This window comes from Oncorhynchus tshawytscha, linkage group LG10 (assembly GCF_018296145.1).
Source record: "Oncorhynchus tshawytscha isolate Ot180627B linkage group LG10, Otsh_v2.0, whole genome shotgun sequence".
Lineage (NCBI taxonomy): Eukaryota > Metazoa > Chordata > Actinopteri > Salmoniformes > Salmonidae > Oncorhynchus > Oncorhynchus tshawytscha.
The window spans coordinates 62,590,801-62,879,158 of record NC_056438.1 but is presented as its reverse complement, the minus strand read 5'-3'; the positions used below and the strand labels follow the sequence as shown (position 1 = coordinate 62,879,158).

The following is a 288,358-nucleotide window of genomic DNA, read 5'->3' as shown; positions in this document are numbered from 1 at the left end:
TAATCTTTGTGGCCCTTTCACTAGTAGTGACACTCAGTATGCTCAGCGCTTTTGGTGCAAAGCCTCATAATGTATTCAGATCCTTTTTTCACGATGGAGCAATGGTCAGTGAAGGTTACTCAGAGGAGGAAGGGGAGGACCATCCTCAGTGAATTTGATGAATATAAAAATAGTGAAACAGTTGAAAGGTTATCATTTTTAGATACAAATATACTAAATATATTCATGTCATCAAATAATTGATTAAAACACACTGTTTTGCAATAAATGTCTACAGTAGCCTCAACAGTACAGGGTAGCACCATGATGTAGTCGGAGGTCAGCTAGTTTCCCTCCTCCTCTGGGTACATTGACTTCAATACAAAACCTAGGAGGCGCATGGTTCTCACCCCCTTCCATAGACTTACACAGTAATTATGACAACTTCCGGAGGACGTCCACCAACCCATCAGAGCTCTTGCAGCATGAACATGTTGTCCACCCAAAGGATCAGAGAATGAATCTAGTACTGAAACCATAAGCTACAGCTAGCTAGCACTGCAGTGCATAAAATGTGCTGAGTAGATGACTCAAAGAAAGACAAAGAAAGTCCACAAGTGAAGGTGAAAGGAGGAGAGTGTAGATGCGAGAAGGAATTATACTGTACATCAAGAAAAGTGATAACACTGTTTGTATGTGGCCACTATGAACATGAACTGTGTTTGAGTGTGATCCGGGGTGTATTCATTCAGCCATTTCTTTAACGGAAGCAAACGGAACAGGGATAAACATACCTGAAAATGTCCAATAGATACTCTTGTTTGCAACTGTTAGACTAATGATTACACCCTAGATCAGATAGAGATGCAGGCAAGAGCGTGCAAGGCGGTATTAAATGTGTCATCTTGATTTCTTACATTTTTCTCTCGACCTGTGCACCTACATTGTAAACTAGGTTGTAGCAACCTCATGATGGATATAGGGAAAATGTGAGTATCATGTATTAACCTAACCCTATGTTACAATGAGCTGGGTGAATGGAATATGAATGACAGTCATCCAATATGCTGTAATAGATATAAGGCCATGCTCATAAAAATCCTCCCTCATCTTAAACGGCACCGACCACCACTGATTAACATGGAGCGGAGGGACTTTCTCCTGGATTCAATCAGATCAAGAGTTAACCAGCATTAGCAGACACCGACATAGCGGGTATTTTGGCTGTGTCAGAGGTGGAACTGTTGGACCCTTCAAATCGGTGAGCAGCTGCTCTTGAGATCATTGCCACAAAGCCACACTGTCCCACTCCTGTTAGAAGTTCAGAAGGAGAAAGTGTAGGCTGTATAGAAATAAATGTAAAAATCATTACACTAATTAGAGTTTCTATCATCCTAATGGAAGTGTAGATTACATCTCACATTCCAGTGTTCAAACTTGCAAACAATGCTGCATGGGATTTATGTTAATGTGCCTCTGTGCAGCCAATGGCAATGTCCGCTTTGTGAGCCATTTGTGGATTTCACAGCTCCAATGCAGTTCCACCTTCGACTCCGCCAAAACAACCGCTATACAGATGACATGGAGCAGATGGACTTTATTGTTGTCCTTCAGGACTAGTTCTTTCATGTATATACCTGTACTATGTGTGCATCTAGGATTTTTTTATTTTTTTTATACACTATAGAATAGTCAAATTATTAGTTACACACAACATTCAACTTTCTTTCCCAAAATAACAGACATACAATAAAAAGGCCAGTATTTTGATTATATTTTAATTATTCCAACCCTGAAGTACTCAAGAGATATGGTACTGTGAACATACTCATTGATTTCCAGCACTGACACAACAATTGTAATAACCAATCAGGGTGTCGTGACTGAGAGGCCGCTGATGTTGTTATGCTGTGGGCCCACTGAGAAATAATTGTAGGAAACCTACTTATGCCCTGATACCAGCAGGTTCTATTCATACCACGAAATTGTACATTTTCATCCAAATGGACGCCCAACCATACTGAATCGTAGGTGGCAGAAAGTTAAATGACTTAAATCATGATGGAAGATGATTAGATACTTGCCACGTTTTTGCTGACACAACAAGCCAAGTTATTTGTAGCCTATACTTTGTCATTGTTTATTTGTTTGTTCTATTGCTGAGGGAAATGTGATGCTTAGTATGAATACCCTGGAATGGTGACTACTAGTCTTTGTGCCTGGAGGATTATTGAAATGTTATTTCTTGTACATTCCGTGGAAGGTGACGGGTATAGGGCAGTCCACCTCTGCCCTGGCGATCTCCGACATGTCCTTGGCATTGAGGATCAGCATGTACCCTGACTTCTGGGCCCCGGGGGATACTACAACGGTCAACAGAACTCCTGTGGGTCATTGGAAAAACACACGGTTTGTTAGAAAAACACAGTGCCCAACACATTGTAACTGTAACCCATCTTTTTATGAATTATGCTGAGTACATTTTTCTACTAAATTTAAGTACCTTGTCCCTGGATAAATAGCTAAAGGGCTCTAATCAATCCGCATTGCGGAAGTTCAGTTTTACAGCGTGATTGAAATTTAAAGGCAATGTTCCTGCTTTAGAGGAGACTGCATTCACAATAAACACTGCATATGTCAGCTCAATTGCAAATGACCTCAATTTATATTGCGGATTGAATAGAGCCCAATGTCTCTTAAACTCTCTTCTAAACACTAACACAAACACAATACTATGTATCAGTATTTGCCCTGCACCATGCCTGTAACAGTGACAGTATAGTACACTAAGAGTACAGTACAATACTGTACATACCATCATCCTCATCCACGCCATCGGGGGTCTGCACAAAGAGAGGCTCTGAGGGGTAGGAGTCCGGCTCCTGCCACACCCAGGTCTCCTTGGTCTTCACGTTCAGCTTGATGATCTACAGCCGCATAGAGATTCCTCAAGGTCTAACATACACATCTTGGTCTTCACATTCAACTTGATGATATACAACCACATATAGACAGAAACTCATGGCCACTCAGGTAACATGCTATGACCTCTGCCATTCACTTCTCAGAGTTTGAAGATAGATTTGTGGCAAACAACAAGACTACTCACCCTGTCAGGAATGAAGTGGTTGAGGCCCAGGGCATAGGCATATGAGTAGTTCTTCCCACCATGCTTCTCATAGTTGATCTGAGGAAACTCAAAGGCTTGGCGGGGACCAGAGAACAGCACCTCAGGCTCCAGCCAGATGGTCCCGTCAGTACGCATCACTGCTGTGGCAGTGGTGTACGGCAGGCATATCAGGTTCTTTCCCTGCTCCTCCTGAAACACACAATCAGTATGAAAGAAAGTTTTAATAAGTTAGGGCAGATATACAGTGCATTCGAAAAGTATTCAGACCTGTTGACTTTTTCCACATTTCGTTACGTTACAGCCTTATTCTAAAATGAATTAAATGTATTTTTTTCCAATCTTCACATCAATCTTCACACAATACCCCATAATGACAAAGTGAAAACAGGTATTTAGAAATGTTTGCAAATTAAGATTTTATTTTGAAGAGAAATACCATATTTACATAAGAATTCAGACCCTTTGCTATAGAGACTCGAAATTGAGCTCAGGTACCAAAAAGGGAACCTAAAAATGTTTGCAGCATTGAAGGTCTCCAAGAACACAGTGTCCACCATCATTCTTAAATGGAAGAAGTTTGGAACCACCAAGACTCTTCCTAGAGCTGGCCGCCCGGCCAAACTGAGCAATCGGAGGAGAAGGGCCATGGGCAGGGAGGTGACCAAGAACCCGATGGTCACTCTGACAGAGCTCCAGAGTTCCTCTGTGGAGATGGGATAAACTTCCAGAAGGGCAACCATCACTGCAGCACTCCACCAATCAGGCCTTTATGGTAGTGCGGACGGAAGCCACATGACAGCCCGTTTGGAGTTTGCCAAAAGGCACCTAAAGACGCGTCGACAAGATTCTCTGGTCTGATGAAACGAAGATGGAACTCTTTGGCCTGAATGCCAAGCGTCACGTCTGAAGGAAACCTGGGACTATCCCTATGAAGAAGCATGGTGGTGGCAGCATCATGCTGTGGGGATGTTTTTCAACGGCAGGGATTGGGAGACTAGTCAGTTTCGAGGGAAAGATGAACAGAGCAATGTACAGAGAGATCATTCATGAAAAGCACTCTGGAGCAGGTTAGGAACTCAGACTGGGGCGAAGGTTCACCTTCCACCAGGACAATGACCCTGAGCACACAGCCAAGACAACGCAGGAGTGGCTTCGGGACAAGTCTCTGAATGTCCTTGAGTGGCCCAGCCAGAGCCCGGACTTGAACCTGATCAAACATTGCTGGAGAGACCTGAAAATAGCTGTGCAGAGACACTCCCCATCCAACCTGACAGATCTTGAGAGGATCTGCAGAGAAGAATGGAAGAAACTCCCCAAATACAGGTGTGCCAAGCTTGTAGCGTCATACCCAAGAAGACTCGAGGCTCTAATCGCTGCCAAAGGTGCTTTATCAAAGTACTGAGTAAAGGGTCTGAATAGTTATTTAATGTGATATTTCAGTTTTGTATTTTTAATACATTTCTAAAAACCAGTTTTAGCTTTGTCATTATGGGTTATTGTGTGTAGATTGATGAGGGGGGGAAAAATTATTTTATCAATTTTAGAATAAGTCTGTAACGTAACAAAATGTGGAAAAAGTCAAGGGGTCTGAATACTTTCTGAGTGCACTGAACACGTTGCGATGCAAAATAAAATAAATACAAGGTAACACATATGCACTTTATTGTCTAAAAATTAAGAAATAATATGTAGATGAAATGTAAACTAAAAAAAAAGTTTTTTTAAGAGAAGGAAATGACTTACCCTGTGGATGTCCAGTGGGATGACGTATCTCCTGACCTCTGGCTGAGGTGCCATCATGGCTGCCTTCTTCACCTCCTCCCAGTTGGAGCGCAGGTTGGCCAGCCAAAGGTAGTTATACACAAACTCAAACCTACCAGGAAATGAATGAGAATGAGTTTCCTAATCCTTTAAACAGACCGTGTTTAAAGACCAAGGGCTAGGATTCATTAATCAATTATTCTGAAAAAGGACATTGCTAAGGCAATTCACTTCAAATGAATGCCACCCCTGAGATCCCTCAGTCCACAATTGATCCAGTCACTTACATCTGCCACTGTATTGACATTGCTATCTTATGAGAGAGACTATTTTTAGCTGTTCCATTACCCTTTCCATGTACACACATCAGCCACGATGAAACCATTGTCCTCATAAGTGTTGATGTGATGGAACAGGTTGATGGGAGCGGCCCTGAACTTATGGTCAATGTATTCTCCTTGTCCTCCTCCAATGTCCTTTCTGGCGATGTGGAACAATGTCTGTGAAATGTATGTTAAAAAGTTTATTAGGTTTGACAATAATGTCTGTTATGCTTATGTCTGTTGTGACTGCACACGTGTGATTTGGTTCTGGGTGTCGAGACTAGGTATGATGTTACTGTACATAATTGTCCTCTATAGAAATGTGTCACTTTAAACTAAAATCTACTGAGTGTTTGCCTCCTTACCCCGAGAACCTCGTTGGACTCGAAGCAGTCCATGTAGTTGGAGCCTCGGATGCTCCAGGCACTGAGGAACTTCAGCAGGTTGATTTTCACAGGGGTCTCCACAAAGACAAAGTAGTTCTCCGACATGCCAAAGCTAAAGGTGATATGTAGACCATTTAAGTTGGCATGCATTGTAAGTTGTTATATGGCTTAGTCAAATAACACAGAAGGAGGCATGTCCATGATCGACTCCTTGCTGTTTTGGGGACCTCAAGTTCAACTATGAACATGATGGATTTGTTATTATGACCCACCTGTGCACATAGGAGGGCTTGAACCTCTCGGCACTGGGGAACTGCACCACAACCTTGGACTTTTCAATGGGGTCTGACTTGTCTGAGGAGAGAACACAAGATGCAATCAGGGCAGAAGCCTTCAGATTGCCTTACTACTACATGTTATCCTATCCAGAACAAGTTAAGTACATGTTACCTACATTTTATAGTTTAATAGTTGGAACACGTGCATTAATTCTGAATGAATAACTTTCATTTTATTTTCTTGAATCAATTGGGACACAAGCCCAACCTTTCTGAGTGGGTGGGATTCTGACAACGTTGTAGGCCAGCGATGCTCCTTTCCCCATGCAGTTTCCGATGTTGAACACTGTTCCGTCTCTCTCAATGTGTGGGTGGGCTGTCACTCCATTGATGTTGACATAGTTGCACAAGTCCACCTGAGGAGAAGTGAAGTCATAGTGTTATTCATGTGTTATTCATTATTATGTTATACATTATGCATGTGTTCTAACTATTAATGAGAAGTGAGACTTCCATTTTGTTCTGTTTTTTTTTTGAGTCTGTTGAATCAGGCCAAAGGATATAGGCATACACTGTGGTTTCTGGTACAGTATATTGTGAATATTGTAATGAAGGGGGGTGGATGTTCAGCCTGGGGGAAAAGAGGAGAGTAATACCTTCTTCAGTGTATCCAGCGTGTCAGTGTTGACTTTAGTGATGTAATTGGTTTCTGTGACGGCGTAGTAATCTTCACCAATGGGGTAAACGTTCACCAGACAATTGTCTGTCACCTCAACACCCTTGAAGTAAGTGAAAAACCTGCACAGAGAAACACACACCCACACACCAGTTTTGAAATTGATCCAACAGTCATCATTAAAACCACGATCAAGGCAACGGCAGTCAAAATATACACAATGATTGATATGAAGGATCAGATATACAGTGCCTTCAGAAAGTATTCAACCCCTTGACTTATCCACATTTTGTTGTGTTACAGCCTGAATTCAAGATGTTGTGTCACTGACACACAATACCCCATAATGTCAAGGTGGAATTATGTTTTTAGAAATTCATAAACAATGAAAAGCTGAAATGTCTTGAGTCAATAAGTATTTAACCCATTTGTATGTCAAGCCTAAATGAGTTCAGGAGTAAAAATGTACTGAACAAGTCATATAATGTATTGCGTGGACTCACTCTGTGTGTAATAATACTGTTTAACATTCTTTTTTAATGACTACATCATATCTGTAGACCTCAAATACAATTAACTGTAAGGTCCTTCAGTCAAGCATTGAATTTCATACACAGATTCAACCACAAACACCAGGGAGGTTTTCCAATGCCTCGCAAAGAAGGGCACCTAATGGTACAATAAAAATATCAATAAAAAGCAGACATTGCTTATACGTTGGATGGTGTATCAATAAATCAGTTACAGAGTTTAATGACCTGAAATATTTTTGGCAAGACTTGTCTGTCTAGCAATTATAAACAACAAACTTGACAGAGCTTGAAGAATTCAAAAATAATCATGTGCAAATATTGTACAATCCAGATGTGCAAAGCTCTTAGAAACTTACCCAGAAAGACTCACAGTTGTAATTGCTGCTACAGGTGATTCTAACATGTAAATTAGATATTTCTGTATTTAATTTTCAATAAACTTGGCAAAGTTTCTCAAAACATGTTTTCACTTTGTCATTATGGGGGTATTGTGTGTATATGGGTGGAAAAATATATACATGTCATATTAATACATTTTGAATTCAGGCTGTAACAACAAAATGTGGAATAAGTGAAGGGGTATGAATACTTCTGAAGGCATTATATGGCAAGCAAATATAACCATTTACAGGATATGGGGCGGCAGGTAGCCTTGTGGTTAGAGCGTTGAGCCAGTAACCGAAAGGTTGCTAGATTGAATCCCCAAGTTGACAAGGTAAAAATCTGTATTTCTGTCCCTGAACAAGGCAGTTAACCCACTATTCTTAGGCCGTCGTTGTGAATAAGAATTTGTTCTTAACTGACTTGTCAAGTTAAATAAACAAAAAAAATATGTTGCAGGTTGATGTTTATTGGGATGAATATTGTCCTGGAGGAAGGGCTGAGAAATTTCCACTAGATAGGACAGCTGCATTGTCAAATTGCCTATATATTGTTAAAAAAACGTTGGTCTTAATTTAAGGTTAGGGTTAGGCATAAGATTAGCAGTGTGGTTAGGCTTAGGTTTAAAATCACATTGTATGACTTTGTGGATGTGCCAGCGATTGACTACCCTACAGGTCTGCCTCCAACCTGCGGCTATGTTATTCATCTGATGAGGTTAGCTACCAACCTGGAGAAGATGTTTTTGCAGGGATCTGGGTAGGCGAAGGTGCCAAATTCAGTGATCACCACACGCTTTTCTGTAATGGCACGCACATAGGCATCTGTTTTAACATACCTAAAGGATAAAGATAGAGATGGGTATCAAATCCATTAGGTTAATTAGACTCAAATGCAATGTAACCACTGATCTCTAACAGATAATATTAATCCATTCATACTTGTTGAAGTAGGTGACTTGGCCATTTTTGAAGTCGAATTTGTGCATGAGGGCCTGGCCATCGAAGAGGTGGTAGAAAGGCTCATCTCCAACCTCAAACAGGCCAGGGCCCAGACGAAGAAGACTTCCCTTCAGAAATGAAGGAATCCTACCTGTAGATGTGAGAGAAAAGAGCTTTGTCAAACAATTGATCAATGAACTGTTCAATGTGATTTTATCTAGAGCAGGTAACAGGTATATTAGGGGATGTTTCTCATAGATACAGTACTGTTTTCACATGAATTTTCCAAGATGGCAGTGATTTATTTGTGTTCTCATTTTAGGATGGTGGATTTTTAGGATTGAAGGTACCAGAAATCTACACTATATATACACAAGTATGTGGACATCCCTTGAAGTAAGTGGATTTGGCTATTTTAGCTGCACCTGTTGCTGACAGGTGTATAAAATCAGGTACACAGCCATGCAATCTCCATAGACAAACATTGGCAGTAGAATGGCCTTACTGAAGAACTCAATGACTTTCAACGTGGCACCGTCATAGGATGCCACTTTTCCAACAAGTCAGTTAGCAACATTTTTGCCCTGCTAGAGCTGCCCTGGTCAACTGTAAGTGCTGTTATTGTGAAGTGGAAACGTCTAGGAGCAACAACAGCTCAGCTGCGAAGTGGTAGAACGCACAAGCTCAGCGAACGGGACCGCGGAGTGAAGCGCGTCTGTCCTCGGTTACAACATTCACTACCGAGTTCCAAACTGACTCTGAAAGCAACATCAGCAGAATAACTGTTCGTCCGGAGATTCTGGAAATGGGTTTCCAGGGCCAATCAGCCACACACAAGCCTAAGAACAACATGCACAATGCCAAACGTCGGCTGGAGTGGTGTAAACCTCCCGCCATTGGACACTGGAGCAGTGGAAATGCATTATTTGGAGTGATGAATCACACTTAACCATCTGGCAGTCCGGCGGACTAATCTGGGTTTGGCAGATGCCAGAAGAACACTACCTGCCCAAATGCATAGTGGCAACTGTAAAGTTTGGTGGAGGATTAATGGTCTGGGGCTGTTTTTCATGGATTGGGCTAGGCCCTTTAGTTCCAGTGATGGGAAATCTTAATGCTACAGCCAGTGGTGGAAAAAGTATCAAGTTGTCATACTTGAGTAAAAGTAAAGATACCTTAATAGAAAATTGAATAGAAAATGACTCAAGTAAAAGTGAAATTCACCCAGTAAAATACTACTTGAGTAAAAGTCTAAAGGTATTTGGCTTTAAATATTCTTAAGTATTCAAAAGTAAATGTAATTGCTAAAATGTCCTTAAGTATCAAATAAATTACTGGGAGTTTATACTTAAGTACTTTACACCACTGGCTACAGCATACAATGACATTCTAGACAATTCTGTGCTTCCAACTTTGTGGCAACAGTTTGCGGAAGGCCCTTTCCTGTTTCAGCATGACAATGCCCCTGTGCACAAAGCGAGATCCATACAGAAATGGTTTGTTGAGATTGGTGTGGAAGAACTTGACTGGCCTGCACAGAGCCCTGACCTCAACCCAATAGAACACCTTTGGGATGAATTAGAACGCCGACTGCGAGCCAAGCCTAATCGCCCCCAAAATCAGTGTCCAACCACACTAATGCTCTTGTGGCTGAATGGAAGCAAGACCCCAGAGCAATGTTCCAACATCTAGTGGAAAGCCTTCCCAGAAGATTGGAGGCTGTTATAGCAGCAAAGGGCTGACCAACTCCATATGAATGCCCATGATTTTGGAATGAGATGTTCGATGAGCAGGTGTCCACATACTTTGGTCATGTAGTGTAGGAAAATTAATTAACATAACGTGCTTCATATGACCAAATAAATATGTAGTTAACAAACCTGTAACTGTTGCAGGGACAGGCTCTGATAACTCCTCAACTGTCTCAAAGATCTTCTTGTAGCCACCAGCAGGGTGCTCAAATCTGGTTTTGTGAAGGAAAAAAATGTAAGTAACTGAAGCCCAGGTGCTCTCCAACCCTGTTCCTGAAGAGCTACCCTTCTGTAGGTTTTCAATCCAACCCCAGTTGTAACTAACCTGTTCAGGTAATCAACCAGCTAGTTATTAGAATCAGGTACACTAGATTAGGGTTCAAGTGAAAACCTACAGGAGTGTAGCTCTTTGGGAATAGGTAAGGAGGAATTTCTCAAACATAATTCAAAATGCATACATTCATACATATTTTCTCTTTATTGAGTAAAGCAACACACATTATTCCAAATAAAATTGGTCTACTTGCATGAAATATGTTAGATTTTTCAAAGTTGACATTTTCCACTTTATCCCTATGGTTGACCCTTGACAGCGTGAGAGTTCAGACATGAATTCAGACTTAAATAAATGAACCATCACTCACCGGCTGACCATGGTTCCTCCTTGTTGTGGGAGCACAGAGACACACACTCACTCACATACAGGTGGCTTCAGATCACTTCTGAACTGGAAGTCTTGGCGCTCCCAGTGGGTTTAGCGTCTTTATACATCGAGCCCCTCTCTCTTTCTCGACCCTGAGTGGCTGTAACCTTTCTCTTGACCAATCAGGTTGCATCGTGAGAAAGAATGCCATTGTGCCAATATCCTTAGCTTGGTTGCACAATGGTGGCCCTCTAAAACCGGATTTATTTTGCCTGAATATTTCACAAAATCAATAGGCCTGTGTTTGCCTGGCAAATGTGTTGCAATAACATAAGATGTGATTGTTCAATCATTTATATATTTACCAAACCACAGTAGCAGGGAGAGCCTATAGATAGATACATTTCATGGCATTTCACTAAATTAATGTAATTATTTTCTACTTTCCTGTAGACTACATTTTGTAACTGGGATAGATTTACCTTACCCTCCTGCTCAATTGACTATTTGGCAGAACATTAACAATAGTCAAAAGGCACCAATTTCAAATGGGCCTTATGCTCTTGACTTGTATATATGCATGAATGATTCAGAGTTACTGTGTAAATGCTTATCTCGGCTGAGTATTGCTTATTTAAATGTACATTTCTACGGAGTAATACAGTACTTTGTGTACATTGGGGTCTATAAATGTTAAGTCCCCTATGTATGGGACTTTGAGCGGGTCTGGACTCGTTCTGACCGACATTTTTGTGTACAGAGCACTTGTGGAATGACACAACATCAATTGCTGTGCACTCCGTGAAAGCTCTGGTTGTCCCGCTTCACATGTCACTCTCCGCTCTTGTCTAAAATGCAGTATGTGAAATCTGACACCTTATTTGCATAGGGAGCTACACATCACATTTTCTGGGTGTCAATTATGAACCCCCCCTTCCCCCTACACACACACACTTCTGTTGAATAGGAGAAAGAAATATTTAATATTTGTATCATATTTGTACTGTGTACTTGAGCTTGTGTCTTCAAAAGTGACTACCAGAAAGGTGATATTTTAATATTTTTGACAGGATAAGTATAAATCAAATCAGATGTATTTATATAGCCCTTCGTACATCAGCTGATATCTCAAAGTGCTGTACAGAAACCCAGCCTAAAACCCCAAACAGCAAGCAATGCAGGTGTAGAAGCACGGTGGCTAGAAAAAACTCCCTAGAAAGGCCAAAACCTAGGAAGAAACCTAGAGAGGAACCAGGCTATGTGGGGTGGCCAGTCCTCTTCTGGCTGTGCCGGGTGGAGATTCTAACAGAACATGGCCAAGATGTTCAAATGTTCATAAATGACCAGCATGGTCAAATAATAATAATCACAGGCAGAACAGTTGAAACTGGAGCAGCAGCATGGCCAGGTGGACTGGGGACAGCAAGGAGTCATCATGTCAGGTAGTCCTGAGGCATGGTCCTAGGGCTCAGGTCCTCTGAGAGAGAGAAAAAAAGAGAGAAAGAGAGAGCATACTTAAATTCACACAGGACACCGGATAGGACAGGAGAAGTACTCCAGATATAACAAACTGACCCTAGCCCCCTGACACATAACTACTGCAGCATAAATACTGGAGGCTGAGACAGGAGGGGTCAAGAGACACTGTGGCCCCATCCGTTGACACCCCCGGACAGGGCCAAACAGGAAGGATATAACCCCACCCACTTTGCCAAAGCACAGCCCCCACACCACTAGAGGGATATCTTCAACCACCAACTTACCATCCTGAGACAAGTCTGAGTATAGCCCACAAAGATCTCCGCCACGGCACAACCCAAGGGGGGGTGCCAACCCAGACAGGAAGATCACATCAGTGACTCAACCCACTCAAGTGACGCACCCCTCCTAGGGACGGTATGAAAGAGCCCTAGTAAGCCAGTGACTCAGCCCCCGTAATAGGGTTAGAGGCAGAGAATCCCAGTGGAAAGAGGGGAACCGGCCAGGCAGAGACAGCAAGGGCGGTTCGTTGCTCCAGAGCCTTTCCTTTCACCTTCACACTCCTGGGCCAGACTACACTCAATCATATGACCCACTGAAGAGATGAGTCTTCAGTAAAGACTTAAAGGTTGAGACCGAGTTTGCGTCTCTCACATGGGTAGGCAGACCATTCCATAAAAATGGAGCTCTATAGGAGAAAGCCCTGCCTCCAGCTGTTTGCTTAGAAATTATAGAGACAATTAGGAGGCCTGCATCTTGTGACCGTAGCGTACGTGTAGGTATGTACGGCAGGACCAAATCAGAGAGATAGGTAGGAGCAAGCCCATGTAATGCTTTGTAGGTTAGCAGTAAAATCTTGAAATCAGCCCTTGCCTTGACAGGAAGCCAGTGTAGGGAGGCTAGCACTGGAGTAATATGATCAAATTTTGGGGTTCCAGTCAGAATTCTTGCAGCCGTATTTAGCACTAACTGAAGTTTATTTTGTGCTTTATCCGGGTAGCCGGAAAGTAGAGCATTGCAGTAGTCTAACCTAGAAGTGACAAAAGCATGGATACATTTTTCTGCATCCTTTTTGGACAGAAAGTTTCTGATTTTTGCAATGTTACGTAGATGGAAAAAAGCTGTCCTTGAAACAGTCTTGATATGTTCTTCAAAAGAGAGATCAGGGTCCAGAGTAACGCCGAGGTCCTTCACAGTTTTATTTGAGACGACTCTACAACCATTAAGATTAATTGTCATATTCAACAGGACCTAGAACAAGCATCTCTGTTTTGTCCGAGTTTAAAAGTAGAACGTTTGCAGGCATCCACTTCCTTATGTCTGAAACACATGCTTCTAGCGAGGGAAATTTTGGGGCTTCACCATGTTTCATTGAAATGTACAGCTGTGTGTCATCCGCATAGCAGTGAAAGTTAACATTATGTTTTCGAATGACATCCCCAAGAGGTCAAATATATAGTGAAAACAATAGTGTTCCTAAAACGGAACCTTGAGAAACACCGAAATTTACAGTTGATTTGTCAGAGGAGAAACCATTCACAGAGACAAACTGATATCTTTCCGACATAAGCATTACTTGGTATAAGCATTACTTGGTACTGTTTATGGCCCTCTCATGATAAATACATACTTTTGGGTATGTCTACAAGTAACATTAGTCATGATTTTAAAGTAGGGAAATGTGTCTAAAAAAATACAACACAAGGTCGTGTATTGTTTTGCACCACATCAGTAACTAAACACTGTAGAGGTCAAATTATTTTTACCAACATTAATCATGTTCATATTAAAATACTGGGTACTATTTTGTGTAGTGTGAAAAATTTAATTGATAGCATCATGGCAAACAAACTTGTTTTGACAGTTATTTTGTAAAGAACAGAGGTAGCCATCAGAACTTTGCCAGGGGCACACAATTTGCTGTCCTCATATGAGCGGGTTGCTTTTTCCCAGGAGACTAAAGAACAATGTGGTGATTGTCCTCTGCACATGTCCAGAGTACTAAGCCCCTAGCTACCTGGATTATAGCTGGTTGCTTTTTTAGACAGACACAGGCAACTTCAAACTCGGACCAAAGCACAATGAGCAAGTAGCCTCAATGATAAATAAACAATCATTAGTATCCAATTACATCACTAACAAATTATAAATCACGAATAGTATAATTCACAGATCAAAGGGGCAGGTTTCAAGGGATAAATATACCTAACATATTTTCACGTGGACTAGAAGTAAGCATGCATCTATGTATCTATGTATAAAGATCCAGGACAACAACCTCTCCCTCAATGTGATCAAGACAAAGGAGATGATTGTGGACTACAGGAAAAGGAGGACCGAGCATGCCCCCATTCTCATCGACGGGGCTGTAGTGGAGCAGGTTGAGAGCTTCAAGTTCCTTGGTGTCCACATCAACAACAAACTATCATGGCCAAGCACACTGAGACAGTCGTGTAGAGGGCACAAAAAAGCCTTTTCCACCTCAGGAGACTGAAAAGACCGACCACTAAAACAGGTCCTCAGATCATCAAAAAGTTTTACAGCTGCCCCATCGAGAGCATCCTGACTGGTTGCATCACTGCCTGGTATGGCAACTGCTTGGCCTCTGACCGCAAGGCACTACAAAGGGTAGTGTGTATGGCCCAGTACATCACTTTGGCCAAGCCTCCTGCCATCCAGGACCTCTATACCAGGCTGTGTCAGAGGAAGGCCCTAAAAATGGCCCTAAAATGTCAAAGACTCCAGCCACCCTAGTCATAGACTGGTCTCTCTGCTACCGCATGGCAAGCAGTACCGGAGTCTAGGTCCAAAAGACTTCTAAACAGCTTCTACCCCCAAGCCATAAGACTCCTGAACAGCTAATCAAATGGCTACCCAGACTATAAGCATTGAACCCCCTCTCTCTTTTACGCTGCTGCTGCTCTCTGTTTACTATCTATGCATAGTCACTTTAACTCTAACTACATGTACATATTACCTCAATTACCTTCACTAACCGGTGCCCCCGCACATTGACTCTGTACCGGTAGCCCCTGTATATTGCTTTGCTATTGTTATTTTACTGATGTTCTTTAATGATTTTTTACTTTTAATTTTATTTATCTATTTTTTACTTAACACTTATTTTGCATAAAACTGCATGGTTGGTTAAGCGCTTGTAAGTAAGCATTTCACTGTAACACCTGTTGTATTCGGCACAAAAGTATACATTTTTCATCAAACTAAATGGCTGCCACAGCTGATCATGAAAAACTCTGTGAACAGAGGGACACTCACTCTCTGAAAACGTTTAGATGAATACCAAATCCATTGTTACGTTGCTGTGGCAGATTTGTACCAAACACAAACACTGAGCGTCAGAGTGAAGCTTTGGGTGGGAATATAAGGCCTATTGTTGTTGAGGCGGATAAAAGGAGAGCTTTGATTTTCTACACTGCATTCCTGCAAAGATTTGCATAAACCATCTAAGTCTCAGTTGACACGTTACTGTACCCATTCTGGTTGAAACATAGTCAATATCCACATAACACTTGTCAGCCTAATAACTTTCAAATCAATGACCTCAACAAAGCCATTGGTTACCAACAAATCTAACATGAACAGTGATTAGCCCTACTGAGATATTGTAATAAAATCATGAATACATCCATGTCCTATTATTTCCTACTGATGTAAAGTGATATAAACAGACCACTAAAACAGTTGAAAATTTTTGTATACAATTATTGCTCTGGCTTGTTTATTTCACTTTTGTGATATAACATATTCAAATATTCAATGTCTGTTATCAATCATGATTTCCATCTGAACAGGGGGATCAAGATATCTCTTGGCCTTGCACTATCTATTTCAATTTGCCTAGAAATATAGTTCACTGTTTATTACATGACACAGAAATGTGATAAATTTCACAATTTGATTCCTGGGGGAGACAGACTTTTACTAACACACATTAACACTACTAGTGATGTAAGTTGTTGAATGCTGATCATCTGTATAACAAATATTTGAGCCTGATATTTGTAATTTGTACTTGTAATAAAAAATGTATAAATAAACAAAACACTACACGCTAGCTCAGGGTGGGGGCCCCAAAAAATTCATCATGAGGGGCTACAGTCAGTTGCTCTGCATACCACCACCCCCCACCATATTTCGAGCAAAACATTTTAGCAGCCTCTGTCTTAACACCTGAGAGAATTTTTAAAATTTTGTACACATTCTGCCATGGGGTGGAGAGAAGACTTTGCATTTTATAGCTAATTTCATTCAATTCTACTCATTTTGCCATAGGGCAGAGATGCAAAAGTGCTGTTTTACATCTAATTTCCTGCAATTCTACACATTTTTCCATAGGGTGGAGAAAAATGTTGGCAGGTTTAAATGATACCCGAGTGAGACTGACTATCAAAATCAGCTGGCTGCTAAACTAATTTAAAAATCTAAAAATGTTAGCTGACATGGACTAATTGAGTGGCTATCAGTGGCTGACATAAGAGAACAACTGCTGATTCACAACCAAATTACGATAGTGTACCTTGTGTATTATATTATTCTACATAACTTGCAACAACAGTAAATTGAGACCCTGACTGAATTGGTCCGAGGGCGTTCAAAAGGGGGGCGGCCCTCCCGCCGCCAGTTGTCCATCCCACGCCCGTGTAAACTATCTACATCACTGCAGGATTTTCACAGTGCGCATGCCGTTCTTTTCTATGTGTATTCACGCTTACAACATGGCGACGAAACACATTGGGATGAACGTTTGAGTTTATAAAACATCTTCGGCTAGGATAGCAACGAAGTACATTTCTAAAAAAGCAAGCTCTAATCGAGGTGTAATTGTTTATATATTTGTTTTTAAAATTGTATTGTGAAAAAATGAATTGTACCACGAACGTAGTGCAAGTGACGAACGTGTCGCCAAGCACAACATCTGAGCAGATGCGAATGCTGTTCGGGTTTCTTGGAACCATTGAAGAACTCAAATTGTTTCCACCAGAGTAAGTAACTCATTTGTTTAACTTTTGTCGCAAACTAGACATCGTTATTGTTTATTTGACTATTAATTCCCTACCAATTTGTGATTTGGTTGATTTCCATATAGGTAACGTTTATTATTAACTTTAGTTTAGCTAACGCTAAGCTAACGTTAGCATCGGAGGCCCAAGCTGGCCGTACCCAAAATATTAGACGAAACATGAGCTAGCTAAGATAATATGTTGGTTAGCTACTTCAGGGGTGTTTTGTTAGACACAATCTACTACTATGTTGTTGCTATCTAACTAACTTAAAAACGAACGTATTGCAGTGAATCGCCTCTGCCAGTGACGTCGCGTGTGTGTTTTGTGAAGTTCCAAGAGTCGGAGTCCGTGGGAGTTTCTCAGCATCTGACCAACACAGTCTTCGTGGACAGAGCGCTGATCGTCGTCCCTTTTGCCGAAGGTTGGTGCTTTGTTCTCCCCTCTTCAGTATGAATGATCCTTGACTGTATGACGTAGTTATGGGAGAGTGACGCGCCCATTAATTTCATGATGGAGTTCTATGATCCTGTGGTTTGAGATACTATTTAAGCATGTGTCCTAGCTATTTCAGATCCTAGTATCCATTCTCGATCTGACAAGCTTATCTGATTCTGTGATAAATGATTCCATGTCACTTTCCCAGTGTCTTGTACAATCCTCTTGCTAATTACAATGAGAGATTTCTATATCAGATCTCTCAACCCATATCCATGGTATACTGTGGAACTAAATACCAAACATATAACCACCATACACTTAATTTATTATATAAAGCTACTGCCACACTGTAAGGTCATAATGCCACCCATGATGTATTGGACTTGATAGACACTAAACAACACAGATTACTTTAAGTCTTTAGTGCTCTCCAGAGCCTATTCTTTGCCCCCGCACCACCCCTTTACCAGTAACCACAGTATACCAAGATCTGCTTTAGGGACAGGCACTTGCTTCGACAGAGAGAGCTGAACAAGCCCAGACTGTGCACGGGCAGACAAAAAGAAAGCAGAGAGGAACTTACATGTATATGAAAACTTAACCATGCTTTTTATTTTCTCCCCCATATTGGACTATCCTCTATTAAACTTCTCTGTTATTTGTGTGTGTGATTTGTTGTAGTGGAGAAGGCAAAAGCAGAGCCCCCTCCTTGATGGCTGAAAGTGGTCCTCTGCCTGCCAACAGGGGATTGTAGACAATTACAAAAGGCCAGCAAGCATTCAAGCAGCCCCCCAACCCCTTCTCTTTCTCTTTTTTCTGTGTCCTTTCTTCTTTCTCTCATTTTCTATTCTCTATGTATTTTAGTTTAAGTGGAATGCAGTAGTTATATATTACCATAAGGCAGATCACATGTATAACACAACATGTTATTTGACTACTCACAAGTCTATTTATCAAAATAGGTATTTTAATAATCTGACCTGTATAACGTCCAATCTAATTCTCATTGGATCCAAATGGTCACTGAACAGTGAACAATACACATACATCTCAATGACACGGCTATTGCTACACCTGCATTTCATACTTTTTTCACCTTTAGCGTTAAGGCACTTCCTGTTTTGGGGAGTTGGGTGAACCCTAGTTGCAATCTAGTATCCAATTTTAATTTAGCTAAAAATTAGATGCACTCACTCAACACTCGCTGTCCCTCAAATTGGCAGATTCAAATAACTAGGCTGTGTTTTCTATGTTGACCAGTGATACTGTACTTTAAGGTTGCTGACTATCTAGTTGTCGTTAATTGTCTTAGATATCCACCCACATGACAATGGCAACTGGTTCAGTGCTCTCTCTTTAACAGTGGTCTTTCTTTTTTGTTGTTGTGTTTTACAGTTCTTTTTCCTGGCTCAGCCAGTCCTGTAAACCAGGCCCTGCTGAAAATACCACCCAACCGTTTTGTCTCCTGCAGCTAAATTCTCTCTCCCATGTGCCATTTTTTAAATGTTTTTTTTTTGTGGGTGTGTGCGTATGTGTGTCTGTCTTGGTGTGTGTATGTTTGTGCGTCTTCTGTTAAAAAAATTTATTTTTCCCGTTGCATCTTGATTAATTAAGATATTGTATGTTTCCTTTTTTAGGTAGCATTGGTAACATTGAGATGTGAAAGCATAGTTTTTTTTGCCCTATATTAGTCAGACATAAAAAACAAGCTAATCTAATGTTGCCAAGTTGATTATTAAACTTTAAAGCATTAATTTTAAGCATATTTGATGCAGTGACAAGTAAGGTTCTTGGGAGAGTAGATATCGCCTACCTAGAATTTGATTGCTAGCTAGATTATTTTTCTACGTATTGCTGGTAAGTAGTAGAAACTGACTGTACAGTATTTACTGTTGACCTCCAACTCTGAAATTCTTTTTGTTTTGTGTATCTCGATTTTTTTTCCTTTTTTTTTCTCTGTGCTCCTTAGTAGTGAAGCCACCAACGTGAGTCGCTTGTTCAATCTATATGAAAATTGAGAGCACACCCCACTGGAGAAGCCGCTGTGCTAGCTAACGTTTGGTTCATGACTTAAAATACACTTTCAGGTGATACAATCTTGGCAGAGTTCAGTGGAGTAGTGTGTATTGTGATATACTTTTTTCCCAACCTTAGAAGAATAACTATCTACAATGATTAAAAGAATAAAGGAAACAAACCTTCTCAAATGTAGCAGCTATCTAAGGTAACAGTATTGAAACCTGTACACATGTTTGTTTGAAGAATACCTGAGCAAGTAATCTTTTTGTTTTTCAAAATGTCTCTCCTCTTTAGTAGATTCTAGACGTAGACGTTCTCTTCTTCCCATAATGCCTGATTTGTTTTTCTGTAGGTGTTATCCCAGAGGAGGCTAAGGCTTTGTCACTGCTGGCGCCAGCAAATGCTGTTGCAGGGATTATGTCCGGAGGAGGTCTCCTTCCAACACCTAACCCCATGTCCAATCCACAGGTAGGACTTCTCCCAACACCAAACCCCATGTCCTATCCACAGGTAGGTCCTCAGCATAGACATACAATATTTTGTTGTTCAATTTAATTATGTGGTCCTTCATTGTCTTATGTCAGATAGCGCAACGATTCTGCCTGCGCTAATCTGTCTCGTATCTTGCAAAAGGTATGGGATAGATCAAAGTAGTTTAGCTACAATGTGCTGTCTAACATTTGAAAATACTAACGTAAACTCACTCACTTTTGTACATCGCCTTGGTCTGTACAATTGACTTTATTTTTGCACCCAAAAAACGTAATACTTCCATATCAACTGTAATATCAATACCAATGTAAAGCACAATTTCTCTCCTTTCCAACAAAATTAATGACGAGACCTTCATGATGCCCATCTCTGCATAATTCAAGAAGGCAGTGAGCTTCGTCGGGTCTTTTTAAAAATGTTGGGTGGGGAGCGAAGGCTACGAAGTGATCTTGAAAGGGGGAAGGAAGTTTTTTTTCACCCGATTTGTCCAACTAATCAACTTTAAAATGTAAATAAAACAAGAGTTTATGTAATGTCTCATCACATACCTGTTTGAAGGTTTGTGTCGAATTTGAAGAGGGATTTAGGGCTGCGCTAACATTAGCCTCACAAGTGAACTGCAGCTGTTCTGACTTCAGTGTCATGATGGCTCGCAGTAATGACGTGCAAAAAAATGCAATTGGCACCCTAGTCATGAAATATTAGTTTAATATTAGCAATAATTATATTAAAAACCTCTTTGGGATATGTGGGACGATAGCGTCCCACCTCGCCAACAGCCAGTGAAAGTCCAGGGCGCCAAAAATCTTATAATTAAAATTCCTCAAGCATACAAGTATTTTACACAATTTTAAAGATACAATTTGCGTTAATCCAGCCACAGTGTCTGATTTCAAACAGGCTTTACAGCGAAAGTACCACAAACGATTGTTAGGTCACCACCAACTCACAGAAAAACAGCAATTTTTCCAGCCAAAGAGAGGAGTCACAAAAAGCATAAATAGAGACAAAATTAAGCACTAACCTTTGATGATCTTCATCAGATGACACTCATAGGACTTTGTTACACAATACATGTATGTTTTGTTCGATAAAGTGCATATTTATATAAAAAAATCTCATTTACATTGGCGCGTTACGTTCAGTAGTTCTAAAACATGCGGTGATTGTGCAGAGAGCCACATCAATTTACAGAAATACTCATCATAAATGTTGATGAAAATACAAGTGTTATACATGGAATTAGAGATATGCTTCTCCTTAATACAACCGCTGTGTCAGATAACATTTTTTTTTTTTAACTTTACGGAAAAAGCAAACCATGCAATAATCTGAGTACAGCTTTCAGACAACAAAGCAGCCAAAAATATATCCGCCATATTGTGTCATCAACATTAGTCAGAAATAGCATTATAAATATTCACTTACCTTTGATCCTTCGATGTCGGCTCTTCCTATCATTGTGAAGCAGAATTCACCAAGCGTTGGATTGTTCACCCACTGCAATCTGTGGCACTCTGCCATTTTCATCAGAATGCACTCCCAGGAATACCAGTTCCACGATAAATGTTTGATAATATCCATAATTTATGTCCAAATAGCTTCTTTTGTTAGCACGTTTGGTAAACAAATCCAAACGCGCGTTCAGGCCGAACGTCGGACGAAAAGTACAAAAAGTTATATTACAGCCTGTAGAAACGTGTCAAACTAAGTATAGAATTAATCTTTAGGATGTTTTTATCATAAATGTTCAATAATATTCCAACCGGAGAATTCCTATGTCTGTAGAAAAGCAATGAAACGAGAGCTAACTCCCTCGTGACCGCGCCTCAGAGCCTGTGGCACTCTGCCAGATACCAGACTCAATCAGCTCTCATTCGCCCCCACTTCACAGTAGAAGCCTCAAACAAAGTTCTAAAGACTGTTGACATCTCGTGGAAGCCTTGGGAAGTGCAATATGACCCCATTTACACTGTATATTGGAATGGCAAAGAGTTGAAAAACTACAAACCTCAGATTTCCCACTTCCTGGTTGAATTTTTCTCAGGTTTTCGCCTGCCATATGAGTTCTGTTATACTCACAGACATCATTCAAACGGTTTTAGAAACTTCAGTGTTTTCTATCCAATACTACTAATACTATGCATATATTAGCATCTGGGACAGAGTAGCAGGCAGTTTACTCTGGGCACCTTATTCATCCAAGCTACTCAATACTGCCCCCCTGTCACCAAGAAGTTAATTTAGACAAAAATCATGAATAATTAAGTTTTCTTACAAGTGTATATGGTTAAGCATGATTTTAATCTACGAAAGAACGGCTACCCCTGGTGAAAGAGGCTGTATGGCACAAAATGAGTTGCAAATGGGCGCTGTACGTTACGTAGTGACACGTCATGATGTAACGTACAGCGTCAGAGGAATCAGTTTTTCATCTTTTCTCCAATACTGTTAGTCCGTTACCATGTCAATCAACGCTGAATCGAAACGTAGTTCACAACCCACATTCTGATGCCAACACAGTCACTACAGTCTCATTCGTTTTCATTGCAGCCTCGTTTGAACGTCGCGGTTACGCACATTTTGTACGGAATAGGTTGAGTTTACGCTACCTAGGTAACATTGTCTGCTGAACCGAATTTCTGCCTCTAAAGTGTCTGTATTAATCTCAGCTAAAACAATAAATTGGTCAATAATGAAGTTTCTTTGGTGAGGACGTTCTAGTCATTTTACATTTAGCATGGATTTTTGTGCTTCAATGAGCGGTATTTCTGAAGTTTGACTGGGCACAAAAGCTATCATAAATTTGACCAATATTAGCTTGCTAGAGGAGAAACGTTGCTGCTAACCAACAAGCTTACCTACTTGCGTACACAATTTGTTAAACGATTCAAACAAAAGCTAGCTCGCAAACTACTTCAGTAATGCTAATTTTAACATTCTAATAAAAAAAAATGTTGTGACCAAATTTGTTTATTTTTTATTTATTTAGTTGTGGGGGGGTTTACAGATACTAACTTTTATGAGTTTTCAAGCAGCTGTTCTGTCGTGAGTCATTGCAGTAGCCTCCCGAGTTAGCTGCTGTAGTCAGCTGAGCCAATTTTACAAAGTTACTTACAAGTTAAATGTTGGCGATCGCAGAGAAACATGCTGACTTACGGACTGATTTCTGACAACGGTCACTCATTTTGAGGCTGCATGTCTACAACTTCAGGGTAATTTAACCAGGCTAAGCAAGCTTTTCATGTCAGTAAAGGTAGAGCTAGCCAGCTATTGTCAGTAAGCTAGCTACAACAGTTAGCAAAGCTGCTGATCAAGTCACTGCACTGGCGACCGAGGTCCTTGCACATTATTTGTGCAGGAGATAGCCACAGTTTTGTTTATTTTCTCATTTTTTATTATTTTTATATCTATTTCATTTTCATTTAGGTAATTATTCTGCCTATTTCATGGATACAAAAGCGTAGTGATAAAAAAAATAGTTCCTATGTTTTCATTGTTGAATGGTGAATGCTCGGGAATATTCATATTTACATACGAGTTCCACTTCCTACAAGACAGATTGTTAAAGCGAGCGTTGCGTAGGAGTGACGCCATCTGACATAAGACAATGTCGGTTCTTAAGTTAATGAAATGGAACATGCCCTGATAAGTCCACTCTCACGTGAACACAGGCATATACATGACCATGGGTATATATATAGGTATATAATTTAAATGTGTACATCAGGGTTCCCCAACGGCAGCCTGTCGGCCGAATTTAGCTTGCAGGTGGTTTTATTTGGCTCCCCAAGCTTTCTTAGCAAAGAACAAAAAAAAACAAACATTTTTTGTTGTTGATCATAAGACTGTAAAAAACCCAAGAAATCAGCTCCAATTGATTTAAATTTAGGAAATCTGTTCCAAAGTATTCTCATGCATAATAAAGAGATGATCGTATACAAATGTAAGCAAGGTTTGAAACTATTACGTTTTAGTCAAATATGATATCTGTTTGGGATTCTTGCGGTCGATTTGCAGTCTACAAAGGATTTGTAATTATTTTCCGACCATCCACTCAAGAGAAAAATTGGACCTCGGCTGAATCTAGTTGATGATCCCTGGTGTACATGATACTGCAACAAATTTCCCCCATGGGGACAATGGTCTGTAAAATAGAGTAATAGACAATGAAAGGGTTAATGATGTGTTGCATTTTAGATGGGAGGCAATCCTTTCGGTGGTCCCTCCATGGATGCGATGGCAGCGTTTGGGTTTTCAAACCCCAATATGAATATGAATATGAATCCCCAGGTGAGTGTTTGCTTGCAACCTGGAGATGCACTACATGACCAAAAGTATGTGGACACTTGCTCACCGAACATCTCATTCCAAAATCATGTGCAATAATATGGAGTTGGTCCCCCTTTGCTGCTATAACAGCCTCCACTCTTCTGGAAAGGCTTTTCACTAGATGTTGAAACATTGCTGTGGGGACTTGCTTCTATTCATCCATGTGCATTAGTGAGGTCGGGCACTGATGTTTGGCAATTAGGTCTGGCTTGCAGGCGGCGTTCCAATTCATCCCAAAGGTGTTTGATGGGGTTGTCGTCAGGGCTCTGCAGGGGAGTCAAGTTCGTCCGCACCAGTCTCGACAAACCATTGCCATGCTGAAACAGGAAAGGGCCTTCCCCAAACTGTTGCCACAAAGTTGGAAGCACAGACTTGTCTAAATTTGTCACTGTATGCTGTAGCATTAAGCTTTCCTTTCACTGGAAATAAGGGGCCTAGCCCGACTCATAAAAAAAACAACCCCAGACCATTAATACTCCACCAAACTTTAAAGTTGGCATTATGCATTCGGGCAGGTAGCGTTATCCTGGCATCCGCCAAACCATACTCCAGCGAACGCATTTCCACTGCTCCATAGTCCAATGATGGTGAGATTTACACCACTCCAGCCGACATTTGACATTGCACATGGTGATCTTAGGCTTGTGTGTGGCTGCTTGGCCATGGAAACCCATTTCATGAAACTCCCGACAAACAGTTATTATGCTGATGTTGCTTCCAGAGGCAATTTGGAATTCTGTAGTGAATGTTATAATCGAGGACAGACGATTTTTACGCTCTTCAGCACTCTGCGGCCCCATTCTGTGAACTTGTGTGGCCTACCACTTTGCGGCTGAGCCGCTGTTGTTCCTAGTGTTTTCCACTTCACAATAACAGCACTTACAGTTGACTGGGGCAGCACTAGCAGGGCAGAAATTTGGTGAACTGTTGGAAAGGTGGCATCCTATGATGGTGCTACATTGGAAGGTCACTGAGCTCTACAGTAAGGCCATTCTACTGCTAATGTTTGACTATGGAGATTGCATGGCTTTGTGCTCGATGTTATGCACATTTCAGCAATGTTTGTGGCTGAAATAGCCAAATCCATTTATTTGAAGGGGTGTCCACATACGTTTGTATATAGTGTTCTGTATGCACACGCAAATGCTGGTGTTAAAGGGGAAATGTTGAAATTATATTTTTTACTTGTATATTATATATTTTACACTCTTCTTCCCCAGTCTTTTCCCACTGAGCAGCTTCTGAAGTTTATGACACAGGTGGATCCAAAGTAAGTCATCGTGTCTTTAGAAAATTCCTATTATCAGACTAGCTTACCTCCAGTAACACCTATGAACCATTAATTTGTTGGATTGCACTCCAATGTGTTCTAATTAAGCAATAAGGCACGGAGGGGGGGGGGGTGGTATATGGCCAATATACCACGGCTAAGGGCTGTTCTTAGGCACAACGCATTGGCCATATACCATGAACCCCAGAGGGGCTTTATTGCTATTATAAACTGCTTACTAAAGTAATTAGTGCAGTAAAAATATTTTTTTGTCATACCAGTGGTATACGGTCTGACATACCACGGCTTTCAGCCAATCAGCACTCAGGGCTGGAACCACCCAGTTTATAATTAAGCGGTAAGGCCTGAGGGGGTGTGGTATGTTTAAGCAATACGGCGTGAGGAGGTGTGGTATATGGCCAATATACCAAGGCTAAGGGCTGTTAGGCACGACCTGGATACAGCCCTTAGCCGTTGTATATTGGCCATATACCAGAAACCCCTGAGGTGTCTATTATAAACTAGTTAACAACATAAATAGACCAATAAAAAGTACTTTTTTTTTGTCATACCCATGGTATACGGTATGATATACCACGGCTTTCAGCTAGTCGGCATTCAGGGCTCGAACCACCCGGTTTATAATGGCCAGAACAGCCCTTAACCATGGTATATTAGCCATATGCCACAACCCCTGGGTCCTTATTACTTAAATATACCACGCTTAAGGGCTGTTCTTAGGCACAACGCAAAGACGACCCTTAGCTGTGGTATATTGGCCATATACCACAAACCCCTGAGGTACCTTATTTCTATTATAAACCGGTTATTAATATAAATGTAACAGTAAACAAGTAGTTTTGCATCATACCCAAGGTATATTGTCTGATATACACATGACTGAAATGCTGTGGCTGTTTCAGCCAAACACCATCCAGGACCCAAACTACCCGGTTTATAATCACCACAAAATAATGTCCTCTTCTTCAGAATGAACCACATGGGTGTAGGGATGAACATGAACATGAATCCAGGCCTGAAGGCAGACTCCTCCAACAAAGAGATAGAAGTGGCCATGAAGAGGGTCAGAGAGGCCCAGTCCCTAATCTCTGCTGCCATCGAGCCTGGCAGTGAGTAGCTAAAGCATTGCATCTCCAAAACATACTTTACATCTCAGATAAATTACCGTTAGCCCTAGCTAAAAGCTATTATTTGCTGTACCAAAGTAATTTTAACGTTTTGTTTATGCAGACAAGGAGAGCAAGAGGAAGCACTCGCGTTCCAGGTCCAGGTCCAGACGCAGAAGGTCCCGTTCTCGCTCTAGACACAGGTGAACATGAAATCTGTTTTCCTGACAGAAATTATTTGGATTGAGTTAAAAAATAAAGTTTTTTCAAATTTATATTGAGGGTAGAGATTGATGTCGTGTCTGTGTGATCTTCGTGGTCTGCAGGCGTTCAAAGAGCAGGTCTAAGCGACGTTCACACTCCAGGAGCAGGAGACGCTCCAAGAGCCCTCGAAGGAGAAGTGGGAGGTCCCACTCCAAAGACAGGAGCAAACCATCACCAAGTAAATCCAGGTGAGCCACAGCGCACAGACTTGACCCATTCTTCATCCTCAAATTGCACACTCATATCGTCATATCTAACCACAACTCTAATTCCATATATACAGTTGAAGTCGGTAGTTTAGATACACAGGTTGGAGTCATTAAAACTCATTTTTCAACCACTCCACAAATTTCTTGTTTAACCCTCTCTAGGACTGGCGGAACCCCTCGCCAACAGCCAGTGAAAGTGCAGGGCGCCAAATTCAAAACCACAACAAATCTCATAATTAAAATTCCTCAAGCATACAAGTATTTTACACCATTTTAAAGATAAAATTCTCGTTAATCCAGCCACAGTGTCTGATTTCAAAAAGGCTTTACAGCGAAAGCACCACAAATGATTGTTAGGTCACCACCAAGCCACAGAAAAACATTTTGTCAGCCAAAGAGAGGAGTCACAAAAAGCAGAAAGAGATCAAATTAATCACTAACCTTTGATCTTCATCAGATGACACTCATAGGACTTCATGTTACACAATACGTGTATGTTTTGTTTGATAAAGTTCATATTTATATAAAAAAATCTTGAGTTTACATTAGTGTGATACGTTCAGTAGTTCTAAAACATGCGGTGATTGTGCAGAGAGCCACATCAAATTACACAGATACTCATAATAAACATTGATAAAGATACGACTATTATACATGGAACTTTAGATAAACTTCTCCTTAATGCAACCGCTGTGTCAGATTTTTAAAAAAACTTTACGGAGAAAGCAAACCATGCAATAATCTGAGTACAGCGTTCAGACAACAAAGCAGCCAAAAAGATATCTGCCAAATTGGGTAGTCAACATTACTCAGAAATAGCATTGTAAATATTCACTTACCTTTGATGATCTTCATCAGAATGCACTCCCAGGAATCCCAGTTCCACCATAAATGTTTGATTTGTTCGATAATGTCCATAATTTATGTCCAAATATCTTCTTTTGTTGGGGCGTTTGGTAAACAAATCCAAAAGCGCTTTCAGGTCGCGCCGAATTTAGGACTAAAAGTTCAAAAAGTTCACTTACAGCACGTAGAAACATGCCAAACTAAGTATGGAATCAATCTTTAGGATGTTTTTAACATAAAACATCAATGTTCTAACCGGAGAATTCCTTTGTCTGTTGAAATGCAATGGAACGAGAGCTAACTCTCTCGTGACCGCGCTTCATGAGACCAAGGCTCTCTGCCAGACCACTTACCGTAATTTCCGGACTATAGGCCGCTACTTTTTTCCCACGCTTTGAACCTTGCGGTTTATACAATGACGCGGCTAATTTATGGATTTTTCCCGCTTTCACAAGATTCATGCCGCCAAAAAACTGAGCACCGTCACATAATGTGACGTAAATCAAGCGCGCTCAAACTTCCTATCATTCTGATTACGGTAGTCATTTTGTCACCCTCATCATGGCAAAGACACGGAGAAATGCATATGATGCAGCTTTCAAGTTGAAGGCGATCGATCTGGCTGTTGGAAAAGGAAATAGAGCTGCTGACAGCGTGGAGCATTGTCAAAAAATCCACTATCAATGGGTTTCGAAAGGCTGGACTGCTGCTTGTTGAAGAGGGCAGCGATCCAACATCGGATGAAGCAATTCTGAGGCTATTCAACTCCGACACCGAAGTAGATGACTTCAGTGGTTTCAGTGCACAAGAGGAGGAAGATAGTGACCAATGACTTTCTTGGTAGGCTACTGTTTACTGCTATTTTTTACATTTTTGTTACAAGCCGTGTTTCGTTTTAAAGGCTGTGTAAAGTTAATTTGTTTTAAAACCTGTTGAGGATCTTGAGTCCCAATTGGGAACCAGCCCTCCCACCGTCAGCTGGAATGTGGCGCATGGAACGCAAAAAATATTCTTAAAAATATTTAACCTCCACACATTAACAAGTCCAATAGCTCAAATGAAAGATAAACAACTTGTTTATTTAGCCAGCAAGTCAGATTTCTAAAATGTTTTATGGCGAAAACATAGCACATATTTATGTCAAACCACCACCGAAGACACACCGAAGACCAAGCTAATTTCCATAGCCAAATTCAACAAAATATGCAATCACCAAACGCAGGATTAAAATTAAAATAATTTCACTAACCTTTTGAAATCTTCATCAGATGACAGTAATATAACATGTTACACAGTACATTTATGTTTTTTTCAATAATATGCTATATATATCCATAAATCTGTTTACAATGACGCCATGTTAAAAAAAATGCTACTCAAATGTCCGGAGAAATGACGATAGCTCCGCCATATGCCGTCAGCTAACATGGAATACACAACATAAACTTAGACTAAATATGCATGTTCTACATATATATAGAAAGATACACTTCTTCTAAATGCAATTGCTGTGTTACATTTATTTTTAACGTTACAGATTTCGTTCACTAGGCTATAATATGAGTCGGCGCTCAGGAATTAGCATTTTGGCTCCTCTACTTCGGAGTCCACAGAAATCCATAATAAACACACAAATATTCCCTTACCTTTGCTGTTCTTCCATCAGAAGACCTGGAAGGGTTTATACTTACCAAAAACAGCTTTAGTTTGGAAGTCTGTGTCTTTCGGTGATCAAACACGACATATTTCGGTTGAAATGCAGCCAAAAAGTCAAGTGGGTGTGCACCAAAACGTCGAAATTACATATTATATGTCGACTAAACTTGTCAAACTATGTTCAGAACACAGCGTTAGCATGTTAGCATTCTCAGGAATCAGAATCACACGAGTCGTTTAATCAATCTTGGAACAAAGACATCACCCGAGCAGAACGCGCATGAGAGTAACCTGTTTTCTCGCGTGACCGAAAGGTTTCGGCCCGCCAAAACTCTCGTGAGTGCGCGATTCTCACAATGAGAAGCCCCATTGAAAGCAGACATCGCACTGAAGAGAAAGAAACTGTTCCCAGGACTGTAGGTGCTTGGGAAGGGTGGGGGCGATGACGTCAAAGTTGGGCCAACTTTTATGATGACAAGAGAGAGTTTGGGAGAATGAGTGCCCTGAGAGTTCTGCTTTACATAGAGACATAATTTAAACGGTTTTAGAAGATTTAGTGTTTTCTATTCAATAATAATTTTTATATGCATATATTAGCAATTTGACAGATTTTTTTTCTGTTTACTATGGGCACGCAATCACCCCAAAGGGGGCAGTAAATCAGCCCTATCTTTAACAGGTTTTAATGTACCGGTAGGCACCTGGGGCTTATAGACATGTGCGGCTTATTTATGTACAAAATACATATTTTTAAAAAATTCTGTGGGTGTGGTTTATATTCAGGTGCGCTTAATAGTCCAGAAATTACGGTACTCAAACTGTTTTCTGAGCCCCTCCTTTATAGTAGAATCCTCATTCAAGTGTCTAAAGACGGTTGACATCTAGTGGAAGCCTTAGGAAGTGCAACATAACCAATATCTTACTGTATCTGTAATAGAGGCTCAGTTAAAAAAAACCTACATGCCTCAGATTTCCCACTTCCTGGTTGGATTTTTCTCAGGTTTTTGCCTGCCATATGAGTTCTGTTATACTCAGACATCATTCAAACAGTTTTAGAAACTTCAGTGTTTTCTATCCAATACTACTAATAATATGCATATATTAGCATCTGGGACAGAGTAGCAGGCAGTTTACTCTGGGCACCTTATTCATCCAAGCTACTCAATACTGCCCCCCTGTCACCAAGAAGTTAATTGACATAGTTTGAGTCAATTGGAGGTGTACCTGTGGATCTATTTCAAGGCCTACCTTAAAAATTCACTGCCTCTTTGCTTGACATAATGGGAAAATCAAAAGGAATCAGCCAAAACCTCAATTTTTTGTAGACCTGCAGAAGTCTGGTTCATCCTTGGGAGCAATTTCCAAACGCCTGAAGGTACCACGTTCATCTGTACAAACAATAGTACGCCAGTATAAACACCATGGGACCACGCAGCCGTCATATCGCTCAGGAAGGAGACGCATTCTGCCTCCTAGAGATGAACGTACTTTGGTGCGAAAAGTGCAAATCAATCCCAGGACAACAGCAAAGGACCTTGTGAAGATGCTGGAGGAAACGGGTACAAAAGTATCTATATCCACAGTAAAATGAGTCTTATATCGACATAACCTGAAAGGCTGCTCAGCAACGAAGAAGCCACTGCTCTAAAACCGCCATAAAAAAACTGCACATGAGGACAAAGTGTGTAATTTTTGGAGAAATGTCCTCTGGTCTGATGAAACAAAAATAGAACCATAATGACCATCGTTATGTTTGGAGGAAAAAGGGAGAGGCTTCCAAGCCGAAGGACACCATCCCAACCGTGAAGCACAGGGGTGGCAGCATCATGTTGTGGGGGTGCTTTGCTGCAGGAGGGACTGGTGCACTTCACAAAATAGATGGCATCATGAGGAGGAAAAGTATGTGGATATATTGAAGCAACATCTCAAGACCTCTTCCTTTCCTGTGGCTGTCCTCATTAGAGCCAGTTTCATTATAGCGCCTGATGGTTTTTGTGACTGCACATGAAGACATTTTCAAAGATCTTAATGTTCCGTTTTCACTGACCTTCATGCCTTTTAAAGTAATGATGGACTGTCATTTCTCTTTGCTTATTTGAGCTGTTCTTGCCATAATATAAACTTGGTATTTTACCAAATAGGGCTATCTTCTGTATATCACCCATACCTGGTCACAACACAACTGATTGGCTCAAACGCATTAAGAAGGAAAGAGATTCGACAAATTCACTTTTAACAAGGCACACCTGTTAATTGTAATGCATTCCAGGTGACTACCTCATGAAACTGGTTGAGAGAATGCCAAGAGTGTGCAAAGGGTGGCTACTGAAGTATATGAAATATATTTTGATTTAACACTTTTTTTGGTTACTACATGATTCCGTATGTGTTATTTCATAGTTTGATGTCTTCACTATTATTCTGCATTGCAGAAAATAGTACAAATAAAGAAAAACCCTTGAATGAGAAGGTGTTTCCAAACATTTGATTTATTTAACCTTTATTTAACTAGGCAAGTCAGTTAAGAACAAATTCTTACTTACAATGACGGCCAAATCTATACTCAATACCCCATAATGACAAAGCAAAACTTTTTTTCCCCTTTTTTTCCCGAAATGTTAGTTTTTTTTATTTTATATATTAGCAATCACATTTTACATAAGTGTTCAGACCCTTTACTCAGTACTTTGTTGAAGCACGTTTGGCAACTACTATAGCCTCTGGTCATCTTGGGTAAGACGCTACAAGCTTTGCACACCTGTATTTAGGGAGTTTCTCTGCAGATCCTTTCAAGCTCTGTCAGGTTGGATGGGGAATGTTGCTGCACAGTTATTTTTAGATCTCCAGAGATGTTCAATCGGGTTCAAGTGCGGGCTCTGGTTGGGCCACTCAAGAACATTCAGAGACTAGTCCCGAAACCACTCTTGCTTTTTCTTGGCTGTGTGCTTAGGGTCGTTGTCCTGTTGGAAGGTGAAACCTTCACACAGTCTGAGGTCCTGAGCTCTCTGGAGCAGGTTTTTCATCAAGGATCTCTCTGTACTTTGCTCTGTTCATCTTTTCCATCGATCCTGACTAGACTCCCAGTCCCTGCAGATGAAAAACATCCCCACAGCATGATGCTGCAACACCCATCCTTCACCGTAGGGATGGTGCCAGGTTTCCTCCAGACGTGACGCTTGGCATTCAGGCCAAAGAGTTCAATCTTGGTTTCATCAGACCAGAGAATCTTGTCGACGCGTCTTTAGGTGCCTAACTCCAGCTGTCATGTACCTTTTACTGAGGAGTGCCTTCTGTCTGGCCACTCTTCTATAAAGGCCTAATTGATGCAATGCTGCAGAGATGGTTGTCCTTCTGGAAGGTTCTCCCATCGCCAGAGAGGAACTCTGGAGCTCTGTCAGAGTGACCATCGGGTTCTTGGTCACCTGCCTGATCAAGGCCCTTCTCCCCCTATTGCTCAGTTTGGCCAGGCGGACAGCTCTAGGAAGAGTCTTGGTGATTCCAAACTTCTTCCATTTAAGAATGTTGGAGGCCACTGTGTTCTTGGGGACCTTCAATGTTGCAGAAATGTTTTTGTACCCTTCCCCAGATCTGTGCCTCGACACAATCCTGTCTCTGAGCTCTACGGACAATTCCTTCGGCCCCATGGCTTTGTTTTTGCCCTGACATGCATTGTCAACTGTGGGACCTTATATAGACAGGTGTGGGCCTTTCCAAATAATGTCCAATCAATTGAATTTACCACAGGTGGACTCCAATCAAGTTGTAGAAACATCTCAAGGATGATCAATGGATACAGGATGCACCTGAGCTCATTTTTGAGTCTCAGCATTTGGTCTGAATACTTAAGAATAAGGTATTTCTGTTATTTTTAATAAATTAGCAAAAATGTCAAACCTGTTTTCGCTTGTCATTATGGGGTATTGTGTGCAGATTGTTGAGCAAATTGCTTTCTTTAATCCATTTTAGAATAAGGCTGTAACGTAACAAAATGTGGAAAAAGTCAAGGTCTGAATACTTTCCGAAGGCACTGTATATACAATACCAAATATTGATCAGATGTAACTTGTCTCTGAACCACAGGGATAGGAAGAAAGAGGAGCGGGATAAAAAGTGCACCAAAACACCACCGAAAAGCTACAGCACTACCAGAAGGTCTCGCAGTATAGATCGGTGAGTGCAGCTTTGTTTGGTCAGAGCCACACGTCTGACTTGTCTGTTTCTCCATGCTGCCAACCATGTTGATTAGTCAGATATTTACTACTTGTGACATTTAATTTTTTCATTTTGTTGCTGTTGAGTACAGAAGGCGGAGGAAGAGTCGCAGCGCCAGCCGATCTCCTAAGAAATCCCCCAAGAGGAAAGTTTCCAGGACTCCCTCTCCTAGAAGGTGGATACTTTGGCCTATATATGGTCTCGTTATTGCCGTTTTTATTATTGATTGCTTCTCATAGAAAATCATTTCCGAAGGGGACACGTTTTCGAAATCATGCCAGTGGTTTTGGTGGCTACTTTGAGAGTGTGAATATGAGACGATCTTCTGGACATTTTCTTTACAGTGTGAATGCTCTCGAATCATGCACTCAAATCATTTATTTTGATTTAAAATATCAAGGTTTCTTTTAAGGGACCTGAATATAAACAATGTTGGACTGTCTACACACATTTTTAGATTGAGACTTTTAAAAAATATTTTTCATAATCTTAACCTCTCCTCTCTACAGACATAAGAAGGAGAAGAAGAGGGACAAGGAAAGACAGAATGACCGGGATCGAGAGCGCAGGTGCGATAAAGACCGCAGTCGGGAGGAACGGAAGGAAAAGAAAGAAAGGAGTAAAGATAAGGAACGGGACAAGAAAACTGATGGAGAGAAAGGTGACATGAAGGTAAGCAGTAATGACTGGAACTGATTTGTCTTATGTAAGATGTGTAGGCTGTCCATGCTTATTCTTCCTTCTGGCTTTTGACCTCAGAGATCTAGCGTGACTCGCTGTATTTAAATGAAAAACAAGTAATATGAAACTTAATCATTTCAAATGTCCTAGATGTCTTTGCAGGTCACCAGAGACTATGATGAGGAAGAGCAGGGCTACGACAGTGAGAAGGAGAGGGAGAGGCTGGACAAGAAGGATTCCGACCAGGACTCCGGAGCCCAGTCTCCTCACTCAGTGGAAGGCAATGGCACTGGGACTCCCAAAGTCAATGGTGACGACCACCGCGAAGAGGACATCGACCACCACGAAGAGGACGACATGGATGTCAGTGATTGAGTCACCTAATCATAGAGACGGGTGCATAGATCTGTGTACCCAACCCTCCATTGTTCCCAACCCTCCATGCTGCACCGACCTTACTGTATACAGGCTTCAATCAACTCCATCCCTCTTTATCTCACTTGAATTGTTAGCTTTCTTTTGGAGTGACTAGACAAAATAGATCAATTAGAAGATGAACCTTAAGACTTATCACAGTTTTGTCAATTTTCTGTTTGTATGGTGTGTGTACATGATTCTTTATTTTGTCCTATTTCGGCGGTGAAACGGTGTGGTTGGTTTATTGCTGTAATTTTAAGTGTATACTCTAGCAAGTGTGCAACCTTTTTTATTTTTTCCTTAAAGGATAATGGCATTTGTGTATTTGACTTAGTTTTTTGTTTTAGTTTCTACTCATTGCTGGGAGCAGAAGCAGCCAGTTGCACTGCATAACAAATTCACTGTATGTCCATTTCATCAGACATGGCTGCTAGATGGAGCAGTTTGCTGTGGACTTAGCTTTTCATTCTTGTATTGTTGCCTCAATAATTCACCATTTACTATTTTTTTTGTCACTCCTGTATGTGGTATAGTGTTCATATCCCATCCGTTATTATAGGGAAGACATAGTGAGTCTTGTGGTGCTATAATAACCACTCCTTATAGCTCACCTATTCACAATACTCAGATCTTATTCTTGTCATTCTTATAAGTTTGTATTGTGCTTTATCAGTGATTCTTTTATATACAATAAAAACCCATATGTGTAAAGATAATGGAGCAATATATTTTTTAAATTGGAATCTTTGAGAACTAACAGTCACAATTTAAAAAATGGCATGGGGCCCACGTTTTTATGTTTGAGTTACTCAGATAGCATAAGAACACAACATTTAGCCTTGGCTTATGTGTAGAATTGTAGGAAACTAGCTTTAAAACTGTCAAATGTTCTCTGCCCCATGGCAAACAATGGAACACTGCAGTGCAGAGACATGATGCTGGTGATTTATTTAAAGGAATGGGAAATGCTGCAATACATTTCTAAATACCAGTAGGCTCAAGCCAGATACACATTCTTATGACCCAAACTGTTACCTACTGCTGGTCATCTCATTTCAAAAACCATATGGATTTTACAGGTTGATAGTCCAACTGTATAAGCTCTCATTGAAATGTAATGTAGAGTGTACTACGGACAGGAAATAATCTTGTGGTAAAAGCACCTAAAAGCACCAGGTCAGCATTTGACCAAAGGGTTTTAGTGTGGTTACAATATATGGTAGAAGTTGGTCTTCCTGAATAATTTAAAAAGATAGCGAGATGGCAGCAGGTATAACAAGTGTGTAGGAAATATACACTCAAGAGGACATAAGTAATCCAATTGGGTCAACATGGCATGCAATAAAATGTACTTAATGTCAGTGCAGTATCAAACTGGAACAGCTTTCCTGAAACCCCATCTGGGTTCCCTTACACACACACCTTTAAAGTACAGTACAACAGTCCTCTCTCACACACAAAACACATTAAGGGCTGGATTCAATCCACATCACGGAAGATCTGCATTAAAATGTAAAGGTAATTTCCAATTGAGCCGACACAGCATTTACCGTGAATGCAGTCTCTGCGACCACAGGAAAATTGGCTATAATTGTCAATCGCACTATAAAGCGGATCTTCAGTGCTACGGATTGAACAGAGCCCCAAATTCACACGATCACTTGAAACAGACGGTGATAGCCAGGAGGTAAGATAGATGAGCTAACCTGAAAATACAGGTTTTTGCATCCTGAGAGCAAGCGAGCAAAAGGCTTGGGTATTGATCTGTGTAAGCAGGTTTAAAAATAACATTCTTATGTATTGAAAATGTATTGCTACACAGTGTTGCCCCTTTTTACTAGGCCTATATAATCTACATCATTTAAATATGAAAAACTTATGCTCAGTTTATAAGAAAAGGGTAATCTCCAAAGGGCAGACGCTAGATGCAGCGAGTGCTAAGCCTGGAGAAGTGCACGTTGAAGATGTCACAGTCAACTCCATAACTTTTCAGAGCAGTGATCATGTAGTAGGTTAATGAAGTTGTTAAGCAGATGATATCAAATATTTGTGGGGGACCATGTGCTGTTATTGCTACACATATGAACATGGTTGTGGTGCAATGCGAGTCCTGTTTGCATTGGTTTGCTATGAGGAAATATCTACAAATTGAACACTCAGGGCCAAGAGATAATTCCCTTTTTTTCCATCAGAACACACAGACATCAAACAATAAGATGGCACATTCTAATTTTGTCTCAACTTAAGTTGGTTATTTTCCTTTTAATAATGTAGGTAGGTAGAGGCTGTTTGTCAGTTTCCGAGCGGGTGGGACGGGGGCACCTCTGCCTGCTATGACAACCAGGTCAGAGGTCAGGGAAGCGACTGGGGTCCTCCTTGTAGTCCGCTGGGATGGAGAAGATGGACTCCTCAAAGTCATCGTAGCGAAACTCTTGGAAGGTGACTGTCGCTGTGATAGTGGGGAACACAGGGATGTCTGGAACACAAAAATAGGAGGGTTTGTTTCCGGCGTTTAATGTCAGTTTCTTCATAATTTTACAATATTTCATTTTATTTGAACTTATAAATAAAATCAGCCATGTGGCCACATAACGTACAGGGCATTCGGAAAGTATTCAGACCCATTTACTTTTTCCACATTTTGTTACGTTACAGCCTTTTCTACAATGGATTAAAATAAAATAAAATCCTCATCAATCGACACACAATACCCTATAACGATAAAGCAAAAACAGATTCACAGAAATGTTTGCAAATTTGTTCAAAATTAAAAACTGAAATATCACATGTACATAAGCGTTCAGATCTTTTACTCTTTTACTTTGTTGAAGCACCTTTGGCTGCAACTTCAGCCGTGAGTATTCTTGGGTATGATGCTACACGCTTGGCACACCTGTATTTGGGGAGTTCCTCCAATTCTTCTCTGCAGATCTTCTCAGGCTCTGAACAGGTTGGATGGGGAGCGTCCCTGACCAAGGCCCTTATCTCCCGATTGCTCAGATTGGCCGGGCGGCCAGGAAGTGTCTTGTAAGAATCAAGTTGTAGAAACATCTCAAGGATGATCAATGGATACAGGATGCACCTGAGCTCAATTTCGAGTCTCATAACAAAGGGTCTGAATACTAATGTAAATAAAGGTTAAAAAAATATACATTATAAGGCTGTAATGTAACAAAATGTGGAAAAAGTCAAGGGGTCTGAATACTTTCCAAGTGCAATGTATACTGAACAAAAATATAAACGCAACATGAAACAATTTCTAAGATTTTTCTGAGTTACAGATCATATAAGGAAATCAGTCAATTGAAATAATGTCATTAGGCACTAATCTATGGATTTCACATGACTGGGAAGACAGATATGCATCTGATGGTCACAGACTTAAAAAAAAAAAAGGTAGGGGGCTTGGATCAGAAAACCAGTCAGTATCTAGTGTGACCACCATTGGCTTCATGCAACTCGACACATCTCCTTCGCATAGAGTTGATCAGGCTGTTGATTGTGGCCTGTGGAATGTTGTCCCACTCCTCTTCAATGGCCGTGTGAAGTTGCTGGATATTGGCGGGATCTGGAACATGCTATAGTACACGTCGATCCAGAACATCCGAAACATGCTCAATGGTTGACATGTCTGGTGAGTATGCAGGCCATGGGAGAACTGGGACATGTTCAGCTTCCAGGAACTATGTACAGATCCTTGCGACACGGGCCTGTGCATTATCATGCTAACATGAGGTGATGGCGGTGGATGAATGGCACAACAATGGGCCTCAGGATCTCGTCGCGGCATCCCTGTGCATTCAAATTGCCATCCATAAAATGCAATTGTGTTCATTGTCCGTAGCTTTTGCCTGTCCATACCATAATCCCACCGCCACCATGGGGCACTCTGTTCACAACGTTGACATCAGCAATCGCTCTCCCACACAACACCATGGTCTGCGGTTGTGAGGACGGTTGGACGTACTGCCAAATTCTCCAAAATGATGTTGGGAAAGGGGAATACCTAGTCAGTTGTATAACGGAATGCCTTCAACTGAAATGTGTTTTCCGCATTTAACCCAACTCCTCTGAATCAGAGAGGTGCGGCAGGCTGCCTTAATCAACATCCACGTCTTCAGCACCCGGGGAACAGTGGGCTCAGGGGCAGAACGGCAGATTTTTACCTTGTCAGCTTGGGGATTCGATCCAGCAACCTTTCGGTTACTGGCCCAACGCTCTAACCACTAGGCTACCTGTCGCCCTGGAGAAGGGCTTATGGTAGAGAAATTAACATTAAATTATCTGGCAGCAGCTCTGTTGGAAATTCTTGCAGTCAACATGCCAGTTGCATGCTCCCTCAACTTGAGACATCTGTTGCTTTGTGTTGTGTGATAAAACTGCACATTTTAGACTGGCCTTTTACTGTTACCAGTACAAGGTGTACCTGTGTAATGATCATGTTGTTTAATCAGCTTCTTGATATGCCGCACCTGTCAGGTGGATGGGATTATCTTGGCGAATGAGAAATGCTCACTAACAGGGATGTAAATAAATTTGTGCCCAAAATCTGAGAGAAATAAACTTTTTGTGCTTATGAAAAATTTCAGGGATACTTTATTTCAGCTCATGAAACATGGGACCAACACTTTATATGTTGCATTTATATTTTAGTTCAGTGTACAATATATTCATACCAAGCTTGACTGGAAACCCAGGAGGAAGCTTCATTTGAACAAATTCTCTTAGTTTGTTGAAATGTTTGAATGGGGCTATGACCTCCAACACATTCAGTAACCTGGAAGAGGACAGAAAAAAGGGTCAGTGCCAAACACTTATTTTGAATTGATGTATGCATTATTCTAACAGTACATTACTAGCCTAGATCCTTTTCAATCGAACTTAAAATGTACCTAAAATCAAGAGGCCTTCCAAAAGCATTTGCTAGACAAGAACTTTTCTGAATAGGCGATCTGCATCCGCCTAATATACATTTAATCAGAATCTGTGTGCACAATAACGATAAATACATGGAGGTTTCCAAATGCACTAAAGTCAGTGGTGAGACTGATGAAGGACCACTAGCCAATAAGAGGAGGGATTCTACTCACGACTCAATGCCCAGAGGGAAGTCCTGGCTCATGGCTACGGTCGCTTTGAAGTTCTTCTTGCTCTCCTTACACACAAGCTCTCTCCCAAGATGAGGTGCCCTGGGGATGAACACACACACAAACACGCTAAGTCAGCACCATTGGCGTATACGTTTGGAGATTTAATAGTAAGCCACTGCTAGTAACGATCTTCAATGAAATAACTCAATAATAAACAGTGGCTTGATATTAATCCGGACAGTAGTGTCATCTGTGATCTTTCTTAAAAGGAATAAAGCAGGGCTTACTTTCCGTGCTCTGCAGAAATGTACTCCTCCCAGGAGATAGTGTTGGGGTCTGGAGCCGTGAGGGACAGCCTTCTCTGAGGCTGAGGGAAAGACAGAGAGGAAGATCACCACATGTATGCATCATAACCACATATCCATATTATGTGCACCAAAACCACACCCACTACTGAAGAAGAGACTAAAGACCCAACACCTCCCTCCCTCCCTCCCTCCCCCTCCCTCCCTCCCTCCCTCCCTCCCTCCCTCCCTCCCTCCCTCCCTCCCTCCCTCCCTCCCTCCCTCCCTCCCTCCCTCCCTCCCTCCCTCCCTCCCCCTCCCTCCATCCAAGTCCCTCCCTCACCTCATAGTTCTGCTCCACCAGGTTCCCTCCTTTGCTCAGACTCTCCATGATGGCCTTGTTCCTCAGGACGTCCTCCTCACTCAGATGCTCCCGCCGTTTCCTGGACTCCAGCACCAGTCCGTTCACAGAGTAGAAGTCAGCCAGGAAGTTACCAACTCTCTCCTGCAGGGACAGACACAAGCCAGATGCATAATAAACACTGGTGGCTGCATTATTAATGACACCCTATTCCCTATACAGTACATACAGTGATCACTGTTTTACAGCCTGTGTTCATAATGGCTGCTCAGTGAAACGACCTCTCTTGATTTGTCATAGACGCTTGCTAAAAAACTTTAATGAGCAAGCCTTTCTTCACGAACTGGCCTCTGTTAAATGGTATGGAATCAGCTTGATCCCCTCTGTCGAAGACACTTGGACTTTTAAACAAATGTTTTCAGTGATATTGAAAATGAGAATTAAAAACAGGTTCAGCCCCTGGTTCAACCGTGATTTTGCAGAGTTACTCCACCTCAAGAATTGCATTTGGCGAAAGCTCGGCACACGCATAGTCAGGCTGACTGGCTATCATTCCGGTAAATGAGAAATAAGTGCACTCAGTCTATCCGGAAGGACAAAGTGAGTTACTGTAAGGAGCAGTTCTCTCTCTGTGGGTCTAACCCCAAGAAGTTCTGGAAAACGGTTAAAGACCCGGAGAAAAAACCCTCCTCCTCACAGCTGCCCATGTCCCTTAATGTTGATGTGGTTGTTACTGACAAGAAACACATAGTTGAGCTCTTCAATCACCACTTCATTAAGTCAGGATTCCTATTTGACTCAGCCATGCCTCCTCTCCCACCCCTTCTAATGCGACTAGCCCCGATGCTCCTCCCTCCTTTTCCCCTGCCCCGCTACACAGTTTCTCCCTGCAAGCGGTCACGGAGTCATAGGTGCTAAAGGAGCTGCTTAAACTTGACCCCAAATAACCATCTGGGTCAGATTGTTTAGACCCTTTCTTCTTTAAGGTTGCTGCCCCTATCATCGTAAAGCCTATCTCTGACCTTTTTTAACCTGTCTCTCCTCTCTGGGGGGGTTCCCATTGCTTAGAAGGCAGCCACGGTTCATCCTGTATTTAAAGGGGTAGACCAAGCTGATCCTAACTGTTATGGGCCTATTTCTATTTTGCCCTCAAAAGTGTTGGAAAAATCAACTGACTGGCTTTCTTGATGTCTATAGTATTCACCCTGATATGCAATATGGTTTCCACTCAGGTTATGGATGTGTCACTGCAACCTTAAAGGTCCTCAATGACGTCACCATTGCCCTTGATTCTAAGCAATATTGTGCTGCTATTTTTATTGACTTGGCCAAAGCTTTTGATACGGTAGACCATTCCATTCTTGTGGGACGGCTAAGGAGTATTGGTGTCTCTGAGGGGTCTTTGGCCTGGTTTGTGAACTACCTCTCTCAAAGAGTGCAGTGCATAAAGTCAGAACACCTGCTGTCTCAACCACTGCCTGTCACCAAGGGAGTAACCCAAGGCTCAATCCTAGGCCCCACGCTCTTCTCAACTGACATCAACAACATAGCTCAGGCAATAGAAAGCGCTCTCATCCATTTCAATGCGGATGATACAGTCTTATACTCAGCCTGCCCCTCCCCGGATTTGTTTTAAATGCTCTACAACAAAGCTTTCTTAGTGTCCAACAAGCTTTCTCTGCCCTTAACCTTGTTATGAACACCACCAAAACAAAGGTAATGTGGTTTGGTAAGAAGAATGCCCCTCTCCCCACAGGTGTGATTACTACCTCTGAGGGTTTAGAGCTTGAGGTAGTTACCTCATACAAGTACTTGGGAGTATGGCTAGACAGTACACTGTCCTTCTCTCAGCACATATCAAAGCTGCAGGCTAAAGTTAAATCTATACTTGGTTTCCTCTATTGTAATCACTCCTCTTCCACCCCAGCTGCCAAACTAACCATGATTCAGATGATCATCCTACCCATGCTAGATTACGGGGACATCATTTACAGATCGGCAGGTAAGGGTGCTCTTGAGCGGCTAAATGTTCTTTACCATTAGGCCATCAGATTTGCCACCAATGCTCCTTATAGGACACATCACTGCACTCTATAATCCTCTGTAAACTGGTGATCTCTGTACACCTGTTGCAAGACCCACTGGTTGATGCTTATTTATAAAACCCTCTTAGGCCTCACTCCCCCCTATCTGAGATATCTACTGCAGCCCTCATCCTCCACATACAACACCCGTTCTGCCAGTCACATTCTGTTAAAGGTCCCCAAAGCACACACATCCCTGGGTCGCTCGTCTTTTCAGTTTGCTGCACTTAGCGACTGGAACGAGCTGCAACAAACACTCAAACTGGACAGTTTTATCTCAATCTCTTCATTCAAAGACTCAATCATGGACACTCTTACTGACAGTTGTGGCTGATTTGCGTGATGTATTGTTGTCTCTACCTTCTTGCCCTTTGTGCTGTTGTCTGTGCCCAATAATGTTTGTACCATGTTATGTGCTACTACCATGTGCTGCTGCCATGTGGTGTTGCTACCATGTTGTTGTCATGTGCTGCTACCATGCTGTGTTGTCATGTGTTGCTGCCTTGCTATATTGTTGTCTTAGGTCTGTCTTTATGTAGTGTTGTGTTGTCTCTCTTGTCGTGATGTGTGTTTTGTCCTATATTTATATTTTATTTTACATTTTTAATCCCAGCTCCCGTCCCCGCAGGAGGCCTTTTGCCTTTTGGTAGGCCGTCATTGTAAATAAGAATTTGTTCTGAACTGACTTGCCTAGTTAAATAAACACAGCTTAAGATCAAAGACCAATTGTATTATTCCCTCTATATTCAAGTGACCCCTGCACCCCTCCCCACATTCTGCTGTGTTTCAACAAAATAAATTGCCTACTGAACAGGACCGGGAGGGGTGCTTACCGTCTTGTCCTCCCTGAAGAGCCAGCCGATCTGACTGCGGGAGAAGGTGATAGACTTGGTGGACAGGGTGGCAGAATAGACATCACTGCTCATCAGGATGTCCACCTCCTCCTCAGTCTCCATCTCAGACTCCTGCAGGGACACATCAGGCAGTCGTCATAATCATCATCATAATGACATCACAGAATTCAATAGGTCCCATTATCTTTATGGGTGACATGGTGAAAAGAGAACTTCCACACACATTAGATTCCAGAAGAAAAAGAATATGATCCATTGTAACAATAGCTGAGCTTTCAATCAATCAACCTTTGCCAGGGCAATACAAACATTCGTGTAAGGTTGGGTGACTTGGAGAACATGGTACCAGACCATATAGATCACATTCATGTGAGGTTGGGTGGTTTGGAGGACATGGTACCAAACCATATAGATCACCTCGTGGTGTATCCGCTGGTACACCTTCTGCTCATTGTCCAGGACATAGAAGGACTTGGAGGGCGGAGCATCTCCGTTAAAGATGAAGCTGAGGTCTCCTCTCTGACACTTCATATCTGAGAAGTCTATCAGAGTTGTGTCCAGTCTGTCAAAGGAGAAAGAGAAGGAGAAAGAGTGTAATGGGTTAACTCTGGGAGATGAGTGGTTGCACACGCCAGCTATAATCCTCACAACTTGTAGCTGGCTTCTGTGTCAAATGTGTATGTGATGCCTTACCTGATGTTGATCCCCTGCTTGTAGATCTTGCAGTTATCAGATGGCAAAATACGGGAGAGCAAGGGCACTAAGAGACACAAGAAATAAAATGTAATAATCAACCGTAGTTAACGGATAGGATTCATTAAGATAAACTGCAGAGATAATATTTGGTATCATTATGTGGTATATAAATGAAAGGGATAGTTATCTACTTCCCCAGAGTCAGATGAACTCGTGGATACAATTGTTGTGTCTCTGTATCCAGTATGATGAAGTTAGAAGTAGTTTCGCCAGCCAATGCTAACTAGCTTAGGGCAAAGGTGAAGTCTTCAGGTACAGCTAGACTTCCAGTCGTTGCACTAGGCCAGTGGTTCCCAAACTGTGGGGCCCTCCCTGAAGGGTCAGCAGTGGGGGTCAGCCCCCCCTCAATTTTTACTTTTATTTTTGAAAGGAACTCAGTCTGGCTTTAAACTTAATCCTGAAAGTTGTAATAGTAGAAAGTACGTGGTGCAATATCAAAACTGGTTAGTGCATCGTCAGTTCCTCTTGTCACGTTAGTCATTGCATACCTTGTCAGAAATGTCCAGATCAACTAGCCCATGTCAGCTACTAATTTTATATTTTGTTTTTTTTAGGCCATATACAGTTGCAGTCGGAAGTTTACATACCCTTAGCCAAATACATTTAAACTCAATTCCTGACATTTAATCCTAGTAAAAATTCCCTGTCTTAGGTCAGTTAGGATCACCACTTTATTTTAAGAATGTGAAATGTCAGAATAATAGTAGCGAGAATGATTTATTTCAGCTTTTATTTATTCCATCATATTCCCAGTGGGTCAGAAGTTTACATACACTCAATTAGTATTTGAATATATTTAAATTGTTTAACTTGGGTCAAACGTTTTTGGTAGCCTTCTACAAGCTTCCCACAATAAGTTGGGTGAATTTTGTCCCATTCCTCTTGACACAGCTGGTGTAACTGACTCAGGTTTGTAGGCCTCCCTGCTCGCACACGCTTTTTCAGTTCTGCCCACAAATGTTCTATATACGATTGAGGTCAGGGCTTTGTGATGGCCACTCCAATACCTTGACTTTGTTGTCCTTAAGCCATTTTGCCACAACTTTGGAAGTATGCTTGGGGTCATTATCTATTTGGAAGACATTTTGCGACCAAGCTTTTAACTTCCTGACTGATGTCTTGAGATGTTGCTTCAATATATCCACATAATTTTCCTACCTCATGATGCCATCTATTTTGTGAAGTGCACCAGCCTCTCCTGCAGCAAAGCACCCCCACAACATGATGCTGCCACCCCCGTGCTTCACGGTTGGGATGGTGTTCTTCGGCTTGGAAGCCTCTCCCTTTTTCCTCCAAACATATTGATGGTCATTATGGCCAAACAGTTCTATTTTTGTTTCATCAGACATCTCTCCAAAAAGTACGATCTTTGTCCCCATGTGCAGTTGCAAACCGTAGTCTGGCCGGTTTTGGAGCAGTGGCTTTTTCCATGCTGTGTGGTCTTTCAGGTCGATATAGGACTCGTTTTACTGTGGATATAGATACTTTTGTACCTGTTTCCTCCAGCATCTTCACAAGATCCTTTGCTGTTATTCTGGGATTGTTTTGCACATTTCACACCAAAGTATGTTAATCTCTAGGAGACAGAATGCGTCTCCTTCCTGAGCGGTATGGCGGCTGCGTGGTCCCATGGTGTTTATACTTGCATACTATTGTTTGTACAGATGAACGTGGTACCTTCAGTCGTTTGGAAATTGCTCCCAAGGATGAACCAGACTTGTTGAGGTCTACACATTTTTTTCTGAGGTCTTGGCTGATTTCTTTTGATTTTCCCATGATATCAAGCAAAGAGGCACTGAGTTTGACAGTAGGCCTTGAAATACATCCACATGTACACCTCCAATTGACTCAAATTATGTCAATTAGTCTATCAGAAGCTTCTAAAGCCATGACCTCATTTTCTGGAATTTTCCAAGCTGTTTAAAGCCACAGTCAACTTATGTATGTTAACTTCTGACCCACTGGAATTGTGATACAATTAATTATAAGTGAAATAATATGTCTGTAAACAATTGTTGGACTAATGACTTGTGTCATGCACAAAGTAGATGTCCAAACCGACTTGCCAAAACTATAGTTTGTTAAGAAGAAATTTGTGGAGTGGTTGAAAAACAAATTAATGACTCCAACCTAAGTGTATGTAAACTTCTAGCGCTAACGCCAGTTGCTCGCAAAACTCTCTCTAACTTCTTTTTGTAGCAACACACAGAAGCATCTAGGGTCAATACCATTCGAGACCCCTCCCACAGTCCCCCCCCAGAAGAAGAAAAATAAAAAATACAATTAATTCCATTCCCCACTCCCAAGAACCCCCCCAATGCATCAACAATCAAGAGAATGAACTAAAGAGAAAAAAGAAAAAGACAGAAGAAAACAGCAAACCCTGCAAAAAAAAAAAAAAAAAAAAAAAAAAGGACATCAAGGACAACTAAAATCATAACAGCAATGCCAACTGTATATATTTGTATCCATGTCTGGCACTATTACATGTATGTGTCAACTATCCTGTGATGGTTAACATACAATTTCAATCTATCTTATTGAATAGAATCTACAGATTGCGATTTGAAGATAAATACTTTTACTAAGAGTACTAGTATATTAGTAATTGACCTACCCGGTCTCTCCAGATCACATAACAGTACTATTTAGAGGGTCAATTTTAGATCAATGCTATGCATTTTCAGCCATTCCTGAACCTAAGACCAGAAGCAGGCTACCTGAGGGCAATACCAAAATAAATGGTCTATTGATTCTGTATCTTCACAACCAAATCTGCAGAACTTCGATGATTTTATGCCCCACATATTCAACATTTTGTTGGTGGCAAGAATTCTATATAGGCCTCCCGAGTGGTTAAGGGCTCTGTACTGCAGCGCCAGCTGTGCCATCAGAGACTCTGGGTTCGCGCCCAGGCTCTGTCGTAACCGGCCGCGACCGGGTGGTCCGTGGGGCGACGCACAATTGGCCTAGCGTTGTCCCGGTTATGGAGGGCTTGGCCGGTACGAATGTCCTTGTCTCATCGCGCACCAGCGACTCCTGTGGCGGGCCGGGCGCAGTGCGCGCTAACCAAGGTTGCCAGGTGCACAGTGTTTCCTCCGACACATTGGTGCGGCTGGCCTCCGGGTTGGATGCGCGCTGTGTTTAAGAAGCAGTGCGGCTTGGTTGGGTTGTGTATCAGAGGACGCCTTGACTTTAACCTTCGTCTCTCCCGAGCCCGTACGGGAGTTATAGCGATGAGACAAGATAGTAGCTACTAAAACAATTGGATACCACGAAATTGGGGAGAAAAAGGGGTACAAATTCACAACAAGAAAAAAAAATTCTATATAATAATTTTAGCTGAAAAGCTCGGTCTTGAATCTTGCGTTGTTTTATATATCAACTCATACACCCTGTACCATGGAATTGGTACATCAAAAATCTCTTCCCAACTATTTTGCAATCTGTAATGCACAGTTGTCAACATTATGGTCCTCAAATGAAACTGGTATACTTTTCTATTTATGCTATTTTTATTTCTCTGTCAGTTTTGATCCTTTACAGACCAGTTCCCTACCTCATCCCGCTGCCACCTGCCTCCTCCCTTTTTGGGGTAATGCTGTAAATCAATTGGTTGTACTCTTTGAACGAGCAGACCTTCCCGTACAATTCTGATAACTCCACGAAGGACATTAAGCTAGCATTCCAATTTACAATATCGTTTAAGAACAAAACACCCTTTCAAACATCTTTCCTATAAATACAGGTATTTTATCAACCAGCACATTCGAGTTCAGCCATAATATTTGTTGTAATATTTGTTTTATCTTTTCAGAGGGATGAATTTGAAATTGTAGCCAGCTCTTCAATGCTTGTTTGAAAGAGAGATAATATTTTCAAAGTATCATTTTCAATTAATCGAAAATGAGACATGGCAAACTGCAAAGGCAAAAAGGCAATTTTTAAACAACCGATGAGCTTTTCTTAGTAATCTACTTGAGAACCATTTAGGGTTCAAGTAAAACTTTTGAATAAGTGAAGCTTTTAGAAAGAGGTTTAATGCTTTTATATTTAATAATTTCAACCCACCCAAGGTACATTTAAAGGTATCCCAAACAATAAGGGGATTTGCTGAACCTATATTATACTGGAAAAATTCAGTTATAAATTATTTTGTCTTAGTTAAAAATAAGTTGTCCTCCAGTAAACTTTGATTAAATTTCCAATGTCCACGTGGAAAATCTATAAGTTATGTGAATGCCAATTAGATGATGATCCCATCGCATTCTATCTCTTATTAAAACTTTTTTGACCTTTGATGCAAGAGAGAAATAGACAAGAAAGTAGTCAAGACGATTAAGTTGATTAAGTTTCCTCCATGTTTATCTCACTAGGTCGGGGTTTTTTAGTCTCCAAATATCCCCTATTTCTAATGTTTTTACAGTTCCCATACTTTCTTTTTTTGTAACCTGAAGTCCCTGTAGAATTTAGTACAGCCATGGTGTTATGGAGCTGTCTCGGAATAGCTGTTCATCTATAAAGACTTTGTCCACAATGAGAAAGGCCCTTCTCCCTTTGTTGCCTTTGTACCGAATACAGTCTCTTACGATGTTCGTTTATCTCTCTTAGAAATTGGTCATTGAGACTGAATTTGGTCCTTTTAAGCTCCCTTCCCCTGCTCTTGATTAGCTCCTTTTGATGGTAGTGTTCAAATATTGTGATGATCGGATGATCGGTCGGGGACCCTTGGTCTCGCGCCCTCTGGATTATTGGATGCGTCCTCAGGAATCCCAGAAAAAAAAATGATTTTCACGCATGCTATGACTTTGTATGTCTAGTACTGACTTCGTCATCACCCTGTTTTCCCCGAGTAGACAATCCATGTAGGAATCGTGGATTTTTACCTTGGCTGTAAGTGCCTTGTTTTCTCCTTGGAGCGTGAGAATTTCTCTCTGGCTGAACTCCAAACTCCCCCTCAGCCCTGCTACCTACTCACACAATTTTCCAGCGCTGCATGGATTCCAGACAGAGCACTAGCCTCTACTTCAACGGCAAGTAAATTGTCCGTGTCTGTAGATAAATCTGTTTTTCTTTGTTTTGTCAGGTTAAAGTTATTTTGTGAGGGAGTATGTTGTTCCTCCATAGCGTAAAGCTGTTGGTACTCGTCGATTTCCCTCAGGATCTCCTTAGTATCCACGTTGGCTCTTTACTGCAACCAGTTGTTTTACAAAAAGATAACAATGAGTCTTTCCCACGACGACGACAGGTGTCTGTAGTACAGCCAGCTAGCACTCGCGGAATCCATGCAAAAAAATTTAACACAAACTTGCAGTCCCAGTCGTAAAGGCTAACCGCGTCATGGAATCCTTAGCAACAAACTGTAGCTCTGATTAGAGTCTATTTAAGGAAACAATTTTAATATAAACAACAAACCGAGTGTAGACAGTACAGTGTTCTGTTGTGCCTTTTGTCACTGAAATATTACATGAATACACATTAGGCATGGCAAAATGTATAGAATTGCATGAAAATTAGCTTTAAAACTGCAAAATTGTTCCTTGCACCCCATGACAAATGTGTAGAATGGCAGGAAATAAACTTTAAACCTGCAAAATTCTCTCCACTAACAAGAGGGGTGTGAACAGTTTGTGTCATGAACAGTGCTTGTGCCCATAGAAATATACGTGGAACGTGCGGGGGAGGTGCCGGATATTCCCCAATGCTGGAAGGGGGGCCCCCAAATATAAACCCCTGTGCTAAGCTAGTGCCAGTTAGCATTGGCTCGCAAAACTACCTCTAACTTGTTTTTTTAAACTTATTTTTTTATTGACTATCCAAAACATACAATATACTTGTAGTGAAGCCGCTCAACAACTGCATCATACCAGTCATCCAACAGACTCCCATTCATAGTGACACACAGAAGCATCCAGGGTCAATGTTGACAGATCTCCCACCAGGCCAAAAAACGCGAACCCGAACACAAACCCTCCAAGATCCCCCCACAGTTCTCCAATACCTGTCCCTCAACATTCGAGACCCCTCCCACAGTCCACCCCCCCCCTCCCCCCCCACAAAGCATTGGCTCGCAAAACCACCACTAACTTCTTTCATATTGCACGCAGACATAAAAAAACTAAATCCCGAACAATCTCTTTAACAAATCCCTGAGCCGAAAGAGCACCACAAACCCTCTAAGCAATTAACACACCACACTCACAGCCAAGATAGAACGGTAACAGACCATTTATTTGTATTTTTAAATACAGGCTAATTAGATTGGAGAATGAAACTACCTGGCGAAGGTGTCCTGCACTAAGAATAACAATGAATAGAGTGTGTGAAAGGAAATGTTGGCTCGATGCAGCTTATTTTAATGTATTGCATATCATGTAGTGGCAACTCACCCCAACTTTGAAAGTCCCAGTGAAGCTCAAAGTAGAAGTCACCAAGCTATGAAGATTTTAAAAAACGTTGTACATTATTATATTGTCATGCAAGCCACACACTGTCAAACAAAATGCACAAATAAGTTCCTTTATAGCTGTAAATTGTTAAAAACATTTTAAAAAGGGGCAAATGTATTTTGGTGCTGTTATTATGGACAGATGCTGAGGTTGGAGAGAAAGATTAAAGAAAGGTATGGACAGATAGTGAACTGATACTACTACTAGCTATGGAACAAACTAACTGAAATTACTGACACCCTAAATAAAGATGACCAATTATTAATTTATGAAATAAATCATACAGATAGAGATATTTTGTATGCAAAAAATTTATATATATATTATTTTATCATAATAAAATTGCTGAGAGAAAGAGATTTTGTTTAACAAGTAATCTTTTTTTTTTACCTCAAAAAGGTAGGGGTCAAAATGATTGACACCCCTAAAGATTATTATAAATAAAGTATTTGGTCCCATATTCCAAGCACAAAATGACTTCATGGATTCATTTGCAGTTTGTTTTGGTTGTGTATAAGATTATTTGGTGCCCAACAGAAATGAATGGTAAATAATGCAGTGTCATTTTGGAGCCACCTTAATTGTAAATAAGAATATATAAAATAATACAATTTCTCAATTGTTTGGAGCATACAATATAGTTAGGTATATGTATTATTTATTTTATACAGTCGTTATTGCTCATCTTTATCAAGGGGGTCAATAATATCGGACCCAATTGTATGTCAAATAGTTTTGGAAATATTCAATTTATTCCACTCTACTGGCAAAAATAAATTAAGCGCAGCTCAAGTACTTTGACAAAGGATCTGTGCACGCCATACATTATGTATGCTGTAGTAGGCTAGCCTAGTTGGCTGTCAAAGCCTCACCTCCTTCAGCGCTCTCAGCAGCTTGGGCCTCTTGTCCGCCACACTCTCTCTGGACTGCTGCTTCAGCTTTCGCAGTATGGCTGTGACTGACGATGGGAGAAGAAGGAGATCACAACAAAGCCATAGCAAGGCACTGCTATACAACACCATACAAGACAAAGCCAATATTTTCCATAGCCTAGATATTCTATATGTGTAAGTTTCTACCCTGAGACCACACACACAGCAGAAGGGATTACAAGGGCAGATGATCTTGCAAAAAGCAACTTTCAAAAGCGTTACACAACACTAAACCAAAAAGTGAAAGAAGATGAGCTTTGTAAACCCACGCTTCAATGACAGTGAGAGAAGAAAAAGGAGATACCCAGCCAGTCAATGACAGAGTGATAAATCATTCAACCAAGTGATATACTGTAACAGTAATCCAATGGGTTTTTGCCTGATACTACTCTGACTTTAAAACCAAAGTTATCCTATTTACACTTTGTAGTCAATTTTGACATCTCTCATCTTTTTAAGTGGGAGAACTTGCAAAATTGGTGTCTGACTAAATACTTTTTTGCCCCACTGTATATGTTTGACTCATATCGATGTCACATAGGCTGTTTTCTAAATGAAAAGTTATTTTTTAGGGGCAGTTGCTCAAACACTGATGCAGCCAGCAAATCCAGACTGTGGCTCTGTGGTGCAGCAGAGTACAAAGGGGAGGCTGCCTATGACATGAGTCACCTTACACACTGCACAGTTAAATACATGCTGAACTTCAGTGATACAACACCCCTAATGAGTTTCTGGATGGATTTCAAGAAGTGTGCTATCTTGCAAAGAATTATAATTGGAGTGATATCTCTATCTTCTATCCAGTAACCTTGATCAGTGTGTTGGAAAACTGAGCAGGTCGAGCATAACACGTCAACTCTGTTGCCCATAGATAGACTAGCTAGAAATGTAAAAGAAAAAAGGTTTTTAAATGTGACGCTTGCATTCAATTGCCCCTCCCTGTTGCACACAACAAGCTTCCATTCCTCCTGTCACAAGGGGACAGATTGCTGATTTTAAGTTGAAATGGTCGACCCTGTTACTTTATTTGGCACTTAGACCCTTACTATAGTCAAGTTTTATGTAACCTCTTGAGATGTGAAAACATGTTTTTTTAAAGTTGAACACGTGCTCTTTCTGACAGAATGTTAGAATTGTGTGAGAACATCTTTTTCCACCAAGTTAAACCAAAAGGCACTCCTTTCGTGTAATGACTCTCTTTCTGCAGCTGTCTCTTACACTGAACAAATCACCACAATTTCAATGATTTTACTGAGTTACAGTCCATACAAGGAAATCAATTAATTGAAAAACATTAATTAGGCCCTAATCTATGGATTTCACATGACTGGGCAGCAGCACAGCCATAGGTGGTCTTAGGCCCAGCCAATAAAAAAATTCCCACAAAAGGGTTTTATTACAGACAGAAATACTCCTCGGTCTCATCAGCTGTCCAGATGGCTGGTCGCAGACGACCCCGTAAGTAAAGAAGCTTGATGTGGAGGTCCTGGGCTGGTGTGGTTACATGTGGTCTGCGGTTGGAAATACTGCTATAGTCTCTAAAAACGACATTGGAGGCGTCTTATAGTAGAGAAATGTACAGTGCCTTGCGAAAGTATTCGGCCCCCTTGAACTTTGCGACCTTTTGCCACATTTCAGGCTTCAAACATAAAGATATAAAACTGTATTTTTTTGTGAAGAATCAACAACAAGTGGGACACAATCATGAAGTGGAATGACATTTATTGGATATTTCAAACTTTTTTAACAAATCAAAAACTGAAAAAGTTTTTAGAAATGTTTGTAAATGTGTTAAAAATAAAACAGAAATAGCTTCTTTACATAAGTTTTCAGACCCTTTGCTATGAGACTCGAAATTGGGCCCAGGTGCATCCTGTGTCCATTGATCATCCTTGAGATGTTTCTACAACTTGGAGTCCGCCTGTGGTAAATTCAACGGATTGGACATGATTTGGAAAGGCACAAACCTGTCTATATGAAGGTCCCACAGTTGACAGTGCATGTCAGAGCAAAAACCAAGCAATGAGGTTGAAGGAATTATCTGTAGAGCTCTGAGACAGGATTGTGACGAGGCACAGATCTGGGGAAGGGTACCAAAAGAAATATTCAGCATTGTAGGTCCCCAAGAACACAGTGGCCTCCATCATTCTTAAATGGAAGAAGTTTGGAACCACCAAGACTCTTGCTAGAGCTGGCCACCCGGCAAAACTGAACAATCGGGGGATAAGGGCCTTGGTCAACCAAGGCCTTTATGGTAGAGTGGCCAGACGGAAGCCACTCCTCAGTAAAAGGCACATGACAGCCCGCTTGGAGTTGGCCAAAAGTCACTTAAAGACTCTCAGACCATGAGAAACAAGATTCTCTGGTCTGATGAAACCAATATTGAACTCTTTGGCCTGAAAGCCAAGGGTCACAACCGAAGGAAACCTGGCACCATTCCTACAGTGAAGCATGGTGGTGGCAGCATCATGCTGTGGGGATGTTTTTCAGCGGCAGGGACTGGGAGACTAGTCAGGATCGAGGCAAAGATGAATGGCGCAAAGTACAGAGAGACCATTCATGAAAACCTGCTCCAGAGCACTCAAGACCTCAGACTGGGGATATGGTTCACTTTCCAACAGTACAATGACCCTTAGCACACAGCCAAGACAACGCAGGAGTGGCTTCGGGACAAGTCTCCGAATGTCCTTGAGTGGTCCAGCCAGAGCCTGGACTTGAAACTGATCTAACATCTCTGGAGAAACTTGAAACTATCTTTGCAGCAACACTCCCCATCCAACCTGACAGAGCTTGAGAGGATCTGCAGAGAAGAATGGGAGAAACTCCCCAAATAAAGGTGTGCCAAGAATGTAGCGTCATACCCAAGAAGACTCAAGGTTGTAATCGCTGCCAAATGTGCTTCAACAAACTACCGAGTAAAGGGTCTGAATACTTATGTGAATGTGATATTTCCATTTTATAATTTTAAAAAATTAATTAGCTAAAATGTCTAAAAACCAGTTTTTGCTTTGTCATTATGGGGTATTGTGTGTAGATTGATGCGGGAAAAAAACTATTTAATCAGTTTTAGAATAAGGCTGTAACCTAACAAAATGTGGAAAAATTCAAGGAGTCTGAATACTTCCCGAAGGCACAGTACGACGAATAAATCTTTAAACTTTTCATTTTACCACTAGTAGTACTGCCACAGTCACTGGCTAGAGTTTGGCTGCCTTTGCGTGTCCTTGGTGTACTGTGTGGATGGAGCCAAGCTGCTGTCTCCTCCCTGCCCACTGCGATCTGACCTTCCCATGCCTGACCTCTGTCCCGAGTCTGCCAAAGCATCCCTACTGCAGGACTGAAGACGCATACTAATACATGTTGGGATAACAGGGTCATAGCTCTAACCTGGTCAACATATAACAGGGAATTTAATAAGGGAGGGAGTTGAAAGTCCGTGTTTCCCAGCAACAGCCCCAAAACATCACTGCTCTAGAGGAGATCTGCATGGAGGAATGGGCCAAAATACCAGCAACAGTGTGTGAAAACCTTGTGAAGACTTACAGAAAATGTTTGACCTCTGTTATATACCCTTTGTTGGCAATGACAAAGTATTGAGATAAACTTTTGTTATTGACCAAATACTTATTTTCCACCATAATTTGCAAATAAATTCATTAAAAATCCTACAATGTGATTTTCTGGATTTTTTTTCTCATTTTGTCTGTCATAGTTGAAGTGTACCTATGATGAAAATTACAGGCCTCTCATCTTTTTAAGTGGGAGAACTTGCACAATTGTTGGCTGACTAAATACTTTTTTGCCCCACTAATATAAAAAAAATGTATATATGTTTAGCCTAACCTTCACAATTACTTGTATTGAATGTTTTATAAACTAGCCTATTGATAATAGTATTTTATATTATGCAGTTAGATTTTGTTTTGCTAACAAGGCATTAAACAGAAAAAAACTGAGCGAGCTAGTGAAGCCCATTCATCCCTCTACGATACTCTCACCATTAAAAAAAACAGACTCTTCACTTAACTAGCATTCCTAACAAATCCACATAATCAACACAAATAAAATGTAACCTATATTAAGACTTCTAGTTTACAGTGCTGTGTTAAATGCATTAGAAGCATGGGCATTAAAGTGAACAGAAAGCCAGGGAGCCAGCCAGCTGTAGAGCTGCTCAGTGCCCCTTCAGTCACACTAAGCCCTGGGCCAGGCTGGGTTCCAGGACGTCTGGATGCAGACCGAGCGTGCAGAGAAAATCCCCAGCATGGCTTTGGCTGGCTAGCTGGGCCAGCCTACAACCCAACCCCAAAACAGCACCAGAGAGCAATCGGTCAGTCTACAGCCTAACAGGACCCGGTTTCCCGATAGTGATGGAATTTAGGCTTATATGTGTTTGAATGACGCATCATAAAGATAACCAAAGACGTCAAAACCATGTCCCTAAACACCATGCAGTATACCCGTTACAAAGTGAAACGTAACTGTGTCATTACCAGTGGTGGAAAAAGTACCCAATTGAGTAAAAGTGTAACGATGCCTTAATTGAAAATAACTAACTTAAAAGTGAGAGTCTACCGCGAAAATACTACTTGAGTAAGTCTAAAAATATTTGGTTTTAAATATACTTAAAACTTCTTTGGGATCGGTGTCCCTTCCATGGGACGGTTGAGTTAACGTAGGCTAATGCGAGCATGAGGTTGTAAGTAACATGAAAATTTCCCAGGACATAGACATATCTGATATTGTCAGAAAGCTTAAAGTCTTGTTAATCTAACTGCACTTTCCAATTTACAGTAGCTATTACAGTGAAAGAATACCATGCTATTGTTTGAGGAGAGTGCACAATTTTGAACATGAAAAGGTATTAATAAACAAATTAGGCACATTTGGGCAGTCTTGATACAAACTTTTGAACAGAAATACAATAGTTAATTGGATCAGTAAAACTGTGCACATACACTGGTGCCATCTAGGGGCCAAAATCTAAATTGCACCTGGGCTGGAGTAATACATTATGGCCTTTCTCCTGCACTTCAAAGACAGTACAAAAAATACAAAAGAACGGTTGTTTTTTTCTTTGTATAATCTTTTATCAGATCTATTGTGTTATATTCTCCTACATTCCTTTCACATTTCCATAAACTTCAAATTGTTTCCTTTCAAGTGGTATTAAGAATATGTAGAACCTTGCTTCAGGGCCTGAGCTACAGGCCGTTAGTTTTGGGTATGATATTATAGGCGAAATTTGAAAAAATGGGGCTAATCCTTAAGAGGATTATGTATCAAAAGTATAAATCATTTCAAATCGCTTATTTTAAGCAAATAAAATGACACAGTTTCATTATTTATTTATTCATTCACTGATCGCCAGGGGCACATTCCAACACTCAGACATCAATTACAAATGAAGCATGTGTTTAGTGAGTCCACCAGATCAGAGGCAGTAGGGATGACCATAAGTGCATGAATTGGAACATTTTCCTGTGATGCTAAACATAAAAACTGTAACAATACGTTTGGGTGTCAGGGAAAATATATTCAGTAAAGTACTTTATTTTCTTCAGCAATGTAGGGAAGTAAAAGTAGTCAAAAATATAAATAGTAAAGGACAGATAACTAGTTTTGGGGGGTAAGTACTTTACACCACTGGTCGTTACAGGATATGTCCCATGCTGAAAATTATTCCAGAATATATAGGATAAAAAGCATAATGTAGCTCTATAATATATTCAAAGTTGAAAAATAAATATATTAAAAATAAATAAATATAATATATATATACGCAAACAGCACCAGTCAAAAGTTTGGACACACCTACTCATTCAAGGGGGTTATTTTTACTCTTTTCTACATTGTAGAATAATATTGAAGACATCGAACTACGAAAAAACACAAGGAATCATGCAGTAACCAAAAAAGTGTGAAACATATCTTAATATATTGTTTATTTGAGATTCTTCAGTAGCAACCCTTTGCACACTCTTGGCATTCTCTCAACCAGCTTCTTCAGGTAATCACCTCATTTCAATTAACAGGTGTGACTTGTTAAAAGTTCAATTGTGGAATTTCTTTCCTTCTTAATGCGTTTGAACAAGTTAGTTGTGTTGTGACAAGGTAGGGGTGGTATACAGAAGACAGCCCTATTTGGTAAAAGACCAAGTCCATAATATGGCAAGAACAGCTCAAATAAGCAAAGAAACGACAGTTGATCATTACTTTAAGACATGAAGGTCAGTCAATAAGGAACATTTAAAAGAACTTTGAAAGATTATTCAAGTGCAGTTGCAAAAACCATCAAGCGCTATGATGAAACTGACTCTCATGAGGACCGCCACAGGAAAGGAAGAGCCGGAATTGGGGCGGCAGGGTAGCCTAGTGGTTAGAGCATTGGAATCAGAAGGTTGCAAGTTCAAACCCCCGAGCTGAAAAGGTAGGGGGTAGAATCAGGGGTAGAATCTGTCGTTGTACCCCTGAACAGGCACTGTTCCTAGGCCGTCATTGAAAACAAGAATTTGTTCTTAACTGACTTACCTGGTTAAATACAGGATAAATTACCTCTGCTGCAGAGGATAAGTTCATTAGAGTTACCAACCTTAGAAATTGCAGCCCAAATAAATGCTTCAGGACTCAAGTAACAGACATCTCAACATCAACTGTTCAGAGGAGACTGAGAAATCAGGCCTTTGTGGTCAAATTGCTGCAAAGAAATCACTACTACAGGACACCAATAAGAAGAGACCTGCTTGGGCTAATAAATATGAAATTAGACCATTGGAAATCTGTCCTTTGGTCTGATGAGTCCAAATTTGGTTATTTTCTGGTGACACTTAACCAGCATGGCTATCACAGCATTCTGCAGTGATCCAATCTGGTTTGTGCTTAGTGGGACTATCATTTGTTTTTCACCAAGACAATGACCCAAAACACACCTCCAGGCTGTGTATGAACTATTTGACCAAGAAGGAGTGTGGTGGAGTGCTGCATCAGATGACCCGATCTCAACCCAACTGAGACGGTTCGGGATGAGTTGGACAGCAGAGTGAAGAAAAAGCAGCCAACATGTACTCAGCATATGTGGGAACTCCGTCAATACTTTTGGGAAAGCATTCCAGGTGAAGCTGGTTGACAGAATGCCAAGAGTGTGCAAAGCTGTCATCAAGGCAAAGGGTGGCTACTTTGAAGAATCTCAAATAATAATTATATTTGTTTAACACCTTTTTGGTTACTACATGATTTCATATGTGTTATTTTATAGTTGAGGTCTTCACTATTATTCTACAATATAAAAAAATAAAGAAAGCCCCTTGAATGAGTAGGTGTGTCTAAAATTTTGACTGGCACTGTATATTTTTTACACTATGTTTTCCCATCAAAAGAAAAAAGGTTCTGTAGCCTATTATGTATTTAAGTGTTTGTATAATTAGGTTTGCTATGTGTTATGTATTTTAAGTGTATTGTGTATGCAATGTTGGATTATGTACATTCTGCATTTCTTCAGTTTGTGTCAACTGTGAAAAATAATTGAAGTCACTCATTGCCACCTTCGCTATATCAACGTGACCTAAAAATAGGATATAATGACAATGGTTTTCGGAATTGCTCAACAAATCATGAATTGTAGCCTATGGCAGGTAGAAATTGAGAATAAAGAATGCCAACAGATATTCTACAATTAAATAAACATTAAGTAGCCTAGGCTACAAGTTAAGCCACATTTCCATTGACCTAATATGATGACCTTTATGTTATTGGTTAGACTAAAGTTTAATGCGTGAGCACTCAGGTAGTAGTAGCATATAGGCCTAATAGATACAAATATTGAAGTGGCTCAGATGTAGTCTAATGGCTTAATACTAGGTAGGTCTATCGATTGCACATATATGAAAGTGATGTCAATATATAGCCAAATTTCTGTCAAATTTGTAAAAATTATCCTTACTTCGCTTTTTATAACATGGCAAACGTTTTAGGCTATTTACATGAGGGAACCTGAATCCATTCAAATACAGGATAAACACAAATCTATATAAAGAACTCAGATATAATTGAACAGTGGTGTACCATCCCTATATGCAACAAAAACATAAAACGCAACATATAAAGTGTTGGTCCCATGTTTCATGAGCACAAGCTTATTTCTCTCAAATTTTGTGCACAAATTTGTTAACACCCCTGTTACTGAGCATTTCTCCTACACCAAAATAATACAACCACCTGGCAGGTGTGGCATATCAAGAACTGATTAAACAGCATGATCATTACACAGGTGCACCTTGTGCTGGGGACAATAAAAGGCCACTCTAAAATGTGCAGTTTTGTCACACAACGCAATGCCACAGAGGTCTCACGTTGGAGTGTGCAATTGTCCACTAGAGCTGTTGCCAGTGAATTGAATGTTAATTTCTCGCCTCCAACATCGTTGTAGAGAATTTGGCAGTACGTCCAACCGACCTCATAACCGCAGACCACGTGTAACCACGGCAGCCCAGGACTTCACATCTGACTTCACATCAGCCACCCAGACAGCTGATGAAACTGTGGGTTTGCGCAACAGAAAAAAATTCCGCAAAAGCTGTCAGAAACCGTCTCAGGGAAGCTCACCTGCGTGCTCATCGTTCTCACCAGGGTCTTGACGTCGTAACCGACTTCAGAGGGAAAATGCTCACCTTTGATGGCCACTGGCACACTGGAGAAGTGTGCTCTTCACAGATGATTTCCGGTTTTAACTGTACCAGGCAGATGGCAGACAGTGTGTATGGCGTCGTGTGGGCGAGCGGTTTGCTGATGTCAACATTGTGAACAGACTGCCCCATGGTGGTGGTGTGGTTATGGTATGGGCAGGCATAAGCTACAGAAAACGAACACAATTGTATTTTATTGATGGAAATTTGAACGCACAGAGATACCGTAACGACATCCTGAGGCTCATTCATCCGCCAAACATCACTCCATGTTTCAGCATGATAATGCACAGCCCAATGTCGCAAGGATCTGTACACTAATTCCTGGAAGACGGAAATGTCCCAGTTTTTCCATGGCCTGCAAACTCACCAGACATGTCACACATTGAAAATGTTTGGTATACTCTGGATCGACGTGTACGACACCATGTTCCAGTTCCCACCAATATCCAGGATTTCGCAAAGACATTGAGAAGTAGGACAATATTCCACAATCAACAGCCTGATCAACGGCCCTACTTATTTTTTAAAGGCATCTGTGACCAACAGATTCATATCTGTATTCCCATTCATGTGAAATCCATAGATTAGGGCCTAATGAATTTATTTCAAATGACTGATTTCCTAATATGAAATTGTAACTCAGTAAAATATAAAAATTGTTGCATGTTTTGTTTGGAGGAGATATTGGCAATATATCCTCCAAACACCAGCTTTGAGGCATTACCCCTTTTATACAATGGGTTAGCAACATATTCAAATAATGATTGACATATTTTCATTAAAAACATTATTTTAATTAAATGTATTCATAGTATTTCATCCTTCAACAAGATATAGTCCTGACACAAATCTAGGGTTGCTAGAGTCGTTGAGTCTTTTTGTTCTGTATCTATGGACGTTCGTTCTAGTCGTTCGTTCTAAATGTTCAATTGCCATACTGTCCGGCAATGTTCTTATCCCTTACTTGCTAGCTAACCAACTACTGCGAACTTAGTCACGTCAAAAAGTGCAGCCAGAATAACAGCAAAGTAGCTGCATTTGCATAAACTGTTTTCTAGTGATATTTATTTGGATACATCCATAACAATAAGCTGATGAGGCATGATTTCGCCTGGCATAGAAAATGTGCTCAATCGTAAGGACAATGTTGTTCAGAGGAGCTAGCCAACAACACAACTACAGTTAGACAATCACTTCAAACTGAAGCTGGAAAGATTATCAGCGTTTTGTTTGAACTTTTTTCAATTGACATTTTTTTTTGTATATATATATATATATATATATATATATATATATATATGTATAGAGATAGACTGGCTGAGAAACTGTTAAGGGAATTTTTTATCAATAATGACTAATTATGTATACATTTCAATCAGGACTGACTCATCAGAATACTATTATGTTACTGTATATGTACTAATCAGAATACTATTATGTTACTGTATATGTATGAATTGTCTTTCTTAATCCTAGTACTGAATATAATGTGTGTAAATATAATCAAGAATTAGAACAATGACTGTCTGTTCCTTGGTAGAAATGAATGAACTAAATCTTCAGACTGGCTAGAATGCTTATCTACACAAGAAGACCTTGGCTCAACCATAAATTATATTAAATTGGTAGGGAGACGATGTGGGAAGGCTTGAGATACTGCCTTCGTACCAGGGTGGGAGAAGAGACGGGTTGGTACTGGAACTAATGACGTCATTTTCAGTTTATAACCTGTGGTAAACTGTATCGTGTTCAGTACTCTTGTGAATAAAAGCTGCTATTTGACTTTAAGACTGGGCTCTGTCCATTTTTATAAAATAAGGGTCATACAAATCCTTATGAATTGACAGAGTGTTTAATTTTAATTGGGTGTTAAAACATAGAGGAATTAAATTCCTGGAACAGAAACGCTGCCTGCCTGTCTCATCCTGACTCACGACACATTCATTACTATGAGACAGCAGGAGATTGAATTTGAATATTGAAACAATGTTGCAAATGTCGGAGAGACAGAGAGCAAGGTTTATTCAAATCTCCACTGTTGAAAACTAAATGTTAGTCTAAAAGAAACATTAAATAATGTCTAGATGCTTTTTATAGTGGAGATCAAGTTTATAAGTTGCTTGGTTGGGCTGATGAGACAACGGATTACGAAGTCAGATGGAACAGAGTAAATAGCCATTTTAACGTCATAGAGTTAGCCGGTGGCAACATGTGGAATAAAACCGTCTGGAATGCGGTTTTAACCATTCAGGATTAGACCCTTCCGTTGTATAATACCGTATAAAACCATAGCTTGTCTCTCCCTGACAAGAGGAATCATAGTTTGCCGGTCCCGATATAAAAAAGGTTGAGGAACACTGCTTTGGATAGAAAATACCCCAGATCCTTACTCATCTGTCGGTCTCCATAGCTGATGGCCTCTGCCAGGGGGCTCCAGCCCTGGGCATTCTTCACCTTCACAGGGGCATTATGGGCCAGGAGTAGGAGGGCACACTCTGCAGCACAAACAAACACACAAACATCACAATTGATCAAACATCATCAAGCTACTTTTAGATGAATTGTTTTTGTTTTCAAATCTAAGTCAATCACCCATGGTCTTTATACGTGGACATTGAATACTCATTTCTGTAGTTAATGACGATAACAGTATATTGGGTCAAGTAACAAGATGTCTACTGACCCGAAGGGCATTCGATATGGGACCAGCCACTACTATGAGACTACTAGACTATGTAACACACTGCAGTCTGCAGAGATCAGACAGGATGATCTCAGTACAGTAGGACAGGAATTTATCCCAGAAGAAATCCACATGGAGGATTTACTAGAGGAGAGCTGGAGAACATGTTGATTATGTTATGTGAATGGCAAAAAACATGGCTGGTAGGATGACTTGGAGACATGCCAGAGGTGGGGCATAATGCCCTGCAACATGGCACATCTTCTGTGTCATTTCCTGGTCTTAGGCTTATGTTGCTTTCGAGCTAACTGGGAACTCAGAAAAAAAATAGGTCAAATCATGACGTCTGTGATCTTCAGGTCAGACCTCTAAAAAGATGCCAGAGTATCCGACTTGAAATTCCGAGTTGGATGGCCATTCAAATACATTTTTCCCCAGTCGGAGCTTGTTTTTTCCCTAGCTCCTAGTTGTCTTGAACACATTTAAGTCGTAGATTTCAGAGTTCCCAGTTGTTTTGAATGTGGCATTAGGCCAGAGATGAGAGTATGGGCCAAAAAATCCTGTCAAACTCTGGTGCCATGTAGTAGTTTAGAGGAAAGTAGTACAAGTGAGTCTGCTCCAAATGGGAAACAGTTGTTTGCATGTCTCGGTCCTGTTCAAATAGGTCTATGTATCTGTTATTCTCCATATATCAGATATTCTTGATTACCAGAAGTCAAAGCCCTTACCTTTGTGACCCATCATCACAGCTACGTGAAGAGGTGTGTTTCCTAGAAAGAGAGAGAATGACCAGTTATGAGATTATTGATGTCACAGCTAGTGCAGGTGCACATGGACAATGTTTATGTTTAACTCAACACACGCTAGTAAGCAAGTACTGACTATGTTAGTCAAAAAAGTGTCAGCTAAAATGTAATGGATACAAAACTAGAAGTGATAACCTATGCGGTTTCCTATTCCATGTACTAAATTCGGGTTACCATGCACACTCACCATGCACATCTTTCTGGGAGATGTTCTGGGTCCGAATGAGTGAGGACAAGCGACGCACATCTCCTCTGAACACACATTCGTGAACAGGGAATTCCAAATTCAAGTCCTCATTACCATTGGTTAGAATGATGGGATTCTTGTTATAGTCATCGATGATAGTACCAACTGATTGATTGGCATTGGTATTGTTTGCATTGATATTCGATAGCTGCTGCTGCAGTGCCATAGGTTTCACCGTCTTGTTATGGTTCTTGTTTGATTTGTACGTGATGGCGGTACCGTTGGGGGCTGGAGAGGTTATTGTTCCATTTGTAGAGTCATCAAATGTTTCCATTAACGTTATAGACCCATCCTTACTAGGCTTGTTGTTATGGTCTTTCCGCAATGTGCGAATCTTTTCCCCGGTCATGATTTAACGTTACTAGCCAGCAAGGAGACTAGCTACTTCAGATGAATATTGTATTATGTTGACTATGGTTGTCAATGACAGCTGCAATAGCTACATTAATAGCTAGCTATTTGCCTAACCTAGCTAGCTAGATTGCAGTTTTTCAACCATATAATGGATGTGGGTGTTACAACAGAAACAACACACACGTAAAAACAAAACAACTGGAAAAGATACTCTCAAGATCGTTAACACACGATTAAGAATGAAAATACCAAATTATTCGGCGATATCCTTGATAAAACTCGTTTCAAAATGTCCCAATTGCATCTTGCAGTGCGGTAGTTTGCTTGCTAACGTTTGCTCGCAAGATTAGAAACCTTCCGATTGAAAAGCGTTCTTAATACCTCAGTGGTGAAAAGACCATCTGCCATCTTCCGCTTAGTATCTCGCGAGAATAAAAAGCATCAAAACCACATTCATTAGGTATCGCGATAATTAGTTGAACAGCATCTTTTATTTTTTAGAAACACCAAATAAATATTTAACGCACACAAAATACATTGTAGTAAACTCATGATGATATATATACACAATTTAAAAGCACCAGCATAAGGTATAATTTACAGAATTTGTTCTCAAACATGATTCTGGCAATTTTTTCGACGCCTACTAGGGGTCTTGAATTAACATACGTCATCTACACGCGCCATATTTTTGTTGTTTGCCAAGCTTTCAGAAATTTTGTTTTGGAACGCAAATAAATAATGCCTCCAAAGAATAAGCAGAAGAAAGTGATTCATCAAGATGAACTGCGTCGGTTGATGAGAGAGAAACAAAAGCAAACGATAGATAAGAAGCGTGTCGAATCCCCTTATGCCAAGTACAACAGTCTCGATCATCTTAGCTGCGTACTCTGCAACGAGCGGGTAAAGAATGAAATATTGTGGCAGACTCACGTTCTTGGAAAACAGCATAAGGAGAAAGTTGCCGAGCTCAAGGGGTCTAAACAAAGTTCAACAGGTCACGGACCCCAGCCCCCGCTGAAAAGGAAAGCATTGGATTCTGAAGACACGAATGGGAAAAAGTCTAAACATGTGGCAGGTAACGAGCAGGCATCTACGTCGTCAGGGCTGCCTGATGTTTTCTTTGCGAAACCTGCCCCGCCTGGGCCGAAGAAACTAACTGGAATTTTGAAAAAAACATCTGCTGGACTGAGTCTTCTGGCCGGAGTCTATAATGAAGACGAAGAGGAGGCTGGTGACTCTTCTGACCTAGGGGCAGCCTCCAGCTCGGGTGTGCAGAAGGGGACACCTGCCCCAGGACTCCCAGCTGATTTCTTTGACAACGGCACCATTCCAGCTGTCCCAGCTGCCTCTCATTCCGGGTCTATCCTCAAACCAGATGAAACTGAGAAGAGTGTGGAGAAGAAGGAAAATACACCTGAAGCACTACCAGAAGGCTTCTTTGACGACCCAGTGAGAGATGCCAAAGTCCGCAATGTTGACGCTCCAAAAGATCAAATGGATAAGGAGTGGGAAGAGTTCCAAAAGGAAATGCGGCAGGTGAACACTAAATCAGAGGCCATTGTAGCCGAGGATGACGAGGAGGGACGTTTTGAGCGTCAGATTGATGAAATCGATGAGCAAATCGAATGTTACCGGAGGGTTGAGGTATTGAGAGATAAGCAAGATGTGGTGAAGAAAGTTGTGAAGGAGAAGACCGAAGACCAGGAAGACTCCAGGGGAAGCGATGAGGAGGATGAAGAAGAGCTGCTCCACTTGCTGTCAAGAGACTGGAGGGCTAAAGGGGCCCTTGCTTAAAATTCCTGGGTCCTTTTGACCCAAATAGGGTCAATGTTTCTCCAGATTGTAAATAAAATAGCAAAGTTGCAAAGGAGCCAGCTTCTTTCCTCTGTCAATGACAAACCTTTGTTGAGGATTTTGAATGTCTAAGTGTTGTCTTGTACAGTTATGTCTACAGTACCAGTCAAATGTTTGGACACAGCTATTCATTCAAGGGTTTTTCTTTATTTTTTTTACTATTTTCTACATTGTAGAATAATAGTGAAGACATCCAAACTATGAAATAACACATGGAATCATGTAGTAACCAAGTCAAAATAGATTTTATATTTGAGATTCTTCAAAGTAGCCACCCATTCCTTGTTGACAGCTTTGTACACTTGGCATTCTCTCAACCAGCTTCACGAGGAATGCTTTTCCAACAGTCTTGAAGGAGTTCCCACATATTCTGAGGACTTGTTGGCTGCTTTTCCTTCACTCTGCGGTCCAACTCATTGGGTTGAGGTCGGGTGATTGTGGAGGCCAGGTCATCTGATGCAGCACTCCATCACTATCCTTGTATATTTGAGATTCAAAGTAGCCATCCTTTGCCTTGATGACTGTCAGCGTTGCACACTCTTGGCACTCTCTCAACCAGCTTCATGAGGTAATCAGCTGGAATGCATTTCAATTAACAGCTGTGACTTGTTAAAAGTTCATTTGTATATCTTTCTTTAATGTGTTTGAGATAATCAGTTGTGTTGTGATAAGGCAGGGGTGGTATACAGAAGATGGCACTATTTGGTAAAATACCAATTCCATAGTATGGCAAGAACAGCTCAAATAAGTAAAGAGAAACAACAGTCCATCATTACTTTACGACCGAAGGTAAGTCAATCTTTGGAATTTAAGGAACTGTCCTTTGGTCTGATGAATCCAAATTAAATTTCTGGTTCCAACCACCGTGTCTTTGTGAGACGCAGAGTAGGTGAACGGATGATCTCTGCGTGTGTAGTTCCCACCGTGAAGCATGGAGGTGTGATGGTGCTTTTCTGGTAACACTGTCCTTGATTTATTTAGAATAAGTCACACTTAACCAGCATGCCTACCACAGCATTCTGCAGCAATACGCCATCCCATCTGGTTTGTGCTTAGTGGGACTATCATTTGTTTTTCAACAGGACATTCATGCAAAGCACACCTCCAGGCTGTGTAAGGGCTATTTGACCAAGAAGGAGAGTGATGGAGTGCTACATCAGATGACCTGGCCTCAACCCAATTGAGATGGTTTGGGATGAGTTGAACCACAGAGTGAAGGAAAAGCAGCCAAGTGCTCAGCATATGTTGGAAAAGCATTCCTCATGAAGCTGTTTGAGAGAATGCCACGAGTGTTTAAAGCTGTCATCAAGGTGAAGGGTGGCCTGTTTGAAGAATCTCAAATATGAAATATACCTTCATTTGTTTAAACTTTTGATTATTACATGATTCTGTGTGTTACTTCATAGTTTGCACTATTATTCTACATTGTAGAAAATAGTAAAAAAGAAAAAGTAGGTGTCCAACCTTTACTGGTACTGTATATAAAACTTGCTCTTGTGGTAAATGCTGTTTTTCTAATGTTACACACATGCAGAAAGCACCATGCGTATGAAATACTGTACTATCAGCACTTATTAAAAAAAATGTTGGGAGCCAAATCCTCAATTCTCATTTCTGGAGCCCTCAACACAAATTAACCCCATGGTTAAATGCACACCAACTTTGTATATTCATTGTGCAACCACAGAAGAAACTATCACAGCTGAGACCAAATGCACAAACAAATGCACAAACAGTTTATGCCTGTACGGTCGTCATTATCGGAACCTTGGAGCATACTGGTGGGCCTACATGATACACATTATTCCAAAACAAAAACAGTCCTTTATAAATAACCTTGACTAGAATACTAACATTTGAAAGTATGGAAACTAAATAGATTGTCAAATCCTTGTAATCCACGTTTTCACTTTAATTAGTGCTCACACAACACGTTCATAAAATTCCCACAGTATCCCCAAAGCACATAGCTTTATAGGAACAATATTCCTGTCGGAAACCAAAATAGCAATTCTAAATCTGTTTGCCCTAATTTTTTGTTCCAGAACTCCACCCGATTATCCTGCAGAGCCAAATTACCCTCAAACAGTCCTCTATGTTAAAATCGATACATTAGACAGTTATATTATTAGCAACATGCAAAGCACAACTTAATACAATCATTTCCATTAAAGTACAATGCTGAGGATTTTCTACAGACCTCTATGCAGCCCCCCCCAAACAGGTCAATCTTACAGGATGCCATATTAAAAAGTCTACCATATTTACATAATACAACAGTGTTGAGTGAGTTGACATGTCCTGATTTGTACATTTGCATTTTAGAATGTAACGGCCCACACAAAAGAACAAGGTTAAGTTGAGAGAGATCAGTGCTTCTATAACTACCTGTTACATTATCACAACCAGGGGTGCCTACTTCTGTCTCATCTGTACTACACACAACACTAATATACAGCAAATTGAAGCTAACACTCCAATAGTATGAATCCATTAACATTGTATTATTTGTACATATGCTTCAGGAGTTAATATTTCAAGGTGACTAACTAGTTAAAAGAGCATGTTTATAGCCCTTAGAATCTTGCAGACATAATAAAAATAATGGGTTAAGGATACGTTTAGTCTCGGTGTTACATTAAAATGCAGAAAATAACTCAAGACATTAAACAAAACAAGCAATAAGCAAAGACTAACTGAACTTACCTAAATGGGAAAGTTTGTGGTAGGTACTAGATTCTGATAAGTTATATTTTGGTTAAGTCATGACGTCCCTATTCAACCATTCATTTCACATCAACTTCACTTGTCATCAATCAAAAAATGTGATTTCGGAAATGTAAATTTTGTAAACTGTTTTGCCAAATAATAAGAAACAAACCTTGTATCTGGGTAGCTGACTGTAGCTTAAGCGTGTAGGGGAGCATGCCAGTGCCACTGTTCCACATTCAGCTTGTTATTAAATACTCAGTTCAATAAAAGTGCAGCCATTACTGTGGGGCACTCCACATACACAAACAGAGACGACCTCTCCCTGTTCAATACTGCGCTCTGCAGCCTCAGCCACTTCTTCTCACAGACCTGCAGCAGCTTTCAGTTCAGCCAGTGAGAACCTCTGGTCCCCGTCTTTGTCGTAGCGTTCCAGGCTACGGTGGTCTGGTGTTGCGGTGTCAAAGAGTTTCCTCAGGACTTGGTAAGACATTCCCTGAGAGGTGGGGTCGGTCCCTGTGTGCTCAAAGAGCTCATTGAGATCTAGTAGAAGTAGAAGTTTCAGGTAATTGTTCATTGGCCACAAAATAAAATGCACGCATTCCTTGCTCAAGCACACTGTCAATCGGAGATTCATATCTGCATTTCTCCTTAATTGTAGATGCAGAATACTCTGTATATGACTAAGATGTTGATGTATGATCACAGATATGAAATTTCATAACTAAAAGTTTATCCAATACCTTTCAAAGAGTTAACTCCAGGAAATGACACAATTTTAAGGTTTTCTATTCCAGACTCTCTCTTGGAGCGATTTGACGTCAAAAACCGTGGACGTCTTGTTGGCTTTGAACCTTTGGAGGAGAAAGAACAGGACAGTCATCCACAGGTAACATTGTACTTCACTATACTTATTTCTTATGAAAATGTCATGGACAAATAAGCGCTCCTGTCTGATCTTATTATACCATGTGTAGCTTCTGAAGTTGCTGCGTTAATTCCATCTGCATTGGTGTCTCTCTCTGTAACTGGGTCCTTTACTGGTACGGTTGCACCTCCACTGATGGGCACTGGTTCAACGACCTCCACAAGGTCCTTAAATAGGTTGAAAGATAACTTTAGTTTTATATTATTTTACTTTTTTAGCATGAAGTGATTATAACAATTGTTGGTGTGTAACTAGGAATCATGAATGTTACCATGTAAAATGCATTTCGACATTAGAACAATAACAACAGAACTTATCTAGGCACATAGCCACCGAGGGTCAAGCAGCTCTTGCTACATACCACTCTACGAGTCTGTATCTTATCTTCTGTGTGCCTTGACAGAACCATGAACCACTTCCAACCCATTACTCACACTGAATGGTGTTGTTTGGGCAGAGCCCTGCTCTATAAAAGACACCCTCTGAGTGAGGTTGGACACAGAGGTGTGGAGACTGTGGATCTGGTCACCGGTCCATGCGTGGTACAGTGTCTGGGTCGTGTTAACCTCTCTCACAACCTCTCTCAGGTGAGTTACGTCCTGTAACAATACAACACAAAAACATGCATAAACTCAGCAAAAAAAACATCCTTATTTCAGGACCCTCTTTCAAAGATATTTCGTAAAAATCCAAATAACTTCACAGATCTTCATTGTAAAGGGTTTAAACACTGTTTCCCATGTTTGTTCAATGAACCATAAACAATTAATGAACATGCACCTGTGGAAAGGTCATTAAGACACTAACAGCTTACAGACAGTAGGTACAGTTATGAAAACTTAGGACACTAAAGAGGCCTTTCTACTGACTCTGAAAAACACAAAAAAAAAGATACCTAGGGTCCCTGCTCATCTGCGTGAACGTGCCTTAGGCATACTGCAAGGAGGTATGAGGACTGCTGATATGGCCAGGGCAATAAATTGCCATTTCCATACTGTGAGACACCTAAGACAGCACTACAGGGAGACAGGATGGACAGCTGATCATCCTTGCAGTGGCAGACCACGTGTAACAACACCTGCACAGGATCAGTACATCCGAACATCACACCTGTGGGACAGGTACAGGATGGCAACAACAACTGCCCGAGTTACACCAGGAACGCACAATCCCTCCATCAGTGCTCAGACTGTCCGCAATAGGCTACCAATGACCTGCCACTGAACAAAGCATCTGTGTCCATGTATGCTGATGATTCAACCACATAAGCATCAGCAACCACAACTAATAAAGTCGCTGAAACCCTTAACAAAGAGTTGCAGTCTGTTTTGGAATGGGTGGCCAGTAATAAACTGGTCCTGAGCATCTCTAAAACTAAGAGCATTGAATTTTGTACAAATCATTGCTTAAGTTCTAGACCTCAGCTGAATCTGGTAATGAATGGTGTGGCTGTTGACCAAGTTGAAGAGACTTAAGTACTTGGTGTTACCTTAGATTGTAAACGGTCATGGTCAAAACATATAGAATCAATGGTTGTAAAGATGGGGAGAGGTCTGTCCGTAATAAATAGATGCTCTGGTTTTTTGACACCACACTCCAAAAAGCAAGTTCTGCCGGCTCTAGTTTAGTCTATTCTTAATTATTGTCCAGTCTTATGGTCCAGTGCTGCAAAGAAATAGCTAGTTAAGCTGCATCTGGCCCAGAACAGAGTGGCACATCTTGCTCTTCATTGCAATCAGAGGGCTGATATAAATATTATGCATGTCAGCCTCTCTTGGCTAACGGAACCCAAACTGGCTGCGCACGTGCGCCATCATGCATACATTTATTTTGTCCCCCCACACCAAACGCAATCACGACACGCAGGTTAAAATATCAAACTCTGAACCAATTCCATTCATTTGAGGACAGGTCAAAAAGCCTTAAACATTTATGGCAATTTAGCTAGCTAGCTTGCACTTGCTAGCTACTTTGTTTTATTTAGCTAGCTTGCGGTTGCTAGCTAATTTGTCCTGGGATATAAACATTGAGTTGTTATTTTAACTGAAATGCACAAGGTCCTCTACTCTGACAATTAATCCACACATAAAACGGTCATCTCTCCTCCTTCTAGGGTTTTTCTTCTCAACTTTATATTGCGATTGGCAACTTTCATAAATTAGGTGCATTACCGCCACTGACCTCATTCGTCTTTCAGTCATCCACGTGTGTATAACCAATGAGGAGATGGCACGTGGGTATCTGCTTCTTAAAACCAATGAGGAGATGGGAGAGGCAGGACTTGCAGCGCGATCTGTGTCACAAATAGAACTGACTTCTATTTTAGCCCTTGGCAACGCAGACACTCGTTGGTGAGTGCGAGCGATGTAAGAGTTGACTGCATCACTTCTTTGTATAAGAAACATTGTTGAAAATTCCCAAATGGTTGGCATAGTCAACTTACACACAGCTCTGACACACACACTTATCCCACCAGACATGCCACCAGAGGTCTTTTCACAGTCCCCAAATCCAGAACAAATTCAAGAACGCATACAGTATTATATAGAGCCATTATTGCATGGAACTCCGTTCCATTTTATATTGCTAAAATAAACAGCAAACCTGGTTTCAAAAAAACAGATAAAGCAACATCTCACGGCACAACACCTCTCCCCTATTTGACCTAGATTTGTGTGTATGCATTGATATGTAGGCTACGTGTGCCTTTAAAAAAAAATATGTATGTCGTTCTGCCTTGAGCTGTTCTTGTCCACTTGTCTGTTCTGTATTATGTCATGTTTCATTTGGACACCAGGAAGTGTAGCTGCTGCTTTTGCAACAGCTAAGGGGGATCCTAATAAAATACCAAATAATGATCACAGGCTGTGCAGGACACTTTAGAAGTCAGAGGGTGCACGGAGGGACATGTCAAAATGCAGAATTTTAGCACTTTAGTAAGCATTTACTGATATAAAAATGTGATTAAATGAATTCTCCATGTGGTCTACTGGTATATTAAAAAGGCACTTCATTGTATATTACAGGCTTTTAAAAATTCTATATTGGTGCACAATTTTTACTCAAATATGCTAAAGGCTCTTTTTGTGGAACGACCCCAGTATAGGCTTTAGCTTACTGGGCTAAATTAAATAGGGAGTGGAAAGGCTATCCTTAGAAGGGCTATTCAACTATATTCTTATGGGGGCCAAATTATGTGTATTACACAGTCTGTGATCATCAAAGCAGGGAACAGAAGGCACACACCCATGTTCCAGAGTCTTAGCTTTTAGGAATGAGGTCAGAATAGCTTATAGCCAAAACGGTTAAAACACTAGAGCCAAATTCATAGTTAGAAAATACATTCAACATGCCACATTGGCTTCAGAAACTGCCAGAAGCATCTATTTACCACAGAGTTTGATTCTATCGGTTCTCCTCTACCTTTCCTGGCTGGCAAAGTACCAGGATGTTGTCTCTGGTTTTGAATCTGAATATATTGAATTACATTTGAAAACATCTGAGAAGTAGAATATATGAAACTTTGATTAACTTGAAATAATAAATTGTAAACTGGATGCTCACACAATGACTAATATCTACCATATTTAAACTGAATGTATAAATATTGAATTTGAATGTAAAACATTCACTGAATGCAATATTCATTAAATTCAGTTTTAAATCAGGAAATAAGTTCAATTTATGAATTTCATGATTTAAATTGTACATTATAAATGCAAAAATATTCCATTCAAATTCAATATCCTAATAGAAATTTAAAGTGATGGAATTAAAAATACAATATTTTGGTACTAAAATCGCTGCATAACTAGAAGTTGTATAATCTGTCATTGAGATCATTCTGCAGCTCATGCATTTGGCCACTGACACCACTAACTGGCTCTCTAACGCTAACTGTGCAGGTACAAGCTGAAGAAAATGGGCTGTAAAGGAATCTCGTATTTCTATTTTCTTTACCATAGCCATCTTTAGATCATCCATTTCTTTCTTCTGGTCCGCAAGGGTTGTCTGCATTGTCTGGACATCATGTTGCACACTGGTTAACGTGCTGCCGATTGTAGCTACACTCTGCAAATTAAAACATTTTGAGTCACTTTCCAGATACATTTGTGGTTGATGCAAATAATGATAAATTGGCAGTAATTCGAAACAAATACAGTGGGGCAAAAAAGTATTTAGTCAGCCACCAATTGTGCAAGTTCTCCCACTTAAAAAGATGAGGCCTGTAATTTTCATCATAGGTACACTTCAACTATGACAGACAAAATGAGAAGAAAAAAAATCCAGAAAATCACATTATAGGATTTTTAATGAATTTATTTGCAAATTATGGTGGAAAATAAGTATTTGGTCACCTACAAACAAGCAAGATTTCTGGCTCTCACAGACCTGTAACTTCTTCTTTAAGAGGCTCCTCTGTCCTCCACTCGTTACCTGTATTAATGGCACCTGTTTGAACTTGTTATCAGTATAAAAGACACCTGTCCACAACCTCAAACAGTCACACTCCAAACTCCACTATGGCCAAGACCAAAGAGCTGTCAAAGGACACCAGAAACAAAATTGTAGACCTGCACCAGGCTGGGAAGACTGAATCTGCAATAGGTAAACAGTTTGGTTTGAAGAAATCAACTGTGGGAGCAATTATTAGGAAATGGAAGACATACAAGACCACTGATAATCTCCCTCGATCTGGGGCTCCACGCAAGATCTCACCCCGTGGGGTCAAAATGATCACAAGAACGGTGAGCAAAAATCCCAGAACCACATGGGGGGACCTAGTGAATGACCTGCAGAGAGCTGGGACCAAAGTAACAAAGCCTACCATCAGTAACACACTACGCCGCCAGGGACTCAAATCCTGCAGTGCCAGACGTGTCCCCCTGCTTAAGCCAGTACATGTCCAGGGCCGTCTGAAGTTTGCTAGAGAGCATTTGGATGATCCAGAAGAAGATTGGGAGAATGTCATATGGTCAGATGAAACCAAAATATAACTTTTTGGTAAAAACTCAACTTGTCGTGTTTGGAGGACAAAGAATGCTGAGTTGCATCCAAAGAACACCATACCTACTGTGAAGCATGGGGGTGGAAACATCATGCTTTGGGGTTGTTTTTCTGCAAAGGGACCAGGACGACTGATCCGTGTAAAGGAAAGAATGAATGGGGCCATGTATCGTGCGATTTTTGAGTGAAAACCTCCTTCCATCAGCAAGGCATTGAAGATGAAACGTGGCTGGGTCTTTCAGCATGACAATGATCCCAAACACACTGCCCGGGCAACGAAGGAGTGGCTTCGTAAGAAGCATTTCAAGGTCCTGGAGTGGCCTAGCCAGTCTCCAGATCTCAACCCCATAGAAAATCTTTGGAGGGAGTTGAAAGTCCGTGTTGCCCAGCAACAGCCCCAAAACATCACTGCTCTAGAGGAGATCTGCATGGAGGAATGGGCCAAAATACCACCAACAGTATGTGAAAACCTTGTGAAGACTTACAGAAAACGTTTGACCTCTGTTGACAATGACAAAGGGTATATAACAAAGTATTGAGATCAACTTTTGTTATTGACCAAATACTTATTTTCCACCATAATTTGCAAATAAATTCATTAAAAATCCTACAATGTGATTTTTCTGGATTTTTCCCCCTCATTTTGTCTGTCATAGTTGAAGTGTACCTATGATGAAAATTACAGGCCTTTCATCTTTTTAAGTGGGAGAACTTGCACAATTGGTGGCTGACTAAATACTTTTTTGCCTCAATGTATGTCCAATACTTCTTAATCTGAAAACTGTTTTACCTTTTGGAGCTCTTCAACTGTAGTTGGAAGGTTGATCAAGTCTGAGGCTGATTTGATGTTGGCCTTTAGGTGGTTCACTGCAGAGTCCAGCAAACTGATCTAATAGAATGGAGCAGAACATTCAATTACACTTGGGAAACACATTTCACATCACATTCACTCTGAGCTTAGAGACACCCACTTTTTCCAAGTTTGGACTTTGAAAAATTCTTAACCTCAATTCAACCTGCCATGGTGTGGCAGGTTGCATATGAATGGCCATGAATGATTATACTTGTGTGTGTACATAACGGGGGTGGATGGGATAACAGACCGTACATGAATTAGTTATGCTGATATTGATAACACTTTCCCTTCACTAAAACAACTTTACCTTTCTGTTCATCTCCGTAAGGTTGGACCACAGTTTGTTCAGACCCTTGTCTCCACTTTCAATATCCTCCAGCTTTCTCTGTTTCATCTTCAGATCTTCACTTAGTTTTGGTATTTCATGTGATGACACTTTCTGGCTGGATTCCACTGTGGAGAGAAGATACATCAAGTGAATAACAATTTACTAAAACTGCAGTTACTGGGTTGTTTGATTGAAAAACTCTGCAATAAGTGATGGCTGTGCAAAGGTTACCCTACTCTTTATTACAAGGTAAACTAGGGTTAGTGTGTAGCCACAAGAGTAGTGTGTACTCTTGTAACTGAATTCTTGATTTAACCCAAAAGGCTGTGTCTGAAGGTTGACAGGTGACAGATAGCATGCTAGTTGTGCTTTGTAGTTACTTGGGGCTGCAGGTAGACTAGTGGTTAGAGCAGGCCAGTAACCGAAAGGTTGCTAGATCGAATCCCCAAGCTGACAATAATATGTCCTTCTGCCCCTGAACAAGGCAGTTAACCCACTGTTCCTAGGCCGTCATTGTAAATAAGAATTGTTTCTTAACTGACTTGCCTAGTTAAATAAAACAATTGTTCATGGTAGCGAGCCTGTTTCAAATGACAAAGTTAGCTAGCCAGCCAGGTAACGTCAGCTAGCTAGACTAGTTGGCTAATAAGGTTAAATAAAATAGATGACAGGTCTTATCTGATGGCTTACTAGTATGCAGCTTTTCTTTGAGGGAGTCAAGGTCTTCTTTCAGAGCAATCTGCATCCATAGCAGCCCGGCACAAGCCATAACACAGGCAGCCAGTATGATGAACAGGATCAAGGGATAGCAGACATTGCAACACTGCACGTAACTTATTCTATGATTAATTAGAAACACATAGTTTGCATTAATATTTTACAGTCACAAGCTTCATGCATCATTGATAAACATAATTCTACAGGTTTACTGAGACTAAGTACAAGTTTGATCACTTACTTCCCGAAAGCAGCGACAGTACCAAGGTTGCTGAATTCCTCTTCATCTGAACTTGATTCGGATTCTGAGTCTGGGGGCTCGGTTCGTAGGAGCCTGTGGCCGGACCCCTTCTTGGTTTTCTTCCTTTTACTGTCCCCAAGTCCGATCAATGCATTAAGCTCCTTCCTCTTCTTCATCTTCTTCTGTGGGGTCAGCGAACCCGCTGAGCCCGACTTAAACCCGACCAAATCCAACGTTTTGTCCAGTTTGGTTGTTGTAAATAACGTCCTATAGCTAACGTTAGCCAGTAGCGTTAGTGTTGTTAAGCTGATTGGTTCCGCCAACTAGCCTAGTTAGCTAGTTAGCTTACTTTGTAACTTGAAACAGGCTAGTTACAACGAACTGCCAATCACGTATGGTAACTAAGCATGATAGACAATTATAGTAGCATGCTATTTTGAAAACTCGTAGTACTAGCTAGGTCAACGTCTGAAATAGTGCGCTAACGTTGCCCAGCGGTTAGGTAACTAACGTCACAGTTCCAGCTGAGCTAGCTACCTGACAGCGGCCGCACAACCAAGTTAAAATGGCGATTTCTAGATAACGTTACTACACAGCAAAATATGGTGTACCGTCAGTATAAACTATAAATCAACTCACTTCTAGTACCACGACCAATATAATATAAACCTTACCAAAATGGTTTACATTTCTGTGCAGTCGTAAATTGATCTGACGCACTACCTGGATAAAACAATCTTGTTTTGATGGTGAACATCTTTGACAAGGCATCGCTAAACTGGCACCTGATTGGTTGAATTCCCTTCTCTGTACTCCCATGTTTTGATACTGCCCCCAACAGGTGTGGCACATTTTTCATTGTTCTTAAATTTCTTTACATTATGAAATTATCCTCTCTACAAATACCAGATATTGTACATTGACTACCATCTCTGTGAATAAATTCCCTGACTTGAACAATTTCTTAAATTGAATTTGACGATTTGAAAACACATGGTTTTGAACATACATTTAATTACACTGGAACTTCCATGGTCAGGGGCACCGCCAGGGATTTTGGGCCCCATGAAAATATATCACATTGGGCCCAGCCACCACAGGCCACACCAACCCTGCGCAATTGCTGTAACCACACCACCAGAACTAAATCAAAGCTTTAAATAACTCTACATTTGCAGGCTTGCAACTCTCCTGTAGACCAATATTTACTGTACGATATTTACTGACAGTGAGCAGTGAAAATAAAACAATATGCAGACATGCATGCAACATTCTGCATACAGTGGAATCCACTATTTGATGCAAGACTGATACCCTCTATAAAAAATGTGCTAAAGGCCATCTTTTACAGTCTAAATGTAATTTTTATGGAAAATTCTATTAACATTAATGAATAACTTAAAATAAATATAACTTAAATATACATTAACCTTTTCAATTAAAATAAATTAACATTATCATCTATAGAATGATATAACAAGCAAAATAATAAAATCAGCAGCAGATTTTTGAACTAAGTATACATACCAGCTAGAAAATAAGCAGCTGTAAAAGTGGAAATGGAAAATGGAAAGCGAAATGGAAATGAAAAGGCCTGATGATGGCGCTAGAGGAAAGGTCAAGTGGTCACCAAATCAAAAGGTTTCTTTCACTTGGGGTCTTGATTGTGCACAACCAATTTTATGGCAAACCAGCCATTACTTTGAGATATATCTTGTTCTCAGTCTGTTCCCAGTCTTGTTCTCAGCCTGTGGGCATCATGTGTGTAGTGATACAATATCTATAGCCATGCCATTTAACAGTTATCACTGGCCCTTGCTCAGCCTTACTCACCAAGAGCTCAGCGCTGAGCCTTCTTGCTAGCAACGTCCCTGATCAAGTCTTTGATGTCCAGCTTTCTAGCTAACTGACTTTCAAAGGAAAGCATGGCAAGGCTGCAAAGCCTGTCCTGGGACATAGTGGACCTAAAATCTTTAAATTAGTTTTAGCTTACTGAAAGCTCTCTCGCCACCAGCAACAGTCACAGGCAGTGTACAAAATATACATAAAGCAATGCAGACTTCTCCAAAAATGCTTTGTAGCTGCATCTTACATTCAGGAGACCAAGAGGGAACAAGTTAGGGGGGAAAGTGGCATCATATACAGTGTTCAGGTGTCTTACTTCATTTTGAAACTCAGGTGTAAGATCTCTGGAATACTTCATGATCAGTGGTTGGCACACAGAAGGGACTTTATCCTCACTAATCTGCCCAACTTTCAAAACAGCAGAAAATTATTTTACAATTTTTGCAGTGGTGTGGAACCTAGTGTCCAAGTCACTTATGATGTTGTCCAGAGCAGGGGTTGTGTATTACAGAGGCTCTCTGGATGTTTACTTTTTGTCAAAAACAAGAAAATAAAAATAAACCATTAGCTTTATTTGTACATTGTAAATCAAATATTATATTCATGATGATAGGTTAATAATTTAATATTGAAAATGTTTTACCTAATGGTTTAAGTTGTCTCTACTTTTCTGCTCATACTTGGTTTTACATTTTTGCTGTTTCATGCAACTGCCTCTGATCTTTGCACCTCACGTAGGCCTAACCATATTTGCATTGTGTGCATAGGCTATGTATCTTCTCTTCTCTGTTTATCTTCCCCGACCTAGCACCAGTGGGGAGCCATCAGTTCTGATTCTGAGCATGTTGAACAGGGTCAGGACCTGACAGCGCTGAGCCGAAGCTGCCCAGGCTCTGTTGAGTGAACTTTGACCTTGGCCTGACCTATCTCCACTAGAGTGGAATCCCACTGTATCCCTCCTGATTTGATTTGCCCTGACCTTTATGCACTTGTCCCTTCGGCCTACATCTATGGACTACTGAGCTATAAGCTACAGAGCACTTGTGCTAATTAGATCATATAGACCTAATACATGTCTTTATTCTATCAACTCACTCATTTCATTTCAGCGTGACGATTGATACCTCTACTCCAATGTTCTCTCTGGAAACGAAACCTGCAAAGCTCCTCAGAGGTCAATCAAACATCTATAGGAACTCAGTAGATATGGGTGTTAAGAATCGTCTTACTGAGGGTTATGGTCATGCTGCTTTCATAACCTCAGAAGTTGACCTTGATGGGATAGTTCACCCAAATTACAAAATTATATATTGGTTTCCTTGCCCTGTAAGCAGTCTATTGACAAGGTATGACATCAATCCATGCTTTGGTTTAGTTTCCCTGTCACTGTATTCACATGTTAACGTTTTAGCATTTGTGACACAAATCCAATTCAAGTCATGGGACCGATATTAGCATTTTACACATCATGTTCAAAACAACTATCATTGACTTAGTTGAGCGCTTCACAATCTTTTTAAATCTTTTTTTTTTTAATTTTACCCCGTTTTCATGGTATCCAATTGTTTAGTAGCTACAACTCCCGTACAGGCCCGGGAGAGACGAAGGTTGAAAGTCATGTGTCCTCCGATACACAACCCAACCAAGCCACACTGCTTCTTAACACAGCGCACATCCAACCCGGAAGCCAGCCGCACCAATATCGGAGGAAACACTGTGCACCTGGGAACCTTGGTCCGCCACAGGAGTCGCTGGTGCGCGATGAGACAAGGATATCCCTACCGGACAGCCCCTCTCTAACCCGGACGACACTAGGCCAATTGTGCGTCGCCCCACGGACCTCCCGGTCTCGGCCGGTTACAACAGAGCCTGGGCGTGAACCCAGAGTCTCTGGTGGCACATCTGGCGCTGCTGTACAGCGCCCTTAACCACTGCGCCACCCGGGAGGCCCATTTTTAGATTCTTTGATGAAAAATGCTAATGTCGGTCCCTTGACTTGAATGGGAGTTGTGCCACAAATGCTAAAACATTAGCATGTGGAAACAGTGCCAGGGAAACTAAATAAAAGGATGGATTGCTGTCATACCTCCATGGATTGCTTACAAGGTAAGTAATTTTGAAATTTGTGTGAACTATCCCTTTAAGGCCATGGAAGGTCAGTGCCATAACTTCAGTCAAATCTGGTGTTGGTTTAGCTTGATACTCTGATACTCTGCCTTTGTGTGTTAACTTGAATTAACAGGATAGAAGCTATTGTGCGAAAGCTAATACATCCAGCAAAAGAGGCATGTAGGTGGTAGAGTAAAAATTCAATCAGATGCTCATCTCTACTTAGAACACCTGGTGAGGGGACATGCTTCACGCTGTGGGTCTGTGCTAAACCCCCAGCATGATGCTCCAATTCAAAGCATAGTGAGGATGTTTCATCTCTTCGCTGGATTTTTTTACTTTTTAATCTCAGGCCTAAGACTGAAAAGGATGCCTCTTCAACCTGCTGTCTAGTCACATCGACAGCCACGAGGAAGGGAGTGGGGGGGGTATAATTTATTTGTATTTAATTTTTTTATTGTCACACCGAATAGGTGCAATGAAACGTGTTGTTTTACAGGGTCCCCCATTTTACCATAATACCAATCCACCGTACTCCTGATTACAATAAAACACTTGTTTTCACAGTTTGTTCACAGCAGGGGTCCCCTTACTCTCATCAGGGCTGATCCTGGACAACGCAACTGTCTGTCTGGCAGCGATCTATCTTATGCGCTGAAAGAGAATCTAAATGGATGGCATGATGGGAGATACTGAATAGAATTGACTACTAATTGAATGCTTTCATCTGACATGACAGACTGTTTGAATACAGATTAACTGCGTTGGTTGGAGGTGGTGCTGCTCCTGGAATACCGATTCTGCTCATTAGGGGCTATGTTACCCATTTATTGTGGTCCACAGACCATTATGTTTAATGGCTGTTTTCATAAATCTCCATCAGGAATGATATTAGAGCCTGTATTATTGTCTGTGACACAAGGCCTAAGGGTGAAACAGTATGTGGTACTCATTGAATGAAGAGCTATGTGGGGCCTATAAGAACATGCGTATCTATTGATATGATTGGTCTCTAAGCAGCATGCTTCCAGCTCCTTGTATATGCCTTTGATCATTTGTTGAAGGTCATATCTGTTAGCCTACTGAAGTTTGATCAAAGAGACATTTGAGGATTAACCATTCAATTGCATTTTACTAGTGTATTCGAAACTAGTACATAGTCATTATATCCTACACCTATTCAGTCACAGCTTTGGAAGACCACATCACTGCTGGTTTTCACTCTTTCCTTTTAAAGGTTCCAGTATATGGAATAAGTCCAAGGATATGTGATAGGTCCTAGGATTTGATCAGCCAATCAGCCAGTTTTTGAAACGTTATTTAGTCTTCTGTTTTTTGTATGTAGTATTTGCTGGTGTACATCAGCAGGGGGCAATGTTCTCATATAATAGAATATACGCAGGGTTTCTGCTCTCAGTTGGTTCTTGCTCTAGCACTACACAGCTGATTCAAATATTCAACTCCTCATCAAGCTTTTGATTATTAATCAGCTGTGTAGTCCTGGGTCAAAACTAAAATGTGAATGGGGCAGGGGGGGGGGGAGCATTGCAGAGAGTTGCTGTCTTAAAGTGTGCAACGTAGAGTTGACTCCCCAACAAAAGAAGTTAAAGGTTGAAGATCACAGTAATGTCCTTATGGAGGTGTCAGCAAAATGATATGGCAGTTTTATATTGATTTCATTTTAATAATGTGAACATCAATAATGCATGTGCATATTTGTTGTTAATCAATGGCATATTGAGCATCAAATATTTCAGCCTGGTCTCATAGACTAGACGCAACATAGTAAACTTCACTACATTCCTATAGAAAATATTGTACTTTTTATTCCATACATTTTTCCTGACAACCCAAAGTACTTATTACATTTTGAATGCTTAGCAGGACAGGAAAATGTTGAAATTCACTCACTTATCAAGAGAACACGTGGTCATCCCTACTTCCTATGGTCAGGCGGACTCACTAAACACAAATGCATCTTTTGTAAATAATGTCTGAGTGTTGGAGTGTGCCCCTGGCTATGCGTATATTTTAAAAACAAGAAAATGGTGCATCTGCTTTGCATAATATAAGGAATTTAAAATGATTTATACTTGTACTTTCTACTTTTGTAGTATATTTTAGCAATTACATTTACTTTTCATACTTAAGTATATATAAAACCAAATCCTTTTAGTCTTTTACTCAAGTAGTATTTTACCGGGTGACTTTCACTTTTATTTGAGTAACTTTCTATTAAGGTATCCATACTTCTACTCAACTATGACAATTGGTTTCCACCACTGCCCTTACCTTAACCCTCCCCCTAACCCTAACCTGAACCCAACTCCTAAACTTAACCATAACCCTACGTATTTTGTAGCCTGTCCTGCAGACGTTTGTGTATGCCATAGGACTGTGTTTTTGCTTAGTGAAATTGTTCACTTTAAGTTTGTATTATTCTGTTTAATTTGTTCCCAGGGGGGAAGGGGAAGGCACCTTGGGAGTGCTTAGGCAAGAGGCCTGTGGGCATACACATACCCGTAGTATGTGCTATGTCTATGCACACTAGATAAGACCTGGGAGGACCATCCCCTGTATTTTGGTTAGTGTGCCAGTTGGTGCTAGTTAGGTAAGTTGTGGGTAGGTAGGTAAGGTAGGAGAGGGGGCTCTCTAACTTTGACTTTCTTTGCTTTGGTTCCATCCAGCCCCTTTTCCCCAAATTATTGTGTGAAGGAAATAAATTCCCTTTTAACGGTAATATATTCTGCCTCTGTTATCCTTACCCGCACCTACAGTCACTCCACGGGGAGTTGAGTGTAGCAAGGTGTTGCGTTCCCTCCTCCAAGAGGCGTGCGTAACATAAGAACTTTGAATGTTTCTTCAAGTGCAGTCGCAAAAATCATCCAGCACTATGATGAAACTGGCTCTCATGAGGACCGCCACAGGAAAGGAAGACCCAGAATTACCTCTGCTGCAGGGGATAAGCTCATTAGAGTTACCGGCCTCAGAAATTGCAGCCCAAATAAATGCTTCACAGAGTTCAAGTAACAGACACACATTTTTGGTTCCACCCGCTGTGATTTTGTGAGATGCAGAGTAGGTGAACTCATGGATAGTTCCCACTGTGAAGCATGGAGGAGGAGGTGTGATGGTGTTGGGGTGCTTTGCTGGTGACACTGCCTGTGATTTATTTAGAATTCAAGGCACACTTAACCAGCATGGCTAGCACAGCATACTGCAGCGATATGCCATCCCATCTGGCTTGTGCTTATTTTATTTGACCTTTATTTAACCAGGTAGGCCAGTTGAGAACAAGTTATCATTTACAACTGCGACCTGGCCAAGATAAAGCAAAGCAGTGTGAGACAAACAACAACAAGGAGTTACACATGGAATAAACAAGCGTACAGTCAATAACACAATAGAAAAAAAGAAAGTCTATATAGTGTGTGCAAATGGCGTGAGGAGGTACGGCAATAAATAGGCCATAGTAGCAAAGTAATTACAATTTAGCAGATTATCACTGGAGTGATAAATGAGCAGATGATGATGTTCAAGTAGTGAAACTGGTGTGCAAAAGAGCTGAATAGTAAATAAAAACAATATGGGGATGAGGTAGGTATATTGGGTGGGCTATTTACAGATGGACTATGTACAGCTGCAGCGATCGTTTAGCTGCTCAGATAGCTGATGTTTAAAGTTAGTGAGGGAAATGTAAGTCTTCAGCTTCAGCGATTTTTGCAATTCGTTCCAGTCACTGGCAGCAGAGAACTGGAAGGAAAGGCGGCCAAAGGAGGTGTTGGCTTTGGGGATGACCAGTGAGATATACCTGCTGAAGCACGTGCTACGGGTGGGTGTTGTTATCGTGACCAGTGAGCTGAGATAAGGCGGAGCTTTACCTAGCATAGACTTATAGATGACCTGGAGCCAGTGGGTCTGGCGACAAATATGTAGCGAGTGCCAGCCGACTAGAGCATACAGGTCGCAGTGGTGGGTGGTATAAGGGGCTTTGGTAACCAAATGGATGGCACTGTGATAGACTGCATCCAGTTTGCTGAGTAGAGTATTGGAAGCTATTTTGTAGATGACATCGCCGACATCGCTTAGTGGGACTATCATTTGTTTTTCAACATGACAATGACTCACCACACCTCCAGGCTGTGTAAGGGATATTTGACCAAGAAGGAGAGTGATGGAGTGCTGCATCAGATGACCTGGCCTCCACAATCACCCAACCTCAACCCAATTGAGATTTGGGATGAGTTTGACCGCAGAGTGAAGGAAAAGCAGCCAACACGTGCTCAGCATATGTGGGAACTCCTTCAAGACTGTTGGAAAAGCATTCCAGGTGAAACTGGTTAAGAGAGTGCCAAGAGAATGCAAAGCTGTCATCAAAGCAAAGGGTGGCTATTTTGAAGAATCAAATATAAAATATATTTTGATTTGTTTAACACTTTTTTGGTTACTACATGATTCCATATGTGTTATTTCATAGTTGTGATGTCTTCACTATTATTCTACAATGTATAAAATAGTAACCACCATAATTCACCATAGGAATGGTGCTAGGTTTCCTCCAGACATGATGCATGGCATTCAGGCCAAAGAGGTCAATCTTGGTTTCTTCAGACCAGAGATTCTTGTTTTTACAGGTGCCTTTTGGCAAACTCCAAGCGGGCTGTCATGTGCCTTTAACTGAGGAGTGGCTACCGTCTGGCCACTCTACCATAAAGGCTTGATTGGTGGTGAGCTGCAGAGACGGTTGTCCTTTTGGAAGGTTCTCCCATCTCCACAGAGGAACTCTGGAGCTCTGTCAGAGTGACCATCGGATTCTTGGTCACCTCCCTGACCAAGGCCCTTATCCCCAGATTGCTCAGTTTGGCCGGGACGGCCAGCTCTAGGAAGAGTCTTGGTGGTTCCAAACTTCATCTATTTAAGAATGTTGGAGGCCACTGTGTTCTTGGGGACCTACAATGCTGAATATTTCTTTTGGTACCCTTCCCCAGATCTGTGCCTCGTCACAATCCTGTCTCAGAGCTCTACAGATTATTCCTTCAAATTATTCCTCATTGCTTGGTTTTTGCTCTGACATGCACTGTCAACTGTGGGACCTTATATAGACAGGTGTGTGCCTTTCCAAATCATGTCCAATCAATTGAATTTACCACAGGTGGACTCCAATCAAGTTTTAGAAACATCTCAAGGATGATCAATGTAAACAGGATGCACCTGAGCTCAATTTTGAGTTTCATAGCAAAGGTTCTGAATGCTTATGTAAATAAGGTATTTCTGTTTACCTTTTTATACATTTGCAACATTTCTTAAAACCTGTTTTCACTTTGTCATTTTGGGGTATTGTGTGTAGATTGCTGATGATTATTTAGTTATTTAATCCATTGTAGAATAAGGCTGTAACATAACAAAATGTTGAAAAAGTCAAGAGGTCTGAACACTTTCCGAAGACACTGTACCTTGTATCCCTTATTTACTCAAGTGCTTCCTGTATTTTGGCTGTTACTTGAATTATTCTGTACGTAAATCCTTGACACTCAATTTAGTATGATATGTTATGTTTCGTATGGTATGTATTCATTTGTGGATGTCCATCAACCAATTCGCATGATATGTAATGAATGACAATTTCTATTATATGTTACAAATTTGCAAAATGTATCAGCTAGATCGCTAACTTTAGCTATGCTAGGGGTTTACAAAAATGAATTCAGACCAACAACAAAACACAGGACATACAAGAAGCTCTTTCTTCCTAACAAAGGAACTCTGGCTTTTAAAGCTGCAAAAGTAGTCGGTAACTGAAAACAGCTGTTCTCCTGATGAGAGGGCGGGGTCAGAACTCCAATCATCAATGGGGCCAACCAATCAGCGGCTTAGTATCCAGGAAGCCATTTCCTGAAACACACATATACAAGCCCACAACACAGAAAATGGGGAACGTAACTCGCCCACTCCAAAACATGCAAACTTCCAGTTTGCGATCACAAAAACCCTAACGCTTCCCCAGTTACTAAACCCGTGATAGAGCGCCGGCAACCACATTCGCCGAACCATTCACATATTGAATCTGTACATTGTATCCGTATTGACTGACATTCATGTCTTAAAGTAATGATGGACTGTTGTTTCTATTTGCTTATCTGAGCTGTTCTTGCCATAATATGGACTGTACACCACCCTTACCTTGTAACAACACAACTGATTGGTTCAAACGCATTAAGAAGGAAATAAATTCCACAAATGAACCTATACCAATGCACAGCTGTTAATTGAAATGTATTCCAGGTGACTACCTCATGAAGCTGGTTGAGAGAATCCCAAGAGTGTGCAAAGCTGTCATCAAGGCAAAGGGTGGCTACTTTAAAGAATCTCAAATATAACATATATTTTGATTTGTTTGACATTTTTTTGGTTACTACATTATTCCCCTATTGACCTAAATAGTTTTTGTGTATGTATTGATATGTAGGCTACATGTGCCTTTAAAAAAACATTTAGCTGTTCTTGTCCATTGATGTTCTGTATTATGTCATGTTTCATGTTTTGTGTTGGACCCCAGGAAGAGTAGCTGCTGCTTTTGCAACAGCTAATGGGGATCCTAATAAAATACTAAAATACCAAGAGTGTGCAAAGCTGTCAATACAGATAAAGGGTGGCTACTTTGAAGAATCTCACATATAAAATATATTTAGATTTGTTTAACACTTTTTTGGTTACTACATGATTCCATATGTGTTATTTCATAGTTTTGATGTCTTCACTATTATTCTATAATGTAGAAAATAGTAGAAATGAAGAAAAACCCTGAAATGAGTAGGTGTGTCCAAACCTTTGACTGGTACTGTATATGCTCTTAATTCCTCTCTCATATACAATGCGTTTAGTGAAGAGCTTACTGAGAAACAACACCATGTTATGAATAATAATTTTGCATGGTGCTGATTCAAAGGTACAGTAGCATCTTGAGCATCCACAGAGAGAGAGCCAAAGAATGAGCATGAGTAATCTGTATAGGGATAATACATTGTTCTTAGAAACACAGGCATTATGAAAATGTTCAAGTGAGACATATTTGTGACCTTTTATCTTGAAAAGAATACATTAATATTAAAATAAATGAATTATTATGCAGTTGTTAAAGAAAACAGCAAAGGACATTCCTTCTGATGTTTAAGATGCAATCTGCTAACCACTACACAAGAAAAATAACCAGAAAGAGGAGTATTAATACTTGTTATTATGTGCAAGGATTATTTTTTCTTATAGCTCACGCCTTGTTGAATGTGATTTGTGATTCTATTGTTGAGGTAGAGAGAGAGGCTTCCCTGTTTGGGCCTTACTGTGTTTGACTGTATTCATGTACTGTCAAACACTGAGGTTGATCTGTGATTCTCTTTGTACAGGCTTCTCTCCCCGCACAGCTCAACAGGCCAGACACAAAGAGAAAGAGAGAGAACCCTTGATGAGGTGCAGAAGAGGGAAACCAGCACATTCGGGTATAACCAAGCTTTTTCAAAGCATTCTCAGTGAACTGGATCATTTATGCTCCAGCTAAAGGCATGGAAATCAGCCACATTGCACATTGGGAAAGTGATATGCCATGTTTTGTCATCGTATTTTGTGTCTGTTAGTACTCTAAGGTCTAGTGTGACTCTCAACAACATTGACTGTGAAACTGCAGCAGAGAGCCTGAATAGGAATCTAAATAGCAGAATATCTCTACTGCTAATGAGATCAAGAGCTAAGGGAAAGGCATATTTGCAGGGGAAAAAGAGGAAGAGAGCGGATTAAGAGTGGATTTATATGTAGCCTGCCACTAAAACAAGCATGCCCTGCTGTGGAGTTCCCTGTGGATGGCAGGGCAGGGGGCGAGGGATTAGTCTAACATGAGGCTGTTTAGAATGGAAGTGACTGACAGGCAAAGACAGGCAAAGACAAAAAACTGTAGGGAGAACACATGCAAAATGTTAACTATTGTTGTGGTGGCAACAGTGATGTTGATGGATGGTGATGATGGTGGTGATAGTGATGATGATGAGGGTGAGGGGGATGATGATAGTCTCAGTGGTTGGCTTTATGCTGCTGGAGGCTAACATGACTGAAAGTGTACTATGTGTTCTATTTAACCTGTGTTTGTGTGTCACAGGAAATGATTTATTATGAGAGGTTCCATATTCGGGAAAACAATTGTCTTTGATGTTCAACAGAATAACACTCAAGGCAGTTCAGATGGTTCTTTTAACTCTCACTAATAAGAGATTATGAAGTTAAGACGTTTCCCTTCGGGGAAATTGCAGCAATGAAACCTAGCAGCAGCCTCATGCATATTCATGACATGTTGATGGTAAACACGTCATCACAATCAAAACAAATATCCACGGCCATCGTTATTGGTTTCTAAATTACATCGCACCAGGAACTGAGACCAAAACAGCTTGGCACCAGATGGAATCCTCAAAGCACAAGGAAAACGAGGGTGTGTTTTTATTGGGGAAACTATATGCATTAGTCTGTGTTGCTCAGAAAAATATATTTTAGATTAAAACTGTGACAAATCTATGCAGCACATTCCTCCATTATTCTAATATGGAGTGTCCAAATATGTTGTCTAGTGATAATGTCATGTACTTATTCTACTTTGAAGACCGGCATGAAATTGAATGGGATTAATTGAATAAAGAATAGAAAAACAACATCTCAAAAATCAAGAAAATATAATCTGATAATAATAGTGTGTATTGCAAGGTTTTGACTTCCATCAATATTAGTCTAAATTATGATTTGAAAGGTCTCTGTTATTATAACTGTTAATCGTTACAGATAATGCTGGGCTTAGGGTACCAAGACTAAACACATACATAAACAGTTAACTTACAGTGCAAACCAACATTCTTCCTACATTCTTAGAAAAAAAGGCTGTCCCCATAGGAAAACCCTTTGAAGAACCCTTGTTGGTTCCAGGTAGAACCCTTTTGCTTCCATGTAGAATCCAATTGGGACAGTCGAAGAACCCTTTTGGAACCTTTTTTTCTAAGAGTGAAAGGGAAAGGGGGGTACTTAGTCAGTTGTCCAACTGAATGTATTCAACTGAAATGTGTCTTCCGCATTTAACCCAACCCCTCTGAATCAGAGAGGTGCGGGGGGCTGCCTTTTAATCAACATCCAGGTCTTGGGTGCCTGGGGAACAGCAGGTTAACTGCCTTGCTCAGGGTCCTGAACTAGCAGGTGTTTAAATCTAAAGATGAACAGTCAAACTTTCCTAATTGGAGCAATTAGTATGCTGATATCAAATCAAAGTTTATTGGTCGCGTACACAGATTTGCAGATGTTAACATAGGTGCTGCGAAATGCTTGTATTGCTAGCTCTCTCAAGGGAATGCATTTTGGCTGGCTTTGAAAAAGCGCCGGAGATGTAAAACTTGTCTTGCTGGAGGCCTGCCATTGGGCTTCTTCGACATTGGAGCTGACAGTGCAGTCTACTACCGACTGACTGATCTACAAAGAACCTTGCATCATAAATAACTACTCATTATTATTTGTAGATCAGTCAGTCACAATTTACCCATGATACATTACGGTTTTGATCCTCTCGAACGTGGCCCTAGTCTCATGTCCTGGCAACTGCTTGTCGCGTGACAATGGTCACATTCTCCTGCTGAGATGTTGCATGCATCAACCAATTGATTCAGTTGTAGCTGACTAGGTATCCCCCGTTCCCTTTCCCAATGGTTGTGTGCCATGTCATCCATGGGTGTCATCACACCCAAAATTGGAAGGGGCGTAAAGTATGTGATGATGGCTGGGGGGTGGCCCGGAGGGGGGCTATAAAACAGCTTGTTCCTGCAGTCTAGAACCATATTCATTATGCTTAATTCTATGTAAAATTATGTCAATTTTTTCTGCATATCTAAGCTTACCTCTTGAGTTGTCTGTCTTTTTTTTTAAAGAAACTAAATATGCTTCTCTGCATCTCTGCTAAAATCTGAGTAAAAGATTGAAAGCAATGTGAGTCTTATTCAGAACATTTAGTAATTGCTTACTTTTCTAAAGTCTACCAACCTTGCCAGCAGGCATGCCAGTTAAGATAGTTAGACAAGCCAGCCACTCAAACTTGATACCTTGAAATGGCTTCTTGGTGATCAAATTCTACTTAAGGTTGTTGCTCCCCCATAGACACCAATGTGATAGCTGCTGGGTCTGGTCTACTTAGCTCATTGAATACCATTGAAACAGAAAAAAATGAGGAAGCCAGAGGTCTCACTTCCTATTCCGTCTCTGCTCTACACTCTCCTCTACTGACGGAATTCGTTCACCTCGGAAGGGAACACCTCTGGTCCAGTCAGTGTGCCGATTCCTCAAAATACAGCTAATAGGTATTGTTATAAATAATTATGATAAAACATGGCCTTAAAAATGTAGTTTTTATTTAACCGTTTTTAATTGAAATGTTTTTTAAAAATCATCTGAGGGGGCACGTGGCCCTATGCCCTCTATGGTCATGACACCTCTGACATCATTGACTGTGTCATCGACTGATAGATTGCTGTAACATATGATGTGGTTAGCTGATACTTAAAATACCTATCCAGGCATTTTAAGATCTGGTATGCGTCAGCAACGCCTGGGCAGAGGAACGTGCCCCTTGGGAGGCCTGCCTAAAGAATAATACACCTCACAGAACACATCGTAGAGTCAGAAATGTATTCAGAAATACACACTCCACTCAAAGCATTAAGATTTAGGATCTTAATTTGAGCCAGGTTGCTACAGCAGGAAAATAATCAATTATTTATTATTATTATTATTATTATGATACATTTTTTTGTAAGGGAAATCAAGTCTGAAATTTCAAAGTAGAATTTAAACTTCAGAAGCCTTTTTAAACCTAAAATAAACAATAAGTTTTAGATTTTCTCCATTGCTGGAAAGTTATACTGCAACAGGGTAATCAAATTAAGATTCCACACCTGTACGGTGATGCGTTCTTTACTGACATGTCTTACTTGAATGCTCCACTTGACTCTTCCACTTGACTGTTCTACTTGACTGTTCCACTTGACTGTTCCATTACAAAAACGTATCATCAACTGACTGTATTTAATCTAATCACATGACATTGGTGGTTGTTAGTGAAGGGTAGTGGCTCATCCAGGTTAAAAGTATGCAAAATGTCTTCAACACATACACTTTATACTTATAGTCAGAGCTATTCAATCAAGCAATGGACTTGACTGATATTACATCAAAATAGGAAACAGATTGATTCTGCATAGTTATACTGTACAGTGAGTATGCAGATGAAAAAGCACACTTCTGATTAAACTAAATCTCTGCTCCACAATTACTTCTTATTATAAAAAATGCAATTTTGAGTGAACCGAAACCACCTGAAACAGTCTGTTTGGCTGGATAATGAAACACATCGCCATGGTGACACAGAGACACTGAGGATGGAGGGGGAGGATGTGCCTGTGCATGCGTGCGTGTGTGCGTGCGTGTGTGTAGAGTCTTTATTATCCCCAGAGGGGGCAATTCATTTTCCAGCACCTAGTAAAAACACATTGAACACATGACAATAAATATACACCAAAACAATAAATATAGCAATATGTACATAACTACCAGTACTACTACAGCTTATTGAGAAAGCTGATAGCAGCTGGCATGAAGAAGGGTTTAGACCTGTTAGTTTTAAACTTGGGGAGCCTGTATCTGTGTTCTGAGGAAAGCTGAGGAAAGGGATGCTGGGTGTCTCTCAGAATGGATGGCTGATTTCCCCTTCCACAGATAACGTCCACATTGGCGTCAAAACTCAGTTTGCTGTCAAGGAAAGTGCCAACCCATGGGCACAAACTGGTTGAATCAATGTTGTTTCAACATAATTTGTCAACGTATTGTGATCTGGAATCAATGTGGAAAATACATTGGAATCAAAAAGTCATCAACCAGTACTGTTTTCATCTAATTTCAACCAGCGTTGTAAGCATTGAAATTAGGGTAAAACTTCAACTTAAATACATTGTCGTAACCTGACTATCAAGTCGTGACATCAATCATAATCATCAGAACTATGTATATGTTGAAATGGTGTCGAAAAATACACATGGAAACGTAAAAAACATTTTTCCTCCTATATTAAAATTATGTAGAATTTTAGATTTGATTAGACTTATTTTTTTTTATACATTGTTTCAATGTTGATAGTAAAATGGTATGTTTGAATCAAAGTCATAGTTTTAACATCATGCCATCATCCTAAATAAAGAGGTATATTGAAATAAAATGAGAAGCCACAGTCCATAAACTGCTGCCTGTACAGTGACTCCTATTGGTACATAAGGAGTAACACACTTCAGTGAGAGCAAGTCTACCATCCAGATGCCAATCTCTATGTACCCTGCTTATTATTGAAAACATCCTCTGTTCATTTCAGCTGAGCTTTCATGGCAACACATTTAGATGTTGATCAGCTTCCATGCTCATTTGCTTGGACTACCTAAATAAAATGTCATCGCTGAAAGAAATTCCTCAAACTTTTCTTACACAAGCTGTATGTGAAAGTACATTTGGGATTGAGGTTGGGTTTATGCAGGCTGATTTGCCCAAGAAAGGACACCATAGCTAGGTATACCCTCATTCATCTATGTTTGATTTAACCTTTGGAAGTTAAGAAGTAGTTACCATTAGCACTATAAATAGGAGGCCAAATTCATTATATTAATATTGGGAAGATATTTGTATTGATCATTGGTCTCCACTGGCTCACCATCTGTCAGATTCTGCTTTGGTGGCAGTGACCTCCTCCGGAAATCAATAACCATATCCTTGGTTTTCTTGACATGAAGTTCTAAGTAGGACCAGGCACACCATTTAACAAACTCATCCACCGTGTGTGTGCGTGCGTGTGCGTGTTTCAGTGTGTGGGATTCATTGTGTGTGTTTCAGTGTGTGTACAGTCTCCACAGTTACTAAGCGAGATTACCAAGGGAAAGGAACGCTTATGCCTTCCAATGCATGTTTCTTAAATTACGCTTCTTGGGTCATTTCCAGGGGGAAAAGCGGGCCTGCGGCATGTCTAATTCTCCTATAATACCTCCAGAAATAGAGAATCTCTTCCAAGGCAGGAACCCAGCTCGCCTTTGTTTGACATTCTGTAAGAAGAATTACTAGAAAACTTTGAAAAGCTTCCACTCTGGGCCATATTCAATCAAACTCAATCAAACTCACTTGCGTTAACATCAAAATGTATTTTGTTTTGTTTCTAGATGCCTGAGCCCCACAAGTTTGATTGAATCCCAGCCTGTAAGCAGGCTCCTCAACTCAATTAAATCCAACTGGTATTGCGGTACTGACACAGTAGCTCAACTACTATCACAGAATGGTTTTGGGTATTGTAAAACCCTAGCAGGTTTATATTTCAAATAATGATATTCTTTGCTCATTAAGAAGAGTTTTGAAATTAAATTCAAATAAAAGAACAGTGTCATGAATATTGTCTTAAATCTAAAAGCTGTGAAGAATTTGAAGAATTTTATTCCATTTATATTCCCTCATACCCTTGATTATTCCAGTCATTTATGTTACCTGAAATGTACAGACAATAACCGATTTATCATAACCTACTGTAAAATATTCATACATTAAAGCAAGTTATTCAATTATAAAATGTCACATGTCAAGTTTATATTGATGCTGGCATTGAAATTAACTGAGTTTGTCGATGACTTTCCAATGTCATTGAGCTACAGTCATGGGAAAATTCTCTTTAGCTCCATGCTTTTAGAATGGAGAGCCCGACCTGCTAACATAACATGGGTTATACAAGGGATGTGAGGTCCCTTACACATCCTTTAACAAGACAGTGACTACACCCAGAGGGAATTGTTTAACTCAGCTGGAAGGCTGCATGGAAAGACCGTCTCATAGGTGTCATGTCAATCATAGCAGGGGTCATGGTCTGACATTCATTTGACATGTGTTTGCGTCTTCTCAATTTCCCTCCATTTCGGAAAGGAGCTCTACTCTGTGTCCTGGAGTCAAACTAACACCCTTGGTGCACATAGATAGGCTACACCAAAGACTCATTCTGTGGTTCCTGCTGTAAACTACACTGCATAGTATGAAAGGAAAGTCAGAATTGATTTTTGTCCAATTGCTATGCACTGTTGAAGCACACAATAATAATAGCATTAATAAATAAATACATAAAATACATTGATAAATATTATTTCAGTAATGATAACACAAACACTCAATTTAATTTGGGAAATCCATGTAGCTATAGAGGCATTATTTCAGGGTAACTATAAAGGGAATCATTTATGTAATCACAATGCACAAGGTCTGTAATACAATACTAGTCTGTAGCATAGATGTCTAATTTCTAAGTAAATCCAAACATATGAGATCAAAGGTGGTAGCTAAGTACATACAACTTTATGTAATAGCTTGTTACAGTATCATTACAAAGGTAATTCAACTGCAATTACTCAGCTTAACATAGTTGAACTTGGATCAAGAACAAAGAACAAGCATTTTATTTTACCCATTGGTCAGAGAGTTAGGTGAAGTGCTGGAATGTTTCTTATTGTATATCTCATATGAAATTCATATTCATATTGAAAGGTTGAAGGTCAGCGGCTTCCTTCAGCATCCACTCTCTGAATAAATGTGTATCCTTCTCAGGAGAAAACTCTCAATGGTAGGAGTCAGGGTTAATTACTTTTCAATTCCCATACAGTTGCCTCCTCCATAGAGGCCAACATATGATATACAGTGCCTTCAGAATGTATTCATACCCCTTGACTTATTCCACATTTTATGTTACAGTCTGAATTGAAAATTGATTAAACATTTGTTTTCCCTCACCCATCTACCCACAATAACCCATAAGGACAAAGCAAAACATTTGTTGAAAATGAAATACAGAAATATATAATTTACATAATTATTCACACCCCTGAGTCAATACAGGTTAAAATCATTGTTGGCAGTGATTACAGCTGTGAGTCTTTCTGGGTAAGTCTCTAGGGACTTTGCACACCTATATTGTACAATATTTGCACATTATTCTTTAAAAAATGATTCAAGCTCTGTCAAGTTGGTTGTCTGCCATTTTCAAGTCTTGCCATAGATTTTCAAGCCGATTTAAGTCAAAACTGTAAATAGGCCACCCAGGAACATTCAATGTTGTCTTGGTAAGCAACTCCAGTGTATATTTGGCCTTGTGTTTTAGGTTATTGTCCTGCTGAAAGGGGAATTTGTCTACCAGTGTATGTTGGAAAGCTGACTGAACCAGGTTTTTCCCTAGGAGTTTGCCTGTGTATAACTTTAGTCTACTTTTTTTATCCTAAAGAACTCCATAGTCCTTGCCGATGACAAGCATACCCATAACATGATGCAGCCACTACCATGCTTGAAAATATTAAGAGTAGTACTCAGTGATGTGTTGTGTTGGATTTGCCCAAACATAAAGCTTTGTATCCAGGACATAAAGTTAAATTTCTTTGCCAAATTCTTTGCAGTTTTACTTTAGTGCCTTCTTGCAAACAGGATGGATGTTTTGGAATGTTTTTATCCTGTACAGGATTTCTTCTTTTCATTCTGTCAATTAGGTTAGTATTGTGGAGTTACTGCAATGTTGTTGATCCATCCTCCAGTTTTCTCCTATCACAGCATTGAACTCAATGAACTCATTCAATGCCTCCGTTGGCCTCATGGTGAAATCCCTCCTCTCGGGCAACTGAGTTAAGAAGGACGCCTGTATCTTTGTAGTGACTGGCTTTATTGATACACCATCCAAAGTGTAATTAATCACTTCACCATGCTCAAATAAATATTCAATGTCTGCTTTTAAAATGTTGACCCATCTACCAATAGGTGGCCTTCTTTACGAGGCATTGGAAAACCTCCCCGGTCTTTGTGGTTGAATCTGTGCTTGAAATTCACTGCTTGACTTAAGAGACCTTACAGATAATTGCATGTGTGGGGTACAGAGATGAGGTAATTACAAAATAATGTTAAGCACTTTTATTGTACACAAAGTGAGTCCATGCAACTTATTTTGTGACTTTTTACTCCTGAACGTATTTATGCTTGCCATAACAAAGGGGTTGAATACTTGTTAACTCAAGACATTTCAGCATTTTCATTTTTAATTAAATTGTAAAAAAATTCTAAAAACATAATTCGACTTAGACATTATGGTGTTTTAAGTGTAGGCCTGTGACACAAAATCTCGATTTTATCCATATTAAATTCAGGCTGTAACACAATAGAATTTGGATAAAGTCAAGGGGTGTGAACACTTTCTGAAGTCATTGTATAATGCACTCTGCTCTGATTCCTTGTAAGTGTAGAAGGTTGTAATAATGTATTGCACAGTTGAATTCTTATGAGGCAGGAGAAAAGAAGACACAACACTGGTAACCCAGCCAAAGTAAGGAACACACTATACTGTATGTCTGAAAGTGATACACTAGAGACAATTGAAAACAATTATTTTCAAACAGACACCATTGGGAATATAAAGTAATATCAAGACCATTTTCAAAAGCAGATGGTTTTAAAACTCTCAACATGCTCTTGCTCTAATATTCTTGACATATATCATCATGGCTGAAAATGTGTTCTTATTGGAGGTCATATATGACATTTATATAAAGCAATTATGCTATCATGTACTGTGTCAGGAAAAACATGCCATGGATTCAAATTCTTGCTGTGCATAGACATATACATCATGACTTTCTTTCGCTTTCTCTGACAATATCCCTCTAGCAATTACCTGCCATGAAACAAAATACGGTATTTCAGGTGCCGTCTGCATGTATTCCTATCTAGAAAGGTTAGCACCTCGGTTAGATGGAAAAAGAAAGAATGCTATAGATGTTCTGCTTTTTCTGACGGTGTCCTTTTAGTCTTTTCTTGCTCACTTAATGTCAGTTTTGACGTTTTACCATCAAAATGCTGCTGCTCTCAGATGTTTTATTCAAATCCTTCCATCTAAGAGATCTCTGAAAAAATGAAGAAACCTTCATTCAAGCCCAGGCGGATAAAACACACGGGGCTAATCAGGATGGCCTACTTTTCCTGTCTTCATTTTTCAGCCCTCCTGACAGACTTTTTAATTACTTTTTTTTTAATCCTCTGAATTTACATGAGGAGTGAGGACTAGATCCTACTGTCACTGTGAGTTTTTAAATTTAGGTGGATTTTGGAAACAATGTGCATATTTTAAGGAAAACACAATCAGATGTATGTATACAACCTGTAAGAAGTTGGATGATTTCATGATCAAGCTGGGAAATGTACAGTACCAGTCAAAAGTTTAGACACACTTACTCATTCAGGGGTTTTTCTTTATTTTTTACTATTTTTTATATTGTAGAATAATAGTGAAGATATCAACAACTATGAAATAGCACATATGGAATCATGTAGCAACCAAAAATGTGTTAAACAAATCAAAATATATGTTATATTTGAAATTCTTCAAAGTAGCCACCCTTTGCCTTGATGACAGCTTTGCACACTCTTGGGATTCTCTCAACCAGCTTCATGAGGTGGTCACCTGGAATGCATTTCAATTAACAGCTATGCCTTGTCATAGGTTCATTTGTGGAATGTATTTTCTTCTTAATGCATTTGAGCCAATCAGTTGTGTTGTGACAAGGTAGGGGTGGTATACAGAAGATAGCCCTAGTTGGTAAAAGACCAAGTCCACATTATGGCACGAACAGCTCAAATAAGCAAAGAGAAACAACAGTCCATCATTGCTTTAAGACATGAAGGTCAGTCAATACGGAACATTTCAAGAACTTTGAACGTTTCTTCAAGTGCAGTCGCTAAAACCATCAAGCACTATGATGAAACTGGCTCTCATGAGGACCGCCACAGGAAAGGAAGACCCAGAGTTACCTCTGCTGCAGAGGATAAGTTCATTAGAGTTACCAGCCTCAGAAATTGCAGCCCAAATAAATGCTTCACAGAGTTCAAGTAACAGACACATCTCAACATCAACTGTTCAGAGGAGACTGCGTGAATCAGGCCTTCAAGGTCGAATTGATGCAAAGAAACCACTACTAAAGAACACCAATAAGAAGAAGAGACTTGCTTGGTCCAAGAAACACAAGCAATGAACATTAGACATTAGACCGGTGGAAATCTGTCCTTTGCTCTGATTTGTCCAAATTTGAGATTTTTGGTTCCAACCGCCGTGTCTTTGTGAGACACAGAGTAGGTGAATGGATGATCTCCACATGTGTGGTTCCCACCGTGAAGCAGGAGGTGTGATGGAGTGGGGGTGCTTTGTTGGTGACACTGTCTGTGATTTATTTAGAATTCAAGGCACACTTGACCAGCATGGCTACAACAGCATTCTGCAGCGATACGCCATCCCATCTGGTTTGCGCTTAATGTGTATCCAAACTTTTGACTGGTACTGTATATTAATGGGGTTTTCAGGGAGAAGTTGAGGACATACTTTGTCATGCTTTTCAATGATTTGGGTGGTGGGCAAACCAAACCTTTGCATTATCTGGTGGTGTCTCTCTTATAAACCTTTTTCAATTGAAATTCTTCAATTCTGTGGAATCTGAATTCTGATTGAACTCTACCAATCATGTGCATATACAGAAAGGTAATAAGAATTGAGCTATTGCAACTGTAACCAAACTGCAATAATGTGACTTAATTCCTTTTTGACAGTCATGTTCCTTGGAAATATAATTCCCCCTACACTCTGTGCCAGCACAATGTTATGTGACATGCTCATCATGACACAACACATATGTCAGTCTACACTCTCCCACCTCGTTTCCTCCATCCATCAGCCAGTTTGGGTAAACATTCAGAGTGGCCAGGCACATGGAAATACAGCTGTCAATAGACACAATTTAATTTCTCTGAGCACAACAGCGGTTTACACAATGGTAACACTGTTCAAAACAGAACGTTCGCCAAGCCGGTAGAGATAAACTGTTACCACTGGGAAATTGGACAGTAAAACGAAGGGAGGATGTCATAACAAGATATCCAATTGATTGACATTAGTGTCAGGGCATATGTGACGGCTGTTGGGCACACAGTTGCAGAAATGCCACAAAGTGTACACTACTTTCAATGGTGCCAGGACATGTCCAGTACACAGCAGCAGAATTTGAATAATGGCTGCTAGTTCTGAGAGACTGGTCCTCTGACTCTGACTGTTCCTTATGTCAACACATTTAATGGAGTTATGGTTGGTTTGGTTAATTTGTAATTCTATCAAATCCATGTTGACTGAAGGATCAATTATTCCGAATCACAAAATATTGGAATAAAGCCACACTACGCAACCTGAGTTATCATGTCATCATATGTGTATACACTATGCCAATAGAAAGAGACAGGCCATCAACAACATCCACATCATTGTCAACGGTCTTGCTTGTGACAACAGGACAATGTGAGTTTAGAAACATGACCAACTACCGAGCTGCTGTCTTGGGGAATAGGAAATAACAGAAAGGTGGCATGAGGAACAACCTAGCTGATAATCCTTAGCACATTAAATCCAAAGTAATGCGAAAAAGTCTGGGAGAAAAAGTCAGTGGGGAGTCGACTAGTGAGAGAAAATATAGTAATAAGAAACGCTGTAAGGCCTCATTCTATAATGTACTGTACAGTCAGACAAGAAAACACAACATCTAATCAGATAATTGAGAATTGAGTCCTGAAATAGAGAGAATAAATTCCCTGCCTGTTTATGTCACAGAAAAATGATAACAGTGTAATTTCGATTTAAGGACATAATAACATTTCAGGAGGGTCTGGTCCAGGCTTAACCTTCAATCAGATATGGGGAATATATCTATCCTAAGTAAATGTTGGCATGCAGTGCATTCCAGAATGAACAGCATATTACCAACCACAAGAGATAACCAAGGCAACATATTTCGTAGAGTGGTCACTCTCAGATAGGGTCTAGTAATGGATATATTTGTTGATTTAAAACATTATTGGACGATATCAGATATGTTTCCATTCCCAGCAACATTCCTAAAGTTGTCTATCAGGGCCTTGTTAATGTCATCCCAATGTCAGGAGTAAAGTTTATTCTCCTAGACCACGTCCATCCTTTAAAACAGTTTAAAAGGGTAGCTGAACAACAAAAAAACTATGTTTGAAAACAGCCTATTTTGCATCAATATTAGTCAGAAACAATGATTCTACTGTAAAAATGTACCACAAAGTGTAAATAGCATATTTTTGGTCATAATCTTCAAAATAGAGATTTGAAAGATTCAGGGAAGCTGTTACATTCCTAGTTCCATTGGTTAGTTGAAGTTTGGGTTTTGATTTAGATCATGTCCACTTGCCCACTAACACGGGACGATAACGCCAAGGGTAAATTGTCATGCACGGAGAAACACCATAGCTGATTGCACTCTATCCAATCGTAGGGCAAAGCCGACAGACAGAGACACACCTGCCCACAACAAACTTGTTTACATTAGTACATTAGACAACACGTCACCAATGTTGTGTAGAAAGAACACTTGGTGGCCTCCAGGGTGGCGCAGTGGTCTAGGGCTCTGCATCACAGTACTAGCTGTGCCACCAGAGACTCTGGGTTCAAGCCCAGGCTCTGTCGCAGCCGGCCGCGACTGGGAGGTCCATGGGGCGACGCACAATTGGCCTAGCATCGTCCGGGTTAGGGAGGGTTTGGCCGTAAGGGATATCCTTGTCTCATCGCGCACTAGTGACTCCTGTGGCGGGCCGGGCGCAGTGCACACTAACCAGGTCGCCAGGTGCACGGCTTCCGCGTTGAATGCGGCTGGCTTCCGCGTTGAATACATACTGTGTTATGAAGCAGTGACCCCTAAGCCCTTTATGGAGGGGCCACTTGTGTGTTTGATAGGGATCACTCACAAAATTACAATTGAGACAATGCGCAGTTGCTTCAACACCCATTTGTGAGCATCTTGTGACCTGTTTTGTAACATGATTAAACACTGCCAGACAGATGCACACTTCCCTAAGATAGAAAAACAAAATGGCACTTTGCCACTCGGCAGTGACTTGATAAGCTGATTTAGCTTAAAGTGGCCATGTATGTGCCTGCTCGCTACTAGCTAGCTTCATTGACAAACACAGTCAGGTCCAAAATTATTGGCACTCTTGATAAATATGAGCAAAAAAGTATAAAATATATAATACTAATACTAATAATACGGAACTATAGTGTATGCTCAAAATAAATATAGGTGTTAAAATGAATACCTTTCAATACCTCAACTTGCGAGGATAACAGCATTGAGCCTTTTTCTAAAATGTTTTTAGAAAGGATCTTAGACCATTCCTCCATACAGAATCTGTCCAGATCCTTAATATCCTTCATCTCTGCTTATGGACAGCCCTCTTCAATTCAAACCACAGGTTTTTAATGGGGTTCAAGTCCAGAGACTGATGGCCATTGCAAAATGTTGATTTTGTGGTCAATTAACCATTTCTTTGTGGATTTTTACCTGTGCGTGGAGTTATTGTCTAGTTAAATAAAGGTTACATTTAAAAATATATATATAATAATTGTCTGGCAGAAGATACACTTGCAGCCAAGTTTCAGCCTCCTGGCAGAAGCAACCTGGTTTTTGTCTAAAATATCCTGATACTGGGTAAAGTTAGATCCACCACCATATTTTACAGTAGGTATGGGGTTCTTTTCTATTTATGCATATTTCTTTCGGAAGCCAACACACCACCGGTGTGAGTGGCCAAAGAGCTCTATTTTCATGTCATCAGACAATAGCCCCAGTTCGAATCCAAGCGTTTACGTTTGTTGGATGACTTGAAAATAGAGCTCTTTGGCCACGCACACCAGCTTGCAGTGAGTGTGTGTGTGCGTCACACACACAAACCCACACACACACACATGACACACCAGTCTACATACTAATGTATGCAGTCTACGTATGTCATGTGAGGCATGCGCTATTGCAAACTCTCCTCATAACATTTCCCAGCCAACAATGAGGACACTTCTTGCCTGGCAGAGGAGTTATGTCTCCTGTTTTGCTTGAAGGGCCCCTTAGGTGGGACCAGGCTTTGATATATGCTCTTTTCCAGCTGACTCTAACACCACTTCAAGTCTCCTATGTAGTAATAAGTAACATACTTAACCATTTCCTCAAAAAATCAGTGCACACCAGGAGCTTTTCTAAGTCAGTGTTAAAGTTGCAGACATCATATGTGATATTGAAAGGGACAAACTGCTAGATCTGAAAAGTTAAACTATGTAGGCCTAGATACGAGAGAAACTCAGACACATAGACACACACACACACACACACGCACACGCACACACACACACACACGCACTCGCACACACACACACACACACACACACACACACACACACACACACACACACACACACACACACACACACACACACACACACACACACACACACACACACACACACACACACAAACACACACACACACACACGGGCATCCCGGCATGCCACTTCCTCATCTCCTGCTGCTCTGTCCTTAAACCCCTTCCCCCTCCATGCAGAGAGTAGTCACATCACTGTTTAACTCTTTGTCATGGTAATAACACTAAGCCTCACTGTCCCCCATTTTGCTTGTCAACTTGCGTTTATTTTGCTTTCCTTTTCTTTTTTCCCCCAGTATGTTCTATCTGGTTTTTGCGGGTATGTATACGTGCCCCCCTCCTCCTCTTCCTCCTCTTCTCACAATCGTGGAACCAATTATATTATCCTTCCAACCATTTCAAATTCTGACAAAAAGGACCACAAAACTCTATTCTCTACCCCAGCAAGTTTCTCACCTTTTCTAACCTTCTCTCAAGAGCTGCTAAAAAATAGAATTTATTTCTCTCTCCCCCTCACTCTTTCTCTCCCGGCTGTCTTTCATTCTGCTATGTGAAGGCTTTCTTGACAGTGCGCAGAACAGACTTTGTGAAACCTACATACCGCTGTGTGACACATTATCGGGTGTACTCTGCTACTGCAGTGTGATGGCTGCCTAGAGATCCCAGTTGTATTGTGTTAGCCCCAGGCCATCCATTGTTTCCCACTGCAGCATTGCTTCAGGCTAATCCCTGGGCCCCTCTCTTGGGCTGAGAGACAGGCTAGCATCAGCAACTCTTATTTCAGTCATTCATTTCACATTCAATGACTTTCAATAACATTATCTTATACCACTGCTACACAATTACATTGTTTATAATTACCACTACTATATCTGATACCTCTATTACTACCACAACTAATACCGAATGATGATTCCAACCACATATTTTTGTTACTAATAGATGTTTGTGTAAGTGATTTTTGTGCATCAAACTGTATTATAGGGGTTTGGATGTGTCTGTAGAAGTCTCACTGCAGCAGGTGTGACTAGGCTAGCAATCTCTCTGCTCCTCTGCTTCCATACGTTTTCAAATTGCACAGTGAACGAATGAATGATCATTACATATTGCACATGTATGAAATTGTTCTTTCATCTCCTCCAAGCCAGCTGCTTTTTTCAGCAAGGCGAGATTTTTATTTTTCAAGTCAACACTTACTGTACAATTAATTTGCTTTGATCCAAATTCGATGCCATAGAGATTGTCCATATTCAATAGATGCAGAGATCATCCATTCACCTACTCTGCATCTCATAAAGACATGGCTGTTGGAACCACAAATCTCAAATTTGGACTCATCAGACAAAAGGACAGATTTCCACCAGTCTAATGGCATTGCTTTTGTTTCTTGGCCCAAGCAAGTCTCTTCTTATTATTGGTGTCCTTTGGTAGTGGTTTCTTTGAAGCAATTTGACCATGAATCCCTGATTCACGCAGTCTCCTCTGAACAGTTGATGTTGAGATGTGTCTGTTACTTGAATTCTGTGAAGCATTATTTGGGCTTCAATCTGAGGTGCAGTTAACTCTAATGAATTTATCCTCTGCAGCAGAGGATACGTTCATTAGGGTCTTCCTTTCCCATGGCGGTCCTCAAGGCAAAGGGTGGCTACTTTGAAGAATATAAAATATAAAATATATTTTGATTTATTTAACACTTGTTTGGTTACTACATTATTCCATATGTGTTATTTCATCGTTTTGATGTCTTCACTATTATTCTAACCATTCACTATTATTCTAACCAATTAATTCCATTAATTTCATAGGAAAAGTGTGTTTCAGTTGGTAGAGCATGACGCTTGTAATACAAGGGTTGTTGGTTCGATTCCCATGGGGGACCAGTATGAAAATGGATGCAGTTACTACTGTAGGTAGCTCTGGATAAGAGTGTCTGCTAAATGACTAACATGTAAATGTGTCCATTGAAGTGGTAGCTTCTGAGAAAGAGCTGAGGGGAAGAAATAGAAAGATATCCTTGGTGGGTAATGTTATGGGTCTGATTGAAATTCCAGCGGTTCATTCAAAGCTGTCCTCGGTTTCTCCTGAAAAGCAGCTCTATGTAATTACTGTAACCACACTTTAAAAAGCAATATTGCTGTCAAATATTCCCCAAGAATATTGGTTGAAGAGAGCAACTCTGTCTGATGCCCTGAAGTGAACATCTTGACAGGCATGCCCCCCCCTCCCCGAGCAAGGTGCCCTCTGAGAGTACATGTGATGATACTTATTAAATCACCTTCCTAATACAAGTTGTAGTTAAGAGCTCAAAAGAATGATACAGTGCAGCTGCACCCACACTCATTTTGGTGTCATCTGAATCGGGAATAAATAAAAACATTCAGACTGCAATTATGCTGTCAGCATCAGCAATACCCACCATATTCAATTGATGGGTTTCTCCAAGGTAGGCTACACAAAACAAGGATAGACAAGGACTGTGTGTGCTAGGTTTGACATGAAAAGAGCATCATTGCTCAGGGACGTCATCGCCGGATTTCATATACTTTCAAACTGTTTCATATCAGTCATGTTTATTGGTCAGTTGACTTTGACTGTTTGTGTCAATGTATTATATTCTTAGGTGTGAAGCTTTTGTGTGTTTTGCAATGAGGCTCTCCACATCTCTCATGGCAACCTGGACTCAGAGGTAGACGTAACATAGTAAATGTAAATATGTCTCCTTCCATTTAGTATGATATGTTACGTTTCATATGGTTTGGTATGTATGAATTTGTGGATGTCCATCATCCATTTCATATGATATGTTATGAATTACAATTCATATGATAGGTTACACATTTCTAATCGTACAATATGTTACAAATTTGCAAAATGTAGGATATGTTATGAAATGCTAGGTGGCTAACATTAGCTAGGCTAGGGGTTTGGGTTAGGGGCTAGAGGTAAGGTTAGGTTTAGGGGTTAAGGTTAAGGTTAGGTATGTGATGTGATGGAACACGCAACCTTTGAGTAACCTTCTGCGTTGTGTAACCATATCAAACGCAACATACAGCAAAATACTAATTTGAGTGTCACAGATTTACATTTACTATGTCTTTGAGGCCAGGCTGCTCAATTCAAAAAGCTGATTGAGAACCTTTTTTACTGAAGAATGTGTTTTGTTTTCTATGATTTGGTTTTGCTTTTCATGTATTGACATGAATATTGAGGTGTATGTAAAGTACCGTTCAAAAGTTTGGACACACCTACTCATTCAAGGGATTGTCTTTACTTGACTATTTTCTACATTGTAGAATAATAGTGAAGATATCAAAACTATGAAATAACACATGGAATCATGTAACCAAAAAAGTGTTAAATAAATCAAAATATATTTTAGATTATAGATTCTTCAAAGTAGCCACCCTTTGCCTTGATGACAGCTTTGCATTCTCTTGGTATTCTCTCAACCAGCTTCACGAGGAATGCTTTGCCAACAGTCTTGAAGGAGTTCCCACATATTCTGAGCACTGGTTGGCTGCTTTTCCTTCACTTTATTGTCCAACTCATCCCAAACCATCTCAATTGGGTTGAAGTCGGTTGATTGTGGAGGACAGGTCATCTGATGCAGCACTCCATCACTCTCCTTCTTGGTCAAATAGCCCTTACTGTACACAGCCTGGAGGTGTGTTTTGGGTCATTGTCCTGTTGAAAAACAAATTATAGTCCCAATAAGTGCAAACCAGATGGGATGGTGTATCACAGCAGAATGCTGTGGTAGCCATGCTGGTTAAGTGTTCCTTGAATTCAAAATAAATCACAAACAGTGTCACCAGCAAAGCACCCCAACACCATCACACCTCCTCCTCCATGCTTCACGGTGGGAACCACACATGCAGAGATCATCCATTCACCTACCCTGCATCTCATAAAGACATGGCTGTTGGAACCACAAATCTCAAATTTGGACTCATCAGACAAAAGGACAGATTTCCACCAGTCTAATGGCATTGCTCTTGTTTCTTGGCCCAAGCAAGTCTCTTCTTATTATTGGTGTCTTTTGGTAGTGGTTTCTTTGAAGCAATTTGACCATGAATCCCTGATTCACGCAGTCTCCTCTGAACAGTTGATGTTGAGATGTGTCTGTTACTTGAATTCTGTGAAGCATTTATTTGGGCTTCAATCTGAGGTGCAGTTAACTCTAATGAATTTATCCTCTGCAGCAGAGGATACGTTCATTAGGGTCTTCCTTTCCCATGGCGGTCCTCAAGGCAAAGGGTGGCTACTTAAAAAGAATATAAAATCTAAAATATATTTTGATTTATTTAACACTTGTTTGGTTACTACATGATTCCATATGTGTTATTTCATCGTTTTGATGTCTTCACTATTATTCTACAAGGTAGAAAATAGTAAAATAAAGAAAAACCATTGAATGAGTAGGTGTGTCCAAACTTTTGACCGGTACTGTATGTTGATGTATATAGTATATTGATGTGTTTTGATGTATATTGAAGTGTATAAAGGGCTCATCTGTAAAAGAGATTGGTCTCAGCATGTCTCACTGTTAAAATAAAGGTTAACTAAATACAATAAAATAAATGTTCTTAGTGTTTGGATTCCATTCATCAAAATAGTTATACTGACAAGATATTTATGGCTTAGATTTACACTTGGTCTGTCTTCAATAATAACTATGTTAAGCTATAATACAATAAGATAGAAAGCTTTCGTCAGAGACAACTCAGGAAAATATAAATCATTTTGTTGCGCTTGGTGGTCGAGCAAGTCGTATGGCGGGGGGATATAGGCAAGATGAAACACGGCACCTATGCCATATATTAGAGGATGTCTCTTCATATCAAAATACCAACGGCGATAGTCTGCCACAAGCCATAGAGCATTCACAGCTGTGAGCCTTTAAGAGGCGATTTAATCATTCCAAACTATGGCTGCTGGGAGGTGAAACGGCTGTCCATAAACCATAGTGACAAACTTGTACAACGTGAAATGAAAAGGAGCCGGTTGACCGTCGTCAGTCTCGTCTTTTGTTTCAGTGATTTTATTTCCTCTATCTAGCCGCATTACATCCCTTCACTACCACCACTTCTCTTTCTACACTACAATTTATGGCAAAGGGTATGAGGATATTTTATGTTCAGAATGATGATTCCCTTGACTAAGATCTAGGAAGGACATTACAGGTTGATCTATGCCAGAGGAGAGGAGACTGCAAAATCAGCCAAAATGTTTGGCGCACTGCTGGTGTTATCAAAAACGAATAAAGGAACACATTCAATAAAGGAACACATTCAGGCATTCAGAAATTCACACTGAATACAATATGTGTCGTAACACTGTAATTACTGTAGTAATAATGCTGTTAGGAACAGAATTCTTTAATTGCTTTTATTTTGATGAAATGGAGCTTTGTTAAATTATTTTCCATTCAGTGCTTTTTAAATCACTAATGATAAACCTATATTCAATACCCATACATCCCAAATGAACACATGAACTGTTCTCAGTATGAGAACATTTCCATGGCATATCATGATACTGGCTTGTGCATAATCACAAGAGATGCGTTTGAAGAAGAGTTGCCTTGAAGATGTTGTTTTACCCTACCAGTCTGTGTACCATCCTCTGGGGGGCAGTAGAGACATCGCCACCCCCTTTCATCTCCTCTCCTGGCTGCTGGAAGGGAAGGGAAGGAAGGGAATGGGGTAAGGTCAGACGGGATTTAAGCTTGGCTTACCACCACGTGTGTCTCTACTAGCCCAGTCTTGCTTTAAGGCACAGATTATCCCCCCACACTGGCTACTGTTACAGAAAACCTTTGTGTCTTTATGGCACAGCAGCTCCTTGCTAACACGTTAATTGGACGCCTCGCCTATACTATATCTATCCTACGTTGACTTGCATATTTATGTAACTGCTGCCTTTCCTCTTTATTGTCCAATAAATGCATTAATGGAGAGGGGATTAAAAAAGAGCAACTTACTCATAGCAAGATTTAGCGGCAAGGCAGGTGGGCGGGCGGCAGACATAAGGCCGATAACCTCTTCTAAGGTCCTGCAGTGATAAAAGATTTAAAAAATAACCAGGATATGTTTTTTGTTTCTAAATGCACATAATTTGAACGCTTAGCAGGCCACCTATACATCAGACCATTACTGTTTAAATGAAACAATCATGGCATAAACGAGACACTGGTCTGGTCTGCTCTGGTCTCCCAGTGACTGGGCCGGTGAGGTAGCTGGGTAGGAGCATGTAGCCTGATTCTGTTAATGATTTGGCTCTGTGGAAACACAGGCAGGCAGATGTAGGCTAGGCTCAGGCTGAGAGAGAAATGTTCCATTGAATGAAAAATGAAATCCACTCATGTTTCCTGTAGAAATGCAGGGGGAGAGAAACCTTAGACAGACGGCACAAAAACTAAAGTCTGTATGGAAATTAATTACACTTGACTCGTCTCAGTGTGAAAACTGCACCACTTATGAATTCATTACTTCTGTTCGGTCCTTTGAAAAGCGAAACAGCAGTATGGAACACTTGAACAAAGAATACAAACAAACCGATTGAAGGAGTCCGTGTAAATCTTTGTATCAACAGACAAACAAGTTACTTTTTTGTTGTTGTAAAATGATACTGTAATCAGTGTTGTCTCGGGAACATGCTCAGGTCAGGCATTGATGTTTTTGTCTTCATTTTCCACTTTCCACTGATGCATTCATAGCACAGGCAGGCAAAATAAGGAAGCTCAAGTACAATTGCCTATCAACAAATGAAAAACATTACCCACATATTTCTGGTCGATTGAATAGACAGACTCTGCTATTGTTCTATAAGTTGGGTTGATGGAGAGAGAGAAGTCTCAGGAAGGCCCCAGGAGGCCTGGACTGTTAGTCCCATGCAGCAGTAGAAATGGCCTGGGTGGAAGTCATTCAGCAGTGGCCTCCGTCTGGCATGTTACCCAGAGCACATCCTGTGGGAGCGGGAGCTTTGGAGCGGGCAGCTCGGCCACATCAAACAATGGCTTTTTGTTGTAAACAAAGCCAGGGCAGCTTGCCTGGCTCTCTCTCTCCCCCTCCCTCCCTCCTCCCGGTCCGGATCCAGTCTGCCCCTATAATTCCGTACTGTCAGACAAAACGCAACACCGCCCGGTGCTCCCTCCACAAGTCCTTCCATTCTGTTTGTATTTGTACACAAGACCGCAAACTTGGCAGTTAAACAAACAAATACAAATGCCTTGACTCCAGTTTCAAAAGCAGGATGAAAAGGAAAGTGAACATGTCTGTCCAAAGAGAATATGGTTCAAACTCATCTTCCAGAGCAGGTGTTGGTGCTTTTTTAATATGCATTGAAATACAATGCTCATGTGTCTGTTTATTAATAATCTTTTACCACAGTTGTGACCCCATACACTTCCTTTAGGTGATATCCCATCCATGCATGACAGAAAATATATATTTTTCTGTAGTAATGGAAAAGTTTAAGTAAAAAAAAATGTTTTAAGGAAGACTCTAATATGATGAATTTGGACACTTGGTATTTCTCACTTGCCTGATGACTGAATTCTTCTGCTGCTTTATGTTCGCTCCATACTTCTGTCTGAGACTGTCATCATTGAAGTTGTTTGTGGTGACGTCAAAATGAGGGGTGTTGTACAAAAAAAACGTATCAGCGATTGGGTCATCTCTAACCAATTAGAGTATCAAAGCCAATGACGAATTTTCAAACCGCTGCTTTACCCACGTGTGTTCTGGCTCTGGCCAACCCATTGTTTTCTGGGAGCAATCAGAACGGTTAGAATGTGTTTGCGTTCTAGAAATCCTCGGACTCATTTCGGAGAAGAAATGTTTGCGGGTGTGGCATTTGGCCAGAGCATTGAATTTGGGTAGCAAGGCAGATATCTCATATCTTCACATCTCACATTTACTGGAAGGATATTCTTATTCTCCACACATGACTAGGCAAATTGGACAGTGAGTACAGTCTCAGTGGCAGCAGGCACACTGTGTCCTTGAGGTATTTCTGTGCACAGGAGTTTGGTGGCACCTTAATTGGGGAGGATGGACTCGTGGCAATGGCTGGAGTGGAATTAGTGGAATGGGGAGTACAACAAACCCATGGTTTCCATGTGTTTGATGCCATTCCATGCCATTCCATTTATTATGACCCGTCCTCCACCTTAGCCATTACTATCAACCGTCCTCCCTTCAGCAGCCTCCACTGTTTCTGTGGTATTATTATGTTGCTCCTTTTTACCAGCGACACTCTGGGAGCAGTTACGTCAACTGTGTTGCAATAAAGGCTGTCTTGTCACGTTCTGACCATAGTTCTTTTGTGTTTTTCTTGTTTTAGTGTTGGTCAGGATGTGAGCTGGGTGGGCATTCTATGTTGTGTGTCTAGTTTGTCTATTTCTATGTTTGGCCTGATATGGTTCTCAATCAGAGGCAGGTGTTAGTCATTGTCTCTGATTGGGAACCATATTTAGGTAGCCTGTTTTGTGTTGGGATTTGTGGGTGGATGTTTCCTGTCTTCCTGTGTTTTCTGCACCAGATAGGGCTGTTTCGATTTTGCCACGTTTATTGTTTTGTAGTTTGTTCATGTTAAGTGTCTCTTATTAAAGAACCATAAACTTCAACCACGCTGCGTTTTGGTCCTCCTCTCCTTCCCAGGAAGAAAGCCATTACATGTCTACTCTAAAACGACAGTTTATGGGAGAATCTCAATTGGTTTTGCTCGCCTCCTCTCCTTTGTCTTCTCCTCGCCACTTTGAAAAAGGTTAAAGGTAATCGAGAAGTGGAGGCGAGGAGAGGAAACTTGAAAACAAATGCGCTTGTATGAAATGAGACTCTCCTTATCCATTCCTCAGGCAAATTATGTTTACAAGGGTGGAATCCCAAAATGTGTTAAGTGATAAAAACCAATTTAGCTAGTTGTGCAAGACATTTTATAGATAAAAGGATAAGTAGTGTATGGTTTCCAGCTGTGTGCATTCTTTTCTCCTTACAGAAAACAGCTGATTCAAATGGGGTGTGGCAGATTTTAAAACACTTCTGCGGTAGCTATCGAAAGGATACCCTTGTGCATCTTCTGCAGAAGTAGGTAAATGAGGAGGGGAGCATACTCCTTGGTTCGCCTACTAACGAGGAGAGGACGGGACTTCTGCCCAATTGAGAATTTCCCCGGCTTTAGACTTCTACCATAGAGCCTTAGAAGGCTCAGTGTCCACTATGACTAATGCGCTACACTCCACTCACCATGAAACTAGACGTAATAGCTACCCCCAAGGTGTTGCAGCAACATTGTCAGTTCATATTGAAAATCCCTCTTGGGATCAGAACAGGCTTTTGAAACAAATTCACAACGCTGCAACAAACTGCCACCCTGCTATTTCAGCTCAGTGCCACCAGCGTTGCCTGCCTCTCATGTAGCTGGGTGGTAGGGAATCAAAGGTGACAATGTGATATGTTTTCACAGTGTGACACTCCAGCTTATCCCATGATTAGCGCCATATTGCCGCTAAGAGTGCTGCTTGGATCTCAGATAGTATATTAGGGAGATCAACACTTTAGGTATGATAATGGGAGACTTAAACAACCAGCTCCTTATGATGCTGTTTCAAGGTAGCAGCTTAGTCATTATCACCCCTAATGGTTTAGATGGGAAGGTGAAACAGGAGGGCCCATTGCTCTGTCCTTGGGGGCCTCGGAGTCTAAGATTCAGTGTTGTTCCATTATGGCACCTATGTGTGTTTCACTCCAACATATTCTGTGATTCTGTGGAGCAACAGGAGACTGCATAATGATTTGGGAAGTTGCTTAATTTTTTTAAGCTTTACTGACAATTGTTTAATTATGGCAAGCTGAATCCTATTGTTCTGTCCAGGGCCTGTGGGTCCTAGTGTGCAGAGGGCCAGGGTGTGCTTTTATAGGAGAGGGAAATGGAACGGTCTGGTTCACTACCCACACTGATCCCAGGGGCTTCCGCTCGTTTTTCTTTCCATCATGACCAGTGTATCAGGGGCATTCCCCATTCCAGGTACTCTATCCGAAAAACTAAAAGAGGTCATACTCCCAGAAACTCTGGCAATGAAGTAGTGGATAAGGTGTTGAGTCCTCCTCTTCTCCCTCTACAATACTGCATACTAGAATATGGGATTCTGAGAGTGTTCCAAATTCTGCTGTCAGTTGATTGGTTTTTGTATTCCTTCCAGGGAAAGGGGATTAACCAAGATGTCATTTATATTCAGATATATTTTGCACGAATGAGCTGTAAATTATAGTTGACTGAATCATGGCCAAGTATTTGAATATTAACCATTGCAAGATACACACTGCAGCGGTTATTTGAGAAGCCACATGCTGTTCTCCTCTCTGTCAGGGGACAAGGCTCTCGATGACTGGATTTGAATCCATTTGTAAGCACATGTTAAAGGCCCAATGCAACTGTTTTTATATCAATATCAAATCATTTCTGGATAACAATTAAATACCTTACTGTAATAGATTTCTATTAAAATGGGCAAAAATAGCTTTTTAGCAAGCAAGAATTTTACTAGGACTTTCTGGGAGTGCCAAGGGGAAAACTGAAAACTAGCTGCTATTGACAGAGAGGTTTGGAACTCTCTTTGTTATTGGTCTATTAACCAATTTATCATGGAAAGCCAAAACTCGCACCCATGCAAACCTGTTGATTAGAAGATGTGTAGATTGTATTTTAAACTGGCATCTATCAGAAAAAAAATACTAATAAAACATGTTCACACTTTTAGAGTGTTAGTTTCATCAGCTGTTGTACAAAATGATACAAATAATAGGAAAACTGAATTTTCAGTGTGCTGGGCCTTTAGAAGCTTTATATAGGAAACAGGGCTGTGGAGTGTGGAGATTGGGAGACATGCTCGAGGGCAGAGGCTAGGAGCTCTGTGGCTGTGTGGGGCACTGCTGTGTGTCTTTGAGGAAGAGTCAATCTGATTTGCCTCAGTACACCTCCAGCTGGGGACTAGGCCTATGTTAAATCAATGAGCCACCTTTATATGTGCAAGGCTGAAGTTTATAGTGCTTTTCTAACTGCTTCTACTGGTTCTGCTACTGGTAGTGCTGCTACCAACATCCTCCACTTATACCCAGGACAATCATCATGAATGAGGATGGTTATGATTGGATAGTCCCCTGTTCATATAGGTAAGCCCATACCCAGTAGATCCAGCTACATATTCTATTTCTGGTTAGTGCTTATGGTATTGTCTTGAAATAGTATTTTCTTTCTGAATGAATTAACTCAGCATGAAATACTTTTCCAGTTCTCTCTGTTCCAAAGACAAACAGGATGCCTATTCCTTTTTCCATTCATCAGCAGTTACTCCAAATAAAGAAAAACACAATGCTTTCACAGCAAGGCTCAGAATATCTTCAGGTTTGAATCCCATTTTAAAATGCTGCCGGTTGCTGCTGGGTTCATGGAAGCCTGTATGCTATGCTGCGGCCTTAGACCCAGGGTAGGGAGCCTCTGACTGAGAAAATGAAAAAACAATCCTCACTGATGGTTGGTGGCTGTTGCCTTGAACTGCAAAAATATGTTAGTGAACCAAAACAAGTGCCTCCGAGTTGGAGGAGAAAGAAAAATCTATAATTTATCATTCAAATGAAATGAGGTCCGGCAGATGGTGAGAGAGGGGCCGTAGGCTTGTGGCAGAAACCTCCTGCTCTCTACCTCTGTGATATGCTCCGCCCGCGACTAAATAAAAAAGTTCAAAGGGAATCAATGATTGTGACGGATCCTATTAGCATATTCACAATGAGGGACTTTTAAAGAAGTGAAAAGAAATATTCCACACTGGAACAAATCAATGTATGCTGTGTACACACAATGCAGCTGGCTGCTTCACCAATGGGATGTTTCATTTCCACTTCACAGGAAGTAAAGGAAGAAGGCCCGTTGAGGAACATTCTAGACTGTCTCATGGATGAATATATTTGTAATTCAAGATATACAGACATACAGAGAGCTATTCCTTCCAGTTCATTTTTCATTTGGTCTCCAATAATGTTCAGTTGCAGAGCATTAACTTGGAATTAAGGCGCCAGAGAACAAAAATACATGTCATATTACACAACATACATTTTACAAACGGAATGGGTTCTGTGTGACACAATGATGCCATTTATCCATTGTATGGACACAAGTGCATAATGAAGCTGAGAGTTTGAGACACATCTCATATACCACGTGCCAGAGCACTGTTAAATAAAGACATGGGTGAATCTAGCATAAAATCCAGTCTGGCCTTGTAAAAGTGCAGAGAGCTCTTAAGCTTCCCTCCAGACTCGTAAGACCTCTGCACCTGTCCAGGGGTCATTCATGTGTGGTGCTGTAGCTATGGGCACCAAGCAACACGTAGTCTATTCAACTGATCTCATACTGTCTGTCTAGCTTTGTTTGGTTTCCTCTTACTTCTCTAATGATTTTTTGATTCTTTCTACATGTAGATCTCTTCCTTTTCCTTTTGGTCTTCTCCAGTGGAGCCTGTATACAGCCCTACCCCATCTCTGATTAGACATATTGGACAGAGAAAGGGTCTGTTCCCTCAGGCAGGGACTGTATTACAGAAACTGAAATCTGAGTGAAGTTCCCTGTGGTGCTGTTCTTTTGGACCACAACTGGTCACAAATCTGGCATCGGTTGCTGCCTCTGAGCACAACTACAGAGGACCACTCTACCCGTTAAAATACAAGAGCAATCTGGTTAAGGATGGAATGCAATAAAGTATTAAAAAAAAGTCCAATTTGAATTTACGCAAAGAGCCTCAGAACATCTAAGAACCTAAAAACAGATATATAGGAACAACTGGGTAAGAGGAAGTGTTTATTTATGGGATATGAAGAAACAATTGCTGACAGATCTATCCTGGTAGAAGGTTGTGCATGATCCCGTAATCATAGAAACATTTTCTTTATAATAGAAAACCTTAAAATGAATTATTGCAGTTGTGATAAATAGAAAAAATGTATTGTGATTATCATACACATAATTAAATTGCAACCAAACAATAACTTTCTCGCCAACCATTGGATTGTTCTAGAAAAATTGAAGAGATTTCTGAAATAACATTTAATTCTTGTTCATTAATTAATCGTGCATTGAGTACTAACACCCTTAAATTAATTGCCATTTATTTACAAATAATGACTGATTATTAATCTGCTTATTACCAACTAACAGAACATAATGGTATGTATCCCCCTCTCCATACTCTATTTTCCCACTAACAAAAAGACAACAGTTGAACAGACAATCATGTATTTAAGCCTGTTAAACAGGAACACTTGAATCTGACTTGGCACCGCATTCTGTCTTTGTTCTACGCAGTATGAGAAATAGCCCTTCAAATAGTGAAGAGAAGACCACTACAGAAGAAAAATACCGTAGCTGGGAAAACGCCCAACCCATACTCTCTTGGCAACAATCCCTTTTTTTAATATTATTGAAGTCTTTTTTTAGGATTAATGACAACTGTGTTATAAAACAAAGAAAGAGAGAGAAGGAAAGAGAAAGAAAGAGAGATACTTTATTATTTTTCCATGGATCAGAGAGAGGGAATGAGGGAGGGCTTATTTACATGGAGACCAGTTTGAAAACCGGGAGGTAAAAAGTCCAGCAATGACAATAGTGGAAGTATTCACTATCTTGGCTGGAGAGCAGATAAGCTGCTTAAGAAGTCAAAACTGGCCTTAGTTTGAGTTTCATCCAACTGCCTCATGATCATGATCCAGGAGGGAACAACTGTGATATTGACCCACCTACCGAACCTAGCACAGACCTAAACAAGAGTTTCCTATTCCATAGTCGGTCTGTGGCTCCTAATTCTCAACATAAATTTTAAGAGGTAAATTTAAGAGGTGCTTTCCAGTGTTGCCTTGTAAATTCTTCCCTCCCATTTTACATACTCCACAGTGTTCTGGTGGTGTAAAAGGGAACAGGAAGCAGGGACCACCATGTGCTTAAGACAAGACATACAGCACATACCTTTACTTAAAGCAGGTTATTTTCCTATCCTCATTTGTTTTGACTTGTGGACTAAAATAGAATAGAAGGGCCAAAGTGACATTGACGAGGCCACTGAGCCTGGGGTGGGGAGGGAGAGGGAGAGGGCTCCAAGCCCAGGCAGGCCCACCCTGGCTGGGATGGGTGAGGAAGACCACCCTGGGTCACTGGCCCAATTTACGGTTACAGCAACAGTCTCACCCCCACCAGCTGATTGCAGGGCAGCAGGAGGTGGCGGGGGTGAGGGTGACAGACACAGGGAGGGTATGATCCAATGTCACACTGCTCACCTGCTCTCTGCAGGTGTCTGGCAATGCAATGTACAAAGCTTTGTGCTGTACGGCACGGGTATGTTCAACAATACCCACCCTGCTGGTATCAAGGGGATCACAGCGGGATGGCAAATTATAAAATATTAACAAAAATGACAACAATGACAACAGTAACAATAGTGATAATTAGGGCCGGTAGAATTTGACCTGACTAGGAAAAACCCAGGACGCTAGATAAAGTATAATAATAATCATAATCATAGTAATATTAATCATAATTGTTGTTATTATTATTATTATAATAATGACTTCTTATGACTTTTAAGCAGCTTATCTGACCTGGAGCATGTTGTTATATAATCATAATAATAATTATCATTATTATAACATGCTCCAGGTCATGCTTCTGAATTATATGACATTGCGTTGGGCCATCAAAAATGGGAAACTAACAAGAAGCACCCCTCAGTCTGAATAAAATAAATGAAATTGAGACCAGACGAGGCCAAAGATGAGACATAATCCACAGCAGATTCTCCCTCTCACTGAATAAGGTATTGTGGAGCGGCTCTTCAGTCTCCCTGCAGCCCCTCCACCTGTACTGTTAACAAGCTCCTTCTGTGACTGGGGGAAAAATAATGCATCAGCTCAAACAAGGTGGGGGTAACCTCCCTCCCTTATTCCCTCCCTCCCACTCCGGGAGAGGCACTGACTTGCTGAGCTTCACTGGAGGACCAGGGTGAAAAAACGCTGGGAAGCAAAATGGCCCCTTCACTTTTTAACCAGGCAAGCCTCTGCAGCACAACTCAGTGTGCACACATGGCAAGCCAAAATAGATAATGAGGAGGTCAGCCTACAAAAAAAGCATCACCTTTACCAAGACCGAGCTGTTCTGGAGCACTGGTCCAGCATTCACATTCCACAGCAACCTGGAGGGATTTATTGCAACAACAAAAAGACAGGTCTTCCAGAAAGGATATTTAGCTACCACAGCTGGTTAACACCAACTGCTTGTGACTGCTGATGAGTAATGACATCTCTTCAATTCGAGACTTTGCTCAAGCGTGTCCAAATGATGGAACACTCCTTTGAATTATTTTTCAAGATGCGCTATATAATCCATTTCATAATTTCTTCCTGCAAGATAAAAAAAAGAAAACAATGTGATGTACTTTCTTTCTTCCAGTGGGGTCGGGCATTTGGTGTTATCACATTTCCTGGTTGTTCGGCAGGAACAGAGCTAGTCTCAGTCCATTCCTCCTCAGCACAGCTCTGTGTGCTGCTCCTCAACAGTAGACCGAGGGTCCATACAAACCCAATTAAGAATCAATTTCAGCCAGTGTTAGACAGTCTGGCGCCTGGAGAGGGGTAAATGCTTTTGATATGAACATTTTATCATTGTCTCACAGTCTTCCATTGTCTAAGAGTCTGGCATGTGTAAAGTATCTGTCATGAGGCCTTATGCCTGAGAACTACCGCACTAACACCAAGTCAGATAGCCCAGCCTGCCTCCTGCCTCCAGTCCACACATGGTATGCATATGAAAGGGAAGACTGAAATACAACAGTGGAGAAATATTGATATGCTAAGAGATATATATATATATCCGTTTGAAGGCACAAGACACACAATAGTCAAGCACAATGAGGATTTGACAAAAGGGATATAGTGAGTGGCATATTTATTCAACTCATTTTCTAACTGTCAATGTTGCCCCGAGAGAGATGTCATGACATGTCTTTTGTTGTTGACACAAGCCATATTTGTTCCGTTTTTATTTCTTCTCAAATAAAGTCAAATGAAATGGAGAAAACAGCCAGCACTAAACAAATAGGGAAATAACTGGGCTGACCAGTGAAACACCACGGACACCTTGGTAAATACTATTGCAGCTTTCATAAATGACAATAAAAATGCACTCAGGTTGATTTGAAGCTATCACATTTGCCATCTGGCATTTTTGAATGCCATATATCTGGATTGGATTTATACAGGCTTTTCCAATGAGCTGAAAGTGCTTCACGTCGTCAAGGGAGAATCACCTCATCTGCTACCGGTATACAATACGCAACCATATAGACCTACATGCAATACATGCCTACAGTGACCTGTTTATATCCACTCATGTTATTAATTTGTCTGTCACTTGACATGGAGCTCCACACATAGGAAAATAAAGGAAATTACATTACACCAAATGACAGTTCTACAGTTCCAACAAAAATATGGTCTTATTCCTCAAAAACTACAAATAATTACTAAATGATCATGTAATAATATGTTAATACAATAGTTGTACTATAGTACTGAGTGTTATTATGCAGGTACAAGGGAAATTGAAAGTGTTCCCTAAACATTAGCCAAGTTCATCTCAACTCCACAATGTACATCAATGGAGTTAAGCGGAGACGACTGTGGTCGGACTGTACTTACGACTGCATCGAGTCACTGTCAGTCGAAACTTGTAAAAAATGTAATTATTAATCCCTTGCCGTGTGCCATGTTTGTACACTATAGCTACGTACATTTTTTTGCATGCTAAAATCAATACTTTTTAATAAAACTTTTGTCACATACAACCACTAACTGTTTACTAGTACCGATTGACAGTGACTCGATGTAGTCAGAGGTAAACTGTGCCCAAAGTCGTCGCAAACCAACTCCACCAAGATGTACATATCGTGGAGTTGAGAAAACCAGCGACCTAAACATTGGCATTTGCTGAAGAAGAGAGCATTACATTACAACAGACTAGTCTACTGGTACCAATGAGGCATTTGTTAAAATAAATTCAATGACAGAATCTAAAGCGGGGGTCGCTCCACCAATTGGTTGCCTTTTGAGTAGTGTAACATGGTGAAAAATAACTTTTTGTTTCTGTCATATGACATTCTGTCATAAAGAGCAGACGTTCGACTTGTTTTCACATCTCAAGAGGTTCAATTAAACAAGACTACAGTAACTGGATATTAAGTGAGAAGTAAAGTAACAGGGTTGACTGTAACAGGGTTGATGATTCCATCTTAAATCAGCCATGAATCCCCTTTTGACAAGAGGAATGGAAACTTGTTGTGTGCAACAGGAAGGGCCAATTGAATGCAAGCTTCACCATTTTTTTTTACATTGTTAAAATACATTTCTAGCCTGTCTATCTATGGGTAACAGGGTTGACGTGTTATACTCGACAAACTCAGCTTTCCACCACATAACACCAGAAAATGGCCAAAAAGAGTAGAACCAGCTCAACTGCACAAGGTTTGACTATAAGATGTTAAATGTTTCTTTTGAAAAACATATTTAAAAAGGAATGGTTTCACCACATTGAAATGAGAGTTCAGTTCAAGTAACAGGGTTGACCTTAAAATGAAGGACAGTTTTTTCTTTTTTCTTAAAATGAATCACTAATCATTTTAAATAAATAATAATCACCAGAAATGACTTTGTCAAAGCAACACAGAAGAAACATTTTTGTTTCTAGTTTTTGATTATTATTTGTGTAATTGTTTAACATTCTTGCTGCACTGTTAGGAGCTAGTGAGACAAGTTTTTATCTGCACCCGCTATAACATCTGCCAAACTGTCTAAATGACCAATAAACTTTCATTTGATAATAACTAAGACTTTACAATGATGGTGAAAATGAAAACTTGGAGAAATGTTGGAGATTCGTGGGTTAAAATCTTCCAAGAAGAAAGTCGGAGATTCGTGGGTTCAATCTTCCTAGAAGAAAGTTGGAGATTCGTGGGTTCAATCTTCCTAGAAGAAAGTTGGAGATTCGTGGGTTAAATCTTCCTAGAAGAAAGTTGGAGATTCGTGGGTTCAATCTTCCTAGAAGAAAGTTGGAGATTCGTGGGTTCAATCTTCCTAGAAGAAAGTTGGAGATTCGTGGGTTAAATCTTCCTAGAAGAAAGTTGGAGATTCAATCTTCCTAGAAGAAAGTTGGGTTTCAATCTTCCTAGAAGAAAGTTGGAGATTCGTGGGTTAAATCTTCCTAGAAGAAAGTTGGAGATTCGTGGGTTAAATCTTCCCAGAAGAAAGTTGGAGATTCGTGTGTTCAATCTTCCTAGAAGAAAGTTGGAGATTCGTGTGTTCAATCTTCCTAGAAGAAAGTTGGAGATTCGTGGGTTAAATCTTCCCAGAAGAAAGTTGGAGATTCGTGGGTTAAATCTTCCTAGAAGAAAGTTGGAGATTCGTGTGTTCAATCTTCCTAGAAGAAAGTTGGAGATTCGTGGGTTAAATCTTCCTAGAAGTCACAGAAGGTGCACAGAGGGACATGTCAAAATGCTACATTCTTCCGCTTTAGCAAGTCTTTATTCATAATAACATTTATAGCATTTTTCATGTGGTCTATGTTAAAGGGCCCTTCATTGAATATAATTGGGTTTTATATTCTATATTTGTGCACAATTTCTACTTCGAATATCGAAGGCACTAATTTCATGGAACAACCCAGCACACATACCCGGAAATGTGTTCAACTAAAAAACAACTATCCGCGTCTCTGCACACTTCTAACAGTTAGGGGAAATAGCATATTGATTCCTAGCAGTTGAGATGAGAGCCTGCACATACAGCAGATGACTCACTGGAACCTAAACTCATTTGACAGCCCCCCATTGTACAGTTCTATTTGTGCTCCTATACTTAAGGTTGAGAAATGTAATGCATGTCCTTTACAGAAGCAGAGCAATCACACAAGCAAAATGTACAGCTCCTATGAAAGGCTGAGTAACAGACAGGGCTCAAAGCTGTGCCTTGTGCTCACATGAGAATGAGCGGGAGATGAGAGCCATAAGCCAGCATAAAAGGTGGTCAGTCAGTGGAGGACATTGAAGTTGTTGGCGTTGTTATTGATTAAACTATTAGAGACCTCGTAGATAGAGTAAGTCAAGTGAAATATAGAGTAAGTCAAGAAAACCAATAGAGAAACAAGGATATGAATAAAATCAGATGCCCATAAATTGTCAAATATTTTTGGTCCTAGAGCATACAGATTTATATTTGAGGATGTGTAAAAAGTCTCTGCAGAATGATTGAACCAATATTTTTTGAAGAATACAATTTTGTATTAATTTCCTCATAAACATTTGCAAGTGTTATAAGGGGTCTCAGGACAGTCTCTGGGAAATACAAGGGAGGTGCAGGATGGATTTGTGGGCTATTTAAGCTATTTTTGTCCATATTAAATGTTTTAGGTTTCATTACATTCTATAAGAAAAGTATCAAATGACAGTGATACATGAATCCATATTTTACCAGCCTTGTATACTTCAGTCAGCACTTTTTCTGAATTTCTCTTTAGTCATTTCTCTTACTCTAAAAGGAGCTTATTACCATTTCAAATGACTGAATCGTTTTAAGTCATGAGAAACATGACATGTTTGGTGGTTGGTTTTATGATTTATTGTGTCTGAGCGTGTCATGGCTAAACTGTATGGTATGCTTCTGAACTCCAGGTGCTAAAATTAGAGACAGTCCCAGACGCCAGAGCTCCGCCTTGAGCTGCCTTGGAATTCTGCTACTTCTTTCTGATGACTAATAACAATGTTCTGACAATTAACTCTGAACAGTAAGACATGAAGAAAAGGGTACCTACTTTGACTTTGTGTGTGTGTGTGTGTGTGTGTGTGTGTGTGTGTGTGTGTGTGTGTGTGTGTGTGTGTGTGTGTGTGTGTGCGTGGGAAAGGAAATATATATATATATATATATATATATATATATATATATAGAGAGAGAGAGAGAGAGAGAGAGAGACAGACAGACAGACAGACAGACAGACAGACAGACAGACAGACAGACAGACAGACAGACAGACAGACAGACAGACAGACAGAGAGAGAGAGAGAGAGAGAGAGAGAGAGAGAGAGAGAGAGATGCTTATTTTGTGGAAGCTCATATCAGTACAGGCTAATGCACATCTCAACAGAGTGGAGCGAACTGGGGGGTCAGTCACTGTTGAATGGAATAATTAGACACTGTAAATCTATTTTTTTCCCCCTTTCTTTCTATTTTTCTTTCTTTCAGTGGCAGGAGGAGCATCTGTTTCCATTTGACTGTGTCTCTGCATTTTCTTGGGGAGAAAGAAAAAAAGAGAGATCAGACTCACAACAACAGAACCTTTAACCCCCTCGGACACATCACACTCTCCTGAACCAAGTCACATAACAGCACACGAACAGAGTGGATTTACATGAGTAAAATATGTCTAGTGAGATCTATTTCTCTTCAATATCACATTTGAAAGTTTTCCATTTACACTAGCATAGGATGTGCAGCTATTAGCATACCGTAAATATCATAATATATAGACAAACAAAATAAGGATAGCAATTCAAACTGTACAGAAGCTACTCATCTAAACCATGTTGCACATAGTGTTCTACACACTTGATTAATGCAATGATTCACAAATGTGTGGATATTTTAAAAGCCTTCCATTTTCAATTTGGCTAAGAGAGCAAAAATGATGTCTACTGGTATTAAAGTAATTAAGATAATTATTGTAGGGACGTGGTGTGGGAGAGCTGTTGTCTACACTGTACCTCTCAGAGGTGGGTATATGGTGTAGACGTCTCCCACACTACCTTCAGAAGTAGTGTGGGAGATATTTTTTAAAGAGAGACTTGAATTTAGATCCCTCTCTTTACATTACACAAGTATCTCCCCTGGACCAAGTTTGTGTTGTCAAAGTACTGTAGTGTAAAGAAACCCATAAAAAACACCTAGCAAGGACAGTAACATCGCAATGTCTGCAAGCCAAGTTTTTACCACAGAATATCATCTAAACTATTACATAGCATTGACGAGCTAACCACCTCCGTCTTAGACTTCATCAGGAAATGCTTTAACAGGAAATGCTTTATCAGGAAATGCATCGCCAACGTTGTCCCCACAGCGAAGGTTCGCTGCTTCCCGAATCAAAAGCCCTGTATTAACACTGAGGTTGGCACTAAACTAAAGGACCGAGCTACCGCACACAGGGCTATCGCAGCCAATCCAGAGGCTACAGCTGAGGACACGTACGCATACACCAAGTCCCATTTCATATGTACGGTGCATTCAGAAAGTATTCAGACCCCTTCCTTTTCCACATTTTGTTAAATTAATTGTTTTATTTATTTCACCTTTATTTAACCAGGTAGGCCAGCTGAGAACAAGTTCTCATTTACAACTGCGACCTGGCCAAGATAGAGCAAAGCAGTGCGACACAAAAAACACAGAGTTACACATGGAATAAACAAGCATACCGTCAATAACACAATACAAATGTCGATATACAGTGTGTGCAAATGTAGTAAGATTAGGGAGGTAAGGTAAAAAATAGGCCAGAGTGGCGAAATAATTAACATTTAGCAATTAAACACAGGAATGATAGATGTGCAGAAGATGAACGTGCAAGCAGAGATACTGGGGTGCAAAGGAGCAAAATATATATATATATATATATATATATATATATATATATTCAGATGAGGTAGTTGGGTGGGCTATTTACAGAGAGTCTATGTACAGGTACAATGATCGGTAAGCTGCTCTGACAGCTGATGCTGAAAGTTAGTGAGGGAGATAAGAGTCTCCAGCTTCAGTGATTTTTGCAATTTGTTCCAGTCATTGGCAGCTGAGAACTGGAAGGAGAAGGCGGCCAAAGGAGGAGTTGGCTTTGGGGGTGACCAGTGAAATATACCTGCTGGAGCGCATGCTACGGGTGGGTGCTGCTATGGTGACCAGTGAGCTGAGATAAGGCGGAGCTTTACCTAGCAAAGACTTATAGATGACCTGGAGCCAATGGGTTTGGCGACGAATATGAAGCGAGGGCCAGCCAATGAGAGCATACAGGTCGCAGTCGTCTTTAGTATATGAGGCATTGGTGATAAAACGGATCGCACTGTGATAGACTACATCCAATTTACTGAGTAGAGTGTTGGAGGCTATTTTGTAAATGACATCGCCGAAGTCAAGGATCGGTAGGATAGTCAATTTTATGAGGGTATGTTTGGCAGCATGAAGGATGAAGAGTGAAGGATGCTTTGTTGCGAAATAGGAAGCTGATTCTAGATTTAATTTTGGATTGGAGATGCTTAATGTGAGTCTGGAAGGAGAGTTTACAGTCTAACCAGACACCTAGGTATTTGTAGTTGTCCACATATTTTAAGTCAGAACCGTCAAGAGTAGTGATGCTAGACGGGCGGGCGGATCCGGGCAGCGATCGGTTGAAGAGCATGGATTTACTTTTACTTGCAATTAAGTGCAGTTGGAGGCCACGGAAGGAGTGTTGTATGGCATTGAAGCTTGTCTGGAGGTTTGTTAACACAGTGTCCAAAGAAGGGATAGAAGTATACAGAATGGTGTCATCTGCGTAGAGGTGGATCAGAGAATCACCAGCAGTAAGAGCGGCATCATTGATGTATACAGAGAAAAACGTTGGCCCGAGAATTGAACCCTGTGGCACCCCCATAGAGACAGCCTGAGGTCTGGACAACAGCCCCCCCAATTTGACACACTGAACTCTATCTGAGAAGTAGTTGGTGAACCAGGCGAGACAGTCAGTTGAGAAACCAAGGCTGTTGAGTCTACCGATAAAAATGCGGTGATTGGCAGAGTCGAAGCCTTGGCCAGGTCAATGAATACGGCTGCAAGGTATTGTCTTTTATCGATGGAGGTTATGATATCGTTTAGGACCTTGAGCGTGGCTGAGGTGCTCCCATGACCAGCTCGGAAACCAGATTGCATAGCGGAGAAGGTACGGTGGGATTCTAAAAGGAAAGGCAGGGTCAGATAGATATAGGTCTGTAACAGTTTGTAATGTGTTGTTAGGTCTGTAACAACACGTTACATACAGCCTTATTCTAAAATGGCTTGAATACATGTTTGTCTTCATCAATCTATACTCAATACCCTGTAATGACAAAGTAAAAACAGGTTTTTAGAAATGTTATCAAATTTGCATACTATCCCAACTGATCTACAGACGATGCAATCTCATCTGCATTCCACACTGCCCTTTCTCACCTGGACAAAAGGAGTACCTATGTAAGAATGCTGTTCATCGACTACAGCTCAGTGTTCAACACCATAGCGCCCTTCAAGCTTGTCACCAAGCTCAGGACCCTGCGACTGAACACCTCCCTCTGCAACTGGATCCTGGACTTCCTGACGCTCCGTGGTGAAAGTAGGAAACAACACCTCAGCCACACTGATCCTCAACACGGGGGCCCCCCAGGGGTGTGTGCTTAGCCCCCTCCTGTACTCCCAGGGTTAAGAGCTTTAAGTTCCTCTGTGTCCACATCACTGAGGACTTAACATCCTCTTACAGCAAAACAGTCGTGACGAAGGCACAGCAACGCCTCTTCTCTCTCAGGAGGCTGAAACAATTTGACATGGCCCCTCAGATACTCAGGAACATTTACAGCTGCACCATTGAGAGCATCCTGACTGTTTATATCACCATCTGGTATGGCAACTGCACCGCCCGCGACCAGAAGGCCCTACAGAGGGTGCTGCGCATGTCCCAGCACATCACTGGGGGCCCTAAAAATTGTCAGAGACTCCAGCCACCCAATACGTGGACTGTTCTCTATGCTCTCGCCCTGCAGTCAGTACCGGTATATCAAGGCTCAGACAAACAGACTCCGAAAAACAGCTTCTCTATCCTCTGGCCATAAGACTGTTAAATGGCTAACAACTTCTGCTCTCCCTCTCCCACACTGTCCACACTGACTCTATGTCCATCCACAGGCCTCTACCCACTCAGACACAACCAATGCTGCTGCTAAAATGATTATTGACTAGATGTCTTACTCCATTACACTGCTGTCCATTGATTATTGATTGCCATTAGTATTTATCTATTTATCCTGCTACTGGTCACCATTACTTCTGTTTACATGTACAGTATATATTACCATTAGTATATTACCATACGTATTTATATATTCTTGCTACCTGTCACTTTTCAGCTGTTTATATGCATATCCTACTACCAGTCACTTTTTATGTATAAACCCAACTCAACCACTCCATCACATTGAATAAGGTACTGGCACTGACCTGTACTGTATAAACTTGCATTCTCGTGTTTCTAACTCACATCCTAGTTATTGGTTTTTGTTATTCTATGTTCTATTATTATCTATATTATTATTATCATTATCACTGCATTGTTGGAAAGAGTTCTCAAGGTATGGATTTCACTGTACTGTTTTACACCTGTTGTATCCTGTGCACAAGGCGGATAAACTGAAACTTGAAGCTATTATCAACCTTTTATTTGTTGACTCCGTCTTAGCTTAATTTTTTTTTACATGTTGATAAAAGTGGTTATTTATCCAGTCTTATATTCAAAGTCCAAAATTATGGCACAGGTTATTATATTAATAAAGATCAGGGACATATTCAATGATCAGGGACTATAATGTTAGATGATTGAAGTACAGCCCAAAATTTTGAAAGATAAAATGTTTTCCCCCAGTTTATTTGCATGGCTTTATTTATTATGTCAGTCTTCAGAACATTTCGCGTAGGTCCAAAACTCTCTTGGATGATAGAGGGAAGGAAAAGTTCTGTGGAAGAAGGAAGAAGATCTTGAGAGTGGACAAGTCTGGATCCGTGTTGCTTGTCAGATTTCATCCGATGTGGACTCAAGGCCTGGATCCTTCTTCTATGCTTGATCTAACTTCTGTCATCTGGGCTGCCTGGCTGGCTGCAGTCGGAGGATGTCCTGTGGGGATAGATGTGGAGGACGAATAGAAATGGGTTTCAGAAAAGGAGAGTATGGCAGTATAGCTGTGTGCTTTTGAAACACAAAAGAAGGTGTTGTAGAGTCACTTCCTTGCAAGTACCGCAATTCAGTTGGTGGTTTAAATTGAGTCAGATCTACGATTGAACATTTGATTTTGAATGATGAACTTTTTGCCCTGTATCATGAATAGAAATGACTATCACAAACAAGAAGATGAATATAATCACCACACAATCTAGTGATAATCTAGTGATACAATAACATCTTCCTTGACATAGCTTTCCATCAATCTTGAAAGACTTCTCCTTTTGGTCCAAAATGGGATTGCCATTCAGGTGGTTTATCCTGGAGCACTATGGCAACGTGTTTGGTACCGCTGACAATAATTCAACTAAAAGAGAAGCACACATAATAGATTGAAAAGTAAATATGTTGTGAATCCGAGGGGCACATGGAACTGGCTTCAACTGAGTGTTTGTTGTCTGAATGGAACAAGCATTTATCGAATGCCATGGCAAATCCCTCAAACCTACTTTTAGCCTCAATTTAGTTATTTTTCCCTCTCACTTCAGATTGCCTTAGAACTGTCGGGCTTTTGATCATAATGAGTAAAACCACAGAACAATGACTCAAGACATATTTACCACAACACTCTCCAGTACTCTCTTATTAACTGTGTTATGGTTGGTTGAAACAGTCCACAATCCTGCATGAGGTTTTGTCCATAATGTGAACAACGCTTTGGGGGAGGGACACACACACATCCATGGGAAGTGAAATGAAAGAACATATGTAGGGGTGGAGGAATGGGAGACAGTGAGACATGGGACTTTTGGGGGGGATTTTTTTCAGACAGTCACACAAAAATTCAAAACACTTGAGAATAGCATCTGAAGATTCATCATCAGATTATTTCTCAGATGAAATATGAAATATTGTATATGTAGTCCCCCTCTTCTTATAGGCTACATGAGTGTTGAAAGTTCAAATCAAATCATCAAATTTCTCTCAATGTGCTCTGTTTGTTATACACTTTAGGATCAAAACACATGATAACGGATCTCCGAGATTATCATATTGTGCAACACATGCAGTGGGAAGGGAAAGACTGTCTTAGTGCTTCAATATGATACAGTATTCTGTTACTGTTGGTTTCTTCCTTTCACTCATTCTGTGGCTTCATTACTGAGGAAAACAGGGAAACCTGACAATCGTGAGAAAGACTCCAGGGTGAGTTGATGCATATGTATGGGTGGGAGCTGAGCTATTCTTCACAAGCTTGCACCGAATAAAGAAACAATTATACTGAAACGTCGTGTTGAGTAAGGGCAACAACATGCGGCTACAGTGTAACAGCAAGAATAAGCATTTTCTGCGAGCACCATACGTGTTCTGAAAATACAGGGAAGTGGCTACTTGTGTGTCTTTTGGACATATACAGTATGGCATTGATCACAAGCCCCTGAATAATAAAACACACAAATATTTCAGGCACTTCGCAGGTCAGTTCAAATAAAGTATTGTGTTTATACTTTCAATAGTACTCTATACATAAACATTATTTCTCTAAATAGGAATATGTGCCAGTGGATTACCATCATTAGCCTACATCTGTTTTGTTTTACTGCGCTATTCTTTATTATGTAAAATTATGCTGTGGAAAACATGAGAGCTCCTTACTAATCCTCTCACTTTCCACCTGGTGAATTTGACCCAAATTCGCATTTCCCCTGTGCGGCCAGGAGACCGGCTTTTTATTGAAGCCACGTGTAACAGAGCCCACTGACCTAGCAATGTACTTTGGCTAGGGGGAGAAAAGAGAGGAAATTCATCTTCATTCAGGACAATAACTTTGCTTCAAACTTTGCTGTTGTGTTTTTTTTGTTTTTTTTTTGTTAGAAAGTAGACTCCATTTTTTGAGGGGTAATAATGTATTCTGTGTCAACATGCACTAGTAACAGAGTCTGTAATTCTGTTATTTCATTTCACAATGTTTAAACAAAGATTACTTCTATAAATAGTGGAAAGTAATGGTCCAGAAACTGACACTGGTATTAATAATAGTGTGATATTATGTTCAAAGGGAAACAGCCTGGGAATTCTGGGAAACTGAAAAGAATTACCATAAACCTGTTGAGCTCAATCCAGTTGACGGATATAATTTTGCCCTCCAGTGCATCCATTGTTGTCTATAACGATGACAAGACATATACAGTTCACATTTGATGTTCCCACATAACAAGGCTATAATAAAACAACAGGAAATTACAATTTCTTGCCTGTAATCCAATATGACATGTTGTCATCAGAGGACTTGCTTTGGGAGTTATGCACAGCAGTGACATTGTGGTCATGTTGACAGGGCATACAGACACAGCTGGGAAAACTATATAAACAGGTAGACAAACAGTTCCTATTGGCCCGGGGATTACTAGAGGGATGCTGTTTGGTTTGTGTTTAAGTTGGATGTGTTTAGATGTTATGGCTTCATGTGCTGGGTGGATTGCTTATGTTTTTCCATCAGCAGTGGCCCCACATAATCTCATTACCTTCCCGGTGTGGCTTTTCCCCCTCTGTCCAGAATATTCATCAGGTCCAGTTGGGATTAATCATGTAGCTGCCTTTTCCCTTTTATTGTTTGTCTTTAGTAGTGACAACTTCTGTAAGCTATTAGCTGATACTGAGTGCAACAATAGCCCACTTTGCAATGAATTACATATTTAACAGAGCCCTATATGAAACACTGTGTTCAGAGGAATTTAGAAATATGTATTTGACTGTGCCTATTATTTGCACACACTGTATACAGATTTTTTATATTGTGTTATCGACTGTATGTTTGTCTATCCCATGTGTAACTCTGTGTTGTTCTTTTTGTTGCACTGCTTTGCTTTATCTTGGCCAGGTCGCAGTTGTAAATGAGAACGTGTTCTCGACTGGCCTACCTGGTTAAATAAAGGTGAAATATATATATATTTTTAATAATATTATCACTATCAAAATCCAGGCACCAGGTCCATCACATCCTTTGGGGGCCATATTCCTACTGTACAGGCAGGTCCTATACAGAACTGCTAAGATCACCAGACACCAGTCCCTGCCTTCTGCCAGATCCACGCCAGGTTTTACGCTGGCCCATTGAAAGCCAGCTGCTGCAGAGCAGAGAACCGGCTCACGGTTTCTTCGCTTGTTTGTATGGGGAGTTCGACTGGCTCTGGCTTAGCGGTGTGTAGATAGAGGAGGGAAGAGATTGACTGGAGCACAAACCCGACCTGAGACCCCCGAACTGAAGTCTCATTCTAGAATGTTTCAGCATTGTTTTAGGCGACTTTCAGAATACATTGACATCATCGTGGAAGACGACTGCCTGCATTTTTTTTAGGATATGAGCTGATTTGCTTCTCATTCGCATCGTTTACTATAGCCTAAAATTACAGCCGTGCAGTTGTTGAATTCATTGCGTCCCCTCGAAAGGAAAATGTGGATGCGTGAGAGAGGGATATGGAAGAAACCTATTGATTAGGCCTAATAGTTCCGAACATCAGCTCGCTATGGAAGAGTTCGTCAGGTCCTTGGGGGCGCATGGACATGGAGAGAGAGAGATACCTGCCACAAGAAACAACACGATCTGTCCCTCGTAAGGGGAGCATGCATCGGAACCACGGACGTCTTTGTGTTGCCCGCTGCGTATACTGAGTTTGAGGGTGGCCTATAGCCTGCTGAAGGGGTAACCACTCTCTCTGTGTTACTTCGGTGCCGAACTGCAATATTTGTCAATCACCATTTAGGACTATTCGCCCCCAAATGTAAGTATTCCAACATTGGTCTAACACGCCGTCCTGCCGTCTGGGTGCTAGTTACGTTACTTGCGATGAGGGTGTCGGTGTTTTTCTTTTTAGGCTGAGTTGAGAAAATACACTTCATTCCTAACGATATCGTTGCGGTCACTAACGGACATTTTACCGAATTTCACTCCATTTTAAGAACACTTACAGATTGGTCTATAGTTGTGATGTCAATGCCAAGCAATCTGTGAAAATTAGGTCTATCTGCTACTGCTTGGTATACCAGCCTAAAGATTTTACAACCTGAAATAATTGCATTTTAACAGACATCAGTGGTTCTTACATTAAGCGATTCTGGGCCTTGGGATATTGGAAAAGTTGCATGAGGTTTATCCAGATGTGGACTTCTTCGGCGGCCATCGTCGCTCTGAATTCAGTGAATTTGATTTATTCAAACTACTGTGCTTTTAAAAATCTAGTTATGCTATAATGAATGAATGGATGGATTGAGGGCTAGGCCTACTACCTGAAATATATTATTATAGGTTTTATTCTGTTGGTCTCTGAATGAGGCGTTGTTGACCTGGCTTTGGTAATTAGTCTTGATGTCACCTGTGTAGATGAGGTTTTGTGTTAGCACTGTAAAAGAGACAAGGAGAATAGTCATCTTGGATTAGGAAGAAAATAAAAATGTATGTGCAGTAGGGTGGTTTGGCAAATTCTTTGTCTAGGTAACACACTGTCAAGTAGAGAAGTGGAGCGATAGACTGTCAAATAAATGTAACATCTCCCATTACCCCATTAGACATAGCCTAATCCCGAGGACACAACGACCTAAGTAGCTGCAAGTCAGTTGCTGTCTTCATCTTCCTCTCCATTCTGCGGCTGTAAAATGAGATCATTTCACTGAACATGTATAATTCACAGATAAGTCAGCCATGTGTGATGGGACACACACACAACAAAACCCCCAGATAGCATATGGTATCAAAATGTGTAGAATTCCAGGAAATTAGCATTAAAACTGCGAAATTCTATCTCAGCCTCATGGCAAACTGTGAACAAAAGCATGAGAAGCTATAAAACAGCACATTTTCTTTCTCTGCCCCATGGTAAAAGTGTAGAATAGCAGGAAATAAGCTTTAAAACTGCAACATTCTGTCCTAGCCTGATGACAAAATGTGTAGAATTGCATTAAATCAGTCCTCACACAGTTACCGTGCACTAATTCCATAGATTAGCTCGTCGTTTAGAGCTGGGCAGGCCATCTAATAAGAGAAGGGAGAATATAGAGTCCTCATTATCTTTCATGGAGGATTCCGTTTATGAATCATCATCATAAGTCAACATAAACGAGGCCAAATGCCAAAGCAAGCAACCTAACAAGCATATTGGGCTCTATGGGAAGCAATAAGCAAATAGCATAGGATTCCAAGCGGAGCATACATCTGGCAAAGAGCTTGACCAGTCATTATAAGTTCATTAGTTTATTAGTCTAGCTCTAGCTAGCCTATATATCACAGAGGTGAGGCAGTATACCTTACCTGTAGACACACCACTCAACTCACTACAGGAGGGTAATGTTGTGTGTTGGCCCATTCCATTTTCTATGCTGGTGATGTAGTCTATTTAACTAGGTCAAATCAGGATTGGAAATGCAGTTGAGAAAATGTAAGCATTTTTAACAAGGTTATTGTAGAAAATCAGCTGCTGGTAGGGCCTATAGGCTCCTGAGTTGCGCAGCGGTCTACGGCTACAGACTACAGACCCTGGTTTGATTCCAGGCTGTATTGCACAACTAGTCCCATAGGGTGGCGCACAATTGGCCCAGCGTAGTCCGGGTTAGGGTTTGGCCGGGGTAAGCCATCATTGTAAATAAGAATTTGTTCTTAACTGACTTGCCTAGTTAAATAAAGGTGTTTTTTATTTGATTTATTTTTTACAAGTGATGGTAAAATCTAAATCACAACTCATTTGTTTTAAATACCTGTCTAGGAACTGGAGGAGTAACTTTCATTCATTTCATGTCAGTGTTGGGATGGGCTTGGGGAATTCATTGGGACAAATGTTCCGTTGTCACTCCCATGCCCCCCCACTCCCCTGCCCCAGATGCTCTCTCTGTGGGTTGGTCCATTTGTTGAAGCCCTGGGTCTCCAGGGGAAGTGCCATCTCATGTCACATCAGCTCGGGTGCAAATGGCTTCAATGTAGGCCTATGCTAGTGTGATTTCTAGCATTTTTTTGTTGTTGTAACTGTCGATTTACATATCAAAGTGGCTGCATTTCAATGGAGAGAACTTGAGCTACCAGACCCCATCCCCCAACCAGTTTTGTCCTGAGAGGGGAAGGGTGCTGCTGGGCTATAGAATAGGAATGCTGTTCATTGCAGACCACTGTAAATGTTTTTTTTGCCAGTTATTTAATGCAGCATCAATATTCTGTGCGTATGTGTTTGTGTGAGAGAGTGCTTATGTTGGATTGCAAATGCAGATTTAGTTGGGATTGACAAGAGTTGGTAGGCTGCCATAATTCAAACCAAAATCCCCAAAGTAATACCCTTTACAGACAGACTTTACAGTACGTTTCCTGTAAAAAAAAATGTAGGCAATGTTTTTTTTTTTTTAAGAGTCCAATCCATACAGTCCAATTTTACCACATTCTTGCCGGGATAAGTAGTTTCTATCTCCAGTGCACATGCCGGCACATTTTGGAGTGGGAGCAGACGTGGGTGGACATCTATTTGAAAAAAATCCATTGAATATACACCATCACAAAGAAATCCATTATTCATTTGTTTTGGACAGGTCGTAAGAAACACTGTAAGACTAATAAAATCTATTTTCAAGAGAATAGAATGGCATATTTTGAGTTCAATTATGTTGCTGGTTGGTGCAGCCTATATGCTACATGGTAGCGCCATGTACATGATATCAAAAGTTAATTTGTTAATTAAACAGACAAGACACACTTTGGCTACCCTTATCACAGGCAACACACATATTTTATAGTAGGTTAAGAATTATGAGAAAAATAGAAATACATTTTAATAATATTTTGCACACATGGCAACGTGTGGAACTGATGTCATATAAAAAAGTAATATTTTAAAAACAGCCCAAGGCAAGCCTATGCTTTTTAGATACAGGTTTCATCTCTTTCCTACCCTCACTCCGCTTCGTTAGGGAGCAGGAATAGGGTCCTACATTGAGGGTATTGTCATCATGATACCAATAGAAAATAATAGCAATCTATATTTCCAAAAGCATGTGAGTCTCGTGTTCATATTTCACAACCTCCGCAGGCTATTTGAGTTGCCCTGAATGCGATCCAGCAAAACATGAAACCTACACTTGATTTAAGCTACATTATTGCATGCTAAATATTTCGTATTCAGTGATAGATGAACAAATGACATATGCGCTGTATTACCTCCCCTTATTTGCCCAGCCAGAGAATTAACCAAATGTTTAAATGGAGATTCAGTGAAACAAAATCCCATTGATTGATTAAGACCCATCACAAGCTTTTGGTAGGGACTAGGCCTCGACTATTAAGTGACTTGCAAGTGAAGAGCAAAATAATCCACTTGTTAAACTACATAACGTGCTGGCAATATATATATATTTTTTTAAATGAGCCAAATGGACAAGATGATCAGGAGCAGCATTCACCTCAACTTAGTTAACATTTCCACAGCCTAATTGCAGCCTAACTAATATCCAAATGGAGATTCAGTGAAAATCAAATCTGACATGGATTGATTTATCAAGACGAGTCTCCACGCTTGTCTAAAAGCAGCGTAGAGGCTTTGTCGCCGGCAATACCTTTTCATATATAAAGAAATGTCGTCAAAAGGTTGTCTGGATGCTGTTTTTCGCGGGAAACGTCTTGGTTTGAAAGGTGTGTAAGTAGAGAACTGTGAAAAGTGCTTGTTGCAGTGTGAGTAGTGTCCACTTGGAGCTTATTTAAATACGATGACTTGTATTTATTTATTTTCTGACATAAAAAAATAAAATAATTATAGGATCTAAGATTAAAATCTTTACAGCACACTTTTTGTTTGCTATTGTCTCTCACATTAAAAGTATACACTAGGCCTATACTTGGGATGACCACAAAACATGATCAAAACCAGCTCTTTTATAAAGATAACTCAAGAAGAAACTACACAATAGGCCTACATGCTTCAAGTAGCATCTTGTGTCATTATAGTATTGTAAAATAATAAGCAAAAAGATCAATGGATTAAAGCCATTTTCTTGAACTTCTATTTGAGTTAATGGTTATTTACAAAATCCAAATAGGTTTCTGGAGGCCTCTTCGAAAGCTTTGTGGGAAGCACTGTTTTGAGCAACCAAGGGCCTCTTGTTTTTCTGTCATAAAGATAGTTTATTTTCCATGCAATGCAGCTGTTGCTCTGCTGTGAAAGAATGCCTTGCTGAGTGTAGCCTTGCTGAGTTTATTTAGATTTATTTCCTTTAATGTCTTGTCAAACATCGCCTAATAGGGATGTCGAACACAAAGAAACCGTGAGGAATCAAACAGATGGACACACACACAAACCATTCCTTCCTTACAAACAGATGACAATTTATGTCAAGAAAGAGGAAAAGCCTCTTCCCTTCCCTCCCTCATTCTTTTCATTTTGTTTCTATTTCTTCTGAAATGTACATCGCTCACATCCTTTAGTTGAAGCCCAGGTTGCTGTAACGCAGGGGGCCGGCCTACAGCACAGGTCAATGGTGATGGTCTGTTGGCACCCGATTCCTTATATAGAGTACTGATTTTGACCAGGGCTCTGGTCAGATGTCGTGCACTATATAGGGGATAGGGAGCCATTTGGGACAAAAGCCCCACAGGCGGTGGATGTAAATGCCAGGGGTAGCGTTCTCCCAAGGGTTAGTGGTCCTGATCATCCTGCCTTTTGGTAATAAGGTGAACGCAGCTCTCCTCTGCCCGCTATGGCCCGCCACAACCCAGATGACACATAATGAAAAGAGATGCCTGCTTCCTGTGCTCACGCTCAATCGCATCAGAGAAAGAGAGAGAGAAGACACAGAGGGAGAGAGAGAAGCTCACCTGCCATCCTCAATCACAAGGGGCCGGTTTGACAGCTGTCTTTTTCTGTTTTCTGACACGCTCACTGTCAAAAGTTAGGAACAAACAGATGGAGAAGGAGAGAATGGGAGGAGGAGAAGGAGAGAATGGGAGGAGGAGAAGGAGAGAATGGGAGAAGGAGAGAATGGGAGGAGGAGAAGGAGAGAATGGGAGGAGGAGAAGGAGAGAATGGGAGGAGGAGAAGGAGAGAATGGGAGGAGGAGAAGGAGAGAATGGGAGGAGGAGAAGGAGAGAATGGGAGGAGGAGAAGGAGAGAATGGGAGGAGGAGAAGGAGAGAATGGGAGGAGGAGAAGGAGAGAATGGGAGGAGGAGAAGGAAAGAGGGATACGTAAGGAGGAAGAGGAGTGTGATGAGTTTGTTTGATTTGGTAGTTAATTGTAAATGTTCATCGTAGCTTTTTCATCATCCGTCTTCCTCCTTTTTATAGCAACTGAGATAAATGGATGGAGACTGGAACAAATGACATTGTGTTAGGTTGTGTTAGCTGACCCGCTCGATTAATGTATGCCTTTGGTATTTCTAAGGGGTAAAAATCTCCCTCACCACCCTCTGTGCTTTAAATGACAGTTAACTTTCCCCCACTGCTTCTCAAATGGATGTTTAATGATCAACAGAGGCCCTGGAGCTGAGCTATAGAGCAGAGCAGCCCTAGATATGTTCTCACCAAACATCTCCCTCCCTGCCTACCCTCCATAGCCCCTACAACACAGAACGCTTTTCCTTCTGTTAAGAAAGCAAGCCCCCTTGGTGTTGTTAAAGCCCACATCGTCTGGAAGGGAGCGGAGGGGCTGCTAGTTTTTTGAGTGATGGATGATCTTTGGGTCTTTTGGGTCCATGTTTAACTCTTTGGAGTGTGTAAAGCTGGCCCAGTGGGAGACGTGTCGCAGGGGTGTGATGGATGGCCGGGGGTCCTTAGGCTTCATCTATCAGGAGATTAGCAATGACCTGTGAGTTCTCTGGACCGCCCTCAGAGATGCTCTGTGATGCTCTACCACCACTGGACTGGAGGGCATTAGCGTAAGAGGACACTGCTCTGGAACTGTCTCAGGGGAGTAGACCGATTATGTGCTTTATTTGGTGGTCTTCTATACCTTCAGGTCACAGGAAGTGTGGAGCTTATAGCGCTCAGGTGCTATGCTTTTGTCTTGGTAGGGTGGATCACGCCGAGGCAGATCTGAGGCTTGCTATGAATATTTTTTTGTTGCCTTCCATGATTTCTAGAAATGGCAAGTTTGAAATATACAGGTTCCACACTATTGGAGTCATGTTTCTCTTTCCTTTTTGAAAGATTGTTAATTTGAGTGGACTGGAGATGAATGTGTCTTCTAGAGGTCGACCGATTATGATTTTTCAATGCCGATACCGATTATTGGAGGGCAAAAAAAAGCCGATACCGATTAATCAGACTTTACAAAGATGTATTTGTAATGACAATTACAACAATACTGAATGAACACTTATTTTAACTTAATATAATACATCAATAAAATCAATTTTGCCTCAAATAACTAATGAAACATGTTCAATTTGGTTTAAATAATGCGAAAACAAAGTGTTGGAGAAGTGCAATATGTGCCATGTAAGAAAGCTAACGTTTAAGTTCCTTGCTCAGAACATGAGAACATATGAAAGCTGGTGGTTCCTTTTAACATGAGTCTTCAATATTCCCATGTAAGAAGTTTTAGGTTGTAGTTATTATAGGACTTATAGGACTATTTCTCTCTATACCATTTGTATTTCATTAACCTTTGACTATTAGATGTTCTTATAGGCACTTTAGTATTGCCAGTGTAACAGTATAGCTTCTGTCCCTCTCCTCGCTCCTACCTGGGCTCAAACCAGGAACACAACGACAACAGCAACCCTTGAAGCAGCGTTACCCATGCAGAGCAAGGGGAACAACTACTCCAAGTCTCAGAGCGACTGACGTTTGAAACGCTATTAGCACGCTAACTAGCTAGCCATTTTACATCACATTGTTACACCAACCTAATCTCGGGAGTTGATAGGATTGAAGTCATAAACAGCAGAGCTGCTGGCAAAATGCACGAAAGTGCTGTTTGAATGAATGCTTATGAGCCTGCTGTCAGACTGCTCTATCAAATCATAGACTTAATTGTAACATAACACACAGAAATACGAGCCTTAGGTCATTAATATGGTCGAATCCGGAAACTATCATCTCGAAAACAAGACATTTATTCTTTCAGTGAAATACAGAACCGTTCCGTATTTTATCTAACGGGTGGTACCCATCAGTCTAAATATTCCTGTTACATTTCACAACCTTCAATGGTATGTCATAATTACGTAAAACTCTGGCAAATTAGTTCGCAATGAGCCAGGCGGCCCAAACTGTTGCATATACACTGACTCTGCGTGCAATGAACACAAGAGAAGTGACACAATTTCACCTGGTTAATATTGCCTGCAAACCTGGATTTCTTTTAGCTAAATATGCAGGTTTTAAAATATATATGTCTGTGTATTGATTTTAAGAAGGGCATTGGTGTTTATGCTTAGGTACACGTTGGAACAACGACAGTCCTTTTTCGCAAATGCGCACCGCATCTATTATATGCAACGCAGGACACGCAAGATAAACTAGTAATATCATCAACCATGTGTAGTTATAACTAGTGATTATGATTGATTAAGTTTAATGCTAGTTAGCAACTTACCTTGGCTTCTTACTGCATTCGCGTAACAGGTGGGCTCCTTGTGAGGCAGGTGGTTAGAGCGTTGGACTAGTTAACCGTAAGGTTGCAAGATTGAATCCCTGAGCTGACAAGGTAAAAATCTGTCGTTCTGCCCCTGAACAAGGCAGTTAACCCACCGTTCCTAGGCCGTCATTGAAAATAAGAATGTGCTCTTAACTGACTTGCCTAGTTAAATAGAGATAAAATAGGCATAATCGGCGTCCAAAATGACCGATTTCCGATTTGTTATGAAAACTTTAAATCGGCCCTAATTAATCAGCCTTTCCGATTTAATCGGTCGACCTCTAGTGTCTTCTCCAAAGACTACCGTACATCCTCTCAGGCTTTAACGAGTCTCATAGCTGTAGATTAGTCTCTTTTTTTTTTAAATATGAAAATGTATGTCTATATCAATCACTTCTCCCATCACATCAAGGTTAGTTATTTTAATATTTGCATTGGTGAGTAAGACAAAGAATCTACTTATCTCAGATAGTCATTCACACTCCATCAATCAAACCAATGTTGTGCCATTGAATGAATCTCTGGGGCCTGTACTCGTGATAGACTGAATTCATCTGTAAAATGATTTCAAAGAAGGACTTGAGCAAATAGCTGTCGGACAAGAATATTTTAACAGGTCTTTCTGTTCAACGACACACCACCTTAATCCGAATTCAGCTAGAATTATATTTGGGGTTAGTTTGTTGAGAATTACGTTTTTTTTAATGTTATTTTAATTGTTGTGCTTTGCTCACACATTGCATAATAGTAGAAACCACATTTGTGTCCTCTGTAGGTTGAGTGAAAGCTTATTTATTTTCTGTGTGCATTGTCTAAGTCCCAAACATAAATGTCACCTCCCACGATATTGCTGGCATTTGGCGTGATTTGTTTTTTTTTTCATCAGTAGACTGTTATTGACATTTTTCAAAGAGGCTGTTTTCCACCCAAAAACAATGCTTTCAGAGAGACAGCATCCACCCCCCTTCAAAAAGAGAGAAAGAGAGAGGGATTTTAATTAGAGAGTCCTAAGCAGCCTGTCTTCTCTCTGCTAAACACAACTACTATCAAACATGATAAAGGAAACAAATAATGACTTTGTTGACAGCAAGAGTAATGAGAAGGGGAAAAAAATAAGTGCAAATGATTTTGGGGCAATAGGCCGATTTTAAATATAGCATTTCATGTGATTGTAAACCGGCTTTGTGGAGTAGATAATATACTTGATGTATATCATATCTGGCACATGGACTTATTGCCTCTGATGTGCCATGTCTAACCCTATCCTATAGGGCTGGCAATTGCCAGGGATCTCACAATAACATATTGTCATGATACTTAGGTGCTGATATTTTATGTTTTGTGATTCTGACGATTCTATATGTATTTTGATTTGACACTGTGATTTTATTGCAATTCGATGTTCCAAACATATTGCTCAACATATGTCTGCTACAGAGGGACAAGACAGAGCCATGAGAAAATGAGTTTTGATCAGTCAGGGAAATAAAAGTGCTGAAAACAAATTGGCTCCCTGTTTAAAAAGATGACTAGAGACAAGCAATGAAGGAAAAATGGTGCAGGTACAGACAACTAGCGCAAAATAATATTGTGATATTGTCAAAAAGATACGATATATTGTCAAAAATAATATCCTGATATGTAACGATATGATATGATACGTGTTTGTGTACACGAAGAAACATGAAAAAATGTCCTTGAAGTTTAGCATACCATTCAATGTGCCTACAGGAAACCTGAGCTGAATCTAAAACCCTTTCCAATGCTTTTAGATAATGCTGTAGATTGAACAGAGCTTATTTTCAGCGTGCAGGTTTGTGTCCTGCGTTCCAGGACCTTTGTTAGGACAATTTAATTACAGTCGAGCTTGGGTGTAATTGATCTAGGCTTGGAGGGATTTCTCTGTCATTGAGAAAGGCCTATTTGTTAGTACAGGCCAGTGAATGCTTCCACCTGCGCTTACATAGAGCCTGTACGTCCACTGTTATATAGAGCCTGTACGTCCACTGTTACGTAGAGCCTGTACGTCCACTGTTACGTAGAGCCTGTACGTCCACTGTTACGTAGAGCCTGTACGTCCACTGTTACATAGAGCCTGTACGTCCACTGTTACATAGAGCCTGTACTTCCACTGTTACCACTGTTACGAGCCTGTAGAGCCTGTACTTCCACTGTTACCCTGTACTGTTACGTAGAGCCTGTACTTCCTGTTACTGTTACGTGTTACATAGAGCCTGTACGTCCACTGTTACATAGAGCCTGTACTCCACTGTTACATAGAGCCTGTAGAGCCTGTACTTCCACTGTTACATAGAGCCTGTACTTCCACTGTCCACTGTTGCATAGAGCCTGTACCACTGTCCACTGTTACATAGAGCCTGCTTCCACTGTTACATAGAGCCTGTACTTCCACTGTTACATAGAGCCTGTACTTCCACTGTTACATAGAGCCTGTACTTCCACTGTTACATAGAGCCTGTACTTCCACTGTTACGTAGAGCCTGTACTTCCACTGTTACATAGAGCCTGTACTTCCACTGTTACATAGAGCCTGTACTTCCACTGTTACATAGAGCCTGTACTTCCACTGTTACGTAGAGCCTGTACTTCCACTGTTGCGTAGAGCCTGTACTTCCACTGTTACGTAGAGCCTGTACTTCCACTGTTACGTAGAGCCTGTACTTCCACTGTTGCGTAGAGCCTGTACTTCCACTGTTGCGTAGAGCCTGTACTTCCACTGTTGCGTAGAGCCTGTACTTCCACTGTTGCGTAGAGCCTGTACTTCCACTGTTGCGTAGAGCCTGTACTTCCACTGTTGCGTAGAGCCTGTACTTCCACTGTTGCGTAGAGCCTGTACTTCCACTGTTATGGTGAAAAATGAAAGAGACAGCAATGCAGGGGGTTGATTGTTCATTCACTTACTGTGCCATTTATTTAGTATAATTTATTTACACCTCCGAGGGGTAGCTAGCTTAGTCTGGATAAACCAGATGGAATTCTGTGTAGCGTTCCATCTGCTTAAACCAGGCTATAGCTAGCTGACACATTAGAGTACCTTCACTGTCTGTGCCTATATTAAGCAAGGCAGATTCTGTACTTGATGTGTAATGGTTAAATTGGCCTCAGAGGAGTAGACTAGCTAGCTAAGCTAACACCTCAGAATACCTTTGGAAGGGAGACTACTTCTCCCACTTCAGTTGCCGCAGCAACGTCACATCTTTTGCGAACTCCCTCCCTCTGTCGCCACCTGCAGTGTCCTTCTCTTTCGTCCTCTTATGGAGCACTTTTTCACTGTTTCTGTGTTGTCACCCACCATTTTAAATATTTTATCAGGCTGTTAGATAATGCTTCCCGATGACGTTGAATTATTGATGGCCTTGTACCTATGAGTAGGACCGGGCAGGCTTTTAACTCTGAGCTGCCTTTCTGCTGCTGCTGACCTGGCCAGGTCTCTTCAGAGGTAACTAAGGGACACTACACAAACACCCAAAGGAATGATGTAGGCCTGCTGGTGGAGGTGCCCTGAGAATGAAAAGAGGGCAGGGCATCTTCTAATCCAGTACTGGGCTAGGGCTCTGCTTCAGTCTTCTACTCCAGTACTGGGCTAGGGCTCTGCTTCAGTCTTTTACTCCAGTACTGGGCTAGGGCTCTGCTTCAGTCTTTTACTCCAGTACTGGGCTAGGGCTCTGCTTCAGTCTTCAACTCCAGTACTGGGCTTTGCTTCAGTCTTTTACTCCAGTACTGGGCTAGGGCTCTGCTTCAGTCTTTTACTCCAGTACTGGGCTAGGGCTCTGCTTCAGTCTTTTACTCCAGTACTGGGCTAGGGCTCTGCTTCAAGTCTTTTACTCCAGTACTGGGCTGGGGCTCTGCTTCAGTGTTTTACTCCAGTACTGGGCTAGGGCTAAGCTACAGAATAAGGGAAACGCCGCTGTAGCTCGCTTGCTTTGTCTGAAGCATTGAGAAGAATGGCTGCTTGATTCTTATTTCTTGGTTTTGTCATTGGTCTGAATGGAGGACAGAAAGAACTGGTTCTGCTTCTTTTTACATCTGTCAGAATATTTAAATGTTAGTGTGTGTGTGTGTGTGTGTGTGTTTGAACCTCAACCTACTGTTCAAAATATCCATAAGAAACAGGGCTGGTTTAAGTATGACCTAGCCCTCTCTTGTAGGAATCTCGGTGAAAGCGATAAGCAAATGATTAGCCAACAGACAACAGGGTAAACAGGTCAAACCAGTTTCTTTTCCCCCTAGGAAATGCAAATGTTTTATCCAGAAGGGTTCAGGGTTGGCAATGAAATGCAGTAGTTCTAACTATCCCCTCCCCCAGTCAACTAGCTAGCTCCAGTGAAACTGCTTGGTATTCAATAGATGGATTTGCAGGTTTTGCAGTAACATACTCCTTTTGTTTGCTTGCTATATTGTGTTTACCATACATTGTGTGTGTGTTCTCTGTCTATCCGTGTGTGTGTGTTCTCTGTCTATCCGTGTGTGTGTGTGTTCTCTGTCTATCCGTGTGTGTGTGTGTTCTCTGTCTATCCGTGTGTGTGTGTGTTCTCTGTCTATCCGTGTGTGTGTGTGTTGTTCTCTGTCTATCCGTGTGTGTGTGTGTTCTCTGTCTATCCGTGTGTGTGTGTTCTGTCTATCCGTGTGTGTGTGTGTTCTGTCTATCCGTGTGTGTGTGTGTTCTGTCTATCCGTGTGTGTGTGTGTTCTCTGTCTATCCGTGTGTGTGGATGTTCTCTGTCTATCCGTGTGTGTGGATGTTCTCTGTCTATCCGTGTGTGTGGATGTTCTCGGTCTATCCGTGTGTGTGTGTGTGTGGATGTTCTCGGTCTATCCGTGTGTGTGTGTGTGGATGTGGATGTTCTGTCTATCCGTGTGTGTCTGTGCGACCTCCTTCCTATTTGTAACTGTGTACATTTGCACTCCTCTCTTCCATCACATTCTGCCTCACTGAGAGTATAGATTGAGAGGTAGAGGCTCAGGTGTTCCGCTGCAGAGCATGTATGTCCACAGCAGCATGTAATATGTTTCACATTGGTAGTTGTGAAGTTCCTACCACGTTACCTGCAGGGGAATCGAGCTGTTCCTGTCCTTCAGCCAGGATTCACGCCCTGTTTGAACATTTGAACATTCAGGGAATGATCACAAACGTTTTATGGTGCTTATTTTTTACTTGCTGTGAATTTGAGTGTGAGTGAGGGTGCCAAGCCAACCACAATTTCCCTTGTAAATTGTTATTGAGTGTTTGAGTGAGCCGAGGGTGGGTAGGTGAGGGTGGGTAGGTGAGGGTGGGGGTATGTGCGTGCGCCCGCTTGCATGTGTTTGTGCATGTTCGTTAATGCCTGCGTGTGTGTGTGTGTGTGTGTGTGTGTGTGTGTGTGTGTGTGTGTGTGGATAAAGAGCATGTAGTGGAGTGAGAGAACCAGAACAAGGCATGGAGGAGGAATAGAGGAGAGGAGTATGTCTTTCAGTGTGAAGATATGAAGGGCTGACTGATTGAAAAGAGGAGCTCTGTGTGACATGTCAGAGGATGAGATGCTGGGTGCTGTTCTCTAACTGACCCTCACTGTTTAACTCACTGTGTAAAGGTCAGCTTATTAATTTCACTGCCAAGCTCTGCAGTGTTACTGAGCTGGGAGGAGTGGGAGAGCGAAGGGTGTAGTATTTCTTGATGAAACTGACATTTTAAAAGCTTCTCCCCCTTCTGATTATATTGACTCTGATTCAGCCAAGTTTGATTCTGAGTCTTCTTCGGAAAGAGAGGGGTGTATTGGTAAAGTTGAAACTGATTCTGATTCTTTTGATTCTGATTGTTATTTTTCTTCTTCAAATTCACAGATTACTCAGAATACATTTGGGTTCATTTAGCCCAGGTAACCTTTTATACATCGTTCTTGTTGAGAAGCTCTAGACTAAAGATGGGGAACGTTTTGAACAGGAACTTTTCACTATAACATAAGACAATGTAATGTCAAAATTGGTTCTGAACTTACCCATCAGAATTAGTGGCCTAAATAGTATTATAAACACAGTAGTGAGGGTTGAAATGATGAGGGTAGTATTGGCTGACTTTTTACTTAACCCTTCCCACACGTGTTTCTGCTCATTCAATACAATTCATACTTCTCTCTGGCTTTCTTGCATCCATTTCTCACTCCTATTTCTGCCTATTCATTTCCATTCTTCTGCTTTCTGCTAACCTCAATGACAGACCTAGTTGTTTTCTCTTTTGTAGTCGATCTTCTGAAGACTACCTCACGCCGTCCTCTCAATTTCACAATACATTCTCTCTCTCTCTCTCTCTGTGTGTGTGTGTGTGTCCGTTGACACTCTTTATCTATCATTTCAATCTCTGTTGGCAGAGAGTCTTGAAACGCACCAACCAACCATCGTTGAGCCTATGAAAACCATGCAGCTTGCTACTGGTTCTTGCTTGCCCCGTTCCCTCCTTCATGCCCCATCCCAAAATATATTATCAGCTTCACGGTGCTGAACCCTCCTCCCACCTGACTGCCATGCCTGACTTGCGCCTGTCTCGATCACTGGCATCCATGGCATGTGCTCTGTCTGCACCACTGACAGAGCCAAGGAAGTGACATCATGTCCCTTAAGAGAGGAGTTGGAGAGGAGATCCCTGACAGACTGGGTCTGTCATGACAAAGTGTTCTTGAGGTGTTGGTGTGCAATGGATCTGGGGGACTTGTTTTCTCAGTTCCTGTAGATTCCAACTACACCCTAACCCAGACCCCCTGCTCCCCTCTTACCATCTTCTCATGTTTGATATTCCCCCTCACGTGTTGGTCTTTTTGTTCCCAATGTAGGCCATGTGTGGGGGTAGGTGGGTGGGGTGAACCGTTCCCCAAATGAGTTAGTCAGAGAGGGCTGAAGAACTAAAGCATTATGCCTGCGAGGTTCAGACTGGAGCACAGACAAAACACACAGCTAGACCCACATCTTTATTTCAACGTGGAGCGTTGGGCTTACACCAGTCCATGACTACTTACTTGCTCTAGTTGTGTTCCAATCTCACTTGATATGTATATATGCACTCTTTATTTCTCTCCCCGTCCCTGGCACTGACAATTGAAAATAAATTAACATTCCTGGGGCTTTATTTAGTCCTTCGTTAAGCCTGTTGAAAATATTGGAGGGTGAACCCAGCAGGTCAAGCCATACTCACAAGCTGTCAATCCTTCCCAGTGACCCTCCCACCCCTTTCGTTCTCCTCCCTTCCCATTCTTCTCTCCCTCTCCTCTCTCTCTTTCTCTCCCATCCATTCAGTTCCTCCCTTCTTACAAAAGCCTGGACTCCCATTCTCTCTCTCTAGTCTATTCTTTCTCCGGTTGCCTCTCCAGCTTGAGAGAGGCAGCCACAAGCTTTGTCTCTTTACATTCCTTCAGCCTGCTGCTGCACCAATTAGCCTCGTATTTCATGTTAGGACATGTGGCCTGTTTCTTTCCATCCATTTTATTCTAATATTATTTTAATTGCTTGCCTTCCACTTTTAAATGTTTGCTTATTTTTTTCTGTCATTCCTCTGAAATATGAAACATTTGTTTGCAATGTGGTGTTTTTTTTCTTCAATCCTCCGGACTGATGATAAATTTGTCTCCTGGCTATTCTCACTGTCTATGGGTGGAGAAACCGAAAGAGATGTTCTAGATGTTTACATGTCATTTTTCATCTCCTGTGATGGGTTCTTGGTGTCTGGGATGATATACTGTGAATAGAAAGAGTGAAAGCAGGGAAAGGGAAGATTCATATCCATTGTTCCTTATAAGGGAAAGTTTAGCACTTCAAGTGCAGATGATGAGTTAATAACTTGAAATGATTCTAGAAGATTTCAGGATTATTAAACCGTCAAGCCATAAGATTTAATGTAGCTGGTGACAGTAAGTCATAACTTTGTTCTGTACACTATTATTACTATAACCGCTGCCACGGCGATGGTGGAATTGGAGCCCGATGTGAATATTCCTTCCAGGTCGAGTAACCTGAATCATTTGAGAGTTTAGGACTAGAAGGTTCTATCTAATAAAATAAAAAAGATAGAAAACAGAACAAGGTTGTCAACTATTTTTCTATCTTTATAATACTCTGAATAACCCAATTCATGTTGTTAAACTACAATATAAAATTGACACCATTCAAATTTTAAAGGCAATTTTCAGAATCATCTTTTTGAAGATGATTTAGTTTAGTTCCTTGCTGTTCTAAGGAGCTGTGCTGTAGAGAATTTCTCCACAAACACACACGGTCTCTGATGGGTTAACTATGCCTCACTTACCTCTTTTCTGCTAGAGGAGGCCTCCTCCCCACCACCCACCACAATCTCCCCTTCTCTGATGTAAAATTATGATACGTCTGTCAGCACTCGTGAAAAGCGTCTTCATGTTAATCGGCTAATCCTTTTATCTCAAGTCTGACCAAATCCAGTCCAGAAACCCCCGCAAACAAAACGGCTGTTTAGGGATGGGGGGGATGAGGGGTGAGATGAGCGCAGCGGCCGGCTCCTCTGCCAGCTTAAAGGAGAAAGAGAACATGTTACTCAGCGGGGTGACGGTGCGGGTGGCTCTGGGTAGTACTGAGCAGGAGGAGAAGGGGGCCCTGGGGCAGATGAGACTAGAGGGAAGGAACCCCAGGCCCCTCTCCCTCTGGTGTCTGGTGGGGAACAGCGGCTGAGCCAGCCGAGCAGGGCAGAGAGGTTAGTGGGTAGGGGGTAGGGCATTACAGGCTCACTCCCTCCCACAATGGAAAACCAGGGTGCCAGGCCTCACAGCCCTCAGACACCTGGGAATCAGGGATTATTGGCAAGGCTCACTCTGTTTTGGGCCGCCGTGAGACGAAGTAACGCTTTACTGCTGCTCCGCTATGCTCTTGTCTGATCTAGTGGTCTAATGATTCTCTTTCAATCCGAGTCTGAATGCACCACCTAACTTCTAACTGATAAATTATCATAGCCTTGTGTGTGTGTTAGCTTGGCGCCACACAGTATAACAGTTAGTGGTACATTTGACCTCAAAGCAAGATAAATTACCTTTGGGCCTGTAAACTGTGCACTCTGCTCCGCGAGGACCTGCAGTTGCATTTAGTTAGCCTGTTTTAAATAGGGGTCTCCAGCCACCTATAGAGCCATTTTAAAGAATGAATCCAAAATGGAGATTTAACTTATGACTAAGGTAAGCCAATGCAGATAGAAGCTCCCAAAACAATGTTTTGGGCGTGTGTGCCTTCACGTTGCCAGAAATATCTTAGCTGGGCATTAGTGGGGTCCAGAGAGCGATCAGAGCAGAGTGCTCCGCTGCTCAAATGTAGGTTCATTATAAAATAATCAGGGAAGTTGACAAGTGGCTCTGGAGAGGAGGAGTACACACAGAAAAGCGAATTATCCTCTTTTGGTGTCCTCCACTCTTTAAAGTGTGAAATGCAGTGTACTGTGTGGATGGTGGCATGGTGTTTATATGGACATGGTCACATTTTGGATGTTAAACATACACTATACGGCCAAAAGTATGCGGACACCTGCTCGTCGAACATCTCATTCCAAAATCATGGGCATTAATATGGAGTTGGTCCCCTCTTTGCTGCTATAACAGCCTCTACTCTTCTAGGAAGGCTTTCCGCTAGATGTTGGGACTTGCTTCCATTCAGTCTCAAGACCATTAGTGAGGTTGAGCACTGATGTTGGGCGATTAGGCCTGGCTCGCCAGTCGGCTTTCCAATTCATCCCAAAGGTGTTCGATGGGGTTGAGGTCAGGGCTCTGTGCTGGCCAGTCAAGTTCTTCCATAATGATCTCAACAAACCACGTATGTATGGACCCCCAAACTGTTTCCACAAAGTTAGAAGCACAGAATAGTCTAGAATGTAATTTTATGCTGTAGCTTTAAGATTTCCCCCCACTAGAACTAAGAAGAATAGAACAAACCATAATAAACAGCCCCAGACCATTATTCCTCCACCAAACTAAAAAGTTGTCACTATGCATTGGGGTTGGTAGCGTTCTTCTGGCATCCGCCAAACCTAGATTCATCCGTCGGACTGACAGATGGTGAATCGTGATTCATCACTCCAGAGAACATGTTTCCACTGCTCCATAGTCCAATGGGGATGAGCTTTACACCACTCCAGTCGACTCTTGTCATTCCGCATGGTGATCTTAGGCATGTGTGCGGCTGCTCGGCCATAGAAACCCATTTCATGAAGCTCCCGCCAAACAGTTCTTGTGGTGATGATGCATCCAGAGGCAGTTTGGAACTGGGACAGGCGAGGACAGATGATTTTTAGCTTGTGTGGTCTACCACTTTGCAGCTGAGTCGTTGTTGCCCCTAGACATTCCCACTTCACCATAACAGCACTTACAGTTGACCAGGGCAGCTCTAGCAGGGCATACATTTTACGAACTGACTTGTTGGGAAGGTGGCATCCTATGATGGTGTCACTGAGCTCTTCAGCAAAGCCATTCTACTGCCAATGTTTGTCGATGGAGATTGCATGGCTGTGTGCTCGATTTTATACACCTGTCAGCAACTGGTGTGGCTGAAATAGCTGAATCCACTCATTTGAAGGGGTGTCCACACACTTTTGTATATATAGTGTAGATGGGTACATCATGGCCTAGGTTAAGTCATCTGTACTAGATGGATGTCTTCTTGCTGGTTTTGTTTATGTGCAGGTCAAGGTGTGTGTACTAACGTGTATATTTGACATGTCATCGATCCGGAGTATTTGACTTGTGTTCTAACAAGTCTCTCTATCTGGTGCATTGAGAGCATTTTAGGGAGTGGAGCCTAACCTTAGCTGAGGCAGACAAAGCCGTGTGGACTGTTTGTGGCTGCCCTCCTGCTAGTTTGTGGCTGCCCTCAAGATAAGGAGGAAGCAGACAAAAGTACCTCACAAAGGAGCTGTGTCTCTAATGGTTTGCTGTGTGAGTCTGTGTGAGCGCGTTGCCTGAGCAACAGGGTCCTCTCCTGTGGGGATAAGGCAGTAGAACTCTGGGGAGGGAAGGGGGTAGTAGTGAGTTGAGGGAGGAATGCGGTGTGAAGGCAGTCAGTGTAAACATGTAGCCTGTAGCCCAGGGATGAGTGCTCCGTCATGCTCTCCTCTACCCAAGAGTATTTCCTGTCAGAAGTGAAAAATAAACACATATTCAGACTTGATAGACTGAGTACACTGAGTATACCAAACATTAGGAACACCTAGGGCTGTGATTGTATTACTGCCACACCGGCGGTCACGAGTCATGAAGGCAGTCAAATTCCACATGACCGTTTAGGCACGGTAATTAATCTTCAAGCTCTGATGCTGCTGATGGTCATTTCTAGCCTACCGACATTTTAACTGCCTGGTACTCGGCACTCTATTGTCCCTCTAATCACTCTGACATCAATGCAAATGTATTTGAAATCTAATCCATTGCTTCATGAGAACCCATGAGCTCATGTTGCCCAACATTTCTATAGGCTCTGCAATTGTGTTAGAAAACAGAGTGATGGCCACTACTAAAAAGAGGAGGATCCTATCAGCTTTCTATAGGCTAAGCCTACTATTTATTTCTCAACTTTCCTAATATTAAGCACATTGCTTCTCTTTACAACAGGAGTATAGCCTACCTGGCTGGCATGAAAATTAAACACTGGAATAGTGTCCTCCATTCGCTATTTAAGTGCATGAGGTTATGTATTTTTTTTCCTGCTGCCCCTGTTTCGATATAGGTGCATGATAATGATCCATTCTAAATCATTACAAATGTCACACGTATATTATTTAGTGTATTTAAAGACCAGATTGAATCAAGAATAGTCTGATGGGTGACAATATTAGCCTATCATTGTGAATTATATAGCGAGACTGATGAAGTGTACAGCCGGTGCAAAAAACAAAGCAGAGCTCATGTCTTTCAAGCAACTTTTTTCATATCATCATTAGTCACATCATGCAGTCTTAGAATGTATGAAAAATCAAAACATGTAGCCCAGTGTTTGTAGAACAACTAAAGTTACAATACCTTTAAATTAAGCATATAGGAGAACCTATTTCTTTGTTAACCACAACACAGAATAGCTGCATGTGTGCACTCCCTCAAATCATTTGGAGAAAATATTTATATTTTATAAAGCTTTGTTCAATAAAATATAAAAGAATGCAGTGGAATTATAAGCAAATCTTGTCTGCTAAATGAACTAGTGTAGCCCACAGCCATTTGGCATAGCCAGATCAGGGCCTAACATAAAGACAACTCTGAGTATGCTATTCTGTTCTTCTGAAATATACTTTTGTTTTTGTCATATCATGCTTCTTTAGACCTGTCTAAAATAAATAATAGATTTGTTGTGAAGGTGTAGGCTATATTATATGGATTTATTATATATATTTTTTAAAGGCTTGTAGGCTGTGTGGAAGCCAAGAGATGCTTAATGTGTTTATTAATTAACGGTCAATTACAGTGAGACTGACAGTTATTTGCTTGACAATCACCGGCTGGTGAAATTTCGTGACCACCACAGCCCTGGGAACACCTTCCTAATATTGAGCCCTCAGAACAGGTTCAATTTGTCTGGGCATGGACTCTACAAGGTGTCGTTCCGCAGGGATGCTGGCCCATGTTGACTCCAATGCGTCCCACAGTTGGCTGGATGTCCTTTTGGTTGTGGGCCATTCTTGATACACGTGAAACAGTTGAGCGTCAAAAAAACAGCAGAACAGCAGCGTTGCAGTTCTTGACACAAGCCGTTGTGCCTGGCACCTACTACCTTACCCAGTTCAAAAGCACTTAAATATTTTCTTGTCCGTTTACCCTCTGAATGGCATACATAATCCATGTCTCAATTCTCTCAAGGCTTAAAGATCCTTCTTTAACCTGTCTCCCCCCCTTCATCTACACTGATTTGAGGTAGATTTAACAAGTGACATCAATACGGGGTCATAGCTTTCACCTGGATTCACCTGGTCCGTCTGTCTGTGAAAGAGCAGGTGTTCTTAATGAGTTTGTCATACCCATCCTTTTGCCTGCTGAATATCTCACTGGTTTGATTTATTTTTGTGTTTGTTTTAGCAGACCCAATATATCCACAGAGACTTAGTTATCCCACATTTTCAGCATACTTATGTCTCACCTTGATTATTCACCAATTGCACTGTTTTAATATTTCTGTTAATGTATCTTTCAATCTTTTCAATCCCACCTTTAGAGACGGCAGCTGTGATGGCATAGCCTTTGTGATGACCACGTTTCGACTTGTAGCAGTAAAACACAGTTTTCCTCCTCACCCTCCTCTTCCTCTCTCTGTATTTTCAGATGACAAGATGACTGGAGAGGCTTCTCCTAGAACCACGGATCGCTGACTACTCCCAGACTCCTCTTCTTCTATTCTATATCCTAAAGCCACAGTCGTTTGCTAGCAGGCACCTGGAGCGGCTTCAGTACTCGGCAACGATGACTCCTGCAGCATGGAGGTGTCTAGTTCTCCATGGTCTACTGCTCACCCTCACTCATCTCCATTGTTCAGAAGGTAAGTCCTTATGTGTGTCTGCGCTTTGTCGAATACTATGCTTTTCGAATGTGGTTCATGAAAGTGTTGATTTGGCTCATTTTTCCGTCTTCTAATGCGAGCGAAGAGTTGTTGTTATATAGTGAATTCACTTTTCTCTTTAAAAGTTGACAGTAACACTGGAAGTGGGTTTTCTAGCTGAATGTTTGAGTGCAGTGCACCCAGGCTTTTGTGCTTCAGAAAACAGTTTTTTTTTTATATTGATTGGCTGACTCCGTTAAGTACCTGCATCTTGAACCTTCAATTGAAGGAGCTGGCATTTTGCCAAACAGAAGACTTTTGGACTAGCAGTGTTTCATTTTCTTTATGCTACCCAAAGTCATCTCATTAGTTTTTTAGTTTCATTTCATTGTCTTACTTTAGATTAGTACATTTGACTGTAATTACAAGTTCTGTCCCCAAAACTACTCCCTCTCTTATACCCATCAGAGGCTTTGATGTCGGTTGGTTAGTATGTCTGCTTAATGACAATCATTACATGTCTGCTCTGTTTCACTCTCATTGTACTCAAGTCACATGCTAGCGTGCCAAACATTGATTACAGCCAAACGTCAAAGAATATCAACTCAGGGTTTCTTTTAAATTACATTTCTCTCTTTTCTCATGTTTTTATTTCACACTTGCATAGATTTCACTTGTCTTTTGGTTTTATATTTAAATCTGACTGTGTGAGGTGATTAACTAAAAAGAGATGGATATGGAACAGTCGAGCCAGGCGTAACATTCAGAAAGAGAGACACTCACTTTGTAGATTTATAGCAATTGTAGACCACACAAAATAAATCACAGGGTCTTTTTCCCAGAAGAAATGAAAATAGTGCCTCCAGAAACGTTTGAAGAATGGGCCTCTGATTTGAGCTTGGAGATGGTCTGTGCTGAATGGTCCTGGTGATTCTCTTTTTGGGGAGGAGTTCCTGCTTTGGTATGCAGAAAGAAAGTCAAGGATTGGGGTTTCACTTGACAAAGGCGTGGGCTCTCAGGACTACGAATACATATTTGCCCATTCATCAAAGAAGGAATGTGTCTGTTTTTAGAGCGAAAGCCAATGTCAGATCCATCCACTCACCATTACACCCCCCCCCCCGCCCCGCCCCCCGTGTGTGTATGACATTTTGAATCATGAACCTAATTTCCATGAATGTCCGTCCCACAAAAAGGCCCCCCTCTTTATAATGACTTCCTAGTATCATGATGTGATCATGTACACCCATGGACATTCCTCTTGCTTTGAAAATCCTTAATGACATACTTGAGCAGAAAAATATTTTTTTCTCTCTCGTCTCTGGGTTATTGAATGCTCATGCTGGGTTTTTGTTACAAGAGAAATGGAGTCAGCACAAACACTCTGTCTCCTCATTCCATCGGTGTTGATTAACGCTTCCAAAAAATGCAATTTGGTGGGTCTTCTTAAAACCACCCAACATATTTTGTACCTTAATATGGCAAGTAGTTATGAATAAAAATGATGTTTTAGTTTTAAGGGAGAAAATATATTATGAATGGCAGTCCCATTCGTATTAGCATAATAGGGATATAATTGGATGCAGAGATAATCAGATCATCGAAAATGATGGTTCAGCGCATATTATATTTATATTCAAATGTATCTCTGTTTCCCTCTTTATCCACAATTATTTTTAAAATATTTTATTAATGTGTTTTCCGTTGTTCTGTATTTGCACTGCTTTTTCAAATGATCTTGACTGGCTATATACTGACTAAGTACACTACTGTATATGCAAAAGTATATGGACACCCCTTCAAATGAGTTGATTCGGATTTCAGTCACACCCGTTGCTCACCGGTGTGTAACATCAAGCGCACATGTATGCAATCGCACATGTATGCAATCTTCCATAGACAAACATTGGCAGTAGAATTGCCTTACTGAAGAGCTCAGTGACAGAGCTGCCCCGGTCAACTGTAAGTGCTGTTATTGTGAAGTGAAAACGTCTAGGAGCAACAACAGCTCAGCTGCAAAGTGGTAGAACGCACAAGCTCACAGAACAGGACACCGAGTGCTTAAGCGCGTAGTGCTTAAAAATGGTCTGTCCTTGGTTGCAACGCTCACTACCGAGTTCCAGACTGCCTCTGGAAGCAACGCCAGCACAATAACTGTTTGGCGGGAGCTTCATGAAATGGGTCTACATGGCTGAGCAGCTGCACACAAGCCAAAGATCACCATGCGCAATGCCAAGCATTGGCTGGAGTGGTGTGAAGCTCGCCGCCATTGGACTCTGGAGTAGTGGAAACTCGTTCTCTGGAGTGATGAATCACGCTTCACGAATTGGCAGTCTGACGGACAAATCTGGGTTTGGCGGATGCCAGGAGAACGCTACATGCCCCAATGCATAGTGCCAACTGTAAAGTTTGGTGGAGGAGAAATAGGGGTCTGGGACTTTTTTTTTTTTTTTTTTTTTGTCGTTTGGGCTTGGCCTCTTAGTTCTAGTGAAGGGAGTTCTTAATGCTACAGCATACAGTGTCATTCTAGATGATTCTGTGCCTCTGCCTTTGTGGCAACAGTTTGGGGAAGGCCCTTTCCTGTTTCAGCATGACAATGCCCCTGTGCACAAAGAGGTCCATACAGAAGTGGTTTGCTGAGATCAGTTTGGAAGAACTTGACTGGCCTACACAGAGCCCTGACCTCAACCCCATCGAACACCTTTGGGATGAATTGCAAAGCTGACTGCGAGCCAGGCCTAATCACCCAACATCAATGCCCGACCTCACAATGCTCTTGTGGCTGAATGGAAGAAAGTCTATGCAGCAATGTTCCAAAATCTAGTGGAAAGTCTTCCCAGAAAAGTGGAGGCTGTTCTAGAAGCAAAGGTGGGACCAACTCCATATTACTGCCCATGATTTTGGAATGACATGTTCGACGAGCAGTTGTCCACATAGTTTTTGGTCATGTAGTGCAATATCATTCATGGAGCAGCAAACTGGGAGGGTATCATGTTAGTCAAGGTTGGTTTTAGACCGCCCAGCCTGTAGATATGAAGATAGAAGTTGACAACTAGATTCAGAGCAAGACAAGCAGCCAACCCTAGAAAGGTAGGGCCAGGGCGCACATGCTCCTGCATGCCAAGTACCTCTCACAATGGTAGTTATAATGAACTTCAAAAGAAAAGAAGCCAAGATTTCGGGGGATTATATCCTGCGGTTTATTTTGTGTAGACATTTTGTAGACCTTGTTGTGTTGTTCATTCCAGGAGTACAATAGGTCCCTCAACCGAAACATCCAAACATGTTTAAAACAGGAAGATGAATCCGATGAAGTAATTTATCTTTATCTGTGTCATCTCTCTGTGTAGACGGGGATCAAGTATAACTTAGGAAACACTGTTTTGCTTTGTTCCCAACAAGTGTTTGAATGTTGCAGGTGATATATTTCAATGTTGTTTCTAGACCAGGTTGTTATGTGTACTTGTCAAGCATATTAAAATGCTCTAGACAAAAGGTGTCAATGTTTTGTCTATTTAAATACCAGCCTTTACGAAAAGTTTCTGAGGACTGAAGCAGACAGTCGTCTAATTATTTTTTACATGGTTTACTCATCTGGCACTTATTCATAGTTTGAATTATATACCAACTTTTCAGTCAGTGAAAATTGCCAAAATGTAGTCACTCTTGAAGGGATACTTGGATTTTGGCATTGAGGCCCTTTATCTACTTCCCCAGAGTCAGATGAACTCGTGGATACCATCTCTGCGTCCAGTATGAAGGAAGTTAGAGGTGGTTTCGTGATCCAATGCTAACTAGCATTCATGGAATGACTGGAAGTCTATGCTATCTGCTAGCTATCTGCTAGCACATACCATAGACTTCCAGTCATTGCGCTATTTAGCAATTGTGCTAGTTAGCAATTTCCTTTAAACTTAACACAGAGACATAAAAATGGAATCCACGAGTTCATCTGACTCTGGGGAAGGACATAAAGGGCTTCATTGCCAAAATCCTGAAGTATCTCCTTAATAGATATGAAGGGCTGAAGCGTTTTAACCTAAACTATTTGCACATAATTTGCAATGTCCCATGCATTAGACTGTTGTTTTCAATAGCAGATCTAGCCTGAAAGTGATGCAATTATTCTATCAACTCCCATACTTGAGTTATTTTATTATATCCAGATGGTTATAAGGGTCAACTATAAGTCCCAACTCACCAAAATGATTGGTAACAAGCCATAAGTAAGCTTGGCTGTGTATTGATGGAATGGTCTCCCATGTGTCACACTGGTATTTCCAGTCGTCAGAGCAGAATGAATGGAGAGAAAGCATTGTGTCTCGTTTCTCCACACTGGCCTCCAGCTATAAACGTCCAGTCTGTCATCTGACTGATATGCTTGGTTTGGTGTTTTTATAATTCATATCTGAACGGTACGGGTCTATGGCAGGGCTATCATGAATTATCAGTCGAGCCCTGTTAGATTCACAGATGACTGATGAGACTGAGTTCTCAGTGTTGTGAACATCCACACAGAACGCCCGCTGATTTATGGCTTTCTCATGGCGCATTCTGGCCCAAATGGAAGTCTGGTGTTATTGTTTGGACTTTTCATCTGGCCGTGACAGAGGCATTGGGGAGGCATGTGGGTGTCGCTGAGAGACATCCTTATCCATCACATTCTTAATGTGTTTATTAAACTAGTCATCATTATAATTCAGTCAATATTGGCAACATCATACAGTATATAACAATCCTTTACCTCACAATGCTTTCTCACCATGTTCATATTTATGAAATGTGGCTTTTTGAACGTAACCTCTTAGAATTTTTCATGAATAAGAAATTGCCATTTTAATTATAACCAAAGATTCAAACGACAGAGAAACTGGGGAAACCTAGCTACTATTTCACCAAAACATGGAATTAAAATGAGATGAAGCTACATCGAATAGGATCTGTATTTCATTGAAGAATATCACCCTTGATGGGGTAACCCTAAGTTAAGAGCAGAAGTGATTTCTTGGGTCTTCCTGGGTCTTTGGTAAATCAAAAGCAGCAACAAGAATGTTCCCATCTGTCCGTATGTGCAACGAGGATTTAAGAGCGCAGGCCTTTGGGAGAGAAGCCTAGTCTGCTTTTATTGTGTATTTAGATGTGATTGTAAACCTCCCTGTTATATGCCCCGATGATGAACAGACACTCAATCTAATAGGGTCGGAGCTAAGGCGCCTGACAGGTTGATTTAATTAGCTTAGCATGCCCCTAAATCTTGTTTGCTGGCAGCAACTCAACCCAGCTCACCTCACAGCCTCACCGTCTCAGGTGGATATTAACACATGGGACCCGATCCCTGCCTCACTTTTTCCACTCCAGACGTGAGATCTACAGTTCGAGTCAACGGAGGTTCCTCAGACTCAAACAACCCACCTCAAATCATGGAGGTGGCCAACTAATATTGTTCCCTACAGTAGAGAGGAGTTTCAGTTTAATTGAAAACCCCTGCCTGAATGTAAACTCTTGGAGTCGGTTTTCACGAGTCACTTCTTCCTAGGGCTTACAGATGTCATGACAAAGTAATGCATTTAATCCAGAGGGGAAGCATAAGGCTTTTAAGTGAAATCAAAAGATCAGAGTATGCCTGTAACAACACGTAGGTTGTCTTTATATATTCGCAAAACAGCGTTGAGACTTGAGAATAAGACAATTGAAGGTAATAGCAATGTCAGATTTTATTACAGTATAATTTCCAGTTCGTATGGTAATATTTACATAGAGATGAATTCAAGCCAAGAGTATGTCACAGTGAATCAACAATCTACACAAAGTATAGCAACTACTAGACAACAAATTAGAAAAAATGAGTTATTACAGGTGAGACCAAAGAATAGCAATGATCAATGCAAACAATGCAATCAGAGTCCTATTGCGCCCTGACTATTTCTACCTGTGCTATTGAATATTTGAAACGGGCATTGTCAGACATTTCCTCCTTCATCTTGACATAGATTTTGAGCTTTAATGTGTCCGGGAGAGTTTAGTTCAGAAAAACATCCTGTTTCTAAAAGAATATTCTCTTGTTATAGGAAGAAAGGATCTTTCTGGTATCAAAGGGAAAGTAGACTATAATTATATTGTATCCATAGAGACTGTGAAAATTGTCCAGAAATTATCCCTATTTAGAGGAATTTGTTGTTGACATTCACATTTTTACGCTGCAGTTGTTTTTGAAAGGAGTTGATTATTTTTTGGGGCAGCGTTGAATATGATTTACACCCCCAGATGTTGATTATTCCAAAAATAGGATATGGGCAAAGGAAAAATAAAAAAGGTGTGAAGTCAATTAAAGTGAAATATGATCATATGTTTGTGGGCTGAATTTCTATCAGTTGTGCATTTATCTGTTCTAACCAGTGTAGGATAGGTAAGTATACATACTGATTACTATTCATTTGTCACTGGGCTGTTTCCATTCATGTTTTAGCAGCAGTAGCACATTTTCTTTGTGTGCTTCTGTCCGTCTGCTAGGTCTGTCTACTATTGATGGTGAATGAACACCACTCTGCTTGTAGCAGCATTGTATTAGTAGACACCAAGGCTAGGGAGGCTGTGCCATGGAGCATGACCACACTTTTCTGTCCAGGAATGAAATGTAACCTCTGTGTGGGTCACCTGCATACAAACGGGCAGTTGGACGATTTGCAGGTATAAACAGCCCAAGATAAGAAACCCTTCTGTTGTGCAGGAAATGTATTATGTGTGGTAAGAGGGGGAAAAGTCCCGCGAATCAGGGGACCGAGAAATGGAGAGACCGAGAGCGAGGCACAAAGAGCGTTTTTGTTTGCCTGGTACGTTATCAGTATTGACCTGTTCTTGTAGCATACTCCCCTGTTGAGTGTGCAGGGCTGCCAGCCCACAATGGCTCCTCATCCAAGAGGAGGAGGAAAGCACGGAACCAGGAAGCTGTCTGTCACCAAGGTCTCCCCATCTGGCCAATCTCTTATCAATGGCCAGGCTGCTTGTTGCTCGTATTGACCGGTGGAGGGGGCAAGGTCATCCCAGTTATCACACTAGTCAATCAGTGGTCAGTTAGTGTTCCGATGCTACTGCATTGGAATGTGTCTGGATTCTGTCATTCACTTCCTTGACCAAGGGACACCTAATATGACTGTATATGGGGTCCTTATATGTCTAACATGGTTGTACTGTATGTCGGGAGGTGAATGGGACATGGTTGTACTGTGTGTCGGGAGGTGAATGGGACATGGTTGTACGGTGTGTCGGGAGGTGAATGGGACATGGTTGTACTGTGTGTCGGGAGGTGAATGGGACATGGTTGTACGGTGTGTCGGGAGGTGAATGGGACATGGTTGTACTGTGTGTCGGGAGGTGAATGGGACATGGTTGTACTGGTGTCGGGAGGTGAATGGGACATGGTTGTACTGTGAGTCGGGAGGTGAATGGAGCATGGTTGTACGGGAGGTGAATGGGACATGGTTGTACGGTGTGTCGGGAGGTGAATGGGACATGGTTGTACTGTGTGTCGGGAGGTGAATGGGACATGGTTGTACTGTGTGTCGGGAGGTGAATGGGACATGGTTGTACTGTGTGTCGGGAGGTGACTGAACCTTCACTGTAATGATAAGTTAACACATGCTAGAGTATCTGTTATCATGAATATATTATGTACGTCTTTCACGGCTGTGTTTTTGTTTGTGTAATGTGTGTGTGTGTCTTCTCCTAGCCCTGTAGCCTCCTGGTGCTGGTTAGTTACCAGTCAGCCCTACTGTTATTCAGAACTGCTTTAATCCCTGTTCCAGTCACCACTTCTCCTGACACTCTCTGTGCCGCACTGAGGGAGCCTCCTGGGCCAGGCTCAAAACACACATACACACATGCAGGGCCATGTGATGAGGAGGGGACCCCCCTTAGGGAAGCACCTGACTGGTTCCGGGACTTGAAGCAGAAAGCCCAGCTGGGGTTTAAGTGTGAGGGGTTAGGACTAGGGCTTTGAGAACATTTAAGCATGCAGCACAATCATTCAGGGGAGATAAAGTGCCAAGCTTGCTACACAGGGGAGATTTTCCTTCCATATTCTCCTCTTTCTGTGTGTTTCATCAACTCCTGTGCAAAAAAAAGCATGCAACAATATTCTTTGCGTCTTGCAACAGTGAACTAATTCTGTCAACGTGAAGATCTCCCATGTGTGTGTAGGGTTTTCATCTGAACTCTGAAGTACAGCCTTGAGTGATTTAAAAAAAAAAAGAAGTTTAACCCTACAGTCTGTGATTTAAACCTTGTGACACTTATCTTTGCAAAGGGAACCATTTCCTTATTCTTTACTAAAACTAAGGTGTTTGGTTTGCCAAGCACTAATAATCCAACAGGTGTTTGGTCTGGATACAGATGGACAGAAGCAGATGTTTTTCGAAGACATCTTTTTAACATGGTGTCATCCCTGTCAGTATGAGCTATATTAATGGGTGACCCTGAGAGGATTATATGCATTAGCTATGTAAGGATGTCGCTCTTCGTTCTTAGATGGCTTCCTTTTAACGTGTCTTAATTTAACCCCCTAGAGTCGATTTCTGCACCTGTGTGTAAATCTAATTGCCATAATAATAAAACAATCCCCATCAAAATGTCTCTTTAAACTAGAGATAATCCACAGTGGTTGAAAGCGGTAGAGCTACAGCAGTGTTTGTCAGACCAGGAGACATCCTGAAAAATCAGTCTTTTCACCAAAACGTCTGTACCATCCAAACCATTTGGGATACACATCCCTCTATGGAAAGATGACCCTAATGAACACGATGGCGTTCTCCGTTTTGCTCTACGACCAGCGTCACGGGACTCGTCTGAATTCTGAACCGCTGATCTTCCGACTTCTGTCTGTAGCGTCCGAAAAGTTTGGACGACACCATCAAAAGGTAAATCTCTCACCAACACGTACACGCCAGATGTTTTGGATGCCCACAAGCCTCTCAATTCTCATTCAAAGGTAGCCCGGTACCAGTTCCAAAAAATGTATGGATGTATATAGTATATGGAAGTAGTTCAGTGTCCAAAAAAGGGGTTAAATAGGTGTCCAAAAAAGGGGTTAAATAGGTGTCCAAAAAAGGGGTTAAATAGGTGTACAAAAAAGGGGTAAAAAAGGTGTACAAAAAAGGGGTTAAATAGGTGTACAAAAAATAATATAGAAATAATTTCCTGATCTTCTATCTCTTAGTTTTGAAGTGTCAATCCCATTTCTATCTGTTTTTGTATGAATATGTTATTCAATGCCTTTCTATGGCTATTAGCAGTATGGTTAAATTACATATACAGTGCATTCGGGAAGTATTCAGACTACTTGACCTTATTCCACTTTTTTTTACATTACAGCCTTATTCTAAAATTAATGCATTTTTTCTCTCTCATCAATCTACACACAATAACCCGTTAATGCAAAGCAAAAACAGGTTTTTAGTCATTTTTGCAAACGTATTAAAAATAAATAAACTTCAATCAAATTTACATAAGTATTCAAACCCTTTACCTGGTACTTTGTTGAAGCACCTTTGGCATTAATTACAGCCTGGAGTCTTCTTTGGTGTGATGCTACAGGCTTGGGGAGTTTCTCCCATTATTCTCTGCAGATCCTCTCAAGCTCTGTCAGGTTGGATGGGGAGTGTCGCTGCACAGCTATTTTCAGGTCTCTCCAGAGATGTTCGATCGGGTACCAGTCCGGGCTCTGGCTGGGCCACGCAAGGACATTCAGAGACTTGTCCTGAAGCCACGCCTTCGTTGTCTTGGCTGTGTGCTTAAGGTCGTTGTTCTGTTGGAAGGTGAACCTTCTCCCCATTCTGAGGTCCTGAGCACTCTGGAGCAGATTTTCATCAAGGATCTCCCTGTACTTTGCTCCGCTCATCTTTCCCTCGATCCTGACTAGTTTCCCAGTCCCTGCCGCTGAAAAACATCCTCACCGCTTCACTGTAGGGATGGTGCCAGGTTTCCTCCAGATGTGACACTTGGCATTCAGGCCAACGAGTTCAATCTTGTTTTCATCAGATCAGAGAATCCTGTTTCTCATGGTCTGAGAGTCATTTAGGTGCCTTTTGGCAAATTCCAAGTGGGTTGTCATGTGACTTTTACTGAGGAGTGGCTTCCGTCTGGCCACTCTACCAAAAAGCCTGATTGGTGGAGTGCTGCAGAGATGATTGTCCTTCTGGAAGGTTCTTTCCATTCTCCACAGAGGAACTATGGAGCTCTTTGAGTGACCATTGGGTTCTTGGTCACCTCCCTGACCAAGGCCCTTCTCCCACGATTGCTCAGTTTGGCCAGGCGGCCGGCTCTAGGAAGAGTCTTGGTGGTTCCAAACTTCTTCCATTTAAGAATGATGGAGGTCACTATGTTCTTGGGGACCTTCAATGCTGCATAAATGTTTTGGTATCTTACCCCAGATCTGTGCCTCGACACAATCCTGACTCGGAGCTCTACGGACAGTTCCTCCAACCTCATGGCTTGGTTTTTGCTCTGACATGTGGAAAAATTCAATGGGTCTGAATACTTTCTGAATGCACTGTATGTTTTTTATATATACAGGGGTCCTAAAATTCTAAATTAAATAGCTAAATGTTCCATGGTATGACCTTCTTAAAACTGGTCATGAACTGTCATGTTTTTTCATTGCTAACTTGAAGACAACGAAACCGGTTATGCAGGTTACTAAATGGCATTTGTTGTAAAAAATGAGGACAATAGGAACATCAGTCATTATTGCATCACATTTTAGGTTGGGGTTTAAAGGAGGCTTGCACCATGGCTGTGAGCAGGATGGAGAAAAGAGGGATGGCACCTAGTGTCTGTCGTGACAGGATCTCCTGCCGTAAGAGACACCTGACTCTATCACGCTTTAGCCCTGTGATATGACAAATCCTTCCCCTTTAGTTCTCCAGATGGAGACTCATCAAAATGCTATCCATGTAATGTTCTCCCCCTGTACGGTTTTTGGATAAAACATTGTTTTTTACAGAAAACACAGTCTAGGAAAGAGGTCAGCAACAGGTGGCCTGCTGCCAAAACTGACCCGCAGGTGATTTATTTTTAGCCCCGATGTCAAAAAAGACTAAAATCACCAGGAATTCAGCAAAACATTTGTTTAGTTTAAGAAATCTGTTCCCCAGTATTCATACTAATAAAAAGAGATGTGGTCTTGTTCTCAGTGTAATTAAGGTATGAAATTGTTAGTTTCAAGTACAATCTCTTTTTGGGCTTATTTGTGGTAAATGTGCAGTATACTAATTATTATAATTTGGTTCCAGCCCGCAAACTATCCTCTACGACAAAATGCTGAATGGCTGAATCTAGTTGCCTACCCCTGGTCTAGGAGATGAACTGGAGAGAACGGCCAACACCATTGTATTTGATCCATATTAAAGAGCGAAAAAAAGCATTACTAAGAGCATGGCTCTTACCACAAATGAACTGACTGGCTTATACAGTTCTATTTTAGAATGCTTATGGTACCTGGGGGTGTTTGATAGCAGTTGTCTGTCTGGGAAGCAGCGTTTAGCCTTTGGGGTTTGCTCTGTGGTCTTGTCTGACGTTGTCTTTACAAACGATTCCCAGCAAGGTGGAACAGAGACAGGGGGGTGTGTGAGTGTCATAGAGATGGTGCCATATGTTTTTGTCGATTGTATTATGGCAGTTTTGGTGGTTGTAATGAAATGCGGACCTGTCGTAAAGTGGTCAAGTCTAAACCGCCTGTTTTTAAAGCAGATTTTTTATTATTTTGCAACTCCCCGAGTCTCCTTCCTCATCTCCCACCTCACTCCCATGTGTTTTAATGTGTCTTCATGTTACGTAGTATTTGTGAGATTGTATCAAACATGTCAAACAGCAGACAGTTGCCGTAGATTTCATTTTATTTTGTGATGCAGAGGGCTTTAAACAGAGACTTGTATGATCTCTTAACAAAATATAATACTTTTCGGCTTGAGCTTTAGAATGTCGTGGACATATTTACAATTTGAGACTAGTTATGTTTTATTTAATAAATGCAATTGCCTTTTGAAGTCACCATTTATTTTCTTCAATGTGTTTTATTTCGAAATGATTCTAGTCTATTGTTTTTAAACGATTTCCTTGACCTGCAATCAATAAGTTCCATTGAGCAGATTGGAAATACTGAGGAGAACAGAAAGGGAAAAAATAGGCGCAACCTTGTTACCGCTTTGTTCTCACGTGTTAAGTATTCAGATATGCTTTAGATTCCCCCAACTCCCCTTTCTTAATTCCGGATCTTGGATTGTGGAGGCATCTCGGTTGGCGAGGAATGCGTGGCTTTGGAAGATCCCCTCTTCTTTCCAGAGATGTGGCTACCAGTAATATTGAAGAATAAAACAATAAAAAAGACAGGCAATTTTGAAGGACTCACGCTGTGTCCGCGGTGGGGCCACTCCTATTCCTAAAGGGCTACTCCCGCCTTTATCATGTGGAGAAAGTGTCCCTGTCAAGCCTGGGCCCAGAACAATGGGGGCCAGCCTGGGGCGGGAACAGGCTATTTGCATGTAGCTGTTTGCTGTTTCCACGACAACAAAGACTAATCAAAGAGGCCTTAATGGAGGATGACAAGTGTCAACCAACTCCTAGCTGTGTTCTCTGTCTGTTTGTGAAAGCCCTCGCTGTTCGTCTGCATCGCCCACCCCCCAAAAAACTGGCCTTTTTTCCCCAGACTGATCAAACATTCTGGTATTTCCCTCCCCTTTTTCTTGCGGCTCCTCTGTCTGAGAGGAGAGGAAGGGAGTTTGGGGAGTAAAACCTCAATTTCTATTTCTGCCTAAAAAGACATACCCAAAGGTAAATATTTGTCATGAGATGGCCGTTAACAATAACTAGTAATGCTGCATAGTTCTAGAAAGGTTTGGAACTCATCCTTTTGGTAAAAATAGTTAAAAGTGAGTACACCTCAGCAATTTATAAGGACAAAAGCTCAAGTAGTGCCAACATACAGTGCAGAAGTATTTTTCTTTACCTTTATTTAACTAGGCAAGTCAGTTAAGAACAAATTCTTATGTTCAATGACAGCCTAGGAACAGTGGGTTAACTGCCTTGTTCAGGGGCAGAATGACAGATTTTTACCTTGTCAGCTCGGGGATTTGATCTTGCAACCTTTCGGTTACAAGTCCAACGCTCTAACCACTAGGCTACCTGCCTCCCCAAAAGTATTCACACCCCTTGACTTTTTCCACATTTTGTGTTACAGCCTATGTTTTCAAATGGATTAAATAAAATAAAAAAGCAGACATTGGGTATCCCTTTGAGCATGGTGAAGTTATTCATTACAATTTGGATGGTGTATCAATACACCCAGTCACGACAAAGATACAAGCGTCCTCAGTTGCCAGAGGGGAAGGAAACCGCTCAGGGATTTCATGGTGGTGGCTTTAAAATAGTTAGAGTTTAATGGCTGTGAGAGGAGAACTGAGGATGGATCAACAACATTGTAGTTACTCCACAATACTAACCTAAATGAGTGAAAAGAAGGAAGCCTGTTCAGAATAAATAATATTCCATAACCATCTTGTTTGCAATAAGGCACTAAAGTCAAACTGATTTTTTTTGATGAAATTAACTTTGTCCTGAATTCAAAGTGTTATGTTTGGGTCAAATCCAACACATCATTGAGTACCATTCTTCATTTTTTCAAGAATGGTGGTGGCTGCATCATGATATGGGTATGCTTGTCATCGGCAAGTACTATGGAGTTTTTTTTAGGATTAAAAGAAACGGAATAGAGCTAAGCACAGGCAAAATCCTAGAGGACACTGGGAGACAAGTTCACCTTTCAGCAGGACAATAACAAGGTCAAATATACACTGGAGTTGCTTACCAAGATGACATTGAATGTTCCTGAGTGGCCTAGTTAGTTATGACTAAAATCAGTTTGAAAATGTCAAGACTTGGAAATGGCTGCTTAGCAATGACAGAGCTTGAAGAATTACAAAAATAATATGTAAATACTGTACAATCCATGTGTGCAAAGCTCTTAGACATACCGAAAAAGGATCACTGCTATAATCGCTGCCAAAGGTGCTTCTAAAAAGTATGCACTCAGGGGTGTGAATACTTATATATATTTAATTTTCAATAAATTTGCTAATATTTCTAAAAACATGTTTTCATTGTCATTATGGGGTATTTTGTGTAGATGGGCGAGAGAAAAAAATCTATAATCAATTTTGAATTCAGGCTGTAACAAGACAATGTGGAATAAATCAATGTATATGAATACTTTCTGAAGTAGTACAAATATTAGAAAAATCCTATTCAACAAAAGTACAAGAATAGGGCTTAAAATGAAGAATGGGGCTTAAAATGAAAAGCTTTATAAATATAGTAACAATAATATGATAAATTATTTACTGTAAGATTTCACCTTATAACTGTAAAATAAATATGCTCATATTTAGTGACAGAACAAATTTGGCCCCATTTTATTTTACTGACAACAGAGCATTATCTGCCAAGCCTCCTCTGAGCGACGCAGAGACACCATTCAAATGTCTTTAGACTCATTATAACTTTAGCTTTATGCACAAATTGATTTTAGAATTTTGTGTTTTCATGTTGAGAGCACTAATTTTGGCAGAGAATATCACAGTGAGATCAGACCATGATTGCTGAAATCGCGGGACTGGCCCCTTTTAATATGCCGTTTCTGGGCTCAGTTGCTCAGAGGGAGAGCAATTAGATTCTTTGTCTGGATAGGCCAGAAAATGTGACGTGTCACTCTCTCTGCAAATGTTGAGTATGCAACCTGACACTTCAAGTCAGCTCCGCTGACAGTGGTAGCGGGAAGCAGACAGATGGCTTTACTGGCACTATAAACAAAATGATTTGATGGTCAATGCGGCGTCTCTGTTGGCCGTACAGTGTATACGGCGATGCAGCCTCTGCAGAAGTCAGGGCATTCATACTCCTTGCACTTCGCAAAGCAGTTGTGAAGGAAGTGAGTTTGTGTTTATACAGGACGTACCGCCCCACCTACCATCAACCAATCATGTCAATGTGGAGCTACAGTTGAAGTCGGAAGTTTACATACACAGAGGTTGGAGTTAATAAACAAATTTTTCAACCACTCCACACATTTCTTGTTAAAACTAGTTTTGGCAAGTCTGTTAGGACATCTACTTTGTGCATGACACAAGTCATTTTTCCAACAATTGTTTACAGGCCGATTATTTCACTTATAATTCACTGTATCACAATTCCGGTGGGTCAGAAGTTTACATACACTAAGTTGACTGTGCCTTTTTTAAACAGCTTGGGAAATTCCAGAAAATGATGTCATGGCTTTAGAGGCTTCTGATAGGCTAATTGACATCATTTGAGTCAATTGGAGGTGTACCTGTGGATGTATTTCAAGGCCTACCTTCAAACTCAGTGCCTCATTGCTTGACATCATGGGAAAATCAAATTAAATCAGCCAAGACCTCAGAAAAAAAATTGTAGACCTCCACAAGTCTGGTTCATCCTTGGGAGCAATTTCCAAGTGCCTGAAGGTACCACGTTCATCTCTACAAACAATAGTACGCAAGTATAATCACCATGGGACCACGCAGCCGTCATACCGCTCAGGAAGGAGACGCGTTCTGTCTCCAAGAGATGAACGTCCTTTGGTGCGAAAAGTGCAAATCAATCCCAGAACAACAGCAAAGGACCTTGTGAAGATGCTGGAGGAAACGGGTACAAACGTAACTATATCCACAGTAAAACGAGTCCTATATCGACAACCCGAAAGGCCGCTCAGCAAGGAAGAAGCCACTGCTCCAAAACCGCCATAAAGCCAGACTACGGTTTGCAACTACACATGGGGACAAAGATCATACTTTTTGGAGAAATGTCCTCTGGTCTGATGTAACAAAAATAGAACTGTTTGGCCATAATGACCATCGTTATGTTTGGAGGAAAAAGAGGGAGGCTTGCAAGCCGAAGGACACCATCCCAAACGTGAAGCACTGGTGTGGCAGCATCATGTTGTGGGGGTGCTTTGCTGCAGGAGGGACTGGTGCACTTCACAAAATATATGGCATCATGAGGAGGAAAATTATGTGGATATATTGAAGCAACATCTCAAGACATCAGTCGTGAAGTTAAAGCTTGGTCGCAAATGGGTCTTCCAAATGGACAATGACCCCAGGCATACTTCCAAAGTTGTGTCAAAATGGCTTGAGGACAACACAGTCTAGGTATTGGAGTGGCCATTACAAAGCCCTGACCTCATTCCCATAGAACATTTGTGGGCAGAACTGAAAAAGCTTATGCGAGCAAGGAGGCCTACAAACTTGACTCAGTTACACCAGCTCTGTCAGGAAGAATGGGCCAAAATTCACCCAACTTAGTGTGGAAGGCTACCCAAAACGTTTGACCCAAGTTAAGTAGTTTAAAGGCAATACTGCCAAATACTAATTGAGTGTATGTAAACTTCTGACCCACTGGGAATGTGATGAAAGAAATAAAAGCTGAAATAAATCGTTCTCTCTACTATTATTCTGACATTTCATATTCTTAAAATAAAGTGGTGATCCTAACTGACCTAAGACAGGGAATTTTTACTAGGATTAAATGTCAGGAATTGTGAAACTGAGTTTAAATCTATTTGGCGAGGTGTATGTAAACTTCTGACTTCAACTGTATATGGAGCCCTCCGCATTGTTAAAGAGTTTGGGAGGCACACGGTATTACCGTACAGATGTTGATTTGGCCTCTACAAGCCTCCGGAGGCTCTGCATTGCATCACACTTTCCATACGGAACCTCCAGACCGCATTGCTGTATCAAGCATAAGTCGGCATTAAGGCACTGGATCCTGCGAAGTTCACAACGCTTTGTAAACTAAAATGTCAGCCGTAACAAGTCCAGAATCGCTTAAAGTCCTCTAAGTAGGGGACTTAACATCAGAGGTTCTAAGGTTGTATTGGATAGGCCTTTTTAAAGGACAAAACAATGCTAAGAAATTAAGGGGTTAGGATAAGGGGCTAAACATGACTGTGTACTGTGTGTCATGTCTGCTGCTCTAAACTGCCCCCCAGTTGGCCAAAACCCCAATTCTGTAGATTTTTTTCTCTCTCTTTTATTCTCTGGGTTTTAAAAGCATGAAGACGATGGCAGCGCGCCACAGACTGGGCCTGTATTCTGCACCACCCATCTGAGCCTCAGTGCCACTTACAATTTCAAGGGTGTTGATAGAAAACAAAATCTGTATTATGGAAGGGATTGTTGCCATTGAGCTATAGGGTGCGGACCGAAGAGAAGAGGGACTCCACACTCTCAGAATGGAACACATTGTGAGCCAGTATTGGCCCCGCCTGGCTGCTCAGTGCTCAGAAGCTCAATAGCAGGCTTACCGTTGGCTGGTCAGGGGAGGAATCTGAAAAGCCCCCCTCCCAAGTCAGTCAGTCACTGACCAGAATGCTTGATAAGGCGTTGTGTCAATTATGGGACAGAGTAGACTTGTACAATGGTTGCCATGGTGATTCGATTGAGCATTCTATATTTAAGTGATAATGCCAGAGAAGCCAGTGTTTGGAGTATATAATGGCATGGGTGTTGTTCGTCGAGGGCCAGTAAACCGTGGCAATATGCCCTCCAAACACCGGCTTCTAGGCCATTATCGCTTAAATATAGAATGCCCAATGGAATCTCCATGGCAACCACTGCAAATCTATACAATATGTTACCAACCTATTCAAATAATGATTGACATATTTTCACCCAAAAATATATTTTATGAATTTATTCATACTGTTTCATCCAACCACGAGGTATAGTCCCGACACAAGTCTAAGGTTGCTACCCAAGCCGGCTGGTTGTTCGTTCTATCGGTTTGGTTACCATGGACGCGACACAGTCGCTAAGTCTGCTAAGTCTTTGTGTTCTGTATCTATGTATGTGACCGAGTCGTTGGTTTCTAAATGTTCCATTGCCATACTGGCTGGCAACATTCTTATTCCTTGTTTGCTAGCTAGCCAACTACAGCTAACTTCATCAGGTCAAACATTGCAGCAAGAATAACAGCAAAGTATCTGCATTTGAGTTTGTTTAAGCTGTTTTCTAGTGACATTTTATTTGGATACATCCATAGCAATGAGCTAATGATGCATGATTTCGCCTGGCATAGCAAATGTGCTCTCTCTTGTCATGACACTGCTGTTCAGAGGAGCTAGCCAATAACACAGGTAACACAATCACTTCAAACTGAAGACAGCAAACTTGCTGCATTTAATTTAGTTTGGCCTGTTTTCTACTGACATTTCTTTGTATATATCCAAAAACATTATGCCAGCTGATTCATGATTTCGACTGGCTGAGAAAAGCTGCCTGTCTGTCTCGACACGTTCATTATTATGGGACGTCCTCCCAAGTGACGCAGTGGTCTATAGCACTGCGTCACAGTGCTAGCTGTGCCACTAGATTCTGGGTTCGAGTCCAGGCTCTGTCGCAATCGGCAGCGACCTGGAGACCCATGAGGCGGCGCACAATTGGCCCAGTGTCGTCCGACTTGGGGGAGGGTTTGGCCGGCAGGGATGTCCTTTTCCCATCATGCACTAGCGACTCCTGTGGCAGGCCGGGTGCAGTGCATGCTGACACGGTCGCCAGGTGTACAGTGTTTCCTCCGACACATTGATGCGGCTGGCTTCCGAGTTAAGTGGGCATTGTGTCAAGAAGCAGTGCTGCTTGGTTGAGTTGTTTCGGAGGACGCACGGCTCTCGACCTTTGCCTCTGCCTCCGTACGGGAGTCGCAGCAAGTAGACAAGACTATAACTACCAATTGGATACCTTGAAATTGGGGAGAAAATACTATGGGACAGCAGGATTTCAACATTGAAGCAGTTTTACAAATGTCAGAGACAGACAGCAAGGTTTATACAAATTTCCGCTGTTAAATCAAATGCTAGTCTAAAATAAATGTGAAATAATGTCTATATGCTTTTTATAGTGGAGATCAAGTTTCTAAATGACCTGGCTGGGTTGATAAGACCGTGGATTGAGCAGTGAGATGGAACAGTAAATAGGCATTTTAACATCGTAGATTTAGCCAGTGGTACTTGTGGAATAGACACTGGCTGGAATGCGGTTTTAACCAGTCAGCATCCAGGATTAGACCCACCCGTTGTATAAAATATATTATTGACTGGATTTACTGGCCTGTTGGATGCAGCCGTAGGAGGATTTAATGTTAGTCTGAAGGACCAATAAAGAGGGAGGTAGACTTGCTTCGTTCTTTTTTACACACAGAGAATGTGCTATCGATTTTCCCTCCCGTCTTCTGAACTGTTGTGAACTGCAGCTGGCTGCCCAACGTGCTTGTGTCCTGTGGCAGTTATTTTCCTACCACTGCAAAGTTGTAGCAGAGCAGTCAAACAAAGCTACATGGAGCCATGAGATAAAAAGCCTTTCACACTTCCCCAACCCATCATGCAAACCATTTTTTTCCCTCCCCCCTGAGCAAACCTCTCTGCCTCATTTGTACTTTTAATAAGAGTGATGTTCCTAAAAATGGCTACGTTGTAAAGTACAACTGTTCCCCAACTGTTCACTTAATTGTATTGTGAACGCTTGGATCTAATGATGATTGAGGCAACATGATGTGCAGTTCTCAAACAGAAGCACATAATGTTTTTATTCCATTATTTCCCCCTTTAGGAAAACAAAATTATTTTCTCAAAATATTACGTTTTGGGAAAGATTTGTCATGATACGTGTACAATTACCAGGAAGTAAGATGGTCATTAATGAGATCCATGCAATCTGAAGAGTGAAGAGAGCCAGGAGACACCACAATTTGTCCTCGTGGGCTGCCTGACAGTGAAGATACTCTCCCTTAATTGATATATTGTTGCCCTATGACCAGATGTATCTATACAGTACCGGGGAGGAGGAGGAGGCAAGCGAGCCCCAGGCTTAATCAATTGCTAGGCCTCAATTGATAGCAGCTGTGTGTGATCAGACCATATAGTGCGCGGATAGATAGCCTATAGCAAGCTGGTGGACAGAAGGGAAGGGAGGGGAAATACAGTGAAGGGGATAGCTAGCTACAGTCTACTCAAAGGAGGGTTTCTCCATTGAGAAACTCTAAAACCCCATGAAATGCATTATTTATGTCTGCTTTCTGTAGCCAGTGTGATAAAGCTGTCCCTCCCTCCATGAGGAATGGCCGCGGAACCTGTTCATTAGTCTTTGCGGTAAAGTTGAAGCCGCACGGTCTGTGTTTCATCATTCCCTATTCTGGACAGGTTTCTCATGAAATAAAGGGTATATGGATAATTACAGTGGTTGTTGCAGTTAGTTGGACTAGATGAAATGAACATACAACCCTCAATGGCACATACAGTACCAGTCAAAAGTTTGGACACACCTACTTAAGGGTTTTTATTTATTTTTTACTATTTTGTACATTGTAGAAAAATTGTGAAGACATCAAAACGAGGATATAACACACATGGAATCATGTAGTAACCAAAAAAGTGTTAAACAAATCAAAATATATTTTATATTTGAGTTTCTTCAAAGTAGCCACCCTTTCCCTTGATGACAGCTTTGCACAGTCTTGGCATTCTCTCAACCAGCTTCCCTGGAATGCTTTTCCAACATTTGTTCCCACATATGCTGAGCCCTTGTTGGCTGCTTTTCCTTCACTCTGCGGTTCAACTCATCCCAAACCATCTCAATTGGGGCCAGGTCATCTGATGCAGCACTTCATCACTCTCCTTCTTGGTCAAATAGCCCTTACACAGCCTGAAGGTGTGTTGGGTCATTGTCCTGTAGAAAAACAAATGAGAGTCCCACTAAGCGCAAACCAGCTGGGATGACAGAATGCTGTGGTAGCCATGCTGGTTAAGTGTGCCTTGAATTATAAATACATCACTGACAATGTCACCAGCAAACCACCATCACACCACCTCCTCCATGCTTCACAGTGGGAACCACACATGTGGAGATCATCCGTTCACCTACTCTGCGTCTCACAAAGACACGGCGGTTGGAACCATAAATATCAAATTTGGACCCATCAGACAAAAGGACAAATTTCCACCAGTCTAATGGCATTGCTCGTGTTTCTTGGCCCAAGCAAGTCTCTTCTTATTATTGGTGTCCTTTAGTAGTGGTTTCTTTGAAGCAATTGGACCATGAAGGCCTGATTTTTAGTCTCCTGAACAGTTGATGTTGAGGTGTGTCTGTTACTTGAACTCTGCAAAGCATTTATTTTTGCTACAATTTCTGAGACTGGTTACTCTAATGAACTTGGGTCTTTGTTTCCTGTGGCGGTCCTCATGAGAGCCTGTTTCATCATAGCACTTGACTTGAAACTTTCAAAGTAATTAATAGAAATTTTCCGAATTGACTGACCTTCATGTCTTAAAGTAGTGGACTATCGATCATATTTGCTTATTTGGGCTGTTCTTGCCATAATATATACTTAGCCTTATTGGTAAAATACCATCTTCCACCCCTGCCTGGTCACAACACAACTGATTGTCTCAAACGCATTAAGAAGGAAAGAAATTCCACAAATGAGCTTTTAACACTGCACACCTGTTAATTGAAATGCATTCCAGGTGACTACCTCATGAAGCTGGTTGAGAGAATTCCAAGAGTGTGCGAAGCTGTCATCCAGGCAAAGGGTGGCTTCTTGGAAGAATCTCAAATATAAAATATATTTTGATTTAACACTTTTTTGGTTAGTATATGATTTCATATGTGTTATTTCATAGTTTTGATTTCTTCACTATTATTCTACAATGTAGAAAATAGTAAAAAGTAAAGAAATTCTTGAATGAGTCGGTGTGTCCAAACTTTTGACTGGTACTGTATATATTTAATTTTGAATTCCGGCTGTAACGCAACAAAATGTTGAATAAGTCCAGGGGTAACAATACTTTTTGAAGGCACTGATATACAGTGCATTTGTAAAGTACTCAGACCCCTTGACTTTTTCCACAGTTTGTTACTGTGATTCTGAAATTCTAAAATTGATGAAATTAAAACCTTTCTTCATCGATCTACAAACAATACCCCATGGCTTTTTCTTTGCAACTCTGCCTAGAATGCCAGCATCCCGGGGGTCGCCTCTTCACTGTTGACGTTGAGACTGGAGTTTTGCGGGTACTATTTAATGAAGCTGCCAGTTGAGGACTTGTTAGGCGTCTGTTTCTCAAACTAGACACTAACGTACTTTTCCTTTTGCTCAGTTATTCACCGGGGCTTCCCACGCTTTCTATTCTGGTTAGAGCCCGTTTGCGCTGTTCTGTGAAAGGAGTAATACACAGCGTTGTACGAGATCTTCAGTTTCTTTTCAATTTCTCGCATGGAATAGCCTTCATTTCTCAGAACAAGAATAGACTGACGAGTTTCAGAAGGAAGGTCTTTGTTTCTGGCCATTTTGAGCCTGTAATCAAACATGCTGATGCTCCAGATACTCAACTAGTCTAAAGAAGGCCAGTTTTATTGCTTCTTTAATCAGCTCCACAGTTTTCAGCTGTGCTCTAACATAATTGCAAAAGGCTTTTCTAATGATCAATTAGCCTTTTAAAATGATCAAATTGGATTAGATAACACAACGTGCCATTGGGAGTGATGGTTGCTGATAATGGGCCTCTGCACGCCTATGTAAATATTCCATGAAAAATCAGCCCTTTCCAGCTATAATAGTCATTTACAACATTAGCAATGTCTACACTTTCTAAGTTACCCCAAAATGTTGACCGTGTGTGTGTGTATATCTCTGAAGTAGTCTTGTATGAAAATCCATAGCATTATTTTGTAAAGTGGTTAATACATAAGGTATTTTCTTATTGAGAGCTGGTTGGTGCCTCCAACTCCAACTTCGTGGCTTACAGGTGCTTTATATCCAAGTTTGTATTCAAACCTTGCTCGACACTCGTCAGCGTTTGTCTGTGACATTTGTGGACCGACACAGAATACCATTATAATAAAACAAGGTAAGGCACCACTACAGGCTAGATTATGACAAGCAGACAGACAGAAGTTTGAGCCAAGGTCGGTGTCTCAGGGTAGTTAGAATTTCAAGCCGAAATCACTTCAACTTTGAGCCATTCGTTCAAACAATTGCTAATTGCGTCAGGCCCTAGGTGTCAAAAGTGTGTGTGTGTGTGTGTCGGTGCAATTAGCAGGCGTGTGCAAGTGAACCTGGGGTGGTTTGTGTTATTACATGACAATGCCAAGGAGCCAATGTGAGTGCTGAGAAGGTAACATGCTGAATGGAGAGACTAATTAGGAGAGTAGTGCAGTGGCAGAAAACACAAATGGCAGCTGGCCACTTGGGGAGGCACACTGTTGCCATGGACAACAGTGATTATTGACAGTTCACGCAGTGCTACTGCCTCAAACTTAGTTCTTTAGTGGAACACCAGATGCATTTCTGGACCTTGAGGACTTTTCTTTGTGATTGCCTCCAAATAAACTGCAACCTGTGACAGTATATACTTCAAAGTTTGAATACATAATTAATGGATTTCATTAGGGATGCACCGATGTGAGATTTTTGCCTGGTATCCGATATTTTCTTTGATACCAACAATACCAACGATACCAACAACCGATATTTCAAATCTTAGCAGCCTTTGTAAGCATTCTAGTGCAGTTAAATAGTTGAAACACACCCACAGATCAAAAAATAATTTTGTTGCCATTTGCGTACAGTTGAAGTCGGAAGTTTACATACACGTTAGCCAAATACATTTAAACTCAGTTTTTCACAATTACTGACGTTTAATCCTAGTAAACATTCCCTGTTTTAGGTCAGTTGGGATCACCACTTTATTTTAAGAATGTGAAATGTCATAATAGTAGAGAGAAGGATTTATTTCAGCTTTTATTTATTTATTCACATTCCCAGTGGGTCAGAAGTTTACATACACTCAATTAGTATTTGGTAGTATTGCCTTTAAATTGTTTAAGTTGGGTCAAATGTTTTGGGTAGCCTTCCACAAGCTTCCCAAAATAAGTTGGGTGAATTTTGGCCCATTCCTCCTGACAGAGCTGGTGTAACTGAGTCAGGTTTGTAGGCCTCCTTGCTCGCTTTTTCAGTTCTGCCCATCTACTACTTCCGGCGCCGACAGAGATGGCCGCCTCGCTTCGCGTTCCTAGGAAACTATGCAGTTTTTTTTTTTACGTGTTATTTCTTACACTAGTACCCCAGGTCATCTTAGGTTTCATTACATACAGCCGAGAAGAACTACTGAATATAAGATCAGCGTCAACTCGCCATCAGTACGACCAAGAATATGTTTTTCGCGATGCGGATCCTGTGTTCTGCCTTACAACCAGTGCCACGGAATGGTTCCCATGCAGCGACCCAAAAAAACGACTCAGAAAAAGAGGGAAACGAAGCGGTCTTCTGGTCAGACTCCGGAGACGGGCACATCGTGCACCACTCCCTAGCATTCTTCTTGCCAATGTCCAGTCTCTTGACAACAAGGTTGATGAAATCCGAGCAAGGGTAGCATTCCAGAGGGACATCAGAGACTGTAACGTTCTCTGCTTCACGGAAACATGGCTAACTGGAGAGACGCAATCCGAAGTGGTGCAGCCAGCGGGTTTCTCCACGCATCGCGCCGACAGAAACAAACATCTTTCTGGTAAGAAGAGGGGCGGGGGCGTATGTCTTATGGCCAACGTGACATGGTGTGATGAAAGAAACATACAGGAACTCAAATCCTTCTTTCATCTGATTTAGAATTCCTCACAATCAAATGTAGACCGCATTATCTACCAAGAGAATTCTCTTCGATTATAATCACAGCCGTATATATCCCCCAAGCAGACACATCGATGGCTCTGAACGAACTTTTTATTTAACTCTCTGCAAACTGGAAACGATTTATCCGGAGGCTGCATTCATTGTAGCTGGGGATTTTAACAAGGCTAATCTGAAAACAAGACTCCCTAAATTTTATCAGCATATCGATTGCCCAACCAGGGGTGGAAAGACCCTGGATCATTGTTACTCTAACTTCCGCGACGCATATAAGGCCCTGCCCCGCCCCCTTTCGGAAAAGCTGACCACGACTCCATTTTGTTGATCCCTGCCTACAGACAGAAACTAAAACAAGAAGCTCCCACGCTGAGGTCTGTCCAACGCTGGTCCGACCAAGCTGACTCCACACTCCAAGACTGCTTCCATCACGTGGACTGGGAGATGTTTCGTATTGCGTCAGACAACAACATTGACGAATACGCTGATTCGGTGTGTGAGTTCATTAGAATGTGCGTTGAAGATGTCGTTCCCATAGCAACGATTAAAACATTTCCCTAACCAGAAACCGTGGATTGATGGCAGCATTCGTGTGGAACTGAAGGCACGAACCACTGCTTTTAATCAGGGCAAGGTGTCTGGTAACATGACTGAATACAAACAGTGCAGCTATTCCCTCCAAGGCTATCAAACAAGCTAAGCGCCAGTACAGAGACAAAGTAGAATCTCAATTCAACGGCTCAGACACAAGAGGCATGTGGCAGGGTCTACAGTCAATCATGGACTACAGGAAGAAACCCAGCCCAGTCACGGACCAGGATGTCTTGCTCCCAGGCAGACTAAATAACTTTTTGCCCGCTTTGAGGACAATACAGTGCCACTGACACGGCCTGCAACGAAAACATGCGGTCTCTCCTTCACTGCAGCCGAAGTGAGTAAGACATTTAAACGTGTTAACCCTCGCAAGGCTGCAGGCCCAGACGGCATCCCCAGCCGCGCCCTCAGAGCATGCGCAGACCAGCTGGCCGGTGTGTTTACGGACATATTCAACCAATCCCTATACCAGTCTGCTGTTCCCACATGCTTCAAGAGGGCCACCATTGTTCCTGTTCCCAAGAAAGCTAAGGTAACTGAGCTAAACGACTACCGCCCGTAGCACTCACATCCGTCATCATGAAGTGCTTTGAGAGACTAGTCAAGGACCATATCACCTCCACCCTACCTGACACCCTTGACCCACTCCAATTTGCTTACCGCCCAAATAGGTCCACAGATGATGCAATCTCAACCACACTGCACACTGCCCTAACCCATCTGGACAAGAGGAATACCTATGTGAGAATGCTGTTCATCGACTACAGCTCGGCATTCAACACCATAGTACCCTCCAAGCTCGTCATCAAGCTCGAGACCCTGGGTCTCGACCCCGCCCTGTGCAACTGGGTACTGGACTTCCTGACGGGCCGCCCCCAGGTGGTGAGGGTAGGCAACAACATCTCCTCCCCGCTGATCCTCAACACTGGGGCCCCTCAAGGGTGCGTTCTGAGCCCTCTCCTGTACTCCCTGTTCACCCACGACTGCGTGGCCACACACGCCTCCAACTCAATCATCAAGTTTGCGGACGACACAACAGTGGTAGGCTTGATTACCAACAACGACGAGACGGCCTACAGGGAGGAGGTGAGGGCCCTCGGAGTGTGGTGTCAGGAAAATAACCTCACACTCAACGTCAACAAAACTAAGGAGATGACTGTGGACTTCAGGAAACAGCAGAGGGAACACCCCCATCCACATCGATGGAACAGTAGTGGAGAGGGTAGCAAGTTTTAAGTTCCTCGGCATACACATCACAGACAAACTGAATTGGTCCACTCACACAGACAGCATCGTGAGGAAGGCGCAGCAGCGCCTCTTCAACCTCAGGAGGCTGAAGAAATTCGGCTTGTCACCAAAAGCACTCACAAACTTCTACAGATGCACAATCGAGAGCATCCTGGCGGGCTGTATCACCGCCTGGTATGGCAACTGCACCGCCCTCAACCGTAAGGCTCTCCAGAGGGTAGTGAGGTCTGCACAACGCATCACCGGGGGCAAACTACCTGCCCTCCAGGACACCTACACCACCCGATGCTACAGGAAGGCCATAAAGATCATCAAGGACATCAACCACCCGAGCCACTGCCTGTTCACCCCGCTGTCATCCAGAAGGCGAGGTCAGTACAGGTGCATCAAAGCTGGGACCGAGAGACTGAAAAACAGCTTCTATCTCAAGGCCATCAGACTGTTAAACAGCCACCACTAACATTGAGTGGCTACTGCCAACACACTGTCAATGACACTGACTCTACTCCAGCCACTTTAATCATGGGAATTGATGGGAAATTATGTAAATATATCACTAGCCAATTTAAAAATGCTACCTTATATAATGTTACTTACCCTACATTATTCATCTCATATGCATACGTAGATACTGTACTCTATATCATCGACTGCATCCTTATGTAATACATGTATCACTAGCCACTTTAACTATGCCACTTGGTTTACATACTCATCTCATATGTATATACTGTACTCGATATCATCTACTGTATCTTGCCTATGCTGCTCTGTACCATCACTCATTCATATATCCTTATGTACATATTCTTTATCCCCTTACACTGTATAAGACAGTAGTTTTTGGGGGGAATTGTTAGTTAGATTACTTGTTCGTTATTACTGCATTGTCGGAACTAGAAGCACAAGCATTTCGCTACACTCGCATTAACATCTGCTAACCATGTGTATGTGACAAATAAAATTTGATTTGATTTGATTTTGAGGTCAGAGCTTTGTGATACCCACACCAATACCTTGACTTTGTTGTCCTTAAGCTATTTTGCCACAACTTGGAAGTTTGCTTGGGGTCATTGTCCATTTGGAAGACCCATTTGCGACCAAGCTTTAACTTCACGACTGATGTCTTCAGATGTTGCTTCAATATATCAATATATTCAATTTTCCTTCTTCATGATGCCATTTATTTTGTGAAGTGCACCAGTCCCTCCTCTAGCAAAGCACCCCCACAACATGATGCTGCCACCTCAGTGCTTCACAATGGTCATTATGGCCAAACATTTCTAGTTTTGTTTCATCAGACCAGAGGACATTTCTCTAAAAAGTACGATATTTGTCCCCATGTGCAGTTGCAAACCGCAGTCTGGCCTTTTTGTGGTGGTTTTGGAGCACTTCTTGCTTGCTGAGCGGCCTTTCAGGTTATGTCGATATAGGACTCGTTTTACTGTGGATATAGATACTATTGTACCTGTTTCCTCCAGCATCTTCACAAGGTCCTTTGCTGTTGTTCTGGGATTGATTTTCACTTATCGCACCAAAGTACGTTCATCTCTTGGAGATAGAACGCGTCTCCTTCCTGAGTGGTATGGCGGCTGCGTGGTCCCATGGTGTTTATACTTGCTTACTATTGTTTGTACCGATGAACATGGTACCTTCAGGCATGTGGAAATTGCTCCCAAGGATGAACCAGACTTGTGGAGGTCTACAACTTGTTTTTCTGAGGTCTTGGCTGATTTCCTTTGATATTCCCATGATGTCAGCAAAGAGGCACTGAGTTTGAAGGTTGGCCTTGAAATACATCCCACAGGTACACCTCCAATTGACTCAAATGATGTCAATTAGCCTATTAGAAGCTTCTAAAGCCATGACATTTTCTGGAATTTTCCAAGCTGTTTAAAGGCACAGTCAACTTAGTGTTTGTAAACTTCTGACTCACTGGAATTGTGACACAGGGAATTATTAGTGAAATAATCTGCATGTAAACAATTGTTGTAAAAATGACTTGTGTCATGCACAAAGTAGATGTTCCTAACTGTCTTGTCAAAACTATAGTTTGTTAACAAGAAATTAGTGGAGTGGTTGAAAAACAAGTTTTAATCACTCCAACCTAAGTGATTCAGTTTCAAACATGTTCTCAAATGCCATTGAAATGGTAGCAGCGGTATGAGAACAAGCACATTCTTGAGCATGTAATTCAGCTTTCCTCAGTAGGAAATCCTCATGGACCCACTGTGCGTCAGACTCATAATGGTCATGGGGCTGACATCGCTGGTCCAAATATCAGTCGTGAAGCTAATAGCAGTGACGCTCATAGCAAGTAGCTCATGGATGTGAGTTTCAACATTACTGTGTAACTCCGGTAGTGTGTACCGGGGCTCGACCAGTCTGCGAAAGCCAACATCATCCACGACAGAGAACGGTTGATTGTCAAGAGCAATGAATTCTATTATCTTGGGGTTAATGGATTTCGCCTTTGAGTTGTCTCGCTGAAATGTTCTTACTCTTTCAAATGACTGCTCGATTCACACAGCAGACATTGTACTTCGATTAGGAATGCTGTGTTGCACGTGTAGCGCAATATTTTTTTGTGCCGTCATTATGTCATCTACCTACGTTTCATAGGTATGCACGTCAGCTTTGACACCAGTTTTTGGCGTTAAACTAGATATCAGGCCGATGCTGGCATGTTTAGCTAATATCGGCCGATTTATATATTGTGCATCCCTAGATTTCATTGTTGATGACCTTTTTCTTTTTTGATTTTCTCTTTTCTTTTTCTAAATATATCTATTTGTACTTTCAAGGTATTTTGGCTTGAGGTTTTATTGTATTTAGGTAAAAAAGCAAGGGTGAAAATCCCTTTCAATATAATTTGTTGATGGGGGTGCAACCATTTAGCTAAATAGTAAATTTTCCCCAAAGCACCACTACTTGGCTGGTGTTCACATTTGCTGAGCTCCATGTATAGATTCTTTCTCCTCTGTGGACTCCAAACAGTCCCCTCTTCGATCGTTGGCACTGTAAAATTGATTAAATTACACTCCATGTTACTGCTGGTAGATTCAGGCTCTTTTTTGCCTGTTGCTTTACTCATAGAAAAACAGAACACATAAACCAAAAATCTAATGAGGGAGCTTGTGCCCCATTGTCGAAACAAGCCCATTCAAACTTAGTTGAACTATGGTCCTGGAGGAGGAAGTGAGAGAGGGATTTAGTGTGTTTATAGTTTTGTGTTTAGGTGTATTTGAATTTGTTCCCTGGGTTGTTACATTGACTTTTATACGATGACTATATAACTTCAGATATCCTACGACTTTGATGTGATATCTTTGCCAGAAAACGAGACCGTAGAGAATTTGGTAATTATATTTTTTGTACTAATGTCCTAATATTTCTTTCTCTCGCTCCCTCCGTCCCTCCCATCCTTCCTCTCTCCCAGGATTCAGTCGTGCCGCTCTGCCGTTTGGCCTGGTCAGAAGAGAGCTCTCTTGCGAGGGCTACGCCATTGATCTCCGCTGCCCAGGTGCTGATGTCATCATGATCGAGACGGCTAACTACGGCCGCACGGACAACAAGATCTGCGACGCTGACCCGTTCCAGATGGAGAACATCAACTGCTACCTCCCCGATGCCTACAAGATCATATCACAAAGGTAAGAGTCAACTGTTACCTCACCCAAGGCCTAGAATATTGTATTTCAAAGGTTATAGAACAGAGAGGTCTCGTTACACAAATAAAACCTGGAGTTAGTTATGGATGTGTGGTGGCACGATATTCTAGAGTCCAGTCTAGTAATTCTGGATCCACAACTTGCAAATGAAAACAATTGGTTTTGGTTTGGGTGGTAACCCTAATAAACTAGCGTTTTTGTCACATACTCAACTTGTGGACAAAAAAACAGACAGTTTACCCACACCTCCCTGTCTTTCAATAATCAGATGGTTTTTGGGGGGTATTGTTGTGAAACTCTAGACTTTAAAAACTGGACAGGGGGTCATTAGTAGCAACCCTAGACCATATGGTCTATGCATTCCTGCACCAGTACCACTGCAGCTGCACAATCAGCCAGCCAGCCAGCCGGTCCATCTCAAAAGGACCCAAAGAGTCACATGAACATTTGGCTTCTTTTTTCCAACATTGACACGGCCCAGACCAACGCCCTAAGCAATACCCCTTCCCCTTTATAATACCATTTATATTAGTAACACTCTCCCAGGGCATTTAGCTACAGTACAGTCACTAGGCTGCTTTCATCACTTTAACTCTGCTGTTGTGCCGGCCCCAGCCCGGCGGTGTGTATTTAAGGACCCCATGTCGTACGGACCGGTTGTTGGAGCAGCCTTAAGGGCAGTAAGTAGCAGGAGGCAGCTGGATCAGGTGCACAATAGTGTCTAGTTTATTAACAGTGAAAGGTGGTTCCAGTTGAATGACGAAATTCAATTACTATTTACATAATCTCCAAAGGTATTTACAAAATGAACAGACTCAAAATACCGGTTGGAATCTAAATGAAATCAGGCCTACCCTGTCAAACCATCTATACTGTAGCAGGTTGGGGTATACCAGGCTATGGACGGCCTCCCCACACAGCTTATATACTAGAGCTAGAACACTACACTAGCTCTAGTATAGATACTACACTAGCACTAGGTTGAACAGGTACCTTTATACCTATAGCCACTCAGTATTTACCATACTATTAACCATGGAGCTCTTTACCCAAATATGGCATATTAAATCATGTAATAGACACCTTCATTGTACCCACATTTGCATATTCCGTCTAAATAAACATCTTAAACATTCCTGGCTTATCCTCAAAGCAGGTATACTTTCCATTAATGAATAGACATTTTCATAACAATAGTTCTGCAGGCCAACAGGCGGCAAAAAGTATTACTTATACAGCCACGCACAAGTGCGCTCCCATTACGCACGCACAGGGCCGGTTCTTCCCGTTCTGCCACCCTAGGTGAGACTAAAAAAATGCTGCCTCCACAGAACTAGAATATTCCCAGTAAGCGAAAATACGTATTTTTCTGGTGTTTAAGTTATGTTCAATTTAGGTTCTGAATGAAAGGTGAAAATAAGCATTTTCTGTAGGTTTAAAATATATTTTTTCCAGGATGTTGAAAAGGAAATTTTTCCAGATGTTGAAATCGGGTTCATTTTCGGTTCTGAATTAAAGTTGAAAATTTGTATTTTCCAGATGTTGAAATCAGGCTTGTATTTGGTTTGAATGAAAGTTGAAAATAAATATCTATAAATATCTATATTTGTCCAAAATCAGGCCGGTCCAGACCGGACAAAATCTAAATCAAACATAGACGTCTGATTGTTTCAGATTTGGTCCGGACCAAAATCCAATGTCCGTGGATGTGGAAATCAAGGCCGGTCCGGACTGCACCAAAAAAAGACATCCAAAAAGCATCAGCCCGTGCTTACAGAGGTGTAGCCTACAGTGTTGCCTGAACTTTTATTTTATGAATAGCCATCTATGTGGTAAGCCTACCGTTTTTACAAGACCCCAAAAATATGTCCGGTCTGCCAGGACAAAAAAAAGACGTCGGCTCATGCTTACTGGGGTGTAGCCTACCATGTCGGCCCACAATGGAATTTTATGAATATCGCTGCCCAACTTTATCAGGAGTTATCGTGAGCCTATTTGCAATGTGTTTACACAGGTTGGCTGAAACAATGGAGATAAATACACCTCATAAGAAGAGAAAAATGAGGGTGGGGATTTGTCCGTGACCATGGATGCCACTATCGGTTTACTAAGTATTTGAAGAATTAAAAAGAACCCATCAGCCAATTGGTCATAAACAAAAACCACACAAATATGATGATTAACAGAAAAATATGATACGTGAAAATAATCACTGTTTCAAAGGAGAGAAATGACTGTTAACACACGAGTCATGTCTATAAATTAACTTCTTTGGTTTCATCATTTCTGGTGTCATTGGAGGAAAAAAACATGAAACGGTAGCAAGCTAGCTTACAGATTAATTGCAAGGAAAGGTCTGTAGGTGTTTTCACACTTTCCCTGTCATCGCTATTTCTCCCCTCAGAGTAGGACAGGGTAATAGCCCTGGGTGGGGGATAATGACATTTTTCATAATTGATATTTTCTGACGGAGGGGAGTGGATGACTGTAGCTCACATATCAGACGCCACTGTCTTGTCTGCATCCCCAAAAACCTCCTGTAATGTCATTGTTATGATGATGATGATGAAGATGATCTGCCGGCTGCTATTGTAGAATAGATGATTCAAGGGAGACGTAATGGGAGAAAAAAATTGATTAGCCTACCGACCGTACATAAGTTGGATGTAATTGTCCAATATTTCAATGCTAATCACATACTTATAAGCAGGCAGTAATAGGCAGCGAGTGGCTGGTTAATAAACTCTTAGCATTTTACGTATGCGTTTCTTATCTGTACGTAATTATAACTACACATGGATTTCCTACAAGGTTACTGGTTCACTGCAGGGAAGTTTTATGGCAGGTCTGATAACAACCTAATTTCTACTTTGGCTGTCACACTGAAAGCTCTCCTTTTTGGCTTTTGAGGGACAGCTAGGCTTTCTGCTTCAGCTGTGATTCTGTGAGAGATCTGTCCAACTTGCACGACTTTGCATTTGACCTTCTCAAATATTTATCACTAAACGGTGTGCAATTCTTTCAGCTTTTTTTTGTAATGGATAACTGTTTCCAGCTAGCACATAACGTTATGAGAGCCACATGCTTCTTAGAGCTTGGTGAGAGCATGGTTGTCCTCAGGGTATTTTGCATACAACCATCCCACAACTTTCTGGGAAGGGTGCAGAATAGTTGCTTGGCTTTGGAACATTCTCAGCACATGGTAGGACTGATCACCGACGACGATAAGAGTAGGAGTTCAGATACATGGCAGTGTGGTGCCAGGACAACAACCTCTCCCTCAACATCAGTAAGACAAAGGAGCTGATTGTGGACCACAGGAAACGGAGGGGCGAGCACGCCCCCATCCACATCGATGGGGCTGTAGTGGAGCGGGTCGAGAGCTTCAAGTTCCTCTGTGTCCACATCACTAAGGAATTGATATGGTCCACACACACACACAGTTTAGAACAGGGCACGACAGAGCCCCTTCCCCTCGGGAGGCTGAAAAGGTTTGGCATAAACCCTCAGAACCTCAAAACGTTCTACAGCTGCACCATTTGGGAGCTTCTTGACTGGCTGCATCACCGCTTGGTACGGCAACTGGCAAGGCACCCGACTGCAAGAGGGTGGTGATTATGGCCTAGTACATCACTGGGGCTGAGCTCCCTGCCATCTAGGACCTCTATACCAGGCGGTGTCAGAGGAAGTAAGAAAAAATGGTCAGACTCCAGCCACCCAAGCCATAGACTCTTCTCTCTGCTACCGCACGGCAAGCAGTACCAGTCCACCAAGTCTGGAACCAACAGGGCCCTGGAAAGCTTCTACCCCCAAGCCATATGACTGCTAAACAAGACTTCTAAATAGCCAATCAAATGTCTACCCAGACTACCTGCATTGACCCCCTTTTTTTTAAAAATAACTCTTGCACCGACTCTACCCACACACTCACACATACTTAGACTGACACACACACACTACATGCACCAACACATATATAACATGCACACACACAAAGCCATACGACTTTGTTCCTCCTGTCACTTTTTACATTTGTTATTATATTTTTGTGTTTACGAGCATGTGACATAAGTTAATTTCAAACAAATCAAATGTAAGTTTCTTTATTTCATTACTTTAACATAACGTTTCCTAAAAGTTCAATGGTTCTATTTAAATTCATGTTCTCAAATTATTCTGAGAACGTTACAACTTTCCATAAAAAAACGTTACTAACAATCAGAACGTTATATAAGAATGTATACATTCCATTCTTAGCATCAACAATTTTTTATTTTGTATTTTTTTTAACCTTTATTTAACCAGGTAGGCCAGCTGAGAACAAGTTCTCATTTTCAACTGCGGCCTGGCCAAGATAAAGCAAAGCAGTGTGACAGACAACAACAGAGTTACACATGGAATAAACAAGCCACTAACACAATAAACAAGTCAATGGCACAGTAGAAAAAAAGAAAGTCTATATACAGTGTGTGCAAAAAGCATGAGGAGGTACGGCAGTAAGTAGGCCATAGTAGCGAAGAATTACAATTTAGCAGATTAACACTGGAGTGATAAATGAGCAGATGATGATGTGAAAGTAGAGCTACAGCAGAGTGAACCAAGGGCTGTAACAATACTCTCTCTCTATCCTCTAAGTGTGTTCAGGTGTGTTAGCTGCCCCCAATAATTGACCACACCTGATCTTAATGAGTGCTTGTTTCTTTTGAAATGGGGTCTGTTTAAATAGACTAAAATGACCACCTTTGTATGCGTAAAAAAACATGGCATGCTAGCTCCATCCTGGTGACGCAGTGGCCTAATTCCATAGATGGAGAACAAAAGACTATAGGTTAGAATCTCACTGATACCATGTCAAAATAAATGTTTGCATGATTAATTGCCTATGGAAGTGTCTGATCTGTGCTTGGAGTTTAAAAAAGTGAAGTCTTATTGAAACATTCAGTTAGTTTTAAGGAAGTTATTCAAAACCTCCAAATAACCTATAATTTCTGTTCATAGAGGGTTAATAATAAACACATTTTCACTTCTGTTCTTAGAACGTCAAAAAACGCTCGGTTTTACCGGTCATGAAATGTATGGCTTCGTTTCCACATCCAATGTGAAACCAAAAGCATACGTTCTCACAACTTCCTAGGAACCAAAAGTGCTAGCTGGGATGCCTCTGCGGCTGCTGTTGATGCTATGCCTTCTCAATCCCTCAGCCTCAAGAGAGCTTGATTGAAGTGAGGCCAATTTCATCCTATATTTACACAAAATCAGTTATTCTATTCCCCTCTCTCTCCCCCTCCATCTTTCACTCACAAACACAAACACACACAGTTGTAACAGTTTTAAGAGTAGTACATAAAACTTCATAGCCAAGGTCATTTCAAGTTATGAGGCAAATAACTAACTCCCATAGCAAAGGCTAGGGAGTCTCCCATAACAAATACACGGGCAACACTTGATAAACAGTACATGGTTTTCACTTGATGAGACTTATGTGTTTCCTGTGACCCACTAGAAACAGTCATTTCAGCCAATTACCCTCTGCAGCCGCCTGTTGTGCACATTTTAATTGCTCTTTGTGTGGGTGAGTGGTGCTTAGTGGCTGGAACTGATAAGGCTGATATTCTCATCTCATATATATGAACATCCCATAATATACTCCTTTCTTCAGCTCAACTCCTCATTCTTCCACACTGTGTCTTTATATATATTTACTGTGTGTGTGTGTGTGTGTGTTTCTCTTTATCTATTTACTGTTTCTCTCTTTTATTTATCTCCCTCTATTTATTCTCTTCTTCCCCCCTCAACTTGTTAATAGCATCAACAGTACAGTATATTTACTGCCCTGCTTGGATTAATATGATTTTCATATCCTTCACCACAGCAATACTGCAAACTGGATTTGAATGAGTGTGTGGAGGGAAGAGGGAAGTGGCTATGTATTATTCATGTGGCTCTCTCATTCTAATACCACTCTGGGGATGTTATAGTAGTTTGTGTCATTGCTGAAATGTTTGTGATCCATCTTTTCCAGGTGCAACAACCGTACCCAGTGTGTGGTTGTGACTGGCTCTGATGTCTTCCCTGATCCTTGTCCTGGCACTTACAAGTACCTAGAGGTCCAGTATGAATGTGTCCCATATAGTAAGTATTCAGCATGTAATGATGCTGTGCAACTATCTGTTTTTTCTTGAATGTGTAGTTAGGTTTATTAGATCCTTTACTTATTAAGTGGGGGTCCTGTCGGAGGGGGGGATATGTGTTATCTGTGTGTAAAAGTTTGTTTTCTGTCTGTTTATAAAACAATGAAAAGCTGATATTTTTAAATGAAATAGTAAATGTATTTATAAAAATAATAATCTGACTTGTTGCTGTTAGGGTATGTAATTCGCTGAAGATTTATTTTCATGAAATAATATTTAGTTTTTGACCTCTTCTCCATTTCTCATCTAACTTTCCGTCCCCTCTTGTATCTTTTCTGTATTAACCTCTATGCTCTCTCTCCTTCTAAGTTTCAGTCTTTCTTGTTCCTTAGTTGTCTCGCTAGGATCTTTTCCCTCTTCCGTTTGTTGCTTCACTGCTTTAATGAAGGAACTCAATATTGGGTTGCTCGTCATCAGCCATTGTTCACTTGCAATTGTATTTTTTGGCTCATTCGGGAAATTGTGCCTGTAACATTGGCAAGTAATGTTCTGTGTGTGGGCGAAGCGGACTACGGAATTTAGATTTGTGTCTATAAAGTTTTTGAGTAAATACCGCCCCAGACAATACTGCCAGAAATAACCCTTTTGCTGTTTCTCTAAGAATGTTATCTGATTTTTAAACTGATTAGGGATTTCAGAAACAGTACCAAGTTTCTTTATGTTAAACAATTCACTTGGACAGTAATTCGGTCTGTTTATTACTGATGCAATCAGGCAAAACAAATATTATTTTGATGGCTAGAAAAGCATGGAATCGTGATTGGTTGAACAATTTGTGTAGTTTGTCTCCAGCCCTAACCTGTATGCTTCCATATTATAGGGTCTGATAATCTCCCTATGTTTGCTGTTTTTTCTTGTTCCCCCAAAACAGCCATCTCTTGGTCCTCTATGGATCATATCCTGTAACCTTCTCTACTCATGTAGCCTACCTGGTAGTTGACTCACCATAACCTTTCTCTCCCTCTTGCACTCTTTCTTGTTTGCTTTCTTTCTTTTTCAATGCCTAAAATAGAAGTGGAACAAAAAGGTAAATGAGTGGTCCAGTCCTCCCTCCGTCCCAACCCCACCCTTCCCCAGCTCCCTGTAATGTGGTGTTCAATACAACCCTCCCTCTTGTCTCCTCCCTCCTGATTTCCTCTTGTCAAAACGCCTGCCCCAAACCCCCAGTGCTGATTGCAACTCTGGGAGACCATTTGAATTTCAAAGCCGATTTGTAAAAGCAGTCTTGAGGTTTGAGAGATGGAGCCCGTTCAGATTCACTAGACATGTTACCAGTGCTGGTCTCATACGTCACCAGATATTACATCTCCCTACGCACCTCTAGTACCGCAAATCTCGCAGTAGACAGTTTGGAAGAATGCTATGGAGGCAGTTTCTCATCTAAACCATTATACATTTCAATAATACAACATGATACAGATACACCAATTCACAAGCACGTGAAGACATTTTAAGCGGGTTATTTTCCCATTTAAGTTCAAATGACAGTCTGACACAACAACATAACTAAGCTACCACCAAGCCTAACTATAAAAAAAACTATTAGTTAGAGCTCTCAAATACAGAAATGCATAAATGTTATCATACAGTATCATATGCATTGTACTGAGCTCGGTAGCAACCTAAACAAATAATGCTGTGCATCAGGTAGCCTAGCAGTGAGAGCATTGGGCCAGTGGCCGAAAGGTCACCAGTTCAAATCTCTGAGCCGACAAAGTAAAAAAATCTGTCTGTGCCCTTGAGCAAGGCACTGAAACCTAATTGCTCCAGGGTCACTGTTGATAATGGCTGACCCTCGACTTGACCCCACCCTCCGGGGGTATCTTGGGGAGTTGGGATATGCAAAAAAAAGACATTTACATTTCACAAATGCTTATAATACGCACGTACATGTGTGATGGTCACCTGTTGGCAGATATGGGAGAGTGAGGTTGGCAAAAACTGAAAGAAGCCCAACAAAACCCCAAACCCAAGAAGCCCAACAAAAGCCCAACAGCAGAGGTAAAGACCTCTGCTGTTGTTGTCCTGTCTCCTCTCCAAACCCTACCCTCATCTTACCCCAGCTTCGCTGCCACCTCCTCCATCCAGAATGTTGTTTTGGTTCTCTCCACAAGTCTTACCCCTTATCATTCTGTCTGTGTGCTTTTTCAGTAAGCATGTGCAGTTTTGCCATTTACACAATTGTCAGTGTCACTGTTTGATGCCAGGTAGAAGTTGCAATTAAAACAAGGGTTCCAGTATACACTTCATCCCTACCTCTCCCATCCCTTACATGTCTTGCATTTACAGGGTTTATCCTCCTTTGGTTTGACTTTTTGGATTTGTTTGGTCCCACACAGTTAACGTGTACGGCAGACAAACTCTATAAAGAAGAGCAAGTCCTTTACTCACTCTTGCACATCATTTTCTTGGCTTCACCTTTTGATTTTTTGTTCTATTCATAAGCAATACCACTAACACTAGTTAAATGACTGTCACTCATCTTTGTCCCACACTCTACTTGGACAGCAGTATACACTACATACCGTGATTAAATATCTGTTTATACTCTGCATATTTTTTAAAAACTTAAACCCATCTTTCTGTTTCTCTGTCTCTCACTAGTTTTCATTTGTCCCGGGACCCTGAAGGAGGTGGGGGAGCCCACGTTTGTGTTTGAGGTGGAGCAACAGGCGGGGGCGTGGTCTAAAGACCCCCTGCAGGCAGGAGACAAGGTCTTCTTCATGCCCTGGACGCCGTACCGCACTGACACCCTTATTGAGTATGCCTCCCTGGAGGACTTAAAAAATGGCCGCCAGACTACGACCTATAAACTCCCACATCGTGTTGACGGCACGGGCTTTGTGGCCTACGACGGGGCCATCTTCTTTAACAAGGAGCGCACGCGTAACATTGTGAAATTTGATCTACGCACGCGCATCAAGAGTGGTGAGGCCATTGTGGCCAACGCCAACTATCACGACACCTCACCGTACCGCTGGGGTGGCAAGACGGACATAGACCTCGGCGTCGACGAGCGGGGGTTGTGGGTGATCTACGCAACGGAGCAAAACAACGGACGAATCGTGATCTCACAGCTCAACCCTTACACGCTCCGCTTCGAGGCCACCTGGGAGACGGCGTACGACAAGAGATCCGCCTCCAATGCCTTCATGGTGTGTGGCGTGCTGCACGTGGTGCGGTCCACCTACGAGGAGAACGAGAGCGAGACGGCCAAGAGCCACATCGACTACATCTACAACACCAAGCTAAGCCAGGGAGAGTACACAGACATCCTGTTCCCCAACCAGTACCAGTACATCGCTGCTGTGGATTACAACCCCAGAGATAACCAGCTGTACGTGTGGAATAACTTTTACATCCTGCGCTACGACCTGGAGTATGACGCTGAGAAAGACCCTGCTGACGGTAAGCCTCAGTCACAGTACGGCCTGTTTCAGATGAATCCTGATCTGAGATCTGTATGTGTACATTGAATTTTCAAGTAAGCCTCTCATTGAAATCAAAACAGGATTTCTGTAAAAAGACTGAGTTACATGCACATATTTCAGGTTGAGATTCAGCCCTTTGTGTTGTATTTGCGTCAGGTGCTGAATATATTCCTGTGTGTGTTGAGTGTGTGTTGCTGCATGGGAAGTCACAGATGACTGATTTTTAATTTTGAACACAATTCAAGTGTGATTCAGAGAATAGGAGATTGTGTTTGTCCTGGGGAAAGATCTAATTTGTAAATAGAAAATGACAGATTCACCTTGGAACGAGGTATAACTCCCTCAGGAGCCTTCATACTCTGGCACAAGGCATCAGCTATAAAGCCTTGCTTCCTTTATTACCATAAGGCAAGCTCAAGAACTCCCTCTCCACTTGAAGCTTGGACCCTATCAAATGTTCTAATCTCAGGTCTTATCCCAGTCCTTTATGAACAGTGGCCTTGTGAACTTCCCTTTTAATGCCCCGGAATGGGATTCTGAAATATTGCATACAGTATGACAGAAGGTTATCCCACTTTCCTTGCCTTGCCTTTTGGAGCCGATTCGGACATCTGTTGCCATGGCTACCCCATCAACCGTTCGTTGACGGCCTCTCATTTACCCTAGATTGAGACAATCTCCATAATATTATGGCCTGGCGGTCGGTGTTAAAACGCAGAGTCAAAGTACCATGTGGCTAGATGGCGGTAACACCGGTGAATCATGGCCGGATGACACGGTTAGAAGAATGACTTGAGCGCTGTTGAAAAGGAGAAAAAAATACGATCAAGATATCAATAACGGCTGATGATCCTGTCAAACGCTGTAGGGTTTTAAATGAATCTGTGAAGTGTCTGAGGGGAGACGGACGTGCATGTCATCAGTCAGGGCCCTTACATCACAGTGTCTGATAATGGGTGTAATTACCTGCCTGTAGCCTCCTTATCCCTGAGAGCTAGGCTAAGTCCCTGCTAACGCTCTGCACAACAAGGAACTATCAACTCTATACCATGATGCTTTGACGTGTTGGGGTGGAGCCTCCTCCTTATCGCTAAACGCTAGGCTAAGTACCTGCCTAGTCACTTTGGGGGAACATGCTACCACGCTGCCATGGGGGTTTCAAGTTGTTCCACAGTGCTGCTCCCTGCACAAGAGTAAGTTCTGACTGACTTCTCACATTTTCGCTGATTTAAAGAAAATTAATTTTGAAAATAAAGCGATATCCAGTTAGTTGGCATTCCAGTGTATAGCTAGGTTAATGTTAATGATTTTTCCTAAAGGAAATGTGATCCCTGACCTGTGTGTGCAAGGGCAATTTTGCCATGAATACCATATGTTCCTGCACTCTGATCACATGTCAACGTGACAGACAGACAGGCAGGCAGACAGGCAGAAGCCTTGAGCTCATGACGGTCTTAGAGGTTCAGTCTCTGTGTGCCCAACCCAACCAAAGCAGTCAATTAAGACCATGTAGAATAGATAGACACCAGATACTAGAATTTTAAGTTGTTTCTCCATTGCCGAATTGGCATGTATTTGCATGCAAACGGCCTCTTCTGGCTGCTCAGGATAAGATGTATGTAAATGTAATTAACAAGTGAATTATCATAATTCCCCTTCATGCCTAATAACAGCCACACAAGAGAGGAGAGAAGTCAGCATGGCAGTGCATTTCCAATCAAGGGGCTTTACTCTGTTCTGCTCTCAGCTAATGCTTCAGCAAATGCCAAAGACCGACGCTAGGGCTGTCCCCGACCTAATATAAATCTTTGTCAACTGAAGTCGTCTGTTCTTTCGACCGATCAATTGGTCAAAATGTTCAAATGTGTATTTTTCCCTCTATAGAGACACCCTATGTGTTTTGATAAAATCAACTGTATATGCATTGAGCTTGTCTGATCCTTTAAGCTCACTATTTGATGAAACAAGACACAAATGACTCGAGAGGGAGATCAAGACCAGAAGATTGAAACCTTAACCTGTCCCGACCATCCTCCTCCCTCTCCTGCTGGCTTTTGCAGATTCTGCCATTACTCTCCTGATGTTGCCGGTAATAGGCTACGCTAGGAGACGGCAAACTTTCTCATGTGGGAGGCCAATTTATCTTACCATTTCTACCGATCTGCGTGCCGGTAATGGTTTTCATATTAACATTTTTGTGGAACAGTTTCATTTAATTTATAATAACGTCTTCACATATCATTGTCAAGTGGTTAATCAAAATTCTATTCAAATCTAAATGAAAATGATACTTTTTAGGTTTGTAAGTTCTCTTGCCATTGCCAACTATGTAAAAATAGCCTACATAAAGCCTAATAAAGACAATAAAATAGCCTAAACAATGCAGCCTGCAGGTAGAAAATATCCCGATAAATATCCTATAAATCACATTGGCTTCACATGGCCTGTCTGCAACCAATTTGAAACATTGTATCAACTATTAACTTGGGTCCATTGGTTGCAACATACAGTTTCCTGCGCAAGTGAGCTCGGGACAGACATCCCTGTAGGCCAATTTTATGACGTTTCCACTGGATCAGAGCATTACATTTTTCCCTTTCACGATGACTGGTTATGGAAAGGGAGAGAGCTGGAAAGATTTTTCAAATGCATTGAGGAATTGTCATTCTCAATGGATGTAAAAACAGACTTAATTTGCTTGCTGTTTGAGGTGAAGAAATTGAAGCTCCACAGCTCATTAATGGTGCTGCATTAAACCAATCCGGAATACTATCAGATCCCCAAATGGTAGATTAGGAATTAACGGTAAATGTACAACTAGTGATACATGTAATGGGGAATTGATAGACACTAACAATTCACACAATGAAGTTATGGAACAATGAATGTACACAAATTGTCTGGAGAGGGCACACTCTGGAGAGAGACGTGCATTGTGCAGCCACACTCCCCCTCTTCTTGGACTGTACCTCCACAATGGATTAGTCTCGGCTTCCGCAATGGATTAGTTCACTGAGATGGGCGCAAATTAAACAGGTGTCTCCTCCTCTCCTCTGCTATAATATATATATATATATATATATATCCCGACAAAATATATACACACACACACACACACTTGTTTTATTTATTTTTCTGGCACAGGAGACACCTGTTTTTAATTTTTTTAAAAATATATTCCTCAACAACAAAATCTCGGCTGAATAATTGGGGTCAGCCCAAACAGACACACACACACTCACTGGCTTAACTGCATGCGAAAGATGTAATGATGAAAACCACACACTAGCCTACATAGTTGTTGAGTTTACACATGAGTTTAAGAACCCTTGCTCCAGCTATGGGTCTGCTGCTGGAATTGAAACTTGAATGCATACAGCTACAATGTATTTGCATTCATAACTGCCCTCTGCAGATCATTAAGTTAAGTTTTATGAGAACAAAAGCCCTTAGCTGCTCATAGAGGGAGGGAAATAGAGAAGCATGGCTGTGCCTACAGCAAGATTCTGCCTGTGCCATTGTGAATGGCACAGGCAGGCACATGAAAGAAATTGGTTCATGTTTATTAGGTTGCTCAGATCTACACCTTTAACTGCCCTGACTACACCGCTATTAGGATTTATTGCGCCTCTCAGAGAGAGTATAGATGGGGATTAAACAACCTGTTCTGCAGGGTGATCTAATGGTGCTAAAAGAACATCTCTCACTGATACTGAGAAGCACTTGAGGCGCAGAGAGGAAATTAATTTAGTCCATTAAGATTCATGGGGCCCCACAGTTAAAGTTCCTTGAAGAACCGAATCGCTACAATTCTCTGCTTTAAAAAAAATAGAGAACAGTAATCAGTACAATACCACCAATGTGTCTTCTCCTACTATGCCAACAGCCTACAGTGCCTTCAGAAAGTACTCATACCCCTTGACTTTTTCCACATTTTGTTGTGTTAATCAGTGGAATTCTAATCGTTTTAATTGTCTTTTTTTTAGTCAATGATCTCCACAAAATACTCTGTCAAAGTGGAAGAAACTTTTTTTTTAATTCATGGAAAATAAACCACAAATTAATTATTTTTGATAAGTATTCAACATGTTAGAATCACCTTTGGCAGTGATTACAGCTGGGGGTCTTTCTAGGTATGTCTCGAAGAGCTTTGCAAACCTGGTTTGTACAATATTTGCCCATTACTCAATTTAAATTCTTCAAGCTCTATCAAGTTGGTTGTTAGTCGTTGCTAGACAGCCATTTTCAAGGCTTGCCATAGATTTTCAAGCTGATTTAAGTCAGAACTGTGACTAGGTCACTCAGGAACATTTCAATGTTGTCTTGGTAAGTAATAGTGTATATTTGGTGTTGCATTTTAGGTTATTGTCCTGCTGGAAGGTGGATATGTCTCCCAGTGTCTGGTGGAAAGCAGGCTGAACCAGGTTTTTCTCTAGGACTATGCTTAGCTCTATTCCTTTTCTTTTAATTAAAAAAATGACATAGTCCTTGCCGATGACAAGTATACTCATAACATGATGCAGCCACCACCATGCTGGAAAATATGATGAGTGGTACTCTGTTGTGTTGGATTTGCCCCAAACATAACGCTCTGTTTTTGCCACTACTTTTGCAGTATTACTTGAGTGCCTTATTGCAAACAGGGTGTATGTTTTGGAATATATTTGATTCTGTATATGCTTCACTCTGTCATTTAGGTTAGTATAGTGGAATAACAACAATTTTGTTGATCCATCCTCAGTTTTCTCCTATCAAAGCCATTAAACTCTGTAACTGTATTAAAGTCACCATTGGCCCCATGGTGAAATCCCTGAGGGGTTTTCTTCCTCTCCAGCAACTGAGTTAGGAAGGACGCCTGTGTCTTTGTAGTTTCTGGGTTTATTGATAAACCATCCAAAGCGTAATTAAGAACTTCACCATGCTCAAAGGGATATTCAATGTCTTTATCTACCAGTATGTGCCCTTCTTTGCAAGGCATTGGAAAACCTCCCTGGCCTTTGTCGTTGAATCTGTGCTTGAAATTACCTACTCGACTGATTGGACCTTACAGAAAATTGCATGTGTGGGTTACAGAGATGAGGTAGTCATTAAAAAAAATCACGTTAAACACCATTATTATACACCGAGTGAGTCCATGCAACTTATTATCTGACTTGTTAGACACATTTCTTCTCCTGAAGTTATTTAAGCTTGCCTAACAAAGGGGTTGAACAAAGGTGTTCAGTACTTCTTGACATTTCAGCTTTAAATTTTTAATTTACGTTTTTTATTTATTTATTATTATTTATTACTTTGACATTACGGGGTATTCTGTGTAGATCAGTGACACAAAATCTACATTTCATGCATTTTAAATTCAGGATGTAACACAACAAAATGTGGAAAAAGTCTAAACACACTTTCTGAAGGCACTGTGTGCGCTACCGTTCAAAAGTTTGGGGTCACTTACAAATGTCCTTTATTTTTTCTACATTAACATAACATTTATCAGAAATACGGTGTAGACATTGTTCATGTTGTAAATAACTATTGTAGCTGGAAACAGCTGATAAAAAAAAAAAAAAGGAATATCTACATGGGTGTACATACGACCATTATAAGCAACCATCACTCCTGTGTTCCAATGGCACGTTGTGTTAGCTAATCCATGTTTATCATTTTAAAAGACTAATTGATCATTAGAAAACCCCTTTGCTTTTATGTTAGCACAGCTGAAAACTGTTGTGCTGGTTATAGAAGCAATAAAACTGGCCATCTTTAGACTAGTTGAGTATCTGGAGCATCAGTATTTGTGGGTTCGATTACAGGCTCAAAATGGCCAGAAACAAAGACCTTTCTTCTGAAACTCGTCAGTCTATTCTTGTTCTGAGAAATGAAGGCTATTCCTTGAGTAATTACCAAGAAACTGAAGATCTTGTACAAAGCTGTGTACTACTCCCTTCACAGAACAGCGCAAATTGGCCCTAACCAGAATAGAAAGAGGAGTGGAAGGCCCTGGTGCACAACTGAGCAAGAGGACAAGTACATTAGAGTGTCTAGTTTGAGAAACAGACGCCTCACAAATCCTCAACTGACAGCTTCTTAAATAGTACCCGCAAAACACCAGTCAAGAGTGAAGAGGCGACTCCGGGATGCTGGCTTTCTAGGCTGTTTCTAGGAGTTCCTCTGTCCAGTGTCTGTGCTCTTTTGCTCATCTTAATCCTTTCTTTTTATTGGCCAGTCTGAGATGACTATTTCTTTGCAACTCTGCCTAGAAGGCCAGCATCCCGCAGTCGTCTCTTCACTGTTGATGTTGATACGGGTGTTTTGCGGATGCTATTTAATGAAGCTGCCACAAATAAGTTTGCTTTTCTTTCAAAAACAAGGACATTTCTAAGTGACCCCAAACTTGTGTGTGTGAGTGAGTGCAGTCAGAAAAAAGTATATATACAATACCAGTCAAAAGTTTGGACACCTACTCATTCAAGGGTTTTTCTTTATTTGTACTATTTTCAACATTGTAGAATAATAATGAAGACATCACAACTATGAAATAACACATATGGAATCATATAGTAGCCAAAAAAGTGTTAACCTCTTTGTTGAAGGCGTGCCACTGAAATTGATGAAATTGCAGAGCGAGAAATTCAAACTACAGTATAAAAACCCGGAAGCCAGCCACACCAATGTGTCGGAGGAAACACAGTGCACCTGGCAATCTTGGTTAGCGCGCACTGTGCCCGGCCCGCCACAGGAGTCGCTGGTGCGCGGTGAGACAAGGACATCCCTACCGGCCAAGCCCTCCCTATCCCGGACGACGCTAGGCCAATTGTGCGTCGCCCCACTGACCTCCCGGTCGCGGCCGGTTACGACAGAGCCTGGGCGCGAACCCAGAGTCTCTGATGGCACAGCTGGCGCTGCAGTACAGCGCCCTTAACCAAAATTTTACAGATGCACAATCGAGAGCATCCTGTCGGGCTGTATCACCACCTGGTACTGCAACTGCTCCGACCACAACCGTAAGGCTCTCCAGAGGGTAGTGAGGTCTGCACAACACATCACCGGGGGCAAAATACCTGCCCTCCAGGACACCTACACCACCCGATGTTACAGGAAGGCCATAAAGATCATCAAGGACAACAACCACCCGAGCCACTGCCTGTTCACCCCGCTATCATCCAGAAGGTGAGGTCAGTACAGGTGCATCAAAGCGGGGATCGAGAGACTGAAAAACAGCCATCTCAAGGCCATCAGACTGTTAAACAGCCATCATTAACATTGAGTGACTGCTGCCAACATACTGACTCAAATCTCTAGCCACTTTAATAATGCAAAAATGTATGTAATAAATTTAGCGCTAGCCACTTTAAACAATGCCACTTTATATAATGTTTACGTACCATACATTACTCATTTCATATGTATATACTGTACTCTATACCATCTACTGCATCTTGCCTGCATCTTCGGCCATCACTCATCCATATATTTTTATGTACATATTCTTATTCATTCCTTTACACTTGTGTGTGTGTGTATAAGGTAGTAGTTGTGAAATTGTTAGATATTACTGCATGGTCGGCACTAGAAGCACAAGCATTTCGCTACATTCGCATTAACATCTGCTAACCATGTGTATGTGACAAATAACATTTTATATTCACTATTATTCTACAATGTCGAAAAATAAAGAAAAACCCTTGATTGAGTAGTTGTCAACTTTTGACTGGTAGTGTGTGTGTGTGTGTGTGTGTGTGTGTGTGTGTGTATACAGTGGGGCAAAAAGGTATTTAGTCAGCCATCAATTGTGCAAAGTCTCCCACTTAAAAAGATGAGAGAGGCCTGTAATTTTCATCATAGGTACACTTCAACCATGACAAACAAAATGAGAAAAAAAATCCAGAAAATCACATTGTAGGATTTTTTTAAATGAATTTATTTGCAAATTATGGTGAAAAATAAGTATTTGGTCAATAACAAAAGTTGATCTCAATACTTTGTTATATACCCTTTGTTGGCAATGACAGAGGTCAAAGTCTTCACAAGGTTCACACACACTGTTGCTGGTATTTTGGCTCATTCACCCATGCAGATCTCCTCCAGAGCAGTGATGTTTTGGGGCTGTTGCTGGGCAACACAGACTTTCAACTCCCTCCAAAGATTTTCTATGGGGTTGAGATCTGGAGACTAGCTAGGCCACTCCAGGACCTTGAAATGCTTCATACGAAGCCACTCCTTCGTTGCCCGGGCGGTGTGTTTGGGATCATATAAAATGTGTGTGTGTGTGTGTATATATGTCTATATGTATATGTGTGTATACATACATACAGTTGAAGTCGGAAGTTTACATACACTTAGGTTGGAGTCATTAAATCTCGTTTTTCAACCTCTCCACAAATGAATTGTTAACAAACTATAGTTTTGGCAAGTCGGTTAGGACATCTACTTCGTGCATGACACAAGTAATTTTTCCAACAAATGTTTACAGATTATTTCACTTATAATTCACTGTATCACAATTCCAGTGGGTCAGAAGTTTACATACACTAAGTTGACTGTGCCTTTAAACAACTTGGAAAAATACAGAAAATTACATCATGGCTTTAGAAGCTTCTGATAGGCTAATTGACATCATTTGAGTCAATTGGAGGTGTACCTGTGGATACATTTCAAGGCCTACCTTCAAACTCAGTGCCTCTTTGCTTGACCATGGGAAAATTAGCCACAAAAAAGAATTGTAGATCTCCACAAGTCTGGTTCATCCTTGGGAGCAATTTCCAAATGCCTGAAGGTACCATGTTCATCTGTACAAACAATAGTAAGCAAGTATTAACACCATGGGACCACACACCTGTCATAGTGCTCAGGAAGGAGAAACGTTCTGTCTGCTAGAGATGAATGTACTTTGGTGCAATCCCAGAAGAACAGCAAAGGACCTTGTGAAGATGCTGGAGGAAACGGGTACAAAAGTATCTATTTCCACAGTAAAATGAGTCTTATATTGACATAACCTGAAAGGCTGCTCAGCAAGGAAGAAGCCACTGCTCCAAAACCGCCGTAAAAAAGCCTGACTACGGTTTGCAACTGCACACGGGGACAAAGATCGTACTTTTTGGAAAAATGTCCTCTGGTCTGATGAAACAAAAATATAAATGTTTGGCCATAGTGACTGTTATGTTTGGAGGAAAAGGGGGAGGCTTGCAAGCCAACACCATCCCAACCGTGAAGCACGGGGGTGGTAGCATCATGTTGTGGGGGTGCTTTGCTGCAGGAGGGACTGGTACACTTCACAAAATAGATGGCATCATGAGGGAGGAAAATGATGTGTATATATTGAAGGAACTTTTCAAGACATCAGTCAGGAAGTTAAAGCTTGGTCACAAATGGGTCTTCCAAATGGACAATGACCCCAAGCATACTTCCAATGTTGTGGCAAAATGGCTTAAGGACAACAAAGTTAAGGTATTAGAGTGGCCATCACAAAGACCTGACCTCAATCCTATAGAACATTTGTGGGCAGAACTGAAAAAGCGTGTGCGAGCAAGGAGGCCTACAAACCTGACTCAGTTACACCAGCTCCGTCAGGAGGAATGGGCCAAAATTCACCCAACTTATTGCGGGAAGCTTGTGGAAGGCTACCCAAAACATTTGACCCAAGTTAAACAATTTAAAGGAAATGTTACCAAATACTAATTGAGTGTATGTAAACTTCTGACCCACTGGGAATGTGATGAAATAAATAAAAGCTGAAATAAGTAATTCTCCCTACTATTATTCTGACATTTCACATTCTTAAAATAAAGTGGTGATCCTAACTGACCTAAGACGGGGAATGTTTACTAGGATTAAATGTCAGGAATTGTTTTAAATGTACTTGGCTAAGGTGTATGTAAACTTGTGTGTGTTTGTGTGCGGAATTGTATAATGTTTAAAAATCTTTGTGGTATTTTTATATATATATTTTTAAATACTTTTTTTGTGTTATGTAAAAAAAAAAACATGTTATGTATTTGATACCTGTCTAATTCCTCAAAGATATATTGAACACTCTTCAAGTATTCATTTGAATTCACTACAGGGATATGAGTGTTTAAACACACAGGTTCTCAACACAGACACCACACCAGTGATCAATATTTTGATGGTTCGAACTCCTAAGAAGAAGACTCACTATTTAAGAGATGGTCTTGCTCTGACGTGCCAATAAAATGCATCCCTTGGTGTCGCCCATTACAACATTTGTATTGACACTTAGAAGGTATTGTCTGAGATGCCTCAAAGACATCGACTTGGGTCTCGGTCCAGTGAATTCAAAAGACTAATCAGGGGAGACTATAATTGCCAGGAGCATTTCAAAGTAACGAAGGGAGAACATTAATTTGCTTTTGAGGTAGCATTGATCTGAGAAGCATTAAATTTGAGCGTTAAATTCATGGCTTCAATGAGAGGAGCAGTGCCGCTGGAGAACTATCGGGTTAAGCCACATGAAGAGATCCGACGACACCGGCAGAAGGAAGACCATTCCACTGCATACAGATGTAGGATCTTCATTTGAGACAGTTTGCTACAGCTGGAAAGTAATCCTGCAGCAACAGGAAATGTTTATTATTGTGTGGATTATAATTCATTTACATTTTTGTAGGGGTTCAGAAGCCTTTTTAAACCTCAAGTACACTAGTCTTATGTTTCCTGAATTGTAGCAAAGTTCTCCTGCAACAGGGTAATCAAATGAAGATCCTACATCTGTACATGAGCTTGGAAAAGGCTAGTAAAGTGGCTTAAATCTTACTCTGCCTTACAAACCTTGCTAATATATCTACATTCGGCTCATTCAATATGGCTGCTTATAAAACTCAGTTATGCATATTGATTTAGATGTTTTTTAAACATTGAAGTGTGGCATGATGAAGAAGCACTTGCTGGGCTCATTAATACATTGTATTGTGACAGACACACAGTGAGGCTTTGGAGATTGAGCTTTCTACTCTTAGAAGCGCAGAAACAAAGGGAATATTTCCCCAGATCTCATGGGTTGGTCCATGCCACATGGTGAATCAGGAGGAATTAACACATCAGCAAGGAGATGCTGACCAGGGTCGAGGTGTGTGTGTGTCCTGGACCAAGGTGCCAAGCGTATGGTTGGAACAACTCCATTTGTTCCTCTTGTTGACATGGCACAGGTCTTCATGAGTCTGACTTCATGATTAGTGGATAGTAATATTTTGACTTGTTCAAGTGGACATTTGAAGAACTGGAAGAGAGGCTGTTGATAGCTGAAGTGAACATGAAATAATACACTATGACCTCCTTTTTTCTATCAAAGTGGGTCCATGGGCTGGTGTCCCTGCCGGAGGTATGAGGTGTCATTCATTTTGAACTTGTGTAAATCCGAACACTTAGCTCCAGAACCTGTCTGGTTGGCAGTGGCAGGGCTTTTTCTGTCTCCTGATCTTTAAGAACAAGTGTCAAGAACGCGCACAGCAATGCATCTCCGATGCTCGACGTGGTATTTGCCATAGTCCATTAAATACAGGCAATAAGCACACACTAGGAAGAAAACAACCTACACCTTTCACTTATTCACTTCATCCACTGTGTGATGGCAGTAATTTCTGCCCATTTCTGCCAGGAAGACCCATCATTTATTCCAAATTGTACTAAAGGCAAAGTCTGGGAAAACCTGTCTTCCCAGGGCAGTATAAAAAGGCTACCGTATGTGACCAGGTGGTTCACTTAGACCCATTACCGAAGCTACTAGCTACACATGACCGATGTTCACATAAGTGCCTCACATAGGCTCGAGCAGAGCAGGGCGAGACTGCATAAAAACAAACTAATGTAATATTCATGTCTTCTGGGTGTTGTTGTTTCTCTATCATTAGCTACTGGCGTAGGGATCTTCAAAAAAGCAACACCAAAACTGTGGCTCACAAGTACTGCTGTTTACTTCCTTTAAGTTGAAGATATTCAGACACACTCACCCTCACACCATTCCTTATTCATGGCGTTGCAGTGTAGGATGGTGGTGCGTTGGCATGACGTCCAACAGTTTGGTACAGGCTGTTTTGTCTTCTTATTGCAGTCCACGTAGGTGGCCAGATTCACACTTAGACAAATACTGTGTGAATTAAGATAATGTCATAACGCCCTCAAGTTTGAAGTTAGGAGGATTCTGAGTTTTGGAAGTGCACTGAGACTTAGCTTAATTATTTGGCTATATCGTTACGCTGATATAGTGGCACTCGATATTTTACATTTACTTTCAGTCGGTCGACTATTTAATCAACCCTTTCATTTCAACAATCATTGATTTCAAAACAAACCTTAAATTGTGGTAAAGACTGAAATAAGGTGTTTCTGCAGAAGTCAGAAGATGTCTGATTCTTCCAGACCACAGACACACTGATGGTGATAGCCCATTATTATGCTGTTTCCCTGTCAAACTTTCTTAGATAACCTTCACGTCGTTTTCCCAATTCTTCAGAGATAATGGCAAACATGTCTAGACTCCAGAGCCATGGGAAATCTGGCTTTTATGAGGGGGGCGGGGGGAAACTAGGCCTTTAACGGAAATAGCTATCTTAGACAAACAGCATAGCTATGCCTCTGATCATCTTATCATGGTTTATTTCATTATTATTTCATTTTTGGAAAGATGTTCAAATGTGGAACTTTATCTTCATTTATCATCTTGAATTTTAGTGAAGAGTATTACTTATGCTTAATTAACCCTTTCCTCCATCCTCAAAGGTCCCTTCTATTTGCGGTGGATTCTGTCTAGTTCATTCTATTTAGTTGTATCTAGTTTGGACACGTTTTTCAGTGGACAGTATTCCCTTTGCTTTCCCAGTGTCTTGCACTTGATTCCATTCTATCTATCTAGTTACTTCTATTCAGTTTTCAGAACTTCCTAAAAAAAAATTCTACTGCTGCTCAGCCCCTGAGCACCTTGTGTTATTTATCACAGATTAAACATATGCCACCCAGAGTGTCCTAGGCTTCTGCCTCCCACCAAGAGAGACTTTAAAGGCCCAGTGCAGTCAAAAACGTGATTTCCTGTGTTTTTATATTTTTTACACTGTAGCCCTATTTGCACTGGACTAGTATTAGTCATAGAGAATGATCGAGGCCTCTAGTGGCCAAAAGGCCATATTAGCAAGGGGGCTCCATTGAGGGCTTCCACCATTTTAATGTAGTCAACTGGGTGAGACTTCCAAATTCATTGGTTGATCCCTCTTGGTGACCATGTTTGGAGTCATGTCCAAGCATGTCACCAGGAGGGATTAGCCAATCATGAAGAACAAATTGTACTACTTCAAAATGGAGATTTCCTCAGTTGCGCTGCGCTATAATGGCACAGATACAATGATTTGTCCTCTATCTATCTCTATGGTATTACTAGAGAACTTTGTTCTGTAATTATTACCCCAGAATGTCTGTTATTTCACAGGACGATTCGGATGGGATAAATTCTTTACAAACGGACAGTTTTTTAAATAAATGGACAGTTATTACAGAAGCCTGGAGGTTTTTATTCTAGGCCTGGAGATATTTCAACATGTCTAGGTATTAACAGGATACACTGATAACTCCAGCTTGGCTCCGAAGTTTCTAAACCATACCAAAACATCTTTGGTATACTGTCGCCATAATATTTGAATTGAAGAAATATGATCATATTTTTGCAATCCGCAGTAGAAGACGTTCTTAATCACCCCAGCCTGCAGATGTGAACTAAACAGTGCACTTGTACTTGAGATGTGTTTTTAGGCTATGGATGAGAAAGGGAACATGTCATTTCCCCAAATGAAGCTCAGTTGTAAATGCTGCTTAACGATCTAAGGGTTGCATTAAATAGGTGCAATATATTTTACTGACGCATTTGCCGATGTTCAATTCATTGGCACAAAACTTAGAAAAGAAAGCATTCACTGTGAAAGTTAAAACATGTATTCCCTTCATACACTATGTATACAAACCTTCAAATTAGTGGATCGATGACACAGCCATGCAGTCTCCATAGACAAAGGTTGTCAGTAGAATGACCTTACTGAAGAGCTCAGTGACTTTCAACGTGTCACCGTCATAGGATGCCACCTTTCCAACAAGTCAGTTTGTCAAATTTCTGCCCTGCTAGAGCTGCCCCGTAAAGGCTGTTGTTGTGAACTGGAAAATGTATCGGAGCAACAACGGCTCAGCTGCAACGTGGAAGGCCAAACAAGCTCACACCACCGAGTCGGGAAGCGCGTAGATCGTAAAAATCATCTGTCCTTGGTTGCAACACTCACTATCGAGTTCCAAACTGCTTCTGGAAACAACGGCAGCACAAGAACTGTTGTGGCAACAGTTTGGAGAAGGCCCTTTCCTGTTTCAGCATAACAATGCCCCCGTGCACAAAGTGAGCTCCATACAGAAATGGTTTGTCGAGATCGTGTGGAAAAAATACAGATCTGGTGATTTGCGCTTGTGCACATAGAGTTATGTAATTATCCTCCCCAGTAAAATGAATCCCATATGAATTGGGCTTATGAGGTTGGAATTATACTGTGAAATTGTGAAAATTATGATAATGCCCTTTTAGTATAAGAGCTGTTTGGGAGGGAGTTTTGGCCTGCCAGTTGACATCAGCAGGCGGTAAATTAGTTCCTATAAGAAGGAGTTCCAAACCAGTTCTCTGCCAGTAACAGCTAGTGTTCAGTTTCCCCTACCCGCTCAGACCACTCCCAGACACTCCTAGCTAAATTCTTGCTTGAGATATTGCTATTTGCTACAAATATATTTTTGTTTGTTTTTAAATTAAAACGGTCAAAAATAATCACAGTAAGGTACTTAATTGTTACCCAGAAATGATTTGATATTGAGATAAAAAGAGCTGAATTGAACCTTTAGGCTTTTGAGTGAAATGACAGCTAATTGAGATGGCCCCTCTTTGGGCTGAGTGCTAGCAGAGGACACACGGCTTTCAACCGCCATTGGTGAAATGGCTCATCATAATCAAAAGAAAATTGTAGTGTGTGGCCGGGCGGTGGATGGAGACATCAAGAGAAATGTAACAGGAAAATGGGCCTCTTTGACAAGTGGTTTAGATTCTATTTCTTTAGTTGTTGTTTTTTCTCTCCATTTTTCCCCCTTCATCTGTCTATCGCTGTAGAAAGGAGGTAGTCAGGGGCTCACACTCAGGCACTTCCAAATTACAACTAAACCAGAATTCCAGTGCACATCAATAGCTATAATAGTCTCTAGAGCGTACATTAGACTGGTGCACAGAGAATAGTGACACTGCGGTATGAGTGTTTTTCTCAGTATGCTGGTATTTTGCAGTTTCCGTAAGCATTTAGTTTCTCACAGCCACTTGGGATAGGGACAGAATGAGGGACAGAAAGAGTGGTAGAGAGAGAGAGACACCGACAGAGAGACCGGAAGTTACACTGAACAGAATTATAAACGCAACATGTAAAGTGTTGGTCCCATGTGTCATGAGCGGGAATAAAAAATCCCCAAAATGTTCCATACACACAAAAAAACGTATTCCTCTCAAATTTTGTGCACAAATTAGTTTACATCCCTGTTAGTGAGCATTTCTCCTTTGCTAAAATAATCCCTCCACCTGACAGGTGTAACATATCAAGAAGCTGATTAAACAACATGATCATTACACAGGTGCAGCTTGTGCGGGGGACAATAAATGGCCACTTAAAAATGTGCAGTTTTGTAACACAACACAATGCCACAGTTTTGAGGGAGCATGCAATTGGCATGCTGATTGCTGGAATGTCCACTAGAGCTGTTGCCAAAGAATGTAATGTTAATTTCTCTACCATAAGCTGCCTTCAATGTAGTTTTAGAGAATTTGACAGTACGCCCAACCGGCCTCACAACCAAAGACCACGTATAACCATGCCAGCCCAGTATCTCTGTCTGTAATAAAGCCCTTTTTTGGGGGGAAAACGAATTCTGATTGGTTTAGCCTGGCTCCCCAGTGGGTGGGCCCGATGCCAAGTAGATAGGCCTTTGTCTTCTGAGGCCCTTAGCTGCACCTCTGCCTAGTCGGGTGAAATCTATAGATTAGGGCCTAATGAATTTATTTTAAGTGACTGATTTCCTCATATGAACAGTAACTCAGTAAAATTGCTGAAATTGTTGCATGCTGCCTTTATATTTTTGTTAAGATTATAAGCTCCTCTCAACATCTGTTCTCACAACAATAAACTGGACATATGTCAGTGTCATTTGCATAGTTACTTAGTGCTCAGAAATGTGTGAACGAGCAATTGTGTGCGTGGCTGACAGACAGACGGACGCACAATGAAGGAATGAGTACGGCCCAATTAAACACGGCTTCTGCCATGGGAGAAAAGGTCATTGAGTGAAATGTCATAACACAACAACACTGCAACACGGCTGACTGATCCTGCCTGACATTTCTAAATAGAAATGTGTCGCTGCCTGGGACCCTTCTCTTTTTCTGAGAACCGCGTCATGCTAGATTGAATGTATTGTTGGTTATGCACTTTCAGCTCTTTTCCCCCTTAGCACAGACAGACACAGACAGGACATTGTTATGAACTTCAATATTCCACTGAAACAGAAACACAAAACAAAGACGACGAGTCTCTCCAGAGCCCAGACGCTAAATGTGGGCATTGTCACCATTCAGGTGGGGAGGAAATGGAGATATGAGTCTGATGGAGCATCAGACAGCATGATATTGCCTGTTCCCTGGGCCTCTGAAGACTGCACTGCAGGACTCTCAGAGTAGCAGACCTCCTTGTGGGAAGCCACCTCTTATCAGCGCTAGCAATCGTGTGGCTGTGATATATAATCAGTCAGGCAAGAGGCAGCCAGTGTAGTCATCATGCTCATACGCAGGCTGTATGCATATACTGTTTTCTCTTTATTCTTTTATATCCATTTGCTTCTTTCATTCATTCTACTGTACATTCACAGTGCTGTGACCACACACATGGGTAGACACTGTAGAAAAGGCCTAGAGACCACACCTTCTTGGTGACCACAACACAACACACACACACACACACACACACACAGATGTTCTTTATAGCTGTGCATTGAATACAGCAGCTGAGCATTATAGCTGATGTATGGTTTTTGCCCAGAGCATTCCAGTTTTAGTTTTCTTACGCCGGCTTTATCAAGGGGAGAGATGAAAGGGAGGAGAAAATAGTCAAATGCAGACAGGCTTTGTCTTCCTTGTTGACATTAATCAGCCTAAGGTACTGACTCTCCCTCAAGAAGGACATCACTGCCAAGCAGAGCCAGGCCAGGCTGATGCTGCTACACTACCTGTCCTCCTGTTATTTTCAAGATTGGGTAAAGGTTTAAAATAGCTAAGATAGTGTAGTGTTTACAGGTTTCCTCCTCCTAACAGAACAGAGAGAGTAGGAGTAGTGTGGAGTAATACCCGAGTGCTGCTGTAGACTCCAGTAGACGTGACTCAGTAGAGCATAGAGCAGCCATCCCTCCAAGCGGTGTGGAACTAAAACACTGAAACTACCTTGAACTTTCCCTGCTGACTGTTATATCTGATGTATGTCTGAAAGGTATAGAGGGAGTTCAATGTAAGGCTGGGTTTTATTAAAGCTATAACCTCCACTTCTCTCTCTCTGCTCTCTTCTTCTCCTAGTGCCAACTATAGAAGACGTCTCCCTCTCCTCGGCCCTGCCTGAGACCACCACTATCATCACCACCACCATGGTCATAGTCAAGGTCCCAGTTAACACCACAGTTCCAGCAGACCCCAGGGATGGGAGAGAGAGAGAGGCAGGTAAACCAGCGGAGGACCCCCATGGTACAGCTGACCCCACCACCCCAGAGATCCCTCCCACCCCCAGGCGCTTCTGTGAGGGAGGGATGATGAGGGGTATCTCCTGGCCCCAGACACACACTGGAGCCACAGTGGAAAGACCCTGCCCCAAAGGAACCAGAGGTACTATCAGGAACCGGGAGGGAGGGTGTGTGTGTGTGTTCCTCTGTATGAACATGTTAGTGTGTTTACACATTGTCTTTCATATAGCCTTCCATATGTTAGACAAGGTGCCAAGATGTTATGTTCATTACCTACAATATGCTAATACTTCCAAATAGTAAATAGTTCCATGAATGAACTGTCAAAACAGACAATATAGGAAGATTTTTTTTAAAGTAGGTGGCGTGAGGGGGATGAGTTACTGTTATTTAAATCATATGGAAATGGAATGTATGGAATGCAGACATGTTGGATATGAAGGTGTACCAATAGGTAGTAAGTCTATGGCAACACTGTTCATTGTTGACAAGAATGCAGTAATATATATGATACAGAGCATTTTATTCATTGACAACCCGTGATTCCTACAGTATACAGTTGAAACGTATGAGAATCTCTCACTGTGTAGTGTCCACTCAGTTAGATATCACAACGCTTGCAATCTTCCTAAAAAAAATATAAAAAAATACCATTGGCTGCCCTCAGTCAATTGTTTGTCCTGCTCTAGAGAAGCCAGGATAGTAAGAGGAGCAGGACAAAGAGATGTCCTGGCTCGGTTTCATTTATTTCTATTGAACCTTTATTTAAACAGGCTATTCTCATTGTCATACAATCTCATTTGCAGGGGATATAACTGTGTATTCAAGATGGCAGTGTTCAGCAACATCACAAGAAGTTACACAAATAAATGCACACATACTGTTCAATACACAATAGAAACAGACAATAGAGGGTTGTGTAACTGTTGTTTGTTGTGTGTTTCTCCAGGCATCGCCTCCTACCTCTGCACGGTAGCAGGGGGGACCTGGAACCCAAAGGGACCCGACCTCAGTAACTGTACCTCCCACTGGGTCGCTCAAGTGGCACAAAAGGTTGGTCAGCAGTGTCCTCCCATAGCTCCTGGGTGGCAGGGAGGGAAGGAACAAAACACCAACTTTTCTCTACTTCTTTATCTGAAAGGGAAAAGTGTATTTGTATGAGCATCTTGTTGGTTGCAACACTAAAGACGTGGTTTGCCCATCCATTCTGTATTCCCCTGCACGACTTCGAGATGTGAACAAAAATTCACATTCAATGCACTTTTCTCTGTAAAACAAAATCTCTGCCACTTTGAATTGCTCTCTGTAGCCTATAGCTTGCAGCGTTAATATTGATTTGAGTTTTAATCAGTATATGATACATTACTTGTATACTGGTCTGACACTGTGATGCCGATCCTCCAGAGACGTTGCACCAATGACCCTGAGCCTTTTCCTGCTGTGCTGTTTTTCTTCCTTTCTCCACATTAAATCAGCAGTATCCATTGTTATCACATAGTTAACGTACCACATTCCAGGTACAGATGTAGGATCTTCATTTGACCTGTATTGTCGCAGCTAAATAATCCTGCAGAAACCGGATTTGAACCTTTAGTCCAAAGTTTGGCATGATTGGAGGTTAGGCTATTATCTGGTCAAAATGAGGCTGCATGGAAAGTGGAATACTGTTAATATAACTGTGTGTTAGTGTGGGTTTTCAGTGAATTTATGCAGTCAAGAAGCTCATCTGCATTTCCTCCGGCGCAGGAAAAGTTGCAGCAACAAAAGAGTGACCAAATCCAGATCTTACATCTGTATTTAGTAAGAAACAAGTAATTAAAAGCTTAAACAGTCCATTAATTTGTAAGTTTTTTTCCCTCCAACTCTAGATCCGTAGTGGGGAGAACGCGGCTAACCTAGCCAATGAGCTGGCCCACCACACACAGGGCCCGGTGTTCGCCGGTGACGTCAGCTCATCAGTGCGTCTCATGGAGCAGCTGGTTGACATCCTGGATGCTCAGCTCCAGGAGCTACGGCCTAGCGAAAAGGACTCGGCTGGGCGGAGCTTCAACAAGGTAATATAAAATAATACAGTGTCTTCAGAAAGTATTCAGACCCCTTGACTTTTCCCACATTTTGTTACGTCACAGCTTTATTCTAAAATGGATTAAATAGTTTCCCCCCCATCAATCTACACACAATAGTCCATAAACAGTTTTTGAAATGTTATTTATACAATATATATATATATATATATACATTTACATAAGTATTCAGGCCCTTTACTCAGTACTTTGTTGAAGCACCTTTGCCAGCAATTACTGCATCGAGTCTTCTTGGATATGATGCTACAAGCTTGGCACATCTGTATTGGCACATCTGTATTTGGGGAGTTTCTCCCATTCTTCTATGCAGATCCCCTCAAGCTCTGTTAGGTTGGATGGGGAGCATCACTGCACTATTTTCTGGTCTCTACAGAGATGTTTGATCGATCGGGTTCAAGACCGGGCTCTGACATTCTTGTCCCGAAGCCACTCCTGCGTTGTCTTGACTGTGTGCTTAGGGTCGTTGTCCTGTTGGAAGGTGAACCTTCGCCCTAATCTGAGGTCCTGAGCGCTCTGGAGCAGGTTTTTATCAAGGACACTCAAGGATATTCAGAGACTTGTCCCGAAGCCATTCCGGCATTGTCTTGACTGTGTGCTTAGGGTCATTGTCCTGTTGGAAGGTGAACCTTCGCCCCAATCTGAGGTCCTGAGCACTCTGGAGAAGGTTTTCATCAAGGATCTCTCTGTAATTTGCTCTGTTCATCATTCCCTTGATCCTGACTAGTCTCCCTGTAAGATCCACTGAAAACATCTCCACAGCATGATGCTGCCACCACCATGCTTCACTGTAGGGATGGTGCCAGGTTTCCTCCAGGCGTGACGCTTGTCAATCAGGCCAATCTTGGTTTCATCAGACCAGACAATCTTGAGTGTCCTTTAGGTGCGTTTTGACCAACTCCAAGCGGGCTGTCATGTGCCTTTTACTGAGGAGTGGCTTCCGTCTGGCCACTGTACCATAAATACCTGATTGGTAGAGTGCTACAGAGATGATTGTCCTTCTGGAAGGTTCTCCCATCTCCACAGAGGAACTCTGGAGCTCTGTCATAGTGACCATCAAGTTCTAGGTCACCTCCCTGTCCCAAGGCACCCCCCCGATTAACAAAAACAAATGATTTCACCTTTATTTAACCAGGTAGGCTAGCTGAGAACAAGTTCTCATTTGCAACTCAGACCTGTCCAAGACAAAGCAAAGCAGTTCAACACATACACAACAACAAAGAGTTACACATGGAATAAACAAACATACAGTCAATAATACAGTAGAAAAATGTATACACAGCATGTGCAAATGAGGTAGGATAAGAGAGGTAAGGCAATAAATACACCATGGTGGCGAAGTAATTACAATATAGCAATTAAACACCGGAATGGTAGATGTGCAGAAGATGAATGTGCAAGTAGAGATACTGGGGTGCAAAGGAGCAAGATAAATAAATAAATACAGTACGGGGATGAGGTAATTTACAGGTGCAGTGATCTGTGAGCTGCTCTGACAGCTGGTGCTTAAAGCTAGTGAGGGAGATATGAGTCTCCAGCCTCAGTGTTTTTTGCAGTTCGTTCCAGTCATTGGCAGCAGTGAACTGGAAGGAAAGGCGGCCAAAGGAAGAATTGGCTTTGGGTGTGACCAATGAGATACCTGCTGGAGTGCATGCTACGGGTGGGTGCTGCTATGGTGACCAGTGAGCTGAGATAAGGTGGGGCTTTACCTAGCAGAGACTTGTAGATGACCTGGAGCCAGTGGGTTTGGTGACGAGTATGAAGCGAGGGCCATCCAACGAGAGCGTACAGGTCGCAGTGGTGGGTAGTATATGGGGCATTGGTGACAAAACGGATGGCACTGTGATAGACTGCATCCGATTTGTTGAGTAGGGTGTTGGAGGCTATTTTGTAAATGACATCGCCGAAGTCGAGGATCGGTAGGATGGTCAGTATTACCAGGGTATGTTTGGCAGCATGAGTGAAGGAGGCTTTGTTGCGAAGTAGGAAGCCGATTCTAGATTTAATTTTGCATTGGAGATGCTGAATGCGAGTCTGGAAGGAGAGTTTACAGTCTAACCAGACACCTAGGTATTTGTAGTTGTCCACATATTCTAAGTCAGAACCGTATAGAGTAGTGATGTTGGATGGGCGGGCAGGTGCGGGCGGCGATCGGTTGAAGAGCATGCATTTAGTTTTACAAGCATTTAAGAGCAAATGGAGGCCACGGAAGGAGAGTTGTATGGCATTGAAGCTCGTCTGGAGGTTAGTTAACACAGTGTCCAAAGAAGGGCCAGTGGTATACAGAATGGTGTCGTCTGCGTAGAGGTGGATCAGAGAATCACCCGCAGCAAGAGCGACGTCATCGATATATACAGAGAAAAGACTCAACCCGAGAATTGAACCCTGTGGCACCCCCATAGAGACTGCCAGAGGTCCGGACAGCAGGCCCTCCGATTTGACACACTGAACTCTATCAGAGAGGTAGTTGGTGAACCAGGCGAGGCAATCAGTCGAAAGACTTGGCTAGGTCGATCAATACGGCTGCACAGTAATGTCTCTTATCGATGACGGTTATGGTATCGTTTAGGACCTTGAGTGTGGCTGAGGTGCACCCATGACCGGCTCTGAAACCAGATTGCATAGCGGAGAAGGTACGGTGGGATTCGAAATGGTCAGTAATCTGTTTGTTAACTTGGCTTTCGAAGACTTTAGAAAGGCAGGGTAGGAGAGATATAGGTCTGTAGCAGTTTGGGTCTAGAGTGTCTCCCCCTTTGAAGAGGGGGATGACCGTGGCAGCTTTCCAGTCTATGGGAATCTCAGACAATACAAAAGAGAGGTTGAACAGGCTAGTAATAGGAGTTGCAACAATTTCGGCATTTTTGCTCAGATTGCTCAGTTTGGCCAGGCGGCCAGCTCTAGGAAGAGTCTTGGAAGTTCCAAACTTCTTCCATTTAAGAATGATGGAGGCCACTGTGTTCTTGGGGAGCTTCAATGCTGCAGAAATGTTTTGGTACCCTTCCCCAGATCTGTGCCTCGCCACAGTCCTGTCTCTGAGCTCTATGGACAGTTCCTTCGACTTCATTGCTTGTTTTTTGCTCTGATATGCACTGTCAACTGTGGGACCTTATCTAGACAGGTGTGGGCCTTTCCAAATCATGTCCAATCAATTGAATTTAACACAGATGGACTCCAATCAAATTGTAGAAACATCTCAAGGGTGATCAATGGAAACAGGATGCACCTGAGCTCAATCTCAAGTCTCATAGCAAAGCGTCTGAATACTTTTGGCTTTGTCATTATAGGGTATTGTTTGTAGATTGATGAGATTTTTATTTTATTTAATCCATTATAGAATAAGGCTGTAACATAACAAAATGTGGAAAAAGTGAAGGGGTCTGAATACTTTCTGAACGCACTGTATGTGACCCCATGTAGGCTACGAGTGCCATATACTGTATGAACATGCGTGTATATATCTAGGTAGGTAGTATTCCCTGCTCTCCTCAAGGTAGTCTCACTGCAGAAAGTTAATTCCAATCAAGCCTAAATAACTTATTTGGAGTGATAAGTCACTTTTTTTATGTTTCTTTGTACCAAGCTAAATTATCTAACGTCATTGGCAGATCATTCTGTTATTTTAATCTTAACAAGGCTTTATACAAGTCATTTATATTTTTTAAATGTCATTTTCAAGATATTTTACCTTAAACTAAGTTACTTGTTTAAATCCGTTTTAAGCTTAAAATAAACAAATTGATCTGGCAATGACGTTAGATAATGTCGCTTGGTACGAAGAAACATAAAAGGGAAAAAAAGTGAATTATGAGTCACTCATTTAACCCCAACCCCAATCCCCACCCACCCCTCCACAACCACAAGTCTTTCTCCAGGTGAGGGTAAGGAGGGAGTGAGGTAAGGCATCCCCAGCCCTTAGGGGGAGCTGTGGCTGAGGGTAAGGAGGGAGCCCCACCTTTTCCTAGAAGTTACTGGGTTCTGAAATGCAGCTTTCTCACCTGGCAGCTCTAAGAGCTAATGGATAGCAGCCCCCCGCTAGCCAACACAAAGAATAACTCTCCTCTCTACCACCAGACAGGCAAGAACAGAGCTGCCTTCCCTCCTCCAGAGCACTTACCATGTCTCTCTGAGTGAAAGGTACAAGCAGGAATCTTAAGGCCTAACTTCCACAGTCATAGAAATGAATGACAGTTTTACAGTGCTATTCAGAACGCAAAGGTGAAAGCAAAGTGTATTTGGACCAAAAGGCACGTCCGCGGTGTTTTCTTTGTTCCCTTCGTAGCCATAGACTGAACCTTTCTGTGTTCTAACTGTACTGTCTTACAACAGCACAATGCTACACTCCTTCAGCCACGATTTAGCTGGCTGTGGGAATAATGAATCTGTCTCTTTTGACTGAGACCGAGACAGGCCAACTAAGCCTCTAAATAAACCCCAGAGCTGGCAGACTGTTATAACCTCAGTGCCATGGAATCCAAAATGACCCCCTCTGGCTTTGTTTATTGTCTCAATGCTTTATAAAGCATCGTTAATGCAAAGCATAGGAATTGAATCTCAGCAATTCCCCCTCTACAACGCAATGCTGTGCAGCCTTGTCTCTGCCAGCCAGGACCTTGTAGTTATGTAAGATACATATTCAGATACAGCTTCCGAAACACATTTACAATGTGCTACATAATATATTGTGAGCTTCTTACTTCATCTACCTAACATAAGGTTTATATATTCTAATTTCCTTCCTGATTCAAGTTGGGTAAGTGGTGTATTTTAGGATAGGTGTTTTCTAAAGACACAGACGATCCTCTTTCTTTCCCCTAAGCTTTTTGCTTCCTAATAGTGTTTCTCTTGTTCTTGATCTTCTCTTTGTGTTAAAAAGCTTCAAAAGAGAGAGAGGACATGCAGGGCATATATGAAGGTACTGTATACCTGCTGGTTCCACATAGACACCTTTACCTCTTAAAGTGTCCACAGTATGCTCAGTAGCATTGGTGTTATACCTGTGGCTGTCTGTCCGTCTGTGATTATCTGTTGGCTTGTCTGTATGCACAACGTGTCCACCTGTCTCTCTGCTTGTCCATCTGCCAGCCTGTCTATCTGCCTGTGTGTCTATTAGCCTGTCGGTATGCCCATCCATCTCTCTACCTCTCGACTCACCTGTCTGTTTGTCCATCTGCCAGCCTGTCTATCTGCCTGTGTGTCTATTAGCCTGTCGGTATGCCCATCCATCTCTCTACCTCTCGACTCACCTGTCTGTTTGTCCATCTGCCAGCCTGTCTATCTGCCTGTGTGTCTATTAGCCTGTCGGTATGCCCATCCATCTCTCTACCTCTCGACTCACCTGTCTGTTTGTCTATCTGCCTGCCTGTCTGTCAGTCAATATGTCTTGGCTTATCTTTAATATCTCTCCTATCACTTATCTCTCTCTCCATCCCTCCCTCTCTCAATCCCTCTCCATCCCTCCATCTCCTGTCTGCTCCTTGTGTGTTGTATGAGTAATTGCCTTCCCACGGCCGTAATTGTACCTCCCTGTCACCCGTAAGTGTGATCAAAGTGGCAGTGTACCCAGTTTTTCACTTGCTTACACTTTACCATTCTCAGCGTCTCCATGTTCTTCCTCTCGCTGACATTTTTGTCTTTGTCTGGTGGATTCGTGTTCCGTCCAATTAATGTGTTTGTGTTCATATCGGATGTTGGGTCTTTTAATTCCTTTCTCTCTCCATGTCATTTTCCTTTGCTCTGAGTTTATAATCTGAGAGCAGGTCCTGTTGAAAGAAGGGGCTCTGGCGTAAACACAAAGTGGGCCTGTCTTACACAGCACAAACCAGCCTTCTCAGATCTCTTGTGTTTCTCTCATCAGTCTCTGTTTGACTGGTCGGAGCAATCTTCACCATGATGAGTTAGGGCTGTTTTTACTGAGGTTTCTTTTACTGTGAAAAATGGGGATATGTCTCTGTCAAATTGATTTAAGGCTGTCTTCTTTATGCATCACCATCCATCAATAGACAATGTTAGTGAAATCAGCAGCACCACCACCACCCAAGAATGTCCTGTTCACTGTGGGGCATCTTGGGTAACACCCTTGTGATTGTTGCGTTGTGCGACCTCCACCCAGGCGAGAATAAAAGAGGACTCCATCAGAACAGTTTTTACTTTATTTTAACACTGTCACAAATTAGAGGCATGAATATCCCCTCTCTGACCCCCCTCTCCTCTCCTCTCTGACTCTCTACCTCTCTCCTATCCTCCCTATCCCCTCTCTGACCCCCTCTCCTCTCCTCTCCTCTCTGACTCTCTTCCTCTCTTCTATCCTCCCTATCCCCTCTCTGACTCCCCTCTCTGACTCCCTTCCTCTCTTCTATCCTCCCTATCCCCTCTCTGACTCCCCTCTCTGACTCCCCTCTCTGACTCCCTTCCTCTCTTCTATCCTCCCTATCCCCTCTCTGACTCCCCTCTCTGACTCCCCTCTCCTCTCTGACTCTCTTCCTCTCTTCTATCCTCCCTATCCCCTCTCTGACTCCGCCATCACACTCCAATAAAGGACACACCAATAGCGTTTGCCGGCCGAGAGTAATTATCACCTCTGAACAGTGCCTGCTGTAATTTGCGTAGTCAGACATCCAACAGCGGGTGTTCCCTAAAGCACAGTGCACCCGAATGAACTTCAGATCAACGTTAGATGTTGTGTCTGTGGTCCTTAACAGAGGCTCTATCTATCCCATCTGAAGGGTCAGCACTCCCCCATAGAGAGACACAAACAGACACTATAGGCATCTGATTCAGAGCTGGACTGTAGGCTTATCATAGCTCTAGGTAATAACGGTAGCCATGCTGTGTGGTCTGTTTACATGTTGTGGTGATTGGTTAATCATCAGTCTGGTGTGATAGCGAGGGACTACAGGGTTTAATCAATAATGTATATAAACCTTGGATTGCTGATGCAATGTATTGGTACTTCCCAGTAGGAGCAGTCCTCCATAGGAATGAATGGAATTCTACGATATTTCAATTAAATGTTTCAAGGACAAAATTTACATGTATTTTTTGTTCTTGTACTGGGGACAGCAACATTCGTAATGTCAAAAACTCCTACTTTAAAGATTTTTTTTTAGCTCACATAAAACAATTTAGAAGTATGCATTAAGTCTGTAATAAAATAAATGTGGCAAAAAACAAATATAGATATTAGAAATGCATTTCTATAGCTTCCAATGTTTTTTTTTACAATGGTGGGGGAGTGGTAAGATGGAGGCACAGGGCTTCAACACAGCGCCCGCATCAGTCATCTAGTGTATGTATAAATTATTGTGTTTAATTCCCCCAATGGTTAATCCAGGCAACAGGGTAATTGTGCCTATGGTCAATTAGTGTGTGTGTGTGTGTGTGTGTGTGTGTGTGTGTGTGTGTGTGTGTGTGTGTGTGTGTGTGTGTGTGTGTGTGTGTGTGTGTGTGTGTGTGTGTGTGTGTGTGTGTGTGTGTGTGTGTGTGTGTGTGTGTGTGTGTGTGTGTGTGGATGATAATCACAGCTTTGCACTAATTGGTACAGTGAGTGACTTTTTATTTCCTAATTACCACTATAGTGTAGCCTGGACCTCTGCTGTGGTTAATGGCACCTGTGGTTAAATTGTCTCTGGTTTATTGGGCCATGGGTTGATATGGATTTGTGGGGTAATTATGCCAATGGCTATGTTTATCTGTGGGGCTAGCCTAGCGTTTCTGTGTGGCTATGGATATGCTAAGCTACATAAGAGTCGTCAGTGGGGCTAGCGTTAGCAATGCTGTGTGGATATAGATATGCTTAACTACATGGGAGTCATCAGTGGGGCTAGCATTAGTGCTGCTGTGTGGATATAGATATGCTAAGCTACATGGGAGTCATGAACTCTCCTGCACAGGGTCACAGGGACCTCCATTTTGATCAAAATATGATACTTTTTCTAGAAGGTTTGGAATGTTTTGCTTACTTACTGCTTATCAGCCAAGCAGGAAATGAAAAGATTGCCATTGAAAACAAGCAGAAATATCCCCATCTTTACTTCGACTGCTACCCAAGAAACAAATGTATTTCTTTTTTTGATACCATTTTCGCCTCAAGGAAGGAAAAACTGCACATTTCAAGGCCATTATCACCAGATCCTGTTATGGAATATATTCATTGTTAGGGAAGAGGAAGATAATTGTTCTTTGGGAAAAGTAAGATGTTTAAGAACAGGAACTAAGAGAGCAGTATTGAGAAGGAACTGCTCCATTCATTTGAAAAACATTTGGTTTGTGTTCCAACTTCCCCTCTGGCACAGTTTTGTTATTCAAAAGAAAATAAATGGGTCTAAACCAGAGAAGTGGGGAGACAACTTCCTTTAGTTTATATTCTGTGACCGCCATGCCATCTTTAAGTGATGTTTTCATTTAAATGTATCTTCATATCATCCTATAATGCCAGTGACCTTATTTATTAAAGTGTTTACTTGTTGATTTGCTTGTCCTTGCTTGCTATCTGCATAACATGCCTTTCTTGCCCCCTTTCTGCTGCGGACAGTTGTAGAATTTATGAGGTATAAAAAAGCAACAAACTCTGACATTTGTTTCCACGGATACAGGCCATTGTGGATACGGTTGACAACCTCCTGAGGCCGGAAGCCCTGAAGTCCTGGGAAGACATGAATTCCACGGAGCAAACGCACGCCGCCACCATGTTACTGGATACCCTGGAGGAAGGAGCCTTCGTCCTTGCCGACAACCTGATTGAGCCCGCTGTAGTCAAAGTGCCTGCAGACAATATCAGTATGTTTATTTTCTTCTCTCTACCCTCCCTGCCCGTCACTCATAAAAAGGAAAAACGAGACAGACACGTCTGCCAGTTGCAATCCACAGTTTAATTATAATTTTAATTGAACTGTGACCCTGTCTTGGAAGAAAATTACTTTGACCTCAGTAGTAAAATGTGCTTTTTTACAACAGTTTGTTATGTCCAAGGAAGTGGAAGTTAACATTCACAACCATTCTGTAGAAAGATACTGATGTTAGTTTCCGTGGGCTTCTCATTCTAGACACAGAAAAATAACCTGGACAGCTATTCCTCCAGGAGAAAGGCAAAGTGGTTTTTAAAAAGACCACATTTAGTTGAAGTCACAGTAGGAGGTTTGATGTCTCGCTCAGCGCCAGGCAAGCTAATATGTTCTCACAGGCAGTTTATTAGCAATGTGATCTCATTCATTTAAGTCAGCTTTGTGCAGTGAACTGTCATTTTCCCACACAAGCCTCTTTGTTCCATGGTTATGAGTTCCCCGCTCGCCTTGCAAGATGAGCTGTCCAGTCTCCTTATGGAAAATCTAAGAAATCAATTGAATAATTTTATATTCTATATGGTAGCTATATCCTTTAACCATGCCTTAACTCTTTCTCAGTAAATGGTAAATAGAAGCAGATAAGGAAAAGCTTATACACTGCACCATGAATACTTCATAGTTTATGTGCTTTTAGCACACAAGGCCTCAACAATAGATTTCTCCAACAGATTTATCCTTTGAGTGTGTGAGAGAGAGAGAGAGAGAGAGAGAGACACAGAGAGAGAGAGACACAGAGAGAGAGAGAGAGAGAGAGAGAGAGAGACACAGAGAGAGAGAGAGAGACACAGAGAGAGAGAGAGAGAGACACAGAGAGAGAGAGAGAGAAGAGAGACACAGAGAGAGAGAGAAAGAGAGACACAGAGAGAGAGAGAGAGAGACAGAGAGAGAGAGAGAGAGACAGAGAGAGAGAGAGAGACAGAGAGAGAGAGAGAGAGACACAGAGAGAGAGAGAGAGACACAGAGAGAGAGAGAGAGACACAGAGAGAGAGAGACACACAGAGACCAAAGGGGGAAGAAATGGTAAAACATTTGATCTGTAGCAGGTTGTATGGTGGTGTGATCTTTCTCTTTCTCCCTGAGGAGCTCTGTAGACCGGGGTTACCAGGAGCAGCTTAGTGCATTTTTTTATATAAAGTAAATAGCACTGGATGGGATATTGATTGGATTCTGTAGCAGGAACACTGGACATGGCTGCTCTCTTGTTTCACCCTTCCCAACCTTTATATCAGAGCTCTATTAAACACTGTGTGTTGCTATTGAAACCAATGATGTATATAAACCCTTAATTGTTGATTCTATGTATTGGCTATTGAGATGCTTTAAAGCCACCGGTCGCCATAAGAATAAATGGAATTCGACAATATTTAAATTAAATGTTTCAAGGGCAAAATTACATGTATTTAAGTATTTGTGTTATTGTAGTGGGGACAGTAACATTAGTAATGTCAAACAATTATACTTTAAGATTTTTTTATGCATATACCGTACCAGTCAAAAGTTTGGACACACCTACTCATTCAAGGGTTTCTTTTTATTTTTTACTATTTTCTACATTGTAGAATAATAGTGAAGACATCAAAACTATGAAATAACACATATGGAATCATGTAGTAACCAAGAAAGTGTTAAACAAATCAAAATATATTTTATATTTGAGATTCTTCAAAGCCACCCTTTGCCTTGGTGACAGCTTTGCACACTCTTGGCATTCTCTCAACCAGCTTCACCTGGAATGCTTTTCCAACAGTCTTGAAGGTGTTCCCACATATGTTAAGCACTTGTTGTCTGCTTTTCCAGATGGGATGGCGTATCACTGCAGAATGCTGTGGTAGTCATGCTGGTTAAGTGGGCCCTGAATTCTAAATAAATCACAGACATTGTCACCAGCAAAGGACCATCACACCTCCTCCTCCATTCTTCACGGTGGGAACCACATCCATTCACCTAATCTGCGTCTCACAAAGACACAGTGGATGGAACCAAAAATCTCAAATTTGGACTTATCAGACCAAAGGACAGACTTCCACCGGTCTAATGTCCATTGCTGATGATTCTTGGCCCAAGCAAGTCTCTTCTTATTATTGGTGTCCTTTAGTAGTGGTTTCTTTGCAGCAATTCGACCTTGAAGGCCTGATTTCACTTGGTCTCCTCTGAACAGTTGATGTTGAGATGTGTCTGTTACTTGAACTCTGTGAAGCATTTATTTGGGCTGCAATTTCTGAGGCTGGTAACTCTAATGAACTTATCCCCTGCAGCAGAGGTAACCCTGGGTCTTCCTTTCCTGTGGCGGTCCTCATGAGAGCCAGTTTCATCATAGCGCTTGATGGTTTTAGCGACTGCACTTGAAGAGACGTTCAAAGTTCTTGACATTCTCGGTATTGACTGACCCGCTTGTCTTAAAGTAATGATGCACTGTCAATTTTTCTTTGTTTTTTTAGCTGTTCTTGCATAATATGGACTTGGTCTTTTACCAACTAGGGATATCTTCTGTATACCACCCCTACCTTTTCACAACACAGCTGATTGGCTCAAACACATTAAGAAAGAAAGAAATTCCACAAATTAACTTTTAACAAGGCACACCTGTTAACTGAGATGCATTCCAGGGGACTACCTCATGAAGCTGGTTGAGAGAATGCCAGGAGTGTGCAAAGCTGTCACTAAGGCAAATGGTGGCTACTTTGAAGAATCTCAAATATAACGTTTATTTTGATTTGTTTCACACTTTTTTGGCTACTACTTGATTCCATATGTGTTATTTCATAGTTTTGATGTCTTCACTATTATTCTACAATGTAGAAAATAGTAAAAATAAAGAAATACTCTGGAATGAGTAGGTGTGTCGCAACTTTTGACTGGTACTGTATATTCTTATGTTTAGCTCACATAATATAATTAAAAGTATGCATTAAGATGTCTGTAAAATAATAAGCATGCAAAAAACTAATGTAGACATTAATGAATGCATTTCTATAGCTTCCAAAATATTTTTTACAATTGTGGGGAGTGCCAAGATGGAGGTACGGTGGCTTCAACACAGCACCCCTTAATAGTAATCTAGTGTATCTATAAATCATTGATTGAAACGTGATCTTTTAGTCATGTATACCACCAACATTCCCTAATCCTTTTTCCCTCCTCCCCCTCTACCTCCCCCTCTCCTTGTCCTTCTCCAGTGCTGGATGTGTATGTGCTCAGTACAGACGGCCAGGTGCAGGACTTCAGGTTCCCCCAGACCAGCAAGGGTGGAGCCTCCATTCAGCTGTCTGCAAACACAGTCAAAGTTAACAGTAAAAACGGTAACTAGGGGTAATGAATGAATGAATGAGATCATGCTGAAGGATAATTGTCCTTCACTGAGAAAGTGGCTGAAGGATAGAAATGAGCAGCAATTTTATATATTCACAATGCCACCGTAAATCTTATTCTGTTTTTTTCCCCAGGTGTGGCCAAGCTGGTGTTTGTCCTCTACAAGCACCTGGGCCAGTTCCTCAGTACAGAGAACGCCACGCTCCGAGGAGGAGGACGTAACCTCTCAGACCTGACCGTCAACTCGCACATCCTGGCCGCCTCCATCACCAAGGAGTCCAGCCGTGTGTTCGTGTCTGACCCCGTCATCTTCACCCTAGAGCACCTCGACGTGAGTTCCCCTTCCCCTGAGAAAGCTCTGGAGCCCTAGTGTCATTCTGCGGTGTTGTTCAGTGCAGGGGGGAATAGTGGGAAAGGAAATGGCAGTGTGGTCTTTAGTAGTTGGAGGATCAAAGCCAATGTCATAAGATACAGCTGCACTGTGAGCACGGCTGTAAAATACCAATACTTGTGTACATCTGGAACTCCCACGGTTATACATTTGTTAGTTTACGTAGAACATGCTACCATGTTTATGCCATGGTATTCTGCAATTGTTTATAATTTACTGAAATTGTGTATAATTACACTTGGCATGTCAGACAAAAAAAATCTAATCAAGTTTTATTAGGCTCTTACCCAGATTAGTAGATCTGCACTGTTCCTACACACACTCACTAGACTATATACTGTTAATAGTATACTGAACTCAAATCTTAGCCTGCTGTTAATTGCCTTTTGATGGAAAATAACAGTATCTATATATAGGTAGGAAGCATATGTACTCTAAAGTAATGTGTTAGTTTGTTTTAAACAATGCTTAGAATGTTATTGTTTGTGGTATTCAAAAGGTTTCCTCATGTGTTGCTTATTGAGAACTTCTACAACCCTAACTGTTAACTATTTGTCTGAAACAATGTTCTTATTTCTTAATGTCCTGCTCTGTAGAAGGAGCACTACGACAACCCCAACTGCTCATTCTGGAACTACTCTGAGAGGAGTATGATAGGCTACTGGTCCACTCAGGGCTGTAAGCTCCTGGACACCAACAAGAGCCACACCACCTGTTCCTGTAGTCACCTGACCAACTTTGCCATCCTAATGGCCCATAGAGGGAACGTGGTGAGTGGCCTTCAAGGGGTTCTATCATGCCGTGGGGTTGGTCTCCACTGATGGATGTAATATGTATGCATGTTCCCATCTAGGGAACGTGGTGAGTGGCTGGTTCAAACCATCCCCTAGCTAGCCACTAACCCCCTAGACACTTGTGTAGATCAGAGAGGATTGTATACAGCACCAGTCAAAAGTTTGGACACACCTACTCATTCAAGGGTTTTTCTTTACCTTTACTATTTTCTACATTGTAGAATAACAGTGAAGACATCAAAACTATGAAATAACACATATGGAATCATGTAGTAACCAAAAAAGTGTTATACAAATCAAAATACATTTTATATTTTAGATTCTTCAAAGTGTCCACCCTTTGCCTTGATGAGAGCTTTGCACAGTCTTGACATTCTCTCCCCACCTCTACCTTGTCACAACACGACTGATTGGCTCAAACACATAAAGAAGGAAAGAAATTCCACAAATTAACTTTTAACAAGGCACACCTGTTAATTAAAATGCATTCCAGGTGACTACCTCATGAAGCTGGTTGAGAGAATGCGAAGAGTGTGCAAAGCTGTCATTATGGCAAAGGGTTGCCACTTTGAATAATCTAAATATACAATATATTTAGCTTTGTTTTAACATTTTTTTTGGTTGCTACATGATTCCGTATGTGTTATTTCATAGTTTTGATTATTCTACAATGTAGAAAATTGTAAAAATAAAGAAAAACCCTGGAATGAGTAGGTGTGTCTAAACTTTTGACTAGTGCTGTATGTGTAAGAAATATGGTGGAATGTCAACCATTCTTGTCCTCTGTGGAATTGTAACCATATTGTGGATACCCATGCAATCCTATTAGATATACATAAGTCTCTAGGGCAGGGATGGGCAACTGACGACCATTGTAGGCCCGCCCGCAATACAAAAAACAATTTAATTCAGTCGGGGTCTCAAATTACTGTTGAGAGTTAGAATAGTAGAATACAGGTGCGATTTTGTAATTTGGAATCACGTCAAAGTTAGTCTTTTTCTATATTAAGAGCTGCAAACATTTCTCTCAACCCTATGGCAAAGTGTGTAGAAATGCAGGAAATTAGCTGTAAAACTGCACATTTTTGTCTCTGCCCCATGGCAAAATGAGTAGAATTGCATGAAATTAGTTAGAAAATTGCAAACCCTTTTCTCTGCCACATGACAAAATGTGTAGAATTTCCAGCAAAAAGTTTCTTAAGGCCCCCAAAAGGCTAGAACCGCCTCTGACTGCAAGTGTGGGTATGGATGTGGGTACCCAGACCCGAGAGCCACTGTGGCCCCTCATGATGAGTTGATTTTTTTATGGCCCCCACCCCCATCAAAGTTGCCCATCCCTGCTCTAGGGGGTAGGGGCTAGGGGTTGATTTGGGATTTAAGGACACTAGTGAATCTACCCCATCCCCCTCGTCATATGTACTGTACAGTATATATGTGGGGGGATTGTTGGAGGGATGGGAGTTGAGGTGAGGAATGGGGTTAGTTAATGTATGTGGAGAGAAACGGAAGGAGGCTGTCACTTACTTTCCCGTAAGCAAAAAAGCAAGAGATCGCAGGCATAAGATACTGTAGTGAGAGCTAGCTGAAACATTATTGGAAATAAATGACATTTTACCTATGGTCCGTGACTAATAGCCTTCACGCACGTCTGCTGGAATCATACACAGGAAAACGTACACGGTGGCCCTGCATCACGCTTCTTTAATTTGCATTTCCACTCAACGACATGAAGTAGGTGAGATCCATTTGCAAGCAAAATGCAATTACAATCCAATTTATGATAAATATAATGTGCTGCAAGCATCTACCCAGTAATACATGTGGAACGTAAGTTTGTGGTTTATATAATAACATGTCCCGACTCATGAACTCTTCCCTTCCCTTCACAAACCCAAACCTTTACAACCCTTCACCACAAGGAGAAACCAGAGTCCCTGAGCTAGGTCTTCCCGTCACACCAGCCCTACACCTCAACTACAACTCCTCCTGGCCTGCCCTCAATAAAATGACTCATATCACGGAACGCATTACCTCATGTTCAGACCACTGTCCCTGAGTGATATTCTGGATGGTGAAGCCGTCTATTGTTTTTGCATATGGTTGTAGCCTACGTTGAAATGTGTTCATTTTCATGGGTTGTGACACACACTTTAATCAGCCATTCACAGAGTGATCCCACACTATATTTTATAATGTCATCCCTTCACAGAGTGATCCCACACTATATTTTATAATGTCATCCCTTCACAGAGTGATCCCACACTATATTTTATAATGTCATCCCTTCACAGAGTGATCCCACACTATATTTTATAATGTCATCCCTTCACAGAGTGATCCCACACTATATTTTATAATGTCATCCCTTCACAGAGTGATCCCACACTATATTTTATAATGTCATCCCTTCACAGAGTGATCCCACACTATATTTATAATGTCATCCCTTCACAGAGTGATCCCACACTATATGTTATAATGTCATCCCTTCACAGAGTGATCCCACACTATATTTTATAATGTCATCCCTTCACAGAGTGATCCCACACTATATGTTATAATGTCATCCCTTCACAGAGTGATCCCACACTATATGTTATAATGTCATCCCTTCACAGAGTGATCCCACACTATATGTTATAATGTCATCCCTTCACAGAGTGATCCCACACTATATGTTATAATGTCATCCCTTCACAGAGTGATCCCACACTATATTTTATAATGTCATCCCTTCACAGAGTGATCCCACACTATATGTTATAATGTCATCCCTTCACAGAGTGATCCCACACTATATGTTATAATGTCATCCCTTCACAGAGTGATCCCACACTATATTTTATAATGTCATCCCTTCACAGAGTGATCCCACACTATATTTTATAATGTCATCCCTTCACAGAGTGATCCCACACTATATGTTATAATGTCATCCCTTCACAGAGTGATCCCACACTATATGTTATAATGTCATCCCTTCACAGAGTGATCCCACACTATATGTTATAATGTCATCCCTTCACAGAGTGATCCCACACTATATGTTATAATGTCATCCCTTCACAGAGTGATCCCACACTATATTTTATAATGTCATCCCTTCACAGAGTGATCCCACACTATATTTTATAATGTCATCCCTTCACAGAGTGATCCCACACTATATTTTATGTCATCCCTTCACAGAGTGATCCCACACTATATTTTATAATGTCATCCCTTCACAGAGTGATCCCACACTATATTTTATGTCATCCCTTCACAGAGTGATCCCACACTATATTTTATAATGTCTCCCTTCACAGAGTGATCCCACACTATATTTTATGTCATCCCTTCACAGAGTGATCCCACACTATATGTTATAATGTCATCCCTTCACAGAGTGATCCCACACTATATTTTATAATGTCATCCCTTCACAGAGTGATCCCACACTATATTTTATAATGTCATCCCTTCACAGAGTGATCCCACACTATATTTTATAATGTCATCCCTTCACAGAGTGATCCCACACTATATTTTATAATGTCATCCCTTCACAGAGTGATCCCACACTATATGTTATAACATGTCGCGCTTTTGTGACCGCTTACTAAGGACTTTACATTGGCAGGGCATCATCTGTTTCCTACAGTAGATGTTGAGTTTTCAAACCCTCAGTGAGCCAGGACATTCATGTTATGTCAAGGTTCATTGATGGGGACATGAAGTCTGTCATGTTTTATGTTTTCCGGCAGGCTATTGGGTCTAAACCCTCCCTCCTGTGTTGCCTCATGTTTCTGATTGGTGCAGCTAGATGTTGAGTTAAATCCCTTTATAAATATCTGTATATGTCATGAAATCATATTTGCTCCATGATCTCACATGGTACATTATACCAGGTTATTGGGTTTACTTAAGATTATATAGCATATACTGATAAATGTTGGGAACGGGATTTGTTTAATGTGGCCTGAGAAAGGAAGGTGGTGGTGGTGCTGTACTAGATAGCGTTGTCTCTGTCTTCCTACTCATTGTATTCCCCTAAACATTTGAATAAGATAAAAAGGTCTTCGCAACAAAGCAAAGCTTATTAGGTCTAACCACCCCCTGTGTTTAGGTACATCCGGCAGGTTGTTGCTTCTAACCCCATTGTCATGTTAGGTCTAAGATCCGGCAAGTTATTGGTTCTAACTCCGGCGGTTTGTGTCTCTCTGCCCTGTCCTCCAGGCAGAGGGGAGTGTCCATGAGCTGCTGCTGACGGTGATAACCCGGATGGGAATCGCTGTGTCGCTGGTGTGTCTGGCCATCAGCCTCTTTACCTTCTGCTTCTTCAGGGGCCTTCAGAGCGACCGCAACACCATCCACAAGAACCTCTGCCTCAACCTTTTCATTGCAGAGCTGGTCTTTCTTGTGGGCATCAATATGACTGAACCCAAGGTAAGGAGTGCGGGTGCCCCCCGAGTGTACACATGGACCGGAGTGGGCTTCGATGCACAGTTGTTTTGGCTAATTATCATTGTGTTCCCAGGGAATATGTTCCAGTTATCTTTGCCTACTTTAACTTCCCTTGTCTCAATGCAGCTTCAATGCCACTGTCCCTGTACCGCTCTATGTGTAACCTTTAAATGTGTCCCCATCCCAGCTGGTGTGTTCCATCATTGCGGTCGTTCTTCATTTCTTCTTCCTCGCGGCGTTTGCCTGGATGTGCCTGGAGGGCGTGCAGCTCTACCTCATGCTGGTTGAGGTGTTTGAGAGTGAGTTCTCCCGCAGGAAGTACTATTACGCCTCAGGATACCTCTTTCCCGCTGTGGTGGTGGGAATCTCGGCCGCCATCGACTACCGCAGCTACGGGACACCGAGAGCGTAAGTAACATCTTATCAAATCTGTAGACCTTCTCTTTGTGTTCTTGGTACAAAATGCAGTAGCTAAGAAGTGGTGTCCGTGCGTCCAGTAACCGCCAGGTGCAGGGTACGAAAAGTAATGTCAAGAAAGATAGAAATAAAGATAGATACCCTCTTCAGATGTTGACCTTGGGGTGGAAACATTGCACAATAAAACTGGGATCATTCAACAGTATCTATCTTCCTTTCTTGGTGCAGAGAGCATCAGGCCTCCCAAGCCAGCCAGCTCCAGATCAAGACTCCCTTTCTTCGCACATAGATAGATATATTGCTAATGAGAGCTACATCACAGGCCCCAGTTTCCCACTGCCTCTCCCTCTGCCTCCTGGCAAATGTACACCCTGTCATATAGGAAAGCTGTGAGCAAAACTACTACATTAATGAGTTGTCTGGCCGGTCGGTTGCTCTGGTCTGGTGTGTTCTCTGTGAGCTAGTTTTTTCTCTCTTGACCTTAATTCTTTAAACTTTTCTTCTCCAGTGGCCTTTATCCAAGAAACAAGCCATATGATTTGTCGTAGGCTTTTCTTTTTCCAGAGGGAGTTATGTAAATTGGGTATTCTTTTTACATTCATTCGGGTCTGTAGTGCAGCACTCCCTGCATTTGAATGAACATATTATCTGATAATACATACAGTAGCTTCAGCACAAATCTTGTTGGAACTATTTGTGCGTACATTTTGACTGTGTTTAGGGTCAAAAGTATAGCCAGACTGCTCTCTCAATTGTAGACATTGGCAGACTGAAGTCATGAATGCAATACCAGTGCTGTTGTATGGCTCACAGCCAGAATGTGTTCAAGGTCAGGTTCTCTCTGTGGTCCAGAATGACAATCACTATTCTATTGCTGTAGTAACTATATCATCATGTCATCTAGCTAGTCTAGAAGCCAGGCTGGCTACTGATCAGTAGGATACATTGTGACAAATGCTGCTGTGTTTTTAGAGTGTAGAAAATGCAGAGATGTCACAGTCACAGTGGGGGAGACAGAATAGATCATTTGCTCTTTAGGGATGTCGATCACCTGATCACATGACCATGTTCCATTGCAGCTGCTGGCTGAGGGTGGATAACCACTTCATTTGGAGCTTCATAGGACCTGTCACCTTCATTATCATGGTAAGCCACATTATACTTTATGGGATGTGTGTGTGTCTATGATGGCATGAAAGCCCGGTATATTATGTGCATTATCCATACAGTATGGGCTTGAGTGTCTGTGTCTCTGACTAAGTCTGTTACTATGTTGGTATCTGTGTCTGTGTCTCTGCCTATGTCTGTTACTATGTTGGTATATGTGTCTGTGTCTCTGCCTATGTCTGTTACTATGTTGGTATCTGTGTCTGTGTCTCTGCCTACGTCTGTTACTATGTTGGTGTCTGTGTCTCTGCCTACGTCTGTTACTATGTTGGTATCTGTGTCTGTGTCTCTGCCTACGTCTGTTACTATGTTGGTGTCTGTGTCTCTGCCTACGTCTGTTACTATGTTGGTATCTGTGTCTGTGTCTCTGCCTACGTCTGTTACTATGTTGGGATCTGTGTCTGTGTCTCTGCCTACGTCTGTTACTATGTTGGTGTCTGTGTCTCTGCCTACGTCTGTTACTATGTTGGTATCTGTGTCTGTGTCTCTGCCTACGTCTGTTACTATGTTGGGATCTGTGTCTGTGTCTGCCTACGTCTGTTACTATGTTGGTGTCTGTGTCTCTGCCTACGTCTGTTACTATGTTGGTATCTGTGTCTGTGTCTCTGCCTACATCTGTTACTATGTTGGTGTCTGTGTCTCTGCCTACATCTGTTACTATGTTGGTGTCTGTGTCTCTGCCTACATCTGTTACTATGTTGGTGTCTGTGTCTCTGCCTACATCTGTTACTATGTTGGTGTCTGTGTCTCTGCCTACATCTGTTACTATGTTGGTATCTGTGTCTCTGCCTACGTCTGTTACTATGTTGGTATCTGTGTCTGTGTCTCTGCCTACATCTGTTACTATGTTGGTATCTGTTTCTGTGTCTCTGCCTACGTCTGTTACTATGTTGGTATCTGTGTCTGTGTCTCTGCCTACATCTGTTACTATGTTGGTATCTGTTTCTGTGTCTCTGCCTACGTCTGTTACTATGTTGGTATCTGTGTCTCTGCCTATGTCTGTTACTATGTTGGTGTCTGTGTCTCTGCCTACGTCTGTTACTATGTCTGTGTCTGTGTCTCTGCCTACGTCTGTTACTATGTTGTTATCTGTGTCTGTGTCTCTGCCTACGTCTGTTACTATGTTGGTATCTGTGTCTCTGCCTACGTCTGTTACTATGTTGGTATCTGTGTCTGTGTCTCTGCCTACGTCTGTTACTATGTTGGTATCTGTGTCTGTGTCTCTGCCTACATCTGTTACTATGTTGGTGTCTGTGTCTCTGCCTACGTCTGTTACTATGTTGGTGTCTGTGTCTCTGCCTACGTCTGATACTATGTTGGTATCTGTGTCTCTGCCTACGTCTGTTACTATGTTGGTGTCTGTGTCTCTGCCTACGTCTGATACTATGTTGGTATCTGTGTCTGTGTCTCTGCCTACGTCTGTTACTATGTTGGTGTCTGTGTCTCTGCCTACATCTGTTACTATGTTGGTGTCTGTGTCTCTGCCTACATCTGTTACTATGTTGGTGTCTGTGTCTCTGCCTACGTCTGATACTATGTTGGTATCTGTGTCTCTGCCTACGTCTGTTACTATGTTGGTATCTGTGTCTGTGTCTCTGCCTACGTCTGTTACTATGTTGGTGTCTGTGTCTCTGCCTACATCTGTTACTATGTTGGTGTCTGTGTCTCTGCCTACATCTGTTACTATGTTGGTATCTGTGTCTCTGCCTACATCTGTTACTATGTTGGTATCTGTGTCTCTGCCTACATCTGTTACTATGTTGGTATCTGTGTCTGTGTCTCTGCCTATGTCTGATACTATGTTGGTATCTGTGTCTGTGTCTCTGCCTACGTCTGATACTATGTTGGTATCTGTGTCTGTGTCTCTGCCTACGTCTGTTACTATGTTGGTGTCTGTGTCTCTGCCTACATCTGTTACTATGTTGGTATCTGTGTCTCTGCCTACATCTGTTACTATGTTGGTATCTGTGTCTCTGCCTACATCTGTTACTATGTTGGTATCTGTGTCTCTGCCTACATCTGTTACTATGTTGGTATCTGTGTCTCTGCCTACATCTGTTACTATGTTGGTATCTGTGTCTCTGCCTACATCTGTTACTATGTTGGTATCTGTGTCTCTGCCTACGTCTGTTACTATGTTGGTATCTGTGTCTCTGCCTACATCTGTTACTATGTTGGTATCTGTGTCTCTGCCTACGTCTGTTACTATGTTGGTATCTGTGTCTCTGCCTACATCTGTTACTATGTTGGTATCTGTGTCTCTGCCTACATCTGTTACTATGTTGGTATCTGTGTCTCTGCCTACATCTGTTACTATGTTGGTATCTGTGTCTCTGCCTACATCTGTTACTATGTTGGTATCTGTGTCTGTGTCTCTGCCTACGTCTGTTACTATGTTGGTATCTGTGTCTGTGTCTCTGCCTACATCTGTTACTATGTTGGTATCTGTTTCTGTGTCTCTGCCTACGTCTGTTACTATGTTGGTATCTGTGTCTCTGCCTATGTCTGTTACTATGTTGGTGTCTGTGTCTCTGCCTACGTCTGTTACTATGTCTGTGTCTGTGTCTCTGCCTACGTCTGTTACTATGTTGTTATCTGTGTCTGTGTCTCTGCCTACGTCTGTTACTATGTTGGTATCTGTGTCTCTGCCTACGTCTGTTACTATGTTGGTATCTGTGTCTGTGTCTCTGCCTACGTCTGTTACTATGTTGGTATCTGTGTCTGTGTCTCTGCCTACATCTGTTACTATGTTGGTGTCTGTGTCTCTGCCTACGTCTGTTACTATGTTGGTGTCTGTGTCTCTGCCTACGTCTGATACTATGTTGGTATCTGTGTCTCTGCCTACGTCTGTTACTATGTTGGTGTCTGTGTCTCTGCCTACGTCTGATACTATGTTGGTATCTGTGTCTGTGTCTCTGCCTACGTCTGTTACTATGTTGGTGTCTGTGTCTCTGCCTACATCTGTTACTATGTTGGTGTCTGTGTCTCTGCCTACATCTGTTACTATGTTGGTGTCTGTGTCTCTGCCTACGTCTGATACTATGTTGGTATCTGTGTCTCTGCCTACGTCTGATACTATGTTGGTATCTGTGTCTCTGCCTACGTCTGTTACTATGTTGGTATCTGTGTCTCTGCCTACGTCTGTTACTATGTTGGTGTCTGTGTCTCTGCCTACATCTGTTACTATGTTGGTGTCTGTGTCTCTGCCTACATCTGTTACTATGTTGGTATCTGTGTCTCTGCCTACATCTGTTACTATGTTGGTATCTGTGTCTCTGCCTACATCTGTTACTATGTTGGTATCTGTGTCTGTGTCTCTGCCTATGTCTGATACTATGTTGGTATCTGTGTCTGTGTCTCTGCCTACGTCTGATACTATGTTGGTATCTGTGTCTGTGTCTCTGCCTACGTCTGTTACTATGTTGGTGTCTGTGTCTCTGCCTACATCTGTTACTATGTTGGTATCTGTGTCTCTGCCTACATCTGTTACTATGTTGGTATCTGTGTCTCTGCCTACATCTGTTACTATGTTGGTATCTGTGTCTCTGCCTACGTCTGTTACTATGTTGGTATCTGTGTCTCTGCCTACATCTGTTACTATGTTGGTATCTGTGTCTCTGCCTACGTCTGTTACTATGTTGGTATCTGTGTCTCTGCCTACATCTGTTACTATGTTGGTATCTGTGTCTCTGCCTACATCTGTTACTATGTTGGTATCTGTGTCTCTGCCTACATCTGTTACTATGTTGGTATCTGTGTCTGTGTCTCTGCCTACGTCTGTTACTATGTTGGTGTCTGTGTCTGTGTCTCTGCCTACATCTGTTACTATGTTGGTGTCTGTGTCTCTGCCTACATCTGTTACTATGTTGGTATCTGTGTCTCTGCCTACATCTGTTACTATGTTGGTGTCTGTGTCTGTGTCTCTGCCTACATCTGTTACTATGTTGGTGTCTGTGTCTGTGTCTCTGCCTACGTCTGTTACTATGTTGGTGTCTGTGTCTCTGCCTACATCTGTTACTATGTTGGTATCTGTGTCTGTGTCTCTGCCTACGTCTGTTACTATGTTGGTGTCTGTGTCTCTGCCTACATCTGTTACTATGTTGGTGTCTGTGTCTCTGCCTACGTCTGTTACTATGTTGGTATCTGTGTCTCTGCCTACGTCTGTTACTATGTTGGTATCTGTGTCTCTGCCTACGTCTGTTACTATGTTGGTATCTGTGTCTGTGTCTCTGCCTACGTCTGATACTATGTTGGTATCTGTGTCTGTGTCTCTGCCTACGTCTGATACTATGTTGGTATCTGTGTCTCTGCCTACGTCTGTTACTATGTTGGTGTCTGTGTCTCTGCCTACATCTGTTACTATGTTGGTGTCTGTGTCTCTGCCTACGTCTGATACTATGTTGGTATCTGTGTCTCTGCCTACATCTGTTACTATGTTGGTATCTGTGTCTGTGTCTCTGCCTACGTCTGTTACTATGTTGGTGTCTGTGTCTCTGCCTACATCTGTTACTATGTTGGTGTCTGTGTCTCTGCCTACGTCTGTTACTATGTTGGTATCTGTGTCTCTGCCTACATCTGTTACTATGTTGGTATCTGTGTCTCTGCCTACATCTGTTACTATGTTGGTATCTGTGTCTGTGTCTCTGCCTACGTCTGATACTATGTTGGTATCTGTGTCTGTGTCTCTGCCTACGTCTGTTACTATGTTGGTGTCTGTGTCTCTGCCTACATCTGTTACTATGTTGGTATCTGTGTCTCTGCCTACATCTGTTACTATGTTGGTATCTGTGTCTCTGCCTACATCTGTTACTATGTTGGTATCTGTGTCTCTGCCTACATCTGTTACTATGTTGGTATCTGTGTCTCTGCCTACGTCTGTTACTATGTTGGTATCTGTGTCTCTGCCTACATCTGTTACTATGTTGGTATCTGTGTCTCTGCCTACATCTGTTACTATGTTGGTATCTGTGTCTCTGCCTACGTCTGTTACTATGTTGGTATCTGTGTCTCTGCCTACATTTGTTACTATGTTGGTATCTGTGTCTCTGCCTACATCTGTTACTATGTTGGTATCTGTGTCTCTGCCTACATCTGTTACTATGTTGGTATCTGTGTCTCTGCCTACATCTGTTACTATGTTGGTATCTGTGTCTGTGTCTCTGCCTACATCTGTTACTATGTTGGTATCTGTGTCTGTGTCTCTGCCTACATCTGTTACTATGTTGGTATCTGTGTCTGTGTCTCTGCCTACGTCTGTTACTATGTTGGTGTCTGTGTCTCTGCCTACATCTGTTACTATGTTGGTGTCTGTGTCTCTGCCTACGTCTGTTACTATGTTGGTATCTGTGTCTCTGCCTACGTCTGTTACTATGTTGGTATCTGTGTCTCTGCCTACGTCTGTTACTATGTTGGTATCTGTGTCTGTGTCTCTGCCTACGTCTGATACTATGTTGGTATCTGTGTCTGTGTCTCTGCCTACGTCTGATACTATGTTGGTATCTGTGTCTGTGTCTCTGCCTACGTCTGATACTATGTTGGTATCTGTGTCTGTGTCTCTGCCTACGTCTGATACTATGTTGGTATCTGTGTCTGTGTCTCTGCCTACGTCTGTTACTATGTTGGTATCTGTGTCTCTGCCTACGTCTGTTACTATGTTGGTGTCTGTGTCTCTGCCTACGTCTGTTACTATGTTGGTGTCTGTGTCTCTGCCTACGTCTGTTACTATGTTGGTGTCTGTGTCTCTGCCTACGTCTGTTACTATGTTGGTGTCTGTGTCTCTGCCTACGTCTGTTACTATGTTGGTATCTGTGTCTCTGCCTACGTCTGTTACTATGTTGGTATAGTCTGTTACATGTATGTGTTTTCCACAAAGTAATGTGAATGGGGGGAAAAGTTAATGTTTTTTTTGTTTTTCTGTCTCGCCTGGTCACTTAGCTATTGCTTTTGCTGATCAAGTTGCATGAAAGGAAAGTGGTCCATTATAGCTGACATGAGGACATCAGCAGTCATTCAGCTGTAAAATCCTATGAAATTTGTCTAGTCTAGTGAGCAGCAGCATTCATCAGCTTAGCTGTTTGTTTGGTGGAAATAGTTGATGATTGAGGAAGCAGGTCTTGCCTTACACTGTCAGTTGTCTGAGGAGGAGGAGAGACAATCTCAGGCATGAAGGTCATTTGCTCAGGGTTGAACATGGAAATAATGAGTGGGTGGGCCAGACAGCCATTACCCATAACCCCCTGGCCCTCCCAAGGATCATGACACGTCCCCAGCCAATCCCGTCGTATGGACATCTCCAACCTCACCTCTAAATATTTCATGCAGGCCGCATGGAGTTCACACACGCGTACACACACCCATGCATGCACATACAGTACCAGTCAAAAGTTTGGACACCTACTCATTCAGGTGTTTTTCTTTATTTTTACTATTTTCTACATTGTAGAATAATAGTGAAGACATCATAACTATGAAGTAACACACGTGTAGTAATCGTGTAGAAATCAAAAAAGTGTTAAACAAATCCAAATGTATTTTAGATTCTTCAAAGTAGCCACCCATTATGACAGATTTGCACACTCTTGGCATTCTCTCAACCAGCTTCACCTGGAATGCTTTTCCAACAGTCTTGAAGGAGTTCCCACATATGCTGAGCACTTGTTGGCTGCTTTTCCTTCACTCTGCGGTCCAACCATCTCAATTGGGTTGAGGTCAGGTGATTGTGGAGGCCAGGTCATCTGATGCAGCACTCCATCACTCTCCTTCTTGGTCAAATTGCCCATACACAGCCTGGAGGTGTGTTGGGTCGTTGTCCTGTAGAAAAACAAATTATAGTCCCACTAAGAGTAAACCAGATAGGATGGTGTATTGCTGCAGAATCTGTGGTAGCCATGCTGGTTAAGTGTGCCTTGAATTCTAAATAAATCACTGACAGTGTCACCAGCAAAGCACCCCCACTCCATCACACCTCCTCCTCCATGCTTCACAGTGGGAACCACACATGCAGAGATCATCCGTTCACCTACTTTGCATCTCACATAGACACAGGGGTTGGAACCAAAAATGTAACAGATTTCTACCGGTCTAATGTCCATTGCTGGTGTTTCTTGGCCCAAGCAAGTCTCTTCTTATTGGTGTCCTTTAGTAATGGTTTCTTTGCAGCAATTCGACCTTGAATTCCTGATTCACACAGTCTCCTATGAACAGTTGATGTTGAGATGTGTCTGTTACTTGAACTCTGTGAAGCATTTATTTGGGCTGCAATTTCTGAGGCTGGTAACTCTAATGAACTTATCCTCTACACACGCACATACTCTGCATAGATACATAAGGGAAAGGGTGCTGTGGTTTTGGTGGTGTGTTTTCTGAGGAGGTAATGGGTAGTGCAGAGCAGAGAGTCCGTAGAGGGTGGGGTGCGGGGAGAAGCAAGGACATGTACAGTTCTGTGCCTGCCTCTCTGCCTGCCTGCCTCTCTGCCTGCCTGCCTTAGGGCTGTGACGGTCATGGAACTTTATTTGACGGTAATTGGCCAGCCAAATGACCGTGGTGACCTCAATAACCGTTTATATACGAAATTATGCACAATTTCTGCTCTCTGCTCCTGATTGCATTTGCTGCCATAGAAATAGAATAAATAGAGTGGGTGTCCCCTTTCAAGTCAATGAGGGCGTAATGGGTGGACTGGCAGCTAGTGAATGATATGCTAAAATATGGGTTGTGATTTGTTGATTCAACTCAACTGACATTACAAAAAATGCCATGTAAAAAATATATTTTTTAAACGATAATGATAGTTATTGTTTTCATGACGCTCTTCATCCATAACAGTCGGTTACACGGTTATACGGTAGTTGAGCCAGCCCTAAGCTGCCTCTGCCTGCTTCTCTGCCTGACTGCCTGTCTCATCAGATCTGTGTCATCACTGGCGGCTGTGTTAAATGCATCTCCAACCACTAGACTCATGCAGACCTAAATCGGCCCTGGTGGCTAGGAGACAAACATCACTTTGATCTAAAATCCCTTCTCTGTCTTTTCTTCTCTCCTTCTACCCCTCTCTCTGTCTCTACCTATATCCTTCTGTCTCTACCTATATCCTTCTGTCTCTACCTCTATCCCTCTCTCTGTCTCTACCTATATCCCTCTCTGTCTTTCCCTCTATCCCTCTCTCTGTCTCTACCTATATCCCTCTCTCTGTCTCTACCTCTATCCCTCTCTCTGTCTCTCCCTCTATCCCTCTGTCTCTACCTCTATCCCTCTCTCTGTCTCTCCCTCTATCCCTCTGTCTCTATATCTATCCCTCTATCTGTCTCTACCTCTATCCCTCTCTCTGTCTCTCCCTCTATCCCTCTCTCTGTCTCTCCCTCTATCTGTCTCTCCCTCTATCCCTCTCTCTGTCTCTCCCTCTATCCCTCTGTCTCTACCTCTATCCCTCTCTCTGTCTCTACATCTATCCCTCTCTCTACCTCTATCCCTCTCTCTGTCTCTCCCTCTATCCCTCTGTCTCTACCTCTATCCCTCTCTCTGTCTCTCCCTCTATCCCCCTCTGCCTCTCCTTCTATCCCTCTCTGTCTCTCCCTCTATCCCTCTCTCTGTCTCTCCCTCTATCCACCTCTCTGCCTCTCCCTCTATCCCTCTCTCTGTCTCTCCCTCTATCCCTCTCTCTGTCTCTCCCTCTATCCCTCTCTCTGTCTCTACCTCTATCCCTCTCTCTGTCTCTACCTCTATCCCTCTCTGCCTCTCCTTCTATCCCTCTCTGTCTCTCCCTCCATCCCTCTCTCTGCCTCTCCTTCTATCCCTCTCTGCCTCTCCCTCTATCAGTCTCTGCCTCTCCTTCTATCCCTCTCTCTCCCTCTATCCCTCTCTCTGTCTCTCCTTCTATCTCTCTCTCTCTCTCTCTCCCTCTCTCTCTCTCTCCTTCTATCCCTCTCCCTCTCTCTCTCTCTATCCCTCTCTCTCTCCCTCTCTCTCTCTCTCTCCCTCCCTCTCTCTCTCTCCCTCTCTCTCTCTCCCTCTCTATCTCTCTCTCTATCTCTATCCCTCTCTCTCTCCCTCTCTCCCTCTCTCTCTCTCCTCTCTCTCTCCATCTCTCTCTATCTCTATCCCTCTCTCTCTCTATCTCTATCCCTCTCTCTCTCTCCCTCTCTCTCTCCCTTTATCTCTCTCTATCTCTCTCCCTCTCTCTCTCTCCCTTTATCTCTCTCTCTCTCCTTCTCTCTCTCCCTCTCTATCTCTCTCCCTCTATCCCTCTCTCTGTCTCTCCCTCTATCCCTCTGTCTCTCCCTCTATCCCTCTCTGTCTCTCCCTCTATCCCTCTCTCTGTCTCTCCCTCTATCCCTCTGTCTCTACCTCTATCCCTCTCTCTGTCTCTACATCTATCCCTCTCTCTCCCTCTATCCCTCTCTCTGTCTCTCCCTCTATCCCTCTCTGTCTCTCCCTCTATCACTCTCTCTCCATCTATCCCTCTGTCTCTACCTCTATCCCTCTATCCCTCTATCCCTCTGTCTTTACCTCTATCCCTCTCTCTGTCTCTCCCTCTATCTCTCTCTCTCCCTTTATCTCTCTCTATCTCTCTCCCTCTCTCTCTCCCTCTCTATCTCTCCCTTTATCTCTCTCTCTCCCTCTCTCTCTCCCTCTCTCTCCCTCTCTCTCCCTTTATCTCTCTCCCTCTCTCTCCCTTTATCTCTCTCTATCTCTATCCCCCTCTCTCTCCCTCTCTCTCTCTCTCTCTCCTTTATCTCTCTCTATCTCTATCCCCTCTCTCTCTCTCTCTCTCTCCCCTCTCTCTCTCTCTCTCTCTCTCCCTCTCTCTCTCTCCCTCTCTCTCTCCCTCTCTCTCTATATCTCTATCCCTCTCTCTCTCTCTATCTCTCTCCCTCTCTCTCTCGCTCTCTCTCTCTCTCTCTCCCTCTCTCTCTCTCTCTCTATCCCTCTCTCTCTCTCTCTATCCCTCTATCTAACTCTCCCTAACTCTGCCCTCTCCCACTTCCACCCCACGTTATTGGTTTCTATTTGAAAAGGATGTATATAGCTACGGCTCTATATTGGCCTGGTGTATTCATGTTTTAGAGTGAGATTATATACTGAACAGCTTTCATAAAATTCAGCCCTCAAGTATATTGCATTTGATCATCTTGGGACAGTATCTCTGCTAGATCAGAATGTCTTGGTATTCCTTCCAAGCCAGGCAGTTATTGTCATTTATTTTCTTTCATAGAGAATAACAGAAAATGCTAAATATATAGAAGTATAAAAAGATAGAATATTTACTGAACAATTGTTTTCAGTGAGGTTTTAATGTCCCATATCCCTCCTTCCCCTGGTGGCGGTGGGCCTCCCTGTGCTTACAGACAAACATCCTGAAGTCATGGAAACCTTTCTGAATGTATAGCTTAGAATATGGAGCTGTTTTTCCTGGCTCCAGACCTTTGTTTCTAAAATATGGCGTTCTGGTCTCTCTCTCGTTCTCTGTACTGTTTTTGCTGTATTAGATGAACATTCCCATGCTGTGATGAGTAATAACACGTGTTTGGCACCAGACTGCTTGGCCAAGGCCTGAGGTGTTGTGCGTTACGTCAGCCATAGGAGTGGGACGGGGCATTCGAGGCACTTTATCATAGCCAGTGTTAGTGGAGCTGGAGACCAAAGCTACGCTACATCCTCTCTATTCTCACATTTAGGAGTCTGTTTTAAAGGTTGAACATTTCATATCCCTCTTGGTAATAACACCAAGATGTTGATCTGTTATTATCATATGATCTCAGTGAGTCACTAATGTAGGCGACATGCTGCTTGTTAAATGTATTTGCCTATTTGTGTACGAACCACCCTGGTTTGGGTCTAAGTTACCATGAAAAGTAGGCGACGTGGATTGCTGCTCATACCAGGAAATGAATGCCGTGCCTCCAGTGTGGTGTGTTAACCTCGCCGTGCCTCTGTTTTGACAGCTCAATCTCATCTTCCTGGTGGTGACCATGTACAAGATGGTGAAGCACTCCACTTCTATGAAACCCGACTCGACCCGGCTGGGCGGTATCAGGTGAGAGGGGGTTCTGAGGTCACTCTGGAGATGATGTGAAGGCTGATACTACTGGTTTTGTGTCAGCTCAGTTTGAAGTGAGAAACCAATGTGTTGCGTGCTGTCCTGTTCCCAGCCAAGGCCTTGCTTGTGTGATATTGAATGGTTTATTTGGTGTATTTGACCTTAGAATTACATCTCAATAACCCATAACTGGAGTGGACAAATATTTTCCTTTCAGATTCTATCCTCAGGTGTTATTTTTTGGGGGGCTTAGTGTTTATGAGGGCAGTGTTTGCACTATGCGGGGGGTTACATTGCCTCTTTCATTTCTTCATAACTGCATCCTGAACTCTTGTATCAGTTGCTCCTGTGGTCGTTTACAGGTTCCCCTGGAACACTGGCTTAAACATGTGGCTCTTAGATGCATGTGTGGGGTGGAGGAACTGGAGTTGTATCCACATCTTTATTCAAACAGCCTGTCATTCCAGGGAATTGGATAAAAGAAGAGTCTAAGCTTTTAAAAGCAGAGAAATCGTTGAATTGACCTCTATCAAGCTGTCCTGGTTAAGAATGTAGTTTAAAGAGGGTCTGCTTTCAAAGATAGCAGGCTCATTCAAACAAATCATTCAAAGCATGCAAAACTCATTAAACTGTCATTAATTGGAGTCCACCTCTAATCGACCAATTATTTACTCCTGCAAAGTTAGATTTGTAACTTTCCACAAGACTTTGAAATAATAAGTCAATTGAGGGTTTGAAAAGCATAAAGAGACAGAATAGCCACGCCCAAAATACCATCAAATAATGAACAATGTACACACTGACACAAAAGCGCAACTAATCTGTAGCATCTCTCGCTATTTCGGGTTTGTATCGTCTTTTGTCTCTCTGAAAGTCAAAAGACGTGGTGTCTGGTTTTCACTAGTCTCCTTTTCTCTCTCTTTCTCTCTTCCGTGGAGGCTCAGTCCTTTTCTGCTGTGTATCGATGGCTCCCGTTGCCAGCCGGCGCCATTGGAACTTACCGTTGGCTATCTGATTCTCTTTGGGCTTTCCTGGAACCTCATGTGAGAAACATGCTGTGTTTGCGGTTTCTGTTTAGCCAACCAACCCTGAGAAGAAACAGGGAAACATAGTTTGACTGTGTCAGAGGACCTCAGTTCATTCCAAATCTACATATCAGCATTTATGGGTTGTACTCTATGTACACTGAACAAAAATATAAACGCAACATGTAAAGTGTTGGTTTCATGAGCTGAAATAAAAGATCCCCGAATTGTTCCTTATGCACAAAAAGCTTATTTCTCTAAAATGTTCTGCACAAATTTGTTTACATCCCTGTTAGTGAGCATTTCTCCTTTGCCAAGATAATCCATCCACCTGACAGGTGCGGCATATCAAGAAGCTGATTAAACAACATGATCATTAAACAGGTGCACCTTGTGCTGGGGACAATAAAAGCCAACTCGAAAATGTGACGTTTTGTCACACAACACAATTCTACAGATGTCTCAAGTTTTGAGGGAGCGTGCAATTGGCATGCTGACTGCAGGAATATCCACCAGAGCTGTTGCCAGAGAATTTAATCTTAATTTCTCTACCAGAAGCCGCCTCCAACATCGTTTTAGAGAATTCGGCAGTACATCCAACCGGCCTCACAACCGCAGACCACGTGTATAGTGACGTGTGGGCGAGCGGTTTGCTGATGTCAATGTTGTGAACAGAGTGCCCCATGGTGGAGTTATGGTATGGGCAGGTATCAGCTACAGACAACGAACACAATTGCGTTTTATCGATGGCAATTTGAATGCACAGAGATACCTTGACAAGATCCTGAGGCCCATTGTCGTGCCATTCATCCGCCGCCATCACGGTTTCAGCATGATAATTCACGTCCCCATGTCACAAGGATCTGTACACCTTTCCTGGAAGCTGAAAATGTCCCAGTTCTTCCATGGTCTGCATACTCAGCAGACATGTCACATATTGAGCATGTTTGGGATGCTCTGGATCAACGTGTTCCAGGTCCCACCAATATCCAGAAACTCCCCACAGCCATTGAAGAGGAGTGGGACAACATTCCACAGGCCACAATCAGCAACCTGAAGAACTCTATGCGAAGGAGATGTCGAGCTGCATGAAGCAAATAGTGGTCGGTTTTCTGATCCATGCCCCTACTTTAAAAAAAAGTTATCTGTGACCAACAGATGCATATCTGTCTTCCCAGTCATGTGAAATCAATAGATTAGGACCTAATTTATTTATTTAAATTGACTGATTACCTTATGTGAACTGTAACTCAGTAAAATGTTTGAAATTGTTGCATATTGCGTTTATATTTTTGTTTAGTGTATAGACATGTCCAGAAGGAGGAATACTAACACGTCCCCCTTCTCTCCTCACAGAACAAATCCTTAGGAACCGAACAGAGAGCAACTTCAAATGAATGAAAGATGAAATCAAGGCAGCCGCTTCAGTTATTATTAATGATTGTGATCAATATTGTTTGTGTGTTTCAGATCCTGGGTGCTCGGAGCTTTCGCCCTGCTCTTTCTCCTGGGCCTGACCTGGTCCTTTGGTCTGTTCTTCCTCAACGAGTCCTCCGTTGTCATGGCGTACCTCTTCACCATCTTCAACACTCTGCAAGGGATGTTCATCTTTATCTTTCACTGCCTCCTCCAGAAAAAGGTAAGGATTTAATGCCAATGGCCTATATAAAGATAATGCTGCAGACTCTAACAAGCACTGCATTTTGTATGTCAATGTTTGAATATAAGACAAGCTTTCCTCACCAGAAGTGGGAAATAACCTTTCTAATGACCAGTTTCCCAAAGAAATAAGATTACTGTATGTATCTATGTGTACTTAAGTCCAAGGCAAAATATATGCTTCTCATTTCAATGTCTGCTGTCTCTTGACATTTAAGACTATCTCTGATATTAGCTCCGCTTCTATGTCATATTTGCCCCCCTGGAAACCCCCCTCTGTGTGAGATTTGAATGTGTCATCATGGCGGACGTGATAGGCCTATCTCCAGAGACACGCCATTTGAACTGCTGCTGTCGGCTTGGTGGCATTTGATAAAGATATGGATTTTGTGGCTTTGTTGGAAAGCTTTCCTCTCTCTATCGCTCTCTGGAGTCTACTGTCACTGTTGTGGTCTCTCTGAGCTCACTGTGTCTCTGTCGCTCTGCCCTGATCCTGTGCCCGCTGCAGGTCCGTAAAGAGTACAGCAAATGCTTCCGCCAGTCCCAGTGCTGCGGAGGTCTGCCTTCTGAAGGGTCCCACAGCTCGGCCAAGACGGCCACGTCTCGATCCACCGCACGCTACTCCTCCGCCACACAGGTACAGTACATACTAGGTACGGTACAGCAGCGGGAAGTTGGATTATATACACCCTTTTTTCTATCCTTTCTTTCTATGGAGAGGGAAACGAGGTTTCTTTTTCTAGTCTTTCTCCTGTTGCATGCTAGCACGCCAAGGACCAGCATGAACACTTGAATATACCTCCTCTCAACCCTTTCTTTTTATATTGAGAGCAGAACTCTAGTACACTTCAGTAAGTGTATTTGCCCAGAGAGAAATTGTTTTGCGGCATAGGAAGGGAAAGGCCTGTCATGGTCTTTCTCTCCTGTTGCATGCTAACACATAGAGGGAAGAGTCTGTATTGAGTTAAAGGCGGTCGTTCTGATCCTCTTGTGTGAAGTTGCCTTCTCTCTTTCCACTGAGGGTGAAAGGGAGAGCCCCCGCCTTGTTCTCCTGCTGCATGCTAGCATACAGAGGGAACAGGGAAGGATACCAGCGTTGAAGATTGAAGTTGCGTCCGAAATGGCACCCTATTGCCTATTTTGTGTACTACTTTTGACAAGAGTCCTATGGGCCCTGGTCAAAAGTAGTGCACCATATAGGGAATAGGGTGTCATTTCGCATGCATCCATTTTGTTTTGGAGGTTGTTCTTGTAATCCATTGTGTTTGCTTGCTGCCTTTCACAGAGCATTTTTCTTGTGGTCTTTTTCTGTTGCATGATAGCATGTAAAGGGAAGTGACATCAGTGTTTAAGGTTATTCTAATATGTGTGTTGTTGTTTACCTCCTACAGAGTCGTATCAGGAGGATGTGGAACGACACAGTGAGGAAGCAGTCCGAATCCTCCTTCATCTCCGGAGACATCAACAGCACCTCCACCCTGAACCACCAGGGTAAGACTGGCCCCTCTGTCTCCTCTGTCTCTATCTACACATCTTATGTTCTCTCTGTTATGGGCCCTTGAATAGACAACAAGTGCCTGAATAAATATGGAAGATGCAGATTTGATGTATTTAACCTTTTATTTAACAAGTCAATGATGATGCTCTTCATTCAAGGAGGCAGCTTTGTGGTAAAATGATAAATGTTTACTCAATATTGCTAGTGTTTGTCCTTATTACAAAAAAACATCAACAACAAATAAAATACAGGTTATTCAGCAGCAAGTAAACAAATACACGCTAAACAAATGTTTTATGACGACTCAAAGTTCACGTCAATGTGTCTTTTGGTGGCCGATCTGCACAGCTGCTACTTGTTGGATGAGAGAAGTGTTACATAGCTACTTAGTCTGGCTTCAAGTGGCAGTGATGAGAAGCTGGTGTTGTGTGTTCAACTCTGGGCGACCCTGACTGACTGGCTACAGGGGCTCTGCTGGCTGTGCACTGACTCATCCTCACCCTGGCCTGGTCTCCTGATGATTTTCAGCCATGAGACAGAGAGAGAGAGAGCGCGCGAGAGGGAGAGAAAGAGAGCGAGAGAAAGAGAGCGCGAGAGAGAGCGAGAGAAAGAGAGCGCGCGAGAGAAAGAGAGCGCGCGAGAGGGAGAGAGCGAGAGGGAGAGAGCGAGAGGGAGAGAGTGAGAGGGAGAGAGCGAGAGGGAGAGAGCGAGAGGGAGAGAGCGAGAGGGAGAGATCGTGAGGGAGAGAGCGAGAGGGAGAGAGTGAGAGGGAGAGAGTGAGAGGGAGAGAGTGAGAGGGAGAGAGTGAGAGGGAGAGAGCGAGAGGGAGAGAGCGAGAGGGAGAGAGCGAGAGGGAGAGAGCGCGAGGGAGAGAGCGCGAGGGAGAGGGAGAGAAAGAGAGAGAGCGCACGAGAGAGAGAGAGAGCTTGAGAGGGAGAGAAAGAGAGAGCGCGTGAGAGAGAGAGAGCGAGACAGACAGACTTGGGAGAGAAAGACAAACAGACAGAGGGGGGAGATGGAGAGACTGACAGAGAGAATAAGAAAGAGGAGAGGTAGAGAGAGAGGGGAAAGATAGACAGAGGACAGAGGAAGAGAGTGAAGGCGAGGTCACAGAGAGGCTTAACATGATACAGCTCAGACTTGCACTGTAAACTAGATTTTAACTTCTGTCCCCCTTATCAGTGCCAGCATTAAGCTCCCTTAATCACCACTGATAAGAAATGAGATATTGTTTTCAATGACTGGACATTGCTATTATACATTATACTTATAGATAGATGCATTATGTACACTTCCATTATGTGGGAGCACAGTGATGTCGGTGTGTAGTCCCCACATTATCAGTTTGATTGTCTAGTCTATACAGTCCACTGACTCTAGACTGTAAAGTGGCTGTTTACAATGACATGTTTTACATGACTACTGTAATCATACCGGAAGAGATGGAGACCTGCACACTGTAAAAATAAAAAAAAGTTTAAAAAAGAAGGAATAATCCAAAACTGAGGCTTGAATGCAAAATAAATATGTTTATAAAAACATCATGGTGCCCAGAAAACAATCTATTCCAGTATACTTCTTTTGATTCCTAGGCACCTGGAACAGACACTATTCAGTAGTAAAGATCTTCAAAGAGTGCAGATGGCCTCTTATCATTACTGAAATCATACAGAATATTTTGACTCCCACTTTAAAATGTAGTCCCTACAGTAGTATTTATTTATTAGTCAAGTATTTGTTTAACAGAGAAAGTACTTGACAATGTTTTTAGTACATGTTTCCTTGGTACTTTCTGGTGGTACAGAATGTGGCTTTGTTTATAGCGACTCACTTGTTGCGGACAATATTGCTTGCTGTTCTGTGAAATTAAATCTGGAGAATACGATGTGTAGACATGATTTAAACATCAACTACCCAGCCTGTTGCATTTACTGAAGAAGCACACTGCTGAAAACCCTATACTGATGGTACTTTTTACTCTGGCCTCTTTCTCTTCATCTCCTCTTCCCTTATTTACTCTCCTGCCTTGTCTTTTAAATATAATCAAATATAATCAGATACTAGTGTTTCTCCTCCCTCACTCACATCCTCTCTCCCGCTCTCACTCTGTCTCCCTCTCTCACTCACTGTCTCCCTCTCTCACTCACTGTCTCCCTTTCTCTCCTGCCGTTCTTACAGGGTTGACTGACAACTACTTCTTAACATACCCTCTCTCCCCCTTTCTCCTCTCTTTCTCACTATCCTGCCTCGTCTTTCCTCCCTCCCTCACTCTTTCCTTCCTTCTTACAGGAATGACTGGCAACTACCTCCTAACTAACCCTCTGCTCCGAGCCCACGACCCTAACAACCCCTATAACAACCTGCTGGCTGAGACGGTGGTGTGCAACGCCCCCTCCCCTCCGGCATTTCACCCACCAGGTGCATGGTGACCTCTAACCTTTCTCCCTATGTTGATCTGTCTTTCTCTGTGTCTGAAATGGAACCATATTCCCTGTGTGGAGTGTTACCTTGATAAGTTTAGCTCTAGTCAAAATGAGTGCACTATATAGGGAATAGGGTGCCTTGTGGACACACTTTGTTTTGTTTTAGTGTGTGTTTGAAGCTAATTGTAAGAGCAGTTGTTTGTGGGGTTGTGGCCCCTACACAGCATGTGTTGAGAAGTCTTGCTGTCGATTGTAGGGTTGCCCTTCCTCTCCTCTCTCCTCTCATTACCACGGATCTTTATTTCATTGTTATCTAGTATACAAGCTGTGCTTTGTAACACCCAACCAGATACGGTTGAGAAAGGTCAGTGCTATATCTTATCAAGACTACTCCAACAGTCATTTATTGGAAATCAGATGCATTTATTCTGTTTATATATTATATATTATTATTTACCATTCTCCTCCTACACCTGTTGATGCTACATTTATAGCAGGTTCAATGGCATTATAAAAAAAGAATGTCTTGACTACAAACCCTGATCCCCGTTTGATTTTAATTTTGTCCGTGTCTGTGTAGCGTGAACCAGATACGCTCTCTATCAGACTAAAGGAGGAAGCCCAATAGAAAAACACAGGAGTACAAGACGCAGTGCAGGCAGAATTATACCCCTCAGATATGCAGAGGCATTTGATGATGAAAGAGGAGAGGATGGAAGGGAAGGAAGCAGCACCAGGATGAATGTGTGGAGGGAGGGAAGAGAAGGATACAGGAGAACATACAGAAACTGTAGTTGTTCGCTCGGATTTGGCAGGTCTCCAATTTCGCTCGCTTCACACTGAGAACACTTAAGGCAAATCATCTGCCTTTTTCTCGGGAGCTCGGAAAGAGTTCGGAACCTGCCATGTACAGATTGTCACAGAAATCAGACATTTCATGATATCGTTGCTATTTCATTACAATCAATACACAATCAATAGAATCTACAAACAGCCCCACGCCACGTGCAAAGCAAACAATGCTTTTGAGACATTAAAATTCACAGTCATCATAGGTAATTACAGTATAAGATAACTTATTCTAGTTGAGCGATGGTAATAAATTAACAGTGACAGAGTCTAATGAACAGGTTATTGTATGCGTCAGTGTGATCATCCCATGACATGACAAAGCACATCATCCGCCAGGCCTCTCTACAGGCCTGGCTGAATCATGGAAATACATGAAAGACACAGCCAATCATAAGGGAGATAGTCCACATACCTGCATCCTCAAACACGACAGATACTATCATTAATGACTCACAGTTAAAGAAAATGAAAGCACTCAAACATTATTAATGACTAACAGTTGAAAGACATGAAACACTTAGGAATGGACCTCAATAGATGTTGACTGGTTTGGGTGTAACTTCCTAACAGACAGATGTCAAGTAGTGTTATATGTGGTGATGGGGGGGAATGTATACAGTTACATATCGGGAAATTATTTTTGACGATATGTTGTATCGTATCCTTTTGACAATATTGCAGTATTATTTTTGTGCTACTTGGCTGTACCTGCAGCAGAACTGATCAGAACGTGTTTTCTCATGTCTCTCTGGTCCCTCTGCAGCAGACATACGGGGAGGAATATGTTTGGAATATCGATTCGCAATGAAATCGCAGTATGAAATTGCAATACATATAGAATCGTGAGAATCGCAATACATATCGTATCGGCACCTAAGTATCGTGATAATATCGTATCGTGAAGTCCCTGGCAATTCCCAGGCCTAGGTATATAATGGTGAATCACCCAGCGATCGGTAAGTTGCTCTGACAGCTGACACTTAAAGGCGGCCAAAGTAGGTGTTGGCTTTGGGGAAGACCAGTGAAATATACCTGCTGGAGCTCGTGCTACGGGTGGGTGTTGCTATGGTGACCAGTGAGCTGAGATAAGGCGGCGCTTTACCTAGCAAAGACTTATAGATGACCTGGAGCCAGTGGATTTGGCGACGAATATGTAGCGAGGCCCAGCCAACGAGAGCATACAGGTCGCAGTGGTGGGTAGTATATGGGGCTTTGGTGACAAAACGGATGGCACTGTGATAGACTGCATCCAGTTTGCTGAGTAGAGTGTTGGAGCCTTTTTTGTCAATTACATCGCCGAAGTCAAGGATCGGTAGGATATTCAGTTTTACAAGTGTATGTTTGGCAGCATGAGTGAAGGAGGCAGCAAGAGTGACATCATTGATATATACAGAAAAAAGAGGCAGCTCAAGAATTGAACCCTGTGGCAACCCCATAGAGACTGCCAGAGGTCTGGACAACAGGCCCTCCGATTTGACACACTGAACTCTATCTGAGAAGTAGTTAGTGAACCAGGCGAGGCAGTCATTAGAGAAACCAAGGCTGTTGAGTCTGCCGATAAGAATGCGGCGATTGACCGAGTCGAAAGCCTTGGCCAGGTCGATGAAGACGGCTGCACAGTACTGTCTTTTATCGATGGCTGTTATGATATTGTTTAGGACCTTGAGCGTGGCTGAGGTGCACCTGTGACCTGCTCGGAAACCAGAATGCATAGCGAAGAAAGTACGGTGGGATTCGAAATGGTTGTTGATCTGTTTGTTCACTTGGCTTTCGAAGACATTAGAAAGTCAGGGCAGGATGGATATAGGTCTGTAACAGTTTGGATTTAGAATGTTTCCCCCTTTGAAGAGGGGGATGACCGCGGCAGGTTTCCAATCTTTAGGAATCTCAGACGATATGAGAGGTTGAACAGACTAGTAGTAGGGGTTGCAACAATGGCGGCAGATAATTTTAGGAAGAGAGGTTCCAGATTGTCTAGACCAGCTGATTAATAGAGGTCCAGATTTTGCAGCTCTATCAGAACATCAGCTGTCTGGATTTGAGTTTTTTTTGCTCTTTTGTACACCAGCATTTCTACCAGCATTTCTACTTGCACATCCTCATCTGTCACGCCAGTGTTAATTGCTACATTGTAATTACTTCGCCACTATGGCCTATTTATTGCCTTACCTCCTTACTACATTTGCACACACTGTATACAGATTTTTATATTGTGTTATTGACTGTACGTTTGTCTATCCCATGTGTAACTCTGCGTTGTTGTTTGTGTCGCACTGCTTTGCTTTATCTTGGCCAGGTCGCAGTTGTAAATGAGAACTTGTTCTCAACTGGCCTACCTGGTTAAATAAAGGTGAAATAGAAAATAAATAAAAAAAGTGTAAAGTATTGAAGAGGCTCAAGTTGAAAATGTTAGCTTATTCCTAATGTGTTCTGCTGTAGTCGTTATAGATGATCCTCCCCATCCTGAAGGATCAACATGGCTTCTATGAAGTGTATTAATACAAAGGTAATACAGTGCAGATGTTCATTTGCTGCAGTAACGGTAAAGAGAACGTCTTGGGCGAATCTCCGTTGGAATCTTTCCCAGAATGCAGATGTCTGGCTCTGGCAGTGTCCAGTTAAATTCTGTTCACATCACTTACCCCTCTCCCTGTAGAATATCTGTCTGCGTTAAAATGACTCTCCGTGCTTAAACAAATGCAAATCCTGCAGTGGGGCTGTTTTCACGCCATTTCTGTCTCTTTTTTTCGAACCCCCTTTCTTTGCCCTCACACTCCTCCCCCACCCCTCCCTCCCTGTTCCCTCCTTTCACTCTTTAAAAAAAATCTTTGATGTCTGTTTTTACACTCTTTTCTCCCTACTAAAGAGAGAAAGAGACGGTCCTTATCTCCACGGCAGTGTGTGTCACAGCCCAGCTCCAATTTTATTCCTCCATCTCACAGTCAGGTCTATTCAGACTCATTTAACTGAAATCTAAAACTTCAATCTCCCCCCTTTCGCGGAGCTTGAAGCGAGGCAGTCACTAACTGCCAAAATACGGCTCTTTTTTTCATCCTCTTCCCTTACTCATTTAGACTGATCCTCCTATTCCAAGTCTTCATCTTCTGCCGACATTCTTCTAGCCAATCTTTGAGCTTCACAAGAGGTTATCAATGTGATCTATTGTGTACAAAGTATTTCCTTCCCATCTGGGAGAAGTAGATAGATAGAAACCTGTTAAATCAAATCATCCCTCGATCACATTCTAAGCAGAGAGAGAGAGAGATAATAATGATATGATAGTGTACCTGCCATTTTAGACTTTAAGAGGCTGTGATTGCTTGCTGCTGAAACCCCTCCACCTGCCAAGTCCTGGATTCAGTTGTTCTCAGGATTATTTCTCTAGAGCTTTCTCAAATGTTTCACATTTTTTTCAGATGAGTCTGTAAATTCGAGTTAAATCGTTAACTTTTTAAGGGGACCCAAATCTGAGCGGGGCCGACTGAATCCAGGCCTCCTTCCTCTTTTGTCTTATTTCAGTGATTTTCTTGTTTTTTATGCCGCAATAAAAAGCATTTGTTTTACTTTTTTTTGTTGCATATCAGCAGTTCTTAGGCCAGATAGCCTGAGCAGACACACTTGATGTGAGTGGTGGCAAAGTGAGTCATTGCACCGTGCCTGTGTCGTGGTTGTGTGTGTGTGTATGGGGGGCTGTGCTTGTGTGGCCCCAGTGGGTGAACAAGGTGGCCCTGCGTCTCTGTTCCACATTACTCCTTCTTTTTTTTATTTTTTTTAAGGCTGGAATGAACGTTTTATTCATTGTCTCTTTTCTACCTCCACCTCCCCCACAGTATTTCTTTCTCTCATAACCTGTGCTATGATATGTTGATCTTGCTATGTTGTTGCTACCTGGCTAGCTACATTATCAGTGTGTTGTTGCTGGATGTGTAATGTTTCTTTTTTTTTTCTCATTTGTCGAATATTGTTCAGGATAACTTCAGTATTGGCTATGATAATGTCAGACATGATGATGCAAAATGGAAACAGACATGATAGATAATGATTTCAAATTTGAACCTCTTGAACTGTATATTATGTATAAATATTAAAATTTGAACATAAAAATCGAGTTAGCAACTATTGAAAACACTTAACAGTGAAGTGTCCTGAGCAGTATCAAACTGTATTGTATTGATTTGTAATTTAATATTGATTTATAAACCGTGCTTTAGTGATATCTAATCCAGGTGTCGTACCTCTCGTTGCAGGGCAGCACTCTCTGACCCACAGCAAGGACATCAGTGCCATGGACACCCTCCCCCTCAACGGAAACTTTAACAACTGCTACTCCCTGCGTGACCATGACGATGACTATGAGGACGTTGTGGTCGGGGGTGTGGTCTGCGGCCCAGGGGACCTGGGGGGCCTCAGCCTGGACGACGCTGCCTTCGAGAAGATGATCATCTCTGAGCTGGTTCACAACAACCTGAGGCCCCGCGGGCCCCCTAAGGGCCACAACCCCCACCGGGATAGCAGGGAGAGGGACAGGGACCGGGCCCCTCCCCAGACCAGGGTGACTAGGGACAGGGATAGGGATGGTGGGGGTGGAAGCGGCAGCGAGGATGATGCCATAGTGAACGACCGTGCTGAGGCTTCGTCCCCCCAGAGAGGTAGTATAGTTGGGGTAATTGGAGGAGGTCACCCTACCCTGGAGTTGCTGCTGCACCCCCACCATAAGGAGGCGTTAGAGGCCCCCCTCCTACCCCAGAGGACTCACTCCCTGCTCTACAGTGCCCACAAGGCCCCCAGGAGGGCTGTGGAGGGGCCTGGGGGCCACGGCTCAAAGACAGTGGGGGCGATGGAGGACGGGGACTCCCAGTACACCAGCATGCCCAACCTGAGAGACTCCCCCTCAGCCTCACCCTACCCCCCCGATGAAGCCGACGACCTGTCCCCTTCCCCCAGGAGTGAGGGGGAGGACCTGTACCATAAGAGCATGCCTGAGCTGGTCGATGGGCCCCAGCCCCTGTCTTACTACCACATACACCGGGGCACCAGCGATGGGTGCATTGTGCCCCCCAGCGCTGAGGACTGTGAACCTGAGGGACAGGGCCCCCAGGATGGACAGATGCAGCTCATTACCAGCCTCTGAGCAGGTGGATGGAGGAAGGAGAGGAAGCACCTCTCTGGTGTTTTTGCACAGGTTTGAACATATGTATGTGTGTATGGGCTTTGGTTGATGTCAAGACTATTGCCAGCCCTCACCAGTCCTCCTCCTGGTCCTCCTCTGCACTCCCAATGACCCGTCAGAGCAAGAAGTGAAATGTTTGTGGCTGGTAGGTAGGAGATGGATGGCTTATTCACACATACACTCGGTCACATACAAATGTCCTTTGGACAAGAACTGCTCCGCTCTGCTGTGGGACTACAGAGAAGGAAATGCACAGACTACTCAATGTGTCAGAGAGTAGTCTGTCTGGCGCCATCCCTGTCCAGCTCGCATTTGTATTATATGGAAGAAGAAAAAAAATATGGTTTCAAACTCCAGGTTTAGAACTTTAGGAACACTGGGGAAGTCTTCCTGGAGGGGTTTCCAGTATGAGGATCTGTTGAGTCATTCCACTCCAGAACCTAGAGTCATTTCACTCCACATTGAGGAATGTCAAATGAAGAACCACTAATTCAGACTCAGGCATTATATTTTCTCTATTGCACATTTAACTGTTGTCAGAGTAACAGCTAAATCAAATATATTTTGCTGTACTACAGTGTAAAAAAAAAAAGAAAAGAATAGAAATGTTGTGGCAACCAATTATACAACCGTTCAATGTTGAGGAGATTGTCCTCAAAACAGGTTGCTCAAACGGTGCAAATGTCTTTTTTCCTCTCACTTGACACGTTGTAGTATGTTTGAACATTAAATATATATACTTTTTTGAAAATCTCATAAGAAACAATACTCACATCTCCGCTTGTGAAGTGCTTTTTGCTTTCATGAATGAAGAGTTTTGGCAGTAATATTTGTTGTTAACACCATGCCATGCACAGATTTGGAGTGAATTGGATCCTTGTGTAATTTATTTTACTTGAAAGAAAATAAAAACATTTGTGTCAATGCGATATTTCAAGCATATTACGAGCATATTTCCGCCTTTGACATTAATTTATTAACAGAATTATTGAAAATTTGAAAAATAAAAATGTTTGGGTAGTGCGACTTTCAGCACGGTAGATTAAGTTCATTTATTTTGTAAGTGCCCATTGTCAGCTGATATAAAAATTCAACTCTTGTTTGATATCAAATAAATGTGAGATTTTTTCTTGTTTGCAATGGCTCACTGTTACTTTTCTTTCATGTCCAGACATGGAGCAAGATGAGAGCTAAGCTTCTGTTTAGACCTGTAGTCATGGAAAGAAATGTCAACAGGAGAGTTATCTGATTGATCCTGCTCAATAATGTTCATTCAAATATTATTGCCTAGTAAGGTCTTCCAGCCCGTAGGTCCTGCTTGAAGCTGACCACCCAGCTGTTCTTAGTAGACAACGTACGTCTGCTCAGTTCTGCATTTAACTGTGACATACACTTCATTAGACCATGTGAGATGCCAATTCTCTGTCAGACGTTGGAGTGAGAGAGAGGAGCGGGGGCCGTGGCCAAGGCAGGGCAGAGAGGAGCAGAGCTGCTAAGTCCACCATGGCTCACTGCCGCGGTGTTTGAATGTCAGCCTCTCCGTTTACACAGAGCTATCCAGATCCAACAGGCCCCGGCCGGGAGACACTGAACCGGTCTGTTATATTATTTGGAAACTTGGCTTTGCGTTCACTTCAGTTGTAATGAAAATCAGATGAAACGCAAAGCTGATGACCAGGGACCAGGACCATAAATACAGTACAAGCAGGCTCTCTCGGACTCGCAGTTCAGTTGGAAAGGAGTGGATCTTGTCTTGTCTTAAAAGGATACGTCAGGATTTCTCAAAAAACAACCCCTAAAGTCTTGGGAGAGAAGGGAGGCCCATATTTTTCATTCATCATTATTTTTGCCTGACCTACGAACACATATAGAGGATTCTGACACAAAATTAACACCGTCACATCTTGGACCCTGTCATGTTGTTACTGGTGTTAGAAAGGGGGATTTGATTGTGTGCCACTGATTTAGATGTTTACGATAAAGCTACCTCTTAAAGGGATACTTCAGGATTTTGGCAATGAAGCCCTTTATCTACTTCCCCAGAGTCAGATGAACTCGTGGATACCATTTTTATTTCTCTGCGTGCGGTTTGAAGAGCGCAATTGGTAACTACCGTTAGAGCAATGACACAAAGTCTATGGGTATCTGCTAACATGCTAGCAGATACCCATAGACGTCCAGTCATTGTGCTAATGCTAGCTAGTTGGCTTGCGAAACTGCCTCTAACTTCCTTCATACTATATACAGAGACAGAAATGGTATCCATAAGTTCATCTGACTCTGGGGAAGTCGATAAAGGGCTTCATTGCCAAAATCCCGAAGTATCCCTTTAAGAGGTAGCTTTATCATAAACTGTTAAATCAGTGGCACACAATCAAATCCACCTTTCTAACACCAATATCAACACGACAGGGTACAAGATGTGACGGTGACTATTTTGTGTCAGAATCCTCTATTTGTGTTCATAGCTCATGCAAAAATAATGATGAATGAAAAATATGGGCCTCCCTTCTCTCCCAAGACTTTAGGTAATTTTGTTGTTGCATGATGCATATATATTGGTTCATTATCGCTAAGTAATCTGTCTGTTATATTAGCTTTCTTGCCTTATCATCTTCAAGAGAAGTGCATTGTAATACCGTCTAATATACTGGTGATCATGTTCTTTCCCCATGATGAGTGGGAGGCGGGATAATACTATAATATACTCTGAGGAGGGGGAGGGGTTAGAGAGCAGCTTCATTCCCTATTGGAGAACAGGCACATACCATTGATAAAAGAACACGGACCCTCAATGTCACCATTAACCTCCTAGACATCACGCTTTCCAACTGGGCATTACTTTGGGTTAGACTATGATACAGCATGTCAATGATGACCCTATTCGTGTAGCAAATGAGAAGTTGTCGAAGTTTGGTAGAGATGAAAGTGCTGGACTAATCAACCCATCTTTAATCTATAATCAGACAGTCCTGTAGCTGTGTCCACAGGGCCCGGTCGCAAATGAAGGCACAATAAGCCCGAGTCCGAGCAGACATTACAGTGTTTTCAATTGTTTCTGTTTGATGTTGTACCCGCTGGTGATTTGGACATTATTTAATGTCCACCTTCCAAATACATCAAACAAGATGTTTCATTGAAACTCAGATCACAGACCCTGTATTCCAAAATGTGGTGTGTATGCATCTGCGTGTGCACCCTAAATGTGTTACCAAAAAAATCTGATTTTACCATTTCACCCTGGTTTTACTGGGGGGGACACACAGATAAAACGGTCATATTAGACTGAAAAGGTGTTCTTGCGGACAAATGTTTATGTTAGTGGGGGATAGCAATCTTGAGCCAAAGCGGGAACTATGCATAATTACATTAGTACATCCACAAAGCAGGAGTATTATATTTCCTCAGGGCCCCTGTAAATGCACAGCTTACATTCCTCTACATTTCACTCTGCAGCAGAAAGATAAAGAGCATCTGAATGTGGCTGTGCATCATTCCCACCCTGCCACCACACTGCCACGGCATTCTGCATCTGCTTGTGGCGAATTCTGCATTACAACTTGCATATGTACTGGGGGTATTGGATTGGATTGGATTGGATTGGATTGGATTGGATTGTATTGGGCTATTGGATTTCATTGGGGGTTATTGGATTTCATTGGGGGTATTGTATTGTATTGGTGGTATTGGGCTATTGGATTGTATTGGGGCTTTTGGATTGTATTGGGGGTAGTGGATTGTATTGGGGCTATTGGATTGTATTGGGGCTATTGGATTGTATTAGGGTATTGGATTGTATTGGGGCTATTGGATTGTATTAGGGGTATTGGATTGTATTGGGGCTATTGGATTGTATTAGGGGTATTGGATTGTATTGGGGCTATTGGATTGTATTGGGGCTATTGGATTGTATTAGGGGTATTGGATTGTATTAGGGGTAGTGGATTGTATTGGGGCTATTGGATTGTATTGGGGCTATTGGATTGTATTAGGGGTATTGGATTGTATTGGGGCTATTGGATTGTATTAGGGGTATTGGATTGTATTAGGGGTATTGGATTGTATTGGGGCTATTGGATTGTATTGGGGCTATTGGATTGTATTAGGGGTATTGGATTGTATTGGGGCTATTGGATTGTATTGGGGCTATTGGATTGGCATTATTATTTTTTATCTGATTGAACAAAGAAATGCATGGTCTGGACAAAATCCAGCTCCCACGCTCTGTCCTACTGATTAAAGGAAACGTCATTAAGTAATTATAACATTATTGAATCATACCCAGCCTGTTTCTATGCCCGGTAACCTAAGAATAGTGTTGAGTTATGTGAATGTTATGTGTCTTGGTGTTATTTCATCCTCCGCTCATGCACAGCTTTTATGAAGTAGCTTTTGTTCATTTGAATTGTATATTGCTGCTTCAACAATACTGTGACCAAGGCTATAGACATTCTAAAAGAGAGAAACATGTGAGACAGGGAGAAAGAGAGAGACAGAAACAGAGAGACAGAAACAGAGAGACAGAAACAGAGAGACAGAAAGAGAGAGACAGAAAGAGAGACAGAAAGAGAGAGACAGAAAGAGAGAGACAGAAACAGAGAGACAGAAACAGAGAGACAGAAACAGAGAGACAGAAACAGAGAGACAGGGGGAAAGATTCATAGAGAAACAGAGAGACAGGGGGAAAGATTCATAGAGAAACAGAGAGACAGAAAGAGAGAGACAGAAACAGAGAGACAGGGGGAAAGATTCATAGAGAAACAGAGAGACAGGGGGAAAGATTCATAGAGAAACAGAGAGACAGGGGGAAAGATTCATAGAGAAACAGAGAGACAGGGGAAAAGATTCATAGAGAAACAGAGAGACAGAAACAGAGAGAAAGAAACAGAGAGACAGAAACAGAGAGACAGAAACAGAGAGACAGAAACAGAGAGACAGGGGGAAAGATTCATAGAGAAACAGAGAGACAGGGGGAAAGATTCATAGAGAAACAGAGAGACAGGGGGAAAGATTCATAGAGAAACATGAGACCAGGAGAGAGAGAGAGAAACTTGAGAGCGAGAGAGAGGGATACAGAGAGAGTGAGAAGGAGAGGGAGATGGTAGACAGAACAGGATGTTAGACTTCTACACTGAAGCCTATTATAGGAGATTATGGCTGTTATGGTTTAGGACAAAGTACACAAGAGGCCTCATCAAATCCACATCTGAAAAGGCGTGATATAATTTTGAGGGAGTGTGTAACTGCCAAAATAATGGAAACACTTGAGTAAATGAGGGATGCAAGGTATATTGAAAGCAGGTGCTTCCACACAGGTGTGGTCTTGAGTTAATTAAGCAATTGACATCCCATCATGCTTCGGGTCATGTATAAAAATGCTGAGCATACCATTATTTTGAGTAACATGGTTATGCCTCCATAGGATGACAATTCCCCCATCCACAGGGCACGAGTGGTCACTGAACACTTTGATGAGCATGAAAACTTTTTCAATAATATCAGTCTGTCATCAGATCTCAATCCAATTGAACTTTTATGGGAGATTCTGGAGCGGCGCCTGAGACAGCGTTTTCCACCACCATCAACAAAACACCAAATGATGGAATTTCTCGTGGAAGAATGGTGTTGCATCCCTCCTATAGAGTTCCAGACACTTGTAGAATCTATGCCAAGGAGCATTGAAGCTGTTTGTGTGTGTGTGTGTGTGTGTGTGTGTGTGTGTGTGTGTGTGTGTGTGTGTGTACATGTGCATAGGCCTATGTGTATGCGTGAGCCTGTTTGTCCATTGTGTCATCTGTCAAAAACCATCCCAGTTTGAGCACAATACAATTGGAAAACTGTCAGTTCTCATATGAAACACTTCCACTGACTTAGAAACAGGTCTACAGTTACCTGTCACACGCATTACTCTGTAAACCACTGCACTGGGGTTTTTGTTGGGCTCTCCCGCTGCTGTGTGTGTGTGTGTGTGTGTGCGTGCGTGCGTGCGCGTGTGTGTGTGTTGGGCTTTCTCCATGCTGTGTGTATGTGTGTGCGTGTGTGTGTGTGTGCGTGCGTGCGTGTTGGGCTTTCTCTATGCTGTGTGTGTGTGTGTGTGTGTGTGTGTGTGTGTGTGTGTGTGTGCGTGTGCGTGCGTGTTGGGCTTTCTCCATGCTGTGTGATAAAGGAAATGCATTCCCCCTGAGCTAAAGACGTGACAGCACATTACACCTATTAGACCAAAGCTAATACAACAACACCAGCAGCCCTGCTACAGACAAGGTCAACGGTGAGATATTAGGTTTCTGAAATGTGAGAATTTGGCCTCCAAAATACAGGTATTTTATGCCACCGTGAAAATTGAGAAAAATGTTTTTACATTATTTTTGTTTGAAATGGAGAACAAAATATTTACACAATTGTTGTATTACTACTATCATATTACCAAGTGTTGTAAATAAGTATAGCGAACTCCATTTTTGCAAACACTGGCAAAAATATGCTGCTTTCATTTCTGAAAAATTGCAGAACATTTTTTGATTTGAGGACTTGGAGTGACATACTGTATATGAAAAATACATTTGAAGATAAAATATGATACATTTTATTCTCACGTCAAAACACTTCTTTTTAGTAAATGACATCTCTGAAGATGTGATTGTAAAACATATCAAAGAGGAGTAAAATGTTATTTAATATACAAAGGATGCATTTTTCAATTTCAGCTTATAGTACCTGCCATGTCCACCAAGTTTCATACGTTTTACATTTGAGTCAATTAAAATGGATTAGTTCATATTTATGATGCAGTAATGTTTTAAGGTTAGGATTGATTTTGAGGCAACTTGTGATTCTGTTGTACAGTATATTCTCTCTTTTTGTATCAAATAGTCTTAGATTTTTATGGCCTTTATAGCTCCATTTCTGAATATCAGCTGACATGAATTTTACCAACCTGACTGAATTTTTCAGGGTTTGCATTCTTAGGGAAATGAGTGGATCAGAAGAGGAATCTCACAATAATGTCTGGCTTTGTAGCTGTAAAAGTTTATCAAAACAAAAATGATCCCTCATGTTACGGAGCTCAGAAATAAAGTGTTGTGTGTGTGTGTGTGTGTGTGTGTGTGTGTGTGTGTGTGTGTGTGTGTGTGTGTGGCCATTCCACACACCTGGTTCAGCTAGTTTCCATTAATTTTATAAGCATATCAAAAGGCCCACATTAATTATGTTTATCTTTTGTAATCAACAATAACTTTTGCAAAATTATCCTATCTGATAAAATCTAAATAAATTGTTTAAAATGTGATATGAAATTAAATGTTTTCCAGTAGATATTTGGCAGACGTCTTGTGCAATGTCATTTCTTTTCTTTGACTCTGTGAAAAGAGTTCACAGCCCCATGGCAGCGGGATACCTTTGACTCATGCTCCACTTTTCAGAGGGTCTTATTCACAGCTAATTCAGCTAATAGTTTCAGCAACTTACTGAGATTGTGCTCTGCACCTTTTTTGAAATGACAGTATGGTACAGACAGAACCGTGCGGAGATAATCGGCAAGCTTGGGAAATAAATGTTATTGTGAGGTACTGTCGCATTCCAAGCCCAGGTCGAACCCAAACAATGTTCCCTTATTGAATCACAGGGGTTTCGAAATCACAGTGACAGGCAACAAGGGCAATCACTGTTAAGGTAGTAGGATTTGCCACTGTAATTTGTTGAGCTCTGTTGCTCCATAGTGGGCTATGGTGGCATTTTACATCCAAATGGGTGCCACTTACAGTAACAACTGGACTGTAGCACAACAACAAACATTCATGATATGCACTTATGAGGAATAGCTTTTGTAAGGTACAGTATGTTTTACATGCTGCTATATCTGTTCTATACACCAACAGATACAGTACATTGATGTACATCCACATATGTATACAAACACATATAGACATGGTGCATGTGCATGTCAGCCTGCACAATACACTTTGTTTTGAATATAGCTGCTGGATAGCTAAGAGGCTTGTCTCTGACCTTGAGTGGAAACTCCCCCGTGAGCCAGAGAGCAAGGGAGAGAGGAGGGAGAAACAGATTGCTCATCTCTTCATAAAGAATGGATGGTGATGGCACTGTGTTCGTTCATTCGTTGTTACGTTACCTGGCAACAGGTGATGGCAGATTAACAGTCATGGCATAGAGTCAGTCAGTGTAAGGCTGTCGTCAAGGCCAATAGTCAATTCAAGTTTTATTTACCAGACTCTGTTAGAGAGAAATAGTTCTCACTGGCCTTTAGGTGGTTATTGTTAAAATAATAGGCTGTGAAAATATTGCTGTAGCCCTGGTAACCATCATAGTTTAGAAGGCTCGGCAGCAGCCAATGATGTAGTGTTTTTAAGCATATTTGAGATTATTTCAACTGTAAAATTTAGAATAGCAGCAATGCAGAGAGCTTTAGTGAAAACATAACATAAATTACAGTGTTTTGGCACTTCAAAACCTTATCAATTTAATTTGATTGAACATCTATATTTTTCCCTTATGGGAAATATTTATGTGCAATTCATACCTAGCATAATGTGAAGAAATCCTTAACATTTAAAATGGCAGCTGTTACCATGACAATGTCCCATGTCTAATGCACAGAACAGAGAGAAAAACATCTTGAATTTTGCATCGTGAAGCATTGATATCTCACTGCCTTTGTGCAGCGTATCGGTCAAAGTCATATTTCCGTGGCAACTACCTCCTGCCATGAAAAAAAATAAGGGAAGAAAAAACAGAGGCAGTGAACAGCAGGGTAGGTGAAAAGACGTGATCTTCTCTTTAAGAGGAGAGTCCGTGTTGCATCCCCGGGAGCAGGGTTCTATTGCTCTTGAATAAGGAGCACAACAGTGTACAGGATAACATCTCAAAAAGATGGTTTATTTGCATGACAGAGGAGACGACATGGATACATACATAGATCACCCCATCTGCGTCTGCTCAAAGGGTAGCAGAGATATACCACGGGCCATCATCCAATGAGGTCCTACCAATTAAGATGGTTACCGCAACCAATAAGATGGATGCGTTATGTGATAATGTATGTTTTAACAGATTCTGCTGTCTAGTCTCATACAGTCATTGTGAACTCGTCGTCTACAAAGAAACAGTTATCACTGTTCTCCCCACTGTACTATCTACAATCTTTCCTCAACCTATATCTCTTTATCACCAAACAACCAGACTATGCTTTGATAAAACGGTTTCCCACTGGGCACACACTGGTTGAATTAACGTTGTTTCCATTTCATTTCAATGAAATTACGTTGAACCAACGTGGAATAGAATTGAAGTGTGCGCCCAGTGGGTTGTCACCTTTGACTGCCTCTCACTTTGCGTTATGAATGTTAAATGCATTCGAGCAAGCTTTTTCCATCATACAGAATAAGTGTCCTCTTTCAATGTTACATTATTATCCCCACAATGTGTGTTTTCACATCTTGCTCTTCAGTGTTCTTGGTGTTCGTCAATGTCTTCTATAGGGCAGAAGGGGCGTGGTATTAACTTTGCATTGTGTATTGAAAAACATGTCTGAATAGCCTCTTATGTTGTTCATTATCCTTTTAAAATGCAACGCTGCATCTTTAAGTGCATCATTCCAAGCTGTAGCATACATTCAATAAGTAGTCAGGGTTCTTCATCAATTTAATAGCAAGCTGTGATACTGTGTCCTTGATAGTGCAAATGTAGACTAGCTGGGTTCATGTGCTCTCAGAGGAATAGGCTTTATCTGTCCACTACCTGTCGTTATAGGCTACCAAACACAGTGTGACCAGATGTAACATTAACACTAAAACCATTTCAGGATTATCCTTATCCATCTAGTCCACAGTGGGTAATCTTTCTGGGCCAGGGAAAATTACTGTACATATGTTTAGAAAAATACAGTTATTATGTACTGTAATTCAACATTCGTATGACTCATTGCTACAGCATGACTCACATCCACTAATAGCAAAAAACAAACATGTTTGTAACATGTTGAATTTAACATTGTGCAATATGCTATTAGTGATACGTAAAATTGTAAAATGGGGCTTAATGGTCAACATTTTCTTAATTATAGGAGAAATTTGTTCTATCCTATAACTATTTTGCGTAAGTGAATTTAAGGTAGACCAGAGAAGCCACATCCCTGATTGGCAGATGAGTGACAACCCTGATTAGAAGCACCTGCTGCTCATCGGTCACTCACCTGTGTTCCCTACAAATACTGTTTTGATTTTTTTTTTCAATTGTACCTACAGTACACACTGAAGAGGGCTGCAAATCCGAAAAGTCTGTGTACGCTATCCCTGATGCAGTGAAAATAATCTAAAAATCTAAAAAATGAAGTAAGCTTTATGCAACATCTTTTTGAGTGCGAACCGGTCACACCCTTTGTTTAAAAAGCTATTTAAAAATGCTTTTTAAGTGATATATGGCTATTGGTGATCTATAAGAGTCTATTATCTTTGTATCCCTAAAAATGACACATGTGAAAGAAGAGAATAGAGCAAGAGGATTGTCCTTGAACCCACTTGACGCTCAGAGCATTTCATGTTTTCCCAGGTGACTTTTGGGGTTTACCAGAGTTTAATGCACCATTTAGGAGGCGCAGCTGGAAAAGTGAACAGGAACATGTTTAACAACCTCACAAAAGCCCCTAAAGCTAGGTCTGTCTCTAAGTCTCTGGCCACACACACACACACACACACACACACACACAAACAAACATGACACACACATCCTTATTCTTAACCCCCTGAAGATCCCCAGCTCAGTACAGTATGTCTATCACACATAGTGCTGGAAGTAGTCGAGGGGCTCCATCCTTCTCCTCAACCCCCTGAATATTCTTATTACTGTACATCTATCCTATTCTCACAGGCAGTGCTTACCAGAAGGCTAGTCGTTTATTCTTCATTTATCGTGTCTGATTAATTATTGATCGAGGGATCATCTAAAAACTAAAATTAGATCATAACAGAAGGGCTTGAGTCAGGGGACTCAGTGAAAAGTAGCACCAGACAGAAGTTACAGACAGAAATGGGTAGGCCAGGATGTGGCCCTTTCTACAGTATTTCCAATGATGACGAGGCAGGTCACCAGTGATACAAGTCAGTATTCGATGTCCATCCATGTCTGAGAACATCAGGAGGTGACATGGAAACTGGCCACTAGGGGCATCAGTGAGCTAACCTTTATTTAACTAGGCAAGTCAGTTCAGAACAAATTCTTATTTACAATGACGGCCTACCCCGGCTAAACCTGGACGATGCTGGTCCAATTGTGGACCACCCTATTACAGCCGGATGTGATACAGCCTGGATTCAAACCAGGGACTGTAGTGACACCTTTTGCACTGAGATGCAGTGCCTTAGACCACTGCGCCACTCGGGAGCCCATAAGCATCTGCATCTGCTACTGATTGCAAAGGTTGCACGTTCGATTCCAGCGTTAGGAAGATTTTTCTGATATATTTTGTTGTAAGCGTATCCCAAACCATAACCCTTACCCTAACCATTCGGAGTTAATGCCTACCCTTGAGAAATTCTGAGTTAATGTCTAAACTTAACCTTCAAAATGTTGAGCTAATGCCTAAACTTAAAATTAAACACTTCAACATTTGACGTTTTAGAAACATGGATGAACGTATAATTCTGACGTGAGACTGTGAGTGCTGGCAGATGAAGACACACGGTGCAGAATTAAAAAAAATTAACTTCACAAATTGTCCTACACATTTTGGGCATAGGCCTAAATATTTTCCACAGGATGAGCAAATTTTAAAGGAGTAGTCATATGTAGTCTGAGAAGATACATTTTGTCATAAAGAGGACATACAGCTATCTGTCTGTAAAATTTGTGTCTGGTGAGGAGGTTGTCCTAGCTGTCGTTGAGATAGACACACACACACACACACACACATTCTGTGAATACTATATACTAGACACATGTACATCCTTCTCATCCTTCCTCTCCCCCACACACACTCAGTAAACAACACAAATGCATGGACACACACAACTAACATTGTGTGTGTGTGTGTGTGTGTGTGTGTGTGTGTGTGTGTGTGTGTGTGTGTGTGTGTGTGTGCGTGTGTGCGTGCGTGCGTGCGTGCGAGCGAGCGAGTCATCAAAGCTGACAGCTTGGTAAGTGGCACAACCCAGGGCCTAACGTCCAGATTAGAGTGTGGTCCCAGGGGCAGCATAGTGTCTAATAAGTTTAGCAATAATTGCTGCGCTTGGCGACATTTGTTCTTGAATTAATGAGTTAGCAGAGAACCTCAACACTTCATAAGCTGGGTGGGGGAGAGGAACATCTTCTGTGACATATAACTCCTGCTCATAGCATGATAGGACTTGAACCTGACTGTTTAAACTTAAACTTTAAATGTCAATGTGTAAACTTAAAATGTCAAAGTGTGAAGCTAGCATTCATTCATCATGTCAAGGATGGTTTGTCACCAAATCATCATAGTATCATTAGGCTAATGGAATCTTCTATGTCTTGTATGGACACTTGTAACAGGGTACAAATTCAACAAAATCAATAATTCAAGTGTTTCTCCTCTCCACATGTATTGCTCTGCTTGACCGTTTGGCATCACACACACACACACACACACACAGACACACACACACACACACACAAGACAAAACGCCCCACTGACATTGAAGCCTTGTGACCGTCTTGTCCATCCTTTAAAAAAAAAAAACTGTCCAGAGCGGCGAAAAAGCCTGGCCATCAGCTCTCCTCTCAGAACCTGTCCATCACTGTCACTTTGGATCAGTGGTGCAGAACTCAGCCTGTCTCTCCCACAGCGCTGGTCCCTGCCTCCCCGACCGGACTCATATCACTGTCAGGAGGAAATGCCTGACTCCCTGCTGCCGCAGCTGAGTCCAGTTTGTAGGCCTACCCATGGATCGATGCCAATGATCTGGCATTGTCCGTAGCAGTGTGACAGTGAGCAGGGAGTGCACTGCAGTAGTAGGGAAAAAAAGTGGAAGTGAGTGGAGAATGGAGGAAAGTGGACCTCAGACTGATGTGGCGCTCGAGGTACATGTCATAATGCGTATGTGACTGCAAGCTTTCAGAACCGTGATGTCATATGCAGCTTATCACAGCTTTTCATAACAGATGATGACAGATGACGTGACAGTGTACACAAATCCCATTCTTCTCAAAGAGAGACGGGGGTACATGAGTCACAAACAATAAGCAGCGAGAATCCTGACTTGGCCCACTAGAATAAGCAGGACAGGCTACACCAGACATGATTCCATTCTATGGATCTATGATTCTGCCTGTACTGACTAAGCACAGAGGGGCCCGCTGCTGCTGCACAATGAATTCCAACGTTATGGCAGAGAACTCTCGAGCTTTCAAACAAACCACAACAGGCGGCAACCCAACTTCTCAACCTCCCACCGAGAGAGCCGGGGACGGCCAGTGGAGAACTGAGAGCTGGGATTGAAATTTAATTATAGCCTGAAAGCCCTCTCTCTCCTTTGCTCCGAGCCCAATATGGGAGAGGGGGATGAAGGATAGACTAGACCTGGGGCCTGCCTCTGTTTGCGTGACGGATACAACGGCTGGGGGAAACCACTCCAAACAGATCTCTGAGACACTTCGCATGCTGAATGGTGTTTGAAAACCTTGACAGACTGACAACCTGCTGGACAGACAGATGGACTGACTCATTCAATTCAGTTCAGATTTCCTTTCATTAACTTGTTCATTCATATTCCCAACGAGGAGCACAACATGGACTATCTCAATTCCTGAGTTATAACAGCCTGTTCAGTAGCTTGAGTAGTAACATGAGTTTGATTCTGGAAAATGTTTGGCATTACTATACAACAAAACATGGTTTGGCATCATTCTATCCTCATGTTAGATCCATTGCTTTTTGATAATAAAGTTTGCATGGAATCTCTTGATTCCCTATGGGTCTAACTGTCTTGGAAATAGTGTGAGAAGTAGAATGAGTTTGATGGTGAATTCTGGAAGATACAGTGTATACTTGGCTCTATCTTACAGCAATAGTTATTCAATCACCACGTTTGATTTAGTGCTTTTTAACTGATAAGAAAATGCACAAAATGGACCCTCTTCTTTCCTGTGACTGTCAGTATTACAAGTAGCATGAGCTTGAGTGTTCAACTGGAAGATATCCTGTATACTTGGCAGGAATTGTGCCAGAATAGATGATAATGGTATTATTCCATCACCAAATTAGATTCTGTGCTTTTCAACTGATAAGAGAAATTCACAGAGATTTTGATAAATTACCGTTAGCCATAGAGTTCAATTAAAAGGAGTAAATTGTTATCTCCCCAGATTAACTACGGTATATATTTACTGGACTATTTATCTATTTTGCTGAAATACATCACTAAAGGATCTGACATTAGTGGCAAAACAATCTATGTATTTTTCCACATTGCTGACCATAAGCACAATTCCCTGGTGTCCCCTCTCCAGGAACATGGATGGACTATTATGGGGGAACCTATGACCTTATGATTGGATTCAAAGCTGCTTTGGCTGACACATCAAGGGAGGTTCTGCGTAGCATATTGGGCCAGACTGGCAGCAGAGCCTGGAATCTGCAGACTGAGTTAAAAGTCAAAGTCACAGGCCTGCTCCCAATCCATTGTGTATAGGGCCAGGGTGGGGCAGCTGACTGACTTCCCGAAGATGAAAACCAGACTGAGCTCTCTGTGGTCCCATATGGCTTCTGGAGAGAGAACCCAATCGGTTGGACGGACGGCTCTTCACCGTTGCACACTCTTCTAATATGGGATACAGGAAGCGTCTGCAGTGTACTCCTCCAAAGATAGACCTGATAGCAAAAGGGGATGCATTTAGAATGTTGTGGGTTGGGGGTGTTGGTGTTACTGACTGAGCAAGAGTGCTGCTTCTGAAAGAGTTTCAGGTTTAGGCTCTGTATGGGTCTCCTTTCACGAGGGGGTGGGGGTGGGGCACCCGCTAGCACAGCACACAAATCCAGATGGAGGTCACTGCCAAAAAAATCCTGAATCCTGATGTGCTGGCCGACAGGGAGGCTACAAAACTTTCCCCATGTAAATAACGTCAGCGAATCACCCCCTGTACACCCCCCCCCCATTTGGAAAATCTGGATGCGTTTAAGCTGAGACAGCCATGAGAATACGAACCGCATGTCTTTTTCTGTTAGGGTTCCTTAAATCACCTCAGCACCGTTAAAACAAAATATGAGAGTCTGTTCTGACGGGTGCAAGGCAGACAATGGGCTTGGAGGATGACGTCCACAGGAGGGTGGGGACTAACCAGTCAAGCTTTGATTGGCTTTGGCATCGAGTGTCATGTTAATATAACTTTCCAAACTGTCTGAGTTTTCCTAACAAATTGTTAACAAAATATCGTCGTCGTTTTGTTTGTCTTTTAGCAAAATCCTCAGACTTCCATTTATGGGTTTGGACAGTGCTGTGGTGTTGAACTTTCCACCTCGATTCTTCACTGTCACACATACTGGACCCTAGCCAGTAGACTTGATAAATAGGGTTTAATGCTTCGCAGCATGGGTTCTATGGTCGTGCCTGCATGGACCACTGCCACAGACCACAACTAGCTGGGAACCCAGTGTAGAAGGTTGTTGGCTGAGAAGGTGAATGTAAATTCCAGCTAAGACGGATTCTTTTCTTTGCCAATCCCAAAATGAAACTTTATTTGCTGTACTGTAAGATGGCTATGAAAATGCCTGTAAGGAATTAATGTTGCTGACATGTATCATCGCCCAGTGGCAAGATGACTCCACCTGTTTTCTATTTATTTGTGTAATCACACCCCTCCAAGTGTCATCATTCCACCCTGTTTTCAGTTTGGGCTCAACTCCACCATTCCTTAAATCCAATTTTCTGACACATGCAATCTCTTTCTTTCGAACGTGATTACTTTTTTCCCCAGGAGGAGCTATGAGGTGTTATCCACCAGATGTTTCACTCCTTTCACATCGCCGTTTTGGTTATGAGATTTTGAGATGTAGCTTCTAATGATCTTGTCAGAGTGTAACAATGTAAAATGATGTTGGGGGAAATGTGGAAGTGTTCAGAGCCAGGAAAACGTTCCACATAAATGTTAAAGTGGCGCTAGGGAGGCTGACTACCAGAGTTGTCACTGCCTTATTGCCTTTCAGTCTTGCTACAATATTGCTGCTTCTACGTCTGTAACTATAGCTAGAACTGCAACTGTTTTGTACCATAACCAGACTACAAGCCACTGTAATACACCAACATGGGTGGCATTTTCTTCCACCTCCTGGGCCTTGATTTAGTGTTCAAAAGAAAACATTAGTAATAGTATGTGCTGTGTATCCCAACTCCTTTCTCTTCCTCCCTCACCTCTGCCTCCTCCTTCTCTACAAGTCTCCATGCCAACATAACTGAACTGATCATCCCTATGAAGAATTTACAGTACAAAAGACAACACTAGTTCAACTTTTCAATAGAAAAGAATGAGATGAGTGTTTACGAGTGAATACATGGCAATAGATTAAATCATGTAATATGTCACAAACACATTTATGGCATACCATCAACATCCTGCTCTAATATTGTTGAGAAAACTTATGCCATACAATACAGCCATTTTTTTAACCTAGCTAATTATACAAATGGCTTTTGGTATGTTTGCATAACATTATGGCAACACACCAATTTCACCTACATAGTACTAGTTTTTTATCTTGATGAAAATACCCTGTGAGTTCACCTCTAAACAAAGTGCAAACTAACGGGGCCAGTACACTGATGACGTGTATGGGCTGTGACATGTCAACATGAATGGTAGTATTTATCCCGCTGCTCATTGGGACTGACTGGGCCGACCTGGACTGCTGTGCCAGTCACTGAGGTTAATTAACTATCTGGAAACTATTTCAGCCCTGACAAGTTTATGTCACTTCAGGTATGTCTCCATTTAACTCTGTCTTCCGTTCTAAGTATAGTGGGCTGGCATGGAGTCAGAATGCTTTCCCGCTGTGAGTAATCATAAAGAAAGACAGCACCAGGGATGTAATAATAAGGAAAGGTGAAAAAAAGAGATTTCCCTTAGCTAGTTCTCAGAAACATTGTGTTTTTGGCACAAACTGTGCCATGACAAACACTTTCAACAAGGGTGTCCATGTGCTGGAGGCTATAACTGGGTGGGTCATGCCTTCTTATACTGTAGCCTGTGAGGATATACAATTATCCCACTTGTTCAACCTATACAAGTTCCAGTTAAAATGTTGTCAGTATTAGTCAGACCTAGGTTCAAATATTATTATTTTTCCATACACTTTGGGCATTTGATTGAGCCTGCCTGGAGTGCCAGATGGGAGGGTTTGAATTTTTGGGACCATTTAATTGGTCCCATTGCACCAGACAAGCTCAATCAAGCACACCTTGAAACAAATACTATTTGAACCCAGGTCTGATATTTGTTGACGTTATCACAAGGCTCTGTAAACACAGCTTTGCAATTTCATCACCTTGTTCAAGAGTAGATATATATTTCTGCTGCCATGTTTTCATGGTTACCAACCTTTTGTCTCCAGAAGAACTGTGCCACCACAAAGACATGGACTATGCTTTATTGTTGCTTCCTCTACAGGCCTCCTTCTTTGTTTGTCTTATTAGCATTATTAAACATTTATGTTTGAAATACAAACATCATATAGCTGTTATGTATTCTTGCCATGTGTAATGTTATCACCTCTGTTGAGGCACTGTTATTGTGCGGCATAATTAATTGGGGGACATCAAAAGCTTTTTGTTCTCTATGTAAAACAGCAATGTCCCACTCTTCGCAGCACCTACATATCCAACTGTCAATTGGCACTTCAGGATAGATACAGGTAATATGCCCCAAGCCTACACTGCATGGAGAATTCATGTTGTCAATGCATCAACAAATATACAGTGCATTCTCTATGAGGTTGTGCATACATTCATTTTAACACATGGCTATTATGGAGGTCTCTACGACAAGGGAACGTGTGTAAATATTGATTTTTTATTGCCTCAATACATCTTGATAAAGCACAATGTAAAAATGTATTTCATAGTGTGATGAAATTGAAATGGTGATATTATGTTGATTTCATTATATTTACATAGTGTGTTTCAATTAAATATAAATTATTATTCTATCTTTACTGTGTAGTAAACTTGCTTTTCAAAAAATGCTAATAGTGTTAATATAGAAACATTTATTTCTAAGAATATTGTCTTCTCCCAGTAACATAGCCTAGATATGTAATGACAAGGAAGGGGAGTTGATGATTTTCTTTGTTACAGATGTAAGATCTTAATATGACCTATATTATCGTATGAAAATAATCCTGCAAAAGCAGGATATGAGCATTTAGTCCATAATGTTGCGTGATTGTTGGTTAGGTTATTAGCTGGCCAAAACTAGGCTACATAAAAAGTGTAAAACTGTTAATATAACTCTGGGTTTTCAGTGAATTTATGTAAATCACAAAGCTCATCTGCATTTCCTGCAGCATATGAAAATTCTCAGCAACAAAAGACTGATCAAATTAAGATCCTACATCTGCACATGGCATGTTTACATTTCCTGTCATTTCATACTATTTTGTCAAATTTGATTCCTGAGAGTCAACCATGCTGCATTACAGGTGTAGTGTCTGAGAATTTTCCTGCGCCACAGGATATTCAAATGAGCTCCATGATTGACATATATTCAGCGAAAACCGACAGTTCTCTTTCTCCTTCAAAACGCTAAAGCACCAGACAGAATGAATGTCCTTTTACTCTAGGTCCTAAAACTGCAACATTCAAGCGTACAAAATGTATCTAAAATGCAGCCATACATATCAACAACCATAGTTTTAATATAGCTAAATAACACAAGATAGATATTGGTCTCCACTACGATATACAGTACAAGTGTATCCAAAATGCAGCCATACACTATAGCCTAATGTAGCCTATAAAAACGAATTTACCTTTAGAAATTGTACCTTTTTGATTTTTTATAATCAAATCCTTCTGCTGCATGATTATTTTACTCCTGTGGCAAAACTGGTCAAATTCAGATCCTACACGTGTAAGCAATCACAGTATTTGTATTGAGTGCACTTGATATTGTATTTGCACTTACTCTTATGAATATGTCTGTGAATAGATATCAGAGCATTCTCCTTTTTTTCTAAATTGTATTAAGCACATTTATGACATTTTCCACATCTGCTTCCAACATTTACAAATAGAAAAGCCTGTCAGTTTACACTGAAAAAATGTTAGGCCTAAATATTATTTTTTGAACCTGTTAAACTAATTCTGAAGGCGGCATATTCCATAAAACTATCTGTGTTGAACAGCAAGTCTTGGCAGGGGTTTTTATTAGACAACATATTGATTCGCCTACATTAGACTACATCTACACATTTAAATAATTAGCACAATGCATACTTTAGCACACTTCAGTGGCCTCCCACATACAAGACATGAGTTCAACAGGATGGGGCCTTCTGCTATAGATCTGTACATGCATAGCACTAGATTCGGGCTGGTGGTGGAGAGTTCGATTGGTAGGCTATATGGTGGAATTGATTACAGACATCAAATTCCAAAATAAAATATTTGTTGCATTGTTCATGGGACCGAGTGCAGTACTGCGCGTGAAGCATTAGTCATGCTGACTGCGGAATCATAAATAATATTTTATAGCTGTGAGGGGATGTGTGTCCGTTAGCATGACATCTGGGTTTTAATTCTAGGGGAAAAAGCCCCATATCTGCCTGATCCTACTAACACAAACCATCCGGGGAGAATACATAGGAGTGTCGCTAAGCCTCCTCCAACAACATAGCAAGGCAACGCTCTGTAACCCATCTATTTCAATAGCCTAATAATAATAATACTACTACATGGGACTTATACATCGCTTTTCAATGACCAAAAGTCGCTTTACAATTGTAGAAAAAAAAGGAGTAAAACAAAACATCCGACTCAACAAAAACATGAATAAAGAGAGGGGTGGGCTCAAATATGGGAAGGAGTGTGACGTATCAGTGTGTGGGGAGGGAAGAGTTCTGTGTTCTAACCTCCGTTAATTAAACATGCTTTTCTTATTGTCTGCCGTGTGGTGTACAGTGTGTATCTACTGAGCACATACAGTAAGGGTACCTGGACTGTAAAAACAAGGTTTTAAGCAACTTATCATTATTTGAAAACCGTAATAAATTAATCAAATTCACATACCTATGAATAAAATAAAATGGAAATAGACCAACGATATGGTGGTTCACATGAGAGGTATAAAAAAGAACAGTAAAATACGGCTTAGAAATTATTGATATGTCAGTTCTGATGGGTGTGTGTGTGTGTGTGTGTGTATACGTATATGTTTGCCCATGTGACTGTGTGCGTGGGCACATGCGAATACGTAACTACATCGAGTGCAGTCGATTCAGAGGAGAGATAAGGCCTATGCGGATTGATAGGATGTATATGCAGCTGATGCATGTGCATCTGTAACTCGATACGACTTCATTGCACGATCATGGGCTCTTTGGGACTTATTATCATCACTCATTTTAATGAGGTAACAAGTGATAGGGTAACTAGATCGCAAAGGGGAATGTGTCATTGCGAGAGTGTAACGAGCGCCACCACATGGTTTGTTCTAGAATTACACCCACTTCTAATTTACTGCTAAAACAGAGATTAGAAAAGACCAACACAAAACAACCTGAGTGAGAGAGTAGAAAGTTCCAACACAGGGTTTCATATTAGTGTCATTGCCTGGATTACCAATTCAACTCCAGGGCACTGGGGAAAAGGAAGGAAGGACAAATATCAACTGCTCAATATACTGTAGATACAGTATTCCCATTCAAATGAGCTTCTTCCATCACTATCAATCCCTACAGTAGGTCTTTACAACTTCACACATAACCTGTACACTATTATTTAATGCAGCACAGTATAATATGGGTTCTTCTGTTCTTTTAAGGCCACAGGTGGTTCTGTGGGCCAAGCTAATGGGGATGCTCTATAGGGAGCAGTGGGATGCTATTTTGTTCTGTCTTTCATAACCCAAGGCACTACTGAAACCAAGCATTACTTATTCAAGGCACAATTGGAACAGGAGGAGATATGATATAACCTCTATAGAATGATACCTGTTTCATTTCACATAAAAACCTTGGTTGGGGTCTTTGAAGTTAGCTCTGTATAACCAGTTGGTAATAATCATTTCTGATACCTATTCGGTTGTCATTAGACCCATCATTCCTCGAGGCTACTTAAAACCCCTCAGTGTGCCTGAAAGGGAACAAAAGGAATATGAATTAAGGGTGTAAGTGAGGTCTGCCTCGGCTGGTCTCAGCGGTGCCGTTGTTCTGGCTCTTTCATCTGATTCCTGTCTCTGAATACTTTCTCTTAATTACAATGGGTAAAGGCAGAGCCATGTGGACAAAAAAAGATAAATTGGGACACAGGAGGCAGAGGTTCAATAAAACAAAAAGCCGGAGACAGTCGGCACTCACTGTCATGGTCTCTGGTGTCCATTGGAGACGGATCTTAAGACTTTTCAGAGAGAAAGAGAGGGATTGAAAACACTCCTGGAATGTGCTGAGACTAAAATAATGAATGTACAAGGGAGACAGCCAGACAGCCATTATGTCAACTTTTGCATACACTATCATGTCACCAGTGTTTTCTCTGTCAAACACAGCTACACAAATAAAGTTTTGGCCTCTCACCTCAAAAGTACAGAAGTCCAAAGAGGACATATCAATAACAAATATATTTTATCTCATTATGTCGAGATCATAACTTATTTATCTATTGATCACAACATAATAAAAGTTGCTTTGTTGAGATCGCAAGATAATTTTCAAGTGATCCCAACAACAAAAGTGTTGTTGTAAATAGGAGTGGACATATTGATGATACAAATAGGGCTATCTTTTGTATACCATCCCTACCTTCTCACAACACAACTGGTTGGCTCAAATGCATTAAGGTAAGACATTTCACAAATTAACTTTTAACAAGACATACCTGTTAATTGAAATGCATTCCAGGTGACTACCTCATGGAGCTGGTTGAGAGAATGCCAAGAGTGTTCAAAACTGTCAAGGCAAAGGATGGCTACTTTGAAGAATCTCATATCAAATATATTTTGATTTGTTAAACACTTTTTTGGTTACTACATGACTGGTACTGTATATATACATTTTTTTTACTGGAAAGTTGTTTGATTTACTTTATGAAAACAAAACAAAACTTGCGTCATTTTTTGGTAGTTCAGTTTTTGGGGGAATCCTGTTTCCATCCTGCATAGTAGGTGGCGGGATGTACATTAAACTGTGTGACCACCCATATACTATAGAAGAACAAAACAAGAAGACAGCTCTCAGAAATTATTCAGGACATTCAAGTCAGCAATGGGAGAGGACAAGTGCCACAGGCTGTCCTCTGCCACACACACACACCACAGCGTCTGGGGATAGAAGACCGGATGAGTGTGACCCTGCTTGTGCTGAAGAGCCGAATGACGTGTGAGTGCGTACCAATGATGATATTACTGATGCCGCTTTCTCCTCCCTCTCCAGATGTGGCCTGCTATGACGAGACGGCCGAGGCCACGTCTACCGCATTGGAACCCCATGATGCCAACGCCTAAGCGACGAACGCTCCATGCTACGGACTCTAGAGTGTATGAGAGTGTGCCCGGGCCTGTACTTGGGTTTTGTTCTGTGTTGCTTTTATCCTGTAAACCCTTTTATTTTTATTACTTCTTTTTTTTTACTAAGAAAAGAGCTGTAAAGCACTGTGGAGACTGTCTGCCTCCTGCCTGTGTTTTTGGGATTGAAAAAACTGACGTTTTTGACATACAGGCCTGGGCCTTCTTACCAAAGCCCCATCAATACAAGGCAAACAAGGGCAAACTGAGGAATTCCAAACAAACTGTACATGTTACAGTAGGCCTAGTCAGTGAGACGATTTTTATCACTGGATGAATGGCTGCTTGGTCCTTCACCACCAAAACATTTTGCCCACCATTTGTGGCTGAAATGACAAATAGACTGTAGCCTTCATGAACTGTTGGAGTATTTAGAAACCCACAAGATGTGATTAACTTCACCTGTTTTACTACTTTTATTTTTCTGTACTACTTAATTGTTTGACTGTGTTTTTGCTGCTATTAACAGTCCAAACTCTGTTAACTATTAAAGAGATTTAAAATACACTTTTATTGGTAGTCTGCAACCACAGACCTCAATGTTAACTTTTCTTGCACGGAACGTTCCACATTCAATCCACTTAAAATAGTAGTGCAACCACACTTTTACATGTCTTTAAAATTGGATTGGAGCCAAAACTGGAAGCCATCTATAACTGACAGACAATTATAAGGGCACAGGGCGAGACCCAGATGCAGACATGGGAGGCAGATTGTTCGAGTCTCTGATATTTTTTTGTATCCAAGGGGCAGACAAGAGAATGGTTGTGGACAGGCAAAGAGATCATAACAAGGTCAGAGTTCAGGAGGTACCGAGTGTCAGGCAGGCTCGAGGTCAGGGCAGGCAGTATGGTCAGGCAGGCGGGTTCAGAGTCAAGGCAGGCAAGGGTCAAAACCGGATGGACTAGCAAAAACAGAGAAAAGGCTAAGCAGGCACACGGCGTAACACGCTGGTTGACTTGACAAAACAAGACGAACTGGCACAGACAGACAGAAAACACAGGTATAAATATCCAGGGATAATGGGGAAGATGAGTGACACCTGGAGGGGGTGGAGACTAGCACAAGGACAGGTGAAACAGATCAGGGTGTGACAGACAATGCCATTTCTGCCTAGGTCAATCCCTAATCAAAATAAAAACGGATGCGCTGATCAACCATGGGCTCTGCCGCCTCAGCCATACTGTCAATCTATTATCAATGCACCCTCCTCTTCATAGAGTTGATCCTCGACAACTTTTGTCATGTGATCACAATAACTATTTTGTGATCTCGACAAAACTTGGGATTTTTAAAATTAATGTACACAGTAAAACATTCTAACCGTTTAAAACTGATCATATGAGTGGCTTGAATGTTCAGTCCACAGTCACATCTTGTTTAGTGAGACATTAGGCAGGGGAATGCGAGATGATCACAATGGACAGATATTAAGAGTAGAGCCGGAGGCCGTGCTCGTTTTGTTTGCTTCGAGTACACCACCACAATCAGCAGCACTGGCACCAATGTAGTATGTATGCAGAGCTCTAGATATGCTGAGGAGACACAAACAGTGGAACATCAGTACGGTCAAATGACAATTACAGCTGTAAAAGATTATGAAGTGACTAACTACATGTGAGGTGACCATGATTGGAACAATGGCATTGACAGACTGAAGGAAACAATAACCCAGAGAGAGAGAAAGTGAAAGCAAAAGCATTCCAATTCATGTTGACAGCTGTTAAAGGTAAGCCCACGCAGGGCCAGCTCTAGCCTTTTGGGGCCCTAAGCAAGATTTAGTTGGGGGGACCCCCAATTTACGACAATACATTTTAGTGGTCCCCCTGTTGACGTTGGGGAGAAATTTAAAGTTCAATTCCTGTAATTCTACACATTTTGCCACGGGGAGTAGAGAACATGTTGCAGTTTTAACAGCCAGTGCAGTCAACTTGATTTTCCTGTGTTTTTTAATATTTCCACACTGAGGTTGGAATAATACTGTGAAATTGTGTGGATTGAAAAGTTTGAAAAGACCGCCTGAAAATTCTGTCTATTTTGGCCTTCCATGGTGACATCCCCATACAGTAAAGTTCTTTAAAAATGTTTTTATTTCACCTTTATTTAACTAGGTTTGCCAGTTGAGAACAAGTTCTCATTTACAACTGCGACCTGGCCAAGATAAAGCAAAGCAGTGTGACAAAAACAACAACACAGAGTTACACATAAACAAATGTAGTCAATAACACAATAGAAAAATCTAAAATCTAAAAATCTAAAATCTAAATGTAACACTGGCGTGATAGACCAATAAGCCCAAACCTCTAATTTTCAGTTTTAGCCTCCCTACTCAGACCCCTCCCAGAGGGGGTGGCAGTGTAGCCTAGTGGTTAGAGCGTTGGACTATTAACCGAAAGGTTGCAAGTTCAAATCCCAGAGCTGACAAGGTACCAAATCTGTCGTTCTGCCCCTGAACAGGCAGTTAACCCACTGTTCCTAGGCCGTCATTGAAAATAAGAATTTGTTCTTAACTGACTTGCCTAGTAAAATAAAGGTAAAAAAAAAAGACAGTCTTAGCTAGATTCTTGCTTTAGAAATTTCTCATTGCTAAAAAGCTGTTTTGGTTTCTTTTTGACAATAAAATTAAAAATTAAGTAAGGTACTTAATTGTTACCCCAAAATTATTTGATATTGAGGTAAAAACGACTGCATTGGACCGTTAAAGCACGTTTTCTGCAATTCTACACATTTTGCCATAGAGTGGAGAGAAACCTTTTCAATTTTATAAAAATGTCATGCAGTTCTACTCAGTTCTAGACATTTTTGCCGTTTTAAAGCTAATTTCCTGCAATTCTACACATATTATAATGAATTTTGCCATGTTAATATATCTGAGTATGAGTGACTAACAAAATCAATGGTCGAGGCCCCTAAGCGACCACTTATGTCGCTTATGCCTGGAACCGGCGCTGAGCCCACATTGCTCAAGGACATCATATCCTAGCTGCCATTTCCTCTCGCCTTAGCACAGTAGTAGTAGTGGTATGACTTTGTTTAGCAATTATTTGTGAAGCATTTACTGTATGTAGTGCACAAAGACCACCATTTTCACACCAGCTTCATAAATAAATGCTAAATTATAAAACCAGCAACAAACCATACATCTTCTAATCCAAAATCAATACAACGGGTGGAGACTTTACCGTGAAATGCTTGCTCACGAGCAAGGCAATGGCAAGCAAGTAGGCATAGATAGAGAGGACTGTACAGTTGCTTCATAAGAAGGCGCTGGTTTATATTCATGTGTGTAATCATCCATAGGGACTACTGAGGACCTAATATAACTGCTATGACTCATACCAAAACCGCTGCTTTAGCAAACCAAGCAAGATCCCACTCTGAAAGAGAAAGGAGGGGGGATCGAGAGAGAGAGAAAAAAGCTTCAAAAGGCTTGATGAAATGTAGAATCATCAAAGTGAGGATTCCTTCCCTGAGGAAGCTCATCTTCACTCTCTCCACAGACATAAGTGCTCGGAGAGTGGCTGTCTGTAGGGGGGAAGTGACAAGCGCTGACGGGTCACGGAGGGTTTGATCCCAATCATTAGCGTTACTGACTCCCTCGCCAAGAGAAATCACACAGGTTTGTTCTGCCGCAGTATGTCCAAAGGTCCAGGCAGGGAGGCAACACTGTGACTGTGTCATGGACAGTCCTGCTTTGATCTGGTCCTCTCAGGAAGAAGGAGGAGGTTGTGACCACACCTAGGGACTAGTTATGCTACTGTACCTGCCCTTCACATTATGGTCAATGAGGTGAAAGGCCTGACACAGTGGTGTCGAACATTTGGCCTGTTAGTCATAACAGCCTCAGCCCACATTCTGATCCAATCTCGCCCACACAACACATCTCAACACTAGCCTTAGTTTAGTAGGAACATGTGTTTGGAGGGAAATAATTCACATAACAGGCGATTGGCAGTTAATGTTGTTTAGGAAAATAAATAGCTTCACTATGAGCCTGTATCTACACAGATGTGTAAGATATTTGCCTTAATTTGGCCTCAGATGGCCCCTTCTGCTAGATTACTTTGACACCACTTGGCCTAAAACTCAAAGATAGAATTATGGATGAGTCAATGGACAACAGGAGGTGAGTGAGTCATTTGCCAGCTTCTGATGGGTCTCAGGGTAACACTTCTTCTGCTGAACTTCTTGTCAGAGCCGCCCTGTAAGCCGACTTCCTCGCTTAGTTTTTATCGCAACCCTCTGCATGAGTAATGACAAGCCATTTGTCATAATATATATCCCATCATAAATAGTTATGACCGGTGTCATGTCATATATATAATAGCATTACGTAGGCTTTATGACACGGGCGTTTGGGTTTAATATTAACTACAGACCATTTACTGGGGTGTTTGCATTCCTTTGAAGGATTTATGTCCGAGCCACTCACTGTCCAATATCCAGCCTCCAAGAGTGTGTGAGCCTCTCTCCAAGAAGTGGAACATTTGGGTATGGAAACAGTTGAAGAGAGTGATGTAACAGTTAGTATGGTTGGGATAGGGGAGGAAGACATTTAAAGGAACTTACTGGGGCTGGAGCTCTCATTCTGTCTTTATTTGTCTCCACTTTGATCTGGATCAGACGGCCAAGTTGTATGCGTGCAGTGTTATCCTCCCATAATCTTTGCTCTGTCTCCAAAATGCGCCACTAGCCTACTAGCCTATATAGATGAGACTGGGTCTCTCTGCATCTCTGCATTTCCACGTTCAGTTCATTCAGCACTAATGTCAAGTTTGAATGTCCTGCAGTAAACAGTAACTGTACTGAACACAAATACGAACGCAACATGCAACAGTTTCAACAATTTTATTGAGATACAGTTCATTTAAGGAAATCTGTCAATTTAAATAAATTCATTAGGTGCTAACTAATGGATTTCACATGATTGGGCAGGGGCACAGCCATTGGTGAGCTTGGGAGGGCATAGGCCCACCTACTGGGGAGCCAGGCCCAGCCAATCAGAATGAGCTTTTCCACACAAAAGGGCTTTATTACAGACAGAAACACTCCTCAGTTTCATCAGCTCTCCGTGTGGCTTGTCTCAGACGATCCCGCAGGTGAAGAAGCCGGATGTGGAGGCTGGCGTGGTTACATTTGGTCTTCAGTTGTGAGGCCGGTTGGATGTACTGCCAAATTCTCTAAAATTATGTTGGAGGCAGCTTATGATAGAGAAATTAATATTCAATTCTTTGGCAACAGCTCTGGTGGACATTCCTGCTGTCAGCATGCTAATTGCACACTCCCTCAAAACTTTAGACATCTGTGTTATTGTGTTGTGTGACAAAACTGCAAATTGTAGAGTGGCATCTTATTGTCCCCAGTACAAGGTGCACCTGTGTAATGATCATGCTGTTTGATCATCTTCTTGATATGCCACACCTGTCAGGTGGATGGATTATCTTGGCAAAGAAGAAATGCTCACTGACAGGGATGTAAACAAATTTGTGAACAACATTTTTGCGAAATAAGCTTTTTGTGCATTTCTGGGATATTTTATTTCAGCTCATGAAACATGGGACCAACACTTTATATGTTGCGTTTCTAATGTTGTTCACTATATTTGGATTCGGTTGTTAAGAGGAAAATATGATTTAATTTACTCCCAACCTCAAGTAATTTTCTCCTCTCTGGGTAAAACGTTTATCAATTAGGCTACCAAACAACAATGCACATACTACAAAAGTGAACAGTGAAGAGGCGACTCTGGGATGCTGGCCTTCTAGGCAGAGATGCAAAGAAAAATACATATCTCAGACTGGCCAATAAAAAGAAAAGATTAAGTTAGGCAAAAGAACACAGACACTGGACAGAGGAAATCTGCCTAGAAGGCCAGCATCCCGGAGTTGCCTCTTCACTGTTGACGTTGAGCTGCCAGTTGAGGACTTGTGAGGTGTCTGTTTCTCAAACAAGACACTCTAATGAATGACAAATTGTGCACCGGGGCCTCCCACTCCTCTTTGTATTCTGGTTAGAGCTAGTCTGCGCTGTTCTGTGAAGGGAGTAGTACACAGCGTTGTATGAGATCTTCAGTTTCTCGCATGGAATAGCCTTCATTTCTCAGAGCAAGAATAGACTGACGAGTTTCAGAAGAAAGTTCTTTGTTTCTGGCCATTTTGAGCCTGTAATCGAACCCACAAATGCTGATGCTCCAGATATTCAACTAGTCTAAAGAAGGCAAGCTTTATTGCTTTTTTAATCAGAACAACCATTTTCAGCTGTGATAACATGATTGCAAAGGGGTTTTCTAATGATCAAGTAGCCTTTTAAAATGATAAACTTGGATTAGCTAACACAACGTGCCATTGGAACACGGAGTGATGGTTGCTGATAATGGGCGTCTGTGCACCTATGTAGATATATCTATTAAAAATCAACTGTTTCTAGCTATAATTGTCATTTCCAACATTAACAATGTCTACACTGTATTTCTAATCAATTGTATGTTATTTTAATGGACAAAAACAAGGACTTTTCTAAGTGACCCCAAACTTTTAAACAGTAGTGTATACAGGTTATTTGAGCTTATCAGGGACCAGAGTACATCTTCAGCAGAATGAAGGGGTCAGTGCTCAAGACTGCACTGTTACTATGGCAGCACATGGCTTATATCACCTGCATAGCATTAGACCGTGACACTCTACCTGCCAGCGCTCGCTTTATGAGTTGCTAACAAAGCCAAGAACTCTACCACATTGAAATATCAGATCAGTCCTCAACTGATGAGAACAGAGAGAGAGAGAAAAAGAGAAAGATCTTTCTTTGGCTCAGATTTTCTCTGTCTTAATTACATAAACAAATGCGTGATTGGGGCTTGCTTGCTGTTGTATTTCAGACTCGGCACCAGCTGTTTTAAACAGGCAGACACAGCTGTATACATGTGTCTTTGCACACTAAATCAAATGTCCCATTGTGCTCATCTGGAGTGAATTAGGGTGGAGGAGGGAGGGAGGAGAGGATGGGGGATGCAGGCTTTGATATACAGGGGAGGAAATGGGTAATGTCCTGGAACCACATGCAACATCCTAATAGGAATTGGTGATTGATAATAAAGAGATTGCCAGATCAACTCTCCCTCTCTCTCTCCCCTCTGTCCTCCGCTCTATCTCTTCTCTCATCTCCTGTACCTAACTGTCTCATAACCTTGGATTAGTGCAGGTATTTGCTAAGACTTGTCTCTTTGTGTTTTTCTTTTATGAAGTCCCACATTCTTTTTTTAGCAACCGTCTCCCAACATGGTTTCTCTTTGCAGGCTGTTGCCATTGCTCCAGCTGTTTCAGCCTCTGATGAGACTCTTTTAGGGCCTGAAAGAAAAGCAGGAGGGGGGACTGGGAGTGATAACAGACTGTGAGATGGTGACATCAGTCCCCACATGGCAAATTGTTGCCTCAGTCTCACTCTGTCTCATTATTTGTTTCATAGTGTTACTTTTTGTACCCTGCACCAGAAAGTTAGGCGTATTAGCTCACAGAACAGTGTTAACTTTCCCATGATAAAAAAACACGAGAGGATTTTCTTTTTCAACATGAGTTGAGCACAGTCACTACACATTGGTGAAGCACAAACATACTGTAGGTGTTTGGCCATAGCCTATAGTACATGAGCTTCCTGCGTACAACCACGACAATGAAACGATAGGCAGGCAGGGAATTGATATCCCATGGAAGGGAAGTCTCTCCAACTCAATTATTTTTGGAGGTCAGTGAACATGTACAAGATAAATAATGCAAAAGTATGCGACAGGGTTGCTGCACATTTGTCATAACAGCGACCGGGGAAATATGTGGCCTTTCATTCAATCATTTGAGAACATCAATCATCATTCCCTTTGAAGCAAGGGCTGATCCTGCTTTGCAAGGAACATACGAAGAAAAGAAAGAAAGAAAGAAAGAAAGAAAGAAAGAAAGAAAGAAAGAAAGAAAGAAAGAAAGAAAGAAAGAAAGAAAGAAAGAAAGAAAGAAAGGCAATATGGAGAGCAGCTGGTTATTTGGGATGAACATGACATGCTGTTTGTTTATGAGAGGAATGGGGAAAGAAAGGAGGGACAAGTGAATGAAAGAGTGAAAACAGACTCTCTCATTTAATATCCATTTCTCTTCACAGTCTTTGCACATATTTTCATGAGTTTAAGACTGAGTCAGCCTGACCTTTAAATTCATTCTCTTGTTATCAGAATGATCTCGCTGTACACGCATCTGGTGCTACAATGACCATCTACTTCTCACTAGAACAAGCTGGATTCTCTCCCTTAAATCTTTTCCTGCATATTTGAGGCTGGTAAAAGGAGTCCTTAAAAGCTAGAGTCTCTCCCTTAAATCTTTTCCTGCATATTTGAGGCTGGTAAAAGGAGTCCTTAAAAGCTAGAGTCTCTCCCTTAAATCTTTTCCTGCATATTTGACGCTGGTAAAAGGAGTCCTTCAAAGCTAGAGTCTCTCCCTTAAATCTTTTCCTGCATATTTGAGGCTGGTAAAAGGAGTCCTTAAAAGCTAGAGTCTCTCCCTTAAATCTTTTCCTGCATATTTGAGGCTGGTAAAAGGGGTCCTTAAGCGCAGGCTCACAAGTTAGTATACAAAAAGGCTTCATCTTCTAAAGTTGAATCAACAAATTCCTTCACAGAGTAATGCTTCCCCCTGCTGCATATTGTATGTACTGTCATGTCAATTTGAAACCATTATGTGCTTGAAACAATCTGGGAGAAAGACCCTTTTACTAGCCTCAAATACTTTGTGCTTTTAAAAAGTGAGATATAGCCAATGTTTACATGATCACAGAATTGGAAATAAATGTTTTATTCAGCCAAGTATACATCATTTCATTACATGAAC

The 288,358-nt window shown here is 41.6% G+C and overlaps 6 protein-coding genes across 20 annotated transcripts; 3 read left to right on the top strand and 3 right to left on the bottom strand.

Annotated features, from left to right (window-relative positions):
- Positions 1-1,736: 1,736 nt before the first annotated feature.
- LOC112260591 (retinoid isomerohydrolase) lies at positions 1,737-10,885 on the bottom strand. Its single transcript, XM_024435821.2, has 13 exons — positions 10,784-10,885; positions 10,269-10,351; positions 8,389-8,539; positions 8,178-8,285; positions 6,514-6,655; positions 6,126-6,273; positions 5,852-5,933; positions 5,559-5,691; positions 5,219-5,370; positions 4,853-4,982; positions 3,089-3,298; positions 2,795-2,906; positions 1,737-2,363 (listed from the first exon to the last, which is right to left on the bottom strand). Exons 1-13 carry the CDS (start codon positions 10,792-10,794, stop codon positions 2,218-2,220), a joined length of 1,608 nt encoding a protein of 535 aa, XP_024291589.1. The 5' UTR covers positions 10,795-10,885; the 3' UTR covers positions 1,737-2,217.
- Positions 10,886-16,963: 6,078 nt separating this feature from the next.
- LOC112260593 (serine/arginine-rich splicing factor 11-like) lies at positions 16,964-35,964 on the top strand. Of its 9 annotated transcripts, none has more exons than XM_024435823.2 (12): positions 16,964-17,264; positions 17,573-17,706; positions 20,095-20,252; positions 24,435-24,527; positions 25,787-25,836; positions 26,827-26,966; positions 27,088-27,166; positions 27,290-27,415; positions 34,019-34,108; positions 34,242-34,325; positions 34,660-34,822; positions 34,982-35,964. In XM_024435823.2, the coding sequence occupies exons 1-12, from the start codon at positions 17,143-17,145 to the stop codon at positions 35,204-35,206; spliced, it is 1,464 nt and encodes a 487-aa protein (XP_024291591.1). In that variant the 5' UTR covers positions 16,964-17,142; the 3' UTR covers positions 35,207-35,964. The 9 variants fall into 9 exon arrangements, with proteins under 9 accessions (XP_024291591.1, XP_024291592.1, XP_042184767.1 ...); XM_024435824.2 differs by having other exon boundaries at positions 16,965-17,264; positions 20,095-20,210; XM_042328833.1 differs by having other exon boundaries at positions 16,966-17,264; positions 17,573-19,810; positions 20,095-20,210.
- Positions 35,965-36,179: 215 nt separating this feature from the next.
- LOC112260592 (ankyrin repeat domain-containing protein 13C-like) lies at positions 36,180-65,259 on the bottom strand. The gene is made up of 13 exons (XM_024435822.2): positions 64,419-65,259; positions 64,154-64,195; positions 63,133-63,237; positions 51,999-52,084; positions 51,067-51,112; positions 44,615-44,681; positions 44,339-44,483; positions 43,901-44,032; positions 40,966-41,127; positions 40,626-40,705; positions 40,339-40,437; positions 39,925-40,025; positions 36,180-37,724 (listed from the first exon to the last, which is right to left on the bottom strand). Exons 1-13 carry the CDS (start codon positions 64,825-64,827, stop codon positions 37,594-37,596), a joined length of 1,605 nt encoding a protein of 534 aa, XP_024291590.1. The 5' UTR covers positions 64,828-65,259; the 3' UTR covers positions 36,180-37,593.
- Positions 65,260-65,489: 230 nt separating this feature from the next.
- LOC112260594 (zinc finger protein 830-like) lies at positions 65,490-66,902 on the top strand. The gene has a single exon (XM_024435829.2). The coding sequence runs from the start codon at positions 65,574-65,576 to the stop codon at positions 66,627-66,629; it is 1,056 nt and encodes a 351-aa protein (XP_024291597.1). The 5' UTR covers positions 65,490-65,573; the 3' UTR covers positions 66,630-66,902.
- A 1,675-nt stretch (positions 66,903-68,577) lies between these two features.
- LOC112260596 (EF-hand calcium-binding domain-containing protein 14-like) lies at positions 68,578-78,260 on the bottom strand. The gene is made up of 9 exons (XM_024435830.2): positions 77,476-78,260; positions 77,208-77,356; positions 76,497-76,642; positions 76,124-76,222; positions 74,287-74,397; positions 70,761-70,925; positions 70,367-70,493; positions 70,142-70,252; positions 68,578-69,941 (listed from the first exon to the last, which is right to left on the bottom strand). The coding sequence occupies exons 1-9, from the start codon at positions 77,649-77,651 to the stop codon at positions 69,763-69,765; spliced, it is 1,263 nt and encodes a 420-aa protein (XP_024291598.1). The 5' UTR covers positions 77,652-78,260; the 3' UTR covers positions 68,578-69,762.
- Positions 78,261-132,006: 53,746 nt separating this feature from the next.
- Positions 132,007-257,889, top strand: LOC112260597 (adhesion G protein-coupled receptor L2-like). 7 transcript variants are annotated; one of them, XM_024435835.2, is made up of 23 exons: positions 132,007-132,656; positions 153,774-153,987; positions 184,010-184,223; positions 190,264-190,373; positions 193,037-193,840; positions 211,487-211,789; positions 212,597-212,700; positions 213,516-213,701; positions 218,602-218,640; positions 222,320-222,503; positions 225,745-225,867; positions 226,012-226,208; positions 226,865-227,038; positions 231,281-231,490; positions 231,696-231,916; positions 233,005-233,071; positions 244,033-244,124; positions 246,623-246,791; positions 247,320-247,448; positions 248,203-248,302; positions 250,599-250,727; positions 255,169-255,222; positions 255,832-255,919. In XM_024435835.2, the coding sequence occupies exons 2-22, from the start codon at positions 153,912-153,914 to the stop codon at positions 255,204-255,206; spliced, it is 3,669 nt and encodes a 1,222-aa protein (XP_024291603.1). In that variant the 5' UTR covers positions 132,007-132,656; positions 153,774-153,911; the 3' UTR covers positions 255,207-255,222; positions 255,832-255,919. The 7 variants fall into 7 exon arrangements, 6 of the variants coding, with proteins under 6 accessions (XP_024291603.1, XP_024291599.1, XP_024291600.1 ...); XR_006084340.1 differs by lacking the exon at positions 255,169-255,222 and having other exon boundaries at positions 247,320-247,464; positions 255,832-255,962; XM_024435831.2 differs by lacking the exon at positions 255,169-255,222 and having other exon boundaries at positions 255,832-257,889.
- Positions 257,890-288,358: the final 30,469 nt, after the last annotated feature.

What these genes read in the sequence shown, in the direction of transcription:
- LOC112260591 (XM_024435821.2), bottom strand. An exon ending in CGCTGGATACACTGAAGAAG is followed by an intron (nt 6,274 to 6,513) that starts GTATTACTCTCC and finishes ACTTCTCCTCAG; the next exon opens with GTGGACTTGTGCAACTATGT. An exon ending in TGGCGTGGATGAGGATGATG is followed by an intron (nt 2,364 to 2,794) that starts GTATGTACAGTA and finishes AATGACCCACAG; the next exon opens with GAGTTCTGTTGACCGTTGTA.
- LOC112260596 (XM_024435830.2), bottom strand. Translation starts at nt 77,651, where the DNA reads ATGAAGAAGAGGAAGGAGCTTAATGCATTGATCGGACTTGGGGACAGT. An exon ending in AACTTCAGAAGCTACACATG is followed by an intron (nt 70,253 to 70,366) that starts GTATAATAAGAT and finishes TCTCCTCCAAAG; the next exon opens with GTTCAAAGCCAACAAGACGT. An exon ending in TGGAGTTAACTCTTTGAAAG is followed by an intron (nt 69,942 to 70,141) that starts GTATTGGATAAA and finishes TACTTCTACTAG; the next exon opens with ATCTCAATGAGCTCTTTGAG.
- LOC112260593 (XM_024435823.2), top strand. Translation starts at nt 17,143, where the DNA reads ATGAATTGTACCACGAACGTAGTGCAAGTGACGAACGTGTCGCCAAGC. An exon ending in ATGACACAGGTGGATCCAAA is followed by an intron (nt 25,837 to 26,826) that starts GTAAGTCATCGT and finishes CCTCTTCTTCAG; the next exon opens with AATGAACCACATGGGTGTAG. An exon ending in TGCTGCCATCGAGCCTGGCA is followed by an intron (nt 26,967 to 27,087) that starts GTGAGTAGCTAA and finishes TTGTTTATGCAG; the next exon opens with ACAAGGAGAGCAAGAGGAAG.
- LOC112260592 (XM_024435822.2), bottom strand. Translation starts at nt 64,827, where the DNA reads ATGACCGGGGAAAAGATTCGCACATTGCGGAAAGACCATAACAACAAG. An exon ending in CTCCCAGAAAGATGTGCATG is followed by an intron (nt 64,196 to 64,418) that starts GTGAGTGTGCAT and finishes CTCTCTTTCTAG; the next exon opens with GAAACACACCTCTTCACGTA. An exon ending in TCTTCAGGGAGGACAAGACG is followed by an intron (nt 41,128 to 43,900) that starts GTAAGCACCCCT and finishes CTGTCCCTGCAG; the next exon opens with GAGAGAGTTGGTAACTTCCT.
- LOC112260597 (XM_024435831.2), top strand. Translation starts at nt 153,912, where the DNA reads ATGACTCCTGCAGCATGGAGGTGTCTAGTTCTCCATGGTCTACTGCTC. An exon ending in CTGCCCCAAAGGAACCAGAG is followed by an intron (nt 211,790 to 212,596) that starts GTACTATCAGGA and finishes GTGTTTCTCCAG; the next exon opens with GCATCGCCTCCTACCTCTGC. An exon ending in TCCGGCATTTCACCCACCAG is followed by an intron (nt 250,728 to 255,831) that starts GTGCATGGTGAC and finishes CTCTCGTTGCAG; the next exon opens with GGCAGCACTCTCTGACCCAC.
- LOC112260594 (XM_024435829.2), top strand. Translation starts at nt 65,574, where the DNA reads ATGCCTCCAAAGAATAAGCAGAAGAAAGTGATTCATCAAGATGAACTG.